Below are 211,981 nucleotides of genomic sequence, written 5' to 3'. Positions count from 1 at the left end.
ATTTTAAGTAGCCCCTTGGTCAGCTAGGGCTTATGGGCTTGTGGCTGTTTTGAGGTAGGTCTCCTGATGGGGCCTGTTTGCATTCGGCCCACTAGTCCCTGTGGGCCATTTTACCTGACTCAGGTTTCCATTGTTTAAGCCTATTGCCTAAAAGCAGCCTTTATAGTGTGCTTCAGGTAGCAGAAACTCTGGAGTAGGCCCAGGTGGAGTCTGGGGAACAGTAGGATAAGAAGCCTGTTGTAAATGAGGAACCTGTCTGGCGGGTGACGAACTGTCCTGGTTTACTCGGGTTGGAGGGGATTCCCAAAACCTGGGACTTTTCCGTTTACTGGGATGAGTTTGCCTTGTAGCAAGAATAGATTCTGTAACCATGATATTGCCGGGCAAGAAGAGTATCTTACCTTGTTCCTTTAGGGCTTTGCAGCACACTGAGCTGGGTGTTCTGGGGAAATTTTCTGGATGTGACCCCTGTTAGAGTGAAATGACAGGGATCAAAGGTCTCCAAGAGGGCAGCTAGCCACACCTAGCTAAGGCACCCAATAGACCATGACCCTGTTAGAGCCATTGAGGTCCCAGATCAGTTCTGTAGCTTTGCAGGTATGGAAACTATACCTGAGGATGAGGCTAGGAAAATCAGTCCTGGGAGACTGACTAAATGTGTGGTTGATTACTTAATTTTCCTGGGGGTGCAACTCTCTTATTGCCCTGGATGTCCTCTTCACAGGACCAATGAATATGAGAAACCAAGTTACCTTACAGCTAGAACAAAGATGACTGGTTTTGGATTTTTTTTTTTTTAAGATTTTATTTATTTAATCATGAGAGACACCGAGAGAGAGAGAGAGAGAGAGAGAGAGAGAGAGAGAGAGAGAGAGACATAGGCAGAGTGAGAGGCAGGCTCCCTGCGGAGAGCCTGATTGGCGGGGGGGCCTCAGGACTCAAGTCTAGATGATAACCCATCCCAGATTAGTCTTGTATGCACAGCACAAATTCAACTTCTTTTTTTTTTTTTAATATTTTATTTACTTATTCATGAGAGACACAGAGAGAGGCAGAGACAGGAGAAGCAGGCTCCATGCAAGGAGCTCGATACGGTACTCTATCCCGGGACTCCAGAATCATGCCCTAAGCCGAAGGCAGACGCTCAACCTCAACCGCTGAGCCACCCAGGTGTCCCAAATTCTACTTCTTTATCAATAATTTCCCCCAGATTACATGTAGACTGTTGATATCTATATGTAATTTTTAAGTGGAAGTGAAAAATAACATAGCCTTTCTTTTTCAGTTGAATTTTAGTTTAGTATTTCTGAAATAATTCCCCACCCCCCCATCTGGTAGTCTTTAGATAACCAACTCTATCCATTGTGTGTTGATTTTTATCATCCAGGGCAGAAAATACTCTTAGTATTATTGTTGCTGCCTTAAGTCCTCCGAGTTGTGTTTTGTTCTGAGTTGTGACCTCATAGCTCAGAGCCCTGTCTTCATTTTATAAATGGTTTGGATATTTTTATCCCAAAGTGCATTACTTTGCACTTGTTCCCACTAAAGCTCATTTGTCAGTTGTCTGGCCACACGGTCAGATTCATAGGCGCTCCCGACTCGCCCAGAGATTGGCAAACTTTTTCTATAAAGGGCCAGATAATAATTTCAGCTTTGCAGCAGTACCCCAGTGCCGGTCGCTTTTGCTCAACTCTGCTCTTGTGAAAGCAGCCATAGATGATAATAAACGAATGAGTATGGCTGTATTCCCATAAACGTTATTTATAGACACTGAAATGTGAATTTCATATGCTTTTCACATGTCACAAAATATTAGTTGTCTTTTCATTCTTTTTCCAACCATTTAAAAAATGTAGAAACCATTCTTAGCTCAAGGGCTGCACAGAAATAGGTGCAGGCTAGATTTGGCTTGTAGGCTGTAGTTTGTTAACCCTGGTCTAGACCCATCACTAGTGAGAAATGTCGTTAGAGATTTTACTGCTCTCTCCCTCCTCCTGATCACTTATACATATTTTTGAGAGCCCCTTGCTAGGCAAAGCTGCTTGAGGATTCAATCTCTTTACTTGGGTTCATCAATCTCTGCTTCCCAATATACTATTTAAGGCAACAACCTTTAGATAGACCAGCTGTCCTCATACAGGTGGGGTGTAACTGGCATCCCAGAACCCACTAGAGTGCTCTGCTTGTGGCTGCCCATGCATGCCAGTGGCTCTTGTTTAAATACCTTGGGCTTTTCAGGATAGAAATCTGATTGCATACCTACTTTTACACCCTCGGTGCAGCCACTCTGATTTGTAGCCACACTGAACCTGCATTGTTTGGGGCTCCGACCACAGCCATTGTAAGAGCTTTTATGAAATGATTTTCTTCACAACTCCTATAGCTCGCTAACTCTAGATAAAGTCTAGGGCCACTCCCCCCCCCCCCCCATGGCACTCATCCTACCCCAAGTCTAGACAAGTCTATTTATTACATGTCCTCATGTCTCACTTTGTAATTTTATCTTCATTAGTGGCACTATTTGACTAATGGCTGCCTCTAACTCTCTTACTAGACTCTGTTCTGTACAACTGGGGGGTGGGGGACTGTCTGTCTTTGCTCGCATCTCCCGCACCTCACCCTATGCCTGGCACATAGTGGGTGCTCAACAAGCATTTGTTGAACAGAAGAACCAGAGTCACAGCAGACCTCAGCTTATTGGCTAGGTACTGTTGTCTCTAACAGCCCCTTCCCCTTATTAGCAGAGAGAACTTGAATTACAAGACCTCTTTAAGCTTAAGTTTCCTTTTCTGTAAGTTGGAGATAATAGTTACCATCAGTGGGTTGTGGTGACTTAAATGAGATAATGTGACTGGCATGTGGCTTGCTCCAGTCACTGTTGGATTAATGTTAGGCCCCTTTCCTACTTCCTTTCATTGATGTCAACCCCATAGTTATCTTACGCCTAACTACCACAGATTCCCCAAGTATACAAGACTCCACCTTCCTGATGAGAACTGCACTGTTTCCTTTGAGAAATCCAGAATTAGAAATATGACTATTACGCCCTTCATACATCTGCTGCCTTTCCAGGATCTGTCACTTGGACCCTCTAGTTCCCTCTAGTTCCCTCCCCTGGCTGGAATCAACAGGCTCCACCCATCGTTTTTGTTTCTGAGCCAGTTCCTCATTGCCTCACAAAACATTTCAACTTAGGGGATTTTATTTCAGCCTCTCCTTTGAAAACCTGTCAAAAGGTTTTCTTAAGGTGTTAAGGGAGATAATAAGCAGTTCTTTTTTACCTACATTCTATTGACTTCCTCAGAAATTAAGGAAATTTATGTTTTTTTCTCTCTCTTTTTTCATTTTAAAAGATTTTATTTATTTATGAGAGACACACAGAGAGAGGCAGAGATATAGGGAGAGGAGAAGCAGGCTCATCGTGGGGGAGCCTGATGCAGGACTCCATCCCAGGACCCCAGGATCACAACCTGAGCCAAAGGCAGATGCTCAACTACTGAGCCACCCAGGCGCCCTAAGTTTTCACTTTAAATAAATCATTTTGTCATCTTTCTCTGAAGCTAATTTTAAGTGGTTAGCTTGCCTGTTTCACAAGTAAACCATAACTTTATAGGTTCTCTCCAGAGATTTCTTAATGATAATAAATATTATCATATAAAAATTATAATATTTTGAGCCCAATATATATCAAGCACTGTGCTAGGAACCTTAATTAAATGTTATTTAATTCAATCCTTAACACAACCTTGCATAATAGATACTATTATCCCTGTTTTATTTATTTTTATTTATTCATGAGAGACACACAAAGAGAGAGGCAGAGACACAGGCAGAGGGAGAAGTAGGCTCTATGCTGGAGCCCGACATGGGACTGGACCCCAGGTCTCTAGGATCATGCCCTGGGCCAAAGGCGGCACTAAACCAATGAGTCACCCAGGCTGCCCCTTATCCCTGTTTTATACATGTAATAAATGAAAAATTTTAAATACTTGATTCAAAGTCACACAATTAGAAGATGGTGGAGTCAAGATTTACTTTCAGGTTTTGTCATAGCCTAGTGCCTATCATCTTTCCATTTCTGACCTTTTCTTCCCTTCTTGTATTTGGTGATTGGTGGTGGTGCTGGAAGGGTATGTGTATCTCATTTCCACTTTTCTAACTTCCTGAGTGAGCAGCCAGCTATTATGACTGGTACCTGTTTTGGCAAATGGTCCCTCAGTATCATAGTAGAGTTCTATCAGAACTCATGTAGGTTTTAAAGTAGTACCTTTTACTTAAAACCACTCATTGTCCATCTATCCATCCATCCATCCATCCATCCATCCATCTAACCAATATTTCTTTTTCTTTATTTATTTATTTATGATAGTCACAGAGAGAGAGACAGAGGCAGAGACACAGGCGGAGGGAGAAGCAGGCTCCATGCACCAGGAGCCCGATGTGGGATTCGATCCCGGGTCTCCAGGATCGCGCCCTGGGCCAAAGGCAGGCGCCAAACTGCTGCGCCACCCAGGGATCCCCTAACCAATATTTCTTAACAGGCTATTGTAGTCTATTTGGGCTGCTCTAGCAAAATACCACAGGCTAAGTGGCATTATAAACAGCAGAGATCTACTTTTCACAGTTCTGGAGGCTTAGATACCCAAGATCAAGGCACTAGCAGGATCATGTTCTGGTGAGGACCCTCGTCCTGATTCATAGCCAATGCCTTTTCACTGCATCCTCGCAGGGTAGAAAGGGGTAGGGAGCTCTGTGAGGTCTCGTTTGTAAGAATACAAATTCCTCATGACCAAATCACCTCTCAAAGTCTCCGTCTTCTAACATCATCACATTGGGCATTGGGATTCCAATATGTGAATTTTGGAGGGGACACAGACATTCAGATCATAGCAGAAATTGTATACCAGACACTATGCTCTATAGTGAACATGACAGGCCAAAGAAAGGTGTCCCTAGTGTTTTTTTTTTAAGATTTTATTTATTTATTTATTCATGAGAGACACACAGAGAGAGGCAGAGACATAGGCAGAGGGAGAAGCAGGCTCCATCCATGCAGGGAGCCCGATGCAGGACTCCATCCCGGGACTCCAGGATCATGCCCTGAGCCAAAGGCAGATGCTCAACCACTGAGCCACCCAGGCATCCCTCTTACAGCATTTCTTGAACTTCATCCTTAATGGAAGAGGCATTTGGGGAGGAGGGTGTAGAGGTAGGAAAGATGGAGAGACAGGATGGGAAAGAGAAGGACTTTCTATGAAGTCACAGTTTTGGAAGCCCATGGGTCAGGAGGAAGCCATTGGGTAGGATGAGGAAGGCAAGAGAAGATGAACAAGATTCCTATATACCAAGAGAGAAGCGGAACCAGTAGAATTTTGCTCTGGCATAACATATTGCCCTATTAGTGTACCTTATGGTTTTCAGTTCCCTTTCCAACGGCCAGTGCTTTCCTAGTTTTCTGATGTTTTTGTTTACTCTTTCCCAAGCCAGCATAGATGATACCCTTGCATTTGTGTTCTCTGTATAGGTAGCATTCTCATTTATCTTGATAGCCTACCAGAATTACTGCAGTGACTATTTTACTGTGTAGACAGAGTTTACTTCATTTTTCCCTTAGTTTGTGTGTGTATGTGTGTGTGTTTGTGTATGCACATTGTGTGCATGTGTACACAAATGAGAGGTGAGGGGACTTGAATTCTTGTAGTTCAGTCCTTAGAGTCCAGTTTAGACTTCTAGAAGGATCCTGGTCAGCAGAGGAATCCTCACAGTGGCATTCACCTCAGTGAATTCACTGTGCATCAGAATCAGAAGCTAGGTTTTGTTGGCATCCTGAGAATATAGTCATCTCCTGTTAACTTGGCACACAGTAACTAATAAATACAAAACAGACTATTGGGATCCCTGGGTGGCGCAGCGGTTTGGCGCTTGCCTTTGGCCCAGGGCGTGATCCTGGAGATCCAGGATTGAATCCCACGTCGGGCTCCCGGTGCATGGAGCCTGCTTCTCCCTCTGCCTGTGTCTCTGCCTCTCTCTCTCTCTCACTGTGTTCCTATCATAAATAAATAAAAATTAAAAAAAAAAAACAGACTATTGAGGGTGTGCGGGACATATGTTTTAGAGATCCACAATGAAGTGAGTGGGGATGCAATGACATGGGTCTGTCATTTGCTTTAAAACATTTTAGTTTGGGCACCTGGGGGGCTTAGTCAGTTACATGTCTGCCTTCAGCTCAGGTCATGATCCCGGCATCCTGGGATAGAGTCCTGCGTTGGGCTCCCTGCTCAGCGGGGAGTTTGCTTCTCCCTTTCCCTCTGCCCCTCCCCCTGGTCATGCTCTCCCTCTCTCTTTCAAATAAATAAATAGACAAATAAATAAATACATCTTTTTTTTTTTTAATAAAATATTTTAGGGATGCTAGAGTGGCTCAGTGATTGAGCATCTGCCTTTAGCTCAGGTCATGATCCCAGGGTCCTGGGATTGAGTCCCACATTGGACTCCCTGCATGGAGCCTGCTTCTCCCTCTGCCTATGTGTCTGCCTCTCTCTGTGTGTCTCTCATGAATAAATAAAATCTTTAAGAAAAATAAAATATTTTAATTTTTCAAAGTGCAGGAAAGTGAAGCAAGTGTGGGAAAATGATTGAATCTAGTTAATGGGTATTTTATACTATTTGTACATTATATGTGTTATAAACTCATACTCTATCCCTACTTCTGTGTATTTGAAAATTTTCTTTTTTTTTAAGATTTTATTTATTTATTCATGAGAGACACAGAGAGAGACAGAGAGAGGCAGAGACACAGGCAGAGGGAGGTTCCATGCAGGCAGCCCAAGGTGGGACTCGGGTCTCCAGGATCATGCCCTGGGCTGAAGGCGGTGCTAAACTGCTGAGCCACCCAGACTGCCCTTAAATTTTTCTTAATATAAAAATGAAAAATATAAAGAAACTGACAATAATTTATAGAAAGAAATAAAAAAGTCAGGCTACCCTGATGTTCAAGTTACCCTAACCAGGAGTACAACATGGAAAACTAATTCAGTTTAAGACGCTGGGTCATCCAGGACAATGACATACTCCTGTCTGCAGCCAGGCACTCACTCTCCCCTTCGGCTCTTCTATCCCAGGATCTTGTTCCAAGGACTGTCTTAGAGATTTAGTTATCTGATTCTTACACCATAGGCTTCTCCCATCATACTCCCTGATCTGTGTCAAATATTTAAGTCCTGCTCCTGCCTGAGTGGGTTGGTGTCTCTATTGCTACCACTACAGGCAACAGACATCTATTTTTCCTGCTTCCAGCTTCTAGGTTTGCTTTAGGACTTCTCATTCTTGGGATACATGAGAGACTCTGCTAACTCAAATTCTGGTTCAGCTTCCACTCCTGCTGACACCCCAGTTCTATCAGATCTCTTAGAGGCTTGAAACCTGAGAAGCAGCAAGGCATGTCACTGCAGTGAGGATTCCTGACCTTGCAGCTTGACCTATCTGCCCACCCTCTGCCTTTTTGCTTCGCACCAGCTCTAGGAGTGGCACAGATGGTTAAAGGAAAGGGCACTAATGATACCTCTGAGGTTTAAAATCATTTTCAAAGGCATGATTTATTTAATTCAATCCTCATTCAGATCTTGTGAGACAGTTATCATTCCTGTTTATTTTATTTTTTAAAAGATTTTATTAAAAAAAAAGATTTTATTTATTTACTCAGACACACACACACACACACACACACACACACAGAGAGAGAGAGAGAGAGAGAGAGAGAGAGAGAAGTAGAGACACAGAGGGAGAAGCAGGCTCCATGCAGGGAGCCTGACGTGGGACTCCATCCCGGGTCTCCAGGATCCTGCCCTGGGCTGAAGGCGGCGCTAAATCGTTGAGCCACCGGGGCTGCCCATCATTCCTGTTTAAAGAGATAAGAAGCTAAGACAGGTTAAATTATGTGTTTGTAGCCATAGAGTTAATCAGCATCAGGCCCCTGATGTGAACTTAGGTATTCCTGTCCCCTGGAGGAGTTTATCTGTATCTAAATCCAAGTTATTACTAAGCTACTATATTTCCCTAATTAAACTATTATTTGTAGTGACCAAGTTGTGTTACCACAAAAGATGACTTGTTATTAGAGAAGGCTGAAATTGTTCAATAGCCAAATGCCGTATTTCCTTTTCATCCATGTGTTGAATTTACTAAACAACGTATGCCTAATTTATTATTACGAGGAGTCAATAAATAATATCTATAGTTGATTAATCAAGAAAAAGGGGTGTAAAGATATTACATACAGTTTTAGTGATAATGAACAGTAGAACTTAAAACAGAAACTATTGATTGATAAAACCTCTGAGTAATGGGTATGGCTATGATGTGGTTGGTGGGGATGGGAGGTGGAGATTTTAAAATTTTATTTATTTATTTATTTATTTATTTATTTATTTATTTATTTATTTGAGAGAAAGAGAGAGAGTGAGAGAGCAGACAGGCAGAGTCAGAGGGTGAGGGAGAAGCAGACTGGCAGGCAGGGAGCCCAATCGGGGGCTTGATCCCAGGACCTAGGAACATGATTTGAGCTGAAGGCAGACACTTAACCAACTGAGCTAGCCAGGCACCCTTGTTTCTCATTTTAGACACATCTATACAGTGTAAAAAAAATGTTTTTTTCTTGAGAGAGAAAGTAAGGGGCAGAGAGAGAGAGAGAGAGAGAATCTTAAAACAGACTCCATGCTGAGCTCAGAGCCCATCATGGGGCTTGATTTCACAACCCTGAGATTGTGACCTGAGCCAAAATTAGATGCTTAACTGACTGAACCACCCATGTGCATCTGAATTTTTTAAAAATATGGGCAAATTTTACTTCTATAAATTAAAAAAATAGCTTAAAAATAGAAAAAAGAAACAAAATCTAATAAAAAGTATCCCCTCAATGAGTGATTCCTTAAGTAGTCATATGTAATACTATGCAGCCAATAGAAAAAATGAGTCCACCCATACAAATTTTAGAGGAAAGGCAAATCGCAGAATGATTTGGTTAAGATTCTCCCTAACACTATATATATTGTGTAGGTATATGCACATACCAAACTAGGAGGATACATAAAAATGATACCAAAGTGTAGGGATGAGAGGTGGGGAAGAGAGAAAGATTTTGATGATTAACTTTCTTTACTTCTACATACAGTTTGATTTTTTTTTTCGAGGGGCATGTATTGAACATGAATGTGGGTGGAATATTTTGCAGGTTCAAAGCTACAGTGGTTTTGAGTATTCCCTCTTTTTCTTTTTGCCACAGTGTAATCGCACTGTGTTATACATATAAGGGTCAGGATTTTTTAAAAAAGATTTTATTTATTTATTCATGAGAGACACAGAGAAAGAGAGACAGAGACACAGGTAAAGGGAGAAGCAGTCTCCTTGCGGGGAGCCCAATGTGGGACTTGGTGTCGGGACCCCAGGATCACGCCCTGAGCCAAAGGCAGACGCTTAACCACTGAGTCACCCAGGTGTCCTGAGTCAGGATCTTAAAACGGACTTGTCATGAAGCAATTCACTCTTCCTTAATATTGTTCCTTTAAACTGTTACAAAAGGGAAGTTTGTGAATTGAATCATTCCACTCTCAAGAATTAATGTCACCTTAGAGCTGACCAAGTCTGATTCATGTTTCTTTTTTTATTGTTAAATTTCCTTCACTTTTTTTGCTTTTGTTTTTTGACCAAGGGTATATGGGATTTAAATCCCCAAATCCAGTATCTCATGATTGTAACAAGGTATCCACCCTACATTTTGGAGTCCTGGGCTCAGAGTCTTGACTAACCCTGATACTTGATAGAATCCTTTGGGTGAGGAGAAGCCGGGTAAGAGGGAGTCTTACCTCTGTCGAAGTCTCCAAGGCAGCGTCCACAGAGAAACAGAAGGAAATAGAAGATAAAGTAAGTAGTCTAGAGAAAACTGGAGAAGCAAAATTAAAAACAAGGTATTCTCATCTGGGACAAAAACTTGGAAGTTCAGATTTCTGAAGGAAACAATTGCAGAAAGGGCAAAAATATTTTGATTTTGGGGATTATAACATGGCTAAAGCAAAAATGAATCAAGATTTTGAGTTCAAGCCCCACATTGGGCATGGAGCCTACCTCAAGAATAAGAAGAAGAAGGAGAAGAGGAAGGAGAAGCATCACCTTCCTACTGCAGTTCTAGATAAGACAGAAGTCACTGGTGACCACATTCCCACTCCACAGGACTGTCCTCAACAGAAACCATCTTTGTCGCTAGCAAGCTGGCTGGCTCACTAAAAGAGCTGAACTGCAGGAATCTTATAATTCTCATGATTTCTCCTTAAATGTTTCTTCTCTGCTTTTAATTTCCTTTTATTCACTAAGTCATTTGAGAATGACAGCTTTGTAGGTAGCAGTACTGTGTGCTATTGCAAGGCATTGTACCTGTGTAGAGGTTGTTTTTTTTTTTTTTTAAGATTTTATTTATTTATTCATGAGAGAGAGAGAGAGAGAGGCAGAGACACAGGCAGAAGGAGAAGCAGGCTTCATGCAGGGAGATGGATGCGGGACTCGATCCCGAGACTCCAGGGTCATGCCCTGGGCCGAAGGCGGCGCTAAACTGCTAAGCCACCCAGCCACCCAGGGATCCTGAGTTTTTTTTTTTTTTTTTTTTTTTTTTAGTTTTAACAGCACACTGATAAAAGAACACGTTAGAGCAACGTAATCTACTTGAAAATAATTGTATATATTTCCTAACTCCTAGTGTAGGCCTGGTTCAATAAGTAACAAGCAAGTTTTACAATTGTAATGTTTGAGCTTTAATTCCTCTTAATTATAGCTTTGTATGTTACTCTTTTTATTTTATTTTATTTTATTTTGAGATTTGAACCAAGAATTTTTTTTTTTAATTTTATTTATTTATTCATGAGAGACACAGAAAGAGAGAGAGAGAGAGGCACAGACACAGGGAGAAACAGGCTCCATTCCATGCAGGGAGCCTGACGTGGGACTCGATCCCAGGTCTCCAGGACCACACCCGGGACTGAAGGTGGCGCTAAGCCACTGAGCCACCCAGGCTGCCCTGAACCAAGAATTTGGAATCATTTTATGGTGTTTGAACTCATTTTTACCTTCCCAAAGGCAGAAAGCCTTAATATTCCATAAACACAGATGACATCTGATTCAGCAATAATCAAAAAAACAATGACATGCAAGTACAGGGAATAAGTTGGGCAGTCCTAAAGATTTAATTATATCCATATTTAAGTAACTATTGCAGGATTATTGGAGATCGTGATGATAAGCCCAGTCAAACCATAAAGTTTTTTAAGGTTCCACCAAATCAGTAGTTTAACATTAGGGGTACACAGATTAATATTGTCAGGACTAATTTAGGCAGCGGTTTTGTTCTATGAAAGGATGTAGAACCACTCAGAGCAATTTTTCAAGAACCCAAAGAGACTTTCTTCTAACTATTCTCGTTTTTAGATAATGGTTTAAAAAGTAGAGCACCCCTCTTCAACCAAAAAGTCTAGAGCTCAAGTGGAGCACCAGTTTACAATCTCTGCTTAATGGCATTTTTCTAACATCAGTGTGGTATTCCAAAAGTGACTAAACAAGGATTAAACATTTAAAAACTACCTGTTTTCCTGCCGTAATACAAAGCCCTAGGAACTAAGTCACTACATTTTATGTAGCTAGCAGCATTTCACTATCAACATAAATTTGATTTACTGATATAAATTACTAATGAGAGCCATCTTTTAGTCCATTTCTACTAAAATTCCAGAATAAACTTGGAATATTTCCATATGGAAATTACAAGCTATTACATTTCAAGTATTCTACTTTTACTTAGTCTAAAGAAGACTAGTATTGGTCAATAGCAAATTTATCACGGGAAAATTTTAGTTTTAGATAACAGGTCTGGAGAACTTGGGGCTTGGGGCTTCACTCTGTATACACTAGTGCTTTTCCTCATGACTAAATGTCACTCATGAAGAAAACCAATTTTACTGTTTATTTAGTAAAGGCAAATAAAAGTACACTTCTTTTTCAATTAAAAGATTACTATGTGACAACAAAGTTTGCCTTTTTTTCTTTTAAAGTTTGCCTTTTTAATAACATAGATTACCAACAAGGTCCTGACCTAGTAATCAAAAATCAAAATAAAACCTCAAATCTAAAAACAAGAAACAGGCACAATCACACACATATTCTGACCAAACAAACTAATCCTGAATATTTCCCAAATAAAAAAGCACAACCATTACATTCCATGTTTCAGCGAAGAGGCATTAAAGATTCATGCCATAAGTTTATTTACAAACATGTTGAGTATGTTGAATTCAAGAGTTTGATCCATTTTTCAGAGACTGCACCTCTTAAAATGTTCCTTTTCACATCTGTTTAGTGGATCAATGAAAACATCCTTATTTCTTAAGCAGTTGGTGTCTTACCATAAAAAAAGGTGCAGCAAATCCAGATCCAAAATACAAAGTCATCATAAGTAGTAGCCTCCACTTGTTTTCCACTGAAAATGGCAAATTCTTCCCGGGGCCCTCCTCATAGTGGCTCCTACGGACCACAGAGGTCGTAAACCTCCGGATGCTCTGTCCCAATATAGCGCCTCTGAAGGTCCTGCGAGAGCCGAGCCCATTCTGGTGTAACTTATGTGATTCTAGTGCTTAACAGCTGTCATTGAAGCTAGTATTCTTATTCGGTTCTATAGTATTAGTAAGGTAGTTTTTATTTATTTATTTATTTTTTAAAAAGATTTTATTTATTTATTCATGAGAGACATAGACAGAGAGAGAGAGAGGGACACAGTCAGAGGGAGAAGCAGGCTCCATGCAGGGAGCCTGACGTGGGACTTGATCCCGGGTCTCCAGGATCATGCCCGGGCTGAAGGCGTGAGAAACTGCTGAGCCACCAGGGCTGCCCGGTTCTATAGTATTAAAATATCTTTTGTTAAAGATGTGAATGAAATGAAATGACATTGACTTCACTTTTGTGCCATTTTTGTAAATACAATAGATTTGCACACGTACACATAAAATAATCCTCTTGCCATTCAATTTTTTGCACTTTATTTTACTGTGGAAAGAAAGTTAACATATAATTTGCCCTCCTAACAAAATTTTAAGTGTTGATACATTATTGTTGACTATAGGTACAATGCTGTACAGTAGTTCTCTAGAACTCAGTCATCTTTTTTTTCATTAATTAAGTTAAATTGATAAATACCCTAAGATAACGGGAAATGTCTAGTAAAAATAATGAATCCCACACATTACAGAGGTTTTGCTAAAATGCAAACTGCCAGCAAACTGCCAAATTTGGCATATCCAATCTATTTAGCTAATATGAATGGTAATTTTTCTAACAAAACTAGGTTGGAGGACAACTGATATTTCTATGCTCTTGACAGAGGTGATAAGTGTGGTGTTGTGGCTAAGAAAGGAGAATATGAGTTGATGCATGTTTTTATCATCCAAATCTTCTGGTTGTTCCTTTTTATCTCCATCAGGAGAATATATAGGGAATGGTAGATTTTTACAGAAATTCTTAGATGCAGACAGTTTAGAATCTCTGATAGTTATTGAGCCATTTTTATGTCATGGCACAGAGTCATTTACATAGATTATATTGTGCTTTGTATCCCACACTTACAGTCCATATGCTGCATATCTAATGCTTCCCATTTGTCTAGGCGTTTTTGTTCAGGCCAGACTGGCAGCATGCATGGTTGAAATAGCTCCAGGTCTCCTATGGGTTTTCATTTAATAATGAGTACCAGGCTGGCCTTCAGATACCCATCTTTTCACAATGCCCTGAAACCTTTACCAGTCGTTTTTACTGTGACATTCACATGCGGTCCTGTGTGAAAGTGAGTGGAATGAAGAGGGATGCCTGGCTTAATTACAGCTTATTGCTGTGGATAGGACTTGGCAGTACCATGTTGAGTGAAAGTGGTGAGAGTGGACATCCTTGTCTTTTTCCTGATCCTGGAGGAAAGCTCTCAGTTCTTTACCATTGCGTATGATGTTAGTTGTGGGTTTTTCATATTTGGCCTTTATTATGTTAATGTATGTTCCCTTTAACCCTACTTTATTGAGAGTTTTTATCATGAATGGATGTTGTACTTTGCTTTTTTTTTTTTTTAACAACTGATTTTTCTGCATCTATTGAGATAATTATACGGTTTTCATCCTTTCTTTTGTTAATGTGATATATCACATTGATTGAGTTACCAATATATTTTTTTTTTTTTTGAGTTACCAATATTGAACCACCATTATATCCTGGGGTTAAATCCCACTTGATCATGGTGAAGGATTTTTTTAAAAAATATTTTATTTATTTATTTGAGAGGGAAAACATGAGCAGAGGGGAGGAACAGAGGGAGAGGGACAAGCAGACACCTTGCTGAGTGGGGAGCTTGATGCAGGGCTTGATCTCAGGATCCAGAGACAGATGCTTAACCAACTGAGCCACTCAGGCATCCTGTGAATGATTTTTTAAATGCACTGTTGGATTTGGTTTGCTAATACTTACTTTGTCGAGGATTTTTGCATCTATGTTCATCAGAAATGTTGGCCTGTAATTCTGTTTTTTTGTAGTGTCTTTGTCTGGTTTTGGTAATTCAAGGTAATGCTGGTCTCATAGAATGAATTAGGAAGCTTTCCTTTGTCTTCTTATTTTTTGAAAAGAATAGATATTAGCTCTTTTTTTTTTTTAAAGATTTTACTGGTTTACTGGAGAGGGAGAGGGGGAAAAGACAGAGGGAGAGGGAGAAAGTCTTTCCTTTAAGATATATTTATGTATTTATTTATTTGAGAGAGAGAAGGAGTAGAGGAGAGGCAGAGGGAGGGGGGAGAGAGAAACATAAGCAGACTCCATGCTAAGCATAGATCTCGACTTGGGGCTCGACCTTGTAACTCTGAGATCACAACCTGAGCTGAAATCAAGAGGCAGATGTTTAATTGACTGCACCACACGGGCACCCTGGTATTAACTCTTCTTTAAATGTTTGGTAGAATCCACTTGTGAAGCCATCTGATGCTAGACTTTTGTTTGTTTAGCGTTTTTTGATTACTGATCCAATTTCATTGCTAGTAATTGAATATGTTCACATTTTCTATTTCTTTCTGATTAAGTTTTAGGAAGTCATATGTTTCTAGGAATTTATCTGTTTCTTCTTGGTTGTCCACTTTGTTGGCATATATTTTTTCATATTAGCCTCTTAAAATCTTTTGTATTTCTGTGGTGTCAGATGTTAGTTCTCCCCTTTCATTTCTGATTTTATTTGAGTCTACTCTTTTTATCTTATTTAGTCTGAGAGTTTGTCAATTTTGTTTATCTTTTCAAAAAAATCTACTCAATTTTGTTGATTTTTTTCTATTTTTATTTATTTATGCTCTAATTGGGCAGCCCTGGTGGCGCAGCGGTTTAGTGCCGCCTGCAGCCCAGGGTATGATCCTGAAGACCCGGGATCGAGTCCCACATCGGGCTCCCTACATGGGGCCTGCTTCTCCCTCTGCCTGTGTCTCTGCCTCTCTGTCTCTCGCTTTGTGTCTCTCATGAATAAATAAAAAATTAAAAAATCTTTAAAAAAATATGCTCTAATTTTTGTTGTTTCTAGCCTTGTGCTAACTTTGGACTTAGTTCGTTTTTCTAGTTCTTTGAGGTGTAAAATTAGGTTGTTTATTTGAGATCTTTCTTCTTTTTGAATGTAGACATTTATTGCCATGAACTCCCCTCTTAGTACTGCTTTTGCTGCATCCCATAAGCTTTGTTATGTTGGGTTTTTATTTTTATTTGTCTTGATTTCTAATTTCTTTTTTGACCCAGTCGTTATTCAAGAGTGTGTTTAATTTCTACTGATTTATGAATTTTCCAGTTTTCGGTTTGTTGTTGATTTCCAGTATGGAAATATTCCATTGTGAGTAGAAAAGATACTTGGTAAGATTTCAGTCTTTTTAATTTGTTAAGACTTGTTTTGTGACCTAACATGATCTCACCTGGAAAAGGATCCACATACCCTTGAGAAGAATATGTATTTTTTGTAAAGATTTTATTTATTTGAGAGAGAGAGAGAGAGGGAGAGAGCATGAGTGGGATCAGAGGGAGAGGGAGAAGCACACCCCCTCTGAGCAGAGAGCTTAATGTGGGGCTTGATCCCAGGACCCTGAGATCATGACCCAAGCAAAGGCACCAAAGGCAGGTGCTCAGCTGAGCCACCCAGGTGCCCCAAGAAGAGTGTGTATTTTTCTGCTGTTGGGAGGAATATTTTGTATATTATCTGTTAGGTCCACTTGGTCTGTGGTGTTATTCACTCATAGTGATCCTCTCTTTGGATGTTCTGTTCATTATTGAAAGTGAGGTATTGAAGTCTCCTACTTTTATTGTTTTGCTGTCTATTTCTCTCCAGTTTTGTCAGTTTGCTTGCTATATTTGGATGCTTTGATGCTGGGTGTATGTATACTTATAATTGTTCTATCTTCCTGGTGTATTGACCTTTTCTTCATTATATAGTGTCCTTCTTTGTCTCTTGTGGCAATTTTTAACTTACTGTCTATTTTTGTGGCTCAGTTAGTTGAGCATCTGACTCTTGGTTTTGGCTTAGGTTGTGATCTCAGGGCAATGAGATGAAACCCCACATTGGGCTCCACACTCAGTGCAGTCTGCTTGAGATTCTCTCTCCTTTTCCCTCCGCCCTTCCCCATGCTTGCATTAAATAAATAAATAAATAAATAAATAAATAAATAAATAAATAAATAAAATCTTTAAAAATATATAGTCTATTTTGTCTGAGACACCTGGCTGGCTTAGATAGTGGAGAATATGACTCTTGATCTTGGGATTATAGGTTCAAGCCACATGTTGGGTGTAGAGATTGCTTAGAAATAAAATCTTTGTTTTAAGAAAACATCTTTTTTGTCTGATATGAGTATAGCTACACCATTTCTTAGGAATCCTGCTGTTATATAAGAAATCCAATTATCCTGAGGCCACTGTGCTAGGGTAGCCAGGTATAAATGCTCTAGTTATCAGTCCCCACTTAGCCTGGTTTTCTAGCCAAAATACTAGACATGTGTGTAAAGCCATTTTGGACCCCAAAGACTACTCCATCTGCCAGGTGAATGCCAAATTGTCCTCCACGATACTTCATGTAACAGATTTCTCCAGCTGAGTCATGCTTAAATTCATGACCCACAAATTTGTTTTGTGGTCGTTTGTTACATAGCAATCACTAGCCAGAACAGGAACTGTTGTCGCCATTTTAGCCCAGCTTTTGGGCAGATTAAGCACAATTGTGGAGTAATTTATCTTCCTTTACTTTTCTTTTTCTTTTTTCTTTTTTTTAAGATTTTATTTATTTATCCATGAGAGACACAGAGAGATACAGAGAGAGAAGCAAAGGGAGAAGCAGGCTCCATGCAGGGAGCCCGACGTGGGACTTGATTCCGGTCTCTAGGATCACGCCCTGGGCTGAAGGCGGTGCTAAACTGCTGAGCCACCCAGGATGCCCTCTTCCTTTACTTTTCTTAAAACTTCCTTTGGACTGAACTTTAGATATAAAAAAATTCTGATCCTTTTGATTAACAAGAAATATACATGTATTTTAACCTAGTTGTGATTATTTTCTTGTCCTTTTTAATTTAATTTTATCTGATATTTTCATTAAGTCAATAGTTGCTTGTCTGTTTTAAATAACTACAGCATGGTCTAGATATCACAGTAGGCTTAACATCCATTTTTTGTTGGGTTTTGATAGGTTTTTACTCTCCCCCCTCCTGAGTTGGTGTTTCCATACAGACTGCTCATTCTTGTTAGTATCCATGTCAGTATCTTTGTCCTCTTCCTTGGGACATAGAGCTTGCAGTTAGGTGAGGCCTTCTCACTGAGTGAGAAGACCCCAGAAAAAGTATAATAGAGGAAGGCACAGCCATTCAATGGAAGGAGCCTAGTCTCTGATCAACCATGTGGAGCAGAGCCCGCACAACCTCTTGATCTCCACAGGACTGTATGGTGAAGGAGAAATATACTTTGATTGGTACTGGGAGGCATCTGTTACAGTAGCTAGTATTATTTACCTTAACTAATGTGGGTGTTTTAAATGGCTCTGTTATCATGCACATTAACCCAGCTGATAGAGTGGGAGAGTAATTACTGCTGACTCCTTCAAGTAATTACTCACTTTTATTTTCAGTAAGTTAATTTCAAGGGTCCTGCTAGTATTTAGAATTTTGAAAGAAAAATTTCACCAGTTTGTCAAAGCTAAAGCTCCATAGTATTTATATACAAAACAAAAGAAAACCTTGAATTATAAATTTGTGTCTTAAAAATAGGGCCGTTAGAGTTAGTCTAGAATAGAGTGTGTATTCTCTGAGGTCAGTCAAGTGCTTCTACCATTCAGTCAGTTCATTCAATCATTTATATAATCAATTTGTGCTAAATAAATGAAACAGATTCACTTCTTTTAGCCATGATATGTATAATTAGGAATTTACATGGGTGACCATGAGCAACTCTCTTTGGATACTCCATTGTAAAATGAAGGTGATATCACTATTGTATTCACTACTAGGGTTCTAATGGAACCTACATGTAATTAACCATGTAACACAGTGCCTGTCATATACTAAGTGCTCAAAATATGTCAGGTTTTTTTTTTTTTTTAAAGCTTACTAACCAATCTTGGTAGCTGAGTAGTGAGAGACAAAGATTTCCAAGGAGGGACCCTTAGTTTAACTCTGCTCTCAAATAGACAGCACAGAATTTTCCTTGCTGTCATCTTCCTGAGGACTTTCCTTGCATTGGGGCTACTCAGTCAACAACATTGTCCACAAAAAGAATTTTATAACCATAAATATCCATCATTTCTTTTAGGTAAATACCAAACAGTAGAATTTCTGGGTTATGGGATAGATATATATATAACTTGATAAGAAACTGCCAGTTTTCCAAAGAGCTTATACCATTTTATACCTCCATTAGGAAAGTATGAGAAATTAATGCTAATTCTCACCAACATGTATTGTCTGTCAGTTTTTTCATTTAGTTTTGATGAATTCTAATTTCTTTTTCTTTTTTTGCTTGTGTTTTGGTGTGTAGCTAAGAAATCATCACTTAGTCCAAAGTTATAAATATTTACATTTATTTTTCCTCCTAGTTTTGTAGCTTTAGCTTTCACATAATAAATCTATAATCCACTTTGAGTTAATTTTTGTGTATCATGTGAAGGAAGGGTCCAAACTGATTCTTTTGCATGTGGATATCCAGATGTCCCAGCATCATTTGTTGGAAAGGCTATTCTCTTTTCATTGAATTGTCTTGGTCATTTTGTGGAAAAACAACTGACCACAAACATATGGGTTTATTTCTAGACTCTCAGTTCTATTCCATTGATTTATATGCCTACCCCTGTGCACCATTTTCATTGGAATAATTCATTGTAGTTCTAACTTATATTTAATATGTATTTTCCTGATGACTAATAATTGCCCTGGAAAATTTCTGCTTGCTCATTCCAGTCAATCCCTTTCCTTATCCCCTAGAATTAACCATTGTTTTGATTAGTTTATATCATAGATCAGTCCTTCCTGTTCTAGAAATTTATGTAAAAGGAATCACATCGTATACATTGTTTTAGTGTAGGCTCCTTTCATTAACATAATGTTTTAGAGATTCCTCAAGTTATTGTATCAATAGTTTGTTCCTCTTAGAAGACATTTTTTTTACTTTCTTTACAACTTTTTTTTTTCAAATTTATTTTAACTCACTTCTTTCATGTGATTTCTATGTGAAAAGTTCTAGCTTACCAGTTACGTTTTTATATTTGTCATCCAATTGCTGATTCCTTTAATATTTAGTACAATTTTAAGTCTCTACAGTTTTGGATCTCTGACTTTTCTCTTACTCCTGATATTTGTCATGCCCATGTAGTTGTCTTTTTATTTTTTATGTTTTTAAAGACTTTATTTATTTATTCATGAGAGACACACAGAGAGAGGCAGAGACACAGGCAGAGGGAGAAGCAGGCTCCATGCAGGGAGCCCAATGCCGGACAAGATTCCAGGTCTCCAGGATCACGCCCTGGGCTGAAGGCGGTGCTAAACCGCTGAGCCACCTAGGCTGCCAAATCTTTTTATTTTTTTAAAAGATTTTATTTATTCATTTGAGACCAAGAGATACAGAAAGAGAGAGAGACAGAGACAGAGACAGAGAGCAAGAGCAGGGGGAAAGGCAGAGGGAGGAGAAACAGACTCCCCAGTGAGCCGGGAGCCTGACATGGGGCTCAGTCCCAGGACCCAGACACCATTACCTGGGCCAAAAGCAGACGCTTAACTATCTGAGCCACCCAGGAGCCCCATAGTTGCCTTTATAAAGTCCCTTGAAGGGGCTCCTGCTTCTCTCTCTCCCTCTGCCTGCTTCTCCCTCAGCTTGTGCTCTCTCTCTAATACATTAAAATAAAATCTTAAAAAAAAAAGTCCCTTGAAGATTGTACTATAGTCAAGGATTATTTTCTTTTCTTTCAAAGCTCATACTCATTGCTATCTTTTTACTAACTTGCTTATTTAGGTATGTATTTATCCAAATATTCTATCTGAAGTTATATTCTTGCCTTTGAGTTATGTAGATATGTACTTAGTTCAGAATACCTACTAGTTTCTGGAAAAGTTGCCAGAATTATTCATGGCATTTGAGGAAACACTCAAACGTATGTGTAAGGTGAGGCTAGGCAGGGATGGGAATGAAAGCCACTGCCTAGTCAAAAGGCCAAGACTACCTACAGGAATGGTCACTGCTTCTCATTGTTCCATAAGTACCCTTCCGATCTTCTGGTATATCAACCATTTCAAATATTTTATTTTATCTCCACATTTTCCTCCACCACCTCACCAACATACCTACCCAAACCTTCCCCCAGCACCTCTGAATTTCCTTCTATGAACATATCTTGATATCTACATCTAACATAGTTACATTTGGGCTTCTCCCACCTCCACAGCTCTATGCACATATTCATGGCCCACACTCTTCTCCCATGTTTAAACTGTCCCCTATAAAGTTATAGGAGCTTTATAAAGTTATAAGATTCCTATAAATGATGGAGATTGTCTATAATATATTTTGAGGTTGTCTATAGTAGACAACCTCAAATTATTCATTCGTTCATCCATCATATTTGTCTAGGGCATTGGCAGGTGGCACATATAAAATAAAGATATTCAACTCCCAGGCTAAAAGACCTTGACTTCTAGTACAGAGGACAGAATGAAATACTCCCAGAATAGAGGAAAGAGCAGTTACTCTGATATGGACTAAAATAAATAAATCAATAAATCCTTAAAGAGTAAATAATAAATAAATAAATAAAATCTTAAAATTATACTTCAATAAGTTGATCTATAGTATCTTTTAAAAGTTTTTAATCAGGGATCCCTGGGTGGCTTAGTGCTTTATCGCCTGCCTTCGGCCTAGGGCGTGGTCCTGGAGTCCTGGGATCAAGTTTGGCATAGAGCTCCCTGCATGGTGCCTGCTTCTCCCTCTGCCTTGTCTCTGCCTCTCTCTCTCTCTGTGTCTCTCATAAATAAATAAATAAAATCTTTAAAAAAAAAGTTTTTGAAGTATAATTTTAAGATTTTATTTATTTATTTATTCTTTAAGGATTTATTTATTTATTTATTTTAGAGAGAGGAGCAGACTCCCCCCTAAGCAGGGAGCCCAACTTGGGGCTCAGTCTCACAACCCTGAGCTCATGACCTGAGCCAAAATCAAGAGTTGGACACTTCATTGACTAAGCCACCCAGGTGTTCCTATTGAGGTATAATCGACATGCAATATAGTATACTCATTTTAAGTGTACAAATTCTGTGAATTTTGAAAAATGATACCTTCATGTATCATCACCATCAAGATATAGAACTTTTCATCATCACAATTTTCCTTGTTTAATATGTTAATATGACCCAAAGTAGTGTATAGATTCAGTGTGATCCCTTTTAAAATTTCAATATTCTTTTTTTTTTTAAGATTATTTATTTATTTATTCATGAGAGACATACACAGATTGAGGCACAGGCAGAGAGAGAAGCAGGCTCCATGCAGGGAGCCCATTGTGGGACTTGATCCTGGGACTCCAGGATCATGCCCTGGGCTGAAGGCAGATGTTCAACTGCTGAGCCACCCAGGTGACCCTCAATATTCTTTTAAAAAAGATTTATTTGAAAGAGAGACAGTGTGGGTGTATATGCCAGCAGCGGAGGGGTGGGGGGAGGGGTGGGCGGGGAGGTACAGAGGGAGAGGGAGAATCTCCAGCAGGACCCCATACTGCCAGTGAGCACAGAGACTGCCTTGATCTCACCACCCTGAGGTCATGACCTTAGCCAAAATCAAGAGTCAGATGCTCAACTGACTGAGCCACCTGGGTACCCCAAAATTTCAACATTTTTTTTGCAGATACAGAAATATCCATCCTAAAAGTCATATGGAACCTCAAGGACATTGATTAGAGAAAATGATCTTAAAAAGAACAAGATTCAAGGTTTCACAATTCCCAGTTTCAAAACTTACTACAAAGCTATAGCTATCTAAACTAGGATTCTGACATAAAGACAGACATATGTACTAAGGGAATAGAATGGAGAGCACATAAATAAGCACCCACATATATGGTAAATTATTTTCAAGGGTGTCAAGACCATACAGTGGGGGGAAAAGGCAGTCTTTTTAACAAGTACTTTTGGGAAACTGGATATCCAAAAGCAAAAAAATAAAATTGAACCTTTATTTTATACCATATACAGAAGTCAAGTCAATATGGATCAAAGACCTAAATGTAAGAGCTAAAACTATAAAACTCATAAATAGAAACATAGGGGGAAAACATTGTGATATTAGATTTGTCAATAATTGCTTGGATATGACACCAAAAGCAGAGGCAACAAAAAACAATGTAAGTTCTACTGTCTCAAAATTTAAAAATTTTGTTCATCAAAGCACACTATCAACAGAGGAGTGAAAAAGCAACCCATGGAAGGGGAGAAAATATTTACAAATTATATCTGATGAGGGATTGATATCCAGAATATACAAAAAAACTCCTACAGCTCAACAACAACAACAAAAACTGATTTAAAGTTGGACAAAGGACTTGAATAAACATTTCACTGAAGAAGATCTACAAATAGCTAATAAATGAAAAGATGCTCAACATCATTAATCGTTAGGGAAATTCAAATAAAAAACACGATGAAATACCACTTCACATCCCTGAGGATGGCTATTACAAAAAAACCAGAAAACAAGTGTTGGCAAGGATGTGGAGAAATTGGAACCCTTGTGCATTAGTGGTGGGAATGTAATATGGTGCAGCTGCTATGGCAATTCCTCAAAATATTAAACTTCAAATTACAATATGATCCAGCTATTCCCCTTCTGAGTATATATCCAAAAGAAGTGAAAGCAGGGACTTCAACAAATATTTGTACACCCATGGTTATTAGTGGCGTTATTCACATAGCCAAAAGGTGGAAGCAACCCAAGTGTGCATTAATGGATGACCAGGTAAACAAAATGTGGAATGCACATGCAATGGAATATGATTTAGCCTTAAAAGTAAAGGAAATTCTGGCATGTGCTACAACACAGATGGACATTACAGACATTATGTTAAGTGAAATAAGCCAATCACAAGTGGACAAATATTGTATGATTCTTCTTGTATGAGGTACCTGGGATAGTTAAATTCATAGAGACACAAAATAGAATGGTAGTTATCAGGGACTGAGAGGGGGATGGGTGGGGAGTTAGTATTTAATGGGTATGGTGTTTCAGTTGGGGAAGATGAAGACAGTGATGGTTGCACAACAATGTAAATGTACTTAATGCCACAGAACTGTACACTTAAAGATGGTTTAAATGGGTGGCTTGATGGTTAAGTATCCAGCTCTTGATTTTGGCTCAGGTGGTAATCTCAGGGTCTTGAGATCAAGCCCCATGTCAGGCTCCACGTTCAATGCGAAATCTGCATGAAGTTTGTTCGTGCCTCTGATTAGTCAACCCCCATCCCCTCAAGCCCATGCAGCCCTTTTTCTGCCTTCTATCATTGTGGATTAGTTCCACCAGTTCTACAGCTCATTGCAACTGGGATTATACAAAATGTACTGTTTTGTGTCTATTTGCTTTTGTTCAGCACAATGAATTTAATATTTTTCCTTGTTGTGTGTACCAGTAATTTGATCCTTTCTCTGTCGCCTAGGATTCCACTGTGTGAATAAACTAGTTTGTTTATTATTTTCTGGTGGATATTTGGATTTGTTCCAGTTTTGGGGTATGCTTCATTTTAAGAAATATGCGTGACTTTTATAACGATTAGGGCTACCAGCTTTTTCTTTTTTTTTTATTAATTAGCACAGGAGAGGAGGAGGAGAGACAGGAAAGGGGAAATGAATGAATTATGGAGGGAACATTGGATATCCTCTAGGCCCCCTAATAAACCTAATATTTATTTATTTATTTTTTTAAAGATTTTATTTATTTATTCATGAGAGACACAGAGACATAGGCAGAGGGAGAAGCAAGCTCCATGCAAAGAGCCAGATGTGGGACTCAATCCCAGGACCCTGGGATCATGCCCTGAGCCAAAGGCAGATACTCAACCGCTGAGCCACCCAGGCGTCCCTAAATGTAGTCTTTAAATTTGGTTAACACAGAGAATATAGTATAAGCAGGGAGGACAACAGTTTTTCCCTAAGTCTTTTCTGTGAGTCCATCTCTGTCTTCTTCCCTTAAATAGAAGGGAAACCTAGCGAGTCTAGAAGTTTTGGTCAAATAATAATTTGAAAGAGAGAAAACTCTTAATATATGAGATATCTTAGTTACTTGGAATTATTATTAGCTGTGACAGTCCTGAGTTGCTTCTTATTTCTGACACAAATCAGACACGTGAATCCCACTGTATGGCCAAAGTGACTTTGAAGAAGTCCTTGCTGAGGGAGGAACGGCCATCTTATTGGTAGAGAACTGGACCCCAGTCAGCTGGTGGCATCTAGTGATAATGCCCACTGAAGAGGAGTCTCTGGTTCTCTACTTTCTTTCTCATCCTCTCTCTTCTCTTTCCTACTCAGCAGCTATCTTGTTGCAATCATGCCTATTTTTTTCTTTTTTACCTTTCCTCTTTCCCAGGCTACTAGCACAATTCTGTAAGTGAAGTGAATGCTTTTTAATGTTTTTTATTTTTTATTTATTTATTTATTTTTATTTATTTATGATAGTCACAGAGAGAGAGAGAGAGAGAGAGAGAGAGAGAGACGGGCAGAGACATAGGCAGAGGGAGAAGCAGGCTCCATGCACCGGGAGCCCGACGTGGGCCTCAATCCCGGGTCTCCAGGATCGCGCCCTAGGCCAAAGGCAGGCGCTAAACCACTGCGCCACCCAGGGATCCCTGTTTTTTTTTTTTTTTTTTTTTTTTTAAAGCAGGCATCCATTGATCCTATAGCAAGACTGCTAGTTTTTTTTCCAACATCCATTCTCCCCTTCCTCCTAGTGTTCTACCTGTGTACATGGCTGCTCAGTAAAAAACTAACTCTCCCAGTATCTCCCACAGTTAAGTGTGGCTGAGTTCTGTCCAGTGGGATTTGAGTGGAAGTGTATGTTCAGTTCTAGGCCACACCATGGGAGGCTGTAGACACAACCCGCCTTCTCCATCCTGCTGTCTGACAGGTAGATATGGTGGGGCTCTCTACGACATGCAGATGAGACCAACACTCAAGTAGTGACAGAGTTATTAGCTACAAGGAATTCTGTGTCCCTGCCTGTGTGTGAGAGAGAGATAGACTTTTTTTCTATCTTGTTTGAACCAGTATCACCTTGGTCTTTGTTATAGCAACTGAATATGTATCCTAGCTCATATAAATCCTATCACAGGCAAGAGACTAAGGTAGGCAGTGAATGCCTAAAGGTGAGTGAAACTACTTGACAGTGCAAGTTCTGAGAGACTTCACAACTTAGGGAGAAAGGAAAAACACTAATTTAATAACCCTAACACAGGGCAGACTATGGTAACTGCTTTACTGGAGGTATAAACAAAGCCTGGTAGAAGAGATTAATTCTGATGGTAGTGTTAGGAAAGATTTCTTAAATAAAGATATTTGCAATTTGTGATTTGGATGATGAATTGAATTCTGATAAATGGAGAAGGCTAAACAGAGCATCCCAGTCTGAAAGAAGAGTATGTGTATCTAGGAAATAACCAGTGGAAAAGGCAGACTCTCAGTGAACGTAGAGGGGCAATAGCCCAATTAGATAGGGACCAGATTGTGATGGCACTTAAATGTTATATTAAGGAATTTTGTTTTGGGGGGCCTGGCTGGCTCAGTCAGAAGAGTATATACCTCTTGGTCTCGGGGTATAGAGACTACTTAAATAAATGAGGGAATTTATTTAAAAAAGGAATTTTGTTTTGGATGTGTTGAATTTGAGGTAAGATGGCATGAATGGCCAGCAGGTCATAAGAAGATAAGAGTCTGGAGCTCAGAAGTGAGCTGAGAGCTAGAGACATAGATCTGGGTGTCCTTCACACCTAAGGGACAAAATGAAATAGACAAGGAAGTACGGAGCAGAGGGGGGACACGTAGGCCACATCTTCAGAAGAGAGAATAAGATGGCAGAAAAGAGTTCGTAAAGGAAACTGGGAAGTGATCAGATGGGTAGGAAGAGATTCAGGGAAAGGCGTTGTCATGAATGTCAAGGAATTCATAAATGACCTCAGGTTACTTCCTTGTAATGGAAAAATTTTTCTTTCATTATTAACCCATTTCCCCAGCATTCCTATCTCAGAAGCAAATCTTTTAAGAATATGGTAGTTGTCTAATCTCTTTTGGACTACTTCAATACATTTGTCTTTTCTCTTAGCTTGGGAGTTTGTAGGTTGTGAGCAAAAACTAACTACAGTAGATGTGGTGTGCTTCTCAGATCCCTCCTTCAGGACAGAGGTGCTAATTCTCCCAGCTGCTGGCTATGTGGACTACTGATGGTACACACAGCTGAGCTCCTTGCTGAAGGACACTTAACTTGCCTCAAGTTTATACCTCTTCCCAGGGGGTATCTGCATCCAATGATTAATTGATGCCAGTATAAAAGGTCCAGCTCTTGCCTCTATCTAAGACAACTCACAGGATCAGTTGAAGCTTCTGATGCAGCTCCTCAGTAGTTCAGAACATCTTCTTCTAGCCAATCCCAATTCTTTCACTTACTGACAGATACTTTTCCTGAAAGTATGCTCTGATAAGCCTCCTGCGTACAAATTTCTGCCTCAGAATCTAATTTCCTAGGTAGTCCTATCTAGGAAAGTTGGTGCCCAACCTGTCCTAGCAACTAAACTCACTGGCTGGCCAGCAACGAGGATCCCATCATTGGCAGTCGGTGGAGTTTGGATAGTGCCTGGCATGCTGCAGCTGTGCAGTTATTAAAAGTTTTACTGGTAGTGAGCTGGGCTAGGACTCTAGGGGGAGGGATGCAAGGCATAGTAACTCAGTTCTTTGAGACATTTGAGAGAAGTAGTACTTATAAGGACTATGGAATTAAATGGCACTTGCTCTGTGTTGTTAAAGCATTGGAGGAAAAAGAAACCCAATGAAAGACTGAGGGCAATTAACCTCCAATTCAAGATGAAATATGAAAGCCAGAGGACCTTCTTGGCAGCATATAAGCAGACTCTCAAATCCTGTAGCCGAATGGAAGCAGAAGTTGAAGATTGGGTCCAGGACTTTATAAATAGCAAAACTCCATAGAAGAGTGAATTCTCAGCCACGCCAAGTCTGTCACACCATTAGGGTCACAAATGGGAAGGAGTGGGACCCTGAAACTTGGGATGAGGATATCTTATCTAGGTTGATGAACTTGAGAATGTGGAATCCTCAGATTCCCCTGGGCCCTCTGGGCCTGAGGAAGTAACACTTTCCTTCCTGTGAAAGGCCACTTATCCTCTTCTACTTGAAGGTAATGTATAGGCCTTTACCTTATTAAACAACATGTACTTGCTCCCCATAATCAGCCCCCATCCCCGCTGCTGGCCATCGACTAATTACTAGGGTCAAGAAACAATATAACATAGCACTTTCCATAGCTGCTCAGGGAGGAAATGGACCATATGCCAAGGAGCTGCAGGATCTAGCCAACATATATTGGCAGGAGCTGAGACAATATATGTGGGACTGGATCCTAAGGATGTTAAATTAATGGGGATGAGATAAAATGTTGGAGAAAGAAGAATTTATGGTTATGAGAGCATTCTCTACAACAGGATTTAACACTCTGGGGAATAGTGTTAATTTGCTGCAGGAATGGTTTTTGAGGAAGCTTTGAAAAAGTGAAATAGAAAATTCAGACTGCTTTGGGAGACAGTAAAGGATTAAAAGGCTTAGAGATATGTGTATTCTAGGATGGATATACTATATAAGTCTGAAAACCAACTTGCTCATTACATTCTGCAGTAGAATTTCTAAAGTGGTAAGGAATGTGCTGGTAAAAGCGGCACCAGAATCATTGAGAAACTCCATGGTGACTATCTTCTGCAGGCCAGGGCTTCAGTAGTAAGCTCTGCCATTATAAGACTTAGCTACCTGATATCCATGGTGTTGATAGGATACTAAAGTAACAGTGGCCATGTGGTAGGACTAAAATCATTGGAAGCAAAGTAGGTACAATTATCATTAGAAGAAAGGGTGGAGTGGCCCTCAGAGGAGTCTAACATGTAGACAGTTATGAAGATGGCTAAGAGATGTGTGTCTAGAGGCAAGGTAAATGGACAACCAGTAGGAGTTTTGAGTATTGCTCAATCTGTAAAATAAAAAATCAAGAATGGATGACCAGGAGGCTTAGAGCAGCCACCCCCAAAAAAGTCATGATTCCTTGTCCAGTTTCTATATCAGAGTCTGTTTTCAGACCCAGAGCTCTGTGGGTAAAGTCTGTGGAAGTCCTTGCCAGAGATTAATATGGTCTGAGATACAGACTGTCGGTAATATGAATGCATTCTTTTCCACCCTGGTAAGAAAAGAAAATAAGCAGCAGTTTGCAATTCTGTGAGATGGGCACAGCAGGACACATTTATGTTGTCCTAGGGCCATGTTAACTTCTCATCCTCTGACATAGTACAAAGGGACCTGGACCACCTGGAGATGCAGAATATCACATGGTCTATTGTATTTATGGATGACTTCATTAGACTGGATGAGCCAGAAGGCACAAGTATGTTGGTGAACTTGGAAAGACACCTGTGCTCCAGTCAGTGAAAGATAAACCTTATGAAGATTGAGTAGCCTACAGCATCAATGAAGTTTTTAGAGATCTGGTAGTCTAGGCATGTCAGGACATTCCCTTCTAAAGTAAAGGACAAATTATTGTGATTATGTTAGGTAGAAGCTAGACAGACAGGAGTAGTGAAAGGAATGCCCTGAAGGAGAGTCCCAAGTCCTTGAAGGGGAATGATAGAGACAGGAGTTAGAGGCAAGGATGGTGATTTAAAAAGAAAAGAAAAGAAAAGAAAGAAAAAAGAAAAAGCTACACATACTGAGCTTGGGTGGCTTAGTCAGTTGAGCCCAGACTCTTCTTTCGACTGAGGTCGCAATCTCATGAGTCCTGGGATGAAGCCCTCTCCCCTAACCCCCCCCCCCAATCCTGAGCTCAGCAGGGAGTCTGCTTGAGATTCTCTCCCTCTGCCTCTTCCCCCTGCATGTGTGTTCTCTCTCTCTCTCTCTCTCTCTAATAAATAAGTCTTTAAACAAACAAAAACTACACATTATAAGCCCTGGAGCTCAACATCCTGACCTTGTGGCTTTCAAGACATTGGGCCTGACAGATCAAGAGCCACAGGTACAGAACATGCACTCTTCTACTTTTGCCCCAGGGTAACCCCTAGACTCATTATCATATATTTGCATTGTGGGCACAGCCCTTTGAGAAAGGCTGCCTTGACAGTTCTGGTACAAATCTTGGAGGGCCAAAAACTCCTCCTACTCCCAACATGTGCAAGGAATTTCCCAAACGATTGGAAACAGCCTCTGTTAGAGACCACCCCATTGTATGTCACAGTTCCTTCCTGCCCAGAGATATCCAATATTATCCAATTCCAAAACAACTTAGGGGATGGTTCTATTTCAAGGAACCTGCCAGCTTTCCCACTTTGAGAGTGTACTTTAGCTTTAATAAACTGCTTTGTGTTTGCAACTTCCCTTCTGTCTTTATTTTGAGCATGGAACACCACTTAAATCTTCTCATGGGGCATCCAGGGACCAAGATCATTCACACAATGCAGACACTCTCACCGCTGATTTTTTTACCTCCCACCACTAAGAAGGAAGCACAACACCTCATAGATTTCTTTGTGTTCTGGAAACAGCGTATTCCACATTTCAATCCATTTACTCAGCAACATGGAAGGCTCCCTGGAGCCCATGGAATAAGCTGCACTGTAGCTTGGAACTTGAGATCCAGAAGACCTTGTGATGTTGGAGGTATTAATGATGGGAAAAGCTGCCTTGTGCAATTTATGGCAAACCCCAATAGAACAATCCCATGTAGACTCTAGGTTCTGGAATAAGGTCCATGATCTGCACAAAACCTAAAACCCTTTAGAAAATCAGATCTTATTGTGCTATGGGGCCTTGATAGAAATGGAGCATCTGATGATGCAACATCATGTATCCATGTGGCCAGAACTGCTATGAGTCAGGCTCTGTAAGACTCACCAAGTCATTAAGCCAAATGGGCCTACCAGCAAGCCACTGTAATTTTAAGATTATTTATTTATTCATGAGAGATACACAGAGAGAGGTAGAGGCATAGGCAGAGGGAGAAGCAGGACTCGATCCCAGGACCCCAGGATCACAACCTGGGCCAAAGGCAAATGCTCAACCACCGAGCCACCCAGGCATCCCACCATTGTAATTTGGAAGTGGTGCATCTGAATTAGGTACAAGCAGGGTCAGAGGGCACAAGGTAACTGCATAAACAGGTAATCCAGACCCTATTTCCATCTATAAACTCTGCCACTTTTATGGTTTTACCCAAAGTTGCCTGAGTGAAAAGACACCAGCAAAACTTTGTCTTAATAAGAGTCTAACTAGAGAAAAAGAACTATTCTGAGTATTTTACACAAAGAATTTTGTAGGAAGTTGTAATATATAAGTGCTGGAACAACCAAAAAAATCAACGGAATGGTGATTACCATCCCAGAGATTTGCGACCCAGAGATTAACGATGGTGGACGGTTGCTTTTTTCTTGGCTGGAGCAGAGGTGGTATTTCTGGAACCCAGGAATGAGGGGTATTCCACCCCAAATCTACCCTTCATTGTCTATAGGCATAATTTTAAGATGGCCCCTCAGATCTCTATCCATCTGGTATACATGCTGGATAATCCTTTCCTTGTAAGTGTGGGTGGAACTGTGATTATGAAGGATTTGCACGTACATGATTGGATTATACCAGATGACAAAGGTGAAGGACCTTTGCAAATGTAGTTGTCTCAGATCAGGTGACTGAGTTCATCAAAAAGGTGATTTTCCTGGGTGGGCATGGCACTCAAGTGATCCCTAAAAAGGGACTGTACTCTTCCTAGGAGAAGAGATTCAAAGTTTAAGAGGGCCTCTGGAGGGAGCCAGCATAGCAAGAAAGGAGAGTGGTCCCCTGGCAACAGCCAACAAGAAAACAGAGATTTTAGTGCTAGACCTGTCAGGAACTGGATTCTACTGGCTACTGGATTGTGGATCATTTATTCCCTGAGCCTCTAGATGAGAGGATGCAGAGCTGACACCTTGATTTCAGGCTTATGAGGTCCTAGGCAGAGGACACAGACAAAATGTGCCAGACTCCTAATCCACAGAAGGAGTGAGATGATAAATCTGTATTGTTTAAGTTACTGAGTTTGTGGTAATGTATTACGCGTTGCTGAACTAATACAGGCCCTGTATTACTCCATCTAAGTACTTCTCCTTTAGCAGTTGGCATATTATTAACCCTTGTCAGTAGGAGGCGCTGGAGAGACATTTCAGGAGGAGTTTTTTTTTTTTTTTTTTTTTTCCCCCTCCCCTTCCTGACTCCCGGTGTCACCTCCTGCCAGTGCTCCCACAGTCTGTTCTGCCTCGCAGTGCCCAGCTTCGGCAGTATCCCCTAGCCAGTAGCACGTGGTGCCTCCCTACAGGCAGCTTCTCCCAGCATCCCCTAGGTGGCTTGGCAGTGAGTTACAAGGTGAAGCATCTGCCTGGAGCTGGCTCTCCTCAGTACTTCAGTAAGTTCTGCTGGCATGGCACCTTAGCAAACTTCACCACCATCCAGTGGATGAGGGCACAGAAGACTAGCTGAGGACAAAGCTCACATCTTGCAAACCAACCACCCCACTCCTGGGTGGGATATGTGTGACATTCCTCCAGGAAGTTCCCAACTCTCTTAATGGTAATGCCTTGCTAGAGGGAAAAACAGCCCTAAGTTGACAACGGCAAGGCCTCCAGTACCTTCTGAGTCCTCTTTACCATAGGAAAATCCTTCTGAAAATCTCCTTTTTCCTTACCTACCCCAACTCCCAAGTATATAATCAGCCACTCCTCACACCTCCTGGGCAGCAGCATTTCCTGGCCATGGGTCCTGTCTGGTGCTTTAATAGAATCACCATTTTGCACCAAAGATGTCTCTAAAATTCTTTCTTGGTGGTCAGCTCCAGATCTCACCCCACCAAACCTCACCCATATTCCAAAACTACATGTGAGCATGGCTATTCTGTCTCCAATAAGATCTAGATCTTAGTTTGGTAAGGTTGGGAAGAATTGTACTTGGGTTCTCTATCTTAGCGGGGTTGTGACTGTTCTTTATTTTAAAATTCTTTAGAGTTCTCTTTATTTCTTACTAGCCAGTTCTATATTACTCCAGTGTCTGTTATAGTGAATAATTCTTTATTACTAAACTTTCCCCATTCATATTCCTGGGTGAATCTCTTATTCTCTCTCCTGTGATTGGATGCTGACTGACATACCTGACAAAGCTGGGATCACGGTAGGACTCTCCAGTTGGAAACCAGGGCCAGGCAAGGAAGCCAGTCACTGCTCCAGTTGATTCCTGAGGCAGAGGGGAAGGAGGGACAAAGACCCCGATTTCTGTTTTACTCTCCTAATCTCCCAGCCTCCAGGCTCTACCAGTGCCGCCCCTGCCACACACACACACACACTGGCCAAACCCAGCTGGAAGCCACATGACACAGGGACCAGGGGACACAGGCCACTGTGATACAGAGCACAGAGGGGAAAGGTAAGGAATGGGTCTGTTAAAAAAAAAAAAATTGCAGGCCCCAAATGGTGTCACTTAGATAGAATTCCCATACCACAGCTTAATACCCAATATAATTGCAGTTTCAACCTCTCTAAGAAATGTGGCCATAATGAGTCAATCAGGAAGTATTTCTTTCCACCAGTGCCAATGAGTCTGTCACCTGGGTCCTCTACATCCCCCAGAGAGGAGGTAATCTGCATAAGACCCCATACTTTGCCCCTAGCAAACAGCTTCCTCTGGAACAATCCTTTTCTTTTGCTAGAAGCTTTCTTGTCCCCACCCTCTGTCTATAAAAACTTTCCATTTTGTACAACCCTTCAGAGTGCCTCTCTACTTGTAGATGGGGTGCTGTCTGATTCATGAATTGTTTAATACAGCCGATTAGATCTTCAAACTCACTTGGTTGAATTTTGTTATTTAATAGATTTGGTGGCAGTGGTGGGATCCAGAGCACACTTCCGGCAGCATTTGGAGACCGTGAGAATCACAGGTGTGGTATCTGCAACCACTTTGAGTTCACTGTCTTTCTTGTGGTTTCCAAGAGTGAGCTACTGTTGGTCTAAGTTCTGCTCTGCTTTGTGTTTGAGCTTTTTATCTAATTGGCTTTTCTTCACAGGGTGCATCAGCTTGAGCTGGCAGACAGTTATGCCCAGAGCCAATTGAGCTGGCATATTTGCCTGGTGCCCAACTGAGAGAGAGTCGGCTCAGAGCCAAGCCTCTAGACTTTCCGACCACAATCCCTCAGGTGGAAAACCGCAGCAAGATTCCATGGAAATTGGTGGTGGTGTGCACAGGGCCTTCTTATGGCCAGGACACAGTATTACTAATATATTAAGGTGAAGGTTTGTCCGTCTTATTTTGTGTAAATAAAGGCTATTACTAGTAGGATCTCAGAGACCAAAAAGCTGCAAAAATTGGTGAGCACGTGTTGAGCATTTAAAGGCTATTAGAGAGCTCACCGCCTGAAGAGGATTAATGTGATAGGATAAGTTGGTCACAGGTCAGGTCACAGGATAAGTTAGACACTAGGTCACCCACTAACCTCAAGAAAACTTCCATGCAATGAGGTACACTGTGAAACATGCACAATCCACAGCCCTGCTACACACCCCTTTTAGGTATTAGGCTCCAAGAAACCCAAAGACTTAACTAATGAAATCCTTACATTCTAAAGAGTCACATGCACTCCCTTCTTGGCGCACCTGCTTACTTTATACCTAACAACTATAGTCCCAGAAATCTAGCAAAATGAAACAATTTTATTATAAATAACCTAGAATTACAGTGGCCACTATAGGGAACATTCAATTAGACAAGTTTGTTCATTTAAGGAGTGCACTTTGAAAGCAAGAGTTCCCAAATTAAACAGAATGGGATACCTATTTTAATTGGTTTGCAGAAGTTTCCAAAGATTCTGAAATAGTCTCATTGAAGGGTTCACTATAAAAAGCTAATAAACACAAGAGTTACTTAAGACAAAACACCATAAGGGTGACATAACTCCTCTATTTTTTTAAAGGTTTATTTTTTTTAAAGATTTATTTATGATAGACATAGAGAGAGAGAGAGAGAGGCAGAGACACAGGAGGAGGAAGAAGCAGGCTCCATGCTGGGAGCCTGACTCAGGACTCCATCCCAGGACTCCAGGATCGCGCGCTGGGCCAAAGGCAGGCGCTAAACCACTGAGCCACCCAGGGATCCCCTTTAAAGGTTGATTTATTTATTCATGAGAGATACAGAGAGAGAGGCAGAGACATAGAGGGAGAAGCAGGCTCCCTGGGGGGACCTGATGTGGGACTTGATCCTGGAATCAGGCCCTGAGCCAAAGGCAGATGCTCAACTACTGAGCCACCCTGGCACCCCTATTTTTTTTAAGTTTGTTTATTTATTTATTTATTTATTTATTTACTTACTTACTTATTTATTTATTCATGAGAGACAGAAGGAGAGAGAGGCAGAGACACAGGCAGAGGGAGAAGCAGACTCCATGCAGGGAGCCCGATGTGGGACTCCATCCCGGGTCTCCGGGATCAGCCCCAGGCTGAAGGTGGTGCTAAACTGCTGAGCCACCGGGGCTGTCCCCCTATCTTTTTTTTAACCTGAGTGATCACTCTACTAATTTTCTGAACTGCCTTTCCATTCTGAAGAAAGAGTTCCCTCTTAAAATAAAGCTGCCTGGGGTTACAAGTGATCCTCCTTAGATATTCTTCACTCCTGGGTCAAAGACTAAGGGCTATAGTAAAAAAAAAAAAAAAAAAATTAAACTTTGAGAGAAGCCCCAAAAGTTGTTTTTTTTTTTTTTAATAGATTACTTCCTGATTCCAGTTGAGAGAGGGAAATAAAAATTCACGTTATCCCTTTCTTTCCAAATCCAGACCCCGTTGGCTATTAATCTTTTTTCTCCTGGGAATAGCTGTTTCCTTGCTCATCTCCTTTAGCATCTTAATGTGGTTTGGCTTTTTGCCTGTCTGGCCTGTACTATCTTTGGGAGTGGCTCTAAATCCCATAAAAATAATACCTTTTACACCCTCTTTGAGGACCCCTCTCGAGTTCATGAGGCTGCTTAATACTGCCAGCAGTCTTTACTGTTTGTGCCAGCTAAAATTGAACAAGATATTTTGAAAAGTTAATAACATTATTATCAGAAGTTTGGTCAAATTAAAAGCTACTATTTGGAGCCTGATAAAAAATTTTAAGGCCTTCTCTGCTAAGCTAAATGTAACCACAGGAAAAGAAAACTTTCTCATTGCTAGATGGGTGGTGTCAGTCCTTTGATATTATTTAGACGACAATCCAGTTCTTTGAGAAATGAAAAACGGCTGTCTTACAGATCTAGTCATTACAGGCCCAGAAGTGTGACTCCAAAAATAACTCAAAGACCAATCCTTTTTACCAGTCCCAAAACCTCCCTTATTTATCTTAAAAGGCTTATAAGTGTTGTAAAAATTCTGGCCCTAAGAGAAGGAAAGTCCTTCTAGAAAGTGCTTGTCTTTTCCTTCTGTACCTTTGCACTGTAAATACACAGTATCTGCCTCGTCTTTTCCAGAAACTCTTAATCTAGTCCATGTCCTTAAAATGCAAATTCCAGGGAGGTAATGCTGATCAAGAAAAACGAGGAGGAAAGTCCACTTAAAACTTTATTTGCCAGGGCAGCCCCGGTGGTGCAGCGGTTTGGCACCGCCTGCAGCCTGGGGTGTGATCCTGGAGACCCCGAATCGAGTCCCACATTGGGCTCCCTGTGTGGAGCCTGCTTCTCCCTCTGTCTGTGTCTCTGCCCCACTCTGTGTCTATGAATAAGAAAAATAAAATCTTTAAAAAAAAATAAACTTTATTTGCCAAGGACAAATATAAATCTTAAGTGTCTTCTCCACAAATCCATGTATCTACGTCTGTATGTATCTATCTATAAATATTATTTTTTTGTTTTGTTTTTTTCCAAGGAGTTTATTTGGGCAGACCTGGGGACAGGGAAGCTCTGCTTCTAAGAGAAGGTGTTGGGTCTCCTGGTGGTGAAGCATGGCTTGTGCTGGCAAGGTAGGACCCAGTGGGGTATTGGGAATTAGATTTTGGCGTCTCTTGAGCAGCACTTGCTGGCTGCAGTCTCCTCTACCTTCGTGATCTGGACCAAGTGTACTTGAATAGGGTTCCAGACACCCCTGTCTTGGTAGCACTGGGTGACATTGCCAGCAGTGGTAGGTCCTGGTACTGTCTGTACGTGTTGTCGGTGCCACCGTGGGAGTCGTAGCACAGCCAGATGCCAAAGTCTTTCACCCACGTTGGGGATTTTTTGAACACCTGTCCAGTACACAATTTCTCCTGAAGACTTCTTCAGCTTGTTCAGCGGAGACACAAAGTGATGAAGGATAAAAGAAGAAAATTATTCACCTTTAGCTCAGACGGCTGACCTATAGCCTGCATAGTTTTGACAAGGATCAAATAGGTGCTGGCTGCTACATTCTTAAAGGGTCTCACGGCTGCCTGTATGTCTCACCAATAGTGAATATCAAGCTAAATGATAAGTGCCAAAGAAATCTTGTGAAAGTAGTTTTATTTTTTTTTGTTTTTGTTTTTTTTTTGGTTTTTTTTTGTGTGAAAGTAGTTTTATAAGTAGAAATTTGAAGAAGATATTTATGATCTAATTCTTCCTGCACGTTCCCTCCCCCTTGAGCACTAAGCATATAACCACCAGCTTCATATAGAAAGAATGCAGCTTTTTCTGCCCACGGGTCCTTTCCCCTTGCTACTTAAATAAACTTACTAAGCTGTACCAGAACACTTCTTCAGAATTCTTTCTTGTCACACTCAAACGATCTCACAAAAGTACCAGAAGTGGGACTCTGCAACAACATGATTAGGTGCAAAGATATGCATGCAATAGAGGGGTGGACTGGGGCATTTGGGGGTCTGTAGGCAGTGCCCCCACCACCTTGTACTCTGGCAATGTGCCTGAGGCCTTCATGGTGCACGCTCTGTTCTTGTCCTCACCCACGAAAGACCATAAATATAGACCATAAAGCTCTAGCGAGGCTGCCTGGGAGGCTCAGTCCATTAAGCACCTGCTTTTGGCTCAGGTCCTGATCCCAGGGTCCTGATCCTCCAGGGTTGTGAAAGTGAGCCTGTTTCGGGCTCCTTGCTCAGCAGGAGTCTGCTTGTCCTACTCCCTCTCCCTCTGCACTTTACCTGGCTCATGCTTGCTTCTTTCTCTCTTTCTTTCAAATAAATTAAAAAAAAAAAATCTTAAAAAAAAAAAAAGCTTTAGCTATCTGGATCAATAAACTTATTTCATCTACTAAAATTTTTTTTCAAATCCAACCTTTATAACTAGTAAATTTTGTATTTATTTCATAGCAGAATTTTCAAACAGAAGCTATAAGGTATGTCTATCTTACATGTTCACATGTGGTCCTTGTATGGGTTGGAAGTGTGTTTCTACCTCCTGATTGTATTGCTAAAATTAGCTTACAAAAGGGCTCTATTTAGTTCATTTAAAGAACAAACAAGTGTTTTTAAGGATTGGGCTTGTAAATTAAAAACTCAAAAAGATAAAAACTAACCCAAATGCTTTTCAAGTCCATGTGATCTAAAAAAATTCCTTTTTGATATAAAAGCTAGTCTGGAATTGATGGCTTAATTAAAATGAAACATGTCCTTAGAGTTATGAACATTAATATAAAACTTTTATCTACGTAAGTTTACTAGCCAAATAACTTTGTTATCTCTTATCAACACAAAAATTATGGCTTAAAATAATGACTGACTTTGTCTAATGTTCATAAAGTCTTTGTAAGTAATCTAAATACAATTGTTAAAAACAAATGGATTTAAAAAAAATATTTTATTTATTTATTCATGAAAAACACAGAGAGAGAGGCAGAGACACAGGCAGAGAGAGAAGCAGGCTCCATGCAGGAAGCCTGATGTGGGGCTCAATCCTGGGTCTCCAGAATCAGACCCTGAGCCGAAGGCAGATGCTCAACCACTGAGCCACCCAGGCATCCCAAACAAATGGATAAATTAAAAAATTTAGGTAAGGGATCAGGGTCCTCCCCAACAATAGTTTCCTCAAAGTTTTTGGGCAAATAATTGGTTAAGTTAAATTCATTAAATATCTAGAGTATTTCCAAATAAGACGAAATACTCTAACACTAATTACTAAACATAGGTTTATCTATTTATGGCTTCCTAGTAAAGAGAAGCTAAAATTATTTAAATATGTTACTGTTACATTAAGTTAAAAAGACACATGCTTCTAAAAATTTTAAATATTTATTAATTTGAAGATGTGAAAATTATATGCCAGACTGATCACAATTGCTTACTTAGTTTTCAATTTGTCAAGGAGGATGAATTTCCTTTATCCTTCAAGGTCCTAGCTGGACTAAGAATCAAATTGACATGTGATACATATAGAGGAGAAAATCTAATTTAATGGCATATGCACAGGAAATCCACATAGACATAGAAATTCCAAAGACAATGAGGCAACATGAGGCTTATATGAGCTAAGGGGATGGATGAGGTCTGAGGATACAAGGAGGAGAAGAACCTCCAGGAAGGTGAGAGGAGATATTTGGAAGGCAAAGGTTGCTCTATGATGTAGGTAAATTACTTAAGGAACGAGACTCTTAATAGCTCTCTTAGTACAAGCAGGCAGTTGAGAGAGACGTGAAGAGCTTTTCCCAAATCTTTTGGGTTTTAATTGCTTTTAACTCAAAATAACATTCGCCAGAGTGGCCTTAGGATGACCTGCCCTTGGCACCTGTAACTAGAAACCAAAGGTTTCTAAGGTTAAAAATTCTGATTAATGTGTAATTAAAACTACTAAAAACAATAAGAAACATCTCCCTATGTCAGGAAAATGAGATATGTTTTCAGTAATAATAATAATTTAGAGGCTACCTTTAAGCAACAAGCTTGAGCAGTGAAAACCTGAGTAAGGCTAAAGGGCTCACAGTGACTGCCGGGCTGAATGCAAACATGTAATGCAAATAGGCTCAAGCAACCCACCTCGAAATAGCCATAGGCCCTAACTGACCAATTAGGACCAGGCTCAGTTCCTAAGATTACCAAAAAAGGGACGATTTCATGCATTCTCATACCTACTCACTGTGCCCGATAACGGTGGCCCCTCACCACTGTCTTGTTACAGTCGGTGTCTCCTTTGTTGCCCTGCCCACCACTCCCTTGCAGTGTATTCAATAAACTTCTATCTCTTTTTGCTGCCTTGAATTCTGGGTGATTTCTTTCACCACCTGTGCCACCAGCCCCCACCTAATTGGGATGCCTCACAAATAATAGTAATATAATAATAATAATAATAATAATAATAATAATAATAATAATAATTTTGTCCTAAAATAAGGTTGGTTTGAAATGGAAACACTGTGTAATTGTATTCCAAGCAGTCTGAAGGCTACATATCTCTAACTCACTGACCTGTGCCATCTAGCTTATAGCTTGACTAATTATAGCTTCTTTGAGATTTCAACAGAACACTGGCCTGGGGGGAAACAAAGAACAATCTATTTGTAGAAGATCCAGCTTGACTACATTACTGAACAGCCTTCCCTTATGCCGGCAAGTCCACTTGAGATCACATTAAGAATGCTTCCCCTGCATGTGGACACTTTCAAGTGCCTTCCCCTTAAAAACACCCTGCTTGGTCGAGGACTTTGTGGAGATGGTCTTTGGACATTAGTCCACCATCTTCCCAGGTTGCCTGGCCTCATGAATAAAGCAACCTTTCCTTTTTAAATTTTTAGAAAAGATTTATTTATTTTTGAGAGAGAGAAAGAGAAAGAATGAGTGCACAAAGGGAGAGTGAGCAGAGGGAGGGGCAGAAAGTCTGAGTATGGGCTCAGGGCTCCATCTCACCACTCTGAGATGGTGACCTGAGCCAAAACCAAGAGCCAGTCACTTAACTGAGCCACCCAGTCACCCTTAGCAACCCTTCCTTTCAGACCAACACTTGTCTCTCAAGTATTAGCTTTTGGGGGTTGAGCAGATGAACTTGGATTTCAGTAACAATAGGATGAAATCAGAATATAGAAAAAAAACCCTCAAAAAATTTTAATGTGTGGTCAAGGTGGCTAAGATTAAAATAAATTTATTAAAAATAAGTTTTAATATCAAAATTAAGCTGGTACAAAGTTAAAATTTGGTCTTTTTTTTTTTTAAGATTTTATTTATTTATTCATGAGAGACACAGAAAGAGAGAGGCAGAGACATAGGCAGAGAGAGAAGCAGGCAGCATGCTGAGAGCCCGATGTGGGACTCCATCCCAGGACTCTAGGATCATGCCCTGAGCCAAAGGCAAACACTCAACCGCTGAGCCACCCAGGTGTCCCAGTCTTCTCTCTGTTAAAAGAACAGTTTTCTTGGACTTTTAATTTGCTTTTGATAAGGTTTTTATAAGTTTCTTTATCTTTTAAATATCAAGTTTTATAATGATCCAAGACCCCATTTAGATAAGTGCTTAAAAACTTTAAAACAAGGGATCCCTGGGTGGCGCAGTGGTTTGGCGCCTGCCTTTGGCCCAGGGTGCAATCCTGGAGACCCAGGATCAAATCCCACGTTGGGCTCCCAGTGCATGGAGCCTGCTTCTCCCTCTGCCTGCGTCTCTGCCTCTCTCTCTCTGTGACTATCATAAATAAATAAAAATAAAAAAAAAAACAAAACTTTAAAACAAATATTTTTGACAAACTCCCCAAAATCAAATTCTTAAGTCTCTTTGACCTGAAATATTACAAAAGAGTTGTAAAACTAATTAGGCTTATTTACTATGTAAATTACATAGAAAATATTGTCAAATAAATAATACTAAGCCTTTTTTATATTTGTAAGATTGTGGCACATACAGATAAAGTCCATTCTGTTGCACAAATGGCCCCTTTTTGCCACACTTTTGCCATCGTAATGTCCTTGTGACATGGCAACAGTCTGCATCTGAAAAAATTAGTATTAATATAGACACACAGTGGTCATAAATTTAAGAAACAGGACTATGAGAAGCCCAAGACAGTTGCTTGCTTCTTTTTTGGCTCCTTGACAAAGCCCAATTTTCAGTTTTTGTCCTCCTTTGCCCACCATCGTACATTTAAGAGGACTCAGGTTATAAATAGGCATTAGTGTAGAGACTTCTATAAAATTTTAATACCTGCAACTGGATTTTATTAAGCTGCCACTTAGTAAGAATTATCAGTATATACTTGTACATGTGTTTTCCAGGTGGGTTTAAATCTTTCCTTGCTACAAGGCTGATGTCTTCACAGTAAAACCAAACAAAAACAAAAAACTGGTTAAAAAAAAAAAAAGTTTCCTAGGGTACTTGGGTGGCTCAGTGGTTGAGCATCGGCCTTTGGCTCAGAGCATGATCTCAGAGTCCTGGGATTGAGTCCTGAATCAGGCATGGAGCCTGCTTCTCCCTCTGCCTATATCTCTGCCTCTCTCTGTCTCTCATGAATAAGTAAATGGACTCTAAAAAAAAATGTTTCTTACTGAGGTGTACTTTCCATCATCTCTAGGAGTCAAGACACCCACTTCACTGGACAAATCAGTAGAGCCTTAACAAAACCTTGCAAAATTCTAGAAATTCTATCAGTCTACAACCTTCTACTGATCCCTGCTGTTTCATGCTAATATGGCCAGTTACTATAAGTCTCTAATGTTTTATGCTCAAGCCTGTCATCAACAGGTTGAGAAGCTTTCCTGGATCCTGTTAAAATAAACCTGTCTGGGGGCACCTGGGTGGCTCAGTTGGTTAAGTGTCTGCTTTCAGCTCAGGTCATGATCCCAGGGTCCTGGGTTGGGCTCTGAGTTGGTCTCCCAGCTCAGTGGGGAGCCTGCTTCTCTCTCTGCTCCTTTCCCTGCTTGTGTTCTGTCTCAAATAAATAAATAAAATCTTAAAAAAAAAAGAAACCTGTTTTTTTATAGTCGAGAGCCTAATAACTTGGTATTGTAAAACATCATCAGAGAAAAACAGCCCTCATGCCCTTAAAGGGGTTGTCCCAAGTGCTCCTGACCACTGGCCCAGCTGTAAAATGAAAAGATGCTAGAGACCTCTAAATCAAATTGACGGAAGAAAAGTAGCTGACATCAAGGTGTAGACTGCCTCCACCCCAGATGCTGGATCAAGACATCACACTTTAAACACAAAACCCTTCTCTTTCTTCTCCTGTCCTTTTCTGGCACTGGCCCAAAAGGATGGCTTTCCCAGCGGTATCTCCCAGGTCATTGCTAAGGGGGGGATGGGTGACCTATTTTATTTTATTTTATTTTATTTATTTTTAAGCTTTATTTATTTATGAGAGACACATGGAAAGAGACAGAGACATAAGCAGAGGGAGAAGCAGGCTCTCTGCAGGAAGCCCGGTGTGGGACTTGATCCCAGGACCCCAAGATCATTACCTGAGCCAAAGGCAAATGCTCAACCACTGAGCCACCAAGGTGCCCCATGGTTACCTCTTTTATTCAGGGTGGGAAAAAAATCTAACTGTGCCTCCAATTTTTCACAAATAAAATAAGACATCTTACAACTGAACAAACATGAGTTTGCTCCTTTGGTGAGTCACAGAAGCTATATCAAGTGGAGTTGTCACATATAATAAACTTGATTTGCAGCATAGGATATCATGGGGATTCTTGTAGGTAGAGGTGTGCATGGGCCTTAGGGAAACATGCCTATACATACATTGTATGTTATGTCAATGAGGCTTATGCTCGTCCTTGGGCAGAGATTTTGGCATTATAATGAGGTAAAGGTAGCTGTCATCAGTCTCCATGGGTGACTCCCTGGTCCATCTGCACAGGTGTGAGTTGGAGGTTGAGCTTCAACTGGTCTGGGTGGTCTGGGCCAGCTGGATGTCTTGTCAGAGCAGTCATTACTGCTTAAAGGGCAGTTTCAGTTTCCATCATGGAACTATGCCACTCAGGTCTCTTGCCTGAGTTAAGAGATAAGCTGGAAAGATGAGCTAAAGGAAAAACATGGGACAAAGGGTTGGTGGGTATAAGCAGGTGGGCAGTAAAAGTCAGGTCTTGGGGTCTAGCTGGTGACAATCTCATTGGTAACTCTTCTACATTTACATTGTTTTTAAAAGATTTTATTTATTTATTCCTGAGAGATACACAGCTGAGCCACCCAGGTGTCCCTAAATTTACAAAGTTAAATTAAAAAGGATACTTCTTGGCATGCCTGGGTGGCTCAGCAGTTGAGCATCTGTCTTTGACTCAGGGTATGATCCCGGAGTCCCAGGATTGAGTCCCACATCGGACCCCCTGCATGGAGCCTACCTCTCCCTCTGCCTATGTATCTGCCTCTCTCTCTCTCTCTCTCTCTCTCTCTCTCTGTCTCTCATGAATAGCTAAATTAAAACAAACAAACAAACAAACAAACAAAAAAACCTTTAAAACAAAAAAAGGATCCTTCTTTTGGCAGGTTCCTATTTCCCTGGTTAGGGATAAATGCAAATGAAGCTTTGAACAAAAACTTCTTAATTCTTAAAATCATTACAAAATCTTCTGCTAAAGCAACAGCAAAAAAATAAAAAAATAAAAGAAAAAGAAAAAAAAAAGAAAAAAAAATAAAGCAACAGCAGCTCCCCCAAAATCCTTAGACTCTCTGGTTAAAATTATCCTTAATAATTGAATAGCTCTTGATTATCTTTTAGCTGATCATGGAGGTGTTTGTGCAGTGTCCAAAACCACCTGCTATGTCTGGATTTACCCTCCTGGGGAGGTTAAAACTGTTTGGTTTAAAAAAGTGAACTCCTTCCATGGGGTCTTTCTTTGGCTTATTTGATTTTGATTGGTTTAGGTCCTGGGGACCATGGCTCTAAGGTACACTCCAAATACTGGGAATTACCCTGCTTATAGTAATCCTCCCTGGTTATAATAATCTCCCTGGTGCATTATATTCTCTCAAAAGCCTTAAATATGTTTATAGCTGCTAACCACCAAGCAAATGAACTCTCTAAGACTGGAACATCTAAGGTATGAGGAAAATAACCAACTTAAAGAAGTTGAACAAACCATCACCTACATCACAAGGCTAAGTAAAAAAGTTATAGATCCCTTAAATAGAGCAACAAACCTGTGAACTGCAGAGCAGTAGCTGAGAGTAGTGCTAATGCCTTAAAATTTGATCACATCTCAGTGAAATTGAGAGTCCAATGAGAAGGGAAAATTGTTAAAAAAAAAAAAAAAAAAAGAAAGAAAGAAACAAAATATCGCAGGCCTCAAGTGATGTTACTTAGAGTTCCCAAACCAGAGCTTAATACCCAATAAAATTGGCCTCCCCAAGAAAAGTGGCCTTAAGGCGTCAATCAGGAAATGTTTCTTTCCACCAGTGCCAGAGTCTGTCACCTGGGACCTCTCCATCCCCCAAAAGTGAGGTAATCTGCATAGTAAGAGGCCTTGCTCTGCCCCTGACAAACAGCTTCCTTTGGAACAATCCTTTTCTTTTGCTAGAGACTTTCTTGTCCCCACGCTCTATGAAAACCTTGCATTTTGTACAACTCCTCAGAGTGCCTCTCCACTTGCTAGATGGGGTGCTGATTCATGAATTGTTTAATACAGCCGATTAGATCTTCAATCTCATTTGGTTGAAATCTGTTAACAGGTTTCAGGGCAACCAGAACTGGCAAAATCCTGCAGTAGTCATGACATTAAGGAATAGTTCTATCAGGTTTATGATGAAATACAGACAGACTGTATTTGTGTCTTTATGTAAATTAAGAGTCCATTCCTCCCCGCCCACACCTATAACTTCTAATAGAGACTTTTCCAAAACCCTAAAATGTAAAATGACACTTGGAAATCTTTAGTTGTGTTAAAAGTTAAAGTGAGGCATATTAAACATTTTCAGAGCTTATTTGAGCAAAAATCGACTTGGATTAGACAGCATCCAGTCTAGCAGATAGAAAGCAGTACCAAGGAGTTGTACAAAATGGAAGATTTTCACAGGCAGAAAGGAGCAGGGACTCGGAATTTATACTGGCAAGAAAGCGGATTGCTTATTGCAAAGTTACTTCCCTTTAGGAGATGGCAGAGGTCTCCCAGCCAAATGACCTAACTAGTGCCCATCAGGTGATTTCTGATGGAACAGGTCTAAAATTGCATTTCTGGGAGAGCCAAAAGTGTATTTAAATCTGGTTTGGTGACATGGAGCTTAAATGACTTTGGGGACTGTTGTCTTGTTTTTAACAGCTGTTACTAAAAATTAATGCTTTTATTTTTTATTTTATTTATTTATTTCAGAGAGAGAGAAAGCACAAACATGAGCAGGGGGAGGGGCAGAGGGAGAACTACCCGCTGAGCAGGGAGCAGGGTGTGGGGCTAGATCTCACCACCCTGAATCATGACCTGAGCCAAAGGCAGATGCTTAACTGACTGAGCCACCCAGGCGCTCCAAAATTAATGCTTTTAAATGTGCTTTTTCATCTAGTACATTAAATGAGCAGTTTAGAAAAAATTACTTAAAGATGAAGGTAAGTGAATAATTAATGAGATCACTTTCATAAGATAATTCAAAACATATTGATGGTAAATTTATAGGAAGGCCAAAAACTAGGGCAATGATTTTAAGATACTTTGTTTTGGCATGTCTGGGTGGCTCAGTGGTTGAGCATCTGCCTTTGGCTCAGGTTGTGATCCCAAGATCCGGGACCGAGTCCCGCTTCGGGCTCCCTGCGAGGAGCCTGCATCTCCCTCTGCCTATGTCTCTGCCTCTCTCTGTGTCTCTCATGAATAAATAAATAAACCTTTAAAAAAAAACTTGATTCACTGGAATTAAAATTTTTTTTCTGTATTTGAGAGAGAGAGAACACAAGTGCAGGGATGAACAGAGGGAGAGGGACAAGCAAACTCTGCATAAACACAGGTCTCGATCTCACCACCCTAAGACCATGACCTGAGCTAAAACCAAGTGTTAGACACCTAACCCACTGAGCCACCCAGATGCCCTGATTCATAGGAATTTTTTTTAAGGTTTTATTTATTTATTCATGAGAGACAGGTTGAGAGAGAGAGAGAGAGAGAGAGAGAGAGAGAGAGGGCAGAGACATAGGCAGAGGGAGAAGCAGGCTCCATGCAGGGAGCCTGATGTGGGACTCAATTCCAGAACCCCAGGATCACACCCTGAGTCCAAGACAGATGCTCAACTGCTGAGCCACCCAGGCATCCCTATAGGAATTTTTAAATTGAAAAAAGCAGTGTAGCTTCTGAACTGTATTATTGACCTCATTACATTACAAAGAAAGTGAATTTTTATATATCATCTCACCATCTGGTCTGGAGGATCTTTGAAAATTATTCATAAACATTGTGAAGAGAACATTTTAAAGTAAGAAATAAGGACTATTATGGAAAACTAATGCATGTACTACATTTTGCAATTTTAATGAAGCATGATAAATAGACCCTAGCTAATTAAAATAAATCCTTTTTAAAAATTTATTTATATATTCATGAGAGACGCAAAGAGATGCAGAGACATAGGCAGAGGGAGAAGCAGGCTCCATGCAAGGAGCCCAATGTGGGACTCGATCCCAGGACACTGGGATCATGCCCTTAGCCAAAGGCAGATGCTCAACCATTGAACCACCCAGGTGCTCCTAAATAAATTGATCCTAAAAGGAAAGCTCAGTACTGGAATAATATATCTGGCCTATAGTCATTAAAACCCCACTTTCTGCATCACCTAGAAAGAGAAACAGCAATAATGGTTGGTTTCCACTTTGATATCTACACACTAAGATTAACAAATGAATTTTGTGAAAACTCTAATGTGAAAGAATTATTGTCTTTTGAACCATTATTAACAATTTTAACAATAAAGTTGTCACTAGTTTTACTAATAGTACCAAAGCACTAATATTTCAAATGATTACCACTCCATATTATGAATATTCATTTACTCATGAATATCATAAGTCAGACATCAGAATGCTAAACAAAAATGGAAGAAAATAGACCCCTCACCCGTTTCCCCCCGCCCCCAATAAAATGAGAACATTCAAAGAGGTCCTGATGCTGAAGAAAGCCTTGGTGTTGGTGGTATTTTCTATACTTCAAGACTTGATCTTCTAACTCTGTAGGTCTGTAACATTAGTTTTCAGCTTAGCCAGTGGATATTCCCCTCCCTCAAAACTACCTTTTGTATGGCATTGATTTGTACAAAAGAACTAAGTTTGTAATAAAATACAGAATTGTGAAGTCCTCTGATATTTATTTAAATTACTTAGTCTCTTTTATCTTATCATAGAAGATATGATAAGAAACCAAGTTAAGGTTGGTGAATATATGTAACCAAGGCACTAATAACAAAAATAATATTTTTCTGGCACATGAGTACCTAGTTAGGGGGTGCTGTTATTTCCTATAGTGTTTTACCATTTACAGATCCTTCCTATGTTTTATGGAATGTTTGATTCTTACAAGAATTATATCAAGTAGTGGGTCTGGTATTATCATCTTCGTACCTTTTTTCCTGATGAAAAAAAACAAAAGCAGAGAGATTAAGATTACCACAGAGATTAAGTGCCTTAATTCAAATCTCATAACTGATATATTTGACATATGTTGCTTTGGTTGGGCCAATTTCCTTCCTCCTTTTGGTAACAGGATTCTGATTTTCCTTTAAAGAACTACTCCTGTGCCTTTCTAGAACTCCTAAGAGTTCTAGAGTTCCCCTGTCAATCAAGGGGCTCAACCTCTCTCCATTACATGGGACCCACATTTGCCCATCAGGATCTTCTATATCCCCTGGATACAGAGAGTGGTATACAGGTAGGCATTGTGATCCAAGTAATTTAAGGTGTTTTTTGTTTTAAAGATTTTATTTATTCATGAGAGACACAGAGAAAGAGGCAGAGACATAGGCAGAGGGAAAAGCAGGCTCCCTGAGGGAATCAATCCTAGGACCCTGGGATCATAACCTGAGCCAAAGGCAGACACTCAACCACTGAGCCACCCAGGTGTCCCTGTTTTGTTTTGCTTTTAAGAGAATGAAATAAATGAATTCTAGGAGTGAGTTGGCTTCACTTGAGAGCTGTAAGAACTATGAGAACCTGGAGCTGTTTTCCAGGGAAAGCTGCTGGAGTGAAGCTAATATGGAGGAAAGCCCAGTGGAGAATGAAAGACTGAAAGAAAGGGAGGGAGGGAGAGAGAGTGAGTGAATGAGAGCAATATATTCCTGATTTCATTTGAGGAAATGGATATAGCTATCCCTGAAGCCAGATCAATTCCTGGATTTTCAAGTTCAGTGACTTAATAAGTTCCTTGTTTGGCTTAGACAAGTTTGGACTAATTCATCTGCAATAATAAAAAAAATCCTAATACAGCTAATAAAAGTCTTAGTTATGACTGAAACACATCTTTGACATCAGATCTCTTGCTATTTCCACTGCATATTTCAGAAAGATACCCTTACCCATAAATGTCAAAAAAGATCAGGTGCTACTGTGGGAGACTTGAGAATCTGCCCTCTTTTCAAGGAGACAACCAGCTCTCTGTTCTAGGTTCTGTTCAAGTTTTCATTTAAAAAAAAAAAAAAAAAAAAATTATTTATTTATTTATTTATTTATTTATTTATTTATTTATTTATTTATTTGAGAGATAGAGGGAGCTAGAGGGAGAACACAAGTGAGGGAGGGGCAGAAGGAGGAGAGGGAGAGGGACAAGCAGACTTCCGGTTGAGTAGCTAGCCAGATGAACCAGCCACAATACAGGGCTGGATCCCAGGACCTCAGAATCACGACCTGAGCCACAGTTAGACACTTAACCAACTAAGCCCCCCAGGTGCCCCTCAAGTCTTCATTTTTAAAATAATATCAAGAGGATAAGAAGACAAGCCACAGACTGGAGGGGAGAAGATATTTATAAAAGACATATCTGATAAAGGACTATTATCTAAAATATACAAAGAACTCTTAACAAGAAAACAAACAACCTGATTTAAAAATGGGCAAAAGATCTGAACAGACCTTTCACCAAAGAGGATAAACAGCAAATACGCATATGAAAAGATCCACACCATATGTTATCAGGAAATACAAATTAAAACAACAATGAGATACCATTACACACCTATTAGGAGGCCAAAATCCGAATACTGACATTGCCAAATGCTTGTGAGGATGTGGAGAATAGAAATTCTCATTCATTGCCAGTGGGAATATAAAATGGTACAGTTACTTTGGAAGACAGTTTGGCAATTTCTTTTTTTTTTTTTTTTTTTTAATTTTTATTAGTTTGGCAATTTCTTAAAAAAAAACTAAACATACTCTTACCAAATTCACTTTGGTGAATTTTTTAATGAATCTCACCAAATTCATTATCTTTCTCCTTGATAGCCTTGGTATCAAGGCTGATACTTACCCAAAGTAGTTGAAGGCTTATGTCTACACAAATTGATTCATAATTGGCAAAACTTGGAAGCAACCAAGATGTCCTTCAGTAGGTGAATGGACAAACTGTAATACACCTGAAACTGGTTAAAAGCGTAAAGTTGAACACAAATCAAAATGGCTGCACTGATGCTTCAGTAAAGCTCAATTTTAAAGTAATCTTTTTCCTCCGTTCTGTAAACTTCCCCTCCTTCCTTCTTGGCCTTTTGTTTCAGGAAGCCAGTACCACCCCCAAAGCTGAGAGGAAGGAGGCTAGTAGCATGTATACAATTCCTGTCAAAACCAGCTAGATACTGTTTTTCCCTATAAAAACCTCAGCCCCTTCCTCCAGGAGGGCTTGCAGTTTTTGAAGGCCATAGCCTGCTGCAGTCTTCTTGGCCAGGCAGAGCAATAACAGTATTCTTCTTTATCCCAAACTCTGTCTTTCCATTATATTTCAGCTCTGAAGCATGGAGATTGGGTTTTGACAATGGAATACTACTTCTCTGCCAAAAAGAAATGAGTCACCAAGGCACAAAAAGATATGGAGGAAACTTAAATGCATGTTACTGAAAGATGCCAATCTGAAAATGCTACATACTGTTTGATTCCAAATGTATGCCAATCTGAAAAAGAGTAAAAAGATCAGTGATAGCCAGGGGTTGGGAAGGGATTGATAAATAGTACACAGAGGATTTTTAGGGCGGTTAAACTACTCTGTATGATGCTAATAGTGATGGTACATGTCATTATATGTTTGTGCAGTCCCACAATATACAACACAAAGAGGGAACCTTAATGAAAACTACTGGGGAGGGGGAGAGGAGGTATATAGGAAATCTCTGTACTTTAAATTTTGCTGTGAACCTAAAATTATCCTAAAAAATAGAAGTGGCTGGCTGGCTCAGTTGGTGGAGTGTGTCACTCTTGATCTTCGGGTTGTGAGTCCAAGCCCTGTGTTGGGTATGGAGATTACTTAAAAATAAAATCTTTAAATAAACAAAAATAAAATATAGTCTATTTAAAACATTTCAAAGCCATTGCTTTTGACCTCTGCATATATTTTTATAAACCTTTTGGTGGCAAGGTTAGGAGAGTGTGTTGGTGAAATAATCTATGTAAAAATATGTGTTTTCACATAGTGCAATGAAAGAATTGTTTAAAAGAAAACTGTTTGGCAAATCAAACTCAAATAAATAAATAAATAAATAAATAAATAAATAAATAAATAAATAAATAAATAAATAAATAAATATAAAAAGCAGACAAAAAAAAGAAAACTGTCAGTTGTTCTACCAGCAAAAATGGGTTTATCCAGGAATAACAAAGAATTGTAATAGGAGGGATACACACTACAGCAAACCCACAGGCAAATCCAATAAAGAAGAATGTGGGGATTCCCTGGGTGGCTCAGTGGTTAAGCGCCTGCCTTCGGCCCAAGGCGTGATCCTGGAGTCCTGGGATCGAGTTCCGTGTCGGGCTCCCCTGCATGGAGCCAGCTTCTTCCTCTGCCTCTTTCTCTCTCATGAATAAATAAATAAAATCTTTAAAAAAAAAATGTGACTTTATGGAGAAGGAGGAGGAGGAAGTTGGAAGGGTTGTTTTAATAAAAGTCCATTGGACGAAAGCAAAAGTTCAGTGTGATGAGTTTCTTGTTGGCTGAATTGCAGTGGTAGTTGATTACTTATAGGAGATGCAATGTATTTTTTTTCTCTGTTGGGGCCTGTTATTGATGATTCTTCCTGTAACTGAGCAATACTGTTCCCCCTGCTAGCTTCCTGACTCTACTTTAGTGAGGGTTTTCTTTATTTTTACAGAATGATGGAAACAGTAGCAGAATTACAGTGAGTGGAAGTATGTTAGCACTTTGTGAATGTAAAAGAATATTTCTCGTGTAAATATATGAGAAAAGTGGTTAAAATTGCTTATGCAAACTTTTAGATTGGTAAACTATTTTTCCTTAGTACACCTACTTCTCTGATTTCCTATGTTCAGTTCCTTCTTTTTTTTTTTTTTTTTTTTTAAGATTTATTTCAAAGTAATCTCTACACCCACTGTGGGTCTCAAACTCACAACCCTGAGATCAAGAGTTGCATGACCTACTAACTGAGCCACCCAGGCGCCCCCGCTTTCCTTTTTTATTATTTTGTGAGCACATACCCTGTGTGAGCATGTTCAAATTGGGCAACTCCTTTAAACCACTAGAAGTATAATGTCATGGGCTGTGATGTTTTTCTATTTTCCCCTTTACCATGCTTTTTCTCTGAAGGCCCTAGTTCTACATCTTTTTCACTCAAATCTTTTTTTTTTTTTCAAAGATTTTATTTATTTGAGAGAGAGACAGAGAGAGCATGGAGGTTGGGGAGAGTGGGCAGAGGCAGAGGGGAGGGAGCAGCAGACTCCTCACTGAGCAGGGAGCCGGTCTTGAGGCTTGAACTTGATCCCAGAACCACCTCCCCCATCATGACTGAGTCCAAGGCAGATGGTTTAACCACTTAACCAGCTAAGCCACCCAGACAATGCCTCACTCAAGTCTTTTTATCCTCTCTCCCCTATTCTTCTGTTTTTGGTAAAGAATGGAGACAAATAAAGGGGAAAGTGAAGCAAATCCTGTGAGAGGAGTAGGTTAAACTGGGAGTAGATTTATCAATCTTAGCACATTCTAAATATAGGACGTCCTGATCAATAAAAAGAGTAGAAAATCTTCATGTATTAACATTTTTTTTCTTTACTTGAATCCCCTACCTACCTACTCCTTTTCAGTTAGCAAAAGTCAAGGATATAGGAAAACTTAAGGAAAACCACAAAATTGAGGTGAACAAAAATAGTTTTGATGTATTTATTACATTTTATTAGCTCTTTCTCTTTTGGATTTCAAGGACAAATGGGCTTGTTTTTCTTTTGCTATGAATATATACAGTATTTAACTCTTTCTGGACATTGTTTCTTTGGACTGACTTCTTCAGAGTTATATGACTATACTTTTGTTATCTTTTGTCATCTTCACTTATTTCGGCCTAAAAGGCTATATCAACACCTTTTTTTGTTAGGTTTTCTATTCACTGTCGAATCTGGGTTAGTTTTGTTTTCAAAGACAGCATCTTGAAGTCCTTGAGTCTGAAGTATTGTTTTGCTACTTGTGGTGTTTTTTCCTGTTGGGAGGCTTTACTATTTTTTTCTCTGTGTATTACATTTGACTTGACCTTCAAGGCTTGGCTTAAGTTCATTTCCTCTTTTAAGTTTTAAAAATTTCTCTAGTTACTTTCTAATTGTGTACTATATGACTGTGCATTTGTGGTTGGTTGAATAATGGCCCCCACCCCCAAAGGTGTCCACTTTCAATTCCTCAGAATCTGTAAATAAATATTCTCTTCCATGGCAAAAAGCCCTTGCAGATGTGGTTAAATTAAGGACCTTGAGATGCTGAAGTAATCCTGGGTTATGTAGGTGGGCTCAATGTCCTCATAAGGGTCCTTATAAGAGGGAGGCCAGAGGATTAGAGTAGAAGAGGTGATGCTACAATGGTAGTAGAAGGAGAAAAGGCAATGGGACATGGGGCCAGCAGTCAAGTAATGCAGGCACTCTCTAGAAGCTGGAAAAGACAAGCAGACAGTCTTCTTCAGAGCCTCCAGAGTAACCAGCCCTGCCAACACCTTGGTTTTAGCCCACTGAGGGTGATTTTGGATTTTTGACTTCCAGAACTGTCACATAATACATCTGTGTTGTTTTAAGCTACTAAGTTTGTGGTAGTTTGTTATAGCAGCATAGGAAACTAATATGACATCATTACACCCTTTACAATCTGTAGATCTATTCCACATAATTTCCACTTTACCGTCATGTTCTCCAATCCTACTACATATAAATGGTAGAACATAAATTCTTGGTGGATAGAAACCAGAATTTCTACCTCTTTTTTATACTTTATGGTGGCTAGTCCATTCTTAGGAACTAAGGTATATGGAATGGATTGATGTGTAAAACAGAACAACCCCCTTTCTGCCTCTGCTGCTGCCATGGCTCCCATGAAAAAGCTTATGGTGAAGGGGGGCAAGAAAACAAACAAACAAAAAGCAAGCTCTGAAGTTTACCCTTGACTGCACTGCCCTGTAGAAGATGGAATCATGGGGATGCCTGGGTGGCTCAGTAGGTTAAGTGGTTAGGCAGCTTCCTTTGGCTCGCTCAGGTCATGATATCAGGGTCCTGGGATCAAGCTATCAGACTTCCAGCTCAGCAGGGAGTCTGCTTCTCCCTTTCCCTCTGCCCTCTCCCCTGCTTGTGCTTTTCTCGCTCTCAAATAAATAAATAAAATCTTAAAAAAAAAAAAAAAAAACAACCATGGATGCTGCCAATTTTGAGAAGTTTCCTCAAAAGAGAATCAAGGTGACCAAATAAGTAGGCTTGGACTAAAAAAAAAAAAAAAAAAAAATCAAAGTGAATAAAAAAGTTGGGAATCTTGGTGGAAGGGTTGTAACCACTGAAAGGAGCAAGAGCAAGATTCCTGTAACTTCTGAGGTGACTTTTGACTTTTTCCAAAAGGTAGTCAAAACATCTCACCAAAAAATATTTGAAGAATAATCTATGTGATTGGTTGTGTGTAGTTGCTCCCAGCAAAGAGTTGTGATTTACATTATTTCCAATTTTTAAAAAAGATTTTATTTATTCATGAGAGAGAATGAGAGAGAGAGAGAGAGGGGCAGAGACACACGCAGAAGGAGAAGCAGGCTCCATGCAGGGGCCCCGATGTGGGACTTGATCCTGGGTCTCCAGGATCATACCCTTGGCTGACGGTGGCACTAAACCGCTGAGCCACCTGGGCTGCCCACATTATGTCCAGATTAACCGGAGAAGGAAGATGAGGATTAAAACTCACTTATTTGCAATATTTAGTATGATTCCTTGAATAAAACTTGGGAACCAAAAAAGAGGGATTGGAGAGAGAGGGAGAGAGGGAGAGGGAGGGGGGGGGAGAGAGAGAGAGAGAGAGAGAGAGAGAGAATGGTTCCTACCATGGGTAAATGAAGGGTATTTTGAAAGACATAGATGACTCAATGAACTGTGTTTACTTCTTTGGCATCAAATTCCAACCTTATGTTTTGAGCTATCATATGCAATCTTAGGTGCACAGTACCTGCATAATGGAGGGTGAAGACTGTGGATCTTCAACAAGCACTTGATACAATGAGTTAAAGTCTGTAGGGGAAAGAAGGAAAAGGAGAAAAAAAAAAAAAAGCAAGATGGGTCTGGCAGAAAGTCCTCCTTGTCTATTTAGCTGATGCATTTTTTTTGTCACATCAAAGTAAAATGTTGAAAAAGAACATTCATTAAAATTTTTAACATGAATCTTTCTTGAAAGCGAAATAGAAGATGATAAAAACAGGCAGGGTGTGACATCTTAACTTCATCCTATTAAATTCAAATAACCAGTCTTAAAATCCAAGTAGTATGCTTAATACTATGCTAAGAGATAAAAAGGAGGGACACAGGTCTTTTCTAAAGGACCTTAATATGTAGTTGGGATAATACTAATAATCAATCAGGGTTACCAGGCAAGCTTATTGCAATCTTATATGATTCAGACTTTGAAGATTATAGGTATTTGGAATTTGGCTCTGGAGAACCAATAGTTCATTCATTCAATAAATATTTATTGAAAACTCAGTATGGTTCTCTGTGAATAAGAGCTTCTGTTTGGAGTTTAAAATCTAATAAAGGAAGTCAAAGGAAATAACTAATAGAAGAATGGTTTAAGTGCTAAATAGCCAGATGCTTTGTAGTTGAGCAAAGGTTATTACTATAATTTCTGAAAGTTGAATGGGGAGGTGGGATTGTGAATCATTTTAAAGGTATTATTTAGGCCAAGCCTTGAAAGATGAGTAGGACTTTGACAAAAATAGAATATTCCAGGCTGAAGCATGAGCAGGAACACTGCAGACATCAAAGGGCATGATTTTAGTAGTTTGTTGGGAAGGAACAAAGGATGTTTGAAGGGTAGTGCACTACTTTATTGCCACGGTAAGAAATTACCACAAATTTAAAATACAAATATATTTTCTTATAGTTCTGTAGGTCAGAAGTCTAACATAGGTCTCACTAGGAATAAAATTAAGGTGTCAGCAGGGTCGAGTTCCATTCTAGAGGCAAATCCACTTCCTTGTCTTTTCCAGCTTCTAGAAGTTACCACAAATCTGGCCCATGGTTCTCTTCCTCTATGTTCAAAGCCACCCCCCTCCCCTTTTAAAGATTTTATTTATTCATGAGAGACACAGAGAGAAGCAGAGACATAGGCAGAGGGAGAAGTAGGCTTCATGCCGGTAGCGGGATGTGGGACTCGATCTTGGGACCCCGGGATTATGCCCTGAGCCAAGGCAGATGCTCAATTAACCATTGAGCCACCCAGGGGTCCCTCAAAGCCTTCCAATCATTCTTCCAAGTCACATCTCCCTGTGCACCCCCCTTTGTTTGGAAGGCCCATGTGATTGCATTTGGCCCATTTAACAATCCAGAATAATCTGTTTTTAGAGTCAAATAATTAGCAACCTTAACTTAGCCTTTGTGGGTGAAATTTAACATATTCATAGGCTCTGGGGACTAAGCCCGTGATAGTAAGCAAGGAAAGGTGGCCAACAGGGTGTGCATGCACTAGTAAGAGCAATGGGCAGCAGGTGCAGGTTTCTGAGGCTCGACATAAATCTACATTTCTTTGAAAACGGTTTTGGCAAAGAAAAAAAAGAAAAAACGGTTTCGTTGCCCCCCTAAAACGGGGAGCGGGCGATTCTGGGGTGCAACGTCAGAAAGCCATTATTACACTCAAGGTGAGAGGATCCAAGGCAGGAGCGCATAGCTGATCTTCCTATTTGGTCTGGGGCTGCCTCTGCTCATCTCTAAGTTTTTCATTAAAACCGTGACGTCATCCCACAGGAAGTCTGCACGCGCAGTTTCCGGTAATTTGGCTGAATCTGCCCAGTAGATACTGCAATCCAGGCCTTAAAATCATTCACCTAAAACAAGTAGGGGAGACCGGAATTTTGGCAAATTCCCAATTAGCCAGTCCGAAGCTCAAAGAGCTAGAGACCCATTTTTTTTGTTTTTTTTTTTTAAAACGGCTCGAGCCGCGGGGAAAGCACGCACTCCCGGTTGTCAAGGTGTTTCCGGAACACGGACAAGAACCTGAAAAGCGGTGCCGGGCTTCGGCGAACAAAGCCCGACGGCACGATCACCTTCGACACTAAAGCTCTCCCCTCCCTGGCGACCCACCAGGGAGCGCCGTCTTCTCCACCCCGCTCCCCGACCGCCGGGACCACTGACACCACTGACTCTACGGACGCCGCGCCCTGCACCCGACCTCGACGACGTCAGCGCGGAGTCCCAGCAGCGCAGCGGGTGGTCGTGCGGAGGCGGAGGCAAGAAAAGGGGACGGCCGGGGGCGGGGCGTCACACCGTCTTCCGCTTCCGTCATTTCCGGGTGCGACTGCCGCTCGGGTCCGGCTGGGCGCCGGACGCGTTCAGTGCCCTCCTACTTGCCGCTTACCGTCTGCACAAACTGCCCCTTCCCTGTGCCCAGCGGGAAGGACATGAGTTTTCCTGGGCCGACGTCCCCGGACGGGGCCCTGGCAGGGCCACCCCAGGGCCTGGGGCCCGGGGAGCCGACGCCGGGTACGTGCTGTGGGGCGGGGCGGGGCGGGCGGCGGGACCCGAGTGGGTGGGTCTCCCGGGCTGCTCCGCTGCGGAGAGCGGCGGGTCCCCGAGGCTCCGGCCCCGGGCGGAAGTGGGGAGTCGCGCCGCCCCGGTGCCGCGCTGAATGAGTGGGAAGCGAGGTCTGGACGGGAAGCGGCGTTTGCGGGGCGGCGGGCGGCGGGCGGTGGGGTCGTCCTGCGCTTGGGTGTGACTCCGGCGCTTTTGGCTACTTGTTATGCGTGAATGGTTGAGCATGAATTTGTCAGGCGGAGGGTCGGTCTGTCATTCAGTGAACTGCTGTACCCAAGTATTATTGACGCCTCACTCGGGGATGCTGTCTTGCTCGGTAACCGTCCTCCCGCAGCTCTCGCAGCCTGAGTTCCAGGAGCGGCTCAGGCCCTCATAACCCACGCCCTCCACCGTTCACGTACCGTCCTTGGGAAAGTCGAGAAAATAGTCAAAACATTCTTTCCAGATGAGGAACCTCGGATGAGAAAGGCAAGGCTTTTATCTCCGGTTCTAGGAATACAGGATCTACTTGGAAATAGTGTTTTCAGCTTTCTTGGTCATGCTTTTCGCCTCCTCTTTACACTTTCATAAGCTGCTCCCATAATTACGACTTCCTTGTATTTCTGTGCGGTTTGCCGCCTCCCCTGCCTGCTGGATACTGGGCCGTGGTGGTTTTGCGCAAACCTTGCATTCGGCTTGTAGGAGCCTGATTCTGTTAATGGTGCCGGGTCACTGTCCGTTGGAACTCTGGCGTTGCTCTTGACTGCCCTCTCACTTGCCTCCTACCTCTGGTCTAGGTGGTTCTACTCCTCAGTTTCCATCTCCTTTCTGTAGTTTGACTCTTACAGGGACAGTTGTATGTCTGTCCACCTCCAGCCTCTTATTCTTTCACTGCACCTGGCCCACTGTTGTCATATCACTGCCCCAAGATAAAGCTTCAGTCATTTTCTTGCTTGGAAACCTTAAAATGGCTCCTTACTACTTATTAACTAAAGGGTCAAACCCCTTAGCTTGATACTCAGGGATCCCCAAGGGCCGGTCCTATAAGCTCACATTGCATATGTCCTATTTTTACACACCACAAACTATCTTCTTTTTCCAGAGCAATCCCATATTCCCACCTTTCCTTATGTAGCCTTTTTTTTTTTTTAACCGTATAGTATTCCCTCCACTTCTTTAGAATTCTTACTCATTTGGAAATAGGAGGCTTCAAAGATTGATGGTGAAAGTATAAATTGGTGCTATATTTTAGGAAGGCAATTTTGCAATGTCTGTTTAAGAAACGCCTAAACCAAAAAAAAAAAAAAAAAAAAGAAACGCATAAACCCTTTGTCCCGTTATTCTAAGAGTAATCCTACCAGAACATTGACGTGATATATGAAGAGGCAACTCAGGACAACATTGTTTGAAATAGTAAAAAGTGAAAATACCCATCCTTAGATATCTTAGTCTACATGGGCTGCTACAACAAAATACTAGAGATTGGGTGGCTTAAACAACAGACATTTATTTCCAGAAGTTCTAGAGCTCTACAAAGTCCAGGATCTATGTGCTGGTCTATTAGGTTCTGGTAAGAGCCCTCTTCTGATGTTGCAGACAGCTGTCTTCATACTGTGTCCTCACATGGTGGAGGGAGAAAGTTCCGGTTTCTCTTTATCTTAATCCCATCATGGATCCCCACCTTCATGACCTCATCTAAACCTAATTACCTCCAAATACCATTACCTTGGAGGTTGGGACTTTAACAAGAGAATTTTGTTAGGGGGAAGTGGGGAGAGGGGACACACAACACACAAATATTCAGTCCGTAACAGAGAACTGGTAAGCAAAGTATGGTAGAATTTTATTTATTTATTTTTTGATGAGAGAGAGAGAGAGAAAGAGCATGCGTGTACTAGTCAGGATAGGCGCAGAGGGAGAAGCAGACTCCCGGCTGAGCAGGACCCTGGGATCATGACCTGAGCTGAAGGCAGATAGATGCCCAACCAACTGAGCCACCCAGGTGCCCCAATATGGTAGAATTCTTTTCTATTCAAAATAATGTAGTAGATGTGTATATGTGCATATGGAAGATATTTAATATTTATATTTAAGAAAGGAACAATATGTGTAATGTTTCCTTTATGATTAAAACAGGATTTATGCATGGGTATGCAAAGACAATTTTTTTGAAGGCCACATAAGAAACTGCAGAGTGACTGGAATAAGGGAATGAGAAAGAGTTTTTAAGATTTCATTTTTAAGTAATCTACACCCAGTGTGGGGCTTGAGCTCATAACTCTGAGATCAAGAGTTGTGTATGCTCTTCTGACTGAGCCAGCCTAGCTCTCCAAGAAAGAGTATTTTTACTTTTCAGCTTATACCTCTGTCTTGTTGAGTTTTAAGTTTTTACAGTGAGTAAAATTCTATCCATTCTGCAAGCTTAAGCTCCAGTTCCCACACTGCCTTTAGAAGTTGTTCTCAGACTTCCCTGGTGAACATGATCTTTCTCTTCTCTGAAATCCTGTAACAGTTTCTGGTTTGCTAATGGCACTTCTCATATGTTATAATTCTTCTGTATCGAGCCCTTTCAGAGAAGGGCAGTTGCTTCATTTATTCTTACAACCTTGGAAACTAGTGCACTAGTACTAGTGCTAATACAGGTGTGTATCTGATGTTTCTTTTATAAGTAGGGTAAGGATCCTTTTCTTTTTGTTTAATCTCCCACAGTGAAGTGCCTTGAACTTAGTAACTTAATGTATTTAGAAGTGTGAGCAAGGGGGATCCCTGGGTGGCTCAGCGGTTTGGCGCCTGCCTTTGGCCCAGAGCGCGATCCTGGAGTCCCGGGATCGAGTCCCACGTCGGGCTCCTGGCATGGAGCCTGCTTCTCCCTCTGCCTGTGTCTCTGCCTCTCTCTCTCTCTCTCTCTGTCTATCATGAATAAATAAATAAAACCTTAAAAAAAAAAGAAAAGTCTGGATCATAGATCCTAATTTAAAAAAAAAAAAAAGAGAAGTGTGAGCAAGGTAGACTCTTCCATAATTAACCAAAAGATTGGGGAAGAATAGGGCGAGGTCTGTGAGTTAAAATGTCTATCTAATGTGAGGGAAGTGTATTAGTTGTTATTCCTTAAAGTTGACATATCCTTATTTGGGTGTTTCTATTGTTTATCTGTAATACTTGTTTTCTTTATTTCCTTAAAGAGAGTTGCTGTTTTGCACTGTTACTGTAACCAAGCCTTAAGCAATGGCATTAATTTTCAGATATACTTTATTCACTTCTCATCTGATGGTATACATCAGTCGCGATATCCATAATACTCCACTTTTTCCTATTATATATGTGTGTGCATGTGCATTTAAGTATTTATTTATTTATTTATTTATTTATTTGAGAGGGAGAGCATGTGCACATGTTGGGGAGGAGCAGCCCATTGGGCTCTGACTGGAGCTCAGTGCAAGGCTTGATCTCAAGACACTGAGATCACTGCCTGAGCCAAATGCCCAACTAGCTGTGCCACCCAGGCATCCCTGTCCATTCATCGAACCCTGTTTAGAAATTCTTTTGTAGGGGATCCCTGGGTGGCGCAGCGGTTTGGCGCCTGCCTTTGGCCCAGGGCGCGATCCTGGAGACCCGGGATCGAATCCCACATCAGGCTCCCGGGGCATGGAGCCTGCTTCTCCCTCTGCCTGTGTCTCTGCCTCTCTCCCTCTCTCTCTCTCTCTCTATCATAAATAAATAAAAAAAAAAAAAAAAGAAATTCTTTTGTACTTTTCTTGGTAGTAGTAGTGATTGATGAGTATTCATTTTAGATGTTTTTGAATGTCTGACACAGTGCTTATCTGTTATTTTTGAAGGAGAAGTATGAGGCATAGTTCCTGGCATTGTGTTGAGATTTACATGCAATACACTATTTTCTAGGGTAAATTCAGGTGCTGAGTCGCAAGAGAAATCCTTTGAAAATCTTTCTCCTAACAAATGGTAAAATGACATTCCTTTTGCATGTAAATAAGATATTAAGCTATATGCAAAGTAAATGTTAACCCACATTTTTACTTACATTCATTTAAAAAAATTTTTTAGTTATTGCATTTATATGTATATAAAATTTCTGCATGCTTCTGAAAAGAAGAATTTATTGCTTTTTTTCAGTGACTCCACTTTTAGGCCTCAGACACTTAATAATCCATTGAAAACTGTAAATCCTCTGCCCTGAAAAATATGTAACCATATAGAATATGTTTTACATATGTTAATGTTCGTTTAATCTAGACACTGCCTTATATAATGGCTTAAAAACATTTTTTGAGTGCTGATATCCTGTTTTTTAGAGTACACTCAGAAGGTAAGCTAAAAAAAGCAGAGGAAGGATGCCTGTAGTATCCTGTGTGTGTGCTCTGAACCCCACTGCCAGCCCCTTCCCTCCCCAGTACTCTTTTACTCCCATGTCCATTTAAACAACTCCTACATTTGATTTTTTCTTGGGGACAGGTTTAAGTGACACTTCACCAGATGAAGGATTACTAGAGGACTTGACTGTAGAAGACAAAGCTGTGGAGCAGCTGGCAGAAGGATTGCTTTCTCACTACTTGCCAGATCTGCAGAGATCAAAACAAGCTCTTCAGGAACTCACGTGAGCTAGCTAAAACCATAGATGCACTCATTTCCCCTTTGGCATAGTCATAAATTACACGTGTATGTACTATATTCAGGTATAACATTTTGTGACATTTAATACAGTTGAATATTTCTGTCTTTAGTGTTAGCACATGGGAGTGAAGGAGTACTTAATGTAATTTGAATGTAAAAAGTGAGAGGCACTGAGCTGGCTCAATCTGCCTGTGACCCTTGATCTTGGGGTCCTGAGTTCAAGCCCCCCCATTGGGTGTAGAGATCACTTAAAAGAATAACACTTTAAATGTAAAAAGTGTAATGAATACTACTCCTAGAGTGTTTTATGAAAATACTGCTTACTGGGAGTGTTGCAGGATGGGTATACACCGGTTTCTGAGTAGTGTTGCAAAATTGCCCCCATAAGAGTCACATTTGTTTTCAGCACTGGTTCACATGAGTTGCCAAAAATCTTTAAGTATATTTTTGAGAGGACCCATTTTATTTCTATTAGATAAGTCTACTTAAACAAAGGATTGAAGGATACACCAAGAGAAAAACAGGATTTCATGAAGTAGGATCAGTATGCAAAAATATATACTACTTTACCAACTCCCACCCAGAAAAGCAGACTGACCTTTTACTTTCTCTTGGGTAGGATCTCATGTGGTTGCCCTAGCTGGCCTATCATTTCTTTTCCTAGTGGTTAGCTATGAACTGGCTATGAGCTGCCCTTTGAAAATTTACCTTACAAGCCTATATTAGGGCAAAAGGAGAGGAGAATAAAACACTATATCCATTTTGTACATATTAGTAAGTACTGTTATAATCCTTGAATTTGAAAGGTGATAAATGAGCATGAAAGTGGTACTACCTTCTATTCTGTGTGGTACACTCCTTGAGTTAGGGAATTGGCAACACTTTTGGTTTTCTGCTAATTCCCATGAGATTTTCTTTATCCCTAGTGTGTGGTATGCCTTGTATTTTAAAGCTAGTAAATTCTTATGGCAAAAAGTCATAAAGATTTTGTAGGGGAGGTTGGATGAGTAGAGTTGAGTATTTATTGGGGCTTCACTCTGTAAGCATAATTGATTGAATCGTTGGCCATGTAATTGAACTCACTCTCCTACACCCTCCCCAACTTCTCTGGAGAGAGGGCTGGTACCAGTCATGGTATCACATGGACTGATAACACTTGGCTGGAAGCCCCAACCCTATTGTAACCATGTGACTAATTTTCTGGCATGAACAGCCCCCATCACCTTATTAGCATAAACGCTGGCATGCTCTAAGAGGAGTTCGTGAATAATGAAGATACTCCTATCATTTGGGAAATTACAAGGGTCTTAAAATAGACATTCCAGGAACCTGGAACAAAGATCAGACAAATTTATGATTATACAGTAAGTCTATTTAGATCTTTTGCCTATTTTTAAATCAGGTTATTTTCTTACTGTTGAGTTTTAAGTGTTCCTCGTATACTTTTGATACAAGTCCTTCATATGTCTTGCAAGTATTTTCTTCAAGTGTGTGGTTTGTCTTTTTGTTCTCTTAGTAGTATCTTTTACAGAGCAGAAGTTTTTAATTTAATTTTTAAAAAAGATTTATTTATGGGCAGCCCCGGTGGCTCAGCAGTTTAGCGCCGCCTTCAGTCCAGGGTGTGATCCTAGAGACCTGGGATCGAGTCCCACATCAGGCTCCCTGCATGGAGCCTGCTTCTCCCTCTCCCTCTGCCTGTGACCTCCCCCCCCCCCCCCCCGCCCCGTGTCTCTCATGAATAAATAAATAAAATCTTTAAAAAAAAAAAGATTTATTTATTCATGAGAGACACAGAGGCAGAGACACAGGCAGAGGGAGAAGCAGGCTCCAGGCAGAGAACCCGATGCAGAACTCGATCCTGGGACTCCAGGATCGCGCCCTGAGCCAAAGGCAGATGCTCAACTGCTGAGCCACCCAGGTGTCCCAAGTTTTTAATTTTACAAGTCTGACTTACCAGATTTTTCTTTTCATGGATCGTGCTTTGATATTCATGTAAAAATTCATCTCCAAATCAAGGTCACCTAGATTTGCTCCTGTGTTTCCTTCTAGATTTTTTAGTTTGTGTTTTTTATTTAGGTCTATGGTCTGTTGAGTTTTTATGAGATTGTAAGATATGTGTTTAGATTAATTTCTTTTGCATATCACTATTCAGTTCCTTCACCTTTGTTGAAAAGACTATCCTGTCTTCACTGGGTTGCCTTTGCTCTCTCTCTTTTTTTAAGATTTTATTTATTTATTTGACAGAGAGAGCCAGAGAGCACAGGCAGGGGGAGTGACAGGCCGAGGGAGAGGGTCTGCGCTGAGCAGGGAGCCTGAGGTGGGGCTTGATCCCGGGATTTTGGGATCATGACCTGAGCCCAAGACAGATGATGCTTAACGGACTGAGCCATCCAGGTGCCCCAGCCTTTGCTCTTTTGTCAAAGAACAGTTGTCTGTATTTGTGTGGGTCTATTTAAGAGCTTTCTATACTGTTCCATTGATCAAGTGTCTGTTCTTTCACTAATATCATGCTGTTTCGATTTCTGTAGTTTTATAGTAAATTGTGAAATTGGGTGGTGTAGGTCTTCCAGTTTTGTTCTTCATCGTGTGTTGGCTATTCTGTGACTTTCTGTGTGAATTTTTAAATTTAATTTAATTTAATTTAATTGTTTTTTTTTTAAAGGGTTTTATTTACTTATTCATGAGACACAGAGAGAAGCAGAGACATAGGCTGAGGGATAAGCAGGCATCCCACAGGGAGCCTGATGCGGGACTTGGGACTTGATCCCTAGAGCTGAAGGCAGACACGCTCAACCACTGAGCCACCCAGGCGTCCCCTGCATGAATTTTAGAATCAGTTTGTTGATACTTACAAAATAGCTTGGTGGAATCTAAATTGAGATTGCATAGAACTTAGATCAAGTTGGGAAAATTGATATCTTAACAAATTGAGTTTTTTATTCCCTGTACTTGGAATATCTATTGCTTAGATCTTTTTTTTTATTTCTTTCATGAGAGTTTTATAGTTTTTGCATATAACTTCTATATATGTTTTGTTAGATTTATAATGAAGTATTTTATATGAGGGGAGTTTATTATAAAAGGTGTAATTTTTCTAGTTATTCACAGCTCACTTTTATACATTAATCTGGTAAGTTGAAACCTTTCTATACTCATATACTTTGTTGATTCTTTGGGATTTTCCACAGAGGCAGACATGTCATCTGTGAACAAAGAGAATTTTATTTCTTCCTTTCCAATCTGTATACATTTTCTTTTCTTTTCTTGTCTCATTACATTAGCTGGAACTTCCAGTACATTGTTGAGTAGGAATAGTGAGAATAGACGATCTTTCCTTATGTTGTAAAGGGAAAGCATCTAGTTCCTCATAAGTATGATGTAGCTATTAGCTAGAGGCTTTTTTTTTTTTAAATCAAGTTCTTTATAAAGTTGAGGAAGTTCTTTTCTCTGGTTTGTTGAGGTTTTTTTTTTTGTTTTTGTTTTTGTTTTTTAAAGATTTTATTTATTTATTCATGAGAGACACACAGAGAGCAAGGCAGAGACACAGGCAGAGGGAGAAGCAGGCTCCATGCAGGGAACCCGAGGCGGGACTTGATCCCAGGACTCCAGGATCACGTCCTGGGCCAAAGGCAGGCTCCAAACCACTGAACCACCTAGGCGTCCCGGTTTGAGTTTTTAATCGTAATTGTTAGACTTTATCAAATGCCTTTTCTGCATTGTACAATAGGATTTTTCTTCTTTAGTCAGTTGATGTCCCGGATTACACTAATTGATTTTCAAATATTGAACCAGCTTTGCATACTTGGAATAAATCTCACTTGACTGTGGTGTATAATTATTTTTATATATTGTTGGATTCATTTTGTTAATATTTTGTGGAGGATTTTTTACGTTTGTATTCATCAAAGAGGCTGGTCTATAGTTTTCCTTTCTTGTAATATCTCTACCTGGTTTTGGTTTTAGGGTAATGTTAGCCTCGTAGAATGAGTTAGGAGGTGCTCCCTCTGCTTCTGTTTTCTGGAAGGTATTGTGGAGAATTGGTATAATTCCTTTCTTATATGTTCAGTAGAAATTGCGAGTAAAGCTATCTGTTCCTGGTATTTTCATTTCTGGAAGGTTATTACTTATTGATTGACTACCTATAACAAATATAGGCTTACATAGATTATCTGTGTGTCCTTGTGTGAGTTTTGGAAGTTTGTGTCTTTCAAGGAATTGGTCATTTCCATCTAAATTATCAATTTTGTGGACAGAATTGATGAAAGTATTCTGTTTTGATCCTTTTAATGTCCATGGAATCAGAGATGATTTCTCTTCTATAGGTTATATTAGTAATTTATGTCTTCTCTTTTTTTTTCTTTGTAAGTCTGTCCAGAGGTTTATCAATTTTATTGATCTTTTGAAGAACCAGCTTTTTGGTTTCATTGATTTTTCTTTACTGTTTTCTAGTTGTAATATAGTCTGCAATTGCTGTCTTGCTTATGTTGGATCATTGACTTGCTGGGTTCTCTTCTTATTCATTGTGTATTTCACATTTTGTGGTCTCAGAGCTGAAAGGACAAACTTGTGAGCTAGGGGGTATTTCAAACTCACTGTTGGATGGTGGAGATGTTGTTACTGCTCTTCATTCTCTTTGTTGCTATTTCTTTTTTCATCATTCTTCTCTGTTTAACATAGTTTTTTATTCTTTTTTTTTTTTTTTAAGACTTTACTTATTTACTCATGAGAGACACAGAGAGGGAAGCAGAGACATAGGCAGAAGGAGAAGCAGGCTCCCTGCAGGGAGCCCGGGATCAGGACTTGAGTGGAAGGCAGCCACTCAACCACTGAGCCACCTGGGTAGGCATCCCTGTTTAGCATAGTTTTGCAAGCAAACCATGTCATATTTTGCTTTGCCTATAGTATTCTTTAAAATGTATAATTCAGTGGCCCCTCAATGTTACTTATTCTTGTGATCCTAGTACTGGTTGATCTGGAGAGGAATATCAGGGCAGTTGGCTTCTTTTTCTCAATAGAAGGTTTTGAATCACAATTTTATTTTATTTTAAAAAAGATGTTATTTATTTATTCATGAGACACACACACACACACACACACACACACACACAGAGGCAGAGACACGGACAGGGAGAAGCAGGCTCCATACAGGGAGCCCGACGTGGGACTCAATCCCGGGTCTCCAGTATCATGCCCTGGGCCAGAGGCAGTGCTAAACCGCTGAGCCACCCAGGCTGCCCTTGAATCAGAATTTTAATGAAGACCCTTAGAAGTTACCTGGTCTGACCTTCTCACTTTATAAATAAAGAAATTTAGGCCCAGAGAAATAAACTAAATTTCCAGGATTACACAATTGGTTATTGGTGAGGAATCTTGTGATTCCTGGTTCTGTTTTTCTTTTCTTTTTTTAAAGATCTTATTTATTTGACAGAGATAGAGAGCATTAGCAGGGATAGCAGCAGGCAGAGGGAGAGAGAGAAGCAGTCTTCCCACTGAGCAGGAAGCCCAATTCAGGGCTGGGTCCCAGGACTCTGGGATCATGACCCAAGCCAAAAGTAGATGCCCAACCTACTGAGCCACCCAGGTGCATCCCTAGTCCTGTTTTTTTCATCTTCATTTTTACCTTTTCTGATTTAGTATCCCTTAATACTGCATTTTCCCCAACTCTAATCTAAAAAGTCATTGTTCCCCATTCCCTTTATGGTAGTGTTGCAGTTTTAATATACATAAAATCATGTTTTGGGGCAAGATAGTAAAAAAACCTTTTTGGATAATAAAGAGAGTTGCTAGAAATAAAAATAATAAAATGATTTTAAATGATTTGGTGATTTCAATTATTTTTATTTTATTTTTTTTAATTTAATTTAATTTATTTATGATAGGCACACAGTGAGAGAGAGAGAGAGGCAGAGACATAGGCAGAGGGAGAAGCAGGCTCCATGCACCGGGAGCCTGATGTGGGATTCGATCCCGAGTCTCCAGGATCGCGCCCTGGGCCAAAGGCAGGCGTCAAACCGCTGCACCACCCAGGGATCCTGGTGATTTCAATTATTACGTTAGATTCAGTTATAGAATAATTGCTCATTTAGGTGATAATAAAAAGACACTTATCAGAATGTGACTTTGGAATGTTATTATCATTATTTTTTTTTTAAGATTTATTTATTTACTCATGTGAGGCAGAGACATAGGCACAGGCCGAAGCAGGCTCCCTGCAGGGAGCCTGTTGCAGGACTCAGTCCCAGAGCCTGGAGATCATGCGCCAAACCAAAGGCAGATGCTCAATTGCTGAGCCACCCAGGTGTCCTTATCATTATTATTATTATTATTTTTAAAATAGTTTCCATGCCCAGCATGGAGCCCAGTACAGGGCTTGAACTCGACCCTGAGGTCAGGACCCGAGCTGAGATCAAGAGTTGGACACTTAACCAACTGAGCTGTCACACACCCCTGGAATGTTATGTTGAAAAAGATTAAGCCTTGGAGAGTCAATACATTTTCAATTTAACTTTTATCTTTGATATTAACCAAGATGAAATGTGATTCCAGCACTTACAGTATATACAGTTTATTTTGGCTATGCGCTTTTGTTTCAGACAGAACCAAGTTGTATTACTAGACACACTGGAACAAGAGATTTCAAAATTTAAAGAATGTCATTCTATGTTGGATATTAATGCTTTGGTAAGTATGATTTAGTTGACATAGTGTAATGAGATCTTGGCTTAGAAATAGCTAGGTATATCCTGTGCAACTTTGTACTTAGGTATGTTTAGGATCTTTCCTCTAATTTTTAAAATTTATTTATTTTTCTAATTTTTAAAGTTTAGAATTTGTCTTTTAATAGGAAACTTTGAATTTACTTTACTAGAACTTCCATAGTCTTGAATTGTTACCTTTCAAATGTTGAACTTGTAATAGAAAATGGAACTTATTTGTGAAAGTCTGGAATAGATTTGCTCATAATTAAAGACTTCTAAAAGAGAACTGAAAGTAAGGAACTTTTGGAGTACTGTGTTTCCACTTAAGGAAGGTGCATCTCTCCTAATCAATTACATGGCTTTTTAAAAAATGAGCATTTTCTTTAATTGTATGGCTGATTAATAAAGCCATGACAAATTAACCCTGAAATGGACCCTTTGGGGGTCCTTTACAGACCCTTTCTATCTTTCAGTCTATGTGACAGTAGTGAATTTCATCAGAAGCTTTATAGCTTTTTGATGAGAGGAACTGATACTCAATTTTAAGAAGCAGGGAATTAACAAAAATAAGGAACTTGTGGCTACCTTTTTTTCACCTCAACATTAAGCAGTAGCCTGGTTTGCATGATTTTGTGGGTTTTCATATATATGTCAAAAAATGGACTTTTTTTTGGACAAATATGACTCAGTAAAGTTTTCCCTTTATAATGGTCAAAAAGAGTTCATCTTCTCTAGCATTAGGGAGAAGCCTCAAGTAGTAAATATAAAGTCTTTCACTTAATGGTTTTCTGACTTGTGAAGGGGATGGACAAGGCTACGCTGACCTACTTTTGTCTTCCCCACTGACAAACATTTGCTGAGTGAATGATGATAGATGAAGGAACCAAGCAGATGTATTAGTGTTGCTTCAGTCTGCAGGGGCAGAAACCAAGTCTTCCTATATTTTCCTCTCTCAGCCCAAGAGTGGTTTATCATTCAGGAACTGAAACTGTTAAGGCTTAGAGATTGGGGGTTGGGGGGAGAGAGAATAGGAGAGAGAGAGAGAGAAAGGGAGAGAAAAGAGAGTCTGTAAGCTCTAGAGCTCATCAGATTAAGACTATACTTGTAGATACATGTAGGTTTTTAATTTCTTTACTGATGCTTCTCTCATTCTTGTTACTTGGTCTTCTCTTTCTGTTAACCTTGACTCCTGAGAATGAGGTGCTTTTTTCCCTTTGTTCCCATCTCTGGCTGAGATGGAATGTCTATACATACTATGACTTGGGAAGAAAAGTGTCCTTACAGAGATAGTTCTGCTTGGTCTCACTTGAGAAGCCCAAGGAACATGACTAGATTTGTCCACAGCCCTCTCAGGATTCTCTGACCACAGCTTGGTTTTTCCTCCTAGACACTTCACTTAAATTGTCCTGTGTACTCTGACTCAGGCTCTCCCTTGTAAAGATAGTGTTCTACTTTTTCTTAAATGAAACTGATAGCATTACTGGATAGTCTTAATAAAATTTTAGGATTATAGTGCATTGTTTTTTTTTATAGTGCATGTTTTTAAAGCAAAATGTTACCTTGTACACAACATAAATGTCTACTTTTATGTTTAGTAACTTTTTTTTTCTCATTTGAACTGAATCAAGTGTTTTCAAATGCCTAATGGTTTAAATGAAATTTGAATTTTGCAATTGAAATGTGAAGATAATTAAGGCTTTAAAAGATGTGACCAATTGAGGCAGAATGAACTGTAATTTATTACTCATCCATTTTACTACTTCAGTCATTTTTTTGCTTTTATTTTATTTTTTTAAATTTCAGACTATTTTAACCTGACTTTTCCTTTTCCGTGTTTAGTTCACTGAAGCCAAACACTATCATGCCAAGTTGGTGAATATAAGAAAAGAGATGCTGATGCTTCATGAAAAGACATCAAAGTTAAAAGTGAGTGGAAAGTTCTTTCACATTCTTTATAGAAGTAGAGGTTTAACTGTTTTTTTTTTTCAGTTCATTTTCTGACTTAGATATTTATATTCAATAACATAATTCATGACTCACTGTTTTCTTATTTTTACTTTTTTTAAATTTTTAAATTTTATTTACTTATGCATGAGAGACCACGGAGAGAGGCAGAGACATAGGTAGAGGGAGAAGTAGGCTCCCGTGGGGAGCCTGATGTGGGACTTGATCCTAGGATCCCAGGATTATGACCTGAGCCAAAGGCAGACACTCAACCACTAAGCCACCCAGGTGCCCCTTAAATGCGAAATTTATTAATGCTTGTGGATTACCTCAAATCCGATCACTGCTACATTGAGATGAGGCCATAACTGATAAGCCTTGATTGTTCTCTTCGTTTAAAATTTTTTTGACACAGAAAAGAGCACTTAAACTACAGCAGAAGAGGCAGAAAGAAGAGTTGGAAAGGGAGCAGCAACGCGAGAAGGAATTTGAAAGAGAAAAGCAGTTGACTGCCAAACTAGCTAAGAGGACGTGAGAAACTGAGAGTGTCTGTGTGCTCTCCCTTCCCTGTCCCATGTGCCAGTGTCCAGGGTGGCGTCAGTGGAGACGGAGGGAAGGTAGTGCCTTATGTCACTGTCTCACATTTTGCAGTGCTTTCCCCAGGACTGTGTCTCTGTATCTTTGTTTCTGCATTCAAGAAGTTTGTCCCCCAGGTAGGAGACATAATGCCACTCGGTTGAATATTTTTATGTAATTTTCCAACTTCTGCATAGTTTTCAAATTCATTATTTTGGCCTTGAATGATTTATAAACTGGAAAATGGTCTAGACTCTAAGTGATTAAAGACTAGGATGAATTTTTTGACGTCTTGATAAGTATGGATTTAAAAGATTCAATTTCTTATTTATGAAAGGACTTGCCTTTCTGGCAACACAGTGCTAGTTTTTGGTAATTGCCTTTTCATTGCTTTGTTAAGAAATGCTGTTTATTCACATATGCCATTGGAAAAGAGGTGGTATAAGCCTTTGTGAAGGACATGATGGAGACATGTGTACATAGCAAATAATAGCATCTTAGACATTGGGCATATGGGCAGGATTCCAGATAGATCTTGCTGATTGTCTGCTCTGTTTCCTGATGTGGTTGCTCTTTTGTTCTCCTGTGTTCTCTGGGCTCAAAGTAGATGATCCTTACCCTTAGTGTTTGGCAGGGGTGATAGAACTGTCACACGCTCAGATGTGCTTCAGTATTTATAATACTTAAGTCATTACACACTGAAATACAGTTGAAAAATTGATATGAATTCAACTTTACAAATGGGAGGTCTAATCACTAGTTCTATCTATCCTCTGATTTGCTGTGTGGCCTTCCATGTGGTTACTTTTTCTGTGCTTTTAAAAAAATTTGTGAAGTAGAATGATATCTATACCAACTACTCATTTTATAGACCACGATAAGTATGGTGGAAAATTAGCAAATAGCTTCTTCAGAAAAGAGGCAGCATGATACTTTTAGTATTTTCTACATTTTTCCCTCAGTATTTTCACTAGAAACTTATGTGAGGCAAATATTACATGAAATTTTATTTTTTAAGATCGAGAGTATATTATTCGTTGTTTTAGTATTATTTAATATCCAAGTGGTCTCCAGTGTCTATTACATAGAGACTGTACAGAGCCTATAAATAAGGGTGTAGGCTTAGAATGTGTATCTTTTATACTCTACATTACATTTTTGGTAAGCTGGAATTACTACCTCTGATCTTGTATCAGGCTAATTAACCATAGAGAGGGCATTAGATTTAAGCTGACTACTTAAGACTGATCTGTTTAAAGATTTAAACAGTTTGTTGGAAAGCTGGTCCCTTTAATGAGTGAATTACATCTCTCAATTTACTTGACTTTACCTGATATTTAAGAATATAAATATATTTAAAAGGCTACATTTGTCCTCAAACAATAGCTAAAACTTGCCTAGGGCAGGGTTCGTTAGCACTTGCAGGGCAATGTCACCTCAATCACTGAATGTACTCATTTATAAAGGCTGTGCATTATTTCTTTGAGTGGTTTATGGGCCAGCTGCAAGGACTATTTAAAATACGGTTTCTGAAAAAATAAAAAAAAAAAATAAAATAAAATACGGTTTCTGGACTCCACTCTCAATCTAACTGAAGCAAATCTGTTTGTTTTGTCTCTCTTTTTAAGTTTCCCTAAGTGATTCTAATGTACCTTAAAAGTTGAGACCCACTGGTCTAGTGGTGTAGGTCAGAGGTTCCCACGCCAGGCTGTGTACCATTACCTGGAAACTTAAAAAAAAAAACAAACCCAGAACAAAACAGTCATTCTGGAAGATTGTTTCTCTTTAGTTCTGAGGTGAGGCCCATGCAGATTTTAAAGAGCTACCCACATAATTCTAATGCCAGGAACTACCCATCTATAACTGTCTATATTTGTAAGGAATGAAATAGTTTAAAAACTACCCAGTAATCCTTGGGATTAATCTTATGAAATGAATTCTGAACCACTACTTTTGATATAAAGTCAGATTTAAGATTGAAATAGATAGCAGGCAGGAAATAGATACAGAATTCTGGTTAATTAGTTGAACTTTTGTGATCTGTATTAAAATAAATCATGTTTATTGAAGGAGTGGCAAGGCACATATGCTTTTAGAATTGTATTTAAGTTTTGATGATTTTTTTAAAATGTCAAGAATATGTATTAGCAACCACTATTTTTAGGTCAGTTGTAAATCAGAAGTACTATTGGTAATTACAGTGTAAAATTTTAGCTGTATTTCAGTAGTGTAGAAACATATCTTACTGACTGAACTTAAATGGAACTCTTATATTAGTCTTGCAGTATTTTTGCACAATATAATGAATTGATACTTTGAAAAGTTACCTTTAGTTTTTTTGTTTGAAAAAAATTGCCTTTGTTTTGACCTATATCACATGTACATCTAAAATGATGACAGTTAATTTTGTATTTATTTTGCAGTAGGTATTATGTAAATATGCAGACATTGAATGTAATATGGATTGTATCTGCAGTGTTTTTGGGTTGATACAGTTCCTAAATATGCCAATTATATACTCTTGTACATTTGTCTGATTTTGAGCTTGTACAGTGTGGACTACTTTTTACACATTTAATAAAAAAAAAATGGTCTCTGAATTATCCCAGGTTGTTTATCAAGCTCTATTTTGTACATAACACTGTATACTTCCCTTTTTCATATTATTTCAAACATTTCACTCCTTTGTTTTCCTCTTCTGTAATCTTCCTCTTAATGTTCTCTGCAGATTGTATCACATAATGACTGGTCTACTCATGAAATCCTTTTCAGAAAGATGATAGTGTTGTGAATAGATTCTGGTTGAAATCACCCAACTTCATAAAGTTACTTACTATTTGAGAATAGAAATAATAACTACAGCTTTTACTTATTTGTTATTTTTTGAATAATTATAACTTTTAGTGATTTGGTAAAAGGTGCTTCATAAGGATCCCTGCATGAATCACTGGTAAATAATGGAAATTTCCAACTAGTAGAATACCTTAGGTCAGGTTTTTCAGTTTTTTAACCTGAGTGTCCATGGACTTCTGTGGATAGCCTTTGGAGGGGACATGAACATTCATAAACCTCTCAGAATTTTGTATATATGTGTTTCCCAAGATTGGGTCTATTGATTTCATTAGATTCTTTCATATACATATAAAATTTCCTTCAAGGCAATGATATTTAATCATTAAACCTTGATACTTCACTGTGCATATATTTTTAAAAATTACATAGTTTTTAGATTTTCTTTTGGATGAAGATTTTTTTTTTATTTTTTTTTTAAATAAGTAAACTCATCGGGGCTCGAGCTCACTCAAAGACCCAGAGATGAAGAGTTGCATGCTCAGGGCATCTGGGTAGCTCAGCTGGTTAAGCATCTGGCTTTGGCTTAGGTCATGATGTCAGAGACCAGGGATCAAGGCTGACTTCAGGCTCCTTGTTTAGCCAGGGAATCTGCTTGTCTCTTTGCCCCTTCCCCTGCTCATGCTCAAATAAATAAATAAAATCTTGAAAAAAAAAAAAAAAAAAAGAGTTGCATGCTCTACCAACTGAGCCAGTAAGGCACCCAGATCGTTCCTATATTGTGTATTTGTTCAAAGACTGTGTTTATAGAGATTTATCAGATACTTAAGATTTGTTCTCTTGCATATTCATACTGTGTTAGCTCCACTTGCATGTGTGACGCCAGAGGCCATCCAGTCTTCAGCTTAGCATTTGGGTGAGACTAGGTTTATTTCAAAGCCATTGAGAGAGTGAAGACTGCTGTGGTTTATACTCCTAATTGTTTTAGGGCTCTGGACTTGCTTGATCCTTGTGTACCTCAGTTTCCTAAACTATAAGGTTGAGATAAATGTTTCTGGCTTTATAAATTTAAGGTTTTATGATATCCATATAAAAACAAAATAGAGCTCAGGAAATGTTGGATGTTATAGTATCTTGAAGTCACAAATTCACACAAGGCTGGTGCTGCTTATTTTGCCCCCTTTTACATGTTGATTTTGGCTCACTGGGTTTCTACTGCCTAGCACCCTGCATCTTATAATATCTGCCTGTTGTGACACCTGTTCATTCTTTGCAGCTCAAATGTCATTTATGGTTTTCCATCCCACTCCCTAAAGAATTTCTTTTTTCTTGTTTTCTATAGTTCTTAATAATACATTTGCCTTGGCATTTACAGCATTAGTTACGTCTTCACATGTCTCTCAAGATCAAGGATACTTCGTAGTCTTTTTATTCCATGGTGCAGTAGGGCCTGGTTTATAGTTGGTGTTTTAGTCCGGGTTCTCCAGAGAAACAGAACCAGTAGCGTATGTGTATGTGTGTGTGTGCGCGTGTCTGTGGTCTGTGTTGAGAGAGAGAGAGGAGAAAGATTTCAGATTATTTTAAGGAATTGGCTCACTTTTAGGGGCTGGTAATTCCAAAATCTGTAGGGCAGGCTGGCAGGCCAGAGACTCACGGAAGAGCTGATGTTGCAGCTTGAGTTCAAAGGCAATCTAGAGGGAATTACCTCTTCCTCAGGGGACCTTATTGTTTTTCTCGCGAGGCCTTCAGCTGATTAAGGTCACTCATATTGTGGAGAGTACTTTTAAAGTCTAAAAAAATACCTTCACATCAACATCTTGAGTTTTTTCTTTTTAAGATTTTATTTATTTATTCATGAGAGATGCAGAGAGAGAGAGAGAGACAGAGACATAGGCAGAGGGAGAAGCAAGACTCCTCATAGGGAGCCCAATGCGAGACTCCATCCCTGAACCCAGGATCACACCCTGAGATGAAGGCAGATGCTCAACCACTGAGCCACCTAGGTGTCCCCTTGACTGACATTTGACCAAATATCTAGATGCTATGGGTCCAGCCAAGTTGCCACAGAAAATTAACGTCAGTGAAGAGCTTGAATTGAATCTAGTATGAGAGAGATATACAGTTATTAAAAATAGCTATAATAAAAAACTGGATCACATAAATGTCAAATAAGGAATATTACAATGGAAGGAAAATATTCTGCAATTGAAATATGCCTCAGGAGCCTATAATCCTTAGATAACCAAAGTCACACTTTCATTAACTCAATTAGACTAAAAACATGATAGCCAGATCTTGGGAATCAAGTGAGCTCAGAGATAAGAATGTACTGTTTAGATATGTACTTCCTCTGTCAACTATGGGCTGTTTCAGTCTCTTAAAAATAGCTTCAAGGAAGGAGGTGGGCAGTTTTAGAGCAGGTTCAGCAGATGAACATATTCTTAGATTTATAGCCTGATAAAGCACAGATGGGATAATGCTGCCATCTTGTGGTACTCTTTCCTCCCCTAGCTCCACAAATTCTAGTGTTCTCAGTTTGTGTGTTTTCAACTATAGTTTTAAGTAAGCCATGATTTTCTCTATGGTCTGAACTTCTGTTTAAACAGTGAGGTGTTTGAAAATAATCTGTGTGAAATATCTGATGAAGTATACAACTACACTTTTCGAACTTTTTGAGTCTTTGAGTTTTTAAAAAGTTTTAAAAAGTTTTTAAAAAGTGCAGTCCATCCCCCTGACATGGGGCTTAAATTCATGACCCCAAGATCAAGAGTCATGTGCTGTACCAACTGAGCCAGCCAGGGACCCTGAGTCTTTTAGTTTGATGTTGGGCTTGAGGGCTTTTTTTTTTTTCCCCCCTTATTTCCAATCATGTAATCTATCATCCACCACACTCAGCATCCTGTTCTAAGAAAAACATTTCAGGCCAGAGATCTTGCTGTGGGCAAGTTCTGTGTTTTTACTCCCCTGAACCTCCACATTGGGCCTTAGCTGATAGAATCTGGGGTAGGTACCGAACGGCAGCCAACCTTTAGGCCAGTTGGTGAAAAATTAGCCTGGCAGGAAAAAGCCTGCCTAAATGGGAACTACAGATTCTCATTGGTTTAGTTGATTACTCTCTTAGGAATATGTATTAAAACACTCAGAGAGAATCAGCCCTTTAGTAATTGAAGGAAAAATAAGAAGACCCAGAAGGAGACAGAATAGCTGAGTGTTAAGTGAGGAGTTAAGTGAACTTTCACTTTTAAAAGGGGACAAAGTTGGGACGCCTGGGTGGCTCAGCGGTTGGGTGCTTGCCTTCAGCTTAGGTCGTGATCCTGGGATCTGGGATCGAGTCCTGCATTGGGCTCTTTGCATGGAGCCTGCTTCTCTCTCTGCCTGTGTCTCTGCCTCTCTCTCAGTCTGTGTCTCTCATGAATAAATAAATAAATCTTTTAAAAAAAAAAGGTGGGGGACAAAGTCATCAGGACCCTCAAAATGCTGCGGGATCCTGAGCAATTTTTCTTGTAGAAGACTCTTTTCTTAGATTCCTGTGGGATTTGATTGCTGAACTAGGTTTACTGTTTTCCACAGGTATTTTACAGTACCTCTCTCCCAACTCCTTCCTACCTTTCCCGTTTATGAAGTGACCTTAAGAAATCTCTATTTATTGCAACTAGAAGCACCTAAATTGTCATCATCTTTCAGGTTCCTCCAGCATGTTGTGTTTTTCAAAGTGTTTTAATAATGCATTGCCTAATTTAATAATAAGGATGCTACTTAGGAGTATATGTATCTCCGTGCCTACTCACCCAGGAATTCAAGGAAGAGGGCGGTGATCGGCACCTAGGTGCAGTCCTGCTGTTAGCCACACATCTGTTCTCATTGCTTATTGTTTTTTTCCTATTGTTTCATTCAGTTTCTTAGAGTATTCTCATCTCTGGCTGGATTTTTTTTTAAGATTTATTTATTTTTAAAGATTTTACTTATTTGAGAGAGCATAAGCAGGATTTGGGGAGTGGGGAGGAGGGGGAGAGGCAGAAGGAGAAGCAGACTTCCTGCTGAGCAGAGAGGCTGATGTGAGGCTTGATCCCAGGACCCGTGACATCATGACCTGAGCCAAAGGCATCGCTTAACTGACTGAGCCACCTGGGTGCTCCAAGATTTATTTATTGATTTGAGAGAGAGAGAGAGAGAGTGAGCATGTGTGAGTGTGAGTAGGGGGAGAAGCAGAGAAAGAGAGAGACAATGTCCAGCAAACTCCATGCTGAGTGCAGAGCTCGATTCGAGGCTCAATCCCAGAACCCCAGGATCATGACCTGAGCCCAAGCAGATGCCTGACTGAGCTGTTCAGGCGCCCTGCTCCTTTAACTCTTTTGATAAAACTATGGTAGTGATAGGGAGTTACATGGATATACATTTCATCTACTAATTCTCTTAATCCATTCTGATAATATTGGAGGAATAGAAGTGGAGGAGGCCTGGGATGCCTGGGTGGCTCAGCGGTTGAGCGTCTGCCTTTGGCTCAGGGCGTGATCTCGGTTCCAGGATCGAGTCCCACTTCAGGCTCCCTGCGAAAAGCCTGCTTCTCCCTCTGTCTGTGTCTCTGCCTCTCTTTGTGTCTCTCAAGAATAAATAAATAAAATCTTAAAAAAAAAAAAAAAAGAAGTGGAGGAGGCCTGAGTTTCTGCATTAGGAGAGAAGTGGATGGAATGGCTACACAGTACTCTTGATTTTCCTGCAAGACTGTTTTAATTCTAGACCGACTGTGAATCTCCACACCTCTTTGATAGAAACAAGCAACAGAGAAACTGAAAGTGGGTGAGATGTGGCTCAGGAGCCTTGCCTTGAGATGCTAATGATGCTGGGGTTGACGGAAGCAAAGCCAAGCTGCTAGGAGAAATGAGCAACTCCAGAGTGGCCAGGACATTCCCGTTATGGCTGTCCTGAGATATTTCACCACCACCACCACCACCACCACCACCACCACCACCACCTCAAGAAAGCTATCTTTGATGATGCCTGCTAAAGCCTGCCTTTCTGGATCATCAGCCTACCCCTCAGCTCCATCTCTTCTGTACCTTAGTAGCTCTGGGGAAAGAGCACAGCTAGAGTTGGAAGCCAGGTTTTCTCACTGGAGGGCCCTATGGATTTCAGTTTCCTTTGGGGGTAAGCATGCAGACCTGAGATGAACCCTAACACTTACTTTCACAGTATTAATTAACATAAGGCACCTTGTATTCTGTGTCTGTTAAGGAGCATTGGCTTCTGGACTGTTGTTTTCACTTAATGGCACCAGTCTCTGTTCAGTGCAGTGGCAGCATCCAGGCAAATGAATTCACCTCTGATGAAATGTTCCTGGCTGTTGACTGCCTTACAGTTTGGGCCTCAGACAAATCCTGAGGTCCACAAATTTACCCTCTCAGAATTGGGGAGCAGAGAAGAGATTGCTTCTGAATGGGGCACATGCCTCTTTCCCATCTGGGTTGAAAGTCTAGTGGTAAGGAGAGGACATGAGGCCCACAAGAGTCAACTTCCCTCTCTGCAGTCCCTCCTGGAGTCCTCTTATTCTACTGACCCATCCTTCTTTCCCCAAGAGAGGTAACGAATGGAGCACCAGTTTGTGCCACCTTACAAGTCAGACCTGATGTTGAGGATGCAGTCTGGCATATAAAGCAGGCTGTGTCACATCCACCCTAGTCTTTTCTCTGTGTTCCCATCATGGTGATGAAACTGTGCCTCACACACCCCTACCTATGGGGACCGTAACTGACTTAGAGTCCCAGTTGCCGTGCCCTGAGGCCTATCTGCATTGGCACTGAAGCAGGCTTCCTACAGACTGCTCCTAGCTAGTGGTCTGCTCCTAGGAGAGATGGGCCTTCCCCTGATGGTCAGATTTGGCTAAAGGACTCGCTGTTGGCATCACTGAAGCTCTGCTCAACAGTTTAGGATGCTTCTCTACCATACTTTCTTTTCTTCATCCTGGTAGGCAGTATAAGAAGGAATAAAGAAGTCACCCAAAGTGGGCATGCTGGAAGGGCTATATTGTGTAAGGCCAAAACACCCACCAGAGAATTTGTCCCATGAGAGAGCACTGGACACACCCCCAAGTCTTCAGAATGTACTGGTGAGAGGGGCACCAGCATCACTAAGAAGTTTGCAGGCCAGGACCGGTGGAAGTTCTGAGAAGTGCATGTTAGCATATGTGAAGATTGATAAGAGGCCAGGAGTGGCCCTTAACTGTCGAAAGCCCCAAGGCCAGAATTACCCTACCCACCAAAAGGCAAGGCTAATGGAGCATGGTGTTAGTTTTGCCTCTGGGGGCAAAATAGGCAGATAGTCGTACAAGGGTGCTGCTTAGCATTTATAACAGGAGTCAGCAAACTTTTTTGGTAAAGGGCTGGGTAGCAAATATTTTAGGTTTCGTAGGTCACATCAGTTGTACAAAAGGAGCAATAGACGATATGTAAACGAATGTAGCTGTATTTCTTTCTTCCTTTTTTAAAATTTTATTTATTTATTTGACAGAGAGCACAAGTAGGGGGAACAGCAAGCAGAGGGAGAGGGAGAGGGAGAAGCAGATCCCCCTCAGAGCAGGGAGCTTGGTGTGGGGCTCAGTTCGAGGACCCTGAGATGATGACCTGAGCCGAACGTAGATGCTTAACCAACTGAGCCACCCAGTGACCCAAGTGTAGCTGTATTTCAATAAAACTTCCTTTACAAAAACAGGTGGTTGGTTTGATTTGGTCTATGGATAGTTATTTATTGATCCCTTATCTATTAAAAAAAAAAAAAAGGAATTGGAAAAGCAAGAAGCTGAGGGCAAGTCATGATCTCTTACTCAGTTCCCAGACTTGAGTCAGTTTTGAGATCTGGAACCCATTGACTAAAGAGGTAGCTGGAGGAAGGACCCTGTAACACTCTGGCATGTACAGACCATGACAATTCCCCTAGTCCTTCCTCAGAGGAACCAATGGTCATTTACTTCGGTAACTGTATGCTAGGATTGTTGCACAAAAGGTTCTGAGTTGACACTCATACACAGAGACCCAAAGGAGCATCATGGCCCTCCAGTTGGAGTAGAAGCCTATGAGGACCAGGTAAAAACAGAAACTGCATAAAGTCCTTTACAGTAGGTCTACTAGAGCCAACAGCCCCATGCAGTGGCCTTACAGTGCCTTCCCACCACTGACACATCTAACACCAGGGGGCACAGCCAGAAGGGCTGACTGTACTGGCTGAACCTTTAGTGACACTCGTGTTTCAACTGTCCTCGAGGCTGGCAGCATTCTGTGTTACGTAATATATGGGCCCGAGAAGTATCCCTGGGGTAGAATGTGTTGCCTCTAGAATCACCAGTTCTATAACACAAGGCACTGTACTCCCTTCTTTGTGACAGGATGGTACAATGCATCAGTTTGTCTTTTATTTTGGAAGGGGATATCCCAGAATATTCCTGACCACGGAACTCTAAAAATGTCACTGAAATCGCTATTCCTGGCTCTTCATAGAGTTTTCTCTGTGCAAGTGCATACATCTTATTGAAGCCTATAGCATTCTAGCTCCTCTTGCTCGTCTTGTCCAGTCAGCTGGAGGTCGTCAGTGAAATGGATCTGTGTAATATTGTCTTAGATATCTAAGAGGCCCAGATTTCTCGGACTGTATTATGACAGGAGGTGGGAGAGTGAACATAACCCCTGAAGGAAACTGTAAACTGAATATTGTCTATTTTCCTTGCCCACAGAGCCTCAGCTAACATTTCTCTTTGGAGGCTTAAGGAGTGTCTTATCCACAGGTATGGAATCCCATTTAGCAGAGTATCCAACCAGGGGATCTACTTCAAGTAGAGGAAGTATGGGAGTGGGTCATAACCGTGAGATCCTCTGGTTGTGTCATGTACTGCACCACCTAGAGATAACTGGTCTTACAGACGGCTGGAATGGCCTTCTAAAGACAAACTGAAGCTCCAGCTCTGAGAAAGCACTCTGAAAGGGTGGAGGGCTGTCCTGGGGGACATGGTATGTTTATTAAATCAGAGACCTCTATATGGTGCTGTGTTCTCAGTCAGTAAGAAGGATACAAGGGTCTGAAAACCAAGGAGTGGAAGCAGGAATGGCTTAACTTACCATCATTCTTTTTTTTTTTTTTTTTTTTTTTTAAGATTTTATTTATTTATTCATGAGAGATACAGAGAGAGAGGGAGAAGTAGGCGCCATGCAGGGAGCCCGATGTGGGACTCCATCCCGGGACTCCAGAATCATGCCCTGGGCTGAAGGCAGGCGCCAAACCGCTGAGCCACCCAGGAATCCCCCAGACTTACCATCATTCTTAATAGCCGCCAGGGAATGTGTGCTTCCTTTCCTTGCAACTCTGGGCTCTGCAAGGTTGAGGGGCCTGGGCCCCAAAGGGAATGCCTTTGCCAGAGGCACAATGAAGGTGCCATGGAATAAGAAATTCTGGCTGCTGGTAGGGCACTTGGAGCTTTGTGTCAGGCAAGAGAGGAGTTGCCACAGTAGTAGAAGTAACAACCTGAACATCAAGAGGAGGAAGTCTACTTTTACACAGAGGATGCCAGGAGGAGTATGTGTAGGACTCAGTTGATTCATGTGGGCACCTCTATGCTACTCCCTTGTCCCACTATAACTGCCCCTTGTCCCACTATAACTGTGGGACATGTGTTCTAGTGTAAGACACTAGAACACATGCAACAACCCAGCCTGAGAAGAGAGGGTATGATTGTCAGGTGTTCAGACGCCCCAGGATAAAAGGTTTGGGTCACACCACCAGGTAAGTCCCAAGACCTAACAAGGTGATAGCAGAAGCTGAAAGGGGTTTAGAACAGATGTTGGAGAAGGGAGAAGGCGAGTATGCACTGTGGCCTTGGGACCAACTATGATGATCCTGGGGGACTGTTAGTTCATCTAATACACTCCCTTTTCTCTGGTGCTCCTCATGAGGGAGGCCCACGGAGGAGCTGCTTTCTGCACCTTTGTGGAGAAGTAGATCTATGTGGCACAGGAGGTGGATTGTGGCCAGGAGACCATGCCCTGCTGCTCTCCAACTATAATGTAGAAAACAGCTACTTCACTCTGAATTCCACCGCCACATTTTCGCTAAAGCATGCTTACCATGGGCTGCTCCTAGCCAGTGACTGAGCTCAGCAGGATAGTAAGGCAAGCCCAAGGCCTCTTGTTCAAATTTTATTAAGAATTTCAAGATGGCAGCAGCAGAGCGTTAAACCAGGTGTGGGCCCTGTGTGACTATAGGTTGCATTCTCATTAAGCGGACTCTGTCTGGGAGATACGGGTCTTCTCTAATAGCTGACTTTGGCCAGATAGCTTTGCTGAACCTTCTTTAGACTACACAGCTGTCTAGAAAGCTTCCATTCAACCTTTCTTCCCTCTCTTCTTCTTTTAGGGTCACTTGCATCGTACTCTGATGATTAACTCAGCCTTCTCCAGTTTCCTTCTTATTTTCTCTTCTAAGCATTTCCCAATAAAATCCTTGCATGTTTAAGTCTGTATTGGTAACTGCTTCTCACAATGCCTGTACTAACACAGCTCCTTCATCCTGCTATCCTATCACATATGTATGTAACAAACTCTGCAACGTGACTTTGAGGGTTTTCTTTCCAACAATAAACACAATTTAGGCTCCCCCTGTCTCCTGGGTCCCAGCTGGATGGTACTGCTTATCCACCAAATGACCTGATTTCAAATGGGCAACACAGGTTAAACAGAGGCTAAACCTTTTTATTCCATTTTCATCATGATTTCTTTCCTGTTTGACAAGGCTGTTGGGCATGAGGTTGTAGTAGAGGTTAAAACTCCTGGGGGAGAAGGAGACACCAGATGGAAAAATGAGAAGTCAGTAACAGGAGAGAGAATGCACATGAGAAGGAAAAAGTAGAGCACACCTGAGAGAAAACAAGGAAGCCTAAAAGTGGCATTTCCTGGGGAAAGACCCTGGGCAGGGGCCCCTTTGGATTTTGGATGTTGGTGGCCCCAAGGCCAGTGCCACTGGCTTTTGGAAAAAGGCTGCTCGCTTTTACTCACTGCTCTCTTCAGGCACCCAGCAATTTTTTCAGGCAATTGTGTCAATTGCCCAACTTTAATAGAATTACCGCAAACCAGGAACAAGCTCCCTCCATTCTTCATGCTCCATCTGGAACCATGGGAGTCCCTAGGCCCACCAGGGAAATGCTTGTTGCAGTTTCATAGCCCCCTAGAGCTCCCTTTTGGATGGACTTTTCCTGTGTTGTTCAAAACATGTAGAAAAGCGGTAAATGTATGAGAATTGCTACCTGCTTCAGAGGTCAGGAAGGCCTTAGATCACCATATTCTCCCCAAATTTTGAGTTTTTTAATTGAATTACTAGCCCTTCCGGTGCTTACCAAATGTGAATTAAGTTTACTGGCCTTTGAGGCAGACTGAGCCCCCCTTTGGAGCTTATACTCTTACCTAGAAACTATTCTCCTGAACCCAACACACTTTTTTTTTAAAATTTTTAATTTATTTATGATAGTCACACACACACACACACACACACACACACACACACACACACACACAGAGAGAGAGAGAGGCAGAGACATAGGCAGAGGGAGAAGCAGGCTCCATGCACTGGGAGCCCGACGTGGGATTCGATCCCGGGTCTCCAGGGTCGCGCCCTGAGCCAAAGGCAGGCGCCAAACTGCTGGGCCACCCAGGGATCCCAACCCAACAACACTTGTATTGGATAAAAGACAGAGTGCTAATCCCTGGGGACAAGAAGATGAAGACACAGTCCCTGTTTTCAGTGGGTTTGTATTTTTCTTGGAGAGACACAATTTGTCATTAGAGGGAGTGGTAAGTAACTGTGATATAAAGTATCAGAAGAACAGAGACCAGGAATGATGGGACTCACTGCTGGCACTGGGGCAGGTTTGGGAAGAAAGGTATCTTTGGCAAGGAGCCAACCATCAACTCCAAAGAAACTCCTTCCATTCACCAGCTCTTGCTCTTGAGGCAGAAGGAACACCCACAGCAGGTATCTGCCCTGGAGGATGGACTGGGACCATCCCTCCCATTTTTTTTTGCTTCATCTCTTGGGATTATCACTCCCATTCTCAGGTTCAATTTTGGGTCTAAGGGGCATTTTGTGTGCAGTACATCTGCCTATGGAGCAAATAGTTGATCTCAAATCACCCCTATCTTTGAGAAACTGGGTTTAATATTCATGTACCAGGCCAGTAGTCATACCACCCATTTGTCTTCAGGCAGACATGTTGAACTTTTTTGTCTTTAGTACCTGATATAACACCTGCCTAAACACTGGATAACAAGGACAAGAACAGCTATAATCCTATAGTTACTTTAGTAATTACGATTTACTAAGTACTTATTCTATGCCAGTTATGGTACCAGTCACTTTATACGTACTAACTCATTTAAATTTTCATAGAGATATGAGGTAGGCACTTTAAAAACTACCCATTTTACTGATACAGTTAACTGAGGCATATTAATACCATTTTCTTTGAGACCGATGGTTTACAAACCCAAAGTATATGGGTCCTCATAGTTCCATATACTCTGGTTTTCATGGCCCAAGAGACACAGTGTTTCTTTTTCTAATATATCCTTGAGATAGGAGGACAGATTTTATCTCTATTTTTTACATGGGGAAGTTTAGGTAAAAAAGAAATGCCCCAAACTGAGTTTGAACTATGTTTCTGAGAAAGATTTGATTCCAGATCCAGTATTTTTCTGACATCCTAGCAGATTCCTGTGGCTGTAGAGTCTGAGCCCGCCTGAGCCACACCCTCACTCTACAGTATTCTAACAATGAAAAATTTGGCAGAACCTGTTCTTGCTCTAGGATTGAGGGTTTTCACTATCATACCACCTTGCTTATGTATGTAGAAGATGGTCTATACTAAGATCTTATATTTATGGCACCTACAGTGGACAGCTTTTTTTTTTTTCCCCCTGCCCAGTACTCAACCCCTTTCCGCATTTGGGGGAAACACCATCATAAGAATACTGGTGGAAGTCAGTAGGACCCAATGTGCTCTCTCTCTGCTTTGATATCAATGGAGCTGACTTTTGACATAGATTTGGTCAGTGGACACTCCCACTGAGGACTTGAATTCTCATTTCCTTTATATTTGTGTCCTTTGCAAAGATAGTGAGAGCATTCTTGGTGCTGCCAGATGGCATTGTGCTTTCGTTTTTTGATTCTACAGAGCCATCTTAATTCCCGTCCACCTCTCCTGCCATCATTACTTCATCATTTTGGTGGTTCTGTGATCCCCCTTTTCTATGCAAGGTATCTGGAGCTCCTTTCCTGCTTTCAGTCAAGAATGTGAATTGAGTTAGAACCTTCTGTAGTTTGTGAAGTCCCTCCATATACCTTCATGCTTCGGGTCAGAAAAACAACTTCATCTTCTATGTAACAGATGAGGAAACTCTAGCTACCCTGGGGCCTGATAGCAATTTTAGTTATTATTTGATATGCAGGCTGGCTCCGAGGAAAATAGCACATTCGGGAGATGTTTGGGCTGCCTTTTAAAAACTCTGCATAACACGTAATCATTATGTCCTTTATGCTCGCCCTGCTGTGATGCTGAGACTGCCTGGTGGTCTGGCTGGATGAGCACTGTGTTCTGCTCAGTCCCTGCAGTGTAGATGGGGGAGGAACCCATCCCCAGCTCCCCTGTAGGTCTCAACTGCAGCTCCTCAGGAGCTGACGTCACTTGGGCCCAGGGCAGCTCTCTCAGCTTGGGTGGGTGTGCTGGGGCCAGGGACTGAGCCTTTTCTCTAGCTACCCATTCACCCAGGGAAGAAGGGGAAGGGACCAGGGTGGGGCTTGCTGGGGAGCCAAGCAGAGAGTACTATTTAAAGCTGCATGTTTGCCAACATATAGTATAACACCCAGTGCTCATCACATCAAGTGCCCTCCTCAGTGGGGAAAAAAAAAAAAATTGAAAAAAGGAAAAGAAAAGAAAAAAGACTGGGAGACCATCCTGGATTATCACAAGGGCCTTTCAATGTGGAATAAGGAGGCAGAAGTTCTAGACTCAGAACTGTATGATGTGTGAACATCTCAACCAGACATTACTGGGTTTGAAAATGAAAGGAGGCCATGAGCCAAGGAATACAGGCAGCCTTGAAAAGCTGGAAAAAGGAAATAAATTTTTCCCTAGAGACTCCAGAAAATAATTCTAGTCCTGCCAACACATTGATTTTAGTAAGAAACCCATGTCAGGTTTCTGACCTACAGAATTTTAGGATAATAAATTTGTATTTAAAAAAAAATAAAAAATAAATCTGCATGTTTGCAGGAAGAGCCTCTCTACGTGTCCTTCCCTTCCACCTTCCCTTTCTTGTCTTCCCCAGCGTCTCTTCCTCTGTTCCATTCCCTATTCCCGCCCATTCCTGTGCTGGTTCTTCCTGCTCAGGAGCCTGCACCATCTTCCCAGAGCCCCGCCAGTCTGCTTTTCCTTCCCTCAAGTATTCTTGAATTGGGCTGTGTTCTTCTCAGTGCGAGTCCTTTCTCTTCCCGCCCTTTAATGATGCTTTTCCTAGAGCCCTATCTCTGCAAGCACGCTTTTACTACTTTGTAAGCCCCACATGGGTAGGAGCCAAGTCTGGTTTTGTCAACAGAGTATGACCAGGGAGCAGGCACAGGGCTCGCTTGACAGAAGCGGGCAGGGACTGAGGAGTATCCATTCCATGAAAGAATCATGAAAGTATCATCCATGAAAGAATGATTGCAGGAGTGAGTCAGCTCTTAGCCTCCTTCCCGGCTGTCTGATGTTACCGTCCCTGCTCTTCTTGGAAGGAGAAGGAGGAGCCGTAGGTGAGGCATGATGCCTCCAGCTTTGTTCTCTTTTCTCAAGATTGCTTTGGATATTCTGGATCTTGTGGTTCCATACAAGTTTTAGGATTGTTTTATTTCCGTGAAAAAAAAAAAAGTCATTGAAATTTTTATAGAGATTGCATTGAACGTACACATTGCTTTGGGTGGTATGGGCTTTTTAACATTAATTCTTTCAACCCGTGGGCAGGGATCTTCCCACTTGTGTCTTCTTCAGTTTCTTTCATCAGTGACTTATAGTTTTCAATGTCTTAAACGGCTTAAAATCGTAGTAAGACTTGGAACACCGCGAATTAATTGTGAAAAGGTGCTGCCCGATCCGTGTTGGTGGAGAGCCGCTCATCCACACTCCGCAAGCCCTTCGGCAGAGCCGCCAGCCCAAACGGCGCCCCGTGGTGAAAGGAGGACGGAGGCGCGGTGGAGGCCAGCGGGTGGAGTCCTCGGGCTCCCCTGGGACGCTGGGAACCGGGGGCCCCGCCCCGGACGGCCCCGCCTCCACCCTGCCCCTCCCGGTTCCGCGGCGCCGAAGGGCCGGCGGCGGTGACAGGTGGCCTCCGGCCTGCGCGGGGACGCCCCCGCCTGCCCCCGCGGCCCCCGCCTGCCCCCGCGGCCCCGGCTCGGCCCCCGGCCCCCGGCCCCGACCCTGCCCCGGCTCTACCCCGCGGCCCTGCCCCCGGCTCTGCCCCCGGCTCTGCCCCGGCCCTGCCCCGGCCCTGCCCGGTCTCTGCCCCGCGGCCCCGGCTCTGCCCCCGGCCCTGCCCCCGCCTGCCCCCACGGCCCCCGCCTGCCCCGGCTCTGCCCCGCGGCCCCGGCTCTGCCCCGGCTCTGCCCCGGCCCTGCCCCGGCCCTGCCCCGGCCCTGCCCGGCCTCTGCCCCGCGGCCCCGGCCCTCCGCGGAGCGCGCTCGCAGCCCCGGGCAGCCCGCAGGCGGCGCGGGTGTCGGGCTCGGGCGGGGGCGCCCTCGGGCGGGGCGGCGGCAGGACCTCCCCGACGTCTCCCGGGAGGAGCCCGCTCTCCCCGCCTCTAGCGTCCGCCCGGGGGCCGGGCAGGCGGGCGGGCGGGGCCGCGGCCGAGGCCGGGAGCCCGGGGCCGAGGCCGGGAGCCGCAGCCTGTGCTGCGCCGACTCTGTGGCCGGAAGCTCCGCTCGCCCCCGGGTAAGAGGCCCCCGGCGGCCGACCTCGGGCCGCGGCCAGGGGAGGGGCCCGGGGGGGACGGAGCGGCCGCAGGCGACCGTGGGCCCGACCTGCCCGCGCAGGTGCGACGCTGCGCGGCCCCGGCGCTTCACACCGGCCCTCGCGCCTTCCGCGCGGCGACACCCGCCGCCGCCCCCGCCGCCGCCGCCCCCGCCCCCGCCCCCGCCGCCGCGTCTGGCCCTCGGTGGGGACTCGGGTCTGGCGGGCGCGGAGAGGCCGAGCTGCCGCGCGAGCCGCCGGGCACGGTGACCAGCGGAGTATCCGTGGCCTCGGGGGGACTTTGGGACGCCTCCGCCTGCTGACGTAGCCCCTTGGCGCCGTCCGGGACTGGACTGAGCCCGGGACCCGCCGTGCGCCCCCGGCCGCGCCCGAGGCACCCCCCGCGGGGAGCGGGCAGGAGGGCGCTTGGGGCGCTGCTCGGCCGGGGCTGGTGCGAAGGAGGGGCTCGGGGGCTCTGGGGGCTCTGGTGGAGCCGGGGCTGGGCTCCTAACGCTGCTCTGCACCTCTCCTCTTTATGAAAGTCCCGATCTAGCTTCTAGCTTCTTGCTCAGAGACGGCGAGAAGAGCCTCCGCCTCCGCCGGGCTTCTCATGGCTCCAATACACGGTTCTGGCCCATGTTTGCACCACGCACCCCCTCGGCAGGCTGGTCGGGGGAGCCGAAGGAAGGCTTCTCAGGACAGTACTTTTATTTGTATTTATTTATGATAGAGAGAGAGAGGCAGAGACACAGGCAGAGGGAGAAGCAGGCTCCATGCAGGGAGCCCGACGTGGGATTCGATCCCGGGTCTCCAGGATCGCGCCCTGGGCCAAAGGCAGGCGCCAAACCGCTGCGCCACCCAGGGATCCCTCAGAACAGTACTTTTAAAGCATAAAATAAAAGGCTATTTCTAAAGCAGTTATCAACATATATTTTTTTGAGATTTTATTTACTCATTCATGACAGACACAGAGAGACACACACACACACACACAAAGACACAGGCAGAGGGAGAAGCAGGCTCCATGCAGGGAGCCCAACGTGGGGCTCGATCCTGGGTCTCCAGGGTCACGCCCTGGGCTGAAGGCGGCGCTAAACCGCTGAGCCACCCGGGCTGCCCCAGTTATAAAAACATTAAAAGAATTTATAATGTAGTAATATAAGTGCTTTAAAGAAAGCCTAACACATTGAAGATCTAGCAGCAGATCTAATAGCTACTATGATTTTGAAGTAGTAATGAGCATAAACAATATTTCAAGATATAGTCAACACCTATGATATAAGAAAACACCTGTGATTTTTAAGTATTTATTTATTTATTTGAGAGAGAGAGAGAGAAGAGAGAACATGAGAGAAAGAGCACAAACGCTCACAAGTAGGGTGGAGGGGCAGAGGGAGAAGCAGACTCCCGCTGAGCAAGGAGCCCAATTCCAGGGCTTGTTGCCCAGGGCATCATGACCTGAGCCAAAGGCAGGTACTTAACCCACTTAGTCACCCAGACACCCCAACACATGTAATTTCTATTGGTGACAATCATAGGTATTGCTAATACAGCGGTGGTTTTTGCCTATGTGTACAATTGAAGAAAATGTTAAATTTCAGTTAGAGATTAGTAAAAAAATAAAGATTCCTGCATAGTAGAAAGGGCACTCCCAGAGGTCTGGTGACATGGCTGTGGTCTTGACACTTCCATTGACTAGCAGCATGACCTTGGCTTTTGAACTTCTCTGCGCCTTAGCTTTTTCATCGCATGGTGGAGATGATTGTGTCTTCTCATCTATTTGAGTACCGAGCATCACACCCGGCACAGAAATGTGAAATAAATACCATTTATTATCTGTCTCCCTCACTGGACTACAAGCTTATGGCCAACACCATTGGGGTCCCCAGTCCTAGTGTATGGAAGGTACTCAATAAGGAATGAATTGCGGGTTCAACCCGTATTGAATGAATAAGCGGATTGGAGAGGGTTGTTTTTGATTACATCTAAAAAAAAAAAAAAACCAAAATTCATTAAGGAGACAGCTGGTGGTTCGAGATATGACTATTTAAATTTTGGGCTGCTTTTTTTTTTTGCTGACTGAACATATAAACACATCTGGACCTGGTGCGCTGGAGATGTCAGTCAGGGCTGATAGGTTGCGTGACTGGGTCTGTGCAGCTGGTGTTCTGCCAGAGAAAATGAAACTGAATGTTGATAGGAAACCAGGATTCTTCTACAGACCAGTTTCTTTTCCATCTTGTCTATGTCTAGGCTTGTTAATCCGATATGTGGTAACACAGGAAATGTCTAATAGGAAATGGAGACAGACCCATAATGATACATTTCTGGGCATAGATGCATATTTTTTCCCCTCACCTTTCCCTGCCCCAACCACCCACTATATAAGTCCTCTGTGACCCTGAAGACTTGGTAAATAGCAGCAGTGGGGAGAAGTTGCTAGAAGCTGCCCAGACTAGGCCTGAAGCCAACTAGTTGCTGCCTTTCTTTCTTTCTTTTTTTTTTTTTTTTTTAAGATTTTATTTATTAAGAGAGAGTGTAAGTGTGCATGAGCAGGGGAGGGGCAGAGGGAGAGGGACAAGCAGATTTCCTACTCAGCCTGAGGTGGGGGGGTCTCCATTCCAGGACCCCAAGATCATGACCTGAACCAAAGTCAGATGCTTAATGGGCTGAGCCACCCACACGACCCCTAACCAGTTGCTTCTTAATTCCCAGCCTTAAAAGTCTATATAGTTTAACAAATGTGGATGGTAACAGGAAGAAGAAAAGTAGGTCCAGCTAGACATCCCTGAGGTTTACTTTGTAAGAGTGCTAACGTGTGGGCAGTAAGACAGGAAGAGAACTTTGAAAGAAATATGAAATTTAGAACACACTGAGGCTAATTATGTTTCTAACTTTGGGAAGGGCAATACTGGTGTTATGGACAGACTCGTGTACCCTCAAAATTCGTATGTTGAAGCCCTAACCCCCAGTACCTTGGAATGTGACTGTATTTGGAGATAGGGCCCTTAAAAAGGTAATTAAGATTAAATGAGATCAAAGGGTGGGATCTAATCCAATATGACTGATGTTCTTAGAGGGGGAAGAGACACCAGGGGCAAGCCTGGTTATTCTTTTACATTCTGTGCAATAATTCACAGCTCTGATGAATCTAACTAGTAGAGTAAGTACTCCCATTTGAGTACCTGCTTATGAACGTCTGTTTCCCTTTCCCCCTCATTTAGAAGCTCACAGTGTTTTAGAAAAGAAGGGACCTTTGAAAACTCCCAGTCCAATCCTTTATCCATGGCTGGAGAAAGCATGGCACAGAATGGTTAAGGACGAGCCCTGCATGGCACCGCCTGGAATGTAGACCCAGTGTCCTGACTCCTGACGCACCCCTCAGACAAAGCTTCACCAAGATGGGGAACTGTGTCATTTGGTTAGGCACAGGACAGACCCGGGCTTAGGGAACCTGGTATACCTGTTACCTAGCCTACCCCTTATTCTGTTCTAACAATTAAAGGATTGAGTTTGGCATCTCTTCAATCATGTTCAAACAACAGATGTATAACTGGTAATTAAAGAGTCTTCTCTCATTGTGTTAAGACCTCACACACTGGTTTCCAGGGAATGATATGCTTGATTAATTGGCCAGTCCTTGTTTATAATGAAATTCCCCCCTCTAACCCCAGCACTCCTGAGCCTGATGAGTAATTTTATTGTGATCATTTAACAGATTCAGCCTAAGCTGATCCCTTCTGTGTGACTGGGAACTCCAGTGTGTCCTGTTCTACAGTCCGGGGATGGGCACACATAAGCATATGCAGAGGAAGCCTGGAATATACTTGAGTAGAGGCCAACTGTGAATGATGAACTTGAAGGAGAGCCAAATTGTTATTATTCGTACGCCAGAGCATGAGTGGCCATACTCCCATTGGCTAAAGCAAGCAGAAAAGCAAGGCATTTCCTCCCTACCACGTAACTCAGTCAAAACCTCTAACTTTCAGCTGAGCTGAAATAATCCAATTGACTGACTTATTTCTTCCTTTTCCGGAGCCAGTGTGCGAGAATTTTCCTTTTGTAAATAGATTTTTTTTTTTCTTTTTAAATAGCAAATATATGGCTTGGTGAGATTGTCCCTCCCCCACTATCAGATTTTCTTGATTGTAAAATGAGTGTAGGCTAGGGAAACCTGTAGGAAGTGTCTTGGCAGCAAAGGGGCCACTGTTCCATTCCATTGCCAGGTCTTCATTGGTAAGTCTATCAGTAACTCTTCAAAGACATTTCTTATGCTTTGTTCCGAAGGAGTTAGGGAACTAAAGAAATCCAATGTGGCTCTATCCCCTGAATCATCAGAGAGCAGTACATGATATTTGTTTCCTGGATGATTTGCTCCAGGTCTACTACCAGAACACTTGCTGCACAGCTTAATATTTAAAATATTAAAATATTTATCTATTTTTTAAATTATTTTTTTTAAGGTTTATTCATTTATGATAGAGAGAGAGAGAGAGAGAGGCAGAGACACAGGAGGAGTGAGAAGCAGGCTCCACGCTGGGAGCTCCACGCTGGGAGCCCCACGCAGGACTCGATCCCGGGATCCCAGGATTGCACCCCGGGCCAAAGGCAGGCGCTAAACCGCTGAGCCACCCAGGGATCCTCACTTTATCTATTTTTTAAAAGATGTTATTTATTTATTCACAAGAAACACACAGAGAGAGACAGAGACATAGAGGGAGAAGCAGGCTCCCTGTGAGGAGACTGATGTGGGACTCGATCCCAGGACCCCGGGATCACGACCTGAGCCAAAGTCAAATGCTCAACCACTGAGCCACCCAGGCACCCTAAAATATTTAATTTTATAACAGCTCTGTAGAGTTCCACCATGGCCCTGTAGGCCTAAATGAAAATTGCCCAATTTTGTTTATTTGCTAACAATATAGTAATCCAGTTCCTGAACACCCAAGTGGTGACAGCGCTGCCATTACTCAAGAGGAGGTGTGCCAAGAGGAAGGGCGCAGCCTGCATTATGTCTTTGCAGAACACCACCCATTGGACTTTTAGGGGGTGTGGTTTCCTTCTCTCCTGCCCTGCTTTGGACCTTGACTGTACTTTGAATAATCGAACACTGTTACTTACACCCTCTCTTCAGTATATCCACCCGAGTAAGGTCATAGTTCACATTCTTTCATCTTTATCCCCTATAGCTAATTAGTCATAAAAAATCGTTCAGAATGTGTTTCGTATTTATGCCTTCATCTGTGCTCTCATTGTTTATTCCAAGCCCTCACTGGTGCCTGAGTTTCTGAAACAGCCACTTAGTGGGACCTTATATTCTGGTCTCTCTTGGTAAAACAGACAGACCATTCTTTTTCATTGCAGTCCCCACAGCATCTAGCACCATGCTTGGCGCTTAGCAAACACTTGGAAATGCTGATCTCAACTGAATTGCTCCAGCTCATCCTCTATACTTCCCCCAGGGGATCTTCTAAGGCATTGAGAACTTCCAAGGACTCTCCCTGCCAAGGACTCTCTCTAAGGGACAGGTGATACAAATAAGCAACATAGCCTGGGTGGGCCTGGGGTGAACTGGAACCCATGACTGCTCAGCTCCAGCTAAGGGTTGGCATGAGAGAATGTGGGCTTGGTGTTATGAGGCCAAGAACCTGGAATTTTTTTGATAAGATGTCTAAAATTTTTAATATTGGTGCTAATTAAAAATTTAAGAAAACACTGAGAGCAAAACACAGCTCTGGTCTGCATTTGGCCAGCAGATTGCTGCTCTGTGACCTGTGATCCCTAGATGGGATTGCAGTTGTCTGGGGTTAGGCTCCCAGCCTAAGCTTCAGTTACATGTACTTCTCCAATTATATTTCTCTCTTCCCAGTGGACACCTGTATGCTGTGGGCTGCCCTCCTCCTTGTCGACAGTTACACGATGCTCATTCTAGGTGATTCACTTTCCAAACTGCAAACCAAACACCCCGGAACTAACCCACCCAGGCCCTTACCTTGCCTGCCCTGTTACTCTGTTTTCTGTTTCATATACTTCCTCTCTCTTCTGCGACTTGGATATCAGTTTTGACTTTTCTCCCAGGGTGCCTTTTGCACCTCTCATTCAATTATCCTCTTTCCTCTACTCCTTCTTATCTGAATCTTTATTTGCATTTCTAGTGCCAGCTCCTATTCAGGCCCTTATCACTCACACCTAGACCACTGTGCTAATCTCCAAATTGGCCTCCAGAACTGGTTTGGTTTCCCTTCTATTTAAATTGCTCCCTGAGGGGATCCCTGGGTGGCTCAGCAGTTTAGCGCCTGCCTTTGGCCCAGGGCACGATCCTGGAGTCCTGGCATCGAGTCCTGAGTCCCGCATCGGGCTCCCGGCATGGAGCCTGCTTCTCCCTCCTCCTGTGTCTCTGCCTCTCTCTCTCTCTCTCTCTTAAATAAATAAATAAATAAATAAATAACTCCCTGAGCAGCGGCTGGGGAGTTCCTCAGTTGAGCATCAGACTCTTAATTTTTTTCTTAGGTCATGATCTTAAGGACATGGGATTGAGCCCAGCGTCAGGCTCTGTGCTCAGCATGGAGTCTGCTTGTCCTTCTCCCTCTGCTCTTCTCCCTGCTTGCACTCTCTTGAATGAATGAATGAATGAAATCTTAAAAAACAATTGCTCTTTGATACCAGATTCATTTTTCTTAAAACTATTCCCTCTGTTTTGTCACTTCTCAAAACTGATTTTCAGTAGAAAGTCTCAACTCCCTAGTGTGGCCCTTCAGAATTGGGTTATAATATTTCTTTCTTGTCTACTCTTCTATTCCTCTGAACAACAGCCAAATCTGGTTGACCTTCCACTGCCCAAACACATTCTGGGCCTTTCCATCTTATCAGCCAGGGTCTCTGGGAAACAGTCAACACATTGAAACGTGTTATTAAGAAGGGTTTAATGCAATAACCATTTACAAAGGTGTGGGTAAGGTTAAGAGAAACTGACAGGAATGGTGAAGCAACTGTATTGATTCAAAGCCTGAAAAAGCAAATAGAGGGTGTGATTACCAGAACCCTGAGACTGTGTGGCTCAGTTGGTTAAGTGTTTGCCTTTGGCTCAGGCCATGATCTCAGGGTCCTGGGATCTGTGAGTCGTCACCCCGCCCCCAGTTGGGCTCCTTGCTCAGCCTGGAGTCTCCTTCTTTCTCTACCTCTGTCTTTCTCTCTCTCAAAAAAAAAAAAAAAAAAAAAAAAAAAAAAAAAAAAATCTTAAGAAAAAAAACACCCTGAAGAAAACTGTAGCTGAGGGCCATCCCACAGGAGTTCAGGCTTTTGGTTGAGCAGGTGAGTTGATGCCAATCTCCGAGGTCTGCTCTCAGGCCTCAGAGCAGAGCAGAGAAGGCTGGAGTGAGTTGCATAGGCAGGCACCATCTCTTTCATTCGTTTACTGATGCTCTTCCCTCCTCTTGGTTCACCCATAGCATCTCCACTTGTCAAATGCTGCCAGTCTTTTACTTCCTGCTGAGATTCTGTTTCATGGAGCTTTCGCTGATTACTCTTTCTCTCTTCAAAACACCTAAGGTGTTTGACTTGTATTGATTACATTGCACTTTACTCTGTCACGAAAGGGTAAAGTTAGAAGTGTGCACATCATTCCTTTACTAACTTGAGAAGGGATATACCCTAGAACTTTGTGTTTTCCTCCACACTCTGTAAATTTTTTCAAAATGAATTAAGTCCCATAAATCTGTTCATCCTTTAATTCTCTTTTATTTTAATATATTTTTAATATTTAAATTCAGTTTGCCAACATGTAGTATAATACCCAGTGTGCATCTCATTGTTAATTCTTTTTTTTTTAAAGTAAATATTACTGGTGTGGTCTGAATGTTTGTGCTCCTTCCAAAATTCACGTGTTGCAATCCTACCCCCCATTGATGGGGTCTTTGGGAGGTGATTAAGTCATGAGCCTTCATGGATGGGATTATTGCCTTATAAAAGAGGATCTGGAAAGATTCAGAGCCAATTCTAATACATGAGGACACAGGAAAAAGGCCCTCACCTGACCATGTTGGTGCCTTGATCTTGGACTTTCCAGCCTCCAGAATTGTAAGAAATATATTTCTATTTATAGGCTACTGTGTCTGTGGTATTTTATAGTAGGCTGGGCAGACTAAGGCAAGTACTGAGATCCTTCATGGTGGTAGGTGTTGTGCTTGGTGCTGAGACTAAAATGGTGAGCATGTCACATGGGGTCTTTGTACTGACAAAATTTACTTTCCAGGGGAATGGAGTACATGGTACTCCCTTGCCCCCACCCCCCCATTATTATACCCTCCTGAAATACCCTGATCTCAGCCTTGGCCCAACATCCAGTCCAGGTCACAGCTGCTCTTAATCCTCTAGCTCAATTCGATTCTATAAGTTATGTTACCTTCCTTGCCCTTCTGGGAACTTTCTTCTGGTCACTCAGTTATTTGTTGGCATTTTGATATATCTCTTTTCCCAGAGAGATTGAAAACTCTTGGTGGTTGTGGACTCTGGTTCTATCTAGACTCTGATCGTGTCTCTCCAACATGGGCTGTTCCTGTCATCCCCCAGGATAGTCAAGATAGTGGGTGGTAGTAGGCAAAAAACCTCTGTAGTCTACCAAGTGTGGAGCACCAAACTCTGGCCACCTCTGTAGGAACAGTTGCCAAAAAATGGGGTAACTTGATTTTTTACCCCTCTACGATCTCAGGATTAGTGGAAGGAGTGTTAAGGTTGACTTTCAAAAATCTGGGTTTATATCCAAGCTCTTAGATTCAACTAGAATGTCACTTAACTTCTCTGAACCTCAGTTTCAGCATCTATAAATGGGAATAACAATACGTACCTCATGGGATTGTTGTGAAGATTGAGTAAGTGATGCATCAGTTTCCTACTGCTCCTCTAACAGATTGCCATGGACTCGGTGGCTTAAACAATTCAATTGTTGTTCCTACAGTACTGTGGTTCAGAAGTATAGCATTGATCTCACCAGAAAATCAAAGTGTCAGCAGAGCTGCATGCATTCTCTTTGGAAGCTCCAAGGGAAAATCTGTATTTTTAAAAAAGATTTTATTTATTTATTCATGAGAGACAGAGAGAGAGGTAGAGACATAGGCAGAGGGAGAAGCAGGCTCTCTGCAAAGAGCCTGATGTGAGACTCAATCCCGGGACCCAGGGATCATGACCTGAGCCAAAGGCAGATGCTCAACCACTGAGCCACCCAGGCATCCGAAGAGAATCTGTTTTGTTTTGTTTTCCTTTTTATTTTCCAGCTTCTAGATGCTGCCCACATCTTGGATACATGAACCGCTTCCTCTGTCTTCATAGCCAGCAGCTTTGTATCTCTCTGATCTTTCTTCCAGAGTCACACTGTCCCTCTGGCCACAGTTGGGAAAGGTTCTTCACTTTTGAGGATCCATACAAGGGCTCACGTGCATAATGCAGTCACTTTCCCCATCTCAAGGTCCTTAACCTTATCACATCAGCAAAGTCCCCTTAGCTTGCAATGTAACATGTTCATAGATTCCTAGGAATAGGACATCTTTGGTAGGGGGGATGATTCTGCCTGCCACAGTTCATACTCTGGCTTCCAAAGATTCATGCTTATCCCATATACAAAATATAATCACTCCAGGGTCCCCCAGTAGGTCCCCTATAAGAGTATTAACTAAGGTACAAAATCTAATTTGAGTCTCATTAGCTCCAAAGTCTCAATTTCATCTTGGGAGTAATACAAATTATGTGTGACTGAGGCTGTAGGTATGATCCATCCTAGGACACAATTCTTGTTTATCTGTGGGCCTGTGAAACTCAAGAAACAAATTATCTGCTCCTAAAATACAATGGTAGCATAGGCATAGGATGAAAATTACATAGGTTCCGGTGAAAAATGGAGAATATAAAAAAAAACAAAAACAAAAATGGAGAATATAGAAGGAAAGAAAGGAGTCACTGGTCCCAAGAAATTTTAAAATCCAGTTGGACAAATTCCATTAGGTTTTAAGACCTGGGAATGATTCTCTATGGTTCCCAGCTGCCTGCCTTGGGCCATCCTTGCTTGTCATGAAATGTAGCATGTGTTTGCCACTTGGTAGTCCTAGTTAATTTTTGTTGAACACTTCTTTTCTGAGTTTATCTCTTTTCTTTCACATTTTCCTAGAAACAGCAAGAAGAAATCTGGCTGCACCTTCAACACTTTGCTTGGAAAAATCTTGGCTGAATGTTCAATTTCTACTTTTCTGCATAATTCTACTTTCCACATAACTGTAGGACGCAATGACCTTAAGCCTTTTGGCCCTCTATGACAAGGATCCTTATTCTCCAGTGCTTAATAACACATTCCTCACTTAAACCCTCACCAGCAGAGCCTTGAATGTTTGTACATCTATTGTTTTGTCTGTCCATGATGATTTAGGTGTTCTCTAAGGTAATTTGTTTACCCCCACTGTGTTCCTCATTTCCTCCTGAGTCTTCCCCAACACAGTTGTTGACAGTCATGCTTTAACAGTGTGTTCAAGACAATCTAGACTTTTTCTGTCATGCTTTTCAACATTCTTTCAGCCTCCATCCATTGTCCAGCTGTGGCAAGGTCCAAAGTGGAGAGAAAATGGGGAGGAAATACCCCAACTTCTCCTGTTGTCTTGCAGCTCTGGCTAACACTTACTACCTACTAAGCCAACCAGAAGGTGGAGGGAAAGGGAGTCCAGGTGATGTTGTTGGCAGCTCAGGGCCTGAGCTGGGCAAAAAATGGGTGTGGAGCAAATGGGAGGGGGGGGAGGGGGATGAAGACTTGCACAGAAGTTTCAAAAAAGGGGCACCTTGGGGATCCCTGGGTGGTGCAGCGGTTTGGCGCCTGCCTTTGGCCCAGGGCGCGATCCTGGAGACCCGGGATCGAATCCCACATCGGGCTCCCGGTGCATGGAGCATGCTTCTCCTTCTGCCTGTGTCTCTGCCTCTCTCTCTCTGTAACTATCATAAATAAATAAATTAAAAAAAAAAAAGGGGGGGGGCACCTGGATGGCTCAATCGGTTAAACGTCTGCCATCAGTTCAGATCATGGGGGTCCTGGGATGGAGCCCTCTATCAGGCTACCTGCTTAACAGGGAGTCTGCTTCTCTCTTTCCCTCTGCCCCTCCCCTCTGTTCATGCTCTTTCTTTCAAATAAATAAAAAAATCTTAAGAAAGTTTCAAAAAATGTTTAAGTATTCAAACCATTCATTTGATTTATGTTATGCTAAGGGGTTATGCTAAGAAAGGTTTTTTTGTTTTGTTTAGTTTTTAAATCTTAGCAATGATGTAAATGTCCACTTAAAATTTCTTCATTTGATGGGTTATTTTAAACATTCTAATATTCCAATTAGACCTTATAATATTAAAAAAAAAAAAAATCTTTCCCCCGGAATTTGACTCACTTTACTCTTGGCCTACATTAGCATTTGTTGGCAAATCTGCAGTTCTTCCCTTAGTATCTAAAGCTAATAGACTGGGAATGGGAACAAGAATGGGATGGGGAAATTGTCCATCAGCATAGGTCCTTGTGTGCAGAAGGTACTCAATGAATACTTGTAGAAACAGTCTTAGCAGCATGAAGATTTCATGAAACTCTATTCTTTCCATAAAGATACACTTACACATTTAGCGTAGCTAAATATAATTTAATTTGCAGATCTTTTGTGCAGGAAATAAGTTTATAAATAAAAAAGTAGCTTAGATCATGATTCCTGATTTTGGGTTCTGCAGATTTAGCCACTCTATGATCGAGACAAGTTTAGCATAAATATGAGTATGCATGTGTATTTATATCCTGTAGAAAACTCATTCCTTAAACACCTTTCTGAGCACGTCTGGCTGATGACACTTCCCGTTTACCAAGGTTAAATGGGTAAAAAGAGGTGAAAAAATTTTCCTTGGTTGTAAAGATAGCTCATTTAAGTAGAGCAGGTGGTGAGAGTATGACAAAGGAAAGAAGAGTCCAGTTGTCTAGTCTTCCAGAGTAATTATTGCATTAAAAAATCACACTGTATCTATGTTATTTAGTTGTAAAACTTTGGCCCCATCACCCACATAATTATAACATTCCACAGTAATATGTAATTAAATTGCTTTGTAAATGCTCTGCCACCTGACAGTTTAGTGGATATGTAAAGAGAAGGAGCAGAGAAACTTTGTTAAACATATTAAATCTTACAACATGTCAGGAGATGACTGTTAGGAAGGAAGAAGTTTTTACTCAGGGCTCCCCAGGCATAGGAGCATGATACACCACATCTGGCCACATGGGGAAGCACCTAGCAGGAAAATTGAGGGGAACACATGGGCAAAGTCTATATTGTAGTTTTGGTGAGGCAGGGGGAATGGGCTGACCAGGTTCCGGGTTGGCTAATTTGAATACATTTTAATAGGCTTTGGGGGTGTAGGGGCTACCCTCGTTGTCTGGATGTCTGGCCCTGAATAATTAGGGCATAGGAATATTGCCTTTTGGAGTGTAAAAGCCAGGTGGAGGAGGTGGTTTGAGGTATGGGTTCTGGATGGTTTGGTTTATGTAACAGAGGTGTGCTCCCAGACAAGTGATTTACTGTCTCTAGGAGTTAGCTCGCACTGGAGGGGCAGTCTCAGTAGGATTAGCAAGGCCCCCAAATGTCAAACAATTAAAAACATTATTAATACAGTAGAACTCAAAACATCTCCAGGAAGGTTTCATGAAATGTCCAATCCAGTGCCATTGATAAGCACCACAAATATGACTGCACACTTCACTTGCATGTACTTCAGATTAAGATGAGATCATATTAAGGAACCATGATATTTATGAGACAATGTTGGACATTTTCTTGAGACCCCAGAGTGATACTAATCCAGTCCTAGTAACAGTTCCCTTCCTGTGAGTTTTCCAGATTTGGACTTGCCTTTTATAGGTTAAATGGGAGGGTATGATAGTTAATTTTATGTGGCAACTTGATTGTTTGACGTTTGGTCAAATAGTATTCTGGGTGTGTCTGTGAAGGTGTTGCTGGAGGAATCGGTAGAGCAAATTGCCCTTCCAATTCGGGTAGCCTCTTCCAATCAGTTGAAGGTCTGGAGAGAACAAAAAGGCTGACCTTCCTGCTAAGAAGGAATCTTTCCTGCCTGACTGCGGTGAGATGGGGCTTTAGTTTTCTCCTGCCTACACACTCGAACTGCAACGTGAGCTCTTCCTGGGTCTTGAGCCTGCTGACCTTTGGATGAAAACCGCACTATTGGCTTTCCTAGGTCTTCAGCTTGCAGACTGCAGATCTCGGGACTTGTCAGCTTCCGTGATTATGTGAGCCAAGTCCCAGGAATATTCTCCATGGATCAGGGAAAGTGATGATGTTTGCTTTCCTTCTCTCCCTCCCTCACTCTTTTGCATCTCCTCTGGTTGAATCCTGTTTTTATTTTTTATTATTACTTATTTATTTAATTTAAAAATAATTGGCTGCATGCCATTGAGAATATAACCAGTATCCTGCAGCCTTACTTTTTTCAGTTGTAAAATGAATATAATGTGTCCACCTCAAGTGTCCAACACAGTGCCTGGCACATAGGAATCTGCTGTAGGATAGTCATGAATCGGTTTTATAGGATCTAGCTTCTGACTGTCTGGAGAAGCCATATTATATCAGGAAGGAGTGGGAGGGGGATTGGCAAAACTGGTAGAAGGAGAGACGTGAGTCCCAGAGAGGTGGGTGGACAGAGTGCCCTAAAGGAGTGCTATAGGTACCAGAGGCGGATTTATCCAGAAGTAAATGAAGTTTAAGCTCAGGGCCAGGGTCTTGTAGAGGTCCTCATGGGTGCAGGGAGTTCCAGGAGGGCAGGAGCAGCCAGATTGCAACCAGGAAGTATTCCTATGCTTGTATTTCTGATAAATTGCCTAAAAGAGAAATCAGATGAAACAGTCCTGAGTCACCAAGAATCTCAGACATTTATTGTAATTTCTTTCTTTATGCATGCTAATATTAACTATTGTATTTATTTTTGTCTTTGTGACTTCAGTCTCTAAGTTGTATAGACTTTGATGACCATAAAACCAGAATCTCTCCTTGCCTAGAGTCTTGGCTCTCTGGGAGATGGTATGTGGGGCTACGTGGAGTTGCAGGACCCTTTTGCCCTGCCTAGCCCAGCCCAGCAGAGTCTGTCCCAAGATCTGGAGCTGGGTAAAAGCCCTTCTCCGAGTTGCTAGAATTGCTAGCTCTTGCTAATGCCTGCATTGCTACTCCAGGGGGCATTCAGAAAAAGTTGCTGTTCACATTAAGGACTCACTGTGGCTCTAGCCCTGCCTCTGACTCATTGTGTGACCTTTGGAAGATCCCCTTGCCTCTCTGAGCCTAAGCTTGCCCACTTGTAAAGTGGTACCAATACCTCCAGGGAGGGCTCGGGGTGAGCCCTGTGAGTTGCACAGCTCTCCGTGCACATGGGAGGGAAGTATGAGTATAATTGTGTTGCTTTTCCCTGTACCTCTATTATCTTGCTATTACTTGAAATATGCCCACAGCTTACCATTTCAGTGACGAAAGAACAAAGTTACTGCCCACTCTGACACACTGGTTTTTGATTTTTGTTTTTTGCTGTTTCATTCTTTTTTCTTTTCTTTTCTTTTTTTTTTGTGTGTGTGTGTGGAAACTTTTCAGTTTATACAAAAATATACTACCATGGGGAATGCCCTCATATATTCATAGTTGGCTTCAAATTGTTATCAACTCATGGTCACTCTTGTGTCTTCTAAGCTCCAACCTACTCCACCTCCTGTAATATTTTCAAGCAAATTCCAAATCATTGCAATTGTAAGAATCTCAGTATGTATGTCTAAAAGATAAAGGCTCTTCAAAAATGACATCACCCCTCCCCAAGAAATGTCATGTTTTTTTTTTTTTTTTCAATTTGTAGATTTCCTCTATGCCCACTCCACAGGGGGCAGGAGTTATTTTAAATTTGAATGTCAATAAAATTCAACTAGTAGCATTTCCCTTCAATTATCTCTTAGGTCTAATAGCACTGTTAGAACTCGGTTGAGGAATCAGTTTGAATTAAACCCTGCTGCTTAAATTAGTGATGTAACCTTAGGAAAGTTCTTTAAACTTATACTAAACCTCAATTTTCTCATCTGTAAAATGGGGATACCAACATCCCTTTTACAAAGCAATTGTAAGAAGTCTCTGAGAGAGAGTAAGTAAAGTACAACTAGTAAACACTCAGTAAATGTAGCTGTTCTCAATTATCACAGTTTCTCCCTACTTTTTCCTAGCAAATCCTGTCTTCTGGAAGTAATTTGGTTGAGAAGTAACTGAGGATCACTAGAGGGCTGATTTAAGTAAATAAGCCTAGAAAGCCCAAGGGGGAGGAGCCTGTGGAGGAAGAGGAGTCTTTCAGGAGTCTCACCACCTGGGCACTAGGTGAAAGCTCCACCTGTGCTGTGTGCACAAGGCTCCCTTGTGTCTCAGAACTGGGACCCCAGGGATTCAGACCATCAGGACAAAGCAGCTCAGAGTAAGCTTGGCCCAGGGAAGCCAGAGTGGGAGGAACAGAGTGGGTGGCCAGAGCTGGAGGCTGTTCATTATCTAATTTTCACCTTGATTTTGGAAGTGTTCTACAAAGCTGACAAGTTAAAAGTTGGCTTTGTGGTTATTGAAACCCGAAGCAAGGAGGGCCCTGCCTGGTGTAGGCTTGAGGTAAAAGAATTGTGAACCATACAGAGACCCACTGTTTCCCAAGAGCGAAAGTAGCTGAAAGGTTAACTATAAGTCTTGCTGGCCTGATGGGTCTTTCATTAAGAATGCTCTGAATAATCCTTACACAGAGGCCAGCTCTGTTTGAACTCAGCCAAGTGTCCTAGCTGACACCCAGTGAGTGGCATGTCACATGGCATATGATTAGGGAGATTTTGACACAGGTGATCTGCACTGCCTCTGCAGGAAAGGCCAGCTGTGGAAAGGGTGGAATCCCAAAGACTTGTCTGGACCAGGGCCTGGAGCCAGTGACCAGTGATAGAAGTAGGAGATGCCCAGGTTACGGCCTCGTCTTTGTCAGCTTGGATTTTACTTTGCCAGTTAGACTACAGATACAGCAAAGCATTTATTTTGATCCCCTGCAGGAGGCACTCAACTGATTTAGGATTAACTGAAGAATTTTTAATCTAGTTTAGAATCATGAATTGATTTAATTATAAAATGTATTGCATGCACTTGTTAAATGAAAGTTAAATTTTATTGATTTTTTTAAAAATGTGTCTGTTTCACCTTGTAAGAATGTAGAGATAAAGTGGCTGTGGTCTTCTGTATCATTGGTAGTTAATTCTTTTTTTCCTTAGAGGTGGGGAGGGCAGAGAGAGAGAGGGAAGGAATTTTAAGCAGGCTTCATGCCTAGCACAGAGGCTGACATGGGGCTCAATTTCATGACCCTGAGATCATGACCTGCGCCAAAATCAAGAGTCAGACGCTTAACCTATTGAGCCACTCAGGCGCTCCTCATTGGTAGTTAATTCCTATTTCTTAACCTAATAAGTAAATATGTTTTAGGTTATCTTCTTGAGAGACTAAGAAATCATCTTAGATTTATGCTTAGTCATTTGATTGACAGAAATACTCTTGTTTCTTTTCGGTTGACTTCAGGGTCAAATTTAGCCTTTCTTTTCTGTTTGCCTTCTGGTTAAGGTTGTGTGATTGTTGCTTCCTTTGATTTTTTTTTTTTTTTTGGTTGTTTCTGTAGACTTGGTTTAGGTCAATATCAGAAAATTTTTAAAAGATTTTATTTATTTATTCATGAGAGACACACAGAGGCAGAGACATGGGCAGAGGGAGAATAGGCTCCCTGTGGAGAGCCCGGTGGGACTCCGTCTTGGGATGCCAGGAGCACGCCCTGAGCCTAAGACAGGTGCTCAACCACTGAGCCACCCAGGTGCCTCCAATATCAGAAATTCTTATTGGTGCCTGAGTAATGTTTTCAGACACCAAATGTACGGTATTTCCAATGTCAATTCTCTGACACCCAGTGGGTGTCCAACAATTAAATTCTGGCATTAACCCAGAGTTAAATCAGACCCCACAGCTTAAGGGCTCAGCCCCACAAGACTGCCGCCACTTCAGATGTCATCTGTAAATAGGGTTCCAGGGGACCCACACTTTTACCTGGCTGACTACATATTTGTGGGTCTTCATGATCCCCCCTTAGGTTTGATAATTTACTAGAATGACACACAGAACTCAGGAAAACACATTACTTATGCTTACTGGTTTATTATAAAGTTTATTATAGCTCAGAAACAGCCAAATTGAAGAGAGCATAGGTGGGTGGTAAAGAGCTTCCATATAGCCACACCCCTCATTGCACTTCCATGTGTCACCAACTCAGAAGCTCTCAGAATCTCTGTCAAAAGTTTTTATTGAATTCAATCCTCAGGACGTTCTGTTTGATGACTGTTCCTAATGAAGCTGATTAAACTATTTGAGAGGACTTTGTGTTTGTAAATACTGAATCCAGAAACAGGCTATGAATAGCTGCTGAAATAGAACAGAACTAGCCTTCTTGGTGAATGAGCGAAATATTTGCATAAATTCTTCTTCTCCTTCATTTATTTGATAGAGCATAAGCAGGGGGAGTAGTGGGGTGGAGGGGGAGAAGCAGACTTCCTGCTGAGCTTGATCTTGACATGGGTTTGATCTCAGGACCCTGGGATCATGACCCAAGCCAAAGGCAGATGCCCAACCAACTAAGCCACCCAAGTGCCCCTACTTTAAAAAAAAACAAAAAACAAACCATGATGTGTTAGGCTGGAAGGGAACTAGGAGTTAAATATCCTTAGATGTAGTGGCTAGAAACCAGAAACCTAGCCAGGCCTCCTTCTAGATCATTACTGTTTAACTCTTTCCAGCAGGTTTAAGATGTAGTGTCAAGACCATGAAAAAATGGTTTTCCTTTTCTGGAAAGTAAAGACTTTTGCTGTGATTCTGTCATTTTTATGAATAATCTGAAAAGGCAGGATGTGATAACTGTTCATCATAAAACATCTTCTTTCCTGGGGCACCTGGGTGGCTCAGTTGGTTAAGCTTCCAATTCTTGATTTCAGCTTAGGTTGTGATTTCAGGGTCTTGGGATCAAGCCCTATGTCAGTCTCCATGCTCAGTGGGGAGTCTGCTTGAGATTCTCTCACTCCTTTCCTTCCCCCTTGCCCTACTCGTATATGTACATGTATGTGCATGCATGCTTCCTCTCTGTCTCAAATAAATAAAGGAATCTTAAAAAAAAAAAAACAACAACCTTCTTTCCCTACCAAACAGCAATATCCTACTTGATGATTTTCTCCACTCCTCAATCATTGTATTTTTTTACTTTTAAATATTTTGTTTATTTATTCATGAGAGACAGAGAGGCAGAGATACAGGCAGAGTGAAAAGCAGGCTCCCTGCTGGGCCCCTGATGTGGGGACCTGATCCCAGGACCCCGGGATCATGATCTGAGCCAAAGGCAGACACTCAACCACTGAGCCACCCAGGTGCCCCTTCTCAATCGTTTTTTAAAAAGTGATCAAATTGAGTGATTTTTAAAATGTAAAATCTAGAGTTCATTAAAGAAAACTTGAGAAAAGCACACACAAAGATGAGGAAAAATCAATTATAGTTATATCAAAACATTAACAGTTAGGTGTCAGTACCATAAAAAAATAATTGCCCTTTCCTGGATAATGTGGAAAATATATCTGGATTTTTTAATTTAACATTATCAATAGGCAATGTTTTGTTGTTGATAAAGATCACAGAGATGGGAGAGTACAGTGGTATAAAGGAGAGGCTCTGGCACCAGAGTGTTTGGATTCAATTCTTAACTCACTACCTACAGGCTATTTGATCTTGAAGTCGCTTAGCTGCTCCCTGGCTCAATTTTATCATCTGTAAAATGGGGATGATGATGGTGTCCAACTTCCAAATTGAATGTTTATGTAAAGGACTTAAGACATGTTACTTATCAAAATAAAGATTTTATTATTATAACATTAATGTATGTCTGTAGTAGACATTTTATAAAACATAGAAAGGCAGAAGAAATAAAAATCACCCATTATCGGGTATAATTATACTTTACTTAACCTCTCCCCTGATATTTTGACATTCAGACCTCTATTTCTGCCCCATTGAATCAGTCCTAAATTAGCATTGGTTAGGGGCACCTGGGTGGCTCAGTGGTTGAGCATCTGCCTTTGGCCGAGAATGTGATCCTGGGGTCCTGGGATAGAGTCCCACATCAGGCTTCTCCTAGGGAGCCTGCTTTTCCCTCTATGTCTCTGCCTCTCTCTGTGTGTGTCTCTCATGAATAAATAAATAAAATCTTTAAAAAATATAAAAAAATAAATTAGTGTTGGTTAAACCAGTCAGAGATCTGAGCCTTCCCTGGCCAGTGTAAGCTTGTGTTTTTTTCTGTAACCAGGATGTAATCAGATCCTATCCACAAACCAGTTAGCTGAGGGGGTCACCATATTAGGAATGAAAATGTGAGAAATATCTTTGTAAAGGTTTTTTTTTTTTTTCTTTAGCAGGAGAGGTTATCCCCTTAGCCTGGAATCCCAGAAATGGAAACACATGGTCAACGGATGAGAAATGTTATTTTCTAGAAGGGTTGACTGATTTTAAACTTGTAGCTACAATTTATGAGCCGGGCCCATTTACTGTGGGTGCCAAATCCTACCCTCCCACCTCCCCTGGCTCCTCAGATCTGAATTTTTTTCTTTTTTCTTTTTTTTTTTTTTCAGATCTGAAATACTGAGGAAGTTGTTGGGAGTGCAAAAACTCTGGAAGAGTTTTTTTTTTTTTAAAGATTTTATTTATTTATTCATGAGAGACAGGCAGAGGGAGAAGCAGGCTCCACAGGGGAAGCCTGATGCGGCACTCGATCCCAAGACCCCAGGATCATGACCTGAGCCGAAGGCAGATGCTCAACCACTGAGCCACCCAGATGCCCCTTCCTCTTTTTCAGTTGGGGGGAAAAAGTCATATAATTAAATTTTTCCTATTAAGAAGTTAGTGACCTAGAAGCGTCACCCAGCTGGGTGCCTGCATTTTAATAAAGGGTTCCTAGAACATTATTGAACCCACAGGACTGAACTTAATGGTGGAATCTGAGGCAGTGAAATACCCAGAGAGGGTGATATATTGAGTCTGGACCCTCAAGTTATGCAAGTAGATGGTATCCAAGGTGTAAGGTCAGTTTTGTGAATGGGGTGAAGCCAGGGCCAGCTTCTGAGAAGCCTTCACGTTGTCACTGCCAAAGCACTAATTGCTCAGCACAGACACACATTTCCCTAAAGGTAAAGTGTGTCTCTGGGAGACACTGAGAAGGGGAGATTGTTTACTGAGTTAGGTGTAATAAAAGACCGGTCAGCAGCATGTGCAGATTCTTTACATAAAATATGACTTTATGATACCAGGCAGGGCTCCTTTTATGGCTTTTTTATCATCTAGTTGAAATTACCAAGGGTGTGGAGGGCTTTGGCTTACGTGTAGCTAGTGATTTGATTAAATTGCGTGTCCATGGGCAAGCAGAGCCAGGATTCCTCTGAGTGGGTCCAAGGCCCTAAATACCTTGGTCTGAACTCTGACTTGCAGGTGGTGGGTTTCTTAGGAATGTTTCCGTCTCATCTAGATCTGGGGTGCCAGGAATTGTATAGTTGTTTCTCTGTGGATCCCTATATCTTTGATGGACTAAAAAGACAAACAGTTACAGAGGGTGCCTGAGAGGAGAATGGGTGGCAGCTGGATAAACCACAGGATGCCCTCGATTCATGGATGGACAAGGATAAGTATGGGCAAATTTTTAGAGAGCTTAACAGGTGAGGCCTACGTAGTTCACAAACGAAGTCCCAGGTGTCCTGAAAGAAGGAGGAAGGGAGGAATGGAAAGCTTAGCTGATTGTTAATGATCAGTAGAGTGTTCCCAGGAGACTTTTGACCACAGCCAGGTGGAAAGATGGTCTTAAGAGCAGATGATGGGAGCCAGCTAGAGCTGGTCAGATGCCAGCCTCCCCTTCCTCCCTGAAAGAAATTGCTTTGGTCCCATGGGGGTCCCTACTTGCTCATAGCCTTGTCTGTTCCTTTCTAGCCTGATCCAGCCTGAAGATGACCCCCCTGGCCACTGCTGTGTCTGGCCCTCGAGCCCGGCTCTTTGCCTGCTTCCTCAGGCTGGGCACCCAGCAGGCTGGCCCGCTTCAGCTGCACACGGGTGCCAGCCTTGCAGCCAAGAACCACTATGAGGTGCTGGTGCTTGGTGGGGGCAGTGGTGGGATCACCATGGCTGCCCGCATGAAGAGGAGAGTGGGTGCCGACAACGTGGCTGTTGTGGAGCCTAGTGAGGTAAGCGCCCCCCTTTGGAGCATGCGTGTCAGGGGTAGGGTGTGGATGGCTGTCAGGCGCTATGCTGTCATGTTTCCAGGTGAGTGCTTCTCCTGGGCACAAAAAGGATTGGAAGATGAGGAAAGGGAGCAGGAGCGAGAGAGAGAGAGAGAGAGGACAGATCTAGGCTTTTTTTTTTTTTTTTTTAAGATTTTATTTATTTATTCATGAGAGAGACAGAGAGGCAGAGACGCAGGCAGAGGGTGAAGCAAGCTCCCCAGAGGAGCCTGATGGGGGACTTGATCCCAGGACCCTGGGATCGCGACCTGAGCTGAAGGCAGATGCTCAACCACTGAGCCACCCAGGTGCCCCCAGATCTAGGCTTTTATGTTCTTCTCTGTATTCATTTCTTAGGGCTGCCATAACAAATGATCACAGACTGTGTGGCCAAAAACAATAGATTTATTGTTTCACAGCTCTGGAGGCTAGAAGCCCAGAGCCAAGATGGTAGCAGGGTCATGCTCCCTCTGAAGGCCGTGGAGGGGAGACAGAATCTGTCCCATGCCTCTCTTCTAGCTTCTGGGGGTTGTGCACAATCTTTGGTGTTCCTTGCCTTGTAGCTGGCCGCACTCCAAACTCTGCCTCTGTCTTCACAGGGCCCTCTCTCTGGTGTCTCTAATGTCTTCTTATTTATTTATTTGATAGAGAGAAAGTGAGAGAGCACGAGTGGGGTAGGGCAGAGGGAGAAGCAGACTCCCTGCTGAGCAGGAAGCCCAACACGAGGCTCTTTTCTGGGACTCCAGGATCATGACTTGAGCAGAAGGCAGATGCTTAACTGACTGAGCCACCTAGATGCCCCTTCATATACCTTTCTTTAAGGACATCAGTCATTGGATTTAGGGTCTACTCTAATCCAACATAACCTCATCTTAACTTGATTACATCTGTGAAGACCCTATTGCAAATAAGATCACATTCACAGGTACTGGGGTGAGGACTTAACCTATCTATTGGGGAGAGAAAGTTCAACCCACAAAGGCCTCCCAAATCCAACCTCGAGTCCAGAAGAAAATCAATGGCCATTGTACTTTCCGTCCTCTGTCCTAGTCTGGAGAATGGGTGATGAGGTGAGAGGCAGGGAGGCCTCTGGGAAAGGTGCTAGTGGGTTTGAGAAATTTAAGTGTAAGGGATTTCAAACAGATTATAAAGCAGAAAAAGGTAGAGGTACCAGGAAGGAATCTGGGAAGTGGTTCGTAAGGCACTATTTTATGCAAAACATTTTAAGATGATCCAGTAGCTTCAGAAAAAAATATTCCAGGGACACGTGGGTGGTTCAGTGGTTAAGCACTTGCCTTCGGCTCTGGATGTGATCCCTGGGTCCTGGGATCGAGTCCTGCATCAGGCTCCCCACAGGGAGCCCACTTCTCCCTCTACCTGTGTCTCTGCCTCTCTCTCTGCATCTCTCATGAATGGGTAAAATCTTTAAAAAAAGAAAAAATGTTCCAGACTTTTGGTGGTTTGACTAATTTTCCTAAGGAACTAGGTGTGTACCAGTTGGGAGCTGTGTCTGTGGAGGGAAGCAAAACAGATCCAGGGCCTGTTTGGTGGAGAGGGTGGGTCAAGAAAAGCACATTCCTTTTTGAGAAGTCTCCCTGGTCCCCTATGAGGCTGCCTGGGGCTTAGTCTTAGACTGGTGTGCTGTGATCTGAGAGTAGAGTAGAGGATGCATTCTCCATCATTTTCCTATTTAGAGTGACTAAGGTCAACGTTTTATTATTTTTTAAAGATTTTATTTATTTAATTTAGGGAGAGAGCACAAACAAGGGGAGGGGCAGAAGCAGAGGGAGAAGCAGACTCCTCACTGAGCAGAGAGCCCTGCCTGTGGTTCCACCCCAGGACCCTGGGATCAGACCGCTTAGCCAACTGAGCTACCCAGGTGCCTCAGAGTCAGCATTTTAAATGGCACTGGTCTGAGAGCTCTGTGGGGGCTATGGTGTATTGTAGGCACCCCATGGGCAGTTCTCCCACTCGGGCTACTCTTTTTCACGAAAAGGGCTCTTCTGAGGCACTGGGCACAATTAGGGAGGCCGAAGTCCTGGCTGTCCCTCCCCGTGAGGAAGTGCAGGACAGAAGTCATTCAAAGGTGGTGTCAGGTTACTTGGTACTTTGCTTCCTGTGTCTAGGTTAGTGATTGGTGGAGCTGATGCTTGTTTGTAGTCTAAAAAAGAATCTGAGCTTGAGTTTTTTTTCCTTTTTCTGTTCAAGATGGACTTGAAATCAATGAGTTCTCACCACTGGAGACCTCTGCCTCCCTCATTTTTGATCACATCCATTATTGACTGTAGGGAGATTGCAAAGCCATTTTTTTGGTATCCTCTTTAACTTCTCTGCGGCTGGCAATTCTGTCCAGCCAGTTTGAGGCATTTTGGCAGTGTTGAGGGTTCTTGATCCCCTAGGCCACTCCACGAGGGTTTGGGGATTCCCAGAGGCCATTAGACCAGTTCGCCCTTTGCCCAAGAGTCTAGAATGTTCACAATTAACTTAGATCAAGAGAGGGCCATCTGAAGCAAGAGAATTTTAGGAAATAGTGGAAATTCGGCATTATGGTGTAGGATCCGGTGCCTATTGGCTTTGGGTGGAAAACCTCTGAGAAAGGAGATGAGAGGGTACTAGGGCTGATAAGGAATGTCTGCAGTGGGCTTGGGAAACACAGTTGGAAGTTCAAGAAGTTTTGAGGCTCTTCAAAATAGGTTGTAAACTTTCCAGACTTACAGCAGTCTCCAGGTGCTTCTAAGGAACCATATTTAAGCTGCTCAGCTTAATTTTTCTTTGTGCACATAAATGTATCCGGTGTGTGTGTGTGTGTGTGTGTGTGTGTGTGTGTGTAACATGTTAAGCATCCAATCAACTTTGAGCAATAAATAATATAGTCACGGAAGATAGTTGATTGCTTTTTTTTTTCCCTTGTGTTAGGTGTCTGCCCTTCAGAGCTTAACACAACGGGAGACACCAATAGGTGGGGATGGGGGAGACTCATCTCAGGCTTTTCTATGTGATGCTCCTTGGGTTGGGAGCGTGTAATTGAGAGTCTAGCTTGTGTACCTTTAACCATGACCCTTTTGATCAGTCTCACGTTGAAACGAATCTTCAAATACTTTGTTTCTCAGAGACATTTCTACCAGCCAATCTGGACGCTGGTGGGTGCTGGTGCCAAGCAGTTATCCTCATCTGGCCGTCCCACTGCGAGTGTGATACCGTCTGGTGTAGAATGGATCAAAGCTAGAGTGGTTGAGCTGAATCCAGACAAGAACTGCATCCACACAGACACTGGCAAGGAGGTAAGCGTTGGAGTCCTTTGGTGTTAGCAGGCAGCGAGAGTTAATGGAAATAAATAGAGCAGAGTAATTGGAATTGGGGCATATGGGGAGAGGGACTGAATTTAAAACGGGTTGTATTTACACGTCTCAGGGTCAAAGAGTTCTCTGACAACAAGCGGTTGGTCGCTCTCCATTGTTTTAGACGGGTTCTATGAAAGTTCTGGCTCTCCTGAGTCAGAATCCACCTTTTCATAGGCTCTTTTGTATTCTTCCTTGGGCCCCCAGGGTGTTTTTGGCCTCAATGCCTGTCTTGTTCCTTGTTTTGTCCTTTAGTGTGGCCAAGAATATCTTTTCTTTTCTGTGGAGGAAGCCTGCAGCTATTTGAAGATGGCTCTTATCAGCCGTGTAAATCTGTTCTTGATGTAGATTTGGGCTGTAGCTCCACTTTCCTCAGAACTTTCTCCTGTTTCAAGGTTGCCAGTCCCCTCGCTGATCTCTCCACCCTGCTTGGGACCTCATTTGGCTTGATAGCGCCTTCATGAAAGAGGCTGCCTGAAAGAGTAGGCAGCTTAACAGAACAGCCCAGAATAGACTGAGACTGTTCTCTCCCACAACTGGATATGGCCTGAGTTAGCATTTGCCTTTTTAGCAACTGTTATCAGCACAACTGCTGATTCATGCTGGGCTTGAGGTCAGTTCAAACTTTTGGGTCTTCTTTTCATATGACTGATTCAATGTCAAGTCAGGCTTTCTCCATCCATATGTAATATATGGATATATGTAGATTAGGATATATATATATATGTATATATATATATTTAATATATATACATAAAATACCTAAAAATTATTTCTCCCCTGTTAATGGATTTACTTTTTTCCAGCATCTCCATGAGAGCAGACAAAATTAAATGGAAGATTGTTCTCAGTTGTCAAGATTGAGCTTTGGGGCTTATTTCCTTTGCCAGTCTACTGTTCCTGGGGCAGGGACACCTGTCTCTGACAATATACATCACCTCTTTGGTACAACAGTGCCTGCCTCCTTGATTAGATCCCTTCTTATTACATGTATAGTCTAGAGCCCTCTGTGGTTGTGTTCATGCACATCTCAAGAATCATAAACTTGTCTCATCTCTTGAAATGAGAGGCACTGGTAGGTGTTCTCAGTTCTGAGTCCTGAGGCTCAGACTCTTACGAAAGTTGCAAGTGTCTTGTTTTAGGGCTGGGGAGGAAGTTGGTGTAAACTGGCAGGACTTTCTTCTAAGATTTCATTAAGCAAAAGTGTGCTATAGCCAGATATTAGAAATCTACATGGGAGAGGTCATCTTGTTGGTTTTGGTTCATTTTCCCAGTTGGCCTGGATCTTGTGGATTTATTTATTTATTTTAAAAAAGATTGTATTTATTTATTTATTTGAGAGAGTGAGAGAGATAGTGAAAGAGCATGAGCAGGGGTGGGGGAGAGGGAGAATAGGGAGTCTTCCCTGCTGAGCAGGGAGCCTGACACAGGGCTCAATCCCGGACCCTGAGATTATGACCTGAGCTGAAGGCAAATGCTTAGCTGACTGGGCCACCCACATGCCCTGATCTTGTGGATTTATGATTCTGTCATCCAATTGGCATTTTTCCCCCCTGGTCATTATCCGTGATGGCTTCATTTAAGTTCAAGGGTTTAATTTGAATACCTGTCCCTAGAGAACATTTTCTAGCTTGCATAAATTAATCAACATTCTTTAGAAAATATTTTTTGCCAAAAATTTACCAAAATTATTCCATTCTTAATTAGTACTTTACTCTTTCTTCAAGACTGAATTGAAGGCATTGCTGAAATCCAGATTCAGTGTGTCTCTGACTCTTCCCCGACACAGGGGTATGTTTGGAGTATGTCCCATAGGCTCTGTGTGGACTGGCCCTTATTCTTCTCCAGACTTAACCTGGTTCTGGTTCCATTCTGTCTCTTGTTCTGTCTCAGCACACTCTCCTTTCATTTCCTCAAATGCCTCAGCTTCCTTCTTCCCCAGGACATTTGCACATGCTGAGCTTACCTCTTTTCCTAGCTAACTCTTACTCATCTTTACCTTATTTTTTTAAATTTTTATTTATTTATTTATTTGAGAGAGAAAGAGAGAAAGAAGCAGATTCCCTGCTCAGCAGGGAGCCCAACACAGGGCTTGATCCCAGGACTCAGGGATTATGACCTGAGCAGAAGGCAAATGCTTAACCAACTGAGCCACTCAGGCACCCCGCTCTCATCTTTTACCTTAGAAATAGCCCTTCAGGAAAGCCTTCCCTGACCTACTGATTAGGTTGGGTTCCCCCTTGACACTATCACAGCATTCTGTGATTTAGTAATTATTTGTGTGGTTATCTGATAATACCTGTCTCACCCACTAGACTTTGAGTTCTCGGAGGGGTAGGAACTGTGTCTTTCTGGTTAAATGTTGTATGTCCAGGACCTAGCACGATATGTCGCATAGAAGGTGCTCAGTAAATATTTGTGAGCAAATTGTCTCTCAGTTTATCTGTATAAAATGGGACTAATAAGGAGCACCTGGGTGGCTTAGTCGATTAAACATCTGACTCTTGATTTTTGGTTCAGGATGTGATCTCAGGGTCCTGGGATCGAGCCCTGCGTTGGGCTCTGCTCTCAGTGCAGAGTTTGCTTGTCCTTCTCCCTTTGCTTCTCCTCCTGCTCACTCTCTCTCTCAAATGAATAAATAAAATCTTTTAAAAAATGGGAGTAATAGTATTACTTACCTCATTGGGTTGTTTTGAGGATTAAATGAATCAAAATGTGAAGGACTTATTACAATGCCCTGCAAAGTGAGTGCTCAGGAAATTTTACTGTTACTATTTTTAAAAGAACATATGAAAAAAGGAAAAGAAAATAACTTATTAAGTATCCACTGTGTGCCCCCATAGTTCTTGACTACTGACTGAAAGCAGTTTGCAATCTGTGAATCTATGTTGGTGCTCTTTTCCTAAGTTACCAAGAGACACTTGTTTAGTAGATGAGCCCGGAAATTTACAGTGGAGGAACATCCTATTTACTAGGTGGTTAGTATCCGGGTTTACTGCCCCCACTTCTCTGTATAAAATTAGAATACTTGCCCCTATTTGGCCTTCTGGAAATGTCTGCACTGTTCTCTGTAATTGCTCCAAAGTCTTGTCTGCAAGTTTTTGCAATTCCTTAGAATTTAAATCATCTGGCCTGGAGACGAATTCATTTAGAAGGCTTGAGGCTTTCTTTTTGTTCTTTATTCTTTTAGGGTTTATTCTCCCTTAATGATTTTTTTTTCCACGATGTCAAGCTTGTCTGTTACTAGTTCTTAAAAATAATCAATATTATACTCTAATTAAACAATCAGGGCACACACAAACCAGAGATTTTTCTTATTGACTGTGTTCGTGTTTTGCCTGTAGATCATCACCCCCAGACCCCATGTCCCATCTGACCTCATATACCTTGAAGACTCAACATAGTTCAGTCACGTAGTTAATGGGCCTGGTACACTTTACCATGGAATAAGGAAATTCAGGACACAGCTTTCTATGGATAGGTAAATCATACACGGGAAGACGTGTGTATGATCTGTCCACTTTGATAAGTTACATATTTCACAAACAGCTGAAGTCATCCATCCATCCAACAAATATTACCGAGTTCCTCACTTTAGTTTTGTGACTATGCTAGATTCCAGGAATATAAAGGAGATCTAACCTTGATCCTCTGCTGTATTCAATGTTGTGAGGGAAGACATTATTCCTACATAACGCAACCAGGGCTATAAAGCATCATGTACACTGTGCTAAGGAAGCTCCCAGAAGGGGCCTGTGGGGAGGGGAACTGAATTATTGGAAGGCCTCATTGTGGAGGTGGCCTTGAAGCCAAGCCTCCTGGATCTCAGGGCTGGACCTCTGCAGAAACTTGATGCCCTTGGCTTTCCAGCCTGAGCCGAGCACTTTCTGGTCTTGGAGTCCTCTCTCTTCAACTGTGACCTGCTCGTCTTGCTGCTCTGCTTCTCCTTTTAGTACAAGATTGTGATAATTAATTACAACCCACTACCCCTTTGCTGGACTCCTGACTTTCATTATGATCATTCTCCACCTCCAGTTTTCTAGGCAAGTGCTGTTTCTTTACATCCCTCTTGCTTATACTTTCTGGCCTCACCTTTCTTCTTTCTGATCTTAAACCCACATTCCCTTTGTGATGAATATGGATACTTTGCCCTTGGCAGGACTAATCACAATACCCTTATTTAAGGAGGGGGACTTTAAGTTCTAAGTAGATCATTAAGTAAGATCAGGTTCATTATATCACATCCTTTTTTTCTATGACCCTCAAAAGAACAGTTTCTCACTTACAATACTACTGATCCAATCCATATGGCAGGTCACATTTGCTTGGGATTCACACATGACATCATACATGTTAAAGCTGATTGTCTTTTAAGATTAGGAAGGGCTTCTCTCACCCCTCAGCATGAGGAAGTGTTAACACAGGGGCCACACAAATAGTTGTGGCTTCTTTGTATCCCTCTGCACTGTGTAAAAATACAGGAGGGCCTGGCAGGTTATACAATACTGGTGAAGTTCTGAGGCGTGAGAAACAGAAGATGGTGGACTAGTGATGGCAAACGGGAGCATACCTCCCTCCCTGTCTCCTGCCCGTCACCCATGACCTCAAGACATCCAGAGTAGAAAATGGAGACCTGGTGGTGGGACATGGACCTGGGGCTGAGTTAGCCCTTGGGCAGCTACTTCTGGGATCCTGGTCTAAACTACCATTGTTTTGCTTTGCAGATCTCCTACAAATATCTTATTATTGCCCTTGGGATCCAGCTGGACTATGAGAAGGTACTCTTTTAAACTACTTTTGTGTGACACTGGCCTACTTATGACAAGAGTAAATGCTGCATTTAGTTGCTTTGTATTCCTTTTGACTGACAAGAAGGGGTTCTAAGGGATCCTCTTTTAGTTTTTCTTTACTCAGAAGTCTTTTTATGGTTCTTTAAAAAATTTTTTTAAGATTCTGGTATCCATGATGATATGTTTTAGCTTTAAGGTTTAATCCGAGGTTAGCATGTCCATGTCCTAATGGCGATTCTTGCAAAACAGTAGGCTTTTCTAGATTCCCAAGGAAACTACCTCACTGTGTAGGACTGAGTTGTCTCTTTCTCCCCTTAGCTCCATTGTGTCTCTGCAGCGAGTTGTCAGCCAAAGGGGGCATCTGATCTTTCTTCCTCTGACTCTCCCTGCCTCCCTCTGCTTCAGAGGAAGGGAAGCAACTTGAATTGGATGAGTAGTCATAAAGTGCCCTTTGTGACCACTTTCCCTAAAAGGAACTTGGTCACCACTTTATGGCACCTGTTTCCTTAACAACAACCTCTTGTTCAAACTAGAGAAAACTAATGAAGGAGATAAGAGACCAGCTGTTTGTTTATCTCTCAGAGAGTGCATTTTGCTTGGGAAGTAGGAGGCATGTGAGAAGAACCTGAGGCAGGGACCAGGAGCCTCCCTATCTGGTTTTGTAAGGTTCTAGGTGGGTCTCTCAACCTCATTCTCCTTCAGCTCCCCCATCTGTGTCTGAGCCGCCCTATTTCCCTACCTGCCTCAGAGGCATGAGCAAGTAGCCACTGTTAGCATGGGGGGAGATTTCAGAAACCTTAAAATACAAGATGGTTTAGTAATAATGATAATAATAATAGTAATTATTGCTGTTGAGACTGCTGATATCACAACTATTTAAAGTTCTCTAGCAGGAGACATGGTCAGTAATTGGAGGAATAGTGTTTTTTTTTGTTTTTTTTTTTTGTTTTTTTTTTTTTACAGTGAGCATTGTAGAGATCATAGCACTGTTTCCTTGACAGCTGAGCAATGGGTGTTGCATGGTCGTCCTATAGTCTAGGAGAACAGCCTAGGAGGGTTGTGAAGGGCCAGTCCATCTTTTTTTTTAAGTTTTTATTTATTTATTTGAGAGGGAGGGGGAGAGAGCATGAGCAGGGGGAGTGGCAGGCAGAGGCAGAGGGAGAAGCAGGCTCCTCGTTGAGCAGGGAGCCAGATGTGGGGCTCCATCTCAGGACCCCGGGATCATGACTTGAGCCAAAGGCAGAGGCAGAGTCACCTGGGCGCCCGAGGACCAGCCCATCTTACTGACTGGTTTTTGATGGTTCTCTGCTTTTGCTGGAAGAACTGGTAGTTGAGTCTCAACTCAATCTATGCCATCTTCACTGCACTCTACGAACCTTCTAACACCAAAGACTAGTGTCCAGTATTCTTACTAGCAGGAATACACTGCCACTTGTGGGGCACTTCCCATGTAGGTGCCATTTTTCTAAGCACTTTCATATCCTTCTGCCAACAACCCTCCGAAGCAGTTACCTTTCCCCCCATTTTACAGATAATGAACATAAACTCTCGGTGTACGTTAGAACCACCCAGAGAGCCAGGTAGATTTCTGGCCTTGCCCCTGAGCTTCTGAATCAGTAGGTCTGGGTGGCACCTGAAAAATTCAATTTCTAACAAGTTCCCAGGAAACTGCACTTTGAGACCCACTGGCTGAGGGATATTAGGTAATTTACCCAGGGTCACAACATTTCTAAGTGGAAAAGCTGGGACTTAAGCCAGATCTGTGGGGTTCCCAAGTCCATGTTTTTAATTACCTGTCTTCATGGCCTTTACCAAGAGTTTTATTTGGTACAACCTGATAAAGGGTAGTTTACGTTTGTAATTATTGACAATATGGGTCCTGGTTCTGCTTGTCCTCCTTCTTCCCAGTAAGGCAACTGAGTCTCCAAAAAGAAAGTATGGCTGGCTTTTTGTCCTCACTTTGGTGGTGGGAAGAGAGATGTTCAAATCATGGTCTGAAGGCCAGGGAGGTACAGGGGTTCCCGTGGGCTGAGTCCATTCTGCAGTTTGGCAGTTTACTCCAGGCACCACAGCCCTGATTGCAGCAGATCCCTCACCCAAGTGCCTGCTCCGATGGGTGTGAGTACTGTGGGCTAATAACTGGACTGAAATACTTGAGAGGTTACAGAAATGGCAGAGAATGAAGGCTCTCAACAAGAGTTTTTGCACTTTTCTTAGAAAATTTGCACTTGCAAATTTGCGCTTTTGTTAAAAGATAATTTCTTTGTGTAATTTCTTGCAGATTAAAGGCTTACCTGAAGGTTTTGACCATCCCAAAATAGGGTCCAATTACTCAGTGAAGACAGTAGAGAAAACCTGGAAAGCTCTGCAGGACTTCAAGGAGGGCAATGCCATCTTTACCTTCCCAAATACCCCTGTAAAGTGTGCTGGAGCCCCACAGAAGATCATGTACTTGTCAGAAGCCTATTTCAGGAAGGTATGCTCGCTTCCCAGGGATAGAGACAAGGAGGGCAGATGCTGCTAATCCAGGGATGCCAGAATCCCATTTTATCCATATCAAAATACCTTTTTTATTTTGAAATTTTTATTACGTATGTACAAAATTATATAATTGGAAGTTTATAAAATAGAAGTCACTATAGCCCAATTACTTTAATATAGCTACTGTTACCAATTTGACGTGTCCTTCTGTTTCCTGCCCCATCCATGTGTTGTGTTGTTTTGATTGAGAGAGAGCATGTCGGGGGAGGGAAGGGCAGGTGGAGAGAGAGGATATTATGCAGGCTGCACACAGAGTGGAGCCTGATGCCGAGCTCAATCTCACAATCATGATCTGAGCTGAAATCAAGAGTTGGATGCTTAACCAACTGAGCCCCACCCAGGTGCCCCTGTTTTTTTTTTTTTTTTTTTTTTAATGGTTACAATCATACTATACAAAAATAGATGTACTACTTGGTATTAAATAGTCTTTGTAACATACTTTTAATGTATACATAGAAATCTATTGGGGAGATATGTTAGAGATTATTGAAATATTTCCATATCGTTGGACAACTGGTTGTACATTGTTTATTTTTTTATATAACAATATCCTGAATTGTTGCCACGCAAGTTCAAGGTTATGAATATTTTCTAGTTCTTGATAAACATCTTTAAAAATACAGTAGGCAAAATGCCAATTTAAAAAATATATATATTTATTTATCTGACGGGAGATGAGCAAGTGAGAGCACAAGCAGGCAAAGTGGCAGGCAGAGGCAGAGGGAGACGGAGAAGCAGGTTCCCCGAGGAGCAGGGAACCTGACACAGGGCTCTACCCTAGGACCCTGAGGTCATAGCCTGAGCTGAAGCAGACACTTAACCAGCCAAGCCACCCAGGCACCCTGCAAAATGCCAATTCTAAAGGCAAACCAAAAAAAAAATGTTGACCTAGAACTTCAGAACTTGGTGGAAAGAATATTTGGGTGGGAACACTAGGCACTCATCCCATGTTTCAGAGTCAATGTCCAGCTCGAGTACACCTGGCGCAAAGCTGCAGGGAAGCTGCTCTCGCCCTCCTGCCCTTGTGTGGGATGTCACATACCGTTTCTCACAGTGTGGTTGGACCTGAAGCAGTGGCAAGATTCAGAGCAGCCTGTGGTTCTGTAAAAGGACAGGGGAGAGGAAGGGCGGAGCAGGTGGGATGGAAGAGCCACCTGAATGCTTCCTTGGAACTCTCCTCAGGAAACCTTTGCCTGAGTTAAGCAAACCTATGCCACCCCCTGTCCCCACCCTGTGGGGAATTAAGGAACAGTTCAAGTCCTTGTTTCTGTTTCTAAGAAATGTCATTCTGAGTCATGAGAATTATTGGATGGCACAGGCTTTTGAGGTTTTTACCCACCTAACTTCTTCCAAATAGTGGGATCTGGGGCACCTGCATGACTCAGTAGGTTAAGTGTCCAACTCATGATTTCAGCTCAGGTCATGGTCTCAGGGTCATGAGATTGAGCCCCTCCTTGAGCTCCTTCAGACTCCACGCTGGGGGGGTGGAGTCTGCTTGAGGTTCTCTCTCTCTCTCCTCCTCCTGCCCCCCCCCCCCACCTTCTAAAGACAAACAAACAGTGTGAACCAGATGCACAAATCCTAAAAGGAGCTGAACAAAAGAAAAACCATTTCTTCCCACCTGGAATTTTCTTTGCAAAAATCTTTTCTACCAAGTCTTAGATGGCCAAGAGGAAGTTTCTCTTTCTGGCCCTATAGGCTCTTAGGCATCTGGGAGAATCCTAGCCTCTGAAATCTATGAGCAATATGAGTTGTATGAGCCAATGGGACAGGAACTTTGTTCACTGCTGTTCCCACAACACCTAGAGCACCACCGGCCAACTCTAGGACCTTCTGAAATATTGATTCAGTGGATGAACAAATAAGAATACGAGGAAACAATTCAGCTTGTCTTTCTCTGAACTTGACCTCCCTCTCTGGCCTTCAGCTGAATGGTACCCTCTTTAACCCCTGATCAAATGCACACTTAGTTGCTGTGTCAATCAAATGCACACTTAGTTGCTGTGTCATTGACAGAAGACAAGTAGGAGGCAGTGAATTGGTTCACACCTCACCCCACCAGTGCATAGTGATGGAGAAAGCTGGTGAGCTCTCTTCTTAGGGTTTTAATTCTTGTCTAAGGTTTAAAAAAAAAAAAAAGTGGCTGAAGCAATGCTTTGATGTGGGCTCTTGCTGTTCTTTCCTTTTTTTTTCCCAGACGGGGAAGCGATCCAAGGCCAATATCATTTTCAACACTTCCCTTGGCACAATTTTTGGGGTGAAGAAGTATGCAGCTGCCCTGCAGGAGATCATCCGGGAAAGGAACCTCACTGTTAACTACAAACAAAACCTCATTGAAGTCCGAGCTGATAGACAAGAGGCTGTTTTTGAGAATCTGGACAAACCTGGAGAGACCCAAGTGATTTCAGTGAGTGGCGAGGTGAAGCTGTCAGCTGAACACTGCTGTAGATGCTGGCATCACCATGGCTCCCACCTCCCTGCTTGCATCATTATGCTGGGAGAGGCTGGTTATGATGAGCATATAGGGCCATGGTAGGGGACAAGGTGGATCAAAAGGTGGATGGGGAAGAGAAAGAGGTAAGAGGCAGTGTCCATGCGAGCTGAAGAGAGTTTATCTACTAGTATCAAGTGAATTTTGATCCTATTTTGTATCTCCATTTTTCTTCCCCTGGGGTCACTCTGAGAAGCCAAAGGTATTTGATGACTTCAGGTCTTGCTTCACGTTCCTGAAGGGCTTCCTTAAATGGAGGATTTGGTGGTTGTCTTGATTTACAGAGAAACAGCCCTGCTTGTGGGTTGTTCACAAGTGACAGGGGTGTCTTTCCCCTGGTGGAAGAGGTTGTCTTTAAACTTCTCTTTTACCTGTGCACAAAAGGAGACACTTCAGCATCCTTGAAAGGTCTTGCAGAGCCATACCCTAACCTGGAGAAATTGAGCCTCTGTACATGGGCTTGGATTCTGTGTGTCTGGTCCTTCTTCTGTGAAGTGGGAATAATACTTTTGTAGAGGTGTATGAAGATTAAGAACAAGATGTAAAGGCATCTGGAGAAGCACACATGGAAGAATCATTTGTTTATGTCACTCTGGCAAGAGCTGTTAGCAATGAGAAAACAGCTCACAGTGACATTTTATTCATTGAGCAGTTTTAGAGGAATGAAGGGTCCCATAAAAAAAGGAATTTTGAAATGAACTAATGACTTATCTTCTCAACATCAAAACTTCACATTTTAAGCTTTTTAGTGCAGGCCTTTTCTAAAATGTATTGCACACGTCTTTCCTTTCTTAAGTGGTGTATATCGACTATCATTTAAGGTGTTACTGATGACTCAAGGTCATAATTTTAAACTTTTATTTCTGAATAATCTCAAACTTATAGACATTGCAAAAATAAAAACAGTACAAAGAAAACTGTACGTTGGATAGCCTTTACCTAGATTCATTTATTAATTTTTTTTTAAAATTTTTATTTATTTATGATAGTCACAAAGAGAGAGAGAGAGGGGCAGAGACATAGGCAGAGGGAGAAGCAGGCTCCATGCACCGGGAGCCTGATGTGGGATTCGATCCCGGGTCTCCAGGATCGCGCCCTGGGCCAAAGGCAAGCGCCAAACCACTGCGCCACCCAGGGATCCCCCTAGATTCATTTATTATAGAGTTTTACCTTATTGGCTTTATCATTTGATCTCTCCCTGTCTCTCTCTGTCTCTCTCTCTCCCCCCACATAAAATAGTATAGAATATAGTAGAATATATTCTCAAAGCATCTAAAGATGAATTATACATCATACATCATAGCCCTTTACCTAAACACTGTACTGTAAATCTTAAAGAGATCCTTATTCTCTTACATAAACACAGTACAGTTATCAATTCAGGAAATTTAGCATAGGTACAGTATTTTATTTTATTTTTAAAGATTATTTATTTATTTATTTATTTATTTATTTATTTATTTATTTATGATAGAGAGAGAGAGAGAGAGAGGCAGAGACACAGGCAGAGGGAGAAGCAGGCTCCATGCAGGGAGCCCAATGTGGGAATCGATCCAGGATCACACCCTGAGCCAAAGGCAGGGGCCAAACCGCTGAGCCACCCAGGGATCCCCAGTATTTTAAACTACCATTTATATTCTAATTTTGTTGATTGACCCAGTAGCATTTATGGTGCTCTTTTCCCTTCAGGGCAGAACCCAGTCAACAGGTAGGAATTGCCTGTAATTGTGATGTCTCTTGAGCATCCTTTGATCTGGAACATCTCTACAGCCTTTCTTTGTTGGTATTTTGGAATAATATAGCCCCCCACCTCCAGCACTTTATTTTTTAATAGAATGTTCCTCATTTTAGGTTTATGTTTTCTTGTGATCAGTTTCAGGCTATGCATTTTAGGGTGAAATACTATGTAAGCGATGTCATGTCTTTCTAGTGTATCACATTTGAGAGCACATAGTGGTCACCTGCCCCTCGCTGATGATGTTCATTTGGATCACCATTCAAGAGATGGCCCAATTTTCTCCACTGTAATATTACTACTCTTTTTCTCCCTTGCTACTTATAAGAAGTCTATAGGGAGACACTTGACTAAACAAACACCCTACTCCCTCCTCATTAAGTTTCCCACTGGATTTACCATCCACTGATGATTTTCCTAATCCAGCCTTTACTATGGCAGTTGCAAAATGGTGATTTTCATAATCAAGCATTCTTTCTACTTTAACAGTAGTCTGTTAGTATTCTGTCTACAAAAGCCTTCCCTTCTCTCTTAATTAACTGGTTATTGGTATGAATTCATGAATCCTGTTTTTACCCCCAATGGTTTATAATTCATTATTGTCTAATTATTTTGGTGCTCACATTGTCCCAGATTTGGTCAGTAGGAACCCTTTCAAAATGGCTCTGCCCTTGGGACATGTCACCATCATATTTTTGAGCACTTTTTTGGTTTCTGGTGTCACAGAATGTCCCAAGTTCATCTCATATTTGCTTGCCTCAGCTCAGGGTCATGAGTTTGAATAGCTTTTGTATAGTTATGCTCCTAGGGCCTAGTAGGGCTAGTTCTCACCTTATAAAATGGTCTCAGACTCCTCTGTGATTTGATTTTTGTGTGTGTCCTTTTTGTACTTTTCCAGTTTTCTTTCCTGGCTGTCAGGCAGTTGTAAGTGGCAGGTCCCTCCAGCTTTAGATCTTTAAGCTGCTGCTGCTAATTCCTTATTGACTGGAAAATGAGATCGCCACATTTGTTCAATTCTGTATTAAGTAAAAGTGAATGGGCTACAAGTGAGGGTGCACAGCATACTTTCATGAGGAAAGTGTATGAGCTTGAGTGCATGAACTTAATTTTGTTATTTGGTCTTTTTTACTTTGGTTCTTAGCTGTACTGTGGATAGTTGAAGTTGTGGATAGGGAATTGGATAAATAAATGGTTCTTCCAAAGGGTTTGTAAAGAAAAAAATAATATTTGTGTTCTCTTGAATGATAGGATTTCAGATTTTCTTTCCAGACCCAATTCTACCCTTAAAATATCAATTTCAGGGGTGCCTGGGTGGCTCAGTTGGTTAAGTGTCTGCCTTCTGCTCAGGTCCTGATCTCGGGGTCTTGGGATCAAACCCCACATTGGGCTCCCGGCTCAGTGGGGAGCCTGCTTCTCCCTCTCCCTTTGCCTGCCACTTTACCTACTTGTTCTCTTTCTCTCCCTCAAAAAATAAATACAGGGCAGCCCCGGTGCCCCAGCAGTTTGGTGCCGCCTTTGGCCCAGGGCATGATCCTGGAGACCTGGGATCGAGTCCTGCGTCGGGCTCCATGCATGGAGCCTCCTTCTCCCTCTGCCTCTCTCTCTCTCTCTCTGTGCCTCTCATGAATAAAGAAATAAAATCTTTTAAAAAAATAAATACAATCTTTAAAAACTATATGAATTTCAAAAAAATCTACCAAGAGGTGTTAAAGCAGTGGCTCTCAGTCCTGACTGCACACTGGAATCACCTGGGGAGCTTTTAAATGTTCTGATGTCTAAGTCTAACGCTCACAGATTTTAATTAGTTTGGGGGGGGGGGTGGACCGATCATTGGGAGTTTCAACTTCCTTTGATAATTCTCATATACAAGCAGGATTGAGAACCACCACTGTAAAGAATCTTTAAAAAAGGAAAAGATAAGAAAAAGAAGGCCTATAGCCTAACCCTGCATTGTTCAACAGTCAACTGTAACATTTTTTTAAACTGTAATATTTATTTATAGATAAGCAAATGGAAGGTGAAGGTCCATATAATAACATCTGTTTTTCATTGTAAAAGAACCTGTTCCTTCAAGTCAGAGCTTCTAAGGCGGTCACTTTCAGGTCTCATATGTCAGAATTGCTAGGAGATTTTGTTAAAGTACAGATTCCTGTGCTTACGCAGACCAGCTGTATTGGAATCTCAGGGTGGTGGGACCCAGGAACCTGCATTTCCCACAAGTCTCCCAAATGCTCCTTACAAACATTAAAGTTTGAAGACCACTATTCTCAATAGATGATGCTAATGAAGGACAACTGAAGTTATTTATCACACGTGGTTTGTGGGAATAATGAATAAAGGACAAGCTACAGCTAAATGCCTATGTCAATTTTCAATAAATCTATAAAGCAGACCTTAGTATATCTTTTGTAGGATGTTAGCTCAAGTAAACCTTCATGTCCTTCTGATGATTATATGGAAATATTTAACTTTCCTTTTAGCAAAGATATACGGAATTCACGTGCTACTTGTGAAATTTAAGCGCATTAACGCCAATAGATAGAGATGACTCTGGTGAGATTTTTACCCTCAGCTAAAAAAATAAGTGGTTCTAGTTAACTATAGAAAAACAGACATAGCCTTAATAATTTGGTGGATGATGGTTGTTGGCCATTTCATACATTATCCTACAGAATTGCTCAGTCTCCACGTTCATGAACAGAGCCAGGCTCAGGGACTTGTGCCTGTAAAGAACCACCCAAGATCACCTTCAGAAGAACACTAGCCATTGACAGCACTGTTTTACCTCAAGGCTACCCATGCTTATAATTGTTTGAGAGTGGAATTAAATACAAGCCACTTCCTTAACTCCTTCCACTGTCACGGATTGCCAAGCCCTGATTAAGGCATGGTCCTCCTTGCGGAAACAAGGAGCTTTGACTATCACAAGATTGGGATTGTCTTAAGATGCTGAAGTTTTCACCTTAATGAAATGTTTTGGGACCCTTAAATAAGTTTGAAATTTCGACATGGAGTTTATAAATAAAAGGAATAAAAAGGATAAACTACAAATATATTTTGTAAACAAACAAAAAAGAATTACATAAAAAAATTAAATGAACTATCCAAATTGATCAGGGTGGGTTAGTGCAGTGCTGCCAAGGGTACTGTTGCTGTAGGTTTTTCTGGGAAAAAAGAAAAAAATCCACCTTGTCCCCTATACTGTTCGGTAAACCCTTTACTGAATCAGATCCCTCTCTCCTCCAAAATGCTAGCTAATATTCTCACCACCCTTTCTTTCACATTAAATTGGCATGTCGGTGATTTCCTTTATGTATCGAGAGTCTGCCTATGTTTGGAAATGATGCTCACTCACCGGCTCCAAACACAACCTTCCCAGGTTTCAGGGACTCTGCGCAGAACTTTTTTGCAGAATAAAACCGAGGTACCGGACTTTACAAGTAGACAGCTGAGAACCAGGGAGAGAGCAACTGAGAAACCCCATTGCCTTGGCTTTAGTAACACTAGCAACATCAGTGGGTTCTTTCAGAACGTTAGTTAGGATCATCGCAGTGTTTGATTCTCCCCCACCTCCTGCCCAGAAGGTTTGTGTCCGCTCCTTACGGAGAGGCCACATCAAGCAGAATGGTTAGTTGTTTTATCACCGTGCTGCATGGGAGCACTGAAGGGCCGGGAGAGGGCGTGGATCAGTACAAACACAAAGTGTCCAGTGCGCCACGCAGCTGTAGTACAGTGTATGGGTAAGGGAGATCGGGGCACAGCTTGTGGGGCTGTAGAAATACTGGGAAAAACACAAATTTGGATGCTTTCCTTCTTTGTAGTATGAAATGCTTCATGTGACCCCACCAATGAGCTCACCAGATGTCCTCAAGACGAGTCCTGTGGCTGACGCTGTGGGTTGGGTGGATGTGGATAAAGAAACTCTTCAACACAAGAAATACCCAAATGTGTTTGGGATTGGGGACTGCACTAACCTTCCCACGTCGAAGACCGCTGCTGCTGTAGGTAAGAGAATGAACTATGATTCGTATTCTCCCAGAATGATGTCACCCTGAGGCACCATCATAACAAAAATAAGGCTTGGCACAAGCGGCATTCCATTAATAAGGAAGCTTTTGTGGCCTAAAAATGACGTTAGCCTCCCTGACACAGAAGCCAAGTTGTCTGTGAACTTACTATCATGTAAAGAAGAAAGAGTAGCATGACCTCATCTGCCTTTTTTTAGGTTCGAGTAGTTGTTTTCAGGGGACAAGGCGTTAGGGAGAAGGTAGCACTTCTCCAGCTTTCTGGAATTCTCTTCTCATACTGGCACTCTCGTATCCGTGGCCTTTTTGGCCTATGACACTAGGCAGGTTGGCTGTTTTTCTTCTACTTGAAACACCATAAAGCTGGGGAAGCATTTGTTTCCACAAGAAACACATGCAAGTCAATGAAAGCTTGCAGACCAGAAAATTGTTCTGTTAGGACAAATACAGTGGAGCGTGCCCTGATTGGTACACGATTAAGGCCTTAGCCTGGAAAACTAAATTCTTTACCACCATGTTCTGCACTAGCAGTGATGAGGAGAATTGCCTTTTAGATGCTGTCCTCTACAGACAGGAACTGTCTTCTCCAGATGCTGTAAAACGCAGACAATTCCTGCTGCTGGGGATGAGAGTGTTTTGTGTGAATTGCACACCTGCAGAACGTGTTGTGTTATTTTCTTTGTGTGTGTGTGTGTGTGTGTGTGTTATTTTCACTATTGCAGCCTAAGAAGGGCTTTCCAGGAGACCCACTGAATGTCTTTTTCATTATTAATAATTTCCCCCCAACTTTTTACTTCAAAAATCTCAAACCTGTGAAAAATTTGAAGGAAAGTACAATGAATATTCATATTACCCTTCAGATATTTACCAGTTGATATCTTTTGTAACATTTGCTTTATTACTCTTTGGACATTTTTTTACTGAGTCATTTGAAAGTGAGTTTTGGGGATCCCTGGGTGGCTCAGCGGTTTGATGCCTGCCTTTGGCCCAGGGCACAATCCTGGAGTCCTGGGATCGCGTCCCACGTCGGGCTCCCGGCATGAAGCCTGCTTCTCCCTCCTCCTGTGTCTCTGCCTCTCTCTTTCTCTCTATGTCTATCATAAATAAGTAAAGAAATAAATCTTTAAAAAAAAGTGAGTTTTTTTTTAAGACTTTATTTATTCGAGAGAGAGAGAGAGAGAGACAGACAGACACAGGCAGAGGGAGAAGCAGGCTCCATGCCAGGAGCCCGACGTGGGACTCAATCCCGGGTCTCCAGGATCAGGCCCTGGGCTGAAGGCGGCGCTAAACCGCTGAGCCACCCGGGCTTCCCTGAAAGTGAGTTTTGACATAATAATACTTCACCCTCAGACACTTCGACCTGCATCTCTTAAGAAAAAGGACTTTCTCCTCTATATCCATGAGACGATTATCATGTCCAAGGAATTGAACACTGTATTATCTCATATTAATAATCTTTTATACAAGCCAGTTTAGATTTCTCTAGTTTTTGTAAAAATGGCCTTTATTATCTTCTCCCCTTAAATCCATGAGCCAGTTAACACTACATTGGATGTCCTGTCTCTTTGGCTTCCTTTAATCTAGAACAGGCCTTCTGACATTTGTTTTATGACTTTCACAGCATTGGCATTTTTGAAGAGTTGGTTGTCTTGTAGAACATCCCATAACTTAGAATTGTCTGGTTGCTTTCTTAAAATTAGATTCAGGTGATCCTGAAGGGTAAGACCCTCCACACGTGAGGCTGTGTTCCTCCCACTGCCTCACTTAGTAGCCTGCCATGTTAGCTTGTCTTGTCCTTGGTGAAGCTGGATTTCTCTGGGTGAAAGGATGCCTGTGGGTTCTCTCTGCTGTAATGATGTCTTTTCTCTTTGTGATTTATAGGTAGACTGTGGGATGGCACTCTACATTTAGGTTTCTCTTAATGTAACCTGCTGAATTTCTGTGTGAAAAATGCCTGTGGATGCATGTGAGGTCCAGATTACCCAGTTTGTGGCTGACTTCAAACATTTCATTCACTGTTCTGAATAGATAATATTAAATATGATTATACAAAAAGTTATAAGTGAGAAATCTAGCTCCTGGCCTTGCTTTGCATTTGCTTTGCTTCTACGTTCCTCCTGACTATGTAGAGAGCATCCTTATTATTTTTACATCTGTTTTTTTCCAGTCTGTATTCTATTGTATGGTTGCTCCAGAATTTACTTAATGAGTCTACTCTGAATTTATATTTGTGTGGTTTCCAATACATTTGTATTTCTTTTTTTTTTTTTTAAAGATTTTATTTATTTATTCATGAGACACACACACACACACACACACACAGAAGCAGAGACACAGGCAGAGGGAGAATCAGGATCCATGCAGGGAGCCCGACATGGGACTCGATCCCAGGTCTCCAGGATCAGGCCCTGGGCCGAAGGCAGCGCTAAACTGCTGAGCCACCCGGGCTGCCCACATTTGTATTTCTTTTTGTTTTAAAGATTTTATTTATTTATTTGAGAGAGAGAGAGAGAAAGAGAGAGAGAGTGAGCTTGTGCAGGAACACACAAGCAGGGGGAGGGGCAGAGGCAGAGGGAGAAGCAGGCTCCCTGAGGAGCAGGGAACCCCATGCAGGGCTAGATTCTAGTGATCCCAGTCCTGGGATCATAACCTGAGCCAAAGGTAAATGCTTAACCGACTGAGCCACCCAGGTGCCCCTCAATCCATTTTTATTTCAAACAGTACTGCAGTGAATGCTTTTATTGTATTCATGTTAAATGCATATATATGTCATTTCAATAGTGACAAAATAACAGACGTCCCAGTGTTCCCCAAGTGGATCTACATTTCTCATTAGATTTCCTTCCCCAGGTGTTCTGAGTATCCCTAGCAAGGCTTTCACTTGTTCCATAACCCATCCTTGTTTTTACTTGCCACCCAACCAGATGTCTTGCCTCATTCCAGACCACTATGCTGCTGTGAGACCCCCATCTCGCCACACTGAGTCTAGCTTTCCCATGGCTCATGCCTCTTTCTCTTCCACAAGATTCTCCCTTAATTACCCACACCACAATCAAGACCAGGATGTGAGCTTTAACAAAAGTTAACAGAAGGTTTGGCCATAACAGAAGGGGATTATAATACAGGAAAACCCCACAATTTACATACACTTTCATACACAGCACACCCTTAAACCTGGACAATGTGACTACTTCCTGGGTCCCAACATCTCTGCAGGTGACACCTACTGGCCATTGTTTCTCCTCTTCTGTTGGCCTTGATGCTCTGCTGCAGAGTCCTCCTTGGGTCTTCTCAATAAAGATTCCAAACTCTACATGGCTCTCAAAGGGTAACAAAGTTTTCCAAAATGGAAATAGGATCTTTAGAGATGTCAAAACAATGAGGGCATCCTGTTTATATATATATATAAAATATATTTTTATATAATATAATTTATATAATATATATTATATATTGTATATATAATTTCTATTTATAAATATTATATATAAATATATTTTATATATAAATCCATATATAATCTATATATTATATAAATACATAATATATTGTATATGATTATATATAATATTAATAATTATATCATATATAATATATAATTATATTACATATAATAATTATGTTATATATTATATAATAATATAATTAATATTGTAATATTACAATTAATATAATTATTATAATAATATACTTATTACAATTATAATATTAATATTATAATTATTATAATTTATAATATAATATAATATAAATAATATATATAAAAGAATTTCAAGCAGATTCCCAGCTGAGCATAGAGCCGGACATTGGCTCAATCTCATGACCCTGAGATCATGACCCTAAGGTCATGACCTGAGCTGGAGTCAAGAGTTGGATTCTTAACCAATTAAGCCACCTAGGTGCCCCAGCCAGTTTATATTTTTAAGCAGAGTTATTTACTCATTTTTTGGAACCTCCTCATTTTGGGAAAAAAAATTTATTGCTCTTTCGATTTGGGCATCAGCAAGTTATACTCTGCTGGCCAAATGCAACCTGCTGCTTTTGTACAGCTGGCTAGGAATCATTTCTATTGGTTAACATTTGTAATCAATTTGATGATAGGGACTACTGAGGTTTGGGAAAAGAATTCCATTCTTCTCACTAGTAGGCCTACATTACAAAAAATTATTTTTATATTTTGGATTTCATTAATAAAACTTTATTTTCTTTCTTGTTACATAATATTTTTTATATTTACCTCTGGGCCCACAAGTGTAAAGTTTTCCTTTATTTTATTATTATTATTATTATTTTTAGAGAAGGAGTGAGGGACAGAGGAAGAGGGAGAGAGAGAATCCTAAACAGACTCCATGCCCAACACAGAGCCAAACGGGAGAAAAGGGAGGCTTCATCTCACGACCCTGAGATCATGACCTGAGCCAAAATCAAGGTTTGGACACTTAACTGACTGAGCCAACCAGGCACCGTGGGAGAATTTTCCTTTGCATAAGAAGTTGACTCCTGATTTTGGAGATCACAAAACAATGGCTTTAATGAGCATTTTACAGTATAAACATAACCCATCTTTCTTCAAAAGTAAATCTAGTTTTCCACCTGGAGAGACACAAACTGCTTGAATTTTTATTTTTATTTTTTTAAAGATTTCACCTATTTATTCATGAGAGACACAGAGAGAGAGAGAGAGAGAGAGAGAGAGAGAGAGGCAGAGACACAGGCAGACAGAGAAGCAGGCTCCATGCAGGGAGCCCAATGCAGGACTCGATCCCAAGACTCCCAGGATCACGCCCCGGCCAAAGGCAGGTGCTCAAACGCTGAGCCACCCAGGGGGCAATCCTGATTATTCAAAATTGAACACACAGGGATTAGCTGATATTATTGCTAGTATTTCAGGTGTTAAAAATGCTATTATGTTCATATTTTAAAAGTTCCTCATATATCAGAGATACACATGAAATATTTACAGGTGAATGGTTGTGATGTTTGCTCCACACTCCAGAAAAAAAAAAAAAAGTGCCATCTATGATGGGATAGAGTTTGAATGTTTTCATAATAAAAAGAGCAGTCTCCCACTCTTGCCATCTAAAACCAAAAACATCTGTCTACCTGTCTGACTGTATCTGGTCCAGGCTTAGCCAGGGCATTCCAGTACAGAGGAAAGCTAACTGTTTGGCCTAATTGAATATACCTGGGGCGGTTGAGGCTGTCTGAACAAGGACAAAAGGATATCTGAGTAGTCTGGGGGATTCTGGATGCACAGTCCAAGTTGTCAACCACTGACTCCTAGGAGTAGGAGGACTGGGTTTGGGGGGGGGTCATCCTTACCCTCTCTCTCTCTCATGTTTGGAGAGAACTGGCTCTTGAGTTTCAAACTTAGAGGCATCTGTGTGGCCCTTTGATGAATTAAGGAACCCCTCCTGGTAGCCAGAACTTCGAGAGGTAAGGTGAGCCATGTTCTAGTTAAAATTTAGAGGGACAGGGAATGGAGGCTTCTTGTTTGCATTTATTTGCAAATTAGTTTTCTTTGAAAACCGGAGTGCTTATCTTTCTGACTTTTCCATTTCTCTTATAGCTGCCCAGTCAGGAATACTTGACAGAACAATTTCTCTGATTATGAAGAATAAAAAACCAACAAAAAAGGTTTGTATGCCTCATAAAAAAAACCCTGTCTCTATCATCTCCTATTCTTCATGAAAGCAGTGTTTTCCCACAATTCTGCCACTTTTTTTTTTTTTAAGATTTTATTTATTTATTCATGAGAGACAGAGAGAAAGAGAGGCAGACGGCAGACACCTAGACAAAATGAGATGCAGGCTCCATGCAGGGAGCCCGATGTGGGACTTGATCTCGGGACCCCGGCATCACACCCCGGGCTGAAGGCAGGCGCTGAACCTGCTGAGCCACTCAGGTGTCCTCTGCCACTTTCTTAATATGGGCACTTTAATTTTTGCCTTTAGTATATATTTTTGTATAGAATTTGCATTTTTTCCTGTGCAAAAAATTAAAATAGACAAAATTGCAACTATTTAAAGTAAATAATACATTCTAAGGTATTTATATAATACCATGAAAAAAAGCCACTTTCCAACTTGATCTCGCATGCAAATATAGTATGATGGCTACACCTCGTGTCCACTGGTGACTGGCTACAACCGTGTGATTCTTGCGGAATTCGACTACAATGCTCAGCCGCTGGAAACCTTCCCCTTTGACCAGAGCAGGGAGCGACTTACCATGTACCTCATGAAGGCTGACCTGATGCCTTTCCTGTACTGGAATATGATGCTAAGGTAAGGTCATCACTGAGGGTAGAGACACGTCTCACTGGCGTGTGCCCGGTGGTTATATCAAGGAGGCCTGGGTAGAGGAGAAATCATGACCCAAACCAGAACTGGTGGATGGGATCTGCTTTGTTGTGTAGTTTCTTGTGGATTAGTGATGGCAGCTTAAAAAGGATCTGAAGCCTCAACCGTACTTGGTGAGAAAGAGGCTGCTCTGGGTGAGGAAAGGGGGTGATCCCGTATCTGCCAATCACAGAGGGAGGCAGCCTCTTCTCTTCATTTTTGGCAGTGACCAAGTCTTCTGTTTCTTGTGCCCTGGCTCGTTCTTGCTGCCTGATTAATAATAAAACTAAAACTAAAACTAAAATAATAATAATAGTAAATCACTTTCATGTGTCAAGTCCTTTTTCATCTGCCACCTTTTATTTTTATTGTGTTCCAGGAAAAATAAAACCTAGTGATTAAGAGCATAAGCTTTGGAGTCAGACTTGTGTCTGAGTCCTGCTTCTGCCATTCTCTAGCTGTGTGTCCTAGGGCAAGTTGCTTAAACACTCTATGATCAAGTTTCTTATCTGCAAAATGAAATTAACGTTGCCTCACAGGATGAGGATTAATGAGATGACACATAGAAAGATAGCTACATAGAAGGCATTCAAGAAGTAAATAGAGCAATAAAAAATTAATTGTTCCTCTTTGTCTTTGGCAATTTAACTATCTCCGAACCCTTAGGAGATAGTTAAGTCAGGGTATGTACACTAGTGGCTTTCATCCAGGGGCGATTTTGCCCCCTAGGGGACATTTGGCAATACTGAGAGATGTATTTGTCACCACTAGGAACATCTAGTGAGCAGAGCCCAGAGATGTTGCGAAACATCCTCAAAGGCACAAGACCGTCCCACAGCAAGGAAATATATCTGCTCCAAAATGTAGTAGGGCACTGACCTACCTGTACTTAATTTGGGAGCAAATGAGAATACAGAGGATTGCAGTTTGTATGTAGTACAGGCTTCAGGCCAGTTTGCTGAATTGAGTCCACATGTCCAGAATCCTATAGCAAGTCTTTGTCAAAGCCAGGATCCAATGTAGGTTGTCCCCTGCTGGTCATGGGATCTTTCTACTATTACTACTACTACTACTACTACTACTACTACTACTACTACTACTTTCTTCTACTAGACAAGTCTTGCTTTATGTGCTGAGAAGCATGTGCTTTGAGCAACCTGACTTCCCTTTCAACTTCCTGTTGCTGAAGTCACCCTCATCTTTTCCAGTGCAAATAATCTTCTTCGGTCATCTCTTCCAGGGGTTACTGGGGAGGACCAGCATTTCTGCGCAAGTTGTTCCATCTGGGGATGAGTTAAGGATGGTTTCTGAACCCCAGTCACAGTTGCTGATTGATCAAGAGCAGCATGAAGAACTTAAAACCTAACCCCGCTCGAAGAATTTACTGCTGGATCATGGTGACCAAATGGCTCCCTTTTCAGTGCTCTGGATAGCCACCATGTGGTCTGCCCAGGATGAGTTTGATTCTTTGGAAATATTCAAATGAAACAATAGATTTCTATTTTTTAAATAAAAGCTTGCCATTGATTGAGATTCTATGAGACCATTTTTTAAAAAGATTTTATTTATTTAAGAGAGAGGGAGAAAGGGAGAGAATGAGTAGGGAGAGGGGCAGAGAAAGAGAGAAGCAGACTCCTTGCCTAGCAGTGAGCCTGAAAGGGCTCGATCTCAGGACCCTGGGATCATCACTTGAGCTGAAGGCAGATGCTTAACCAACTGAGCCACCCAGGGGCCTCTATGAGACAATTTTATCTTGACTAGCGGAATGAAAAGTTATAGCAGTTGGGAGCAGAAGTTGGTGGTGGGAGCTTACCTGTTATCTACTGTAAGTGTTCCGGTGATAGCTGGCCTAATTTCACCAGAGCCTGTTTGGATTCACAGAAAAGTCACTCCAGGGAAAATATTATTTCAAACCATGTGTGTGACAGGCCTGAACACGTGATGCTTAGGACTTCTCTGCAGGGGTATAGTGGCTGCTGCCCCTTGGCTCTGCCACCATGTTTGTGCTGAGGCCACACCTCCTCCAGGCTAATAACTGAGTGCTGGCCCATCACTGGTGGATGTGGCTGGCTCCATGATTTCCCATCACCCTAGCTGAAACGGCCTTAGAACTGTGTCGCCAGAGGTTCTCTTTCCCCAATCCTCCTACCCTCCCCTCTTCCTATCTCAGGCTCCTCTCCTGCATCATGGTCTGAGAGTCCACCCTGCTTCTCCCCTTCCTTCTCCTTTAGACTTTCCAGACATTTCCTCTGCTGAATCCCTTGCAAATCTTACTCTTTTATAGCCCCTGATTTTAAAGGAACTCCTGCACATTGAGGGTAGGGTTAGAGGAATTCTGATGTGTGTGGTGAGCATTTGTTCCATTCAGTCCCAATTTTGGCCAGTAGAATTTTGAATGTGTTTCCATTGGAAATATTGCAGGAAATAGTTCACTTATTTGAAGTTCAGCAGTGGCTTCAAAGTCATTTGTTTCCAATCCATTTATTTGTAGAAACTTCCAGTCTCAGCTCAATCCGGTATTTTAAGGCTTTGTACGTTTCATATTTATTTATGAACTCCACAAAGGGAAATGCATAGCAGTCTAGGCCATGCCTTAGATTACAGTCGTTCAGGGTTCAAACCTGAACAGTTACCTAGTTTAGGTAACAGTGTAAGCTAGGATTACCAAGTCTCTTTGGTTTCCTGGAGTGACAGTCATCAGCAGATGACTTGAGAAACTGCTCAGGCATTCATTCATTAATTCAACAAATATTCACTGAGCATGTACTACCTGCCAAGCACTATTTTGGCCCAGGAGATACTTTTGTGGTTCATGTGATGGTTTCCTCATCTTTTCCTGGGTTGCCAGGGGGCTGGCTGGCTGAGGCCTTGGTTGGTTGGGAAGTAGACTTTCTTCAGTGGCCCATATTCGGGGAGAGAACAGGGCCCCGCTCCAGCCACGGACCCCAGCAATAGAAGTTGGAAGATGTTTTCTGTGGTAACAACACATCTGGCTTGTCTGTAGTATTCTGTTATCCTGGCATGGCTGTTAATAGTGCCCACTCGTGGGGGTCACCCACCCCCTCCCAACCCACCCCAGTCCTAGGATGGGAGAGCAGAACCACAAAAGACGCTCCTCACCTCATTTGCATTCACGATCCTCGGGAAGCAGGCAGTGGTGGGATTATTCTGCCTTCCATTCTGAATCTCTCCCTGAGGTGGCTGCAGCCTGGCTCCTGGCAGCCTGCCCATGCTGGCAGGCATGCAGTCAGGGAGAGCTGGGCGCTATTCGCCTCAAAAGCCTTCCTCTGCAAGTTCCTGGGGGTCCTGGGAGTAGCCAGCCGTTACTTTCTCCCTGGGTGTGAACAAAAGTGTGGGTAAAGCCGGTTTCTGCATTTTTAGGGGTGGGCTGGGATTCTGGGGATAGCTGAGGAGGATCCAGGTCAAGTCACGTTGAAATCCCTTACAGGGTGAACCCTTCTGGGTCTGTTTAGGATCACGCATTCTGGATAGACCTCCAAGCATCGGGAAATTGCTTATAGATTCACATTATGCTGGGCAGATTTATTGCCAAGGCTGGAGAGAGTGGTAACCACTATGGGCCAGAATTCCAGAAAAGCTTGGCCTTTGAAACCTTATCTCCTTTACCACAAAGGTGGGGTTGGCCAAGGGTGGGACCTTCCCTTGGGGCTGCCTCCGGTTATTGGGATCAGGCAGCAGAAGAAGGGGTAAGACCAGGATAGAGACACAGGTGGATGGTTTCTCCAATGGTGGGGCTGCAGGTTCCACCCTGTGGAGAGCTCTGTCTTACCCAGAGGCCGATGCCTTCAGAATACAGAAGAGACACCAGGCCAGAACTATTGACTTGACAAACCTCTCCTTGGCCCCCTCCTCTTGTCTCTGGACCTTCTTTCTAAGAACCAAAATTCCTTGCCTTGGCATTAGCCCTGGGTGAGCTATGGGTGTAGTAACAGCTGGGGTGGCAACTTAGGGACCACTGGTGTGTAGGGAGGGAAGGGAGACTTAAGTCACAAAGGACAGTATTGATTCATATTTAGATTTTTTTTGGTATTAAAAATATTTTTAGTATTTTTTCTTATGTCTAACATTTGTAGAAAATTTAGAGAACGGATAAACAAAAAGAATAAAAACTACTCCAAATCCATCCCCCAGTTATCACAACTCATAACATATTGGTGTCTTTTTCTTTTTGAAGATTTTACTTATTTATTCATGACAGACACAGAGAGAGAGGCCAAGGGAGAAGCAGGCTCCACGCAGGGAACCCTATGTGGGACTCGATCCCGGCTCTCCAGGATCACACCCTGGGCCGAAGGCAGGTGCTAAACTGCTGAGCCATCCAGGGATCCCTCATATTGGTGTCTTTTTCTGTCAACCTAGTACTGTCACATATAAAATTTTTGAAAACAAAAAGAATCACACTGCAAGTACTATTTGTGTTTTATACTTGATATGTTTTGAAGCCCCAGAGGTTGGTTGTAGAGAGTAGATTGGTGAGTAATTAACTACACAAGTAGCACAGATCCTTTGTGATGGCTGAGAAAATTGCTAATTAATTAATGTAATGAATGTATGTCCCATAACTACTTAGGGTATTGGGATATAGTCAGCACTAGATACTTTTCTCACATATCCTACAAACAAAATTATCAGACATGGAGTAGTCTTCTTTTTGAGGAAGGTAGCTTTTGTAACCCAACATTTAAGAGTAGCTTCTCTGATTGTTTTAATGTGCAGGATAACTCCAGTCTGATTTTATTTTATTTTTTATTTTTTTATTTTTTATTTATTTATTTTATTTTTCCCAGTCTGATTTTATTATTTTTTTAAAAGAAGACACAGTGAGTTCCCAAACTTTATTTTTTATTTTATTTTTTAATTTTTATTTATTTATGATAGTCACAGAGAGAGAGAGAGAGAGAGAGAGAGAGAGAGAGGCAGAGACACAGGCAGAGGGAGAAGCAGGCTCCATGCACCGGGAGCCCCACGTGGGATTCGATCCCGGGTCTCCAGGATCGCGCCCTGGGCCAAAGGCAGGCGCCAAACTGCTGCGCCACCCAGGGATCCCCCCAGTCTGATTTTAAAGCAAAGTTCCCAGTTCATGCCCTAAGACCACACCTGGAACTTTCAGGATCATCTCAGGGAAGGAAGGAACAAGAGAAATGCTTTGGATAAGCTGAAGCTTTTTGTTTGTTTTGTTATTTATATATTTTAAGATTTTATTTATTTAAGAGAGAATGAGAGAGAGAGAGAGAAATAGAGAGAGAGAGAGAGAGAGAGATAGCATGAGTGAGTGAGAGGGGCAGAGGGAGAGGGAGAAGCTGGCTCCCTCCTGAGCAGGGAGCCCAATGCAGGGCTCAATCCCAGGACCCCAAGATCATGACCTGAGCTGAAGGCAGACCGTTAACCAACTGAGCCACAGGGTGCCCCAAGCTGAAGCTTTCTTAATGGATTAATGAAGACCAGGTCTCTCTAGTTAGGTTAACTGCCAAGTTGCAAGGAGAATCCTTGTCTATACGCAAGAGAAAAATCAAGGTTAATACTTTGCAACAGACAGGTAGAAAGATCACAAAAGACAGTTGAGAAAGATGGACGGTGAAATACTGGACAGTTTTCTTCCTCAATATTGATTTTTAAAATTAACTTTCTTGGAGCAGAGCACACTTTAAAAATCCTAAATTAAGTTATAGCTTTCCATATTTGCATGTAGTACAACTGCTGCGATTGCATCCCTCAGGTACAATTTGGGGCCACCTCTAGGCTAACAGTAGCACAGAAGCTGCAGAAAGGCAGGAACTCTGGTTGCTGCGAGGACACCAGCTGGCTTCAGATCTTCTTGGAGGACAGACAGCCCAACGGAACACAGGACTTGGAACCACAGACCTAGATTTGGGTGCTGGCTCTCCCATTCACTAATGTCTCAGCATTCAACTCAAGCTTCTTAACCTGCTTTGTCACCTGTAGGGTGGGCAGTAATGCCTACCTCATAGAATTGATGTAAGCACTAAATGAACCAAGGTATAGCTTTTAGCAGTTTGGCCCAGAGACTGAAGCTATTATGTTGTCGTTAACTCTAGTAGTTGAATGAAGCCCTCAGAAATACAACTTCCCCTTAGACTAAGAATTCCCACCTGCCTGGGAGAAATGGGATCATGACACATGATCTTCTAGCATCCTTGTCCTAACTGGAAGCCATGTGGATTCTGTTAGGGTTTTTTTTTTTTTTTTTTTCTGTCTCTTTTAAAAATTAACATTTATTTTTAAAGATTTTATTTATTTATTCATAAATAAACACACAGAGAGAGGCAGAGACATGGGCAGAAGGAGAAGCAGCCCAATACAGGACTCAATCCCAGGACCCCAGGTTCACACCTTGAGCCCAAGGCAGATGCCCTTGGGCAGATGCCCAAGTTGAGATGCCTGGGCTGAGCCACCCAGGCATCTCAACTTATTTTATTCAAATTCAATTAGTTAATATACAGTGTATCAGTTTCAGATGTAGCTTTCAGTTTTTATCTGTTGCATATAACACCCAGTGCTCATCACATCGTGCTCTCCTTAATGCACATCACCAGTTACCCCATCCCCCCACCCCGTCCAGCAACCCTCAGTTTGTTTCCGGTTATTAAGAGTCTCTTACGGTTTTTGCCCCTCTCTGATTTCGTCTTATTTTTCCCTCCCTTCCTCTATGATCATCTCTTTTGTTTCTTAAATTCCACTGGATTCTGTTACTTGATACTACATCTCTCTGCCTCATTTCAAACTCACCTTCAGAGCTGGAAAGTTCCCAGTGTTTGTTACAGGTTAGCAATGTGCAGTAGCAGCTAAGTGCACAAATCTGCATCCAGCCAGTGTGTGATCTAGGGGAGACTCTCTGGGCCCTGTTTTCTTGCCTATAAAATGGGGACTGTAGTAGAATTTACCTTATTGGGTTATTGTGAAGACTCTTACCTAGCGCTCACCAAGTAGCAAGCACTGTGCTAGGTAGAAGTTATTAACTGCCTCAAAAAAAAAAAAAGTTGACTGGTTCCTTCCTAGTGATTTGTAATGAGATAACCCATAGAAACAGGTGGGTTCTTTTACTGGAGGGGTCCTGTGGGCAGCTACTCTGACCTAAGTTGTGTTGTATTGATGCCAGTTAGTTTAGATCATAGAAAGCCCTTTGTAGTCAATCTCTCTTGATCTCAATCAATCTTTCTCTCCAGACATTCAGTAACTGCAAGAATTCATTATTAATTATTGCCACAAGCATTTTGGAAGTATCTAATATATATATAAGGCCCTGGGGATTCAGAGTTGAAAGTCTTTGTCCTAAGTAAGCTCTGTTTAATTATTTATGTTAAGTGCCAAGGTAGATGTCTTATTTGATAGGCTCACAGAATTCAGTATATGCCACCGACTTCTACTAGTCACTCAGGGAAAATGTCCAGAAGAAGGTAAAGTTTGAGCTGAGTCTATTAGTTAAGACTTATGTGATTGCAAGTGACAGAAATCCAACCCAAATAGGCCTAAGCAAAAATGGGGAATTTACTGGCTCATGTAACTAGGAAATCCAAGGGTAGATTTCAGGCTTGGCTAGATCTAGGAGTCAATTAATATAGTCAAGATACTTTCTCTTTCCCATCTCCCAATTCTTTTCCCTCTGAGTCAATCTTCTATGGCAGACAGGCGTTCTCAATGTGGCTAGGAAAGAGAACAATATGCGTGTCTTCCCGGGTTGGCTTCTCTAGAGGAAAAGAGGAACTTTGCTTTTCAAATATCCATTAACCAATTCTGGGGAAGGATTATGATTTTTATTTCTAATAAACAAATGTGTTTCCCCTATCTGAATGAGTACAAGGATTTATGTTCTTTTGTTCAGTGCTGTATTAGTAGTACCTAGAAGAGGATGATTTAGAATAGCACGTATGCTCTAGAACAGCACAAAATAAGTTCTTAGTAGATATCTGCTAAATAACTGAAATAACCAGCTAAATTTTGGCCATATGCTCACCCCACATCTAAGGAGTAGGGCTTGCTACCAAAAGGAAATTGATAGAAAAATATTCTGAGCACCCCAAAACCCTAATACCTCTATGGTCCTGAAACATGGGCAAGACTTTCCCAGGAGAAGAAGAATGGAAGCTTCCCAGAAATGGGGAACAATATGTATAAAGGGATGGAGATGGGAGAATGAGGCAACTATAGATAATTTGGTATGGATAGAATACTGGACCACAGGAAGACAGGGTAGAAAATGGGTTAATGGAGGATCTTGGGCTGGGATCTTTTTTTTTTTTTCTTTTTCTTTTTCCCTTTTTGGGCTATCTTTTGAAATTGAGGTATAGTTTACATATAAGTTCAGTTGTATAATGCTTTAATATTCATATATATTGCAAAATGATCAACAATAAATCTAGTTAACATCTTGTTACCAGATGTAGTTACACATTTTTTTTCTTGTGATGAGAACTTTTAAGATTCACTTTCTTAGTAATTTTCAAATATACAATACAGTATCGTTAACTATAGTTATCATGCTGTACATTAGATCCCCATGACTTATTTTTTATTTTTTTTTAAATATTTTATTTATTTATTAATGAGAGTCACACACAGAGAGAGAGGCAGAGACACAGGCAGGAAGAGAAGCAGGCTCCACACAGGGAGCCCGATGTGGGTCTCAATCCCGGGACTCCAGGATCACGCCCTGGGCCGAAGGCAGGTGCTCAACCACTGAGCCACCCAGGTGTCCTTCCCCCATGACTTATTTATTTCATAACTGGGAGTTTGTACCTTTTGACCCCTTCTCCTATTTGACTCACTTCCTAATCTCTGTTTCTGGTGACCATCAATCTGTTCTCTGTATCTATGAGCTTGTTTTTTGTTTTGTTTTCATTTTAGATTCCACATTTAAGTGAGATCAAATGGTATCTGTCTTTATCTGTTTTCACCTAGCATAATGCCCTCAAGGTCTATCTGTGCTGTCGCAAATGGCAAGATTTTATTCTTTTTTATGGTTGAATAATATTCCTGTGTGTGTGTGTGTGTGTGTGTGTGTGTGTGATCTTTATCAGTTCATCTATCAGTGACACTTAGGGAACTTCTGTATCTTGATGATTGTAAATAATGCTGCAATAAACATAAGGGTGCATATATATTTTTTGAATTAGTGTTTTTGTTTTTTTGGGTGTAGATACCCAGTAGTGGAATTACTGGATCATGTGGTATTTCTATTTTCAATTTTTTGAGGAACCTCCATAAGTGTTTTCCACAGTGACTCCACCAATTTACACTCCTATCAACAGTGCACAAGGATTCCCTTTGCTCTAGTATCTTTTGATACTAGACATTCTGGCTAATGTGAGGTAATACCACATTGTGATTTTAATTTGCATTTCCCTGATGATTGGTCAGGTTGAGCATCTTTTCATGTGTCTGTTGGACATTTGTATGTCTTTAGAAGAATGTTTATTGAGATCCCCTGCCTTTATTTATTTATTTATTTATTTATTTATTTATTTATGTATGTATGTATGTATGTATGTATTTATGTCTTTTATTTATTTGAGTAATCTCTGCACCCCATGTGGGACTTGAACTCACAACCCCAAGATCAAGAGCTGTATGCTCTCCTGACTGAGCCAGCTAAGTGCCTCCTCTGCCCACTTTTAAATTGGATTTTTTTCTTCTTGTGTTGCTATTGCATTGTATGAGTTCTTTATGTATCTTGGATATTAACTCCTTATCACATATATGATTTACAAAGTAGGATACCTTTCCATTTTGTCCATGATTTCCTTTGCTTTGTGGAAGCTTTTTAGCTTGATGTTGTCCCAATTGTTATTTTTGCTTTTGTTGCCTTTGCTTTTAGTGTTAGATCCCAAAAAATCATCACCAAAACTGACATCAAGGAGCTTACCACCTATGTTTTCTTCTAGTTTTATGGCTTTGAGTCTTACATTGATGCCTTTAGTCCACTTTGAGTTCATTTTTGTATGTGGTACATGATAGTGGTCTAATTTCGTTCTTTTGCATATGGCTGTACAGTTTTCCCAACACCATTTACTGAAGAGACTGTCCTTCCCCCATTGTATATTCTTAGCTCCTTTGTTGTAATTTAACTGGCCATATATGTGTGGGTTTATTTCTGGGCTATTTTGTTCCATGGTGTCTTTTTTTTTTTTAAGATTTTATTTTTTTATTCATGAGAGACCCAGAGAGAGAGGCAGAGACACAGGCAGAAGGAGAAGCAGGCTCCCCGTAGGGAGCCCGATGCAGAACTCCATCCCAGGACACCAGGATCACACCCTGAGCCAAAGGCAGATGCTCAAAAACTGAGCCACCCAGGTGCCCCCCACTGTGTCTGTTTTTATGCTAGTGCTATACTGTTTGGATCACTATGGCTTTCTTGTAATACAGTTTGAAAGTAGTGAGCATGGTGCCTCCAGCTTTGTTCTTTTTTCTCAAGATTACTTTTGTTATTCGGTGGTGTGTGTGTGTGTGTGTGTGTGTGTGTGTGTGTGTGTGTGTTTCCATACAAATTTTAGGATTGTTTGTCCTAGTTCTGTGAAACAGCTGGGATTTCTGTTGCTTTCTGCTCCTTCAGTTCCACCCTTCACTTTCTGCACCCTGTCCTCTGCCCTGGGAGCCAGACCGGTGAGGGCAGGGTGAATAGTGTCCCCTGCTGTCTAGTTTCTGCCCGGGTTTGGCCATTGGAAGTTGTGGGTAGGGGATGAGAGGGAGGAGAGCTCCAGGTTGGGCTGGCTCTCTCCCTGCAGGAATGTCTTGGCCCCATGATGAGATAATAACAGAAATTGAGAGTAAGAGTTTATAAACTTTTATAGCAATTTGACAGATATATTTTATAACTGTTGAATCTAATAATAAAAAAACTGAGCTTGTATTTTATGTGTTTTCAAATATCATTTTTTCTTCTAATAAATTTTGATTGTATTTTACAAAAGTACTAGTCTGAGAAGAGTCAGATTTTAAACCAATCAAACAATATGAGAACAAAAACTCCAAACCTGGTCTTTCTGCACGACTCTTTTTGGGTTCTGATAACCACTCCTGCACCATCCCTATGGGTCTAAAGGTGAAAGCGGCCCCACAATACAAACCCCAAATGACTGTAGTGTGCCTGTGGTCCCCCTAATCCAGGCCACCTGTGTAAATAAGCCTATCTTGAATGATCCTAACTTGACCTTACCTTGTCATCTGTTCCCTTTTGGGACTCTGACTGACACAAGGTAACTTTTTTTTTTTTCTTAAGATTTTATTTATTTGAGAGAGAGAGGGAGAGAGGGAGAGAGGGAGCATGAATGAGGAAAGAGGCCGAGGAAGAGGAGCTGAACAGGGACCCCGACACAGGGCTTGATCCCAGGACCCCGGGATCATGACCCAAACTGAAGGCAGGTGCTTAACCTACTGGGCCACCCAGGTGCCCCTAACACAAGATAACTAAAAAGGATGCGGAGATACCAAAATTTATATACGAATGATGGAATTATAGCAGCCTGAGTGATGTGTGGATTGAGAAGACTCCAGAAGCAGTGACCAAAGCCAGGGCCAACTAGCTTCAGTAAGAGATGATGATGGCTTGAATTGAGACACTAAGGAAGGAGGATGGGGAAAATTCATAGATACTTAAGACATTGTATTAGACAAACAGAAACCCTGTATAAATAGTTCAGGCAGAAAGAAACTGAAGATTGCAGAGGTCGGCAAACAGCATCTATGAGCTGAATTCAGTCCACTGCTTGATTTTATAAATAAAGTTTTATTGGAACACAGTCGTGCTCCTCTGTGTATGTATTGCTTAGGGCTGCTTTTGCCCTACAATGGCAGAGTTGAACAGTGGTGATAGGGACTGCATGGCCCTCAAAGCCTAAAATATTTACTACCTAGCTCTTCAGAGGAAGTTTCCTGACTCCTAGAACATTGGGAATGTACAGAACTGTGGCAATAGATGTGGAGACAAATATCATGGAAAACTATTGCTGGTTGCAGGAGATCAGGAGTCTGAAGAAATGGCAGGAAATACTGACCTCCTGGATCTCAGCTGTCTGACACGTTGAAGTAGGCGGCTGCCTGCACATCTATGAAGGCCTCACGTCTACAGACATATAGGCCCACTACTGCCTGAGGAGGAAGGGCTTCTTCTCTTCTGCTTTTCAGTCTGGTGCAAGAACCCTTCTCTCACTGGCAGACTCTAAATGAAACTGGTTATCTTTCCCAGGTTTCCTCCTTGATACAAGGGTGAGTATAAAAGGGACAGGGCACATAAGCCCAGGGCTTTGGGATGACTAGTAAGGGGTAAGGTATACAGAGGCTGAGATGACTTGAGTGACTGTGATGGATGGTAATGCCACCTTGGAGAGGGAACGTTGCTGAAGAGAAGATTCTGGACAGGGAGGGAGGCACTGCCAGGAGGTTAGCTTCCCAACCCCCTGCCAACTATGGAGTTGCAGCCATCTGCCCTAGTGGGATTTTACTCAGACTGCTTCACTCAATGATATTCATGGAATAAAACCATAAAGTATTTTGACATATAAAAATTGGTATTCCAAACCTGGGATTAACAGATCTTTCCACAGCTGATGAATATCCAGCTTTCAGGAGAAAGCAGTTATAAATCTTCCTTTTGGTAGATTTATGGGAGACCTTCTAGGACTTGGAAAATGTTGGCAATCTCTTTGGCCTGAGGGTCCTGTTGGCATGCGTAGTACTGTGAACAGCAGGGAGAGGCCTGAAGCAAAGCTAAGAAGTGAAAAGAACAGACTTTGATGAAGAGGTTGGGAGGCAAATGATGGAGAGTGCACCTGGGCATGGGTCTCATTAAAAAGATGAGAGGGCATCAATCCCCATATGGGATAATGGGAGGATGTGAGGAGAGGGTGTTGGGACAACTGCTGACCAGCCTTACATTTCTGTCCCCACCTCGTTGGCTATCTTAGTGATCAGCCAGAGACCTTCCTCCAAAGTTGATGCCCTACTGATGACTGGAGACCATACTCTGAAATTTAACAAGCTTGGGGTAGAAAACTCTCCTTACCCTACTCCTTCCTTATCTGGGAAAATGCAGGCAATGAGACTCAAGGACCTCATTGTGTGCCATTTTGCTCCGCCAGAGCTGATTTTATTAACTTTCTTTCTCCAAATTGGTACTATGCCAGCTTGTAAATACATCCTACATCCTACTAATTCACCTTAGATCTGACTAATGGTGGCTGTCTTCTAAATGACGAATGCCTTCATATTGTTTTTTTTTTTTTAAGATTTTATTTATTTATTCATGAGAGACACACACACACACAAACACACACACACAGAGAGAGAGAGAGAGAGAGAGAGAGAGAGAGAGAGAGGCAGAGACACAGGCAGAGGGAGAAGCAGGCTCCATGCAGGGAGCCTGATGTGGGACTCGATCCTGGGTCTCCAGGATCATGCCCTGGACTGAAGGCGGCACTAAACTGCTGAGCCACCCAGGTTGCCCATCATATTGTTTTTTTTTTTTTCACCAATAGTGTAGGTTTACTGCTTAAACATCAATAATTATAAAAACACCCTAATTTGAGTGGTTATGGTTAAGATGAAAGTTTTGAATCCAATTTTTAAATCTAGAAATGGGCTGTCATCTGTGACTAGGGACTAGGTGTTCATTGTCAAAAGGCCTGAAAGAAAAAAAAAAAAAAAGGCCTGAAAGATTTTCAAGATCACATAACAAATGAGAAGCAGAATAGGGATCTGAACCTCAGCCTGTTCTCAGCGTCTTGGAAAACCTGTTGATATCAGGATTACTTCGGAAGGTTTCTCATGGTTTAACCTTGTAATATTTCTGCTCAGGAGGAAAAGGAGAAATGTATTAGTACAAATTGTCTTATTTTCCAAGTAGAAAAAAAAAAAGCAATTTACTGGCTTAGGTAGTCTGAGACGGAAATCAGGCATGGCCAGATCCAGAGGCTCAAAAGTCTTCCTCTCTTGCTCTTGCTTGCTTTCCTTTGTGTTGGTTTCTTCCTCAGGTTCACCGCCTCACCTGCTGACTCACCTGCAGGCCCCAGGCAGGAGCAGGTGTGTGTACCTGGTCCTTAAAGCAACAGTCCTTCTTTTCTGACTGAAAACAGTAAAAATGCGGGAGGAGATTTGATGGTCCAAGCTGGGTTTGTGACTTCTCTTGAACCAACCATGTTGCGTCCAGTCTGGGGGGGGGGGGGTTGTGTGGAAGAGGAGTGATTCCCCCATGAGATGCTGGGGTTGAAGACCCACCTTTATTACAAGGACAACAAGGACACCTCCTGTCTTCTCCATCAGCAATATTCATCTATCCGTCATCTGTTGTTTCATTCTGCGAATACGTGGGTGCGCCGCCTGGCGGGCGGCGGGGTCCCCGGAGGTCAGCCGGCTCGGCCTCAGGGAGTCCCGGGAGGGCTCCTCTGGTCCGCTAGCCCGGGGGCTGGAGGCGGCGGGGGAGGGAGGGCGCCCTCGCGCTGGGCCCGGGCGGTGGCGCCGCCTGCCGGTCGCGGCCGGCTTCCTGCCCTCCTCGTGCCCGGCCCACGCGGCCCAGCACCGCGGCTTTGAAGCCAAGTCACAAGGGGTGTGGTTAACCCCGGCGCGGAGCCTCCCGCCCCCCCCCCCCCCCCCCCCCCCCCCCCGCTCCCGCTCCGCGGGTTTGCTCAGCCACCGTCGCAGCCACGGTCCCCACCGGAATGACCTCGACTGCCACGGCCCTGAGCGCTTTGAGGCCGACACCCGGCCCGGCCCGGCGCTTTGCATCCAAGCTCCACCACCGCGCGGGGAGCGGGTCCCCGCGTCTTCCGGTGACTGAGGCTTAGAGGCAAGCGGCCGGGCTCGGGGGCAGGAGGCGACAAGGTCAGGCCAGAGCCGCAGGAGGGCGCGCCTCATTGCCCGGCTCGCTCTAGGAGGGTCGCTTGTTCCGGGCGGGAACCACGTTGCATGTTGACTCTGGTAAAAACCCACGCGTCGGGGATGCCTGGCTGGCTCAGTGGTTGAGCGTCTGCCCGCCTTCGCCCACGGCCTGATCCCGGGGTCCCGGGATCGAGTCCCACATTGCGCTCCCCGCAGGGGGCCTGCTTCTCCCTCTGCCTGTGTCTCTGCCTCTCTCTGTGTCTCATGAATAAATAAATAAGATCTTAAAAAAAAAAAAAAAGAAACCCCACAAACACACCGTGTAGGTATGTATGGTGTATGTATGTGTGTGTCTGTTGGAGGGACTGGGCAGCATTGGGAAACGGGCTGCAGGTATTATGAGCACATTTCTGGAACTGGAAATTATGCTCCATCTGTTGTGACAGGAGGCAGAATTTTCGAACTAGGCTCATGTACAATTTGGGAAGTTGGTCATCAGTACCATATGGGGCGAAACTGTAAAGCTACCGAAGACCTCTGTGAGTTCCGGCTGGCCAGCTCCATCATGTGTGCATGCGTGCAGGATCGCACACTTTTCTAGTTCTTTCTGTAAGTTAGTCTTACACTGGTAGCATTTAGGATGAAAGTCTGGAGCAGCTGCCTAAGGAAATCTACAGAGGCACCGGTCTTCCTCCACTACCCCACTCCTTGCAATTTCCCCTTGCTCCCAAGTCTTTGACTCACTGAGGATTCTGCGTGCCTAAGTTGTCCTCACTCTTTTTTTTTTTTTTTTTACATTTGAGTATGTAAATATTTATTTTGCATACCCCCTGCCTTTATCAATAATAACACAAAGGAATATATAGACACATACAATCTGCCCTTAAAAATATTTCTTAATTAGCTTTTTGATTGAAGTATAGTCGACAATGGTTTTTTTTTTTTAAATTTATTTATTTATTCAGAGAGGGAGAGAGAGAGAGAAAGAGAGGCAGAGGGAGAAGCAGGCTCCATGCTGGGAGCCAACGTGGGACTCGATCCCGGGTCTCCAGGATCACACCCTGGGCTGAAGGCAGCGCTAAACCGCTGCACCACGGGGCTGCCCTACACACAATGTTACATTATTTTTAAGTATAGGACATAGTGATTTGACAACTTCATACACTTATGTAAGTGTAGCTACCATCTGTTTCATTAAATTACTGTTATTAAAGTACCGTTATTAAAATTATTATGAAATGTTATCAGAATACCATTGGCTACATTCTTTATGCTGTACCTTTTATCCCTATGACTCAGTCATTACATAACTGGAAACCTGTACCTCCACTCCTCTTCACCCACTTTGCCCATTTTCCCACCACTCTCTTCTCTGGCAACTACCAGTTTGTTCTCCGAATTTATGGGTCTGTTCCTGCTTTGTACATTTGTTTTGTTTTTTAGATTCCACATGTAAGTGGAATCATATGATATTTTTCTTTTTTTTTAAAGATTTTATTTATTTATTCATGAAAGACACAGAGAAAGAGGCAGAGAGAGAAGCAGGCTCTATGCAGGGAGCCCGACATGGGACTCGATCCAGGGTTTCCAGGATCAGGCCCTGGGCTGAAGGCCCTGCTAAACCACAGAGCCACCTGGGCTGTCTGGTATTTTTCTTTTTCTGTTGGACTTATTTCGCTTAGCATAATACCCTCTGTGTTCATCTGTATTGTTGCAAATGGGAAGATCTCTTGCTTTTTTATGGCTGAGTAATATTCCATTGCATATATATGTATATGTATACACATGTATATGTATTCCATTGGATACATATGAATGTGTATATATATGTATACCACATCTTCTTTATCTCTTCACCTGTTGATGGACACTTGGGTTGCTTCCATATCTTGGCTACTATAATGTTGCAAAAAGCATAAAGGAACATATTTTTTGAATTAGTGTTTTTGTTTTTGTTTTTCACTAAACACCCAGTAGTAGAATTACTGGATTGTGTGGTATTCCCATTTTTAATTTTTTTGAGGAAACTCCATACTGTTTTCCATAATGCTCATACCAATTTACATCCCACCAACAGTGCACAGAAGTTCCTTTTTCTCCACATCCTTGCCAACACTTGTTATTTCTTGTCTTTTTGATACTAGTCATTCTGACAGGTATGAGGTGATATCTTATTGTGGTTTTGATTTGCATTTTCCTGATGACTAGGGATGTTGAGCATCCTTTCAGGTGTCTGTTGACCATCTCCATATCTTTGGGAAAATGGCTATTCAGGTCTTCTACTTATTTATAAATTGGATTATTTGTTTTTTTGATGTTGAGTTTTATAAGTTCTGTATATATTTTGGATATTAACTCCTTCATCAGATATATGACTTGCAAATATCTTCTCCCATTGAGTAGGTTGCCTTTTCATTTTGTCAATGATGTCCTTTACTGTGCTTTTTATTTTGATATAGCCCCAATAGTTTGTTTTTGCTTTTGTTTTTCTTAACTGAGGAGACATATCTAGAAAAATGTTATGAAGGCTGATGTCAAAGAAATTACTACCTATGTTTTCTTCTAGGAGTTTTATGGCTTCATATCTTACATATAGGTTTTTAGTCCATTTTGACTTTATTTTTTTGTGAAATTCTACTTATTCTTTACAGAGGGGAATATTAATATTAGGAGAGGCCATTTTTGATTGCTTCTTTTATTTATTTATTTATTTATTTATTTATTTATTTATTTATTTATTTATTTATGATAGTCACAGAGAGAGAGAGAGAGAGAGGCAGAGACACAGGCAGAGGGAGAAGCAGGCTCCATGCACCGGGAGCCCGACATGGGATTCGATCCCGGGTCTCCAGGATCGCGCCCTGGGCCCAAGGCAAGCGCCAAACCACTGCGCCACCCAGGGATCCCCTGATTGCTTCATTTCAATAGTCCGTTTCTGATTGTAAGCACCGTAATCTAGTTTCTAATTATCGATTGATTTAAAGTGATAGTTTTAAAATCTTCATTAAAGAAGTTTGTATCCACTGATCCTCCCCTACCCCTAGCCACCAGACTTTAGGCTTCTGGACGGCAAAGACCCTATCTACTTTATACTTTGAAGCCTTACCACCTAGCTGTGTTGGGTCTTCTAGGTATCTGCATATCTGTGGTTCCCAAACATGGTGGCATATCACAATCAATTTTTTCTTTCTTTTTCTCTTTTAAAGAGCCTTTGCTTGGGGATTATGCTTAGATCAGTTTGGGCCTAAGCCTGGCAATCTGTGTTACATTAAAAGGTGGCCCCTATTCCTATGGTGTCCACCCACACTGATGCTTCCCCCAGCTTATATAATGGCTTCATGAAGTGGGGCAGGGTGGAGAGTTCTCTATGACACTTAGAGAAGAGGTTGAGTCTTCTTGTAGGGCTTAAAAAGGGACACCTGTCACAATACTGCTCCACTCAGGATTGGCCTTAAGAACTGTGGTGAGGGAAATCCTAAGAATGAGCAGAGCTGTAAGCAGTACCCTTGTTTGTCCATTTTGTATGGACAGGTAGCCTGAGGTAGTTTACATGAACTCCTAAGAAGCAGTGAATAATTTGGTTAGAAGTCTGGAAGGAATGGTGTGGGAGATCTGAGACCAGGATTCTGGAGAAGCACATGATTGAACCACAGGAGTGGGCACAAAACATGTAGATCTTAATGTTGACCATTAATACCCAGAAAAAGTCACTCCATAACCAGGTAGATGAGATGACTCATCCGGTAGTTGCCTGTCAGCGTCTGCCCTTGATCACCCTAGTGCTCACCCAATGGGTCCGTGGTTGGCAGAGTCATAATAGCAGGGATAGAGGCTCTGCAGGGATTCCCTCTTTCCAAAGCTGGTCGAGTTACTGTCACTGCTGAAAACCCAATGTGTTGGTGACAGAACTCTCAATATGAAGTCTAGCTGGATTTGCTGGCAAGTTGATTCCATCAGGCCTTTATCATCCTACAGGGGACAGTGATCCATCCTTTATGGAACTGATCCCCCCAGATATCTCTTTTCCTTTCTGTGCATCTACTAGTATCATTAAGGGTTTACAGAGTGTCTGCTTTTGACAAGGGATCCCATGTAATAGCTTTTCATACCAGAGGCCTCTTTTTACAGTGAAGGAGGTGTGATAGTGAGCATTTGAGCACAGAATCATCTGGGCCTACCATATGCCATATGGCATAGAAGCCAAACAGAAGGTTGGAATGGCCTATGGTGCCTTCTACCCATCAGCTGGAATCAGTTGGCAACAGATGTCAGCTATGACATTGAGATAGGGCCTCTAAAGCATCTGGGGACTCTGGATGCTTATGTTTCCATAGAGGAGTCCATAGGCCAGAGGCCAGATGAGTAAGAGCACCCTGGGAGGGTGTGTTCAGTGGGACACTAGATATCTAGGAGCAGGGACAATGGAAGAGCTTAATGGGTACAGAAGAGGGTAGCAGATAACCAAACAAAACCCAGAAATAGGTCTCTATGTCCCCTGTCTGGTGCTTCTGACTGATGAATTTGAGGCAGGATGTGGAAGTCCATACTTTAAAAAACTCTTGAGGTGAGTTGGGTGCTCGCCCAGGCTTGAGAACCACGTAAGGGGGGAAAGAAGATCGAACATGGAGCAGAAAGAGGCAGATGTGAGTCCTGGCTTCACTGCTTGTCCAAGGTGACCTCCCTTCATGAAGAGGTACTGGCTTACTCATTTATACTCTTCTCATTTATAAAAATGGGATAACCGTGTGTGAACTATTATTAAGTGAGTTAATAAACATAAGGCACGTAAAGCAGTCTCTGAGAAGTGCCAGAGTGCTGTTAAAGCATCCGCTACATTAATGTGCTAAGAAGAGGGACTGAGAGGGCTAGAGCTGAATTGTCCCTGTCGCTTAGGTCTTCCAGAATCCAGCAGTGGGGGCCAGGGTTACGGTGCCTTTCTTTCTCTTCCCCCTAATTTTTATTTGGAAATAATTTCAAACTTAACAAAATGTTGCCAACGTAAAGTAGTGCAAGTAGCACCTAAATACCCTTTAGTCGGGTTTACCTATTAGGACATTTTGCTCCTCTTTAATCATTTGTGTTGTCTTTCTCCCTCTCTCTGTAAATATATGGAATATTTGTATGGACACATTTATATACACGTACATACACTTATATACGTATGTACATATATTCATACATATTATATGTATACGAATACATATTTTATATCTGTATATACTTTTTTCTGAATAATTTACAGTAAGTTACATGCATCATGGCCTTTAACCCTAAATAATGCATTATACTAAATACTAAACTACAATACTAGGTCTACTAAATACTGCAATAGGGGTCGTCTCTTCCATCACCACAGTCCAGTTATCAACCTCACAAAGTTTCACTGATACAATGTTTTACCTAATCTACTGCTAATAATCCAGTTTTATTAGTTGATGGAATGATGTCCTCCAGAGCACATTCCCCTCAAGTATAGAATCCAGTGTCGTGTCAGGGATTACATGTAGTTGTCATGTCCCATTAGCTTTCTTTAACCTGGAACATTTCCCTAGCCTTTGTTTGTCTTTTATAACATTGACATTTCCCCCCAGCTTCATGGAGATAAAATTGACATGTAACATGGTGTAAGTCTAAGATGTACAAAATGTTGATTTGATACACTTATAGATTGCAAAATGATGACCATCCTAGCATTAGCTAATACTTGCATCATGTCCCATAATCACGATTTCTTTTTTGTGGTTTAAGATCTACTCTCTTAGCCACTTTCACGTATACGATACAATATTATTAAATATCATCATTATGCTGCACACCAGATCCCCAGAACTTATTCATCTTCTAACTGGTGCAGAGGTAGAAACCATATATTGAGGATCATAGAGCCCATTTACAGGCATGTTAAGGTCAGGCTGGACTAGTTCCAGAGTGAGTACACAATCATGCCATTTTCCTTTGGGTCCTGAGAGATGCCTCTGTGGTCTACAGAATATTAGGTTGTGGTTGTATATGTGAGTGCATGCAAGTTATGAGTATAATCATGCTTCTCTCTCAGCAAAGGTAAACCATCATTTTAATTATTATTTATTTAGCCTGACTCTGAGGTCTCTGAACTGCCATTTCTTCATAATAATAACTGTAATAATAGTATAAAAAACCAGCAACAATAATGATAATTGCTTGTCTCCCTGGGGTACCGCGAGGATAAAATGAGATAATGGACTCAAAAGTGCTTCGTAATCCAAAAAGAACTATCATTATACTTCATGTTGCTCAATACCTGTTATTAGCACTGCTGTCTTTGGGTGGGCTTCCTCGTAAGTTGAAGAGAGAGTTTATGTGATACCTTTATTTTGGACAGAGTGTGTAGACACAGCCTTAATATTTTCTCCCTTTTTCTTGGGGGAGACAACAAACTTTGTAGGGAGAATCTACCACGTGCCAGGGGCTTTCTATATACCATCTTATTATAATTAAACATAAAACCTTGTTATTATATAGAATTATTGCTATTACTCTTTTTTTTTTCTGAACTATTTAAGAGCAAGCTGCAGATATGAAACCTCAACACCTCTAAATACCACAGTGGATCTTCCCTCACTTTCCTTTCCTTGATAACTTTCCTTAATACTTTCCTTAATAACCATCTTACAGTCCTCAAATGAAAAACAAAACAACATTATACATTTGCATCCAACTTTTCCCAACTGTCCCAGCCATGGGACAGGATCCAGCCCTGGGTCACACTGTATTTAGTTGTCATGTCTCTTGAATCTCCTTTGGTCTAGAATCGTTCCTCGGTATTTCTCTCTTGCATGACTTAGAAAGATTTCCAGAGTAGTGACTTTCCATTCTGAAACCTGACCTTCAGTCCAGGCCTGGTTGATGTGCTTTTATGACCAGACTCGTGCCATACATTCTTGGCAAGAGTTGTACAGAGAGGTTGCTAGGCTCTTGGTGCATCATACCAGCAGGAGGCTGATGGTAACTCTTTCCATTAACATCTGGTGGTATTAATCCTGACCACCTTGTCAAGTTGGTTTCTGTCTCTCCACCAATAAAGCCACCCTTCCCCCCTCATTGCGATTAGTAAATATTTTGTAGGGAGATATTCTGAAATTATACCAATATCCTGTTCCTTGTTAAACTTCTACTCGCCTGCCTTAGCAATTATTAGTAACTCTCCCCGTGATGGTTGCCAAATGATGACTTTCTATTTCCATCATTCCATCTACATTTATGAGTTGGCATTCAACTGTAGGAAAGAGCTTTGCCTTCTTCCCTACTTATTTATGTATCCATTTTTATCTTCAAGCTCTAATGGACTCTCATTTTATTCAACGGGCTGTACAACATTCACTATCACTTATTTTATAGTTTAAGATGTCCAAGTTTGGCTAGTAGGATGCCCTTCAAGCTGTCTCCTTAGTCCTTTTGACATATTTTCATTAACCTCTGAGCACTTCCTTACTTTCTGACCCAGAAATATTCCAAATTCATCTTGGACTTGGACTCATTTATTTATTTATATCTTTAAGGTCTTATAGATTTCTATTTTATTCAACAACCATTGAATAAATCCATTATTATTATTATTTATTTCACAGTAACTGCTCCTTTCACCTCTAATCTATCTCCCCTCAAATTCATCCTATACTTTCACCAGATCAATCTTTTAAAATCTTAGCTTAGCCTACTGTCATTATCTTTTGTACAAACTGGCAGCTTTGAAGAAGCAGAAAAAAATCCAAGCTTCTCACCTGGCATTCAAGATACCCTGTACTCTGTCTTCATCATCCCAGGTATCTAATTTCCCATAATCTTCCTCATTTGCTTCTCAGTGGGTGTCCTAAGCACCTCCCCTCCTCCTATTCTTCCCTCCCTCCTCCTGTCCCTCCCTTCCTTCCATATTTATCTAGAAGCTACAATGTGCCAGATTTGGCACTCAGAATACAGAAGCGGATGAAACAAAGTTCTTACTGTTGTATAGCTTGTCATGGAGACAGAATGTAATCACAGGAATACATATAAATCAGGTGATAATAAATGTGAGAGAGAACAAAGCAGAATAATGAGATTGAGTGGATTTTGTGTAAATGAAGATGTGTCTGTCTCTGCCTGTATGTGTGCAGTTGTGAGTGCTATTTTATGTAGGGCACATCTAGCACCTCCATGGCTTTGCTTGTGTGTCATTCCTTATGTTTCACATGCTGTCTCCTCTTGACATTTGAGCTTGAATTTGAAGAAGTGAGATTTTTTTTCCCCTCTGCATGAAATTTTCTTGATTGCCCAAACAGTGACTTTTCCTCCTCTGAGCAAATAAAACTTGGTAGAAAACGTGGATCTGTATATAAGAGCACATGATGTTAAAGTGATAAAATTAGGGTAGGCAGTATAAATGGCACAAGTTTTTGAGGTTAAGAGCTAATCTCATCTTTATATTTCTTTTTCCCTCTTCTATCTTATCTCCCTATATCACATAGTAGATGCTTAATCAGCTTGAATTAAAACATAAAGAAAAGAATCAGTGAAGATGGACTCAAAAGAGGGGAAAGATGGTTAGGCTTTCAGGAGTTAGTGGGAAGCTGACTGTAGCAGCTCTTTCCAGAATGCTGAGCTGTGATCACATCCAGTTCTATCTAGCTTCTGTAAGGTTTGAAGACTGGAGTCTCTTCTACTAGGGTTTTATTTTCTAAATTTCAGAGATGGCAGATGATTGAATGTTTCACATCAGATTTCAATGTCAGCTGCTCTTGACTTTTTTTTTTTTGATGGTTCTTTCTTTTTTTAAAAAAAGATTTTATTTCACTTATTCCTGAAAGACACGGAGAGGGAGAGAGAGAGGCATAGGGAGAAGCAGGCTCCATGCAGGGAGCCCGACGTGGGACTCGATCCCCAGGATGATAGGATCACGACCCCTGCGGAAGGCAGATGCTCAACCGCTGAGCCACCTGGGCTGCCCCTGGACGGTTCTTTTTCTTTTTCTTTTCTTTTCTTTTCTTTTCTTTTCTTTTCTTTTCTTTTCTTTTCTTTTCTTTTCTTTTCTTTTCTTTTCTTTCTTTTCTTTTCTTTTCTTTTCTTTTCTTTTCTTTTCTTTTCTTTTCTTTCTTTCTTCCTCTTTCAAGATTTTATATATTTATTCATGAGACACACACACAGAGAGGCAGAGACACAGGCAGAGGGAGAAGCAGGCCCCATGCAGGGAGCCCGATGTGGGACTCAATCCCGGGTCTCCAGGATCACGCCCTGGGCCAAAGGCAGGCGCTAAACCGCTGAGCTACCCGGGGATCCCCCTGACGGTTATTTCTGATTTATTTTTACTTCCTGGTAAATTTTTGCAACAGATCCTAGGGGCAAAAAAATCACAATGTCAGAATTAATTGCTGTTAAAGTAAGCAAGAAAACAAACAGACAAGCCTATAACCAATTAGCCCAAACTCCTCCACGTTATTGGAGTTTTCTATTTTTTCCACCTTTAAGTAAACATAATATCTGCCAAATTTATTTACAAAGTTTTTTAAAGATTTTATTTCTTTATTCATGACAGACACACACAGAGAGAGGCAGAGACACACACAGGCAGAGGGAGAAGCAGGCTCCCTGCAGGGAGCCCGACGAGGGACTTGATCTCAGGACTCCGGGATCACGCCCTGGGCCAGAGGCAGATGCTCAACCGCTGAGCCGCCCGGGCGTCCCATATCTGCCAAGTGTAAAGTTTGGGTTACTTTGCGTCCTGAACCCCTAAAATGGGGGGATGTTTCTGCCTTCCCCGCGGCTGTGGAGGGCTCGGATGAGCGGCGCCCATCGTGCTGCAGGGGGCGCTGTGCACTCGATGCTGGGCGGGCAGCGCGTCTCCCGGCCCTTCGTTCGCGGACGGCGTCTGGCGTCTTTTTAGTTAAACTGCTTCTAGCAGCTCAGCGTCTGCGGAGCAAGTCTGAGAAACAGATTAGCCGATTTCCGACCCAAAACGGAAGGTCAGCCGGTACGTGCGCCAACGCGGCGCCCACCGCAGGCCGGAGCGTGCCCCGCGCTGGGCTCGGCAGTTGCGCCCACAGGCCCCGGCTGACCCGAGGGGCTTCCCGGGAGCGCCTCCGCCTCGCAGCCTGTCGGGGTTTCGCGCGCGGCGGCGGAGGCCGCGGTAGAGGCGCCCCGGGAGCCCGCGCGGGCCAGATCCCAGCTCCCCAGGGGCGGCGCGGCTGCGTGGGTTCGAGGCGACACAGCCCCGTCTCGGAAGCCGGTGTTGCCCTGCAAAGGGGGCATCCGCCTGAGGCGAGGCCTTTTACTGCCCCTACCCTGCCCCCAAGCCTGGGAGCTTTTTGTTGTTGTTAAAACCCTTGGCGCCCAGGAAACTCCGTCTCAGACGTTGTGCGTGCTCCATGGCTGTGTGATTGTGCACGCGGAGCACCTAGTAGCGGGGTGCCCAGTGGGTCGTTTGTCAGCCGAGCTGCAGGATCTCAGTTTCCTTAATTACACTTGCAGGTTTCAGGCTTCGGAAGATGAATCCTTGTCTTATTTTTGGGGAATCTGAACATGTAGAACTGAGAGCATTGGAAAGCTCACAGCACCGCGTGCTGGATGACCTTCTAGGGTCATTTAGGGTACTGCAGTCCTAATTCCCTAAACGCATCCACTAAAGGCTTGTCTGACTTGGAGTGTCTCTTCTATTTTCTTGCATTGGAGGGAATGAGATGACACGTCCCATCGTGTCTCTATAATGAAGGTATTAAAGTTGGATTTGAGTATTTTAATTTTTTTCCCTGTTTATTGTTTTCGGGTGACTTCTCTTTTTACTTGTGACCAGTAGATGGCTCTGTGGCGCTCCTTGCACAGACACGCGTTCCGTTGGTGCCACTAAATGAGGTTAATTCACCTCTGCCCTGGCCAGTGGGGAAATCTTGGGCTGTGTCATTCTGTCCCGCAGGTGAGGAGAATGGGGGGTGAAGGCTCCCCCGCACCTTGCCCTCATCAGCATCTCAGCCCTCTGTGTCTGGGTTTTTTGAGGGCCTCAGTGTGTGTGTGAGTTGTGTGGAGACAGTAGTCAGATGATGGAGCGGTTGGATACTAAGTCTGGGGCACGTGGACTGCAGTCCTTCTGGATGGATGGTCAGTGGACAACATGCTGGCCACTGTCAATAATAGGTCATCCCCATGGTAGAGGAAAGGATGAGTAGCATGGCTGCTCTGCCCTATTCAAGAGGGCCTACTTGAATAGAATGGGAGTCTGGGTCACCTGTGAGCGTGAACGCAGTTTCCATTTGTTTTTCTGGTGCTGGTGTTTATCGCTTGAATGCAGGGGAATGTGGGGGCACATCCACATGTCTGTCCCAATGGAGGCCCTTCGTCAATTCCCCACATCACTTCCCTTTTGTCACCCGTCCCTCCTCCTTCCCCATCATTCACTCTAGGGGTGAGGGGTGGGGAAGACTCACCCTACGGGTGTTTGTGCCCAATCATATATTTTCCTAAATCTTTTTGTCTTACTCTTGTGAGGCAGAGATTGCTAATGCTCACTCACATCTGGCTCTTCTTTACTTCTTGGGCACATGTGAGGATGAAGCTTTCCAGTCTCTCTTATGGTCAGGTAGGGCCATGTGACTTGTTCTAGCCAACAAAATATGAATGGAAATGGTACTTAACTGGTTCCAGGACGTATGGACTAAACTCCATCCCTAGCCCCCACCCCACTCATATGTTGAAACCTTAACACTACAGGACCTTAGAAATGTGACTATATTTGGAGATGGGACCCTTACAAAGATAAATGTGGTCAAATGAGATCAAAGAGGGGGTTGCTAATCCAAAACGACTGCTTCTTATAAGAAGAGGAAGAGACAGCACGGATGTGCATATATAGAGGGAAGACCACAAGGAGGATACAAGAAGAAGGTGGCCATTTACAAGCCCAGGAGAGAGGCCTCAGGAAATGCCAAATCTGTTGACAACTTGATTTTGGACTTCTAGCCTCCAGACCTGTGAAAAATTAATTTCTATTGTTTGAGCCACCCAGTCTGTGGTATTTTGTTATGGCTGCCTGAGCAGACACACAGGCTGAAGAATTTTAAATTTTAAAAGGGAGACCCCATTCTCTTTCTTGTTTTGTGGTACCGACCTTCACGTGTTCTAGATGATGTTGCTAAAGATTGAGGAGGAAGACCCAACCCAAATAAGTTTCCCTGTGCTAAGTCACTGATGTTTCTGGTTGGTTTTTGCTGTAGGATAGCTTAATATTAATCAGGAAGACTGATTCAACTTAGACCTTGCCTTTTGAAAACAAATGCTAAGCATTTGACCTTTTATATCTGCAGTTCCATGGGATGAATCCTCCTTAAGGCAAGCCATGCTTCATGTCTGAATGCATGACTGGGGCTGGCTCACAGGGTAACTGGGAACTGGAGGTGAAAAGAATTGGTTAATACATCAAAATATTCTACTGCTACAATTACATAGGCCCTCAATGGACCTAAGAGGGTTCCTCTTAGTGTTCAAGCTGTGCCCTCCAGGTCTCAGAGATTTGCTCAGATGCTTCCGATGGGTGTCACAGACAAGGGAAGCCTCTGGCTTTTCTGTCTTTAATGAGAGCAACTCTACCTTTATCTCTTCAGGGTTCTGTTGAGGCTTAATTTAAATGAAGAGTTCTATTGCTAAAGAAATTTTTTAAAAATCACTGTGATAGTTCCCAACAGTCAAATAAATACCGATTTCATGAGGATATACAGTCTTTGTACCTTGAAGTTTTGTTTGATTCAGGCAGAGCACTACAAGGTCATGGGGTTCAGTTCTGCTCACTTCCTTGATCTTCTAGTGACAAAAAACAATCTCTGACTCATGGAAATAGACATGTACAAAGTAGAAGCTTTACTTATTGTGGGTCTTTATGTATTATGTTTAAAAGGGCATTTATGGAAGATACCAATGGCATATAGTGGTACAGTAGTGATACTAGAATCATGGCCTGAACTCTGGGTTTCACATACTGTCACTTCCCATCCTGTGCTTTCAGCAGACATTGCTAATTGATCACAGAGCTAATCATTGCAGAACCCTGATATGGTCCTGCAGTTCTCAACACAGTGTTCTATGCAGCCTCTTCCGACTAATTGATGTTAGTGCATGAAATGAGACCTCTTTTATCTTTATGCATGATCGATAATGATTGGAATTCATCATTGATGTCTTTGAATGCTGGATTTTAGAGTTGTATAAAGTTGGTACCAGAGTGGTCAATACTTCTGGAAGCCCACAATGGCCATCCTGATTTAAATTCAAGTTTGAAGGCAGCCCCGGTGGCCCAGTAGTTTAGTGCCACCTTCAGCCCAGGACATGATCCTGGAGACCCAGGATCGAGTCCCATGTGAGGCTCCCTGCACGGAGCCTGCTTGTCCTTCTGCCTCTCTCTCTCTCTCTGTCACGAATAAATAAATAAAATCTTTAAAATAAATAAATAAATAAATAAATAAATAAATAAATAAATAAATAAATAAATTCAAGTTTGAAATGTGTTCTATGTAAAGATCCTGTTGAGTTTGAAATGAGACCAGGTCAAGATACTGGCTGGTAACAGGCTGCATACCCAATGTGGTAAAACTAGAGAATGTACTGAAGGGGCTCTGACAGGGTTCAGGGCAGGATCAAGGAACCCTAAGAGCGATGGTGAAGCACCCAGGTATTAGTACAAGTGAAAATAAATTCTCATCTTCTGGCCTGAATGCAAACAGAAGGTACAGTGTTTAAGGATTCTGGGGATCTGGAGACCTGGAAGAGGCCCCTTCTATATGAACTGGGCCTTGGGCCTTAGGCTGAGGGACAGAACCAAGGGAGATGGAGCAGAGAGGGAACTGGGGGAGCAAATATCCTGACCCTTCTCTCCTTCTGCCATTTGATCTTTCAGTGCCTTCTAATGTCTGAGCCCTATGTACTGAACAGACCCCTCAGTAAATTCTTTGCAGTTTAATGAGAAAGCCAGAGGGTGAGGAGAAGCTCAGGTAATGCAGACCATAGAGCTTGGCCTCCAGGGAACAGAGAAGGCAGAATGGATCTGGTGGATGGGATGAAGAGTAATCAGCGTAGGGAAGTATCTGTACCAGCTCCCTGAGAGCAGGGACTTGATCTGACATGTTCATTGCTATATCTCCAACATCTGGTACAGTGCTGGACACATACTAAGTACTAAACACTTATCTGTTGAATGAATGAATAAATATCCTGCATATTGGACATATGGCCTTTATACCAAAATGCCCAACTTGGAATTTAGGAATTATCAGGACATTCTGTGGAAGTGTTAGACATGGCCTTTGTCCACTGGGACGTGGACTTTTAGCATACAACTAAAACAGTATGTTTAATTTGATTTTCCTCCCCTGTAAAGTGTTGGTTTGAGGACCCAATAAGTTTCTATATGTTTTACAAAGAACTTCCATTTCCATTTCAGTTATCTATTACTGTAGAACAAATCACCTTAAAACTTAGTGACCTAAAGCAGCTCTTCCCTTTTGCTCACAGTTTTTTGGGTCAGGTGTTCCAGAAGGTCTCAGCTGAGTATCAGCTGGGTGGCTGGGGGCTGGGAGGATCTGTTCCTAACATGGCATCTTCCTCTCATATCTGGTGTCTTAGGGGCTCCCTCGCCTCTCTTTCTCCACATGGCTTCATCCTACAGGGCCCCTCCATATGTCTTGGGATTCTTGGAGTTTGTTGATCTCAGGGTAGTAGCACTTTTTAATGGTGGCTGGTCCCCTAAAGACAAGAAACAGAGTTTCTGGGAAAGTTAAGGGCTGTGCCTGGAATGGGCACAATGACTTCTGCTGTATTTTATTGGTCACAGTAATCACAGGGCCAGCCCAGATTGAAGGTGTTGGGGACACAGGCTCCACCCCATGATGGAGCAAGTTCACACTACAGAAGAGCAGGTGGAATGGAAAATGTTGCCAATTTTAGAAAATACAGTCTGTTGTAACCTATTTGTATAGCACTTTATTTAGCTTGTTATTCCAGTCCTTTCTCAGGCTTCTCTCTTGATTTTAGCTACAATTTGTTAAGCACTTAGTGTACGTGAGGCACTGTGCTAAGTAGGCCTGTCCATTATCTCCATTTAATTCTCACAATCACCCATCAGTTATTTCCATTTTGCAGATGAGGAAGATGAAGTACAGAGAGAACAAAGATCTTGCCTGAGGTCACTCAGGTACTAACTCAAAGTGGTTTGGTTTTAGAAAGGATTTATGATGCTTTCAAATACATATAAAGCACAAAATTGAGTAAAACAAGTAGATTAGAAAACTGTAGCTGAGGGGCGCCTGGGTGGCTCACCCAGTGAAGTGTCTGCCATCGGCTCAGGTTATGATCCCAGGGTCCTGGAATCGAGCCCCACGTCAGGCTCCCTGCTCAGCAAGGAGTCTGCTTCCCCCCCCCCCCCCCCCACCGCTTGTGTTCTCTCTCTCAAATAAATAAAATCTTTTAAAAAAAAATTGTAGCTGAGCGAAAGGGAGGATGAAATTGGTGGGAGGTAAGTGTGCACAAGGCCTGCCCTTGGGTTCTGGGAACTTGCCTGGGGTAGGCCATACATTTGGCATTAAGACTTCTAGTAGCCAACCCAATGAGGGCAATGTGAGCAGTTCATATGAGAGAGAGGGGAACTAGTGTCACTATTCCTATTCTTGATGTTGAGCTCAGGAAAAGGATCCTCTCCATCTTTAGCAACCCCCAGTGTCTGTTTTCATAGTGCTGTTTCTCTCAAAATGCCTCAACATAGGCTGAGGCTTGAGACAGCCTCAACATGGATTAAAAAAAAAAATATATATATATATATATGTGGGGGGCACCTGGGTGGCTCAGTGGTCGAGCATCTGCCTTTAGCTCAGGTCATGATTCCCCGGTCCTGGGATCGAGTCCGCCATCGGGCTCCCTGCAGGGAGCCTGCCTCTCATGAATAAATAACTGAAATTTTCAAATACATATATACATACATATATATATTTCAAACATCTTTATTAATCTTGTATAAAGATAAGGTCCATGGAGGGGATCTCTGGGTGGCTCAGCAGTTTAGTGCCTGCCTTTGGCCCAGGCGCAATCCTGGAGTCCTGGGGTTGAGTCCCACGTCAGGCTCCCGGCATGGAGCCTGCTTCTCCCTCTGCCTGTGTCTCTGCCTCTCTCTCTCTCTCTGTGTGTGTGTGTCTATCATAAATAAATAAAAATAAATCTTTAAAAAAAAAAAAGGTCCATGGAGAGTTCCTGGAGCTAAGGGTGCAGCATGAGGTTGCACTTTTTAAGTTACAGGCCAGGCTCCTGCTGAGGCTAAGTATGGCTATTAGGGGGAGTGGGGTGCTGCAAGCAGCATTTGGGGCAGGGGCCAGCGATGCTGCACTCCCACCCTCCCTGGACCCCTGTTCCCCCCGCTCCCACCCACCGCACCCAACCACTTGAGGTGGGCCCATCTCAGAGAAGGCTGAAGCGGCAGAGGGGGCCGCCAGGGCCCAGTGGAGCTAAGGACCACCTTCCTTGGGCCATGGCTTGCCAACCACCATCCCGCACTGAGTCTGTCTGCAGAAATAGTGGGCTAGAGCGAGAGGTCCAAGGTGACCTGCGTGGGGGGGAGGGAGGGTCCCGGTGGGGCACCGGTGAACACCTCTGTGGCCTGTGTCTGAGCAGATGTAGGGTTGATTCTGCAGATCTGTGATGACACTTTCAATGAATATATCAAATATATGTGATATATATATCACAAATATATGATAACATTTATATATATGGTAACATATATAATATATAAATAATATATAAATGATATATAAATATATAAAATGACATACAAATGACATATCATATAAATGATATATATAAATTACATAATATCATATATAAATGATAACATTTAATATAATATATAACATTTGATGTCAAAAATGTTCCTCTCTCTCTCTCTCTCTCTCTCTCTCTCTCTCTCTCTCTCTCGTGTGAACTGCTCACATTTCCTTCATTGTGTTGGCTATCATATGTATATATGATAACATTTGATCTCAGGAAGCAATGCCCTTGAGTAAACTCATCATGCCTACCTCCCTACCCCCAACCATTCAGAAAGCGTTAGTCTGGGGGATCCCTAGGTGGCTCAGCAGTTTAGCACCTGCCTTCCACCCAGGGCATGATCCTGGAGTTCCCGGATCGAGTCCCGCATTGGGCTCCCTGCATGGAGCCTGCTTCTCTCTCTGCCTGTGTCTCTGCCTCTCTCTCTGTGTCTCTCGTGCATAAATAAATAAAATCTTAAAAAACAAAAAGAAAATGTTAGTCTTGGAGAGAGAGGATGGTCTCTCAAGGCTCCTTAAAGGGGCTGGGGGATCCATGAGATAAGGCAGTGGCAGGGAGGATTCCCTGGGGGAGAAGCTTTCCAATTCCTGCCTGAGGGAGGTGGGGTTTTTCTCTCACTACTGCTCCTGCTAGTGATTTTAAACCAAGTCATAAAATAAATAAAAATGTAAGAGAAGAAAGAAAGGAGAGAAAACTTAAGGAAAATGATAAAAGCAGAGTAGAAGGCTAAGAGAACATTAAAATAAAAACATTGAGACTTGGTAAGAGAAAGTTGAGAGAAAAAGAATAGAATAAATGTTTTAATAAGAGAATAAAGCCAATACAGATAAAAGCTCAAGACTTAAAATAGTCATGAGAGATGAATTAAGTAAATTTAAGATAAAGGAATAGAAGAACAGACAGAATCATTGAAAGAAATTGAGCGGAGTGTGCACACACACAAAGAAGCCAAAGTCAGATTGAAGTTAAAAAATAAAGTTAGCAGACTATGAATAAAATTTAAAAAATAAAAATGAAGAATTAAAAAGTAACGATGAGATAAAGAAGATTTAAGATAAAAGATACAATAACTTAAACCAACAAGGTCAACAAGGTGAAAGAGTAAATGCATCAAAGTAAAAGATAAAACTCGAGACATCGAGAGAATAACAGATTATAAATGGAAAAACATGCTATAAAAATGTGAAAAACATAAAAGTTGATGGGTTTGAAGCTTAAGTACAAGATAAGGAATTCAGAATGCTTTTCAGTATTAGTACTTTAACAAAGAGGATTAAGGGAAAATATTTTAAAAAGAAAATAAAAAAGCTTGAACAGAAAGGGATTGATAATGAAGGAAGAAGAAAGGAAAGGAAAATTTAAATTAGCACAAACCAAGACAATAAAATCCTTAGCAATAACAAAGAAAAAAAGCCAAATAGCTTTGTAATAGACCCAGAATGTCTACCTGATAGACAAATGTCGAACATCACAAAAATAATGTTTATCTATTACAAATTCCTGAGGCAGGGCTGGGTTGCCATATTGGAGGATCTCCCACAGTAGTAGCAGGGACATTTTGGCAAGATGAAAAAGGCAGTATAGGTATGAGATGCCCTTTATTTTCTGACTAGAAGGTTGCGCTCTCTGCCTTCAACACTTTCTTTTTGCAATATCAACATGGCAGTTGCTCTGTAACTCATCCTTCTGGGGTTGTGGTAGGGCACAAGCATCTTGGGAAAGACCCATATGGGAAAGTAATTCCACAGATGGTGGGGTACAGAGAAATGAGGGTAGATGGGAGGAGGAATTAAATTAGCTCTACTCAGACATACAAATGGTCAACAAGTACATCAAAAGGTGCTTAGCATTCCTAATCATCAGGGAGATGCAATTCAAAACCACGATGAGATATCACCTCACACCTGGTAGAATGGCTATTATTGAAAAGACCAAAAAGGGGCACCTGGGTGGGTCAGTGGTTGAGCATCTGCCTTTGGCTCAGGTCATGATCCTGGGGGTCCTGGGATCAAGTCCCACATCAGGCTCCTCTTGGTATCAGGTAACCATCACGTAACCATCACGTAACCAAGATACAGAAACCACCTAAGTGTCCATTGATGGATTAATGGATAGGTGTTATATATATATTAGATATATCATCATGTAAAAAAGGATGAGTTCTTCTATACCATAAAAAAAGAATGAAATCTTATCATTTGGGACAATGTGGATGGATCTTGAGGGCATTATGCTAAGGTGAAATAAATCAGATAAATACTGCATGAGCTCACTTTTATGTTGAATCTAAAATACCAAATTCAGAGAAGCAGAGAACGGATTGATGGGTGAAATGGCTGAAGGTGGTCAAAAAGTACAAACTTCCAGTTATGAGATAAATATATTCTGGGGATATAATATACAGCATGGTGACTATAGTTAATAACATTGTATTATGTATTTGAAAGTTGCTAAGAGAGTAGATCTTAAAAGTTCTCATCACAAGAAAAAATTTATAACTGTGTGAGTTGATGGATATTTACTAAACTAACTGGGTCATCCTTTTGCAGTATATGCATATATTAAATCATCATGTTGCGTACCTAAAACTAATACAATGTGAACTGTCAATTATATCTTGATAAAATTGGAGCAATTTTTTTAAAGTAGCTCTATTCAGTGAAATAGGAATTGAGATCGTCTTCTGAGCATGAGAGAGTGGGACCAAGAATAAGTAGGGTACAAATGATTGGGTGCAGGGAAAAGTCCAGCAATTCAACACTTCACCCCTAATCAGTGCCCAGCTAGTGTTATGGGGAATAATGGAAATGCAGGAAATGTTGAGAGGGATTTGTGTATTTGCCATTGGATGAATTAATATAGTATATTCCATTCCAAGATTTCAGTATGAAGGATTCTGCACACATGGGCAGTACAAGTACAGGGCTTTTATTGCTATTCTTAATGGGGAGCTGTGCTACCAATAGAGGCAGGGAGGTGGGCTATTTAATATCCACTCTCAAGTTTTGGTGGATCAGAAATATGGTTGCAACCAACAATGAACAGTGAAATTTTAGAACTTAAGGGTAATTGGGAAAGGTACTGATTTGAGACTCAGGGCACCAACGAGGTTATTACAGATAGTTGGATTGCTAATACTGCTGCTAAAGTACCTTTGATTCCTGGCATATTAGACGATAGATATAAAATACTCCAGTGTGCTTGAAAAAATTTTCTGGGGCAATAGCTGCTGGCAACTCTTCCATAGGTAATTACAACACAAATTCTCACACATCTGCTTAGTGGATGGCCTATCAGTGATGCTTAATGATGATGATTTGTTTCTGGTTGGATGTGTTAAATTGTCAGCTATCAAAAATTTTATGTGTGAGACTGCTGGGAATAATGAGATTGCAGGAGCTTTTCTAAAGTATTTCCTCTACAGGAACATCTCTGCGTCCTGTGCATGGTCCCACACCTGTTTTGGTGAAGAAGAAAGAATCTGGACCGTCAATTTGAATACCAATTAAATGGTTTAAAGATGTCCTGGTAAATACATTGATCCTGGATAATCCAGCCCAACAAAAAAGCCTTTGGCTAACAGTGCCTGGCACAGAATTAGTTCTCAATAAATATTAGCTAGCTATTGTTGGCTCAGCCACACTAATGCCAACATTCATTGAAGACGTTGTGCTGGGCACTGCTATAAGCATAGCTCATACATTCATTATCAGAAGGTTCCTTGCTATAAAATAAAAATAATGTGGAAGACTTGGAGATATATTCTAAGTATTACATATAAAGATTAAGAGAAAAAATTAATTAAGTGCTGAGTGAAATTATATTAAGTTGCCTGAGAAAACATAAAATATGCATCTGGGAGTTGGATGACCAAAAAAAGAGAGGACATACAGAATTTAGATACATATAAAGGTTATCAAGGTGACCTATACTAAGGGAGGGGGATTCTAGTTTAGAAAAAACAAAACTCTGTATGGTATACTCTGCTTTTTGTAAGGTCAACATCTTAGCATCAAGCCGTCATAGCTTTGAACTGTCTGGGAGCATCTGTGCTTTATCCCTACTTTGTACATCCATTAGCAAGGTGTGTTCTAAGGTATCAGAAAAGTCTATGAGAAGTTATTTTTTGGATCTGGGAATGCTTGAACTATTTCCCATATAAACTAATGGTAATTGTTTCTTCACTTTATGGCATTTCGGCTTACAAAAGGTTTCATAAGAATGCTCTACTTTTGAATAACAGGGGAAACTCTTAATGGGGTCCTACACTCCTTAGCCCTTGGAAGCTCCTGAAAATAACCCCAAATGTTTCAGATGAACTCTTTGGTCCTTGAAAGAACAGATAAGATGCTCACCTGAGTAGAGAAATTATTGTCCGTCTGTTGTGTTCCCAAAGTTTAATCACATCAGTTAAACAAACTAAACGGATTTTTCTTTATGAGCCAGTCATGATAATTATAATAAAAATATAATTATAATATAATTTATGTTTATGTAATTGTAAAGTATAAATACAGATACAGTGTTTTGGCTTGTATCATGACAAGCATCTTAGCTATTTCAATCTAATTTAACACTCCACCAACAAATTGCCAATTCTTTCCCACATTTTACCATGAGCAAACTGAGTTAGAGAAAGTTAAATAATTTACCCAAAGTCACACCTATTAACCTTGAAGACAAAACTTTCATTTTTATTTTTATTTTTTTTTTTACCAGCGAAAGAGAAGTTTATTTGGGAACAGCAGTGAATTTCAATCTGGGACCAGTAAGCTACTGAAAAAATGATTGGCAAATCCAGACAATGAAGGGGAAGAACCCTCCATTTTTTTAAAAGTTTTTATTTATTTACGATAGTCACACAGAGAGAGGCAGAGACATAGGCAGAAGCAGGCTCCATGCACCAGGAGCCCAACGCAGGATTCGATCCCATGTCTGCAGGATCACACCCGGGCCAAAGGCAAACGCCAAACCGCTGTGCCATCCAGGGATTCTGGAAGAACTCTCTATAAAGGAAAATGGGAAGCTGGGAAGGCTGTAATAAAGAGAAAATCTCCCCCCACCCCCAAAAAAGTGAAAGTCCATTGGAGTACACTGGGAGCTGGAAGTATAGTGGTTTTTCATTGGCTGAGTTGTGACTGTCTCTCATTGGTCGGGCTATAGCGGGGACGTGAGAAAATCTTTTCTTCTTTTTACTGGGATTGTGAAGCAGTGTCTGTGCACAAAGTCTGTCTTCCTGTTGGATCTGTAATTGAGACAAGCGGTAGAGGATGAGAGCCAAACTACCTGACTCTAGTTTAGAGAGGCTGCCTTTTATTAATTTTCGCATTTTCCCCTTTACATCAAGATCTTCCTTTGAAAGCACTGCTGATCGATAGTCAGGTTTTTTATATTTAGTGGTTTAGTGTCAGAAAGGACCTTTTCTGGTTGTTATGTCCTCATTCATAGTCATTGGAAACCACTTCAGGGCACATTAGAATAACAAGGAAGGCTAAGAGAGAGAACTCTCAGGCACTTCCCATTTGAAGTCTACATCTTCTAGAGGTTTTGAGTGTCTAGCCAACATCACCTTGTTGGGTACATCCATTTTACAAGAGATCGATGGACAAGTACAGAGTTGAAAGTAACATGACAATTCTAAACTGTATGTTGGTTCTGAGCCAGGACCCTACATCTGAAAGTAGCCCACTGAAAATACCTATTGGACTTAGGGAAGAAAGATTTCTTCTTGTAAAGGCAAACTTGGGGTCAGGTATGCCACTTGCAAACCCTCTTAAAGTGGCTGCGAAGTAAAGTAGTGGAATACTGCAAGAGTGCACTGAATGAAATAACCAGACACATTTGGAAGTTACAGTGCAAATATAAACATGAAGCAATAGTTAATGAACTTTTTGCAAGAATAGCAAAACTCCTAACAGATGTAGTAAAGAAAAATATTGTGTTCTCAAAAGAATTGTTTTGAAAACAAATGTTATCCAATAATATAATCTGTAAAGTTATAAATTCAGAGATCATGAATTTGAATAAGAATCCAGTATCAGCTAATAGTTTAAATTTTTGAAAAAAAAAGGACTTTTATGAATACTGAACCTTCTAATGCTTTAGAAAAAACAAGTGAAAATTGACTTGTCCTGGAATTGTAATGAGACCTGTTTCTGAAAGTTCAAAATCAAAAGAAGAGGAAGTTTCCCCCTTTTGCATGGGCTTGAGAAATGCAGACATGGGCATTGTTTTCTCATAGAAGAGAGAAAAAGCAACAGTGAGAAAAAGATATACAAGTCTGGTCCAGACCTCTTGGGAAAGCTGTCTCACCAGATGTCATCGTTTCAATTCTGGGAAATCTTTACTTTCAGGTCACCAGATTGTGTGCAGGTTCAGTCAGGGTATGGTGTCTTCTTTAGATGTGTCACATGAATCTAAGAGTCTATTTCCTGGAGTTTGGGGGCAACACGGGTTGGTTTGCAGTTCTTGATAAGGGTCATTCCAGTGAGGTCATTCTGGAGGTGTCCTTTCCAACAGATGAAATCTCCAGGTTGTGAGATGCTTAAGGCAATTGTCTCCTGGGAATGCACTGTAAAAAGATTGTTCTACCAAATCATGGCTATTTTTAATAGAAACTATTAGACCTTTATGTTATTGCAGTATATCTCCTTTTATCAACTGGGGGTCAGAGGAGGCAGGGGCCATATAAATGCATTAGATATTCTATGACTGTCTCAAAGGGTGAGTCTTTGAGTTCCCAAGAGGGTGGATCTGAGATTTAGAAGAACCAACAATGTGGGGCCAAAGTATTTGGAGAGTGTCACAAATTTTGTCAGTTGAGTCTCAGTAGTGCCACCATTGTGTTTGACTAACCCTGAGGATTGAGGATGATATGCACAATGAAAGTGTCATGAAACTGACCAAATAGCACAAAATTGTCAAAAGCACCTGACTAATAAAATGGGTTCCCCAATTACTATGAAGTCTGAGATGGGTTCCCCAGGTAGGGATAATCTTTTCTAATAGAAGCAGCAGTGGCTTGTCTACAAGAGAAAGCTTTGGTCCAGTGAGAAAACATACAGACCATGACTAAAACATGTTTATCTATGGGAAGTTGGTTGAAATCCATTTGTACAAACAGGTTAACATTTTTTTTCTTGATTATATACTTCAGACAGCTGGGGCAAGTGAAGTAGCCACTTTTTGTCACCTTATTAACCTTTCCCCATCAATACTGGTTCATGAATGCTATCATTTTGTCAGTAGACCAATGGTTTAATGCATTTACAGTTGTACATAGTGGAACTTTTAGAATTTTTGGTAGGACTGGCTTGTTTGGGATAAACCAAAGATCTCTCTTTTTATGAGCCAACAATTACTAGATTTCCAATATTGTTTCTCCTTTTCTGGGGCCAATTATTAGGCATCTCTGGTCAATTTTTCCAAATTGTTATTTGGGAGAACATCCCTTTGGAATATGACAGAGGTCTGTCCATCAATCTTCTGAGCAGTAGTTTTTGCAGAAATATCAGTAAGGTGGTTTCCTTTGGCCTCCAGGAAGTCAACTTTGGAATGTCATGGAATCTTAATAGTAGCTAGAGCTATTGGCAAAAGTATGGGACTTAATAAATTTTGGACACAGGATCCACTTTTAATCTTATCCCCATTGGAAGTAAGGAAACCTTGTTTCCATAACGTTCCCAAGTCACAAGCTACCTCAAAGGTATACAGACTATCCATGTAAGTGTTTGGGGTTTTACCCATGGCTAAGGTAGAAGCGAGTAAGGGCATATAACTCAGTCTATTGGGCTGAAGCAGCCAGAGGTAATGGTGCTGTCCCAATGACTTCAGGAGGAGTTGCAATAGCATACCCATTCTGACACTTACTATTTTTTATGCTAAGAACCATCAGTAAATCATGACAAATCTGCGTTGGATAGAGGAGTTTCCTGTAAATTGTCACAAGGAGTCAAAAGTTGACCTGTCAATCTTAATCAGCTATGAGGGGTTTCATCTATGAAGGAGGGGAGAAGGGTGGCAATGAGAAAGAGTTATATGAGGAATTAAAAGAAGGATTTCCTAGAATGTGGGGCAACTGACTGTAAAGTGTTCAGTGCAGTGAGAATTTGGGAGGGCTTCTATTGCATGGGGTACAAGATGGTTAAAGGGGCCCTTGTGATTATTTCTTTAGTGGCCCTAACTAAAAGTGGCAGAAAGGGCTCTGGGACAAGGGGGTCTGGTTGTTGGTTAGAGTACCCTATGGACAGATGATGGTTTCCATGTTTTTGGGTGAGTACTCCAAGGGCATTTCCTTTCCTTTGCATACAAAGAGGGAAAAGGGAAGTTGATAATTAGAATGTCTCAGGGCAAGGGGCTTTGTTAGGCTTTTCTTAAAAGTCTCACAGGCTACATCATCCCCCTCTTTCCAAAAAATAGGGTTAAGTTTTTTGTTTTTTAATAAGGCATGTAAAGGCTGAGTCATAAGAGGAAAGTTTGGAATCCAGTTTTGACAGTAGCCTGTCAGTCCAAGAAAGCCTCGTAATTGGTGCTTAGTTTTAGATTTGGGGAAATTCAGGATTCCATGAAATCTACCTGGGTCCAAATCCAGTCTTTGTTCAGAGATCAAGTGCCCTAAATATTGAACCTGAGTTTAAGCAAATTGCTCATAAAAGGTTTTATGTCCCTTCAGGCCAAAAGTTTTAACAGGTGGATGCTATCTTTCTGTGAACAGGTTTGAGAAGGGGAGAAGAGAAGGAAATCATCTACATATTGTAACAAGGCAGAGGCTGCAGAAAACTTTTACTATCCAAATCAGCCTTTAAGGTTTGTGAAAAGTAAGGACTCTCTGTATATCCCTGAGGCATTACTGTCCAGATGCATTTCCGTTCTTCCCAAGTGAAAGCAAAAAGATATTGGCTATCATTATCAACTGGAATATTAAAAATGCACTACATATATTAATTGTAGTGAAAAAAATTGCCTTCAGTGGGAAAGTCAGTAGCATCTGAGGGTTAAAAACAACACAGTGCTAAGGGATAATAATGTTATTTATTGCCTAGGGGTCCTGGACAAACCACCATCCTTGGCTATTGGGCTTCCTCATAGGTGTTTATTTATAAATAGAGGTGTTCCAGGGGTCAGTAGAGGAGATAATAAGGCCCTGAGCCTTGCAATCTTCTATTATGGGCTTGGTGCCCTGAAGGGCATCAATTTATTATGGGAAGAGATTTTGAGGAAACTGTTTGAATCTTGCTGGTAGGTGTACTGTGAATTCTGCTAATATCTACTGAGGATTTTGCCCACAGAGGTGATGGTAGCTGAACCAATAGGAACAAAGGATGAGTATCCCCAGACTCAGCTGTAGTGTCATCAGAATCAGAGCATAGAAAAGATGCTGAAGGGTCACTTATTTCCCTTTGTTGGCTATTTTGGTTACTACTGTCAAATTCTAGAATTGCTTCCCCCTTTTGGGAGAAATTCTGGCATGTTTACTAAGAGATCTTGGCACAATAAATGAATAGGGGCAGAGGAACTAACGAAAAAGGGTGTGTATTTCTCAAAGGGCCTAGACAAAATAGAATAGGCTTAGGGACAGGAATCTGTTGAGGCTTTTTAAAGACCCTCACTATTGTTCAAAAACTTTAGTACTCTGATGCAGGGACTGCTTTACAGCAGTGGGGTTAAATACAGAGGGTGTAGGTCCAGGGTCAACAAGGAGGGAGAGGGATTCATTCCCAGCCTGGAATATGGTTTATCTGAGGCAACAAACAGGGAGGAATGGGAAGAGCTCCTGTAGTTCCCTGAAGTCCTGTCATTGGGAATTAGGAGGACACTGTAAAGGTTGACTAGAAGGCTGAAGGCACTTGGTGTGCTTAAATTTCTAACCATCTTTTTTCCCCCAATGTCCTGGTTCATTACAATAATAGCAGAAACTAGATTTCTGATTTTGTTTAGGGGCTTTCATTTACTGGAATTGAACATCAAAAATTTTAACAGTCTTTCCTCTAGGTGACTCATGTAGGGTACACGTTAACTGGGTTTAATTAATTAAATTTAGAGTGGACATAATTTTCCATTCCATCCCAGTCCTTTTTACTAAAAGGGAAAGACACAGGTTAAGCCTGTTAATAAACATAAAATTCTATGCTACCAGATGGATTCAACATTCAAGGAAGACCAGAATATTCTTAAAAGATAATTTGGAGTTGATTGTAATAATCATGAGCAGATTCATCAGGCTTTTGTGTGCTAGCCTGAATTTCATTCCAATCAACAGGCGCAGGAAAAGCTACTATTATTGCTTGATAGAGATTTCCGGTGTGTTTTCTAGCATCTTGCCAAAAATTAGGGCTTTGTTTCTGTAAATTCCTTTTGGGATATTCCCTTCTGGCTAGTTTGACCCAATGTTTGGCCTGAACCTCACCAACAAGTGTGTGAACTTATTAATACAATATAAACCTGAGAAACCAGGTTGGTAAGTTTAAATAACTATGTTAAATTCTTCAGCAAACTTATGGGGGGTCCTCAGTCTCTTTAAGAAACACAGTGGGCACCAGAGTGGCTCAGTGGTTGAGCATCTGCCTTCTACGCAGGTTGTGATTCTGGGGCTCCTGGAATCCAGTCCCACATTATGCTCCCTACAGGGAGACTTCTCCTTCTGCCTATGTCTCTGCCTCTCTTTCGTCTCTCATGAATAAATAAATAAAATCTTAAAAAAATGGTCACCTATTCTCACCTCTTTAAACAAAAAAAAAAAAAAAAAAAAAAAGAAAGAAAGAAAGAAAGAAAGAAAGAAAGAAAGAAAGACTGTAACTATGGCTCATAATTTGACTTTAGCCTGGGGAACATAAGAAACTTGAGGATTATTTAGGTTCTCAGAAGATTTAACTTTAAAAAAGCAGGTTTTAACTGACTCAGAAGAAGAAGGAGTAGGGGAAAGATCTGAAGGAAAAGAAAAATCAGCAGAGAGAATAGAGGAAAATGGCACCAGAGGCAGGGACTGACACAAAGTGGCTGCCACATGTCTGTGGACTGAGAAGCTGGGGGAGGGGATAAAGAAGCCTCAGAAGAGATTTTGACTTCTTTCAGTTATTTACCTTAGTTAATTTAGACATAGGACTTTGCAAAGACACCAACCCAGAATCCTGAAACCATCTGGAAGCCTCAAGGTACCTTCTAGCATACCTTCAGGTTTTTTCTTTTTTTTTTTTTCCTTTTTCTTTTAAGGAGCCATGACTTTCTTTTAATTTTGAGAAAAACAAGTTTGGGGAAATTGAAAGTTCCACAGAATGGCCACTGAAGTTCTGAATTACTTTTGGCTAAGGCAGTCCATTTATTTATAAAGGTGCATGTGGAAGGACCATAGGTCTTAAGCATAAAAGCAGCCAGAGTCCCAGTAGGGAGATGCACCCTCAAAGCATTTTTGAAATAGCCTGTCCTGGAAGGAATCAGACCAAAGGCCAGCACAGTTCCAGGAGGAATAGCTTGGTTCCAAAGTAATCAGACTGAAAGCTGGCACAGTTCCAATGGGAACTGTCTGGTTCCAAAAAGGAGTCAGACTGAAGACTAGCATAGTTCAATAGAACAGTCCAGTTCCAAACAGGACTCTGATTTGAAGGCCTGCACATTTCTTCTTCTTTTAAAAAAAATATTTATTTATTTTAGAGAGAGAAAGAGAGAGAGAGAGAGAGAGATTGTGAAAGGAAGGGTGGAGAGAATCTTTAAGCAGATTCCCTGCTGAGTGTGGAGCCCAAGGTGGGTCTTGATCTCATGACCCATGAGATCATGACCTGAGCTGAAATCAGGAGTCAGTCACCTAAGCAACTGAGCTACCCAGGCACCCCTAGGGCTGCACATTTCCATCACAAACAGTTGGATTCTGAAAAGGAGCTGGAATTAAGGACAAATGAGTACTCTCAGAGGGAAAAACACAAACCGAGGCCTTAAAACAGATCCTGAATAAAGCCTGGAGAGATCAAACACAAACTGTGGAACTCAAAATCCAAGAGAAAACCTACCTTTAAACCTACCTTAAACATCATGCTTGATGGAGAGAGAGCTTGTTGGTGAGAGAGCAGTGAGCCCAATGGGTTCTGTGGGTACTGGCCCCTTTGCTCATTAGTCTCAGAGTTGTTGAGGGACCTCCCTGAATCCCCATACAGGCCAATGAGTGATGTTAACCTTAAAAATAAAACTTCCAGAGGTGCCTGGCTGGCTCGGTTGGTTAAGTATCGACTCTTGGATTTGACCCAGGTCATGAGGTGGAGCCCCATATTTGGCTCTGTGCTCAGTGGAAGGTCAGCTTGAGATTCTCTTCCTTTCCCTCTCCCCCTTTCCCCACTTGTGCATGCGTGCACTGTCTCTCCCTCTCTAGAACAGATAAATAAAATCTTAAAAAAAAAATCCCAACAAACTTTCAGTATTTTACCAACAAAAGATGGATTTATTTGTGAATATCAGAGAATTGAAATCCAGGACAGGCAAGCTGTGGCAAAACCATAGGCAACCCAAAGAACAAAGGAGACAAATGCTCTTTTATAAATGAAAGCGTGGAGTTGGGAAGCCTTTTTTAAACAAAAAGTCCATTGGAGTAAACTGGGAACTAGAAGTGTAGTGGCTGAGTTGGCTGGTTACTGTGCTGGGAGGGGCCGGGAGCGGGCATGAAAAAAGCCCTTCTTATTCCTGCTGGGAGAGTAAAGCAGTATCCATGTGCAAAGTCTGTGCCTTCCTGTTGAATTTGCAATTGAGGACAAGCGGTGGAGTGTGAGAGCTGCCATGCAGACTGTCCTGACTCCATTGCAGTGGGGTTTCCCTTTACTGATTTTCACACACACACACACAAGCTAAATGGTGTGGTGCTGATTGTATATGACATATTATTTTTTAAATGGAACCAATTTCTTTAGAAATCAGCTTTCCTTTCAGAATATTCATTAATAATGAGATTGTTCTATATCCACATTTGAAATTACTTATCCCTAACTGTTATTTTATGAGGCATGACACTTCACAGCATAATTATTGGGCTATTGGTAGCCTGGCCCCTGCTACTGTGTGGTCCTACAAAGTATTGAATTGCTTAGTGCTTCAGTTTAACCATCAATACATTAAAATCATATCGATGAAAAAAAAACACCCTATCCTTGGCTACTGTGGGAATTTGAGTGCACTGACAAGTAACCAGTTGACCAGGGTTCTAGGGTGCCCTGGAGTGTGGGAAAACAGGGCAAATGACCACTTTTGACGTTGGGCCCTCTTTTGGTGTTCTGAGATTGATTTCCAATGTGTGGAGGGAGAGATTTCCTAGACATCAAGCAATTCTCCAACACCAGCTGGGTGACCTATAATTCAATTCAATTCTGACAGTATTTACCCAGAGATAGCATCAGAATCCCTTGTTTAAGGGCTCAGGCCTACAAGACTGCTCACCACCCCCTCCCCTGGCCCTTGCTTCAGATGCCAGTCACAAGCCAAGGTTGTCATTCGTGCTTCTACCTGACTGATTGTAAATCAAAGATCCCTAAGACCTTTTCCCCAGGTTTGATTAATTTGCTAGAGTAGTTCACAAAACTCAGAGAAAGATTCTACTTTCTAGATTACTAGTTCATTATAAAAGGATATATACCCAGGGACAGCCAGATGGTGGAGATGCCCAGGGCAAGGTACTGGGAAGGGGTGCAGAGCTTCCTGCCCTCTTCAGGCATGCCACACTCCCAGCACCTCCACGTGTCCACCAACCTGGAAGCTCTCCAAACTCTATCTTCTTGGGGTTTTATGGAGGCTTTATGACATAGTCAAGACTGATTAATTCATTGGTCATCAGCAGTTGAGTCAACCTCCCTGGAGGAGGAGATGGGGTTGGGGAAAGAAGGGACTTAAGTTTCAGACCTTCTAATCCTCAGGTAGAGTCCAAAAGTCATCCATTAACATAACAAGAGATGCCTTTGTCACTCTTAAAATTTAGGAAATTCCAAGGGTTTTGGCAGCTGTGAGCAAGGAATTGTGGATGAAGAACAAATATATATGAGAAATAAATTTTGGTCATCTGAATGCCCAAATGTATAGTTCTTATAAATTACAGTATGGCAGGCCCCAAAGGAGGGGTTGTGAGAGTTCTTTTAGGAAAGGAGCTGGATGGGCACCTTTTTCTTTCTCTTTTTAAAATTTTGATAGGTGAGGAAAGGTTAAGTGAGGTGTCAAAGGTCATAAGATGAATCCCTAGGCAACACTTGAAGTCAGGTCTCTAGTCTGATACGTAAAGAGCTTTTTCTAAAAGAACCCTCTTTCCCTGTTGGTGGGAATGCAAGCTGGTGCAACCACTCTGGAAAACAGCTTGGAGTTTCCTCAAGAAGTTAGAAATAGAGCTACCCTATGACCCAGCAATAGTGCTACTGGGTATTTACCCCAAAGATACAGATGTAGTGAAACAATGGGATACCTGCACCCCAATGTTCATAGCAGCAATGTCTATAATAGCCACACTGTCCTTTGACAGATGAATGGATAAAGAAGATGTGGTAGATATATGCAATGGAATATTACTCAGCCATCAGAAGGATGCATATCTACCATTTATATTGACATGGATGGAACTGGAGGGTATAAGTCAATTGGAGAAACACAGTTATCATATGATTTCACTCATATGTGGAATATTAGAAGTAGGGCAAGGGACCATAAGGGAAGAGGGGGAAACTGAGTGGGGAAAAATTAGCGAGGAAGACAAACCATGAGAGAGACTCCTAACTCTGGGAAACAAAGAGTTGCGGAAGGGGAGATGGGAGGGGGATAGGGTAACTGGGTGACAGGCATTAAGGAGGGCGCTTGATAAGATGAGCACTGGGTGTTATACTATATGTTAGCAAAGTGAATTTAAATTAAGAAAATCAATTTTAAAAAAGGTCCTTTTCTTTTTCACCACTTTTATGAGGTTAATTCTTTAAGGATGTTGCTCAGTCTACATTTAAAAAAATGAGAACGTTGGCCATTTTTGTTTGTTCTCACTCTAAATGTGTGTGTGTTTTTCCATAGTATTACTCTATTAGGATGAAGCAGAGGTTATTGGGGAATATTACAAGGTGAACAACAGTGTTGTTTCAACAAAAGCAAAAGCCTGCCTCCTCTGGAATAGGTCCTGCTAGTGTACCCCTGCATCATCCAGGGCTGAGTGAGGAGCTACTGTTTATAGAGTGGGAGTGGGCAAGAGTCCATCTAAAGCCTGACTTGAATGCTTCTGTTGTAGCAAGTCCAATGACCCTGGGGTAGGCAGCTTCTAAGCTGGTTTCCAGTGAGACCCAAGTCCTGGCATTCAGGCCCTTGGGTTTTCCCCTCCCTTTGAGTGTGGGCTGGGCTAGGTGATTCGCTTCTAACTGATAGAATGATGATCTATGAGCAAGGGTTATGGTGTGGCACATTTGAGATAAGGTTACACAAAGACTTTGGCCTCCCTCTTGCTCCCCTTTTTAGTTATCTTGCTTGCTCACTCATTCTTAGGGAAGCTAGCTGCCATGTTGTGAGCTGCCCTATGGAGAGGCTCACATAGCAAGTAAACAAGGGAGGAGGCTTCCAGTCAACAGTTGGTGAGAGCTGAGGCCCTCAGTCCAACAGCACTCAAGGAACCGAATCTTACCAACACCCAAATGAGTGAGCCTGGAAGTGGTTATGTTCCTCTTGTGACTGCGGCCTGTGAGGGACCCTGAGTCAGGGGACCCAGCTAAGCCACACCTGGGTTCCTGACCCACAGAAACCATGAGATAAAAGTGTGCATTTTTAAAGAACTACTAAATATTGGGGTGATTTCTTACACGGCAATAGATAATGAATGCAGACACACACGTTCACTTTTGCTGAAGTGTAGTTGTTAGAGGGCTGTGGTAGTGTTCTATCCTGCGTTCCCACCTTAGTATTTTTTAGAATTATAAGCTTCTGCCTGGTACAAGAATATTCTTTGCCACAGGTGTGAATTAATCTTTGGACAGCTTTACTGCCTCACATTTAGCACTCATGAGATTCTGATAGTCAACAACCTTCACAGCATCAGCCATGGCCTTGTATCGCTGGAGTTCTGAGGTGATAAAATGTTTACAGACAAGCATCTGAAGCACATTGAGAATAATGATTTTTCCCCCCAAAGCTTCCAACATTAATAGGTTACCTTCACCATCAAGCATTGCCTACTTATTTTGCAATGCACAGTAAGACTTGGAGCACATATAAATTCTATGGAAGACCCCTTGAATTTCCACATGGTTTTGGGCATTTTAACGCACTTGCTGTCCCCTGCCATTTGAGATCTACACACTAGGATATTCAGAAGCAATCTATCCCATGCTTTTTCCTCTGCTCAGTTATGTGAAGTGCTCAGTTAGGCAGGGATTATGCATGGGGACACTCAGCCTTGGTGCCTAGGGCTATCTATCGTAGTGTCTACACCCAGAGATTGTTTCTGATGTTAGTGCTGCGGAAATACACAAGCTACCCCCAGAAGTTGTTAATTGCTTGAAAGGATTGGGAATTATGTAACAAAAGAGCTGCCAAAGATGTGGCTTTTGAGTATATCTGCTAAACAAACATGAGACATCCTGCAAAGGGATAGTAGAAATAGCAAAGACTTGGGAATTGGATGCATCTGAGCTCAAATTTTGGCATTATTGCTTACTAGCGTGTGACTTGAGGCATGTCACTTATTCTCCGGAGCTTCAGTTTCATTATCTATAAAGTGGGTAATAATAAATGATTTGAAAGATTGTTATAATTTGTTTAATAAGGTAAAACTTAAACTGCCATATATATATAAATATATAAATATATATATACTCAAAAAAGAATAATTCTTTTTGTTACCTACTGATGTCCTCCTATGAGTCTCTTAGGGTCTAGTAGGGTACCTATCAGACAGACAATACAGAACTCTGGTTCTTCAGATGCTGATAAAGCAAAGCAGGGAAGTGCTTCAGCGATACAAATATCATAGCTTTGCTTTGGGTGGGGTTGCTCAGATACTGTATTTCTGTGAATTAAGAATTTACAGAAGTTAGAAAATCCTTACCAAAGGATCTTCCTCCTTTTTGAGAGAGTGAGCAGTGTACCTTGATTTCTTTTTCCAATTAGCAACGAAAAATAATCTTCCCTGCCTTTTAAAGTCTTTTTATTTTGAAATAATTTCAAATATACAGGCAAGTTGTGACCCACAGAATAGAAAGTTGCACGAAGGACTCCTGTATGTAGTTCACCCAGATTCACCTGGTGTTAGTATTTTACCACACTGGCTTTCTCTCTCTCTCATTCTACCTACCTGTATAAAATGATTATTTTTCTGAACCATTTGATAGTAAGCTGCAGACATATGCCCCTTTACCTCTAAATATTTCAGCACAGATTTCCTAATTCTGTTACATAACTCAGCACAATGATTAAAAAATTTAACATTGCAGTAATACTGTGATCTAATACACATCCCATATTCAAACTTCCAACTGTCCTAATAGTGTCTTTTATGGCTATTATTTTCTCTGGTCCAGGATTTAACACAGGATCAAACATTGCATTTCGTTGTCAGGTCTTTTTAGTCCTTTAATCTGGGATAGCCCTTCAGCCTTTGTCTTTATGACACTGACATTTTTGAAGAGTACAGGCCACAACTTTCTAGAATGTCCTTCAATTTGGATTTGTCTGATGTTTCTTCGTAATTAGATTCAGTTATATATTTTTGGCAGGAATATAATAGAAATGCATCACATCAGGAGGCACTTGATGTCAGATTGTCTCATTACTGGTGATATTAACATTGATCACTTGGTAAGATGGTGTCTCTCAGGTTTTTGGGCTGTGAAGTTACTATTTTCCTCTTTGTAATTAATGAATAATTTTAGGGAGATACTTCCCTGCCATTTTTTGAGCATTTACTAAATACCAGGCTGTTTTAGTACTATGCATACTGTACCTCATTTAATTCTCACAACAAAATATGAAGATGTTTATTTCTGTAGTCCCACTTCTTCCTCTTTCATTTTACAGATGAGAAAACTAAGGGCTGTCTAAGGTCATACAACATGGCTGTCTGTGACTCCAAAGTCTGTATATATAATATTCGTATATATAATGTGTTCTAGGACTAGTCAAGCATCCAGAACTCTTTTTGTCCAGAGCCCATTGTTCACCTTAGGTCAGCTTGTGTCTTTAGTAGAAACTAAAGAGATTGCCTTCATGTTTCATAACTAAGATGAGAAGGATTGAAGGAACACAAACTCTTTGCTCTAGCCATTTAGATAAGAACAGACTGGGTTGGTCAACCGACTCAGGACTGTCCATACATATTTATAGTGTACAACACTCTATGGTTTGCAAGATGAAACTGACTCTTTGTGCTATGCTGTGAGAGTGTGCATATGCCCTGGTCATTCACCATGATTAGAAGACTTAACAAGTCACTACTCAAGTGGCAATACCAAGGGGAGGTATTGCTTGTCATGTTATGATACTTTTTTTAAAAGAGGAGATCCATGACAACAGACTTCGGAAAAACGAAAGTTATGAGGGATACAGGGGCATTACGTAAAGAAAAAATGATCAGTTCTCCTATGTGTGTGCACCTATCAACAAAGAGTCAAAATATTTGAGGCAAAGACTGATAGAACTGCAAGGAAAAATAGATAAAACCACTATTACAGTTGGAGACTTCAGTGCCTCTCTATCAGAAATGGACAGATCAGGGGATCCCTGGATGGCTCAGCAGTTTAGCGCCTGCCTTTGGCCCAGGGCGTGATCCTGGAGTCCCGGGCTGGAGTCCCATGTTGGGCTCCCGGCATGGAGCCTGCTTCTCCCTCTGCCTGTGTCTCTGCCTCTTTCTCTCTCTCTCTCTCTCTGTCTATCATGAATAAATAAATAAAATCTTAAAAAAAAAAAAAGAACTGGACAGATCTAGCAGGCAGGAATCACTAAAGACATAGCTGAACTCAGTAGCACCCAAAATCAACTGGATCTAATTGACATCTGTCAAATACTTCATTCAGTAACAGTAACAGCAGAATACACACTCTTCTCAAGTTCACCTGGAACATCCACCAAAGTGGAGCACATTCTGGGCCATAAAACACACCTTAACAAATTTAAATGAGTAGAAGTCATACAATGTCTGCTATCAGACACAATGGCATTAAACTAGAAATCAACAGCAGAAAGATCTCAGGGAAATCTTCAAAGATTAAACAACTTCTAAAGCACTTCTAAAGAACACATGAGTCAGAGAAGAAATCCCAAAAGAAATTAAAAGCATGTTTTGAACTAAACAAAATGAAAACACAACTTATAAAAATTTGTGGGATTCAGTGAAAGCAGTACTGAGAGAAAAATTTATAGCATTGAATGCATGTATTAGAACAGAAGAAAGATCTGAAGTTAATTATCTATGCTTTCATCTTAAGAAACTAGGAAAAAGAAGAATAAATTAAATCCCAAGTAAGAAGAAGAAAGGAAATAATAAAAATTAGAGAAGAAATCTAGGAAATTGAAGATAGGAAATCAATAGAGAAAATCATCAAAACCAAAAAGTGGTTCCTTGAAAAGGTCAATAAAATTGATAAGCCTATAGCTAGGCTAATTAAGAAAAAAGAGAGAGGGCACAAATTACTAATGTCAGAAGTGAGAGGGGACATCATTACAAATTCCATGGATATTAAAAGGATAATACAGGTATATTATGAACAACTTCATGCCCACAAATTTGATAATATAGCTGAAACAGACCATTTCCTTGAAAGACACCCTCTGTTAAAACTTACACAAAAAATAGACAATCCCCAAAGGCCTATATCTATAAAGACATTGAATCAATGATTAATACACTTCTAAAATAGAAAGTAGTGGGCCCAGATAGGTTCACTGGTGAATTCTACCAAACATTTAAGGACAAAATTACAACCAGTTCTCTATAATCTCTATATCTCTTACAAGCATAGGAAATATTTCCTAAATTACTCTGAGGCCAGCATTATCCTAAAACCCAAACCAGACAAAGACATTATGAAAAAAGAAAACTATAGACCAGTATGTGTTATGAATATAGATGCAAAATTCCTGAACAAAATATCAAAAAGCCAAATTAAACGGTATATAAAAAGAATTACATACCACAACCAATTGGGATTTATCCCAGGTATGCAAGTCTTGTTCAGTTTGAAAATCAATTAATGTAATCCATCACATCAACAGGCTAAAGAAGAAAAATCACATAATCACATCAATAGGTGAAGAAAAAGTATTTGACAAAATTTGACACTCATTCGTGATAAGAACTCTGTATATGAGGAATAGAGGAGAATTTCCTCAACTTGATAAAAAGTATCTGCAAAAACCTACGGTTAACATCATACTTAACAGGAAGAGACTCAAAGCTTTCCCTCTAAATTAGGAACAAAGCAAGGACGTCCCCTCTCATCACTCCTTTTCAATGTTGTATTGGGAGTCCTAGCTAATTCAATGAGACCCCCCCAAATATATTGTTGAAAAGGAAGAAATAAAACTGTCTTTGTTTGAATATGATATGATTGTTTATATAGAAAATCTGGAAGAGTTGACAAGTGTAAGTTCCTGGCTTTTTTTTTTTTTTTTTAAATGTAATGCAAGTGCCTGACTTAAGCTTTTTTTTTTTTTTTTTTAAGATTTTTAATTTATTTGTTAGAGACAGAGAGAGAGAGAGAGAGAGAGAGGCAGAGACATAGGCAGAAGGAGAAGCAGGCTCCATGCAGGGAGCTCAATGTGGGACTCGATCCAGGGACTCCAGGATCACACCCTGAGCTGAAGGTAGATGTTCAACAGCTGAGCCACCAGGCATCCCAACTGACTTAAGCTCTTGATTGTAAAGGCAACCATTTCGAAGACAGCTGGCTACTTTGAATAAATGCGTTGCCAGCCACGGGACCAGATAAAGAGTCAAGCCACCGCACACCCCCCCTCCAGTTTCATTTTGTTTTAGAGACTGCTGCTTGGCTTAGATTACTCACCATTTGACTTTCTGTTTTTCCCTTCTTGTGCATTGATTCCTACTCCTTTGTTAAATTCACCAAGAAAGAATAAATCATAAAACTATAGGCCTTCACTCTCCACCCCAATAAAAGCAGAACCGTAGGTCCACACTCTCTTTCTCTACCCATGACGTTACTGCGTGGCCCCAGGTGTGCTGTGTACTCTCTAGGTGTTGTGAGTTATAACCTTGTCATTCAACATTTCCTGATAGTTACTGCTGAGGGTGTCTTGCAATCATAATAAAAGCAACATAGGAACGCCTGGGTGGCTTAGTGGTTGAGCATCTGCCTTCGGCTCAGAGTATGAACCCTGGATCTGGGATCGAGTCCCACATTGGGCTCCTTTGGGAGAGCCTGCTTCTCCCTCTGCCTGTGTCTCTGCCTCTCTGTCTTTCTCTCTGTGTCTCTCATGAATAATAATAATAAAAAAAGCCACAAGGGCCAGTCTAGTCACTACATTGGTTCTAAAGGAGATGCAGGCTGCAGGTGACTGCCCCCAGGCATTTCTAACCCATAGCATCACTATCCATAGGCTGAGAACTGTACTAAACAAAAAAATCTGAAATTAGTAAGTGATAACAAGGTTGTAGAATACAAGGTTCATATACAAAAGTCAATTGCTTTCCTATATACCAGCAATGAACAAGAGGAATTTGAAATTAAAAACACAATACCATTTATATTAGCACCCCCAAAATGAAGTTCTTAGAAATAAATCTAACAAAATATGTATAAGATCTATATGAGGAAAACAAAACTTTGATGAAAGATGTCAAAGAAGAATGAAATAATGTAGTGATAGTTTATGTTCAGGGATAGGGAGACTCAGTATTGTCAGGTGTCAGTTCTTCCCAACTTGATCTGTAGATTCAATGGAACCACAAAGTCTCAGCAAGTTATATTGTAGATATTGACAATCTGATTCTAAAGTTTATGTGGAGAAGCAAAAGACCCAGGAGAGCCAACTCAATTTTGAAGGAAAAGAACAAAGGCAGAGGTTGACTTCAAGATGAATTATAAAACTACAGTAATCAAGACAGTGGGGTGCTGATAAAAGAATAGGCAAATAGATCAATGGTACAAAACAGAGAGCCCAGAAATAGACTCACCAGATATAATCAACTGGTTTTTGACAAAGGAGCCAAAGCAATACAATGGGGTAAAGATAGTCTTTTCAACAAGTAATGTTGGAACAACTGGACATCCACATGCAAAAAAAAAAAAAAAAAATCTGGACATAGACCTTATATTCTTCACAAAAATTAACTCAAAATGTGTCCTATAAACCACAGAATTATAAAACTCCTACCAGATAACATAGGAGAAAATTTAGATGACCGTGGGTTTAGTAATGACTTTTTAGGTATGACCAAGACATGATCAGTGAAAGAATTGATAAGCTGAACTTCATTAAGATAAAAACAAACAAACAAACAAACAAACAACTCTGCTCTGTGAAAGACACCATCAGGACAATGAGAAGCCAAGCCACAGAGTGGTAGAAAATATTTGCAAAGACATAGCTGATAAAGGATTACTAACCAAAAAATATACAAGTCTTGAAAACTCAACAATAAGAAAATGAACAACCCAATTAAAAAATAGGCAAAAAACTTGAACAGATACCTCGCCAAAGAAGATATACAGATGGCAAATAAGCATATGAAATGATGCCCTACATTATGTGCCATTAAGAAAATGCAAATTAAAACAATAATGAGATAACACCACAAGCCTATTAGGATGACCAAAATTCAGAACACTGTCAGCATCAAATGCTGGCAAAGATGTCAAGCAAGTACTCGCATTCGTTACTGGTTAGTATTCAAAATAGCCTAGTCAATTTGGAAGACAATTTGGTAGTTTTGTAGAAAACTAAATATACTCTTACTGGATGGCCCAGCAATTCTGCTCCTTGGTATTTACTCAAAGGAGATGAAAACGTATATCCACATAAAAACCTACACGTGGATATTTATAGCAGCTTTATTCATAATTGCCCAAACTTGGAAGCACCAATTTGTCCTTCAGTAGGTAAGTGGATAAATGAACTGTGGTACATCCAGATAATGGAAAATTATTTAGTTCAAAAATTATTTAGTTCAAAAAGTCAGTGAGCTAGCAAGGCATGAAAAGACATGGAGGAAACATAAATGCATATTACTAAGTGAAAGAAGCCAATTTACATATTATGTGATTCCAATTATGTGACATTCTTGAAAAGGCAAAACTTGTGGAGATAGTGGAAACATCAGTGGTCACTAGCAGTTACTGGGGAGGGTAGGATGAAGAGGTGGAGCACAAAGGATTTTTAGGACAGTGAAACTATTCTGTATGATACTGTAATGGTGGATGCATGTCATCGTACATTTGTTGGAGCCCATAGGATATATAACTCCAGAGATGAATCCTAAGGTAAACTATGGACTTTGGATGATGATAATGTGTCAATGTAGGTTCCTCAACCTTAAATGTATCACTCTTGGGCAGCCCCGGTGGCGCAGTGGTTTAGCGCCGCCTGCAGCCCAGGGTGTGATCCTGGAGACCTGGATCTAGTCCCATGTCAGGCTCCCTGCATGGAGCCTGCTTCTCCCTCTGCCTGTGTCTCTGCCTCTCTCTGTGTCTCTATGAACAAATAAATAAAATCTTTTAAAAAAGTGTATCACTCTAGTGGGGGATGTTGATAATGGGGACATCTCTTGCATGTGTGGGGACAGGGGGTATATGGAACTCTCTATACCTGTCATTCAATTTTTCTGTGAACCTAAAACTGCTCTTAAAAAATAGTCTATTAAAAAAAGTGGATCCTGATACAGTTGAGTGTCTTTATTTTCCTTAATGACTACAATAAATTTTTCAGGATGTCTCACCAATTAATGACAATGTATATACTTAGATTTTGTTAAATTCAGTGATTATTTGAGGAAGGAGACAGATGGGAAGGGAAAGGAATAGAGAAAGTTGAGGAGGTGAAATTATAAAGAGAGAGAGAGAGTGTATAGGTCTGGAATGTGTGTGTATGTGTATTAAAGGAAAAAAGGCCCAGCCTGAAAAAACAAAATGCTTCTTTCAGCCTTTTCTGACAGCAACATTTTGCATTTTGAACTGTGGGCATACAAGGAAATGGCTTGCCCTTTGATTCTCGCCCCAGGGCAGCCTGGGCTGTGGAAGGATGCACTGCCTCTGAGAGTAGAAGTTTCTTCTTCTTCTTCTTCTTCTTTTTTTTTTTTTTTTTTAAGATTTTATTTATTTATTCATGAGACACACACACACACAGAGGGCAGAGACACAGGCAGAGGGAGAAGCAGGCTCCATGCAGGGAGCCCGACATGGGACTGGATCCTAGGTCTCCAGGATCACACCCTGGGTTGAAGGCAGCGGTAAACCGCTTAGCCACCCAGGCTCCCCAGAAGTTTCTTCTTGATCCCATAAACTGCCTGTCAAGGCCCAAGCCCGGCCCCGAGGTCTGCTCCTTGCCATTGTTTTCAGTTTTCGGGCTCAACCACTGGACACCACCTGCAACCAACTTCAAGAGGTAGCCCCGGTAGGGGAGGGGCACCTGGGTGGCTCAGTGGTTGAATAACTACCTTTGGCTCAGGTCGTGATTCCAGGGTCCTGAGATTGAGTCCTGCATCAGGCTCCCTGCATGGAGCCTGCTTCTCCTTTTGCCTTTGTCTCTGCCTCTCTCTCTCTGTGTCTCTCATGAATAAACGAATAAAATCTTAAAACAACAACAAAAAAGAGGTAGCTTGGGGTCAGGATGGCAGTGGAGCTTAACCCTCAGCCATCCATGTGATGGCCTATGAAAATGACAGGTGAAGACGTTGAGGAAAACCACTTTCTTCTGGAAGGCACACATTTAGTCAGTAAAAAAGGGATGAGAAGAAATAGGAAAAGATTCTCTAGATATCCAATGGCAGTTATCCTTGTGGAAGGAAGTGGCCGGGACTGTGGGGGACCATGGAGGCCACAGAGTCTGAGGCTGCTTGAGTTGTGTGAGGAGACCGAGTGACAGGACTGTCCCCAGAGATGGCCGCCTCATCAGTACCAGCAGAGTCATGCGGTAAGAGGGATCAGTCAAGGAATTGGACTAGATGCCTTGAGAAAAGTCTCTTCTAATGTGAATCTCTCAGGGAAGATGAAAGTGGAGGGGAAGGAAGCCAAAGCCAGAGAAAGGTAGGAGAGAGAGGAAGAGGGAAACAGAAAAAGAAAAACAGTGAGAACCTGGTGACAAAGTAGAAGGCTTTACACTTTCAAAACCAGTCTCCTTAAAGTTCTTGACTGAGCTATTATTTTAAATTAGAGAATAGGATCAGGTCATTCACCCACTTAAGGGATCATTAAGTGTTGATAGAAACATTTATGCATAAATAAGTGGCTAAATTAAAAAATAGGTAACAGGAATAATTGAGAATGTTGCTGATAAGGTTGGATTTGTGTCTTACTAATGATTTATCAAAGTATTTGTCACACTGAAGAAGTTTTCAGAGATGGAGTAAAATATACCAGCCTGTGTGTCTTCATGACACTAACTGGGGGGTCTCAGCCTGTTAACATGCTTCCCACATCCCTACCTGTCCTAATTTGTTCAGGCTGCCATACAGAATACCATAGACTGCGTGGCCATAAATTGGGTAGGAAGTCTAAGATCAAGGCACTGGCAGATTTGGTGTCTGGTGAGGCCTAATTCCTGTTTTGGAGATGCTATAACCTCACATTGCAGAAGGGGCAAGAAATCTCTCTGGAGTCTTTTTTGTAAGGGTGGAGCTCTCATGACCTGATTGCCTCCCAAAGGTCCCACTTCCAAATACCATCTCATTGGGGATTACATTTCACTGTGTGAATTTTGGAGGGAGACACACACATGCAGTCCATAGCATCACCTCCCGTGTGTGCCCCGATTATCTTAGGGTCTGATGACTATGAAAGAATGGTCAAAATTGTAAATTACTAGGCTCACGTGAGGAATGTATTATTGCTCTAATCCTATCTTATAGCATCAATGGCAGGCATATATAAAATCATTTCTGTTTTTCACAAGAAAAAAGTGATGTTTAGTGACATAGGTGGTTCACCCAAAGCCACTTGAGAGGTAGAAACAGGAAGTGATCTTGAGGTAACCAGGTGGTCCTGTCTTCCATTCTTAGCTCTGCTCTTTAAGCTCAGTTCAGCGATTTATTTTATGGCTGGATCTCTGTATTGTCTGAGTCCTTTGAGGACGGTGTTGAAAAATACCAGTGTTGAGCCTGGGCCCAGACCAATTCAGCTAGAACTTGAGATGGGAGCCCAGCATCAGTTTTTATTAAAATCTCCTCAGGTGGTTCTAATGAATGAAGGTGGCGAACCTCTGATGTAAGCTGTCTTGAATGATTGGATGTTGGTTTTGTCAGAGACAACCAAGTAACATTTGTGGGAGCTATGGGGCTGGTGTGGGGCTCCCCTCCTTCTGTGATGCTAACTGGCCCTAGCCAGCACTGTTCCTCTGACTCCTACATGGATCATCTACAGAGGTTAGCAGTTTGATAGAGAAGCAGGCAATCCCAAAGGGTATGTCCCTAGTGACAGGAAACCTAAGAGGGGAGTTGAACCAGTAATGGGGCTTCTTGTGGCCAAGAACTGGTCCTGCTGCTTGGATAGGGGGACCTGGTGAAAAGATAGGACTGCTGGGGGAGGCAGAGCTACAGAGGGAGGTTGGTAAGGTGAAGGATGTGGAAAGCAGTGTGAAGTGGGTGAGCAGGAATGTCCTGGTGAGTAGAGGTGGGGAGATGGATGGGGCTCAGGCCTCGGGTATTGGTGGCCTGGACACAGTGGTCAAAATTGTGCCACGGCAGAGTCAGCTATATAGAACTCAAGGTTAGTCCATCAGGTGAAGAGTGGAACTCAACACTGGGGCAGAAGAGCCACAGCACTGGGGTCCCAGAACGAAGATGCAAACACAGAGATGAACCTACAGGCTGGGAGCAGTGGGGGCCTCTGCACTGCCCTCCTGCCCATCTAAGCTGCATGAGGAAGACCCTCCCTGCCTGCCCATTTAGCCTGCTTCTAACCATATAATTAGTGGGCCCTGGGGCAGAATGAAAATGTGAAGCTCCTTGTTCAAAAATCAGGGAAGAGTGATGATGTTCAAAGTACCAAAACAGAAAGCTTTTTCTTTTCTCTGATGGTCTCTCCCACAATTTGTCATAGTGATTTATTTTTATTTTTAAAATATTTTGTGATGATTTTATTTGCTATTTACCATCTTTTTAAGTTGAGTCAAATTGAAATTTAAGATTATTAGCACAGATTTTACTCTTCAACTTCATATTACACAATGCCAGTTTTATTTATTTATTTTTTAAAATTTAAATTCAATTTGCCAATATATTAATATAACACCCAGTGCTCATCACGTTATGGGCCCTCCTTAATGCCCATCACCCAGTTGCAAGGCCAGGTTGATTGGTTGATTGATTTTAAAATTTTATTTATTTATTCATGAGAGACACACGGAGGCAGAGACACAGGCAGAGAGAGAAGAAGGCTCCCTGTAGGGAGCCCAATCTGGAATTTGATCCCAGGATCCTGGATCATGCTCTGAGCTGAAGGCAGATGCTCAACCTTTGAGGCACCCAAGCATCCCATGATGCCAGTTTTAAATGCAAATATAAGAGCATTCAACTCCTATGTAGAACCACCAAAGTTACACAATTTGTATTTCATGCAAAATACATGCATAAGTATTTTGTTCTGACCAGAACAGTGGAAACACTACACTAAACTAACTCAACTGTTTTCATTCACTTTGTGATATGTACACATTGTACCAACACACTCTACCTCTTTCTTGCTAAGTTGTAAGGAAGGAGTAAGAAGAGAACTGTGGGTTGTACTATCTTTTCCTTTTTCTTTTATGTCATCATTTTCAGTGGGAGTGATTGGAAGTTACTGGTAACTTCCAAGGAACACAGTAACACAAGTAAGAAAGGGTATGACAGGGTTCCTTGGTCATTCCACTTTCTTAGGAAGACCATTGGCTTCTTTGTTCAAAGCAAATTCTGGTTTGAATGAAAATTATGGCTCCTGGGGGCTGTCAGTGCCCCCCCAAACTCTGTTGTAGACATAATATGTACCTTGTAGTCACTTGGAGTCTCACTGATGCATCATGGGTCCACGCAAATTCCATGTTCATGGGGCATCAAGAATGCTCTATGCTGACAGAGTGGCAAGGAAATGACAGACTATGTAGATCACGCACATTACCTCTGCACACGTGCATGCTCCACTGTCCCATGGGGCTTCACTTAAAAAAACCAGTTCAAAGATGAGGATTTCTAGGCAAGAGCAGCAGAACATTAAACCAAGCACAAGATCCTCCTGTGGGCAGGACCCCGAGTGACTGGTCAGGTTGTATGTCCATGAAGCTGGCCCTGCTGAAAAGGACAAGCTGCCCCTGGTAGAAGTGCTCACAAGAGCAGGGAACAGAGGTTGTCTTTTTGTAACCCAACATGATTTCCTTCTGGTTTTATTTTAATTTGGATTTTTAAAATCAAGTTGCTCATTTTTATTTAGAAATGTTATCACTTCTGTAATTAACCTCACATTACAAGCCAAATCAGCTCCTGCCTAGATTAATTTGAGCAGGGGAATACAGAGCTGGGTGAGGAGCAGGATTAGCAGCTGGGGAAGTCAGAAATCCCTGAAAAGCTGTCAATCAGGCTTGTTGGATGGAGCAGAGGGAAAAGCTAAATGCCTCGTTACCACATCTGAGAAGCCATTGTGAGAATGGACCAGCGCTGGACTGGGTGACCCAGCTGGGTGGAGAGGGTAAGGAGGAAAGAAGTCGAAACAGACCCTGGGGGGTTTCAGCAGAGATGATGGGGTAGCTAGCTGTCTTGGCTGGTGGCCTAGGGAGCCTCGGGAGGGTCCAGGCAGGTATCCAGGACTGTGCATGACAGAGTCTGACCTCATTACTGGCAGTAGGTTTAAAGGATAAGATGCTAGTTTCTGGGGAACAAGCAAGGCTGATTCCAGCTCCCAGAGGACCTAGAGGCAAGGAAGGTGAGGACTCAGGAGTCCTGGGGACAATATGGACAATGGTATGTAAGGCAAGTTTTATTGTAAGAAGCAAGGCAAGAAGAAGTCCTGGCACTGGATCTGGCTATAAGGTTAGGGCAAGGACACCCCCAGGCTCCCCAGATGTGAGTCCCTGAGCCCCAGTGGTCCTTCCATTTCTCTAACTTCAGGGTCAGCCTTATAGCCCGAGGAAGGGCGAAGTGGTCCCAACTGGGAGTTTGAAAACTTTCAGGACTGGGGAGGCATGTTACCTGCATGTATTTTATCAGCTAAAAAAAGCATTGGTTTGCTCCCTGATTTATATTTTGTATATTGGATCAAACAACACTTTAACCACTGTTGCCCAAAGAGAACGTGGTTGCAAATGGTCCCGAAACCATACATCCATGTTAGTCTGTTAAGCAATTCTGGGCCCTTGGAATTCACCTAATTGTGTGCTAGTCTTTTCCAATCAGGAGTCCTAGTGCTTTAAGCATTACACACATGATACACAAACACATAGATAAAAATTCACAAGGCAAATCGTTTGAAATTGACAAACTGCAAATCAGTCAATCTATGGATGGGAATCAGTAAGCTACTATTAAATATTCAGTAATTTCCAACCTGTAGCCTGTGGCCAATGCTTAATGTGCGCAATCAAATGGCACACTTCTTTATCTGGCTGAGTATGGATACTGTGACCTGTCACACTTCCAGAGGCTCTGGCATGGGCTGGGGTGCTGTGATTCCCCATCACTGGAGGCCAGGGTCACTTCAGGATTCACCACAGTTCTGGAAGGCTCCAAGCTACAGAAAATTGCGCTTCCTCTGAGCCAGGAATCCAAGGGTATCTTGTCACCGGGCACATGGCTGATGTGTGTGAGGGTGTGGGGCTGTGTAATTAGGGAGCCTCCACTTCCAAAAACGAGTCCATCGTTTTCTGACTATAGTTAGTGACTGCAGTGCATCTTAATTATTAACATATTGTCCCTTGGCTTCCAAATCACGACTCCTGCATCTGTTTCTTGCCTCCTCCTTTCCATAATCCATGAGTTGTGCACATTTTTGGGAAACCCAAATAACATCTCTAGCATAGGGAGAGGGAGAGGCAGGTGGTTTGAATTCTTTGGCATTTCCCTGAAGTGGACTGTAGATCTGATCTAGTGACTTAGTTCCCCATATATAATTAACTGGGAGCCCGTTCCCAGCTCCTACTGAGCTGCCTGATTTACATTGTGAAGCTAGCAGGTGCAAGGCTGGTCTGTCAGCCAATCAGAATTTCCGAGGACAGACAACACAAGGTCACAAATGAAGATTGTGTCTTGACAGGTTTTGAAGGGAAGTGAAAATAACCAGGCTTTGATCTGCACCTATGGTCACTGTGGACTCAGAAAGATGTCATTTTTAGATATTTCCTGTGTTTTCCTTTAGAGTCACAATACGTCAGGCTCAGCTAAATGAAGAACTAAATTAAAACTGTCATTTCAGTTCATAAATAACAGATGTCTAATGCATTTAATTATTTATAGTCTTGAATCTTTCAAAAATGAAAATGACTATACACATTTTTAATGCAGTTCCTGGTAATTTGCCGCCTGACTGATAAGATTTGCCAACAATCCTGGCTTGCAAACATGAAAAATAAAACTGAGACTGTCTCGTTTATTTCACGAGACTGTTTCTGTACTCTCTTGTGGCTTTAACAAAATCTAAATTAAAGTGAAATCTAATCAAAACAAAATGATGTTCATATACTCATTAATAATTGGGTTTTCTAAAAAAAATAATAAAAATAAAATAAAATAAAATAAAATAAAATAAAATAAAATAATCGGGTTTTCTGAGATCATGTAGTAGGGACCTGGGTGCCAGAGACTTTTGCACGGCTTGGACAATCAGTGCTTTATCCTTCTCCAAACTGTCTCCTTGCCAGGAGGTTGTGACTTCCCTGATCAAGTCTTAATAGAGAAAACTTACACATGGGCCCCAAGCATGCCTCCCAGATCATATTTGCAAGCTTGGTGAAAACCGAAGTATGGTTAATAAAGGCTAATGTGACTTCAGTGACACCGGGAAGGGCCCTTCTTCCCTATTAATCTCCTTTCATTTGGGTGAAAAATCTTGCGGTTTCTGTTAAGACTCCAAAATGACTTAAAATGATGACTTAAAATGGCCTGGTATGTCTGGTACTGAGAGTAATTTTTATTCAGGGGAGAGAGGAACAATGAAACAATGAAAATGTCTCAATTATTTGAGGATAACTTTCTTGGTGGGTAAAGATAAAAACATTTGCTTTTAGTCTAGTGGTATAATGAGAAGTGAATTATTTGGGGATCACAAAAACCTAAGATTGAATCTCAGTTATAACAGTTAGAAGCTGGTGTACTTGAGTAAAGTTATTTACAATCCCTAGATGGTAATTTATTTTTTCCTTCATTTCTTTGTTTCAAAAATGGGCATCATGATATCTGCCTCCCAGGGATGTTGTAAATAGAAAATGAGTATATGTCAAACACCTGTACTTAGTAGGTATACTATAAATATTAGGGATGTTTGTGTCTGGCTGGAAGAAGAGCAACAGGCTTCTAATGAGTGAAAATATTTATATTAGAAGTTCCCTAAGGTTTATTTCAGCTAAGAGTACCTGTATCAACTGCTGCCCAATACTGCTATTTTACTCATGCAAAACCCCTCATGGACTTCCCATTTCTGCTCAGTACTTCCCTTTGTGATTTCCCTGGGTCACTTTATAAGTCATTCTTGCTCAAACATGTGCTTTGGAGCAAGACTGCAAGTTTCCCCTGCAGAGAAAGACTAATTTGTCCCTAGCTTATCCATGGTCATGTGTAACCCCAGCATGGTACACACTGGTACATCTCAGAATTCCTGGCAGGCACCCCAGAGGTGGTGGCCAAAGCCTGTGTCTCACTTCCAAATGCTGGCAGGGACTACATGGAGCTCCCAGAGTATGGGGACTGTGCTGGAATGGGGAGATCATGTCTGCTTAAAATGGGGCAATGGCTTGTCTTTAGCTCAAGATGATTTTTGTCATGCCTGAATGTGGGCCCAATATTGCCAGGTCTTTAGATTTCTCAAAAGAAGACAGATAAAAAGGTATTTACATGAAAGCTTCCAAATTTTAATGGTGGCAAGCTACTCACATTAAACAAAACAAAATAAAACCTGTGAAGATCAATGCTGTGCCATCTAAACAAAGCAGGCCTGTGGCTTTCCAGTCTGACCTATGGGCTTACTGTATTTCATTGGCCAGACTCCTGGGTGCCATTTATCTCTCTGAGGTCTTAGACCTCCTGGGAGCAGCTACAATTTCTTCTTTAGTAGCTATAAAGATTTCTTTCTTTCTTTCATGGGGTTCATGACATTTTGATATAGCCATTTGGTTGCTGTAGTGATATTCATATCTATTTGTGACCATAAAAAAATAGCTATTGAACTTAAAAAAGTGAAATGATATCTTTAACCCTCAGTCCATCCCTGACTTTCAAGCCTCTACCCTCCTCCTGTCCCTGAATCTCACCCCAAGACTCCCCATAGGGAAGAGGAGCTTAGAGAGGAGAGAAGAATGTTTATAGTGTACAAATCTTGGTGAAAAAGGCTTGCATTTTAATGTTGTAAATTTTGGCTCTTTTGAGATGACCCAGCGTTAAAACAATATCTTACTTAAGATCTTGAAGAAATGGGTGTTTTAGCCCCAATTCCTCACGGCAGAGGTTGTTCCTCAAAGACTGGGATATTGTAGACTTATAGTCTCTTTTCCTAAAACTTGGGACAGATAGATTTCAGAATTCAGAATTGGTTTGAATTTTGGAAATATATTATGGAATACTTTCAGTCTCATTTGGGAAAGCACCTAATAATATCAAAACACCAATATTTCTGTAGCAAAATAGGAATATTCACATTAAGTAAGATAAACAAAGACTATAAATAGTTCCGTGTTAGGTCAGATTTTGATGCCAAATGAATTGCAGAAAAGATTCTGGTTTCGGAAATCAGATTTGCGGATGAGGGACTATAAACCTCTACAGGAATCTTAGTAGTCCTGTTGCTGTCTGGTGGCAATTTCCTTAGCATGGCCTCAATGGAAAATGCCATTTTGATCTTCTTTATCCTAATCTATGCTTCCTTATCTTACTGAATCCAGATTTACATAAAGCTATTTTAATTATTTTATTTTCTAAATCTCTACAGTGAATATATATTTGTAATTGGAAAATATTCACAATTTCATTTGAAACTGTAAAGCTGGGGCAGTAGCCTGTCCATAGCCATAGTGTGTGTGTGTGTGTGTGTCCTGCTGAAAACAACTTCAGTTTTGCTTCTCAGTGCTATAGCATGAAGCCCTGTTGTGGTTCCTTCATTAGGAAGAAGTGGAGGGAGATCCTTCCTTGCTCACCAACCTCTCATCCCCTCTTCATCCCTTGACCCTTACAGGAGTTAACAGGACTCTGTGTTTCTACATTCTTATTAAGGTAATGGCAGGACACTTTGGTTTCTGGGGGATGAAGAGGCTCCCCTGGGAGAAGAGGAGTAAGGCCTATAAAGATGGATGGATGGGTGGATGATGAGTTCATGCTGGCAATCACTTCGGAGGTAGTAGGATCTTAGAGGATGACTGCGTGGGCTCCGAATGGGTTGATAACTGATTGTGGTGGCGTTTAAAGCCCAGATTGCTTCTTGTGGAGGAAATAGAGCTGGCCTCTGCTTGAGCAAAGCTGCAAGGACCGCGGTGTCTGAAGAAGGCTGGACAGCACCACCAAGAGGCAGAGAAGGCCTCCAGAACAGATGCGGGGGTCCTTCTTGGCCCAGAGGAAAATGGAAGGGGCTTGCTTTCTGAGCTATGTAAGTTCCTGGGGGCCTTGAACCAACCAAAGGAGAATGAGGAGCTCTGAAAGGTAATGCTGGACTTGGACTAACCTTGAGAAAAACAAATGTGACATTCCCCGTACCTGAATACTGAGGCACTGTCTATAATTATTACCACGAAAAAATAGGTTTATGATATAGAAAATAATCCTATCCAGTTTGAAGAATTTGAGTATCTCTTGTTTTATTCTATAGTATTGTGTGACCTATGTAATAGTGTTATCAAACAGGGAAAAGAATGAATGGACAGAATTCTGACATGATGTGGAGATATTTGATATCTGTAGGAGGGTTGGCAGAGAGATGACAGAGAAGGAAAAAGCCATAGAAACTAGGGATTGGAGGGAATCCCTCTATAGGTTTACCAGGGGTCAAACAGCTTCTAGACAAAATCATAGTTAGTGGTTTCCAGCCTAGGATCTTTTGACCTTGAGATCGATGCTATTGTGCTGGGACTCTATGAACATTTTTTTTTTTTTAAATCTCTGAAAGTCAGACAGAAATTATGCATTGCTCTCTGAAAGGGCTGTATGGGCTGGCAAGAACACATGCTTCTTTGCTTTTGCTTAAGATTCTGTTGCTTGAGTGTGGGAATGGTGAATATGCAAACTGATCAGAAGCTATGTATGCTTCTAAGGCATATGAATAATTAATAGAAAAGTGGGGGAAACAAAGTCATCCATGAACCAGCAGGTGTAGTTTGTTTGATGATCAAAAATATCGCCAAAATACAGTATCGGGTAGGGGTATTTATAAGAGAAATCCTTAGGATAAGATCAGGAAAAGATCAGGAATGTGGACACAGTTCTGTCTTCCGTTCTCCGAGACCAGGTAGCCAGTCATTGCCTGTGACTTGCTGTCCCACTAAATGGCACCTGTCCCCATGGGCTATGCTGATGGGTGGCAGCTGACTGCCTCCCAGTAGATCTGTTGTTTAAATAATGAAATCAAGAAGGAGACTTTTGTTTTTAGAAGAGTGGAAGATTACAATTTTCCTTGTTGATGAACATTTAATCGTACAAGTTTTCTTTTTTTTTTTTTTTTAAAGATTGTATACATGTATTCATGAGAGACACAGAGAGAGGCAGAGACAGAGGCAGAGGGAGAAGCAGGCTCCCTGCAGGGAGCCCAATGTGAGACTCAGGGTCATGCCCTGAGCTGAAGGCAGATACTCAACCGCTGAGCCACCCAGGCATCCAAGTGAACTTGGACCAATTCTTTTGCAGCTTTGTTGACATAGGATTCTTTGGGTCTCTTGCCTTTTTTTCATCACCATCTTCTTTTACCATTTACTTCATTATCCTGCTGTCTGTACTCTACTTCTCTTTCCTCTGTGTACAATTTCTGTGGCTTCTGCTGCTGTCCCTCCCATTCATCCCTTCCAGCCCTGGCCTGTCGATATTTCTCCTTTATATGGTTTGATCACTTCAGACCTCCTATTATTTTCTAGGTACTATGCTGGCTCATATATGAAGTTCCCTGCAAAGACTAGTCACTAAGTGAACGTTTACCTCTTTCTACCATTCTTACTGACTTCTCATGCAGAATAAATCTTATTTCACCCTTTCTGTGTGAAGCCATGTTATTAGGGCACAGAAAAGTCTCATAGCTACTCATAGTGGTGGAGCTATGTGGGGAAGAATATGCACACATGCTCTTACATATCTGTCCCAGCATTCCTAAAGGTGCCTGGCCATGGGGGAGTGTGCAGCAGAATACAGTCGGGATTCTGCTCACAGTCTAACTCTTCTACAGGGCCTGTGGGGTCTCCCTGTGGAGCCCTTGGTCCGGTGCACTTAGGGGAGGACTCTCACATGCTGGTAATCCTGAAGTTAGAGAGAGTGGGAAAGGGAAACACTTCCTCCAAGCCCAGGTTTGCACTAAAACCTGTAGCATCCTTAGACAGCTGTTTAATTGGGTTGTTCAATTGTGATTCTCACTTGGCTGACAGAGCAAGCCTCTTCATTCATGCCTGAACCTGATTATAGAAGGTGTAGGGTTTGTTAGTGGCTACCTCCAGCACACACTGTGAGGCTAGGGATAGTCTGGCCCAACATGCTCCAATGCTCCCAAATTGAACATTAAAGTTCACGTCCCCCAGACACAAAAGGGCTGTATTAGTTTCTTAGGACTTCCATTCTCATTTCCATAGACTAAATAGCTTAAAACAGTGGAAATGTGTTCTCTCACAGTTGAGGAGGGCATCACAGTTGAGAAAGGCAGAAGTCAGAAATCCAGTTGTTGCAGGGCTGATTCCTTCTGGAGGCTCTGAGGAAGAAACAGCCCAGCTTTCTTCCTTCACACAACTAAGAGGCTAGCTTAGGTCTTTTGCATGTATGTCTTGAAGACCACTAAAAGGATACAAGTCATATCCCCAATTTCTTTGTTCTTGCCCTACCCCACCCTACCCTTCCCTAGGACTCAGGTAGAAGAGCCTGACAATGGACAGGCCTCAGCCTTCTTTAGAGATTGGAGCAGTGGGAGGGTAAGGCCACACAAATAGGTTAAAATAATAGCCTCTTATTTAATAGGATACATGTTACTAGGTAGGAGATCAGAAAATTGCTTTTGGCCAAAAGGGAGGGGGAAGGGTCACAACCATAGTCTCAGCCCACATCTACCTGGCCAAATCTCCAAGTGGTGGAGAACAGAAAACCTCTGCTTTCCAGGGTATCAGAGAGGCTGCACATTTTAGTACTGGTACAGTTTGCTGTAGCTCCTGGGCCACCTGCTGTCTTTAATCCTGAGAGGAGAAAACAATCATTTGTGGTTGTATTTGTAGATCAGTGGTTTACAGTGGGGGTGGGGAGTTCACATTCCCACCTCCAAGCCCACCCCCAGGTGCTTTTGGCATGTCCAGAGACATTTTTGGCTGTCACAACTGAAAGAGGGCGTGTGCTACTGGCATTTAGTGGGTAGAGGCCAGCAATGCTGCTAAACATCCTGTAATGCACAGGATTGCCCCACGGCTAGGAATTATTTGGCCCCAAATATCAGTAGTGCTGAGGTTGAGACACTTTGCTATAGACTTACCTGGTCATTTCTTGCCACCACGACCCCTCATTCCCTGACCCCATCTCAGCTGCATTCTGCCCTTGACTTGTGCTAATCTCCAGGGAACGATTTCTAGGGGGAAAAAATTGGCTATTTCTGGAAGAGGAGATGGGAGCTTGAAATTAAGAAATTCTGATGGAGGGTTGGAGAGAAAGGGAGGTCAGAGCTGTTTAATTTCCCTGCCATTAAGCATAAGCCATAGTGTTCAAAGAACGAGGAGGGACAAATGGCACATATGCCAAGCGGAACGCCACGCACAAATAAAATGCAGTTTGAGCCAAAAAGCAGGGAATTGAACAGGCTGTGAACCAACGGCGTCCGTTTTCAGATGAAAAGAGGCTAGTGGGTCCCATCAGCCCCCAAAGCATATTGACTCGGCAAACAGATTTCACGTTGACATTTCCCGGGAATGACAAAGGCAGTAAAATACCAAGAAAACAATGTGATTCCAGTGGTAGTGGACCTGCTTCAGTGATGCTTTCGTACCAGTGCTGGATTTCACAAGCAGCGCTGGGGCCACGCTGCCCTTTCCAAACTTCCGTGGAAATATTTTCCATCATTTTGACATTTCATTTAAAATGAAATATAGGAGATATTAAAAATTCATGTTCATGACAGGTATTATTTGTTTGACTTTGAAATATACAGTGAACACGCTGTTAATGAACAGTGAGGGAAGTGTCAGGATGGTGTGCGCGTGCATATTCATGCCCCGCTTCCCCACTTCAGAGGCAAACAATTGCAGAATCAAAGAGGACTGACCTTTCATGGTTCTAAAATCCATGAGCGTGTGGCTATGAATAATTGAGTACAGAATAATAAAAATGACCCTTTTTGGGGGTAGTTCAGGTGAAAGCAAAATGCCACGACTTTATCCTAGAAACCCGAGCCTCAATTATTTCTGAATTTGCATGAATTACATGAATATCTCACTTGAAACGTTACTGGGATGCAATCACATTAATTCATCGAGCTGCCAGCATGCCATCTGTGCTTCTCCGCAATCTTTCCTCCACCCTGAGGACTGTGTGGTCCATGGCCTTGGAGGGGAAAGGCTCCCTCCCTCTGAATCCTCTGGTCTCCTCCCATTTAGATTTGATGAGGAAATTCCTAGGCTGGGAGACACATTTTCTGTGCTGCTGTGGATGAAGGGGAGGAAGGGGACTGTTGTGTGTTAATCACTGTTGGCCTGGGAGAAGGAAGTGGTGTCAGGCCTGCTGCTCTGAGGGAGGGGGACAAAAAGAGCAGGAAGGAGGACCTGGCTCCTCACAGGCCAAGAGCCCAGGGAGGGGGTAGCCTTCTTTTTTCTTTTATTCAGAAACATAATCAAATTTATTTTTTGCTTAAAACAGTGAGGTGTAGAACTGCCTCATTCTTAAGAGTTTTCTTTCATGTCAAATTCTGTGAACACATCCCAATTTTCTCACTGTTTTCCTTTATAAATTAAATAAGAGTTTCATTTCTTCATAGATCCTTTCAGCAGGCCTGCCATCTGCTGGGCACAGGGGAGAGACGGGCGCATGGACCTTAGAGACGTCTAGTGGGGCAGGACGGGCGCTAGGAATTGTGAATGAGAAGCAATGCTGATGGGGGAGGGTGAGTTACTGCAGATGTGCCTGATGGGTATTGGTGGGGGTGGGGCAGGCCCTGATGGGCTTGGTCTGGAAGTTCCGAGAAGCTTCCCTGGAGAACCTTGAGGAAGAGAGGGAGATAGCCTGCTTGGGCAAACAACAGGTGGGAAGGCTCTGACCAGGACAAGAGATGCCTTCCTAAGATGATAAGATGATCTGCCACCTGCCACAGGGGTGACCAGAGCAGGGAAACACCAAGAGAAATCAGCTCTCAGGGATGAAGCATGGTGGGATTCAGGAGGCCTGGAATCTAGTGCTGGTTCTGCCATTTATTAAGGATCAGAGAGGTTGTGATATTTATCAAAGATCGCCCAGTCTGTTTACTCATTTGTAATTTCTCTGTGTGGGGAGTGGAGTGGGGTGGGGAAGTATGAGGCGTTTGGGGTCTGATTTAGTGATTCTGAAATTCCATTTTTGAATAGTCATTAGTCTTTTGTGTTTGCATATATATGTAGAGGATACTGTAAATCAGTATTTGTGCTTTTACCTCTTTAAGACTTTTTTTTTTTTTTTAAAGATTATACGTATCCCATTGGACAATGGCACTAGAATATAAACTCTAAGAGAAAAGGAACCTTGTCTTTCTGGTTCACCACTGCCTAGGAGAATTCCTATCACACAGTGGTTATCTAAAAGATGAGGCTGAATGAATAAACAAATGTTAGTAAAAATTTACAGTGTCTGTTAACATAATGTGAAAGGCCAAATTGGCCACAATCTTAGGGACGCAGACCAGGCCCTTTGGTTAGGTGAGAGAGCCAGGGGGAATCTATGGGCTATAGTGTCAATAAGTTTTATTTTTTTAAAGATTTTGTTTATTTACTCATGAGAGACACACACAGAGAGAGGCAGAGACATAGGCAGAGGGAGAAGCAGACTCCCTGTGCAGAGCCTGATGCAGGACTCCATCCCAGGACCCCAGGATCACGACCTGAACCAAAGGCAGATGGTCAACCCCTGAGCCAGCCCATGTCAATAAGTATTGATCCCAGCGAAGTTTTTACTTTTTATCCAGATTCTTTTGCATCAAATATGTTCATCTTTTATGTCAGCAAGTTTAACATACCTTAATTTTCAACAAAACATAGACTTTCCTGAGTGGGCTCTAAGCGGGAGATGATAAAAGGAGCAAAAACCAAGAAGGTGGGTAGGACATCAGTCACAATCAGAACCGATCCTACCATGGCTTGTCATTGAAGGGCAGTCCGATTTCTGTTCTTCTCCTCCCTCATTTTCTCTGCGTCAGACCCTATGTTTAGTCAGATTCTTTACACACTTTCATCTCCCCTCCTGTTTCTGACATACGATTGTTTTCTGTCAACCCAGTAAGGCTTTAAGATATGTTTGATTTTAATTTCATTCATTGCTTTTTCTTTCTAGAGAGAAAATAGTCATCTAGAAGGAAAGACATTTAGTGGTTTTGTTTATTTTTCTGAAATATGTGATATTGTAAATTGTACTTTTACAACAGAGTTATTTTTAGCCATTTGTTTTTTTTTTTTAGTTTGTTGCCTCCAATATGTTAATGGTTCTGATTTCAAAAATGACAATTTTCTAATTTTTTTCAAAGTAAATAAGTAAAATTCTCAGTAAAAAACCAGAACCACTAAGTAAATTTAATGGTACAGCTCCATACATGGTCATTTATATTTTTATATTTTCACGTAAGTGAAAGGGAAATGTTCTGTTCAGACGTTAAAGATTGGGGTGTCGCTTTTGTTTTTTGTTTTCTTCATTCTGTGAACTAGCTAATTATAAAGGAAATAGTGTAAAAACTCATCTTCATTAGTAACCAATTTATTAATAAATCACATCCCTCACTGTTGTTGAAAAAAAAAACAACTGACTTGATGTAATAATATCTTTATGTTCTATAGCACTTAATCCTTTCAAGGGTGTTGGTGTTAAGATCTTAAAAAAGAAAATCTGCCCACCCTCTGTAATAGGGGAGATTTTCTTCATTCTGTAGATTGGGAAGATGACACCAGTGAGAGGATGTCCCTAGGGTCACAGAGTGGATCAGTCCCAGCTCACTCAAAGCAGGAAGATTCAAGGTAGGTTTAATACAGAGATTACCCACAAAGGTTTGCACTGGTGTAGGGAAACATGATAAGAGGTAAGGCAGATTCTAGAACTATAAGCAGTGAGGCTGTTACTCCTTCTAGGTCTGAATGCATGGAGTGATTAGCAGAACCCTGAGACAGGGAGGGATGTGTGGAGGGGCCACTTGAAAAGAGCCGAGACCTTTGTGGAGGGGTACAGCCACCCTACTGTGACACCACAGGTGGAAAGCCAGGGGAACAAATGGTTCTGTGTCCCTCTCCTCCATCCCACTGATTTGTTGCCAGAGCTCCCTCTCCAGAAATCCCAGCTGGAAGCCAGGGGCAAGATAGTCCATACAACCTCCTGGCACCAGGTAGGTTAGGAGAGAGTGGAGAGTGATCTGGGAAGCAAAGGTGTCTGCCAAACCCATCAGTCTCAGGTAGGGTTGGGACTGGAGGTCACATCTCCAGATACCCCACCTGTTATGTGTCCACATGCTATGCTTTCCTCGGGAGGGGAGAATCTAAGTTCATGGCACCTGGCCTCAAACTATCTGTGAGCCCTCTGTGGTTTCATCACTATAAATTTGGGATTTCTGGTGAGAAAGCAAAACTTTGGGTGGATATATCATTTATCCACTTATATCCTTAACATGGACTATTGAAAATTGGCTGTATATCTTTTTTAAAATTTTTATTTATTTATTTATTTGCTTACTTACTTAATTAATTCATTTATTTGTTTGAGAGAGAGAGAAGGGGGAGAAGCAGAGGGAGAGGAACAAGATGGTTTGCACTGAGCACGGAGCCAGACTTGGGTCTTGATCCCATGACCCTGAGATCATGACCTGAGCCAAAATCGACTTGGATGCTCAACTGACTGAGCCACCCAGGCACCCCAGAAGTTGGCTGCATATTTGATATCTGTTTCTCCTGACCATATAATATGAAAATTTGTTTCCTTTCCCCAACTACAAGGTGATTTTTGATACGGAACAACTGATTATGTACTCTAGCTGCACACATCAGCATGTTGATTATGTGAAATCTCATAAGGAATTATAGTCAATGCCAATCATTGTGTAAGTGAAGGTCAGATTTTACATCTTCTATTGGTGTCATCAGCATTTTTAGGATAAATCTTTGAAGCACACAAATTAATATTGGGATACATGTCAGCACGGAAGGCATCTGTGAGAAATTAAATACCTGTGGCCTACAGAAGAGAGAGTAGAGAGTATAGGAGAGAAAGAGAAAAAAAAAAAAAAAAAAAAAAAAAAAAAAAACCACGAGAGTCCCCATGCATAGAATTGTTGGTTTAAACTACAAGGAGACTATGATCAGTCAGCTTTTTAAAAAGTGCTAAATAGGGCTCAGATATTAAAGTTAGAAATACTGCTTCCAAATTTTAAATTTTTAGCGAGTGAGCAGCTGTGGAGAAAGACTTGTGTGCACTTGTGTACACAGGCCACACAGGTTGCTGGAGCTTCATTTAAAATTATACTTGGGGGTGTGTTTGTAGAGGGAATGTATTGCTCTGGGTTAAGACAGACCTGGATTCAAATCCTGGCTTCACCACTTACTAGCTGATTTTTCTGAGCCTCAGTTTCTTCCCATGTAAAATCGACACAATAATAATACTATTTACCTCCCAAGAGTTTTATCATTTAGATAAAACTGATGTCTTTTGCTAGAATAATGCGGTATAACAAAGGAGCACAAAATCTCAGTGGCCTAGAGTATTTATTGCTCATGTGTCTGGAGGTCACAGAGATGTTCCTGAGGCAGTTCCATTGATTTTGACTGGGCTCAATCACTTGTCTGGGTGTTGACTGGCTATTGGCTAATCTTGTATGGCCTCATCTGGGTTGACTGGGGTGACTAGCTGTGCCCCACGTGTTCTTCATCTGCCCCACGGCTAGCTTTAGCATGATCTCATGGTGATGACAGAGGCAAGAACAGTAGGCAGAAACACAGAAGCACTTTTCAAGCCTCTGTTTGCTTTATGGCGGCTAACACTTTGTTGGGCAAGGTAAATCACAAGATGGAGACCTAAGGCAGAATGGGAGGACACTACAAAGCTACTTTGCAAAGAATGTGAAGAGAGAACTGGCGCCATTAATACAGCCAATCTACTGCAGGATAATGAGGTTAAAATGAGATGCTACTTGCAAGTACTTAGCTCATGGCCATCATTTAATAAATGGTAGCAGTTATTATTACTCCCTATTTACATCACATCTAGTGTCTAAGGTTTTATTTTTGTATCTGGTTTGTGTGTGCTACTTCCTGAACTTATAGAAATTCTTGCTTTGAAATAGAATGAAGAGATTTGGGTTCAAACTCTGACTATGAATCTTACTCTTAATACAACCTTACTGTGTGATGAGGTGGAGTGGAGTGTTTGCTGAGACCCAGACAACCCCTGGTTAAAGACTTTGGCCACTTTAGGCTATTTGATCTTGCATATTAACTTCTTCTTCAGTCTCCTTAGTTGCCAAAGGGAGATAATTGTACTTATTTTTGTGAAGATTAAATAAGAAAAATATGTCTTATATCTTTCTCAATATTTGTCACTAAGCTACTGTTCAATACATAGTAGCTATTGTTATTTATAACCATAGTAATCTTGTTTGCAGAAAAATTAGGAAAGCAGTGGCCAAAATTCTATATATAGATGATAACTATTATTGGATTGTTGGGGCACCTGGTGGCTCAGTGGTTGAGCGTCTACCTTTGGCTCAGGTCATGATCCTGGAATCCTGGGATGGAGTCCTGAATCTGGTTACCTGCGGGGAGTCTGCTTCTCCCTCTGCCTATATCTCTGCCTCTCTCTGTGTCTCTTATGAATAAATAAATAAAACTTTAAAAATAAAAAACATTTGGATTGTTCAACCGTAATGTTCTATGCATGTATTTCCACAATTAGACTTAGATTACTTATACTATTCTATACACCATTTTCTTTCCTTAATATAACATGATGTCTTTCCACATGAACACACGCAGATCTGGAGCAGTTGTAGATATGTCATATCCACTAGGGAGATATAGTCTCATTTATCTATCCAATACCCTATTGTTGAATCTTTAGATTGTTTCCAATTTTTCATCATATTAATAACAATGCAATGAATATCTTTTTACATCTTACATCAACTTTAGGTTACATTTTTTTGTTAAATTTGTGGAAGTAAAATTGCCAGGTTAAAGGGTATTCACTTAAAAATGTTTTTATTGTCAAGTATGACAAACATATAGAAAAGTGTACACAATCTAAGTGGACAGCTTAGCTAAGTGGACATCATAAACATTCATGAATCACCAGCCAGCTCAAAAAACAGAACAGTGCCAGCCCACAGAGGCCTTCCTCTGGTGTCCCCCTCAATCATCCACCTTGCCTACTCCCAAAGATAACTGCTATCCAGACTTTTAATATTAGATTTGCCTGTTTTTAAATTTTATATAAATGGATCCATGGTATGTATTCTTTGTCTTTGTGTTTTAAAAAATCAAT

At 41.8% G+C, this 211,981-nt stretch overlaps 3 protein-coding genes, 1 long non-coding RNA gene and 1 pseudogene across 15 annotated transcripts; 3 read left to right on the top strand and 2 right to left on the bottom strand.

The window, feature by feature from the left end:
- The first annotated feature begins 6,124 nt into the window (after positions 1-6,124).
- On the top strand, positions 6,125-10,278 carry LOC121477430 (annotated as a pseudogene).
- Positions 10,279-36,628: 26,350 nt separating this feature from the next.
- On the bottom strand, positions 36,629-57,712 carry LOC121484047 (60S ribosomal protein L18a-like). 7 transcript variants are annotated; one of them, XR_005985925.1, is made up of 5 exons: positions 57,534-57,712; positions 56,997-57,189; positions 55,320-55,381; positions 50,181-50,292; positions 36,629-37,140 (listed from the first exon to the last, which is right to left on the bottom strand). XR_005985925.1 is itself a non-coding variant. In XM_041742697.1 (5 exons), the coding sequence occupies exons 1-4, from the start codon at positions 57,645-57,647 to the stop codon at positions 50,218-50,220; spliced, it is 276 nt and encodes a 91-aa protein (XP_041598631.1). In that variant the 5' UTR covers positions 57,648-57,712; the 3' UTR covers positions 36,629-37,140; positions 50,181-50,217. The 7 variants fall into 7 exon arrangements, 4 of the variants coding, with proteins under 4 accessions (XP_041598631.1, XP_041598628.1, XP_041598629.1 ...); XM_041742697.1 differs by lacking the exon at positions 56,997-57,189 and adding an exon at positions 50,790-50,814; XM_041742694.1 differs by lacking the exon at positions 50,181-50,292.
- On the top strand, positions 57,161-74,324 carry BLOC1S6 (biogenesis of lysosomal organelles complex 1 subunit 6). 2 transcript variants are annotated; one of them, XM_041742691.1, is made up of 5 exons: positions 57,161-57,844; positions 62,345-62,486; positions 69,097-69,184; positions 71,041-71,127; positions 71,561-74,324. In XM_041742691.1, exons 1-5 carry the CDS (start codon positions 57,763-57,765, stop codon positions 71,678-71,680), a joined length of 519 nt encoding a protein of 172 aa, XP_041598625.1. In that variant the 5' UTR covers positions 57,161-57,762; the 3' UTR covers positions 71,681-74,324. The 2 variants fall into 2 exon arrangements, with proteins under 2 accessions (XP_041598625.1, XP_041598627.1); XM_041742693.1 differs by lacking the exon at positions 57,161-57,844 and adding an exon at positions 57,877-58,005.
- On the top strand, positions 71,107-137,688 carry SQOR (sulfide quinone oxidoreductase). 5 transcript variants are annotated; one of them, XM_041742687.1, is made up of 10 exons: positions 71,107-71,127; positions 110,614-110,864; positions 114,011-114,181; positions 118,963-119,016; positions 121,310-121,504; positions 123,767-123,976; positions 129,617-129,800; positions 135,390-135,457; positions 135,929-136,107; positions 137,402-137,688. In XM_041742687.1, the coding sequence occupies exons 2-10, from the start codon at positions 110,631-110,633 to the stop codon at positions 137,457-137,459; spliced, it is 1,353 nt and encodes a 450-aa protein (XP_041598621.1). In that variant the 5' UTR covers positions 71,107-71,127; positions 110,614-110,630; the 3' UTR covers positions 137,460-137,688. The 5 variants fall into 5 exon arrangements, with proteins under 5 accessions (XP_041598621.1, XP_041598624.1, XP_041598620.1 ...); XM_041742686.1 differs by lacking the exon at positions 71,107-71,127 and adding an exon at positions 89,338-89,500; XM_041742689.1 differs by lacking the exon at positions 71,107-71,127 and adding an exon at positions 102,630-102,649.
- A 35,078-nt stretch (positions 137,689-172,766) lies between these two features.
- LOC121485328 lies at positions 172,767-179,973 on the bottom strand. The gene is made up of 3 exons (XR_005986251.1): positions 179,823-179,973; positions 172,905-173,056; positions 172,767-172,817 (listed from the first exon to the last, which is right to left on the bottom strand). It is a non-coding gene; the product is annotated as an uncharacterized LOC121485328 (long non-coding RNA).
- Positions 179,974-211,981: the final 32,008 nt, after the last annotated feature.

The sequence above is a fragment of the Vulpes lagopus genome, chromosome 2 (genome assembly GCF_018345385.1).
Source record: "Vulpes lagopus strain Blue_001 chromosome 2, ASM1834538v1, whole genome shotgun sequence".
Classification (NCBI taxonomy): domain Eukaryota; kingdom Metazoa; phylum Chordata; class Mammalia; order Carnivora; family Canidae; genus Vulpes; species Vulpes lagopus.
This window is presented reverse-complemented; position numbering and strand designations above follow the sequence as displayed.

Coding starts and splice junctions, on each gene's coding strand:
- LOC121484047 (XM_041742694.1), bottom strand. CDS start 57,030: ATGCGCTCCTGCCTTGGATCCTCTCACCTTGAGT. Junction 55,382..56,996: donor TGGATCCTCTCACCTTGAGT/GTAATAATGGCT, acceptor TTTCCCCTACAG/ACTTTAACTCATTGTATCAA. Junction 37,141..55,319: donor CTTCACCCTCCATTATGCAG/GTACTGTGCACC, acceptor CCGCTGAACAAG/CTGAAGAAGTCTTCAGGAGA.
- BLOC1S6 (XM_041742691.1), top strand. CDS start 57,763: ATGAGTTTTCCTGGGCCGACGTCCCCGGACGGGGCCCTGGCAGGGCCA. Junction 57,845..62,344: donor GCCCGGGGAGCCGACGCCGG/GTACGTGCTGTG, acceptor TCTTGGGGACAG/GTTTAAGTGACACTTCACCA. Junction 62,487..69,096: donor CAAGCTCTTCAGGAACTCAC/GTGAGCTAGCTA, acceptor CTTTTGTTTCAG/ACAGAACCAAGTTGTATTAC.
- SQOR (XM_041742687.1), top strand. CDS start 110,631: ATGACCCCCCTGGCCACTGCTGTGTCTGGCCCTCGAGCCCGGCTCTTT. Junction 114,182..118,962: donor ACACAGACACTGGCAAGGAG/GTAAGCGTTGGA, acceptor TTTGCTTTGCAG/ATCTCCTACAAATATCTTAT. Junction 129,801..135,389: donor GAAGACCGCTGCTGCTGTAG/GTAAGAGAATGA, acceptor TTTCTCTTATAG/CTGCCCAGTCAGGAATACTT.